Here is a 228,242-nt window from a genome sequence, read left to right on the forward strand (position 1 = left end):
AGTATTCTCACTTACCATCTATAGCCTTCTGCTTTATCCTGTATTCAGGGTTTGGGGGGCCTGGAGCCTATCCCAGGAGAAATGAGGGTGTCAATCCATCACAGAGCACACACACATACACTCACTTACGCCTTAACATATTTGTTTCTTTATATACTGTAAAACATGTTATATGTAAATTAAGGTTATTAGACTACTGTATATGAAGGGATTGACCGCAAAAATGCAATAAAAGCCAATTCCCGACATGTACTCATGCTGGCTAATTATTTTCCTTAGACACAAAGTTTTCGAAAAAAAAGCATTGCATTTTAACACCCCAATTAATTAATTAATTTATTTATTTATTTTTAGTAGAAATTATACAATTAAATAACATATTATTAACACTGTATTCCACAATTACATTACCACAAGCATAATTTATTAATTTGGAAAATTATGAGAGATGGATTTATAGCATTTTACAAAATCATACAAAATTCACAACAATTTTGCCATAATATTTTGTTATTAATGCTTTTTAGCTCCCTGGTGATTCAAGGAAACCATGCACAAAATGTTTTCTATTAGTTATTAATAACCTTTACTTTATTACATCAAAATATTTTTATCAAAATTTTTTATGTGCAGATTGAGGAACCTTTTGATAAGGGTGTTTTAAACAGGCATTTTTAAAAGCATTTTAGTTGCATAAAGTGAGCACAAAAAGAATCGTTTAAGCATTTAAAGTCTAACTTGCATTTGACAAGTTATAAAAGAAGCAGCTGTTATTAATACAAGTTTTCATAATAGTCCAATTTGTTTCCATCCAAACCAACTTAAAACTTGTACAAGTGATCACTGAATGACTGACGATGTTGGTAGCTGGGAAAGTGTTTCTCTATACTTTGTCCTCTGAATGCCCTATCTTGCCAAAACAAAACATTCAGGAACAAAAAATGATTATGGCTTGTTCACACCACCCGAGAACTTGATGACAGCCTGCCAGCGCAACTTGATTTGTTTAGAAACGGCCTTGGCAAAAATGCATGAAGTGGGCACGACTGAAGCGCTGTCAAGAGAGAGTGCAGACATTCACTGCCCTCCTCATACCCTCTAAATCAGAAATCTCAGCTCTACTGCCCCCCCCCCTTTTATACCACACAATTTATATTGTTTAGCTTGAATTGTTAGACATAAATACATGTATAATGCGGGGGTTGGGATGTTTATTAAGTAAAAACAGAGATACTGGAAATCAAACATGACGTGAAAGAAATGAATGCAACAGCAGGAGAATGGCAAGCAGCTCCAGAGTGTAATTCTAACTCTCCACCTTCAAGAACAGTCCTTCAGCAGCGTTGCAGAAGCACTTGGCAAATGTCAAGCGCAAATTCAAGGAGCTCGATCCAAGACACCATCACCCCACGCTGGAATGTGGACGCAATCCGAAATGAACTCTCTTATGAAATTAAGGGAAGGCATGCGGCAAAGATTCCGCCGACCTCCGGTTAATACTGGGAGCAAGCCGTGGCATGCCACCCGGCAATACGATGAAATAAATGGAGGAAATTTCTTGGCGGGTCATGAAAATGCAATAATAAGAAGTCTTCTCAGGTGAGCACAACAACCAGGGTGAGGAGAAGGGAAAAACAGAACTGCTATAACTTTATTTATACAGAAATTACAGACCAGGTTCCATTTAAAAATTAACGAAACTTGAAACGATGAGTTTTTTTCATTGTCCCAGGCACAAAGAATGGAATAAAATGTTCCCAAAACAAACAGAACTATTCATGCAACAATATATTTGTAACAGAAACAGATGAACCATAACATTATAACCATTGACGTGTGAAGTGAACAACATAAATTGGTGACAGGATCTTGGCCACCCAATGCTTATCCATGCTACCCTTTGCATCATTGTTCAGCCTGTCTGGTCCAATCACACAAGAAGAACAAATGTAGCACAAATTTTAGACAGTTAGTGTCAAATAAAAAAGAAACAAAAAAGTTACCAGAAGAGCCAGTGCACCACAGCCCACCACACGGCATGCAAAGAACCCAAGACTAGCAACCAGGCCTTCAAACTCCCCATATGACAATCTGATTGAGTACCCATGGGATGCACAGGACAAACTGGTCTGATCTACAGAGGCTCCACCCCACCATTCACAGCGACAAAAGGATTTTCTGCCGACAACCACTTGTGAGGTCTTGTGGAGTCATGGCCCAAGAGGCCAGAGGGAAACCCAAAACCTAGGGGGTTTTAATGATAATCATTTTATTGTTATTAAGTTAAGTTAAGTTAAGCCTTTATTCGTCACACATACATTACTGCACAGTGAAATTCTTTATTCTTCACATATCCCAGCTTCTTGTTAGTAGGCAGGGGTCAGAGCGCAGGGTCAGCCATTTTTACGGCGCCCCTGGAGCAGACAGGGTTAAGGGCCTTGCTCAAGGGCCCAACAGCAGCGACCTGGCGGAGCTGGGGCTCGAACCGCAGATCTTCCGATCTTCCGATCCGTAACTCAGAGCCTTAACACACTGAGCCACCACTGCCCCATATAGCTAATTCGTATGATACCGCTATCAGGTGAATAGTTTAATGCTTGCCACAAATTCATTTACATACAGTATAATACTAGTCTTTTTTAATTTTTAAATTGTTCCTTGGCATGTTATAATGCTATGCTCACTCATTGTCTATACCATTTATCCTGTATTCAGGGTCACGGGCGGCCTGGAGCCTATCCTAGGAGGCTTAGGGCACGAGACAGGGTACACCCTGGACAGGGTGCCAAGCCATAACAGAGCACACACACATACACTCACTTACACACTCATTCACACACTACGGGCAATTTGGGAACACCAATTAGCCTAACCTGCAGGTCTTTGTGATCTTTAAGATCATGTGGGAGAAAACTGGAGTACCCAGAAAAAACCCACCAAGCACAAGGAGAACATGCAAACTCCATGCAAAAGTACCAAGTACCTATTTATTCTGCATGTTCTTTCAGTGTCAAGGTATAAATGTCTACATTAACTACATGAACTACATGAGTTATTTGACTTAACATCACCCAGAAAAATAAACTGCCAATAAAAACAATTTTGGAGTACGAATATAATTTTAGCTTTAAGTAATGATGGACTTAGCACATAAAATCTACTAAACTGTGCTCAAACCACAGTTCCAGGACCTTTTCTAGAACCAGCACAAACTGAGTTTTTTTCCTGAGGTTTAACAATCTGTACATGGCCAAACACAGGCTTCAAAGAATGACCAAAATCTTGTCTGTCATCTTTAAAGCCATGCATTGTTTAACCATCTTTAAGATCATCTGTACCATACCACAGACTGCAAGGAAGTTTTCCATGGCAAGCTGAAAAAACCTCAGTGGAAAGATCTAAACAATATCTACTTCTGGCCCACAGGGCTGATCAAAGGAAGCAGGGTGGGGGATTTTAGATGTGTTTCAGTGTTCTCATGAACATTCTTACATCCTTTTCACTAAATGTCCTGACCGGTGTGTCAATGCTAAAATACATCCTGTTTCCGTCAGGATATGGAAATCCAGGCGTGTTCCTTTTGAGGCTAGTGAACCAAAAAAAGCAACCAAAAGGTATAGCAGTGCTGAGACTTTTACAAAAATGGCATCTTGTAGGTCTTAAAACATTTAGCCATGTTTTCCTGTTTTTTTTTTTTTAATTGGCTCTGGATTGTGCATATAGAGTATATTGTGTAGATTGTGCATGTAGAGTGACATCTTTGTTTTTGGCACAAAATAGGCAATGTGATGAACAAAATTTTTTGTTAATTCTATCCAAATATCAAAATATGACTGTGTATACACACACTCACCTAAAGGATTATTAGGAACACCATACTAATACGATGTTTGACCCCCTTTTGCCTTCAGAACTGCCTTAATTCTACGTGGCATTGATTCACGAAGCTCCCGTTCCACCACATCCCAAAGATGCTCTATTGGGTTGAGATCTGGTGACTATGGGGGCCAATTTAGTACAGTGAACTCATTGTCATGTTCAAGAAACCAATTTGAAATGATTCAAGCTTCGTGAGATGGTGCATTATCCTGCTGGAAGTAGCCATCAGAGGATGGGTACATGGTGGTCATAAAGGGATGGACATGGTCAGAAACAATGCTCAGGTAGCCTGTGGCATTAAAACGATGCCCAATTGGCACTAATGGGCCTAAGGTGTGCCAAGAAAACATCCCCCACACCATTACACCACCACCACCAGCCTGCACAGTGGTAACAAGGCATGATGGATCCATGTTCTCATTCTGTTTACGCCAAATTCTGACTCTACCATTTGAATGTCTCAACAGAAATCGAGACTCATCAGACCAGGCAACATTTCCAGTCTTTAACTGACCAATTTTGGTGAGGCCGTGCAAATTGTAGCCTTCCTATTTGTAGGCACATTTTCTGCTGTTGTAGCCCATTCGCTTCAAAGTTGTGCGTGTTGTGGCTTCACAAATGCTATGCTGCATACCTCAGTTGTAATGGTTGTATTCTGTTTGCTTCTATTAGCTTGAATCAGTCGGCCCATTCTCCTACATTTATTTATATATATATATATACGCCAAAACGTGCATCACAGACGCAACATTTGCGTTTGTCAACGGGGCAAAGCTACAGAAACACTTGTTCCCAGTAGTGAAAAGGAAGTTGCATTGTACATTTGTTGTCGGAAATGACTCTCTCAACAGAGGATAAAGTATTCATAGTTGGGTATTATTTCCAGTCATAGGGAAGTGGTTGTGAATGTTGGTGAGTTTGAGAAAGGTGCCAAACCAATTCCTTCCCATACCCATCTCAAAAAAAAGGTGTATTATATTACTCACTCTCACTCATTGTCTATATCGCTTTATTCTGTATTCAAAGTCGTGAAGGGGCCTGAAGCCTATCCCAGGAGACTTGGAGCACAAGGCGGTTTACACCCTGGACAGGGTGCCAATCCATCGCAGGGCACACACTTACACACTCATTCACACACTACGGGCAATTTGGGAACAACAATTAGCCTAATGCATGTCTTTGGACTGTGGGAGGAAACTGGAGTACCCAGTACCAAACTGGAGGAAACCCACCAAGCGTGGGAAGAACATACAAATTCCATGCACACAGAAACGGGAATTGAACCTGGACTTTAGAGGTGAAGGCGACAGTGCTAACTACTACATCAACACAAGTTTTTTGTTTCCTGAAGTGTGTATTGTATAATTTTTTTGGCTATTTATTTATTTATTTATTTATTTATTTATTTATTATTATTATTTTTTTTATTATCATTGACCTATGCTGTGTTGCCGGCACATATGTGTGCTGCTTGAGTTTTTAAGGATGCAAGTAGATTTGTGCCTCCATGGCCCTGGATTTGTTTCTGAACTCCAGATTCTTCAATTTCCTCATCTTTCAGAACATGCTTATATGTGAATTATATGTAAATCGCCCCCAGTTGTGAATGAGCATGTGAATACGTTGCAACCGGGTTCCTTGAGAGTCTCTGCAACCTTGCTAATGATTACTTAGCAAAGGAAATGAAAATTTCTCCCAGTTTATTGGTTTTCAATTCCCACCAAATTATTCATGTCTCCCCACATCATGCCTGCTAGCATGAGACAGGAGTGTAGTCTGGAATTCATTACTGCTCGTCCAGTTTGCTTGGATGCTTTCGAGCGTGGGGCAGTGATCAAAATACATCATTTGATTATTTATGGAAATGTACCACCATAGCATTAATATACATCAAATTAAATATCATTTTCACTAAATATGATTAACAGTTAAGTAATACAAACATTTCTTTCTTTTCCTGTAGGTCATCGGTTGTCACCATGATATCTCTATTCTCCCAGTGTAGCTAAACGAATAATAGATATTTGAAACAGAAAAGGAAATATACATGATCCCAACTGGGTAATTTGGTTTTTCATCTTAGCAGCTGGTGGCCAAATTTGGAGTTGTAATGATGATTTTGTTGACCTTGACTTTATGATCATTACAGTCCAATTGCTATGCAAAACAATGCCTGTTAAAAAAAAAAAAGAAAGAAAAGTGAAACACTAGAATATTTTGTTCAACATCTTCAGCTTTAAGTATAGTGCATGATGCATTGGCCAAGAACAAATCTTTTTAAAATTTGTGAATTTGTTAGAATATTGCATCAGGAATGAATACATCCTTTAATGTGATAATTTGGTCATTCAGTACATTAATTTTATTGCCACATAGCATTGCTGAGCCTAGGCCTGACCAGCTGAGCAAGCCCAGATCGTAACACTGCCTCCAGAAGCTTGTACAGTGGCCACTATGCATGATGGATTCGCCGCTTCCCATTGCTGTAGATAATGCTCACTCTGAACTCATCAGAGCACATGACATTTTTACAAGTGGTTTTCTTATGACCACGTGGCTGTTTAGTCCCAATCCTGTCATCACATACAGTGGAGCAAAAAAGTATTTAGTCAGCCACCAATTGTGCAAGTTCTCTCATTTAAAAAGATGAGAGAGGCCTGTAATAAAAATAAAAAGCACCATAATTTGCAAATAAGTTCTTTAAAAATCCTACAATGTAATTTTAAGTGGGAGAACCTGCACAATTAGTGGCTGACTAAATACTTTTTTGCCCCACTGTAGTGCATGTGGAAATGCTTGTACTTGCACTACGAAACATAGCATAGCCATGCAAGTTCACCATGCGTTTAAGTGATTTTTTAATCATAGTCATTCATGACATTTTTCTGACATATTCAGTACTATCCTTCCAGGTTTCAATAATGTGTTGGACAGTTCTTTACCCAATTTCAATAATTTTATTGGGTTTATTGCTTGTTAAAGGCGATCTCTGTAGTCAGCTGTAGTGCATGGGTAATATACTGTATTAATCACCTAGAAATTAACGTTTGGATGTTGTTCTTCTGGAGCTTTGCCTTCGTCAGGAGAGACCTGTGAGTTCAAATCCTGGGATGGCAGAAGAGCTACTGGTTGGCTTATAAAATGACAGTGAAAGAAATGATTAATGTTAATTTTTTGCTGTTGTTGTTGGTCTTGCTGCACAGTATTCTCTTTTATAACCATCCTTTGCTGGAAAATAAATGGCTGGAGTTCATACAAAACACACTGAAGAATGATGTGTGCTGATGAGTTGCTACTGGGCCAGGACATACAAGTTCCAGGGAACATTTAATTTGACAAACACAGGGCTAGTACAGTAATGGGTCATGAAAATGTTCTATTTGTTTTCCCAGAAGACCTCACTCTCTCACTCACTTACACACTCACTCACCGTTTACACAGCTTTATCGTGTATACAGGACCTGGAACCTATCCTAACCTATCCTGGAGGGGACCCACTAAGCATGGCGGGAACATGCAGACTCCAAGACAAGAATCGAACCCAGGCCCTGAAGGTGCAAGGCGACAGTGCTAACCACCACTCCACTGTGCTGCCTCCCACTAGACTTTTAAACCTTTTATACTTTTAAAATGTAAATATCACCAACAATATTTTTATCTTTTAGATTTAGTGTTCATAACACGAAGGGACATTAAGGTGGAAAATGAGCTGAAAGGTCATGGACAAAAGAAATGTTGCACAAATACATTTCTTACAAAATTGTTTCCTGTTAAATAAATAAAAAAGTCAAGATTTTATACAAAAATCTGTGTCTATTAGCAACAGAAATTCAGAATTCAGACGTTGTTGCTGATACGGCCTCCTTAAACATCCAGCAGATATAGCTGCAGACAAACTTCCTAAAATAGTCAGACAACTTATCCTGTCTAACCTTGGAATGCCAGCAGCGTTAGCAGTAGAAGATGCTAGCTTAGAGACGGTCATTGGAATGCCTTAACTTGGTGGAACACAAGAAGACGTCTCCAGTTGGCTTGGAGTTTACAGGGAGTACCTTTCCCAGGCTATGGAACAGATTTCAAACACCTGGTCCCACTGTTGATTGCCTTAGGTCTCGAAGACCAAGGGGGACAACTTCAAACCATCTGGAGACATCTGCTTGTGGTGCACCATGTTAAAGCATTCTGATGACCCCCTCTCTCTGGGTATTGTCTAAACAGGACATGATTGTGTGAAGCCAAAATGCACAGATTAGAAATCTTCTTTACTTTTGATACCAAGACAAGTCATCTGGACATAATCACATGGTAAATCTAATGCACATGTACAGCGCCTTTTAAGAAGATGTGAATTAGGTAATCCACCATAAAGTAATGCTCTACTGAGCATGCTAGTAATTCTACCTTACCCGTGTCCTTAATGCAACAAGGCAAACACAATTATGAATTATATTTCGTGTTTTCATAACAAATTTCTGAATAAACCATTTTTACCATTCTTCTGTCCATGTGTATATTTTGATTTCAGGGGCATGTTGCTTGGATTTGTAAATTTTTCTGGATAAAAGTGCCTCAAAAATGCATGTCATTGTTTTTGCAGAAACATAAGATCTATCACAAAGGTTTATAACTCTAGCATAAAAGCAACAAACCGAAATAAATAAATCAGTCAACAGAACACACTTCAGCCCGTTATTGAAATCCACATATTGAATGAGAATTTATTGTCACAAGCACAATTTGTTTTCACAAAATGAACAAAACACATTTACACTGTTTATACAAGTCTAAACTCATTGTACAATAACCAGGCTAACTAAATACCAAGAGTTAAATACACACGAACATTGCACATAATAATATTAAACCTACACGAGCACGCATGGAGCTGTGCATGTGAACAGACGTAAAAATCACAGTATTTACATAAAAACACTCATTTTCTTTTAGCAAAAAGTTGTTTTTTTCACCATCAGTCCTTCATTTAGTTGTGTTACACTCTTTGTGTAAAAGTTTGAAACCATAAAATATCTGTTAGTTTAAAAAGTAAAGGTCACAAAGAATCGCTGCAGCCACAAAGACTATGATACACGCTGTACATGCTGATTTCCCGCACTGAGGCTGCTGATGAAGAGCACTTGTATGTTTAACGACTAAAAAAAAAAAATGCATCAAATTTGATGCTTGAAATGGAACACTTTGTTTACATAACTATCTACGACTATTATTAGATCATCTATATTATGGACATCACTACATATAGACTATATATATATATATGCCACACTAAGCATAATGCTGGTGCAGTGTAGAATTCATCACAGGAAACACTGAAAATACTTATCTTAGTACATGATTTTACAGCAAAAACTCATACTGACTTGTTTATGGCATTAAGCCTTCTGTCTTAAGGAGTGTTTAAATACGTAAGCTAGTCATGTGCCGATAATTGACAGTGTGATGTATCTTCACTATTGTTAGGAAGACTGCGTTTCACTTGGGAGAAGGTTGTTTTTGGCAGTGTTTTGACTACAGAGATAAATACTGTCCTGTCTAGAAGCCAGCAAAAGTACATCCTCCTTTTAAGGTTCATTATTGTGCACAGGATCTGTGGTAGTGTTGAATGCCTTTCTTTATTATATAGTCTTTAGACAAAATAGGTCAACCAGTAATACAAACAAGCAGAGCCTGACATACTTCAGTAAATGAATCGATTCCCATGTATAACGAGATAAGGATAGTAGTCCAAGTAAATGACTAGGCTGAGCTAGAACCATAGTTCGACTTAACTGTGCATGTAAATGTACCGAGTGATACCGATAACAGAGTAATTTACTCATAGTCTTACAAAAATAAGTTACTATTCGATACCATGTGACGTAAACCTATCATATCAGGTTTGTGATATAAAATAAGAGATATAAGGACATATTTCATGATTAATGACGCCAATCAAAGCAGACCAGACTGCAAACTGTGCTCTGGAAAAACATCAAGGAGTTATCACAGCTTCTTCCTACAATACATGTAACCTGATAAAACATCTGCAAAATAAAACTCAGCATGTTGAACCAAAAGCTGACTAAGTGAGGGAAACTCCATAGACAATGCTAGGCACATGAAAATTATGCTGGCTTTACCAACAGCATGTCTTCCCAAACTCTAACCAGGAAAAGCCAAGGAAAAGAACCTCTCAACTTGACACATTGATCCTACTAACTAGGAGTTCCTTCCCATTCTATGTCATGAAATAAATAAAAGTTGTGCTGTGTATACAAAGCTAGCTTTAGATTGATCAACCCACAGACAGGTTTGCTTGTTAAATACTAAACCCTAAAAACATTTTGAGGTTTGGTCAGGCTTTTCATCTTTTCCAACACATTCCTCCTTCTGCATTATGATTGGTTACAAGAATTTAGTCTTATCTATGATTGGTTAGATCATTCTCTTTTCCTGAAATAGTGAGCCAATCAGCACCTTTTCTCAGCCAGAGATCCAATGAATGAAAGGAAACACAGATGAAACAAAGCTGTTGAGTTTACCATCGGGAATAAAATAAATGTTTTCTTCATGAAAACTCATCAATTCACCTAAAGTTACCACGACATGGTGCAAACATGGAAAGCATATATTTATTCAGATACAGATTACCGAAGGTTTACCCCACCCCTCTCATTCTGATTGAAAATTCCTTCAGACTGCGGAGGATTGATGAGGTTTGCATTAGGTCAGGGTTAGCTGGTAAGCTCAAAAACTTGCATCATTACTCGACTGCATCATGTTGTAAAGTTCTAAAGCTCTTTAGTGAAAAAACTTGCAAACTTTATGAAGAATGTTTCAAGTAGCAGCAAGTGGATGGACACACGTTCATTTTTTATGGCCACTATATTAAGCAAGGGCGTGCTACTGTAAATAACTTGGTGCATTTGGGTATACGTATCACCAAGTACCACAAAACACTGAATTCCTCACACTGATTAGTCCTTATGCCTTACTGAAATGTATGTCATCTTTTCTCAATAATAAACAAGCATGTCTGATTAAAATGTTAATACTCAAAGTTTTTTGGTTTGGTTTGTTTCCTAATCTGTTAACTAAACTGTCCATAGTCTGCTTTAATAACAACACTATTCTTACATGATTAGTGCAAGTGTACCCTGTGCTTTTTTCGTTCTGTGTCAGAATTATGAATTTAAGGCTCCTTTGTCCTCCATGTTCTCATGATTTTTTCCCCCAAAACACAATATTGCAACATTAAAAACGGTTATGTATACAAACAAACATGTATATATACATAAGGGGCGATTATAAAATTGATATTATTGCTAAGGAAAAATTATGTAATGGAAACAAATATTGGTCGTGAGTTTAGTACTTCTCTACATATCTTCCACCTAAGGCGACACATTTACATTTAGACATTTGGCAGACTTGACACACTTCTCTAAATGATGGAAGTGCTGGTGGAGACTGTCTTTGAAGAAGCCTTCTTTTTGTCTACTGAGGAAAAGATTCCACCTCAGTAATCATCTCACCGTCTCTGAAATGACTTCCATGAAATGGCTGCTTCCACAAGTCGCCTACAAGTTTTACAGTTTCGTGGCCTGAATGGGGTGGCAAGTTGTCATGAAGAAGGTGAACCCTCCTCCACATTATCAAATATTACACAACACGAGCTAAGAGCTAATAACCCCAACCCTTAGCTATTTGCAGCACCCACTCTCCCCCAAGAAAAAAAATGTAGCTACTGACTCAAAAACTAGATTTGTAATAGCAACCTGAACACTATAAAGTCGTGTGGGTGTAATGGATTTGCGATTCTTATATTTACTTATGAATGTTAACTGCATTTACGTAAAGACTATATCGGCACATGTCTAGCGCATATCAAATAATCAGTCACAAGACTGATGGCTTATAGAATTATTAAAAAAGAATCATGGCATTGGCTTTGTGTACTTTTACAGGAAGCACACAATCCGAGATGCAGTGTGGCAGTAAAACCAAGTATTAAGTTTCTTTTTTTTTCCATCAGTGTATACGAGAGTGTTGGTACCAGCTGTATTCTTGATGATAATGTGGATAATCATGAAAACTAGAGAAAATAAAAACGACACAGAAATCAATTTAGTCTGTTGTTACTCAGAAAATGGAGGGAACATTCCCAAATCAGCGAAATCTTCAATGTTGTAGTTGGCTGTTCCTTGCGTGGGGTCTCCAGTCATAGGCAACATGTCCTAAAAATAAAGATAATAATAATAATAATAATAAATTAAATTAAAAAACACACATACAGTACAAACAATTTCCTGCCTAACCCAAATGTTTGTCAATAAGACAAAAATGTTCAGTGCCTGATGTTTGCTCATTTGGATTTGCACTTGACCTCAAGGTTAATTTACCTAAGACGCAGGCATCCAATTACATTATAGCATCCAATTACATATTGTGCAAATTCTGGATCTATATCGTCACACACATCAACATCAAGGTTCAACTGTTTAGTATTTTAAAAATTAATTTAAAAAGCATGAAAAAATGAGACAAAAGTCCAGTGTGCCTGCTACTTAATAATGAGCAGCAGTTATCAAAAGCCAATTCGTATCCTGCCTCATTTCCTTGCAGTCAACTGCCTTAGATTTCAGGCTACTTTTATTCGCTGCATTACCTGAGAAAGCACAACAGTGTAGTTTTTTAGGTGTCCTCCATACTGCCATATGAATAAGTCAAATTTAAGGAAAAACTACAGCAAAACGGTAAAACATTGGAACCTCTTGTTAGTATGATGAGCCAAAAAGGCCAGGGGGTGGAGCTGCATCTTGCGCCTAACCCTTACCTGCAACACATCTTCATCTCTCTTAGGTAGGAAAAGATAGTTAAGACTCTAAAAATAGTTTGGACACACATTCTCCTTCCATGTTTTTTTTCTTTATTTAGATTCTTAAGATTCTATATTAATACTGAAAATATCCAAACTATGAAATTACACGTATGGAAGCAAGCCAGTGATATGGAATGATTTTTAATTCACAGATGTGTCTTCTTAAGAATTAATCTGTGATGTTTCATGCCCTCTTAATGTGCTTTAGACTAACAGTTGTCTTGTTGAGAGGAAAGGTACTACAACTACTGCACCAATTTATAGTTTGAAAAAAAAGAGAAAAAACAGTCCATTATTACTTTAAGAAATGGCCATTAGTCGATCATAAAAATCTCAAGAACTTTGAATAAATCCCCAAGTACGGTCGCCAAAACCATCAAACGGTAAGATGAAACTGTAGCAAAGAAACTATTACTTCAGAAGAACAACAAGTAGAAGAAACCTGCTTGGGCCAAGAAACACAAGGAAAGGACATCAGATCTGTAACAAATGTCCTTTGGTCTGAAGAGTCCAAATGTGAGATTTTTGGTTCTAACCACCATGTCTTTGTTAAACATAGAGAGAGTGAAAATGGGGCCCCTGAATAAGGGGTTCCTTTGTGAATCATGAAGGTGGAGGTGTAGTCATGTGGGGTTGCTTTGCTGGTGACAGTGTTGATGATTTAGTCGAAATTGAGGCCACACTTAACCAGCATGACTACTACAGCATTTTGCAGTGACATGCCATCCCATATGGTTTGCACTTAGTGGCACCATCATTTATTTTCCAACAGGACAATGACCCCAAACACACCTTTAGGACATGTAAGAGCTATGTGTTCATGAAGGAGAGTGATGGACTGCTGCATCAGATGACCTGGCCTTCACAAACACCCAAACTAAATTAAACTAAGATGGTTTAAGATAAATTGGACCAGTGAGTGAAGGAAAAAAGTCAACAAGTACTCAACACCTCTGGGAACTCCTTCAGGATTGTTGGAAAACCATTCTAGGTGACTACCTCATATGTCACCGACTGAGAGAATGCCAAGAATATGCAAAGCTGTCATTAAAGCAAAAGGAGGCTACTTTGAAGAATCAAAAAAACAACAACAACAAAAAAACATATTTAGGGCTGTTTAATATGTTTTTTTTTTTACAATACTCCATGTGTTTTGTCACCATTAGCATGTCTTCAGTATTAATATATAATGTTGAAAACAATGAAAACAAGACCATTGAATTAGACGGTGTGTCCAAACTTTTGACTGGTACTGGACTTGCCTATAGGTAACATGAAACATTTTAGCACTGATATGTACAGTACAGTGCATGTGTGTGCATTTGTATGTGTGAGAGAGCCAGAATACCTGAAACACCTCAGACTGGCTGGGCTGAGTGTGTGTGTGTTGCTCTCCGCTCTGCTGGCCGTGATGCTGACTTTGCCATTGAGACCAAACCTCAGACGGCCGACCCTGGAACTGAGCACCACTCTGACTGCCTTCACCTGCAACATCTGCATCACACATGAACACACACACACACACAAACATACACAAACGTAAAAAACACAAAAAACTTGGGTCAGCTGGACATTTAATGCCAAGTAGAACATTTTAAGCAAATCCTTTAAAAGCCATTAGTCTAAACAAAATGCAAACAAGTTTTTTCATGAAACAGTCCAGCCAAACACAAAATCATGTAGAGACTGGAACATGCTTGCCAGATCATGATTTGTTAAACAAAAAAAAAACATTTCCATTACTTTATAACACCCACTTTAATCCAGGAACCAACTTTTCCATCTCAGACCGAACAATATTTTTTTCACACATTTCTGACTCAGATGATGACAGGCATGATAATTGGCCTATGAGTTAATATTGCGTAAGAGGAGGTGAGAACACAAACAACACAAGAGCTGACATCTGCTACTGAGATCATCAACTGTCCTCAATCTAGCTCTTAATCATGTTCATCAGTTTAGATTCCAGTGATTTCACTACCCTTAAGGCTCCTGATGAGGTGACATGATAAATCCTGATAATGTAATAACTTTTCTCTTTAAGTGTCTGTGCTTCAATCAGTCCTGGATGACCCTTGTTTCTTCCCTACCAGGAAAGACATTTACCTTCAATGACACAAGGTTTAATTGTGTACTTCATCTCCAGCTTCACACCCCAGTCCTGGTGATTTTCTTGCTCTAACACACCTGATTCGGCTGATAAGATGCTTGTAAACTGTATTGTGTCTTCGACTTCAGTCTCCGTTCAAGACAGTGAAATGTGCAATGAGGTAAAATCAACAATCTGCTCTGTGAAAGATACCGGTACGGTGTGAAGCAGGTTCGATATTCAGTGCAGGATAATGTAGAGCTGTTTGAGATACAATACATTGTGATTCAGTGTTTTGTAAAATATTTGATAATAATTTAAAGAGAAAAATGCTGCCTTTGAGGTGTTAATCATGTCTCTTTTACTGAAACTGAAGAAGGTCACACCTCCTTCACTGAGACTGAAAAAGTTTTGTCTCATTCACTGGGACTTGAAAAGTTTATACCCCTCACTGGAACTGAAAGAGCTTACCCTTCCTTCACTGGACCTAAAAAAGGTCAATATTTATTTCGCAGGACCTGAAAAAAAATCACTCCTTCTTGACTGGGACTGAAAAAGTTTCGTCTTTTTCACTGGGACTGAAAAAGTTTCGTCAATTTCACTGGGACTAAAAAAGTTTCGTCTCTTTCACAGGGACTGAAAAAGTTTCGTCTCTTTCACAGGGACTGAAAAAGTTTCGTCTCTTTCACAGGGACTGAAAAAGTTTCGTCTCTTTCACAGGGACTGAAAAAGTTTCGTCTCTTTCACAGGGACTGAAAAAGTTTTGTCAATTTCACAGGGACTGAAAAAGTTTCGTCTCTTTCACAGGGACTGAAAAAGTTTCGTCAATTTCACTGGGACTGAAAAAGTTTTGTCTCTTTTACAGGGACTGAAAAAGTTTCGTCTCTTTCACAGGGACTGAAAAAGTTTTGTCAATTTCACAGGGACTGAAAAAGTTTCGTCTCTTTCACTGGGACTGAAAAAGTTTGTCAATTTTACTGAGACTGAAAAAGTTTTGTCTCTTTCACTGGGACTGAAAAAGTTTGTCAATTTTACTGGGACTGAAAAAGTTTCGTCTCTTTCACTGGGACTGAAAAAGTTTTGTCTCTTTCACAGGGACTGAAAAAGTTTTGTCTCTTTCACAGGGACTGAAAAAGTTTTGTCTCTTTCACTGGGACTGAAAAAGTTTCGTCAATTTCACTGGGACTGAAAAAGTTTCGTCTCTTTCACAGGCACTGAAAAAGTTTCGTCAATTTCACTGGGACTGAAACTGAAAAAGGTCACATCTTCTTTACTGGAACTGAAAAAAAGTCAATCCTTATTTTACTGGGATTAAAAATGGTCACACCTCCTTTACTGGGATTGAAAAAGGACACGTCTCTTTCACTTCAAATTAAAATGATCAAGTCTCCTTCACTGGGACTAAAACACGTTACTGGCAACTGACAAATACTGAGACCACACCTTCTTTCTTCAATGGAATGCATAAATATTGCATTCTTTCTATGCTGGAACTAACACATACTGAGAGGTACAGAGGCCATTTTCCTTCACCAAAACAAATACAGAGGTCACCACTCCTCCCTTTTATTGGTACTGGCAATACTTGGCCCCTTCTTCTACTGAGATTCATAGATACATAGACCACATCCCCTTCTGACAGAGATGGAAGGAACACCACCTGCATCAAGACTGAAAGCGAGCGAGAATGAGAGAAAGAAACACAGGTCCATTTAGTTGCTCATCTCAATACTTTCTTACAATTTATGAAGTAGTTTCTCAATATATCTAAATCACTCAGGCTGTATCACATTTACTGAGATTTCTTTACTGTCCTGTTTATTTCATCCTTGGTAGAATGAAATGAACACATTTTTTTCTCTTCCTCAGTAGTCAAGGCCATTTGTCTGGCGCTGACATGATCATTTAATCACATACACCATCTCCTACTTCACGTTTGAGGCCTGAGGCGGCTGCAAGACAGAGGAAAAGTGATGGAGCGTGAAGACCCGAGCTCAGTGTGAGTGTGAGCCTGTAGGCCATTTCCCATGGTCCCCTCTGATGAGAGACTGATGTGAGGTCAAGCTCCTCATTTCCTTACAGCTATAACGCTCACTGAAGGCTCGCTGATGCGGCCTGTCGTAAATCTCTCTCTTGTTCTTCTCGTTCATCATTCAGCAGCTCGCTCTCAGTGCCTCTCTTCACTCCCCATCCGCCTCAACCATCTATCTCCATCTTTCAATTCCACTCACAGAGATAAGTGTTTGTGTACGTGTGTGAGAATGTGTGTGTGGATGTGTGAGTGTCTGTGAGCAAGACGATAGAAAGTGGAAAATCACCCATATGGCCAAAATCTTTCCAATCTCATCTCAAAGGCATGAAAGTGTATCAGGTCTGTCAGAACAAATTTTACTATTCGAATAATATACAAAAAAATGTATAATATTTATATTTGTAAAAGAAACAAGTTGATCTTTACAGGCTAAATTACCATTGCCTGTGTATTTGAGGAAAGGGCTCTGAATAAATGTATTTCAATAATTTCACTTTACTTCAATTTTAATTAGATAGAAAAGTTGTGTTTGATCAATAAAACACAGTGGAGCATAATTTTTTAGTGTTATAAATATTATATAAATAACAAAAAATGCAGTTGATTGTTTTCCTATACCAGCATGTACTGTAGTGTTTTATTCCTCTTATGCCACAGCAACTTACCTACATTAAAAAAAACTGTTTTAAGAAATGCATGTCATACTTTTTATCTGTTAAATTACCAAAAGTCACTCTTTTTATTTGTGGTCGATGTTTAAATGGATCCTTTAGTCACAAACACCCCTAGCAAGGCTGCAGTGGTTTAAAAAAAGAGATGAGTAAACTATAAATGATATGATAGGCATTCCATGGCACATCAGTAAAAAATATTTGTGATATTTCTTGAAAAAAAAAAAAAACACTGAAGCAGAAATTCTTTGTTAAATAACAGCATGAAAAGAATAAACATTGCTAAAGTCCATGAAGTGTATTAATCACCATTAAGAGTATAAAAGTCACAGTATGGGAGATTTTTAACATCAGCTACCATTTAAAGAAAAGAACAATCCATCATGCATGTCAATGAGAAAAGGATGAATATTATAAAAACTAGAAATCACATAATTACCTGGCTAGCTCTATAATAATATAAAATAATATTCATAACACACATTTATGTTGTTCTTTTCCCCTCTCACTTTGAGTTTTAGGTCTTTTGTTGGCTTTGGCAGGAGGAGGCTTACCATTTAAACGCTTTCAAAATTGTTATATTATATATAATTGTATATAAATGTTGTCAACTGTTGATCGACTGTTCACAGCAGACAGTCAAGGTACCGTAGATGCTGACCAAGCAGCTCAATACAGAGCACACTACGGTTTGATCTGGTGAAATGGTTCTCAGAAGCAGGTAAACACTAGTCAGAGGTGACTACACGCTAGTCAGGGGTGGGCAAATGCTGGTTAGAGGCGAGTAAATGCTAATATGAGGCGGGTAAACGCAAGTCAGAGGCGAGTAAACACTAATATGAGGCAAGTAAACGCTAGTCAGAGGCGAGTAAATGCTAATATGAGGCGGGTAAACGCTAGTCAGAGGCAAGTAAACACTAATATGAGGGAAGTAAACGCTAGTCAGAGGCGAGTAAATGCTAATATGAGGCGGGTAAACGCTAGTCAGAGGCAAGTAAACACTAATATGAGGGAAGTAAACGCTAGTCAGAGGCGAGTAAATGCTAATATGAGGCGAGTAAACGCTAGTCAGATGCAAGTAAACACTAATATGAGGGAAGTAAACGCTAGTCAGAGGCGAGTAAATGCTAATATGAGGCGAGTAAACGCTAGTCAGAGGCAAGTAAACACTAATATGAGGGAAGTAAACGCTAGTCAGAGGCGAGTAAACGCTAATATGAGGCAGGTAAATGCTAGTCAGAGGCGAGTAAACACTAATAAGAGGTGAGTTACGTTATATCTACTCCCTTTTCTTAAAACTATTTAAAACTTAGTGTTTAAGATTCAAAGCACCTGTTTGAGGGTGGATGATCATAATTTCACAGAGGTAAATTTAGCACACACCAGGGGTAACTTTAACCAGACACATATGTTGGTGTTTGTATCATATGTCTTTTCCCTGTCAGTGAAATGGCTTTTGGCTGGGTATATTTAGATCTGATAGTTGTTCTAACAGGAAAGCTAGTTATCATAATGTATACAAATATGTTTGAGTGAAATGAGCTATAAATTGGAGTGCTGTGAATTGTTACATGGACTCTAAACATAAATCTAAAACCCAAGTTAAATATCACAGACATGAAATCTACAAAGAGATTAGTGAAAATTGAATGTGCAACATTAAATTTTATGAGGATTTGCATCCTGGTTTTCTTTGCATAAGAAACCGACAGTTATTTAATCTCGTGGTGTTTGCTACTATCGTTCATTTTGTTTGTGGAACCATAAAATGAAAGGTGTATTAATATTTCGATGCCCTTAAAATAATAACATTGTAATTATCTTAAGTTATTAAAATTCTAATGCATCTGAAAGGAATTTTACAGTTCTAAACTATTTACCTGTTCAATTCATCTTTTCAGACATTCTTCGTCTATTTACTCGCTCTCACAGGAGTACAAAACCACTTTGAAACGAGTATTTCCTTGGTATTACCTCTCTAGTCCTGTCAAAATGATACAGAAACATGAGTGACATTATAAAACCTGTATTAATTCAACAACAGCAAAAGAATTTAGAACAATGCAAATTAATATCTCAGCTGGGCAGAACAAAATCCATGCCTTTAATCCCATCAGAGAAAAGGGTAACGTTTCAATTTGGTCCCTCTTTCCCTGCTTCGCCTCGCTCTCCCGCCGTGTATTTGGAGCCCTGCTGTGTATGAAGAGCGCAAGCAATGCTCCATTTCGTTTTATGACAAACACATTAAAAGGGAATTATCTGGACATGGCTAGGCTCATTTCCGCGGAGTGGGCGAAGGCCTCCGGGCGCTCAGAGAGTCAGACACTCTCCAAATCAAAGCGAAATATAAATACCACCATTGAACATATATTATTAAATGGATGTGCTAATTAATGTCTAAAGGTGAAGCGTTCTCAGGCAAAGGCAACAAATGAGGAAAAAAGGAAATATATACTGCTCATAGACCTAAAGCTGAAGAAGTCATCTAAGATTAACACTTAAAAAAATACACTATATGGCAAAAATTCAAGTGCACCCTTCTAAGTTATGGATTTTACGTTTCATAGACACACAGTACTAAAAAGCAAATAAATTCAAGCACACAGCCATGCCATCTTCATAGTCAAACATGAGCAGTAGAATGGCTCTCACTATAATGCTCAGTGTCGTAAAACCAGGCACTATCATAGGTCACCTTCAGTTCATGAAATTTCTGCCCTGCTACTTCTGCCACGGTCAAAAATAAGTGCTATTATTGTGAAATACAAGAGTCTAGACATGAAGTGGTAGATCATGCCTACTCACGGGGCCAGCCGGCCAGTGCTGAAGCACATAGTGTGATAAAAATTGTCTAGAAGGTCATGAAATGGGTGTCCATGGCTGTACAAAGCCTAAGATTACTAACATCACTACAGCCAAGTGGTATAAAGCGCACCACCACTGTAGTCTGGAGCAGTGAAAGCATTCTCTCTCTAGAGAGATCAATTACACTTACTACTATCTGGGAGTTTGTTTGTCAATTTCAATCTTGGAGCATTACGTACTGGACTGCATAGTACATAGAGGAAAATTCAACCAAAGAAGGACAATGATCTGGGGGCGTTTTTTAAGTCCACTTAGTTCTAATGTAGGGTTAATTCTTAATGTTAATTCTTTAACATGTAAAACCATTTAAGACAATTTTATGTTTCTAACTTTTTTGCAACCAATCTGAGGAAGGTGCTGTCCTGATCTGTTCCAGCATGAGAATGCCTCTGTGCGTAAATGTCCATTAAGACAGTTTACTGTACAGATTAAGACTGTATAGAACCTTGACCTCAAACTCACTGAACAGCTTTTGGATGAACTGTGATATTGACTGCAAGCCAGGGCACAAATGCTCATAGCTACACTCCAAAATCTTGTATGAAGATGCTGTTCTGGCTGCTAAAAGCAGAACAACACAATTTAAATGCTGATGATTCTGGACTTAGATGTCTAGAAGCCAATAAAGGTATGGTGGCAAGGTCTGTGTAAACTTTTATCTATAGGGTGAATATTAAGATGTTGAAGTTTGTGTATATTTTTTATACAAACCACACAGTAACATGAAGTTCTTTCTGAGAACAATGAAATTATGGACTAAAGCTGATAAAAACAACTATAGTTCATAACTTTCTCCACCTGCAGTGTTCCAATTACAGTGGGGCAAAAAAAGTATTTAGTCAGCCACCAATTGTGCAAGTTCTCCCACTTATAACGTTAAGAAACGGTTGTAACTTTCATCATAGGTATACCTCATCTATGAGAAACAAAATAAGAAGAAATCCAGAAAATTACATTGTAGGATTTTTAAAGAATTTATTTGCAAATTATGATGGAAAATAAGTGTTCGGTCACCTATTTCTGGCTCTCACTGACCAACTTCTTTAAGAGGCTTCTCTGTCCTCCACTCATTACTTGTATTAATGGTATCTGTTATTAGTATAAAAGACACCTGTCCACAACCTTAAACAGTCACACCCCAAACTCACACTATGGCCAAGACCAAAGAGCTGTCAAAGGACACCAGAAACAATATTGTAGACCTGCACCAGGCTTGGAAGACTGAATCTGCAATAGGTAAGCAGCTTGGTGTGAAGAAATCAACTGTGGGAGCAATTATTAAAAAATGGAAAACATACAAGACCACTGATAATCTCCCTCGATCTGGGGCTCCACGCAAAATCTCACCCTAGTGAATGACCTGCAGAGAACTGGAACCAAAGTAACAAAGGCTAACATCAGTAACACACTGCGCCACCAGAGACTCAAATCCAGAAGAGGATTGGAAAAATGTCATATGGTTAGATGAAACCAAAATAGAACTTCGTGTTTGGAGGAGAAAGAACGCTAAGTGCCATCCAAAGAACACCATACCTACTGTGAAGCATGGGGGTGGAAACATAATGCTCTGGGGCTGTTTTTCTGCAAAGGGACCAGAACGACTGATCCTTGTAAAGCAAAGAATAAATGGGGCCATGTATCGTGAGGTTTTGAGTGAAAAACCTCCTTCTATCAGCAAGAGCATTAAAGATGAAACGTAGCTGGGTCTTTCAGCATGACAATGATTCCAAACACACCGCCCGGGCAATGAATGAGTGGCTTTGTAAGAAGCATTTCAAGGTCCTGGAAATCTCAAACCCATAGAAAATGTTTGGAGGGAAATTTTGTTATTGACCAAATTATTTTCCATCATAATTTGCAAATAAATTCTTTAAAAATCCTACAATGTGGTTTTCTGGATTTTTTATTATTTTTTATTATTGATATTGAAAATTATAGGCCTCTCTCATCTTTTTAAGTGGCACAACTTGCACAATTGGTGGCTGACTAAATACTTTTTTGCCCCACTGTAGCTGGTGAAACCTGCTGAAGCTAAAAGATTTAAAAATCTAGCACTCTTTATGTCATTGAAAAAGATGGTATCTCTCTGATCTGTACACAATACGACAGAAGGAGCAATGCACAGCGTCAGCAGGGCATACTATCTGTCCTTTCAATTTCCGAGGCACTTTGATAACAGAGAGAAAAGGTTGAAGCTGAGGCTTGATATCTCTAGTTTCAGAGGAAAACAAACTGTCTCTTTCACTCAAAGCAAAGAGAAGCGGCAAAGCTCTAAGGCAGAATTTCATCCCACCAACCCGTCAATTGATCTGATAAAGCTAAATTCTCACTAACATTGTTTTCCCATTCAATCTGTCGTGGCTTTGAGAAGCAATTTTCGAAAAGTGTAAAAGCCAGACTGCTCATCAGTGGTAGTGAACGAGGTGAAGGCTTTCACTAATGAAAAACTTTTTTTCTTCTCCTGAACAATACAGAATCTCACTGTTTTGCATCATGCCTACTTTTGAATGTAAAATATTCAAATGCTGATTGACATACATGTGCATACATGTTCTCTAGTGACAGCTATAATTTTATAAGTTTCTATCAATCTGCTTGTACTAATATGTTATCATTTCTATAATAATTACTAATCTACTGGCTTACATAGGCTACTGGCTATGGTGGTGTAGTGGTTGGCACTGTCGCCTTGCACCTCCAGGGTCCGGGTTTGATTCCCGGCCAGGCTCGATCCCCGTCTCTGTGTGCATGGAGTTTGCATGTTCTCCCCGTGCTTGGTGGATTTCCTCCGGGTACTTCAGTTAGGTTGATTGGCATTCCCAAATTGCCCGGTGTGTGAGTGTATGTGTGTGTGCCCTGCGATGGATTGGCACCCTGTCCAGGGTGTACCCTGCCCCATGCCCTAAGTCTCCTGGGATAGGCTCCAGGTCCCTGTGACTCTGAATACAGGATAAAGCGGTAAAGAAGATAAGTAAGTGAGTGAGTGGCTTATTACATATAATCATGAACTTAAAATGTTAATAATTAACAAAAGAAAAATGAAAAAAAAAAAAGAAAACCTTAATCCTTGATACAGTACCACATCACTAAGGATATGTTTTATTTATTTATTTATTTATTTATTTATTTATTTTTTACCCGAGTAAAGGAAAGCATGAACGCAGACCTGGTTCAGGTCCTAGAGGATGCCCTGCCCTGCACATTACATATTTTCTCTACTCTACCACACTCACTTCTATTCATTGAAGAGTTGATTAGCTATTTAAGTTTTATGCTGGGAGCTAAGAAAACACTAAAATGCTCTATGATGTATTTACTTAATGGTATTTGTTCTTAATAGAGACCTTCTAGTAGAAATTGCCTTTTACTTCTTTCTGTTTACTTCATTTTCATTGTCTTTTCAATCGTGATTGTTTTCTCATTACCACCATTTGCATCAGATTTATGCTTTGAAGACATAATTACAAGGGTAAATAAGTAGTAAAAAAATAAGCCAAGCACAAAGTTACACAATCAATACGATGTTAGAGGGCAACGAGAGCCGTCCCGAAAATGGCAGACGGCATTCTCCTTCTTCGGGTCAGTGAACCGCTGTTTTCATGAGCGTCATAAAATAGTGCATGTGTTTGTAATAAAATAGGCTTTATGGCAGTCCATTAGGATGTATGAATTGACCGTCAGTTTGGAATAAAGAATGATTCATTTTAGAGATGTCTCTGGTTTACAGTTTAATACGCTTTCTGGCTGTCAGTTTCTCACATGATATGGAAAGTGTGCTCATGACTCCAGCTTGTAAATGAGCCTGAATGTGACACACAGTTTGATATCTTAGATAGCTTGAGAGCAGGTTCGCGAGTGTTCGTCTCCCAGCGGTGCGGTAATCCTTAATCGGCTTCTCTCCACACACGGCACGCATCTGCTAAACTTGCGCTCGGCGCGAGAACGGTGACCATATGAGGAAAGCTGCTCTGAGTTGAGAGTCCTGATCCGGGATTAGCTCACTGTAGTTTACCCAACTGCATATTTTATACTATTACCAACAAAAATATGATCCAAGCTTCTGTTTTACTTTAGAAGTAGTATCCTGTTCACTAGCCTTATAGCATTACTCCACGATGTAATATACCGTACTCCATTACACCATGATATAAAGGCTGTTATATCCCAAGCCATTTATTAAAATCTCTAATGATACAGGAGAAATAATTAACACATTTATAAAATTAATTCTGACTGGTCAGTAGGTGTTGGTTAATTTTATTTTTTCAGCAACCTTTTTTTCAGAACCTTCTTTAGCATAATGGTTTATATTGAAGCTCACCCTCTAATGCTATAATTTCTATAGTAACTCCTAACCATTGTTGGGGGGGGAGTAACTAATTACATTGCAAAATTACTGTCTTTAATCAGTTACATTACAGCATTACTTTCTGATAAAAGTAACTAGTTAGAGTTCTTTTCCATTCCAGAAAATGAAAACAACTTTGTGATTCCTCATGCATGTTTTTTTTTAGTCAAGACCTTTAGAATTATTTTACCATCATCACTCAGCGAAGTTTGGCCCATAATCTGTTAACTACTAATACCCTTATCTCACCTACGTGGTTTTGCGCGGTGGCCATAAGTACGGTTCATCATGATTCACCGTGAGTTTTGGTGCTGTGATTAGGTTTCCATCTTTCCTCACATAGTCAAACCGCATAGGTAAGATAGGGGTATAACAGCAGGAATAACAGGAGGGGCGGGTCATCGGGGACGGGGCTTGTAGGGCGACCTTCACACACACACTAACGGATTGGGAATAACTGCTGTCTGGCTCACGGATTACATAAATTGTCTAAATAGCAGATTAAGTTTTTCAAAAAGTAACTAAATAACTGAGTACTTAAATGTCTGACCTAATGAGTTAGATTACTTGTTACATCAAAAAAGTAATCCAAGTACTCTCCAAAGTAACGCGTTACACCCAACACTGCTCCTAACTCACACAGACTGGTGAAAGAAAATATTGGTGTTTAGCATAAAAATGTATTGTTTTAATACGGTGAAGTGTCCTGTAAGGAGACATTCATATAACATTCTTGAAAAGAGTGTCAGTGTGAACAAGTTTTCCACCTTTCCACCCCCATCTAAAGGACACGACAACAGGACTACACTATTATAGTTTCTCAGCAACATGCCAAGCTGCTATGCTTTTTTTTGTTTTTTAGAAAAAATCAAAAATTGTAATTGAAGGCAAAATGCTGCAGTACAAGATCAATAGAACTATTCAGGATAGGCAATTATAGGAAACAAAATTTTAGACTTCTAGCAGTTCGACTTCACATTGAGCCGTGTCATACACAGAATGTAAAAATAGTTCAGTACAAATTATACTTTGTAATGTTTGACTTCATCCAATATTTTGTGCCAAACGTTTTTTGAAACAGACATGTTGCAATGAAACTGATGTCGCTAGCAAGTAACTGAAGTCTATCAGCTGATTTGCCTTGAACGGCATTCAGTTCAGTAATATCACACAGCCTTGCCTCATCATGCAAGGCCCGTTTTCCTAGAAGGCAAAGATTAAACTAGAGCAGAAAGCTAGGGGTTATGCACTACTATCTTAAATCTGCAACACACCTCTCCAGCCCAAGCTTATCAATCTCACCAGCATAACGATTTCATGTGTTGTGCATTTACCTCAAGTGTCCACCTCTGTACACAAATGGCTAAAACAAGGGATAGAAGTAGATGATCTTAAATTTCTGTTTAGGAAGCAATCAAGTAGACACGGATTAAATGAGTGACACCCGTTTACTGCCGACATCTTTTGCAGCCAGTTCCAGCAGGTTTTGAAGAATAAAGGACGTCATACTAAATACTGATTGCTGTATCGCAATTTTATCACGTCATATAGCAAATTATTCTTGTTGTCTTGATTGACGTTATTTAAAAAATTGGATGAAACAGAAAATTAAAACACAATACTTGTCTACCCATCCTAGCCTACATTATTAAGCCCTTCTAGTCAGTTTTATTTACCTCTCTTCCTTCTATTCTGACCTTTCAATTTTTGAATGGCAGAACATCAGATGATACAGCTTGATAATATGATTTATTTCTCATGATTTATTTCTCATGGTTTCAATTGGCCATAAGAGGCCTCTTGTGGTCAAAACACAATGCCTTTGTCAGAAAAACAAATAAGCAGTTCATAAACCGAGTCAAATGAAAAGGTTATTTGAAAGGTTATTATGTTATTATCATATCCTAGCCATGAACTTTATATAATTTTGCTGTTACATCATGTCTGAAATACTAAAATCTACTAAGGAATAGCGTGCAGCAGGGGTGTTTCTTTAACTGTCCTGTGAATGGGGCAGTAATATAACATAACATGCAAAAAAGAGCTAAAAAACTGGACTTATTCATCAATGCGATTCAAGTCATCATCAGTTATGTCATTACAGAAAATCAACACCTTAAACTGCCCTGCATTTAAATCATGTGTTGAAGCTTTGGTACACAGCATTAAACCAAATTTTTTCTGGTCTTTGAGGGCCGTAAGACACAAAGCAGGCCCGGAGATGTCTTCTGGATTGAATTAGACTTGTCTCAGCCTTATTGGCATTTGTATTAGGACTTGTCTCACTAAGAATTTGTAACAGATTATGTTTTTTGCATAACTTTTGACAAGACATAACTCCTACTTATTCTCTGAAAACAGAGCTTATCATGGTTTCATTAAAAAGGATTTGCTTTCCAATCCCAGTTTGGACTTTCACACTACTGATTTAGAGACGGATTCTAATACACTTGACCTCAGTGTCCGGTACATTTGCGTGATGTAAACACTCGCCAGACCACAGATCAGCGTTCTTGTCCATTTGAGGAGATGTTCTTGAGCATGTTACAGCATACTTCTGCACAGTTTGAATAAAAAATAAAAGCCAACCAGAGCCATCAAATAAATCTCCTCTATAATCTCTGTGTGCATGTAACAAGTGGAAATCTCATCTAAATAACTAAGTATCTGTAGCAGAAGAAGTAGGAAGGTATGCAATAGCATTACTAATAAATTACTCTTTTTTTTTATTTGTAATTTTTTTTTTTTAGAGATACAATAATATTGGGTTTAGCCTGAAGGTTGACTTCCTTGTACTCCGTATTTACAGGCAGCATTTTGGAGTGTAATAATACACAAGTGTAGGCTGGAAGTTAAAATATTACTAATGTGAAAGTTAGCCCATGGGCCGAGGGTGTGGCTGGGATGTAATCATACCTGGGTACAGTATAAATCAGTGGTGCCTAGTGTGGAAGCAGCTTGACTTGGTTTCTACCACAAAGGATCTCTTTTATTTTGTACTCATTGCAATATCAAACTTCTTTTTTATTTTCCCCTTTATAGCCAGAAGACATAACCATTGTTTTGGAGCCAGCAGGATCTGAGGTCTTTCCAGAACGATTGCTGAGCCAACGCCTCTTTTGGAAGCTCCAATAGAGGACATGCCATAACCAACTCAATGTACCCATGTGTGGGATTCAGGCTTCCTGACCAAATAAAATTAGCAAATATAGTCTATCCCTGCTTTTATCAGCCTGTCTAAAAAAAGTATATAAAATATTTAGCCATGTATTTTTGAGGTTAACTATATAGTTTAAATATAAAACTTCCATTGCTTAATATATTCCCGCAAACTATAAATACATAAAATCAAATGCTTGGACACCGAGTGGACTGGATTGACTAAACTGTTTTCTCAAGTAATTGAGAAAATGTCTTACCGAATGCAGTGCTGCGATTAGTCAGACTGGAGTAGGCATTGCCGCTGGGGGAGGAAGTGGCCGGGCTGGACAGCGGGCTGTAAGAAGATGGGTCGGCCTGGTAGCTGTGACTTGAGCCGATGGCGAATGGAGAGGACTGAGCTTTACTGGACTGCGCTGGGAGCTGCTGCTGTTAGAAATGAGCACATGGACAGTCATTCAGCATGCACTTATCACATACTCACTTCGGCACTTTATATTAACCATGCATGCCTTGAATATTAGCAGGAACTGCAGTAAACTAGATTCAGATCTGAAGTACACAAAGCACTTTATTTCCCATCTGTTGTGGGAGTGCAGCATTCGCGGGAAGCTTCTACAAGTAATGGATGAAAGCTGTGAACCAACAATATTCTATGAGATGCTAATTATTTTTTACATCCTCCACCACAAATAACCATATCTGACATTAGACACACTGTATCAGGCTCAGCATTAAGTGATTAACAGAGCTCTAAACTGTGTGGATGGACTTAATTACCATCGCTACCGGGGTTGTCTTAAGCAACAAAGTAAAAATGTGAAAAACTGTGTATTTCTTTGTGTACACAGGTTAGTAAAACTTGTTCACACGAAAGGTGAGCCCTCGTTCTCTCCCCACATGAGCGTCTGGATCCAATGAAACTATCACGCAGAGGGATGACGGTCTACAAGTGTGGATGGAAGTGTGAATGGTAGATGTGCCTAAGTGTGGGATAAAATGGCAGGAGAGTAGGGGTATGTGGAGGGACATGTTGTGATGTGATGGGAAAGTTCTTGGAAGTGTCAATGGGTCTCACTTATCAGATGGATTTTCATTTTTTTTTTTATATATATTCGTTAACTCTCTGCAGGGGCACTTTAGAAAAGGGGTATTCATGAAAAAAAATCATGAAAATCCAGTTTCATCAACAACCAAAGAAACAAACAAAAATGTCATATCCTATGAGTTTTAACTAATGCAGAGCTTGAGAGACCTGTAATTTAAATTTAAATTCACATTTTATTTGTCACATACACAGGTCATACGCAGTACAATATGCAGTGAAATACTTATACGACCGCTCATGACATAAAATCTAAATTGTTAATAGAAATAAATTAGGAAATGGAATAAAGAATAAAATATAGAAAAACTGCAAAATATAAAATATGGGATATAAAAATATTTATAAAGCTGTACAAAATATACACAATAATGGCTATACAACTGTGCAAAATATGGAAAACGTCCAGAAAGTGTGCAAAATAAAATTCATGTAATTCATATAACTGTTAGTTTTAATAAATACAGAATATATTGTTATAATATGTTGTTTAAATGAAGATTGAATCGGTTTTTTATTTCTAGTGTGGGCGAAAAATTTCATGGGAAGAGAGACGTCAACAAATGAAAGCTACTGTGTGTCTATTGTAGATCTATTGTGATCTGTATTGCTAGCAGGTTTGGTGCACAGTGTGTCAGGTTGTGATTTTTCCCGTTTGGTCATTATTGTGTTATTTTTCAGCACTTAGTGAGATTTGGTTTCTTTTAAACTTTTATCAAAAAATAAACATGAGCACGATGAAATGAAAAGATTGGCAAGAAATCGTAGGACCTTAAGAAGGACTGGAATAGTTTGTTGCACTGTGAACAAACACGTGGAAGTGTGCAAGGGAAAGACATGGAATGTTACAGTAAAAACAGGACATCATGAAAGCCTGCCTCTCACCTGGCCCGAGAATGGTGGCCTGCTGCCTGACCACTGCACCTGACTGGAGTTAATCTGACGGGAGATTTGAGCCAGATTCTGCCCCGCTGTCCCAGCAGACGACTGGATGTCATTTACTCCGGGGACGTGAATCACTGAGGAGCTGCAACACACACATTACACAGAGGGTGGATCAGAAATTGGGTGCGTTCTCAAGTCTCGGTGCCTGAGATAGTCCCATAATGCAATCGCTAGTGTCGATTTCAGCACTGCGGAAAAGCTGTTTAGCATTTGCAGGCATGAACGGGGCGGAAATGAAAATCGAAGTCTAGAGGGATACTACACAGATGAAGTAAACACTATTTTATGTTTACTATCCTCCGTTTTAATAATGATTAAAGAAACGGTTTGTTTACATATTTTGAATGGTTGAGTTGAATCGATAATACGGTGAGTGATCGTAAACAGAAATAGCTGCAGGAGCAGGGAGTGTTTGTGAGATTTAAGCCGAGAAAAAGCCATGAGCACAGCTCTACATTACAAATTTAGATAAAAGCTCTTTTAAAAAAAAGATCCGATATGCGTTAGTCATTTTGGGTTTTTATTCACTCTGCAGGCGCTTGATTCATCTACAGGGATTTCCATAGAGCATCTGTTTCTCTGTTGTGGCTCTGACTCGTGAATAAATCCTGTCGTTTGTTAGCGACTAATTATAGAATATGCACAGTGGATGGTATGCACTAAAATAATGAAATCCATAATCCCTTCATTTATGTCTGAGACAGAATAAACAACTGTAGGGTGTGTGCATTAAATCATAATACCCACACATTTCACATTAAATGGAATTCATGGTAACGCAAAACACTCTAGCACACACACACACACACACACACACACACACACACACACACAGCTCACCTGAAGTTCTTGCCAGAGTGTCCTGGCTGGAAAGGGCTGCCCTGGGAATATAGCTGTTGTCCTCCTGCAGTGGATGAGGGCACCATCATCTTCTTATCCGCTACACACACACACACACACACACACACAGAAGGTAAATAATCGTGCAACCTAACACAATCCACTACTGGCTTATCAGCTCTTCGGAGGATCATAGCTCATAAAACAGGCTTCGCCTCATGGTACATACAGCACAATCAAAGACAATCTGTATCACGAGCGGAGATAGATCACCCTGACAAGTAGCACAGAGATCAGACCCACAATGCTTATTTTACAAAGAAAAGACTACAGCATTCCCCAGTGACTTTCATCATTAATGGCGTTGTGATTAGCAGTTTGGGAATTGAGTTATTGTCGGGGATTCATTAAATAAAAGTGGATTTACGTCACTGTGTATGTGAATGGGCTTTCTTGAAACTTAATCTCTCTTGATTCTAGCAGAAGATACAATCATAATCAAGGAAGAATTCCAATACCTGCTGCGATAACCCCCTACAAGGTGGTGGAAAGAAATCTTTAAACAAAAGACATATTGTACATCCTCAGATACATATTAAAAAGACCAAAACAAAACAGATAGTTCAAATCCCTTCACTGTGTGTCTATCTCAATCAATCTATTCATTAATTACAAAAAAAAATAAGCATAAAGCACTATATAACAAAAATTTGCTATACTGCATATGACATATGGCACAAATCAAATTGCAGATTATTCCAAGCCAAACATATGATAAATATTCCTATGATAAATATTATGCCAACCTATGGCAAGAGAAAATGTCGTCTAGCTGATTAGCTGAAGTATGGTAAAATCTGCACCAAACGTTAATCCTAACACAACCAACAGCATTTATATTTTAGGAAGAATTTAGCCCAAATATTACATCATGGTCAGGATAAGGTTGAACTGAAGATCAGATCTGCTTTAAAGTATCATTTCAATTTCATGCCATTACTGAAGCCGGACAAAATTTGTTTAATAATTAATTTCCTATCTAGCGACTTATTAAGATTAATAGCATAATCAGCATGATCTGGCCCTTTCTTTGATTTAGAGCATGCACATAGCTGAACATGCCCTATGCAATGTGATGCAGGCTAAGTCTACGCTATCTATGGAAGGAAAATTCAACATTACTGCTGGCAATCAAAGCGAAGCAGACAGCAAACCGTGATAAAATCTTTGACAGCCTACTTCCTATAATAAACATAACCTGATTTTTTTTTTTTTTTTTAAGCGAGAATGTGATTATTCAAAAGAGCACGAGGTGCTGTAAAGGTATTTGTAAGTGTAGAGCAGTGAAGTGAGTGTGCTGAGAAACTGAAAGCCTTTTTCAGTTCAGCAGCACTGAGCACTGAGACACATGGGTCTACACTTGGTGCACTTCATGGCACCTCATTCCCATTTTAATGAGCACACTAAGCCATACAGCTTTTAGCTTTTCAACTGTCCTTATGCGCTCTATTAAAGATACTTTTCGATGTCTACAATGTAAAATTCAGCACAAGGAAGCACTTGCTAACACCACATTTGGAAGCAACCACCTTAAGAGCTGAAAATGTTCCATGAGATCCATGACTGCTTAGCTTGCTGTTTCTAAACCCATTATTATTAAGCGAAATTCAATTTTTTTTCATGATAGATAGAGGGGAAAGACACAGAGATATTACTGTACACCTCTCTGTATGTCCTCTAGAAGGGACACGTCCTCATATAGCACTAAACTGTACATGGATAAATTGCTTTCGTCTTGAGAACTCATATCATCTTGTTCTCTCTGATGATACTTGAAGGTTCAAATAACCTGCAAGGTTTTTTTTGTAGGATTCTCATTAAAACTCAAGAGTTTAAAGGGCAGAACACTGGGGAAGAAAGACCTTGCGGCACAGCGGAGTAAGAAAAAAAAAAAACATATCAAGAAAGAATCAAAAGTAAAGACGAACCTTCTGAACTTCGGTCTCGTCAGAGACTGTAGAAACAAAGTTCACGGCACCTTTTGTAACACTGGAGCACTTTTTCACCAAAATTACAAACAGTATGTGCAGAAAATGGCAGATTTTTGGTACGTACAGCCAGAGATGCCTGTGTACATGTCACTGAAACGAGGGTCTCTTTCCTGAGAGAAGAGCGTCTCTGTTTTGTCAATACTCTTCGCTGCTTCGTGTACGCTCCCCGGCACGCTGCCCACTGGCACCTACAGAAAAAACAAAAACATACACCTTTATTATAATACTTTATCATTTCCTTAGCAACAACTAACACTAGTACAGTATAAACAAACTTTAAAAAAAATGTGTGCATGGGTTGATATAGTGAAGATGGAAGAAGTTTCCTATGTCAGCACTTTTACTTTGTCAGAACGTTAGACTTAAATCTGATAAAGGATCCTATAAATCTGTCCGCTGTGCTTCGTCACGCTCGCTGATATCAGGAGAAATGCAATCACACGCAAACACACTGGAATATAAAAATGTTCCTTTTTTTCTCACAGAAAAAGGAGGTTTTAAGCCCTTATCCAACTGCCCTGATCATGTAAGCTGCTAATACATCAAAGGACATGAGCCATTCGCATGTTCTACAGAAACCTGGTGAAACAAAAGGGTTCCTGCGGCCCATAGGAAGCACTGGCATATAATGAAGCAAAGTGAACAAAGAGAGATAGAGGACCATGGGAAAGTTAACACATTCATATCAGAAAATGCTAGCACGGAAGTAAAGCTATTACAACCGACAAAGGTTTATGTTTCTGATGATTTTTGCACTTTCTGGTTCCACAGGAACACAAAGAGCTCTGTATTTAACAAAGGGAGAAAAAATGAGGCTGATGAGAGAATGGCTGTTGCAACATTAAAGTTATTATAACTGTATAGCTGCTCCAACATAATGACATAATGCATAATACAAAGTGGCATAATACATTAAGTAGAAATAGATAAAAACTGTAACAACAATGTAGGATTTTTTTTTGTGTTGCTGCAGCATCAATTTCATTTCGGGTTACATCACACCACTCCATTATTAATTTCCGGTAAAAGAATAAAATTTCCGGTATACAGAGTGGTGTTAAAAAAAAGTGATATCCAGAGAGATCTCAGTTTTACCCCAGGATTTCTCAAACTGATAAAAGCCTTTTGGACTTATAGCCTCAGCCTCAGACACTTTGCTGTCTAAAAGCTTTAAAATTGTATGTGATTGGTTATTGTATACTATTAAACTGTATCCTAGTGTCAGAGTGGCTCAAACACAAGACTCTGTGTCACTAATCGGAAGGTTGAGGGTTCGAGCCCCAGGACCACCAAGTTGCCACTGTTGAGCCTTTGAGCAAGGCCCTTAGCCCAATCCTCTCCAGGGTTGTGTTTGTGTGTATTTCTCCAACCTAATTGTAAAGTATGGGCAGCCAATACGATATGACGATAAATACGTGTTGATTTGATTTGTATTGCATTTCTGTTAATGTCACAATTTTAAAACTTTCCAGATGCCGTATTTGTGTACAGTTCTAAGCAATAATATAGAATTGTATACAGGGTCGCGGGGGGCCTGGAGCCTATCCCAGGAGACTGGATGGAGCACTAATCCATTGCAGCCCTTGTGAAAAAAAAAAATATTTTAGTGTATTACAAATATATTGAAATCCTCTATAGTACACAATTTTTTTTTACTATTAGTTAATATATAAAAAGTATGCTAACATCAGGCTTTTACCAAATTTTTTAATTAAACTTTAAATATACTTCAAAATAATTGTATTATAGTACACTTTTCAAAAATATATTATTGAAAAAATATACTTTAAGTGAAAGGTTAGTCTTATTTCCAAAGTATTCTTATTTAAACTTTGTTTTTCAATGTATTTTTGGTATATTAAAAAAATATGCTGGAAATAATCATTGTACAAATGTACAGAAAGTATACATTAGAATACAATTTTTAATATTCGGTAGTCTCCGTATATTATCAGTTAAATTTAAATGTATTTATATTTAGTGCACTACTCCCTCGTGCTTAAAGCTGTCTCAATTTATCACATAAAAGTACACTAAATACACTTTAATACAACTTAATTACAATTAAAATATATTTAGCACAAAATTAGTATGTAGAAAATAGCACACTTCAAATTAACAAATCATTAATACACTTAAGGTATACTGATAATTAGTATGGCTGCAAGTATACTTAGTACACACATACACACACTTCCATGCTCATTCACACACTAATTACAATGTCTAGACTGTGGGAGGAAACTGGAGTACCCCGAGGAAACCCACCGAGCACGGAAAGAACATGTAAACTCCATGCACACAGACTTGAGGCGGCAATGAACCTAGACGTTTTAATACATTTTAAATGTCTAGTACACAAACCAACTCTCAAACTACATCCGAACAACATGGCCAAAACCATTTAGAGTATAAATTAATCCTGTCTAGGATTTGTTTAAATAAAACACAGAACACTGACTATACATGCTGATGCTTCTCAAGGAATTATAAAGCATTTATAGCTTTTGTCATGTCTGGTTTTGATAATCCGAAGCAACATCAAGGGCTGAAAAATTAGCATCAGAGCACAGCAAGCCACACACACGGCCATCCTACTGATAGTGTTACCTGGATACAGAGCACTAGCACAGCTCTGTGGGGGCTCTGAAACAATTGTAAATATGTATAAAACACTTAAGAGCGTGCGTCAAACAGATGCCGGGGGACGAACTCGACAAAAAACGGATTATCGCTACATGACTTCAGCAACCAGCTATGCCTCAAATTCAGTGCTATATCCTAGCGGCATGTTTCAAATTAGACCAGATCCTCCATAGCGTGTTTGTCATGCAACTTCAGTGGAGTGCTTTGAATATATAGAGCACAGTAAATCGTGTGTGTGGGTGTGTGGTTTCCACAGGGAACTTTGAATCTTGGAAATGGAAATAACTTTATAGCATGAAGTGTGTTTAATGATGGTATGATTTATATATTTTTGGAGTATTTTGGACCTTCTACTTGCAATCCGGCACATTGGGACACATATCCATTGTTATCTATTGTTTCTATGGCAGTTACTTAAGGGGACAGGTTGCCAGCTCAACGCCATCATTCACACACTATTTGGAAACGCCAATTATCTTAACCCGCATGTCCTTGGATTGTGGGAGGAAACCCGAGCATCTGGAGGAAACCCACCAAGCACAGGGAGAACATGCAAACTCCATGCACGAAGACCAGAGGCAGGACTCGAGCTCCAAGGTGACAGAGCTAATCACTACGCGACCATGCCGCCAGAATGAATATAATATAAGTGGTGAATTATTTTTCATGAATAGATTGGATTTCCATGACTTGCCTACAGTTATGAGAGGACAGACCTGTTTCATACCAACAGGCAAGACTAATGGCTATAACAGCATACCCTGCAAAACTTAACAAATATTAAAAGTAACTTCCACTATGGCTTTTCTTTTTCTTAACTTTATAATAATCTTCTTTCCTTCTTGGAGAATTACAAAAAAACAAATACAAAGCTGCAAAGGGTCCACAATTATAAATGCTATGCCAAAACTGTAGATGTTTAAGCTGTGAATCCCAATGTGACATCATAAAAATAAATTGTGCATGTAACTGAAATGTAAAAAGAGTTGTGTCTTTGTGTATTTGAGGAGGTACCTGCGAGAGATCATATGCCGCCAGGCCGTCCCGTTGATGAACCTCCAGTTCCTGCTGCTGCTGCTGCTGAAGTTGCCTATTGTACACAACACACACACACACACACACACACACAAATACACACAGTCAACCCAAATACAGCTACACCACCAAATCACCATTAGAGCTATGATTCGTTGGCCAAAGATAATAGTTTTTACTTTTTTACATTTATTAGCAATTTTCCCCATTCTTCACCTGATCCTCTGATTCATTTTGCTTCAATAGCAAAATTAATACCATTTAGTTAAACGCTCTTTAAACCACATTTAACAATCACCTTGATACAATCAGTACTTTATACACTTACAAAACTAAAGCATTTCTCCATAAAGGAGTTAAAGGCTGTATTACATAACTATCATTATCATCATCATCACCTTTATTTCATGGTATAATTTACATTTCTGTCGAATTATAGTACTAGAGCTTTGTTCCCCTGTGCCTTTTCCTACAATTTAGCCACTCTAGATTTAGGCATCATGCCCACATTAGAAATTTTTATGTTAAAACTACATTGTTAAAAATGAAAATGGTGGAAATCAACACATCGATGTTCATTTCCTCGTATAAATTGGGAAGGAAAATAATTTTCTAGAGAGTTTCGAAAATACAGAAATCATTCAAATGTACTCTCATTCTCCCCAGAGTACCCGATGTATGTAAGTAGCCATAAGTACTGCAAACATTCCTCACACTGTTACACTGTTTCTGCTGCACCAAAGCAATGTAAAAGACACCCAAACATGTGTTTTAAATAAACAGTCTCTAACTCAGACACAGACACACTGTGTGTATACTCTGAATCAAACACTTGAAAAAAATAGACAAAACATACTGTACAATAATAAGACATAAGACAGGGTTTATATAGCCTATTTCTTATTGTGGCTTTCATGCATGTTATACATGATAAAGATAAGAAAATTTTACATTCACTCTCTGGCCAAAAAACTAAAAGTCACCATTTGGATTTAAATAATTAAATACTTAAAAGACTTCAATGAAGTTATTACTGCAGTAATTAATATGGTTCAACAGAAGCATTTAATTTAACCATAACTGATGCAGTACAGTAAGTCGCTTCTCATGTCTTAAACAACCATGTCCGAAACATGACGTATCTGGTTTTGGACTGGAATTGAGTTCAGAACTGCCCACTGCATTATTAAAAACTGGAAAGATGTGGACCATCAGCATTGCTAATCATAAGTTTGCAGACCGGGAAAATCCCACAGTTTGATCCCACTGAAATCCTTACACTTGCCCATTGTCCTGTCTCCAACACATCAACTTCAGGGACCAAAGTTTCACTTCCTACCGAATATCTCCAACCCACTTCCAGGCACCACTGTAATCAGGTATTGTGACTGTAGCTAGGCAACTGGGTCAGAGCAACTTCAAAACTGCAGCTCTTGTGGAATGTTCTGGTTGTGTCGTGGTCAAGACCTGCCAAAAGTGGTCCAAGGAAGAAAAACCAGTAGCTGTTGACAGTCTCATGGGCAACCAAGGCTCACTGATAAACGTTGGGAGCAAATGCTGGCCCGTGTAGTCCAAGTGAATAAAAGAGCAACTGTAGCTCAAATTGAGGAAAAGGTTACTGTTGGTTCTCATAGAAAAGGTGCACAAAATGCATTACTGTTTACTGTTGATACACATGATTGGCATGTATATCAACAGCAGAAATCATTTTCACATACCAAATGCATGGATTTGGACTAACTGTGTGGCCATAGGAAAGCTAAGTGAGGCTTAGTGAGAAAAACACGTTTCAATTTGGTAGATAGCATAACGATTAGACTTTGGAGCAACAGAAAAGAGTCATGTGGTCTGATGAGTCCAGACTGACCCTATACCAGAGTGATGGGTGCGTCAGTGTAAAAAGAGAAGCACATGAAGCACCCAACATGCAGAATGTGCACTTTTACAAGCCTTGTTAGAACTTTCCACACCAGCACATGACCAAGCACATCTGGCAACAGATGACTAGTCTTTTTATCTGGTCTATAGCATGTATGTATATATAAGCAAATCATAAATTGCAAGGTAGGACAGTTTTTCAAATTAGTTCCTGCAACTGGCCTCGCAGAAGTTTTAACCATAACTTCAACTTATCCTGTTCTATTTTACATCTTATTAAATGTGTATAAAGTTTATATAAATCAAAGTCACAATGAGTAACTTTGTTTAATTTGTGCTAAACATATAATTTACTATCTATTACTACCTATACACAATTTTGCACGCACGCGCACACACACACACACACACACACACACACACACACACACACACACACACACACACAGTATCACATAAATTGCAAACCTTTCTCAATTGGCAGAACATACTGTTTTTTTAAGTTTTAAAGTAAAGTAAATCTGTAGTGATAATCTAGTAAATCTGCTGTATTTTTTCCTTTCATACTAAATGCGTGACAGATGACACCAGTTGCAATCAATACAAATGCATGTTCACTAGAAAAAAGTACTTTAATAAGTAAACAAAATGCAGCTAGTCTTGTTGCTATGAAAAGCCTTCAGAGCCAGACAACCTAAAGGAAGAGTCTTACCCATGACTGTTATGAAGTGGTGAAACTGGAGACTCCTTTAAAAAAAATCGAATAACGTCTACATCTCTGATAGAGAAATATACAATTTTAATAAAAATAATTTTTTGCCTTGCAGCCAGTGTACTGTCTAAGCCATCCTGTTGTACGCAGAATTTAACTGCATTATGGTATATAGACATCTCCTTAGCTAGTGAATAGAAATTTACCCATGAGCTTATCCTATGCCTCGAGCAAACATAAACTGTGAAAACTGCTCCAGTCAGTGGGTGGATTGTGTTCTGCCTCACTTGTAATCCTTTATATGATAACTGTAATTGTAAACCATTTGGACATTAATGTGACTCTGAGGTGCACGAAACTGGAATAACATTCCTACCATAAATACTCACAGCAGATCCATTCTACTTCTCAAATTTATTCAGCTTAACATCAATAAAAATGATTCTCTGATGTTAAAATCAGATTCTGTGTGAATCTGACCATCAAATGCATTTAGCAGTTCCTCCAAGTTACCCATCGCAGAACCACTGATCTGACACTATTTTCCACTGACAATATGCAGGTGCTGGTTTTGGAGCAATTTCACATTTTTCTCAGATAATAGTTGGTTTATGACCGGCCAAATCATTTCAGCTCCAGCCGGATTTTGTAAGGACTGCTAATTGGTGAAATCTGGGTTATGAGGTCAACATGACATCATTGGTTTTTTTGAATAGCTCTTTTAACAAAACCTATTGTCACTGGGCAGATTAACCAATAATTCAGTTGTAGAATTAGATCCTCCAGGAACGAGCTCAAGTAACAGTGGCAAATAAAAACAACAAGTGAAAGAAGCCTTAATGGGAACCAGACCCAAAGCGGAACCAATCCTTTTCTGGCTTACATGGAGAGTGGGATAATAAATCATTACTCTTCTACAGATGTATTCTATAAAATCAAACGGTACTAAGAGTGTTAAAAGGATGTCTAGTATGAACCTGTTGTGAATAAGAATCCTGGGATTTAACTAGGAAAGCCATTACAATTACATAACTGAGGTTAGGTTATCCAGTGTACTGCAAGAGTGCAATTTTTTTAAAGGGTAAATTTACATTAACAGCATTTGGCAACACACTTATCCGGAGTGACTTTGGCTTGGTGGTGGGGTTCGAACCTGGGACCTGCCGGTCTGTAGCCCAGCACCTTAACAACTGAGTTACCCCTGAAAATTTATCATGATCATCCACAGTAGAAGTGCAGGAAGCTCCCAACAGAGGTAAAGACATCGATCTGTTATTCTGTCACCATGAACATTTGAAATCCAGCTTGAGAATCCTGAAATCAGTTATTAAACCATAACCACCTATAAATAGTAACAGCCTAGGTCGAATTAATTTCATATCGATGAATCAGTGGCCTGTCGCTGATTCAAATTTTATCTTTGAACACCAAAACAATCTGCTGGTTCAAATGGAAGTTTGTTCTATAAATAAATTGTAGGTGTGGAGAACAGGGCAAGGCTTTGTGATGCAAAACTGCTCTGTGGGACCCCTGCAGCACTCCAAACTCAGAAGGTGTCAAAACTCTGGACTTTCATCACACTGACTGTGGAGAAAACTCCTATAACAGCCCACATGAGGGGGTAAATGGGCACATCTCTCTGTAATAATGATTGATTCCACAACCACAGCCCTGTTTTTTAACAATTTTGCTCAGACAATCTCCAGGCACTTACTGAAGACCAGAACCATCTACCAACCAATCTTTCCACATGAGAACAATGCGGCAATATCTTTCCAATTTGGGGATAAGTCATATGTTACCCTGTTCAGACATAAACTGTTTTAGTGTCACTACCTAAAACAGCATGCATTGGCAAAAGGATCTTTCGTCTTCCCAATACAACCTATTATCAGTTTAAATGAAGCCTAACTCAGATGTAACATTTCACAAACCAAATTCTCACCACATTATATTAGAAGTAAAATTGGATTAAAATTGCATTTCCAAAATGAAAACAGCTTCAAAATGAGTTGAAAACCTTTTACTCAAGTCATTTTGTGCATCATGTATTTTACGACTTGTAATAACTCCCTTCGTTATCTGATTATTTCCAATAAATTGTTCTGGATAAACATGTCCAGATAACATTGTTGCCAGACACGTGGATGCAAAAGTCCAGCTGTATCCCGAATTGGATTGCTGCTTTCATGTGCGCTTCTTCTTCAAGTTATGAATTCCATGGCACCGGGACAGGGGCCAGCATGCAGCCCCATGGGCCTCGTTTTTATCAGTAACCTCAGCTGTCTAATAACGATAAATCATCTGCAGCTGGAAGGACAGTGCTGGATTCCAGTCCAGCCAGCAGTAGCAGTGATAAAATGTAGCCCAAAGGGAGGCGAGTGCACGAGAGGTGAATCTGGTTCAGTGGTAATCTCCCTATACCAGATTGCGCTTTACTAAGCAGCGTTGCAGATTAAAAACTGTCAAAAAAAATAGTGTGTTTATGAAATACCTCAATGGTCTATTTGCTAGGTGAAAATAATGGCTTTGGTATTTGTTTTTGCTCTAATGATGATTATGGAGAGAAACCAACACAGTGGTGACTTAAAGGTTAAGTCGTTGCACATAACTTTAAATCTCTGAAGTTAAGTCAGCATAATTCCGATACCACATCTGGGGCATTGAGCAAGGCTATCAACCATCAAACACTCAGTTAAATACTGTGTCAACTGTAACATGCTTTAAAAGAAGAATTAGCCCAATGAGGTTAACAGAAATGTTTAAATGTCTTGAGCCACCAATCATTTCATGGTATTAAATTTAAATACATTATGTTGATTCAATTAAAGAAGACTACAAAGTTTAAAAAAATATTTTATGTAACATCCTCATTTCCACTCTCGTCTGTTCAAACCACTCAGCAGTCAGCATCACCAGTATACTAATCACCAGCCTGATCATCTGTCATCACCTGCACCTGTTTCTCACTGGTCTTTCTGATCATAAGTTTTTTTTTTTAAGCTTGATTGATTCATAGATCACTGTGTGGCTTAACAAACGAAACATATTCTTCTGAAATTGATCAGGCACAGGGACTTGTAAGGGTCCTCCACTAGAGGTCACTGTTTTTAGTTTGTAGTTTTTGTTGGCCGACTCAGTTTCCCAGCAGGCACCTCGGTCAGGTGATGCAGTGCACACCTGAACCGAGGTAGCCATCAACCAATCTATAAATAGCTGTTTAGACTGGGAAACTGGGTCGAGCATTTTTGGGTATTACCACTGTCACATGTGTGGGCTTTTGTTCTGTTTAGTTTTATGTTTAGTTTGTACTTTGATTTTAGTTGTGTTGACTTGGGCTCTCTTACCGGCAATGTCTCTGTGTATGTTTTGTGTGTCTGTGTTAGTGGAGCTGATTCAGTCCTGTCCTCCTGTGTTCTTGTGGTTAGCTAGAGCAGGTAAGTAGTTAGGTGTGTGTGGGGCTAGGAGCGTGCTTAGCTAAGATCTATATTGTGTTACAGTAACTAGCATGCTTCTAGCCTTAACCCCTTTGTGTCTCTAGCTGTCCTGTGTTTCCTCTACCCCTAGTGTTCCAGTGTGCCTAGGTTTAGAGTGCTGTCCCTCCTGGCTTGGGAGTAACGACTAGCTTGTGAGTGCTGCCTCCCTTAGTCTTGGAGGGCTGCCTCGCCTAGCCACTGGGTATCCTTGTCTGTGTTTCTGAGCCCCTATTCCCTAGTGTGTTTTAGCTATTAGGTAAGTATAGCTTAGTGCATGTTGGGGCTGAAGACATGCTTAGCTAGGTGTATGTGTAGCTAACTGCCATGGTTAAGCAGTGCTTAACCATGTTTAGCTAGAAGCCATGCCTAGCTGATTGCCATGTCTTTAGCCCTTGTCCTGTCCCTCTCTTGGTCTCTCGTCTCGTCGTTACGTGTCTCCTGTCCTCTCCAGTGTCTCCTGTCCTCTCCAGTGTCTCCTGTCCTCTCCAGTGTCTCCTGTCCTCTCCAGTGTCTCCTGTCCTCTCCAGTGTCTCTAGTGTCTCCCGTTCTCCCTAGTGTCTCGTTTCAGCTCCACACCTCGTTTATGTCCTGTTGTTTGTCCCCCTGTTATGTGTCTCGCCGCAGGGCGTGTTATGTGTCTCGCCGCAGGGCGTGTTATGTGTCTCGCCGCAGGGCGTGTTATGTGTCTCGCCGCAGGGCGTGTTATGTGTCTCGCCGCAGGGCGTGTTATGTGTCTCGCCGCAGGGCGTGTTATGTGTCTCGCCGCAGGGCGTGTTATGTGTCTCGCCGCAGGGCGTGTTATGTGTCTCGCCGCAGGGCGTGTTATGTGTCTCGCCGCAGGGCGTGTTATGTGTCTCGCCGCAGGGCGTGTTATGTGTCTCGCCGCAGGGCGTGTTATGTGTCTCGCCGCAGGGCGTGTTATGTGTCTCGCCGCAGGGCGTGTTATGTGTCTCGCCGCAGGGCGTGTTATGTGTCTTGCCCTGTCTGTGTCTTACCAGAGAGCCCCTGTCAGCACAAAGTTAAGTATCGTTTAAGTTTGTTTGTTTCTTTGTTTGTATCTTTATTTATATTTTGTTTAATTATTATTAAAAAGACTCTTTTTTTGATTACACCACCCCTCTGCCTCTATGCCTGCTCCTTCCGCCCACGGCGTTCAACACCTGCCAATACACCCAGAACGTGACAGAATGCTCGACCCACCAAGGCATAGCAGAGGGGGCTGGGACTAAAGCGGCAGCCTCACGTGGAGGCCACAGCTGCAGCACCCTTCAGGCCTCACGTGGAGGCCACAGCTGCAGCACCCTTCAGGCCTCACGTGGAGGCCACAGCTGCAGCACCCTTCAGGCCTCACGTGGAGGCCACAGCTGCAGCACCCTTCAGGCCTCACGTGGAGGCCACAGCTGCAGCACCCTTCAGGCCTCACGTGGAGGCCACAGCTGCAGCACCCTTCAGGCCTCACGTGGAGGCCACAGCTGCAGCACCCTTCAGGCCTCACGTGGAGGCCACAGCTGCAGCACCCTTCAGGCCTCACGTGGAGGCCACAGCTGCAGCACCCTTCAGGCCTCACGTGGAGGCCACAGCTGCAGCACCCTTCAGGCCTCACGTGGAGGCCACCGCTGCAGCACGCTTCGCGCCTCACGTGGAGGCCACCGCTGCAGCACGCTTCGAGCCTCACGGGGAGGCCACCGCTGCAGCACGCTTCGAGCCTCACGGGGAGGCCACCGCTGCAGCACGCTTCGAGCCTCACGGGGAGGCCACCGCTGCAGCACGCTTCGCGCCTCACGGGGAGGCCACCGCTGCAGCACGCTTCGCGCCTCACGGGGAGGCCACCGCTGCAGCACGCTTCGCGCCTCACGGGGAGGCCACCGCTGCAGCACGCTTCGCGCCTCACGGGGAGGCCACCGCTGCAGCACGCTTCGCGCCTCACGGGGAGGCCACCGCTGCAGCACGCTTCGCGCCTCACGGGGAGGCCACCGCTGCAGCACCCGCTTCGCGCCTCACGGGGAGGCCACCGCTGCAGCACCCGCTTCGCGCCTCACGGGGAGGCCACCGCTGCAGCACCCGCCGAGCGCCTCGAGGAGGTCCCAGCAGCAGCAGCCGCCGAGCGCCTCGAGGAGGTCCCAGCAGCAGCAGCCGCCGAGCGCCTCGAGGAGGTCCCAGCAACACCAGCAGGCCTCATGTGGAGGCCCCCACCTTCGTCCAGTAGCCCTTATTCAAGGCTCACCGCCTTCGGAGCGACACCCCAGCACAGCGTCCAGCACCCGGCTTCGATGTCGGGCACCCACCGCTGCACGGCGGAGGAAAAGCCAGTACTGCATCGGCCGCCCGGATTGGGGGACAACACAGCACTGTCTTCAGGGGCTCTACTTTTCAGAGCAATACAGTGCTGCCCCCTCCGCCCGGCCTACAACAGCGATCCGGTGCTGCCTCCGCCACACAGTTGACTATGGGAGCTAGCCCGTCGGGGTCGGGTGAAGGGACACCAGGGAAGTGCCCTGGGACCACCAATAGCGCTCCGGAGGAGCGGTTTAAGGGGGGGGGTACTGTAAGGGTCCTCCACTAGAGGTCACTGTTTTTAGTTTGTAGTTTTTGTTGGCCGACTCAGTTTCCCAGCAGGCACCTCGGTCAGGTGATGCAGTGCACACCTGAACCGAGGTAGCCATCAACCAATCTATAAATAGCTGTTTAGACTGGGAAACTGGGTCGAGCATTTTTGGGTATTACCACTGTCACATGTGTGGGCTTTTGTTCTGTTTAGTTTTATGTTTAGTTTGTACTTTGATTTTAGTTGTGTTGACTTGGGCTCTCTTACCGGCAATGTCTCTGTGTATGTTTTGTGTGTCTGTGTTAGTGGAGCTGATTCAGTCCTGTCCTCCTGTGTTCTTGTGGTTAGCTAGAGCAGGTAAGTAGTTAGGTGTGTGTGGGGCTAGGAGCGTGCTTAGCTAAGATCTATATTGTGTTACAGTAACTAGCATGCTTCTAGCCTTAACCCCTTTGTGTCTCTAGCTGTCCTGTGTTTCCTCTACCCCTAGTGTTCCAGTGTGCCTAGGTTTAGAGTGCTGTCCCTCCTGGCTTGGGAGTAACGACTAGCTTGTGAGTGCTGCCTCCCTTAGTCTTGGAGGGCTGCCTCGCCTAGCCACTGGGTATCCTTGTCTGTGTTTCTGAGCCCCTATTCCCTAGTGTGTTTTAGCTATTAGGTAAGTATAGCTTAGTGCATGTTGGGGCTGAAGACATGCTTAGCTAGGTGTATGTGTAGCTAACTGCCATGGTTAAGCAGTGCTTAACCATGTTTAGCTAGAAGCCATGCCTAGCTGATTGCCATGTCTTTAGCCCTTGTCCTGTCCCTCTCTTGGTCTCTCGTCTCGTCGTTACGTGTCTCCTGTCCTCTCCAGTGTCTCCTGTCCTCTCCAGTGTCTCCTGTCCTCTCCAGTGTCTCCTGTCCTCTCCAGTGTCTCCTGTCCTCTCCAGTGTCTCCTGTGTCTCTAGTGTCTCCCGTTCTCCCTAGTGTCTCGTTTCAGCTCCACACCTCGTTTATGTCCTGTTGTTTGTCCCCCTGTTATGTGTCTCGCCGCAGGGCGTGTTATGTGTCTCGCCGCAGGGCGTGTTATGTGTCTCGCCGCAGGGCGTGTTATGTGTCTCGCCGCAGGGCGTGTTATGTGTCTCGCCGCAGGGCGTGTTATGTGTCTCGCCGCAGGGCGTGTTATGTGTCTCGCCGCAGGGCGTGTTATGTGTCTCGCCGCAGGGCGTGTTATGTGTCTCGCCGCAGGGCGTGTTATGTGTCTCGCCGCAGGGCGTGTTATGTGTCTCGCCGCAGGGCGTGTTATGTGTCTCGCCGCAGGGCGTGTTATGTGTCTTGCCCTGTCTGTGTCTTACCAGAGAGCCCCTGTCAGCACAAAGTTAAGTATCGTTTAAGTTTGTTTGTTTCTTTGTTTGTATCTTTATTTATATTTTGTTTAATTATTATTAAAAAGACTCTTTTTTTGATTACACCACCCCTCTGCCTCTATGCCTGCTCCTTCCGCCCACGGCGTTCAACACCTGCCAATACACCCAGAACGTGACAGGACTAGACTGAAAATTAAGGCCACAAACGAGAGCTGAAAAAGTCCTTCAGGAAGTCTGAAGAACTATTCCTCAAAACTATATTTAAAAAAAGTCCAAGTAAGTATGGCTGTTTGGAAGCAAAAAAAAGAAGAAATGTGGGGTGGCTCAAGTACTTTTGCACAGTACTGTATAACTCGATCTAACACCATGGCATTGATGAACTCTCAAATCTGATTTGGGAAAAGGGGGTTGATTAAGTTTCCATAACAGCATCTCTGAGCCAGCTATAATTCAAATCATAGGTCTGCACTATTGTGCTTAGTCTAATATAGTTTATACCGCTTTATCCTGTATACAGGGTTGCACGAGGCCTGGAGTCTATCCCAGGAGACTTTGTTCATGAGGCGGGGTACACACTGGATGGGGTGCCCATCCATCTTAAGGCATACACACACGCTCATGCACACACTACGGGCAATTTGGGAAGGGCAGATTAGACTAAAACTAATCTGCATGTCTTTGCACTGTGGAAGGAAACTGGAATACCCGGAGGAAACCCACCAAGCACGGGCAGAACATGCAAACTCCATGCAGACAGAGGTGGGAATCAAACCCGGAGCCTAGAGGGGCAAGGTGACAGTGCTAACCACTACGCCACCACTTTTATAGTAACATATTCAACGTAATCCAAGCCTAATATAAAATGGTTACAAATCCAGAATATTTAACGAGGAAAAACTTTAAATAGTTGACATTGTTAACCTATCTGAAAAAAAAACATGCATTTAACATTTCTGGATCAGAAATGTTTCACATGGTCAGCACTTTCACAGGAAATACCATTTACACCACGTTAAAGGATGTTAAGTGGTTCGGGTCTTGGAGGACCACCTGCCATACACATTTTTGTTTTTTAGCTCCCAGCACACCTTATTTAAGTAACCATCTAATTGGCAGTTTTTTTAAATTGAAGTGAAGGTGATAAAACAGAAAAAAATATTCAAATATGCAGGCAGGTGGTCCTCTAGGACCCGTGCTGAGAACCACAGTCCTGAAGTGTGTTCTTCCTCTTACACCACAGCTGTCTGCCGACAAATTATTTTTCATTTATTTAACAAAAAGATATACATGTGTTCATAGTAACAAATAACACATTTGCAAATCAAGTTCAGGTTGGTCATCGCATATGCTATAGCAGCAAAATAGTCTTGTCTCAACAGGCTCTCTTCTTCTAACTCTCTTCTTCGAGTTATTATGACAGAAAAAGAAACAAAAACCCCAGCTTGTCATGTTACTAAGAAAGTGAAAAGAACTCTGTTCTAAAGATTTTCCCATCAGAATGTTGGGAAGCATTTGAAAGTCCTTAACTTTGCTCTGTTTACAATCCAAATTCAATATTTGTAGGGAAAATGCCAGCATTCTTGTGATTTTTCCCCCCATCAAGATGCTAAAAAGAAAAAAAAAAAACAACAAACTCAAACAAAGTCATTAATCCCAATGGAAGTCACCAGCATGATGCTCTTACAGTATATGTTAGTCTTTAAGTATGTCTTATACATTTAATATGTGTCAGCGTTTAATTCCTGACTTAAACCATATTGTCAGCTCAGCCACATTATTAAAAAAATATATTTGTAAGTAGCATTTAGTACCCGTCAGTGATGGGTAAAGAGTTTGTAAAGATAGATTAAAGGTTAAAGCTAATCAGTATTTGGCACGTAACTGCTCATAACTTCCTTTCTACTCAAGATTTTGATTTAATTTATGGTAGAAGGTTCAGTTGTCATAGTGTACGTGCCATTTTTTTTGCAGTAAGCCATGATGAATCATGTTACTGTTGTGTTGTGTGTGTATTGAGGATTGTGCCGGCTTCTAGGTGCATTATGGTTGCTTTATGTACTGTGTTACGGTATCCATCATATTGATTGGCTCTGTTGAATGACGCATACAGCCACGCCCACTTCAAGACCAAAAAAGGCAAATCTGATATAATCGGCTCATAACTTTCCTTCTACTCAACATTTTAATTCAATTTATGGCACAGGTTTAACTTTAGGCAAATAATGAACTACTGCCAAAGTTCCATAAAATCTTGTCCAGCCAGTTTTGCGTGATGCTGTGACAAAATCTGGCTGGACAGACATACAGACAGAACATTTTCTGAGACTGGTTTAAGGTCCTCCACTGTATGAAATGTAAAAATATCATTGAAAGAGCGAGACAAAACCTTTCTTTGATTTATATAGATGAGTGCAAAACACACATCCAATTAGCATGAAGTTATCTCTCATGATGCTCCACCATGTTTTTTTTAATCTGTAGTATGCCAACTGTGTTCTGGGGGAAAAAATGGATCCAAGTTTAGGTTGAACTGTTCACGACTGTGATGGAAACATATTGTTTATGGCTTTAGATGGCTGAGATTAACCAGGGGGGTAAAAAGTGCATCAAATACCATGTGTGTCATAATAACCCTATATCCAGGAAAAGAAGCAATATGAGAGCCTGGTCATCCCAAATTGATTGACTGATACTTGATGTCGCTTGACAAACTTGGAAGCCCCCATCATGGTAATTACACATCAAGACCAACACACATAAACGAATGCAAAGATGTGGGGATCTGTATGACTCATTCACAGACACAAACAGATGGGGGGTTTATTTGTGGAAAGAAATTTCAGAAAACACAGGAAAAGATAAATTCAGTGTGGAAAACACTTGTGATTTTCCAGTTCATTTATTTAAATAAAACTACACGCAGAGTGTATAGAAATCTCTGTAGGATTGAACGTACAAATGTAACTGCATTACGGCCTCTTCATCTGGAGCCAAAAATAGCATTCGTGCAACACATGATCCGAAAACCACAAGCCAGCCATAACACCACAATAATCGCTGCGTCTCCTCGTAAACATTCTGAAAACTCATCCTGTGAGAGTCTATATGGACAAAAACGGAATGGTTTTGCAAAGCATCGACAGATTTGGATACATGTTCTTGGTACCAAAGAGATAAAACAGTGAAGCGGTTTCTGCTCAAACATTCTCAGTTTAAACTAACATAAAGAAACTCACACTGAACATCTAAACACCTGATGACAAACTTGAGTATTTAAAGTGGTGGAAAAAGTGATGCACTTCCAAAACCATGTAATGCCAAGTGCTCTTTTTAAATTTTCTCTTAAAGACAGACATGGACTGAGCATGAACCCCTGAGGACAGACGATGCATGCCAGGAGGAGGGAGGGGGAAAAAAAAAGCAGAGCACGGGTGAATCTGGAACAACAGTGGACTGCCATGGATAGAACCGAAAATATTGAACCCCGCTTGAACTCCAGGGACAGAAAGAAAGAATGAATCAGAAAAAGAGAGAGAGCAAAAACACACGTACATCCAAGTTTCCAGAGGAAGCCCAAGCCCTAAGCTGCCTTTCCAATGAAAAAAAAATTGCTGTGATCTCATGGTATGAAAAATGCCTCGGATAAGGCGCGGGTTCTTTCATCTCAGCGTGAAAATAGAAGCTCAAAAAATGCTGTGTGAGCGTGGGCGTCTGGACAGACAGTGGCTCTGGAGATGAGAGATACGGGACAATGATAGACACAATGCCGGACACAAATATCATACAGTGCTACATTCCACTGCATGATGGGAAGATACTGGATTGTCATGGTAACAAATAGGGACAGAAGCAACATGTGACAGTTTCTTTGTTTGATGAGGCACATATTCCCAACCATTTTTGTTTCCCGGGCTCCAAAATGAACCCCCTCTTATTAAGCTTGACAGATAATATTTGCTCTAAGGTGCAGGCTATTGCTTTTCCCTCTGTAATCTATGGATCAACACATTGTACTCAGATTGTGAGTACCGCATCAGGATCCAGATCTCGATGATGCTTCATCCACTCTTAGAACTAAAGTCTCCTTAAAATGATAGCACAGAAGAAACATTTATGGTGTCAAAAGAAGCTTGTGATTAATAAATCTTTTAAGTTGTTGGTGTCAGAGATTTCCCTTCATAAATGTTACCATTAAATATGTAATAATCCTTTGAAAAAAAGCATAGCATAAGAATAACTGGACATTTTAAGAGCAATGCATTATTGTTAGTGGCATCCTGGTAGCTCTACGTGTCTGTAATTAATTAATTGTCATCACAACAATTACTTTGAATTTCATATACGTAATCCTCTGCAAGTCCTCTGCAGCAATCCCGTTAACAATCAGGAAGTAGAACGCTCCTTGCGTCTGTAGGAACTGTACACACAACGTTTCATAAACAAAACGTGCACGTTACAGGAGTTTGGCTGGGAGTTACTGCCACATTCTCCATACAGTACCGATCTTGGTCCAAATAATTCCACATTTTTGGGCCATTAAAGGAGTTCCTGGGAGGCCAACGCTTTAGATGTGAAGCAGGCAGTGCGATCATGGCTCTGTTGTACTAAGAAACATTTCTACCTTGATGGTGGTATTCAAACACTAGTGAAATGCTGGTTGTACAAATACATTAGTGTAGCAGGAGATTATATTATATAGAAAAATAAAAGTTGTGTTACTCCTTACAACCAAAAGTCCCGGTTTGACTTGAACACCCCCGTTGTTTGATTTAGTAGGAACAGTAGAAAGTTCATGTTAGCCTTTTGCTAAAATTATTTTATCTCGTGGTTTAAAAAAATTATATGTTCGATGTAGTTGTCTTAATAATAAAAAAAATAATGTATGAGACGACAAAGAGGAGAGTAAGTCAGAGAAAAACCACAAGTGTGCTCGGTGCATTACAGAGTGTCCTCAAAGTATGTATGAGTTCCATATGTGTTTACTGTTGGTATGAAAAAGGGAATAAAAAAAAAAAAAAACACGACCCTCTGACCCTGATGACCCCATCAGCCCCAGCCGTATGGAAAAAGTTCACCAGAAAGTGTTTGTTTCTTCGTCTTCTTCTTGGTAGTAGATTTTCTGATCAGCTACGGTGACACTGAAGGTGAAGTCTTGTAGTCATAGATGACAGATGATGTTTTCCGAATCGGAAACTGCGGTGCTGGAGGCCTTTATTTTAGATCAAAGCTGTATCTTGACGTAGCTAACGATGACATTGAGATGCAGAGTGTTGTAGAAACGCTGACAAATGAGTGAAAATATAGTGCGGAGAAGCTGCACAGCTGTCGTATAACTCTACTATTATAAATGCTTTTATCTAGCTGATGCACAACTGAGGCAACATCTGATCCAAGTGCAAAGCAAGGCAATTAAACAACTTTATCTAGTGGGCAGCAGTTTCTTTCAGGCGGATGTGTAGTTTTAATTTTCTAATCGCTAGCTCAGATCTTGAACAGCTGAACCACCAATGGCCACTATTACTGGAACAGCACGTTATCTCTTCACGTTTAAGGAGATATAAATGCTAGGAAATATAAAGACACTAGCCCCCTGACATTTTCATTCCAACGTTGAACTCGTGCGTGACTTGGGTCAGAAGATTTGCTGTAAGGCAAATCACAGGTTTATACGAGAGTGAGTCAAGATTTTTTAGGAAATACACATGGTTTTTGACACAATCTGCTTGCTTTTTAATGCACATTGTCCAACTCTTGTGTGTATTGTTTTAGCACTACTATATATATATATATATAAATATATATATATATATATATATATATATATATATATATATATATATATATATATATAAAGACTTATGAATACACATGATGTGAGTTGGCTTGTAGAGTGATGCAGCTAATAGCTAAAACGTTACAAAGACTTGCTGCTGTAAACTTTTGTCAGTGGAACATAACGTAAGCTGTTCCGTAATTAACTTGCTCCAACTTTTAGCACTGTGTCAATCATGTTGCTCTACATCAATCACTAGTGGGCGTCGATTACCATATTTTCCCCGGGAGCATCTCCATATCTTCAAGATGCACTCCTTACACCATTTGCACTGCTTAATCATGATCCTAGAGGTATGTACACATTTACATGTACATAAAAAAGGATTAGGATTCAACCTGATATGCTTCACATATGCAGCTACTCGCTAAAAATATGACATTATATATAAGCTGACACCAACTGAAACTGATCTAAACTGAACTCGAAGTCAAAGAAAAGAGCCGCGAGGGAAACAGTGTGTAGTGACTGTGTGTGTCTGTGTGTGGGAGCACCAGTGCCATGCTGGGAGACAGTAAGCATGTCTCAGTGTGATGCTGCTGTAACACTAAGATCCACAGCAGGATCTCGGCCCTATGTTTTCCACGGACTAAACCGAAACTGTTGTTATACCGGGCCACCAGGACGCCTTCCTGCCCACTTACAGCTGAAACATCATCTCTCTCTGTCTCTCTCACACATACAGTTCTATTTCATCTCTTACACCCACCGCAAACTGGAAGGCATTTTAAAAACCCATCATGCTGCCAGCTGAATGCTATGCATTCGAGCTTTATTGTTTTTTTTCCCCCCTCTTCGGGCAGATCAAAGTACAAAGTATAAAAGTATAAAGTTATTTTAGACATATCCTCTTTCTAAAGGTAGAACAAATGCTCAAGATAATTTGTCCTAAGGGATTTTCAAATCTTTTCAAAGCAAATCTAAGACCTACAACAGCAGAAAAATAAGCACTTTACAAATCCGCACTTTATGTTGATTCATCATTACTTTTAACAGTCTCGCCTGTGTGATAAACTTTACACACCTATGTGTAAGCTGTTACTATAGAAACAATAACAGAAGAATAAGCATGTTATTACAAACCCTTTTTTCATGCTACTGTCTTTACTAATCACCTTCTAACTATCTAACACAATTGAGCACACAATTATGACACTCAAGGTTGTGCTGTTGTAATTAGTGCTGCCAATCGATTAAAATTTTTATACTGCTTAATCACAGTCATAGTTTGTGATTAATCACGATTAATCACAATTTTAAAATACTCAGATTTACTTGTATTATAAACGTGCAATGTTGGAATAAAGAAATGCATGACAAACTGATTAGAGCAAACAGATTATGGAGTTTTGTGACATCTGAAACATCAATGTTTAACAAATGTTAAATTAAAATCTCTTAAATAGGACTGGCGCACCGACGCGGCTCACACCCAGATCCTCATATCCAAAAGTCAATAACCTAGAGCCTTATCCACCTGAGCCACCACTCCCACAGCTTACATTTACTGTATTCTTGCAAAAATAGTTTGTAGCTCAAGCACACAACTGTGGTTTTATCCAACCTTCCATCTATAAGCTTTTTATACCCAAACTGACCCTTCAGCAAACCTGGCGATGTTTCCTCAGTCACCTTATTATCATTACCATTAAACGTGCCATTATTACAAGCCATTAGGGTCAATTTACATTTAAAAACGTAGGGTGTTAAAATGGTTAGATTAATCACATGCATCAACACATCAACAGCTTGACCTTGAGTGTGATATTGCTTTTTTTTCTACAACAGTTCTACATGATGTTTGTTTATTTAATTAGTCATGTGACTGCACCAACACATCTTTTAGCACCACTTGAACAGTAATGTTAATCGCTTATGAGTTGATCACTTATGCTAAAGATACTTTACAAACAAAAATTGTGAGTTATTAGTAATTTAAACTGGTGGTAAAATTTAAACTGGTGATAAATCATGTTATGAGCAGAGACCGGTTACTATACCTCACATTGTGTTTAACATGACTGTAGTTGTGTATCAGCCATAGTATTGATTGCTTGATTCCTACAGCCACATTGGTGAGCGGTCTACTGTGTATTAACTGATGCTGCACGGTGATCTCCAGCTGCAATAAACCAAATATTCCAAGCAGAGAGAGGGGTCTGTGTGCACCATGCAGACTTTAAATGAGAATATCAACATACAGAAAAGCACCAGCTTCATAATTCTATTAGTACGGCTAATTAAATAATCTATTGCAAAAATAGAGTTTCACACAATCCTCTTATCTAAAAAACTGAGTTTGTACAACCCTCTAATCTAAAAAATGTGAGCAGGCATGTGTCCCTTCAAGTTGAATAGTTATGACACCTGTGAAGCAGACTGATGAATATAGTTAAATGTGTCCCAGTGCTGTTATACTTTATATCAGCACTCATGGAATGACTCTTGTCCAATCAAATTTCTTAGTCGGAACTGTTGTATAATTTAACCATTTGTTCCACCTGCCCTCTAATGCACATTGTTACAGCTTGTTCAATGCTACCATGGTTGATTCACACAGGCCTCGCTCACTGCTTGTTCTCTTTCGCCAGATAAAAGGTCCCACAGTTTCAGATTACGCATTTTGGATTCAAAACAATTAGACAAAATGCATCATATCTGACGTAATGCTAAAACCATGATGACTCTTGCGGTACTGTATTTCTAGGAAACATATTTTCCCATACTCTCTCCAAAGTTTAATTTATTGCCTCCCTTCTATTCCAGTACTGGAAATTCCACAAATCACATTCAACACCGAGCCTCCCCTGCATAGTATCCATATCTAAACAAACAGAAAAGCATTAAAGAATACATAGCTCACATGTTGTGTGTAAATTCTATGGGATTACCCTTTCTCTCTGCACGTTCCTCCCTGCACTGACAGCCACACTACAACACGGCACTGTAGTGATTAAACTGTTATGGACAGGGATGCGCTACAGATACTACCCTGGAATGCAGGATGGTATCAAATCATACGACTTGTTTAAATAACTGATCTTATCTTAGCTTGATTTATTTTATGATATCAGCATATCTTTTAGAGTACACCAAAATCAGGTCAGTACTTGTTAGAAGACGAGATCCAGCATACCGAAAATGGTGCCTTCTTAGCCAACTTTATCTTCCAATAACACATCTATCATAGTCCAACTGACTTCTTAAAGAAGAAGAAGAAGCAGACTTTGTCATTATAAAGTGGGCGATGAAATTGGGAACCATTGCAGTGCATGGCCCCAAGCATTAAAGGCCAACTGCAGGGGATCCTAGGGACACTTTGCTGTTTAGGAACCTGGTCTAATCTGGAAAGGCTTTCTGTTTTGGACAATGGTTGTGAAGACATACTCAAAGCTGTTCAATGGGGTTGAAGTCAGGGCTCTGTGCTGGCCACTGGAATTCTTTCAAACCAAATCATGTGTTCGCCCCTCGATTGGAAGAAGCATTGTCATGCTGAGTCAAGTTTGGGCCCATTAGTTCCAGTGAAAGAAAATTGCAATGCTATAGCATATAAATCCTGTACAACTTTGTGCTCCCAACCTTGTGGCAACAGTATGGGGAAACAAACATGTGAATGTGATCATCAGGTGAGCATAAACCTTTGGACACAGAATATACATCAATCCAAAAACCACAGGAAAACAAAACCACTGACTGCTATTAAAGTCCATTAAGACTGCTATTACAATCCTTAAAAACAGTGGTCTACACACATATATATCTGAAGGAAAATCTGAAAAGCTCAGATGCATGAACTACATGCAAGTGTTTTCAATAATCTGAAGAGGTCAGCCAGAACATCTGTTTGCACACCTGTGTAACCCAACTTTGAACACAGAGAACTTTCCAGTGTAAATACTTACAAACCTTTTGAACTTCAGTCACAGATGCTGAATACAACGTACACCACAATCAGCTACAGGGTGGAGAAACTGCATGTTTATAAATTACACAAAGTCATACTACGTAGATCATAAACCACACCATCCCATCTGTGTGACATTAGCAAATGATGGGATGGGATAGGATTCAAATATTGGAGAGGATCATCCAAGCACACTGATTCACCTGGTGGAAGTTCCACAGCTCATAGCACCAGCACCAATAAACCAGTTTTGGAGTAAAAGAAAATCCCGTACAAAAATGCTTTTGATCAAACTATTGCCTTTAGCTACCGTTTCCCATGGTCCCACAACTTGGATTACATTCTGTCTCGTTTGCAATTCCATTTTGATAAACTTGTCTGCGAAATGAATAAACACAAGTGTACTATTAATCTCTCTAACCAGCAGTTTCTCTAGTTTTGTGCCATTCTACACAGTACCTGCTCCATTAAACCTGTAAACTTTGGCAAGTGGCCTCAGCAGCTGTATAAACCTGACCGCATACACGTTCACACTTTGTGACACTGGCGGGATAAATAACGGGAATATTGTTTTTATTGTTTTCTCCTGGCTTTGTCTAAGTCTAGTACTATGAAGATGCTTTCCAGTATACATATAAAATATATCAAGCTGAATGAGTCATCACAAGATCTGAAATATAATAAAATAACAGAAAATAAATAACCAGACTTTTAGGCTTAAGGGAAGAAATGACGCCTAGCTTACGGTAAAAAGCAAGGACTTAAGTCACGGACACACTACAAACAAATCATGTGGCAGAAGTGCTTTATATACAGTATGGGCATCTATCAGCAGAAAAACACAATAGGTTCCACCCTGAACGGGAAACTAAGTCCAACAGTTAACCCTTGGAAAAACGTTCTGATGCTTTTCTACTCAACACAGCTGTCAAGCATGGCTATCTGAGTTACTGTAGCCTCTTTAACAATGTATTACTGCATGCGGGCCTGAAATCCACTCAAAAAAACTTAAACCAACCAGTCACTGATGAGATATGGTTAAAATATTGGTGAGAAAATATTGATCATACAATGATCAGCCATAACATTACCAGCACACACTATTAAAACATCACTGATCATTAATTGTATTTCAGTAAACTGGTGACAGGATCATGTGGGGGTGCCGGTGGGGAGCAAAGACCAGCCAGTCAGGTTCGATCCCACAGAAAAGCCAATTTTAGCACAACTGGCTGAAAAACATCAATGATGGCCATGATAAATGGGCAACAGAACATCCAGCGCACCCAGGAGCCTGGCAGGCAGACGGTTAAGGCTGCTAACCTAGCCTCCAAATTCCATAGATCCCAGTCTGATTGAGCACCCCTAGGATGTGCCAGACAAACACAAGTCTAAACCATGGAGGTTCCACCCTGCAACCCACAGCACCCAAAGGATTCGCAACACCCTGGTGCCAGACACCACAGCACACAACAGAGGTCTTGTGGATTCATGCCCTGAGGGGACAGAGCCACCCAGGCAGCACCAGGGGAACCTGCACAATACTACCCATAATGTTTTGCTTTGTAATGTCATTGCTGATCGGTGAATGTTACACACTTGTTTTTTTTTAAACTGTAGAATTAATAGTGGAAATAGATATTATATAAAGTTGTTAATTACATCAAGCACCAGCCCTGTCAAGTAGAAATCTACAGCAACGAAAAACCCAGTAACTGATTCATCCAAACCAGCCCAACTGACACCAACACCAATGCCATGATCAGGGCCACAGAAAGTAATCACTCACTTAAATGTCCAACACAAAATATTTTTTTTACATTCTTATGTTTAATGTGAGCATTAACTGAAGCTCTTAACATGAAGTTCTTGATCTATAACTCAGCTTCCTACAGCTAAAATTTGGTAGGGCAAAGCAAATTGCTTACCAGGTACTAAACAATTGATTAATAGACCTTACCAGGACATATACTCATTGTAAGTGGGAGAAAATGTGATGTCCTAACATGAGGACAGTAACATCCTGACTGCATATCTGTTATTGGTTGCAAGTCTTTGATAACAAAGGCATTTTCCAAATAAGTTAAAGTAATTACATTTAATGAAAATGCTTATAAAGAAAACCTGCTTGATCATGTGGCCGTTAGACTGCTGGTCCTAAAGAGTTAAGTAAAAGAAGCGTTCTGGTGTATTAGTGTGTCAGCTGGAGATCAGTGCAAATGGAGCTGCAGTGATTCACACTCAGTGTGAGATCATGAGCATCCTACTGTGTTCTCAGATAGTAGAGAGTGCTGAGTTGGAGTTCTTTTGGTTGGTTGTTCAGCCAAGCATATCGGTTCAAAAGACAATTAATATGACCACAGCAAGTGAAAAACAACAATCTTCAAAAAGGTGCACACGTGTACACTATGTGAGACATCCGGCCATCACACCCACATGAGGTTTCTTCTCTAACTGTTGCTGCAATGTTGAACGGACACAATGGTATACTGTAGAATGTCTTTGTATGCTGTAGAAGTACAATTCTGCTGTAGAAGGACAACCCGAGCCCAGGCAACAAGCTCCATGAAGACATGATATTGGTGTGGAAAATCTTGAGTGGCCCTTTGAATTTCCTGATAGAAAATACCAGCCCAGACCTCCTCACCAATGCTCTTGTGTTTGAATGAGCACAAATCCTCATCGCAATATTGTAGTGGAAATCCTGCCCAGAACACTGGAGACAAACCTTTCCCTAATACTTTTATTCTTTTACTTGACCTTTACATAGAAAATACTTTCAAAAACGTTTGGGTCAACTTGGATAGTGTGAGAAAAAATTTAGAAAAACTTTTGTGTGTGCACACAAAACCTCAATTATCATCCTGCCGCAGTGCATAAAAAATATTCTTTTAATGCTTTCAGCTTCTCCTCATGGTGGGGGTTCCCGGGTATGAAAATGAAAAAAAAAAAAAAAAAATCAATACATAAAAAGATATTGTGATTTTCCAAGTCCAGAGCACAGTATTGACAGACCACTGGCTGGTAAGAATTGCTATCAACTTTAATTTCAGCACTGGCTTCCTTAAGGTAATAAAATCCTCCCACACAGCTGATTTGATCTGATCTGACTGCAGGACGACACAACTTTTCATGGCAGTAGTCACTTTGCTACTCATATACAGTACTGTATAAGGCTCATGACAGTATCACCCTAACAAAAGATGGACTGTAAAGAAACCTGCCCAGTAAATCAGCACAGTAAAGTTTTATATTATGAATGATATGTTGTTAATAATGTTAAATGACATAACTCCAGATCATACCAGGGCATGATATAAAGGGGCCTTGGCTATGGGAAATAAACATGACTGTAATGAAGTCTTGATATGCCTTAGTGATGCAAGTACTAGTATTGTAACATAAACTGTTGAGCTGTATGACTTTAACATAAAACAAACAGACAAAAAAGTCCAACATGTTTAGCATTGATTATGCCATGCATTTCCTGCGACACTGTATTTGCAGCCTTAAATGTCACAACATTTAATTATTTCTATTCAATTTCGTCCGAGATCTTGTGTTAATAAAAGGAGATTTAAACCACCCGGTAAATTCTCATCCAGTACATCCCAAAGACATAGGGTTAAGTTTGGTGGCCAATTCATGTGTGAAAATGATTCCCAGAACCAGGCTTTTATCATTTAAACCCAATGAATATTTCATTTTTGTCTTGGAATATGTTCCTGGCATCAGGAAATTAATGGGATAACCTGGTCATTGGGTACATACAGGTAGTCCGCAGAACACTGATTTCATTCATCCTCCAAAGGCTTGTACAGTGGACACTCTGGAATAGAGTCAATCTGGTCCTGAAGACTGTTTGGAAGGGCTGTTTAGTCCCATCCCGACGATTCTCGTTACAGTGTTGCTGTGATTTGTACTGTAGATTTTCTATGATGCAGATTAGTATGCTGTTAAGTGATTTCAAATGTCAACTCCAATAATTCCACTAATCTTCTAATTGTAATTAAATCTTTTTTTTTTTATTGATGCAGGTCAATAATCCGCCCCTTTTTTCAAATACAGTATAATGTGTTTAAAAATGTTGTTCTTAAACATGTGACCATGTTTAGGAAATGAGAAGCTACTACCTGCATCAATTAGAGATAAATGAATTGTACCTAGCTGAAAGAGATTAATCAATGCAGTAATTATACAATCTAAGGCTCTTAATTATTTGCATATTTAAGCACAAATTGCAACTTTTTTTTTTTCTTTTTCTTTTTTGCCAGGCAGCATGTGGATATTAATTAGACGTGAAATGGTACTCAAAAGTGATAGGCTAAAGTCATGATTAAGGGTAATGGACTGTAATGGTATTGTGAGACAGTGGAGAGTGGAATAATTATCAAATTATCAACCATGAAATTAGTTAACAGTTAGTACTCTGATTTACTAAACACACATTTACAACATTAAGCAAAAGGCATTAAGCACAGACAGAATCAAAAGGAGCTTTACAGTGTTTATATAATAATAATGATGACAATAATATTAATAAAACTAAGTGGTTTATAACAAGTAGTAATAACCAATTAATTAAGAATAAAAAATACCAGCATTTGTAAACCCTAGTTTCTCATCTCGGTTTTAAATGGCATTTTTTAAAATACATTTTAACTTATAAAAAAAATAAAATTTCCACTGAATGCTCGAGAGATTGGTAAGACAGTGGGGGCAACTGGAAGCAAATATTACTCACCCGTGGTTGACATCATGTCTTTGAAGTCTGCTTAGTGTATTATGCCACCTAGGCTGCACCTGTCCTTTTTTCCAGATTTCATACCCACCCCCACAAAGCCTGTTTTCAATGTACAGCTTCAGGTAATGTTCATATCAAACCCCTGACATACAGTATGAACGGAAGGCTCTGGTAACTTAAATAAGCATTCTTTATAACCATAGTGAGCGGGGCAAAGCATCTCCAACAAGAATGCACAACACTTTAAAACCTAGTGGATAGGCTACATTAACAAAAAGACAACATCAGGTTAGAACAAACTAGAAGAGAAGACTATACTGGGCACAGACTCACTCACAAAAAAAAAGAAGAAAAAAAAGGAATATTATTCTGCTTTTCAACTGCCCATTTTCAGCCAGTTAAAACCATTTCCACAGACTCACTAACCACAATACAGCAAAGGAAGTGGGTGAGTGGTCAAATCGTCACGTCAGTTTTTCCCTCCCAAACAGCCCGCATGTCACATGTTTTGCCTTAAAATATGTCATGATTTAATTATTTGACATACTTTCCAGGGTATGACGGAAGAGAGAGACAGGTAAGTGGGTCAGAGCAAGATTTATTTTACTGACAGAGAAATGCACGGCAGAGGGACCAAAGCAAACATGACCCAGCGTGAAGAAATATGAGGGGGGGGGGGGTGTTTATCTCGCCCACATAAGTCGATTTGAACTAAATAGTACCTGACATTCTGCAAGGGCTTCCACTCTGAAGCACGCACTGTACTGTTTTTCTGCAAACTCCAGACTACTGGCACAGATTACGGAAAGCTCCCCCTAAATGTCCGTTATGGAGGACGAGGATGTCTGGATGAACTCACTGTTCAAAACAGCCTGTGTTATTTAGCTTGGGAGAAGCCGTGCAGATTTAGTTTCAATGTAAGGCACCATGGAAGGAAAACAAACTTCTGGAATCTGGCTCACAATCTTGTGTACTTAAGTTGTTGACAGCAGAGAGAGAGAATTTCATTTAGGAAATCTTAAAGGAGAAAAGATTTAAAAACAAATAATAAAAAAAAAGGGAAACAGAAGTGGCAATCTTATGACATTTTCATGCCAATTGCTAAAGAAGGCACTAGGGAACATTTTCTTCTGACAGCTGTCTTATTAGGAGCTTCAAAAGGTATCAGTCTCACTGGGTACCACTGACAGACGTCATGTTTGGGACAACCTTACTACATTAATCACTAGTTTATCAACTGTAAAAAATGAGAATATATCCAGAACTAGTGATGATAACTCCACAAATGCTGTTCAAAAATAATATCTTTCTAGTCGCCTTCTTCCTGGGGTTGCCTACATTCAGTAAACAATTAAACCTTTCTGTCTGGACCATCAGCAACAAAATCCATAGTCCATTTGGAAGAGGACCAAGACCCACAATTTGTTCCACAATCAAGCACATGTGAGTGACACCACCTGTCAAACTGTCCGAACCAAATAAAAGCCTTCACTGTTCCACACCATGGACATGAACGTGGCTTTCTGAAAAAGGAAAGAAAGAAAAGACACGTACTTGACATTTGTGTTGGTGCAGATGATGTACTCAATTTCATCCGAGTATGGATTTTGGAAGGTGAAGCTGCTTGTTCTGATCAGCATCCATTCGCGATTCTTCATCCGGAAACGGTACATGACCGATAAAACCTGACCTTTCAGTTTCACGACCTGTGGGGTTCAAAAAAAAAAAGAAAGAAAGAAAAAAACATATCTTAAAACATGCATTAGCTGTGAAATTCTATGAGACACTGAAAAGTCTAGAAAAATACATACATTTTCTATAATAGCTAGAATTACCACTTAATAGTTTATAGAACACATCTAAATATCTGCTTAACAGTCCAACATGATCCAGAGAACCATGCTCTTATTTTTCCTTTTAAATATGACAAAATTACCAGATCTCTGAGCAATTAACTAAAATCCTAACACTAAAAGAATCGAATCTTCATGTACTTTTTATTTTATGTAACGTCACAGAAATAAAAGAAAGCATGTGATAAGTGTGTGTTTGAAAGACCTGATGATCGACACTCTATAACACATATGTTTGTGTTCTGGTCGTGTCAATGGGATACAAAATACACAAATACTTGAAACACTTTTAATACAGAGCTATTCATCAATATCATTCCTTTTTTACTTTTAAGCAAAGGATACAGTTAAGGCAGCTAAATGAAAACATGTACTCTATTATGTGACTTAAAGATTTAGAGCGGCATGAAGTGATCTCCTATGACACAATGCAATGCATATTTTATATATATTAAATGTATACATGTACGTGCTTTATAACAGAGATAAAGCCATAATGCATCGATAACTATGAATTAAAGGGTCAGCTTACATTTAGACTGATTGCCAAGTTTTTCAAAACTACACTTGACAGCATTGGACTTTGGCATCAATATATATAATCAGCCATAACATTAAAATGCAAAATTTTAAATGGCCCAATATTAGGCATTAGGTAATATTAGGCTTATGCTGCCGGGGAATGCCTTTGGGTGCTGTGGTTTGCAGGGTGGGGTCTTTATGCATTGGTTTGTCCGGTGCATTCCATGGATGCTTTATCGGCTTGAGACCTGGGAAATTTGAAAGCCGGATCAACAACCTTGAACTCCGTGTATGGGACTTGGCAGGCTAAGGTGCACTAGATATTCTGATGCTTTTTTATTGTGGCCAGCATTGACCTCTTTCAGCAATTTGTGTTACAATGGCTTTTCCGTGTAATCGGACCAGACAGGTACATGGTAACATGTAGAAAGAAATTTCCAACAAATCCTGCCTTTTGCACTATGACTGGCTACAAGAATTTGATCTCATCTGTGATTGTTGTTAGTAAATTGGCTTGCCTTAAGAATCTAACCTTTAACAAAATTTACAATCTTATAATGCAAGCAGTTAATATCCTGACCCAGCAATTGTTTTGATGCTAATGCCATGATACCATGGATTTTCTCTACTTGCAGGACAGGTAGCATTATCCAATACAGTGGCAAATGCAAAAGACTGGGTACAGCTCATCCAGTCCATTTAAGACACCTAAGGAATTGACTGAGGATACACATCTATTACTGGAAATGGCATATGCAAAGGCAATGTCTCCTTCACAGGAACGGGCGAGCGTTCCCTGTGCTAAGAGATTCCAAAGACCACATATCTCCACTTCATTGGCACAGGTAAAGGTGCCACACCTTCTTCACTGACAATCAAATAAACACACTAAGGTTCATAAACTCAATGCACTATCTTTCACCATATGCAGATACTTTTACCATAACCCGGAAAAAAAACACATAGAAACTAGAGGGCACTGAGCCAAGACTTGATCTTAGTAACCCCACAGCATTATTTAATGTCTGCATTCTTTCCATGATGAGACCTCAAAGTTCAGTCAAAGCAGCTTATGTTTCCTATTGCTATAAATAAAGGAAAAAAGATGATGAAAAATTGTTTTTTTTTTTTTTTCATTTCCAAGGGTACAACAAAGCCTTTCTTTGTCAAAACAAAGCTCATTTGCATCTCGAGGAATTCCTTGCTTTAACAAATCCAATGACTCCAAGAAGGGAAAAAACACCATGCACAAATAGTGCATACCGCATGTTATTCTTGGCCAAAGGTGGAATGGTTTTTCTGATTATAAAACTATTTCTCCACTAATGACTAAAATAAGTGACTCTGATCATTTTCAGAGCCTCAGAAGGTTCTTTTAAAAATTATCAAACTGTCTTTGCTTAAAGCACTTGAAGCAGATTTTGAACCAGACAGTCTTAACTCCTAAAGGAGTTTGGAAGAAGTTAAAGGGCATGTTCTAGAGCCAGAATCAGTAAAACACATTTGCAAAAACTCTTTATATGGGGTTATTCAGTACATTTATATTTATTCATGTGGTAGCAGCTGGACTGTGGGAGAATCCACTCTGAACACCAAACAAGTTCAAAATGAAAAGCTCAACACTGGCTTCTTGAGGTTTAAACTCATAACCTTGTGGTCACAGCACAAGACCTTAACCACTGAACTGCCACAGCCCAAGCGGCCCTAATCACCTTTCATCACCATAATTCAGAGAATGGGTCAGTTAACTGGCAGCGTTAAAATAAGGATATCTATGATGACTAGAAAGTCAGCCAAAGGGTAAAACCAATTAATACTCCAGATAAGTCAAGGTACAAACAGGTAACTAGGGAACTAAAAAACAAAGATAAACAAAAAACACACACAATGAACAAAATTACAGAGTACTAAAAGGTACATAACTGTACCCCTCCTCGTCACAAAAAAGGCTCCTCCCCATCAAGGGTATATTCCCACGTGAGGTCTAGTGAGTAAGTAAGAGGATACTCTTTTCAGCCACGTCATTACTAAACACCTGTACACCTGCAATGTGGCAGTAAAAGTCATAAAGGCTACTAATACGACCGTGGCAAAACACGGTGCTGCCTTGATTAGTTTCATTGAAAAGGATATCAACTCTGTGAATTTTCCCGCATGTGGGAATTTAATAAATTGTGTGCGTGGGACACACAATAACCTGCTCTACTCTACCTACTCTAATTAAATTGTTAGCTAACATTTTTAGAGTGGTAAATTAACTATGCAACCGAAATAAGGACTAAATCAATGTATAACAATGGTGTACACAAAAGTGTTACAAGTTGCATCATAGAAATCAAAATTTAATTAATTATGCAACTAATGAACACCAAAAGTCCAAATCTGTGATCCATAGGGTTCAAAAATAAATAGGGCACAATGGACACATGACCATATTTTTTAATGAAGAGCAATTGTGTGCCATTACCAAGAGTGATTTGCAGATGTAAAGTGACTAAAAACTCTGGAACGCAATGACTAACATGTATTAGTTATATACTGACAAAAAAAAACTTTTTCAGACGCTTTTACACTTGCATGTGCCACTGCAATGCACAATACCCTCAATAGAGGCACAGTGGCAAGAAAAAATATGTGAACCTTTTGGAATTTCATGGTTTTCTGCATTAATTTGTCATAAAATGTGATCTAATTTCCATCTCCATCAAAAAACATTTGATCTTTCATGTCTTTATAGAAAACACCCATAAAAACCTAGTGGAAAAAGTATGTAAATACTTGAGTTAATGAAGTAATGGATTTTCTTGTTAAGAAAATGAGTTTTGAGGTGTGGACGAGAGCTACTTTGACAGATTTTTTTAAAGTCGCTCCACACAAGAAGAATACTCTTATGTGTGTCATGCCTTGCAAAAAACAGCTTTCAGAGGATCTATGATCAAGAATTGATTATTTACATAAAACTGTTAAGGGTTACAAAGTGATGTCAATGTCTACAGGCAAATGGAGAAACTGTGGATACTCTACCAAAAAGTGGGCACCCAGACAAAATAACCAGAAGAGCACAACAAAGACTCATCAATAAGATAAAGATAAGACCAATCCTGAGTGACAGCTAAAGATTTAAAGGCATTTAAAGGAACTGGATAACATATTTGTTTATGAGTCTATAGTACGTGAAAAATTGACCAAGTAGGATGTCTCTACTAAAAAGAACATTGCTGCACAACTGAAGTTTGCAATCATGCACATTTACACTCCACTGCTGTATTATGATGTTTTATGTACTGATAAAACTAAGATTAAGCTATTTGGAAACATCATGCAGCATTACAGGGGAAGATGATTTCCCAAGCGTATCAAAAATTCTTCAGGATAATATGAGAATGTCTGTACGTCAGCTAAATCTTTGTAGAAGTTGGGTGATGCAACAGGACAAAGACCTAGAACAGCAGAATGGGTTCAAGAAAAACTAAATCTGCCTTTTGGATTATAGTCAGAACCCAGACTTTCAACCCAATAGAGATGTTATAGAATGATTTAAAGAGAGCCATACACATGTCCCACAATCAGATTCCATTTTATGACAAATTAATTCAGAAAACCATAATTCCAAAAGATTTACATACCTTTTTTTTATTATACTTCACATATTTCATTATCCTAAAAATTAATCTATCCAAAAATTCATCTATCCATCTATCATTAATTATTCATTAATGAAAAGTAGTATTTTATTTATTTAATTTGTTCAGAACATTCTGAGAATTAAGCTGTGTAACCAGTACTGTAAATCAAGGTGAAACGATTTATATTAATCAGGGACATGACGCTGTGCTTGCATGTAATGCGCTGTGGCCTATATGGACTATAAACTAAAATGCACTATAAGCTATAAAAACTGCAGATACAATCAACTTCAACAAAAATGGGAATATCTATAAATAACAGGTAAGGAAATATGCTTTAAATGAATATTTTGTTATCAACAAAACGACAAGGATGTTCAGGAAAAGTAATCAATAAAATTTTGCTTTAACTGTAATAAAGTTCTGAAATAGCAAATGGCTTAAGAAAGACATTAACTGCTCGGGCTCTACAATTTACGACTATAGCCTCTAACCCTAACTCTTACCAAAATTAAGATGTATAGAGAAAAACAAGACTTAGTATGAAAACATATGAAGTCTTAAAAAGTCACAATGTGCAAAACCCCTCAATTTCTGGTTGTTATTTATTACAGTGATAATGAATGTACCCTACAGCCATCACAAGCCATTTATCAAGAATGGAGTCAGTGATTTATTGTTGCACAGTTGCTGACACCGTAAACAAGAACAAGCATTTTAATTTAATAACTGACCAAGCAGCAAAAAAGTACCCATCAATCCATTTAACAGATGCAGTTGACTTTAACAGTTGCGGTCTGATTTTGCAACATTATAGACATAAACAAGTATAAAAGCACAGGCTGTGCACTGGAATCAGCCTTAGGGTCTTATTTGCTGAACTAAATGTTGTATTTTTGGACTTGAACATTGGCCTACATTTAAAGATGAACTCACTAAGCCATTTTTCAAATCCATACAAAAACAGTGCAAAGAACCTTGGGGGAGGAAATGTCCTATCAGATGTTCCCATCAAAAGCATCCACTTGAAAGTCCATTTAAAGACTTTTTATTACTGATCAATAGACCAAAGGTTTTTTATTTCCCACAAATGTTTACTTCCTGTTTGCACACTAGCTTTTCTATAACTCTTAGCCATTAAAACCCATTTCAAGTCATCCCATTTTCTCTTCACTTGCTCTAGCTCCAACACTTATACCTCTAATCCCATTTCTTATGTGCCCCACATTATTATTCTCATCATTGTCTAATTAAGCTTGTATTACACTGTGTTCTTTCAGCAGTCTTTTAAGATTATTACCTGTCACACTAGATCAGATTAAAGAAAATCATTATGTTAAGCTTAAGTCATCAGTCAGTGCAATACATGCTTGTACAGAAAATAGGCTGGCGAAAAACAAAAGCATATTACACCTGGAAAAAAACTGAAAAAACACATTGGAGCCATTTATGGGCAGGTTCAAGGGGACAACATATAATGTCTATTTAGTTACAGCAATTAGGATGGTATATTTCTTTTCTGAGTGGTAGTGTGGTATTTTGGTGTCCCAGGGGACATGTAAACACATGACGTTATATTATTCAAAATGACAAATGCACAAATACCCTGAAACTATAGTGTGTCCAGCATTTGACTTTCATTTGACTGCAAAAACTTAACTCACTCACCTTTTCACTAGCTTACCCAGGTCGCAATGGAACTAACTTGGCCATTGGGGTTCCTAAGTTTTCAACCACCAATCTCAACTTAAAACCAACTATGCAATTTCTGTCTGTAATATCAACCTGAAATAAGACCGTCCCCAATCTGGCTTTACCAGCTAAAATAAAGGCAGTGGAAAACCAGAAAAAGGGGGCAGCCAAAAGTAAAACAGGCCGTCAACAGGAAGTGTTCGACACCGTTGGGAAAAGAAATAATGGCCACTTGGTTCTTTTCTGTATCTGAAATGAGCTGTGAGAAGCACAAAAACTCTGAGGAGTTTCCAACTTCACTTCTGTCCAAGTGCAGGGAAAATGGTTGGCATAGATTATGAGAGATTTTGGGATGCCAAGAAAAACACAATCTTTTCTGTTATGGCTTCTGATAAGGTCTTTAACAGACAGCTCATTTAGAAGTTGGTTTTATACTGTAGATGGAAGCACACACTAAATCTCTGGACCTCATGCAGACGGAGATGTGATTGTGAAGGGCAGTGAGTGTAAGAATGTGGTTTTTGTACAAGTGTGCTGTCTTTGCAATTTTTTCAAACAGCTATCGTGTGACATTTTTCATGTTGGCCATTGAGGTCTTTTTAAATCAAGCAAATATGCTAAGAAGGGAAAAACCAGGAAAAAAGAAACAAATGGTTCCACAACTCTCTGTGGTCGCTGCTGCCGCAAACATGCTGCTTATGTTGATTTTAAAGAAGCTGCATTAAATGTATGCATAAATGATAATGAAACGTGAAGTGGAGAGAACTTGATGAATGGCCTGACAAACAAACTTCAGTAGTGTTTATCAATCAAGAAGGAAAATTCTGGTGTAACTATAAATGAGGGTCAAACTTTATAGATCTGTAACATTCTCTCCCAGAAACGCAATGAGTTATGGCCAGTGCTTAAAGTGGAAACCATTAAGTATTTTCGAAGGTCTGCAGTGAATTAAAGATTAAACAGCTTGAAACAAAGTATATACAAAAATGAAAAATAAATTAGTGAAAATATTCTAATCATTAAAATACTTACACTAGCCAAACATTTAAATATATCAAAATTCAATTCAATTCAATTATGTAGATTAAATTAAATAAATCAGAACAAATGCTTTACAGCAACCATGCCTAAATATACAAGTAAAAAAGTGGTTGTTTATGTAACAACCTCACCGGCAACCTCATTTCCCCTCTCGTCTGTTCCAACCACTCAGCATTCAACATCACCAATATAGTTGGGAAATTGTAACATTACATTAAAAATACAAGAAAGTCTAACTCTTTAGAAGCAAAATATAAAGAAATGAGGGGTGGCTCAAGACTTTTGCACATAACTGTACATTCCATAAAAAGTATTATTCATGAACTTATTTGTTTAAATTATATCACGAAAAGAATACAAATCTTTTTTTAATTAATTTTCATGATTTTAATTTCATGATTCTTCATTTTCAAGATATGAATTTTCTTGTTAACGTTCACATGAAAATGTCCAAATAAATCGTATCCAGCTTGATAAATGAGGCCCATTACTGGCAATCCTGGTAATATCCTTTTAATGTTAAACACCAGTAGCCACTCACTTGGTATTATTTTTATTTAGCAATAAATGAATAAATTAATAAATTAATAAATGAAATAAAATATGGATGTCTGCTAGACTGATTATTTGTCTCTAATTCAAGCTGATAATTTAGTGTAGACAACAGGTGACATGAAAAAGCTTGCATTATGTGACCAGACTGAGAAAGCCAATCAATATAATTTGTCGCTTCACGAGCCATATTTTATATAAAATTGAGAAAATTGCAGTTTATTTTCAGCTTTTCCCTGAGAGTTTTGAGTTGTCCGCTAACATGGGAAATATTTTCTGGCTTTATCTCTTGTTATTCTCTACTGTTTTAGTCAGCATTATAATTTATGCTGTTCGGTATATAATAGGGGATTTTGGAGACCACATGTTGATTTCTCTTTTGTATATGCAACATGTGGAAAAACCGTGAAAGGAACCTGTCCCAAAAGGGAACCAATGCTCTAAAGGCAAATGATGCTAATTGCATAAATATGAGAAAATTATGATTTAGACTCATGAGATGGGTGCAGAATAGTCATTATGATTACAGCGGAAGTTCTTTGTTATGCATTTACTGTATATACTGTAGTAAATGTTATCCACTGAAGCAAGAATAAGATTTGAAAATAAATTGTTTTTTCAATGCTTTTTAAAATCTACCTATTGTGTGGCACTGCGAACCATTTTGCAGTCCCTTTGCTGGCCATGGTGTCTGAAAATAAACTGTATTTTTCCATCAAGCTATGACCTGGCAGGGCTTCCTGCAAAGTTCCAAAGAAAATGACCTCAGTGGGAACACAGTTCTGACAGAACACAAGGCTTAGGAGGTGGAATCACTGTAAAAACACCCACAAAGTATCACAGTAATAGAAAAGCCAAAAGCTGGAGCCAAAAATGCGGTCAAACCAGGGAAACAAGCTGAGTATGTGAGAAACCGCAATGGATTTAATTAGCTTTAACTAGAGAGTAAGAGAAAAAGAATGGAATAAAGCTAATGAAGGAGACACAAAGAGAAAGAGAAAGGGCCAGAGTCTTTAATCATGATTACTCGTTCTCACACTCATGCCACATTTGGCTTTTCCCTCCTGAGCTTTAATGTCCCCGAGCCACATCTTGATAAGAGGTGAAACTACTGCTGTTTGCCTCCTCTCGGCTTTTCGTGTACTTCAAAACATCAAATAGACAAATGCAGCAAATCTGAATCCACCAAGAGCTGACACACTCCAGAGGAGAGAGATATCAGATCATACACTGACTGTCACTTTGAAGGTTTCTCAACATGACTTAAATTAAAGTGGATGCTTGATAGCAGAACTGCATGAATTCTGCAGGATCAGGGTCTACCCGAGCGTAGAGGGTGCATGCTATGAATCACGATATGATAACCATGCAAGTCAACATTAGTTTTCTACTTGTTTACAAATTTGCAAAGAACAACACAGCAGAAGCTGACATTTATTAGATCCTTACACTGTAAATTATTCTAATCATGGTGCACCGTCAAACATTACTGGGGTCGAAAGACATTACTGGGATCAAAGTCTATATTGGGGAGAAGAAAAATACTAATCTGCATCCACAGAAAGTGTGACGACTATGAACTGTTTCCTAGCTTTAGTAGGATCTGCATCCCATAACCCATATCTTAAAGTAACATTAGGTTGTGTCTATGGAAATAGGATACAGTTATAAATTCAGTAGTTATCTAACAGAAGACTATAACAGCCTTAATAATCTGTATTCAAATAATAAACAGTGTTTTTACAGTGTAAATTATTATATTAATGTTTGTTTATCTGTTTTATACATTATAGACAGTAGGGGTAGGGAATAGTTATGTTTATCGATGATCTCCATCTGGGTTTCTTTAAAGCTGCTTTGTATTTTATTCGATTATTAAAAGTGATATGCAAAGAAAATGGAATTAAACTCCGTGTGAGCATGCTTATTTTTACTTGTTCCTGCAAAACGTCTCGAACAACAGATGACAGGCAAATGAACAAGCAATCAGATCAAGACGGCTGGTCCAAACTTTGTGCAACTTTTCTTTATTGCCTCTGGAAGTAATTGAGTATTTTAACTAACTGCATTGTTTCATAATAATACACTTACCTGCTACTACAGGGTGATACACTGCAAAGAGGCCCTAAATATTCTGCAATAACTGTGATGAAGCTAATATTAATAATAACTGATTGCATTACATGCAATGCTAGAAGTGATCTCTGTTTTCTGCCAGAGACATTTCGATGCAGCGCATATTTCATGTTCCTCTGCCATGAGAAGTCACGATTAACGTTCCCGTCGTTTCTAGTTTCCGTACCATCCTCTGAATAACACTCTTAAAAAGGTACGTCAGAAACACCATATTTCATCCTAAATTCACTCTGACATATCTTAAAAGAATCTAGTGACCCAATAAGTTTGCACTATGAAGACGCGCTGCTCATTACTGTACACCACCATCCAGATGAGAAGTCGAGTGACTGAGTGGAGGGGTACGGCATTAAACGGCATGATGTCTGCCTGGCGCCTACCTTTACCGGCCTGACTCACGGGCATCCCGGCGTGTTCACAGCTCTATATATTGAGGAGCACATTGTACGTTGTTTTGTTCAGTTTGCTTCATCCTAGTGAGAGTTACCATGGAATATTCTGGGCCTCTTTCAAGTGCATCACCATGTATTTTAATTAGTAGGTTCTATTAAATGCAACATGTCTATAGTCACAGGGCTACAAAACAATAAAAATGCATCAGCTATACCTGTTGGAAACTCTCCCTTAGGTGGCTCTGATCCTCAGGATGACAAAACTCTAGAATGTCTTTACCAAGCAAGTCCTGAAACAGAACCGTAAACAACAGAGTCAGATAAACAAGTTACTGTCCAACATTCAAAGATCTGTAAGCAGTATTGGACAAATAGTTCTTTTTAAAAGACAAATTTAAATGTACTGACTGAATCACCAAGATTCACAATGTAGGATGGCGAGATGGATAACCTTAGTGACCTTAGTGGATGTGTAGTTAGAGCTAAGAATTTTTTTTTTGATAGCTGGGGCAAGTTCTGACCCCAAACAGGTTCCCAGAGTGTGAACGAAAAGCTGTAACTGATTGTCTAGTAAAACAGCGAATAAATGAGGCAGGGTAGAGGTTAAAAAGGAGAGGTTAGTGAATGAAAACCTTTTCATAGGCTCCTCTTTAATGTTGTTAGCAATGTCCAGCAAATTTCAACTAGACCGGAATCTGACTTCATTCCCTAATTGTACATGAAATTATAGCTATAATATATTATTTAGGTATATAGTACAAATATTACAAAGCACTTAATAGAAATCCTCATCAGAAGTGACAAGAAAAAACTAAAGGAAAAGGATTTAAAAGGGAAAACACTGAACCAGAAACCAGCCTAAAAAATGTATTAATCCTCAAGTAGATCAAACAGCACTAGGTATGTTAAAAGGGTGAGTACGGGTATATTGAAAATCTGAGTCCTTGGATGAGCAGAAGATAGTCCTTTTCATTACAGCAGCATGTAATAATAAGTAATATTTTTAAAATATATATAAAATATAATAATAAGGCACACTTTTGATAAACTTTTTATTACTTTAAAATTGGTTATGCTATTTAAGTTGAATTAATACCTACCCTTTGGTCGCATTAATTTTTACATGCAATGAATTTCTGAAGGATTTTTCAGGCTTCCACTGCAAATGCCAATTAATCCAACTGTTGCCACCCTGCATTTTGCACTTATTTGAAAGATGCTCATATCAGCAGACTCAGTCAGGAAATCAGATCATTAGCAGATTTTATGGGGTTTATTAAGTTTCAACACATTTTTACAGATGCAAAGTCTAGGCAAATCAGAGCCTTCACTTATTATCACCCTGAATTGAAAAGTTATTGAACTGAAACGGCCAAATGCTTTCAAATGGATTTCCTACAGTCACTTTAGAAAATTCATTTAAAAGCATTTGGTGTGCAACTGCAACAACTGTCCTCGCAGCGGTTTCTTTCATGGACCGTCAATGGGCAAAGTATGAGGTGTGTTCAATTCAAATTGGGACTTTTGATTGGGTAGAATAACAGAACATACTTATGAGGGTAGAAGGCTCCCTTTATTTCTTTTCTCCTGCTAGAGGAATGCACTTATCTCAGTTTTTCACTAGTGCTTGGATACCACCAAGATATAATGTTTTCTCAGTACACCAGAGCCATTTTTGTACTTTCTGCTTCACATCTAAAACGCTGGCCTCCCAGGAACTCTGTTTATGGCCCAAATATATAGAAATCACTTGTAGCTGTAACTTCCAGCCGAGTTCTTGCAAGTCAATGATTGTGTATATAATTTCCGCAGAGAAGTCGGCAACAAATTATCCATTGAGTTTCAATGATCAGGTGTTCCACCACTCATTCAATGTTCACAGATGCGAGGCTCTGAGCCACCTGAGCTGGACGTATGGCCTTAGTTTAATGGAGCCAAGAGTCTCATCGCTGTACTGTGCTTGATGTCTTCTGTAAATGTCCATCAGCCATTTATGAGAAATTTTAACACCTGGTTTAACTTACATGCCCCTCGCAGTAAACATAGTTGAGTGCCATAAAATACCAGAATTTGCATTATGCAAAATTTATGAAATTCATAAAACCTAGCTAATAGCCACTTTACATGTGGCGAACTAATATAATCCAAAAACAATACAGAAAAAACATGGAACTTAAACAAAGGTGAAAATTACAGCCTACGAAACTTTACTATGAAGCAGAGTAGATAAACAAATTAAGGACTGAACACAAATAGGTGCAGAAATTTGGGTAACAACCCAATGACACAATGGAGAGAGATTTAAAACTAAAAGGCGGCATCAATCAAGCATAACCAAAAGTAACTGCTGGCTGACGAGAGGAGATTGGGACAGTTTGTTATTACACTAGTTTAGCAAGTGAAATGATTGGACATATAGGATATTTTTTTTTTTTTGTTTTTTTTGTAAATCCCAGCTTGGAAGCTAAGGTCAGAGCACCCCTGGAGAAGAAAGGGTTGACTTTAAGGCTCTAACCCAGAGCCTTAACCAATTGAGCCACCACTTGCCTGGGGTGAGGATCAGACATAAAATGTGTCATTTCAGAAGACAAAAGTATCCACATTAGAGCTAGATAAAAGTCACCTGTAATTATGACCATGAACCATCATGATGCAAATCTAATCTGGTCAAAAACTCGGATTTGGGCAATGTGGCTTGTAACGTGAACATAGCCTTATTTGTTAGATTCTGATTCTAGCTGAATCAAAACTTTCTCCCAGATTTCTTTTTTCAACTATTGTACTTAGAACTGGAAAATTCAAAGTGTTAACTCTCACACTGCTGACCAATGAAATGTCCTCACCTGTGGCTGGTAACCGATCACGTTAATGCAGCGGGGGTCCACGAAAGTGATGATGCCATCTGAGTTGTGGCGGGACAGAAACTCTGTCGGCACAGAGAGCCCGTTCATGTCCATTGACACTGGAGAACTGGTCACCTGAGGCGGAGAAAGGAAATCCATTTTCATTACATAAAATCTCTGACACTCTAACACACATTTAGGGCATTTAATCACCATCATTATCATTATGAGTGAATAAATGGGGTTCTAGCAAAACAAAGCAAAAGCTATTATTTGGCCATTAACATTAACCAACAAGCCTTGAACAGGTCAAAAATGCAACATAATCAAACCCTTACTGAAGGGAAAAAATATCAGGACTTTTGTATTTAATGTAGCAAAACACACTCCCCATTATTCAGCCTTTCTCCCAAAGGAAAGCAACAAGTTCTACTCTCAGAGCAATTTGCCAATGATTCCAATTTGTCCTCATTAAACTGTGGCATAGTTTTTTTCTTTTTCTTAATTATTATTATTATTAATTTATAGTGACATTTAGTCTTGTAGAACATCTGCAAAAGAAACCATGACAGATAAGAATGAAACTAATTATATAAACTTGTAATCATCTACCAGCCATAATCCTACCAGAGCTGTTTTAGAAATCCCATCAATCTCCTGGACCATCAAATTTGAGCATTTAATAGCACTATGGGTATGTGGGAATGTTTTATTTACCTACATGATGAATAAAGTAATAAAGTAAAATCAGTAATTAACTGACCCTCAGATACAGTGGTGTTATACACTACATTTTGGTTTCATGTATTCTACATACACAAAAAGGGCTGCACTCTTTTGTATTCTGTTGGATCACATTTAGCTTTGATCTATGTGTGCATTCAGCATACCACTGTTTCAACAAACTTACAGTACGTATGCATGATATAACTTTCTCTCCAAAATAAAAATTAGTTGTGGCTGAGATTTTATGTTGATGATGAGATAGTCAAACTACTCCATAAAGTTCTTCAGCCCCTCCCAAAGACCTTCTTTTTAATAAATATTTGTATTGTCATAGTGGAATATCCCTGATTATTTATGACATTCAGGTCATAAAGTCAGCTGGCTTCATTTAATTGTCACATAACCATGCTAAGCCTAGACCTGAACAACTCCAATGATTGATGCATCTCATCATGCACTTCCCTTCTCACCCTTATGCGCCCATCGCTCTTGAATAGGGTCAATCTGGACTAATCAAACCACATGACATTTTTTCCACTGCTCCAAAGTCCAATTTTTATGCTCCCTAGCAAAATTAAGTCCTATCCTGATTCCAGTAATTTCAGGAATCTCTTTAGAGAGTTGTTTTCCTTGTCTGATCATAGGGCAATAATTTGACCTTTCTGACAGATGGTACAGTAACATCTTTTTTATTGTTCATTTTCAAGTTCATTTAGAGTTACCAGACTCAAAAATCACCAACAGCACCTCAGATTAGAACCGTTATGAAGGCTTTACAGAGCATAAATAGCAGGTACATCTCAATATCAACTGTTAAAAGTAGATGTTTTGGATGCCTTTTGTGTGGAACAAAATAAAAATCAGGCAAGACCATGGAATTAGAAGGTGTGTCCAAACATTTGACAGGTAGTCTATATATTTGTTATTTACTGGATAATGTTTAACATCCCTTGCCCTTTATACACATTTTTTTTGCATAGTTAACTCATATTTCACAAGGCCATCAAAAACACTATTCTACAAGACTGAATCCATATGAATGTGAGTCGGAGAAATATTTTTGTCATTCCCATTTCTGGCTTTAATCATCCCTGGCGGACTCGGAGAAGAACACAGAAGATAAAAGATGTACTGATGAAACGAGATGAAAGGACCAGATGAAGAGCCTTCACATTTATCCATTAGTCTAATCCTATATACATGAACATATACACTGAAGCACACACTCACTGGACCATGTGACCTTAAGAATTTGAAATCTGAACTTTATATTTCTGCTTTTTTGTGACCCCTTATGTTTGCTTGCTTTTTAGAACTTGTGTTTTACTGGGTGTGTGCTTATCAATGGATTTAGAACACACAGAATTGCTGATATGATAACTATGAAGGGACATTTATTTAGTATCTTTGTAAACCTCTTCTTTGAAAGAACTCTCTTGCATCAAAGGACAGAAGTAAAGCTGTTTTCCTTCAGGCTTTTCAGATAGTTTTAAGTTTAATTACAATGCATAAAAAGTTAGGTGTAATTTAATAAACAAAAATATAATAATAAATGGGCATCATCCACAAACTGCTTTGGTATAAGAGGAAAAAAAACACTCTAGGACACTTTATGTAATCAATAGTCAACTTTGGGGTGGTAACAGTAACTCCATTTTTTTGCCATTCTGCCCCCTATAACCCAGTGACTTGCTATGTTTGCATGGACAATATTTCTTAATTTAATGGAAAATTTTCTAATTAAAGATCCCAACTTGATCATTTACATGGAAGCTGATTTGTTTAGATCTGAGTTCACATACACAAAGCAAAAGTCTTGAACCATCTAACTAAAGACATGAACCAGTGAGAAACAGGTGCAGGTGATGACAGATGATCAGACCGATGATTCGTTTACTGGTGATGCTGAACACTGAGTGGTTAGAACAGACGAGAAGGAAAAAACGAGTTTCCTGCTGAGATTGTTACATAAATAACCAATTTTTAAATTGTATCTTTCGGCACTTTGCAGGGTGTAAAATATTTGTTTCATTCATTTAATCAACATAATTTTACTTTAATTTAATATGAAGAAATAAGGTATGGCTCAACATTTGCACAGTACTAAATATACAGTACACTGACAGACGCAAAGTGGTTGTGCCTGCTGTGAAGCATTTAATCTGCGGGTAAAATCACAAAAGGTGGTTACTTTTAGCTAATAACATCAAGGTTAGATTAGGCTTTTTATTTAAAAAAAAAAAATAGGTCTTCTGCATTACTACACATTATGAGAATTTAGTCTCCTCTATCATTTGTTAGATGCTTACTATGTATGAAACTATGAGTCAATCAGCGCCTCATCCACGGATCCTGTTTTTGAAAGGAAAAAGAGTAGGAGAGAGTTGTTCTCTAATAAGTTTAATAATCGGGATAGAAACAAAATCTTCTTCCCTAAATTTGTCAAATCACCTTATGTGGGGGTATCCTAATGTTACCCCCACATGGGGCAGCAAAATAGCAGAAAGAAGATTTCAACAAGAGAGAAAGACAACATCAAATGCCTAATATTCATCTATTGAACAAATAATCAAAGTTTACACCACCACCTCTTATTAGCACAGAAAATCCAATCTATTTAAGCCAGATCGGGTCAGACTGCTCCGACTGAGAGGTTTACATGATGCATTTCTATTCTGATTAGATTATTTTTTTATTCTGGTGATTAAGGGAATATTACTATTCATGTAAACACACCTACCGTACCTATTATTTTGCTATATGGTATACGCCATCAAAGTTTATTCCTTTTTTTTACGGACATGCATTTATCTATAACACACACAGCACCATCAGCCCATTTGGCCAAATCTGGTTTCTTTCATGATGTATACATGAAATCACTGGTTTCCATTTTAAAATCCGTATTCCTTATAAACTGCATAAAATAGTATTTAACTTAAGCTACAAATCCATTCTGTCTGTCCAATTCCACCACATAAAAAACTTCAACAGAAAATGCCCTGACCATAATTCTATTCATGACATACGGTGCCATTTAATAGTTGATAAATTATTGGACACCTTATGCAAATGACTTTCGATTTAGTTAGCTCTGTGTTCCGCTCCACAACAACAGTTGGCACTGATTTATCATCTAGCCTTGGGGTAAGACTGCAAACTAGTAAGTTATAGTAAATTAATAAATACATGCACAATGTGCTAAGAATTACGATATATGACCCACGACACAGAAGGACGTTCCGATCCTGAAGCCTGACAAAGCATAAGTTTTCTGTCTCTATGATGCCCAATAAACTTGAGATTGTTTGTGGATATTAAAACAGCTGCTACAATCTTTTTACGTACCTGAAGTCTTCCAATTGCCACCAGGCAGTATTTACTGGTCTGGCCCGCTTCAGAATCGTCATCCGGGATTGTCATTCCTAAAAAAGAGACCAGTCAGAGAGAATGAAATCCAGACAAATTGTGCATGCTTCATTTATGCCCCTCATAAATGCACACACAAACACAAACACAAAGACAGACAGACATACACCAGCCGCAGGTAAATGATCCATTTCTGACAAGCATATGGTGAAAAAATGAGCCCTAATGCTGCTTTATGAAAACTGTGGATAAAATGATTGCTTGTGTTTTGCTTCGCCAAGAAATAATACAGGAGATGCTTAATGAAAAACAACCAAATGGATTCTGAACAACTTTCACTTGCAGACCTGCTTTTCACTTTCATTAAATGCAGACCGATGTTGCTTGCATTTGTCGAAAAATCGTTTGCATCGTATTCTGCCCGTTTTAATGAAAACGAAAAACAAACTCCATTTGAAATAAGATTCCTGGCAGAATAAACCCTAGCTACAGTATACCACCAATGAGACACCAAAAGAAATGTTTGTGATGGCTCGTGGCTGTGTAACTATGGACACATCCCCTCTGTTAAATCTTGGTTTAGCGCTACTAAAATATTCTGTACAGAACCAGTAATGACAGAGTGATGAAAAACAAGCCGAAACACAAAAGACAAGATGACAAGTTGTGTACGTTTCTACTTAAACCAGGCTTGAGGCCATTGACAAAGGTTTTGCGTATGAAAAGTCAGAATGTGACTTCTGATAAAGCCTCTGAAAAATTGGTTGTGGCTTTTGCGTAGTATCCATAATAACAGCAACATTAGGCACGACTAGGAATGCTGTCTAAAGCCACTGGCTTCTTATCAAAGATAGACCACATTTACTGTGCTGACAAAAAGTTGTCAGTCCCTTTCAAGCTGTCCACATTTTGTTATGTTTCACACTCATCTCAAAATTATTAAAAAAAAAATTTTTTTGCACACAATACTCCACAATGACAAAGCAAAAACAGGTCCTTGGAATGTTTAGTTAATTTATTATTTCAAGTAAAGATGAAAAATCCCATCTCCATAATTATTTAGACCCATCAGTTAGTACTTGGTAAAAAAAAAAACATTGGCAGCAATGACAGCCTGAAGTCTTCTTGGTAATGATGCTACAAGCTTGGCACACTTTTCTTTTGGAAGTTTTTTCCATTCTTCTTGCCAGAATCGTTCAAATTGTTCCATTTTTCTATACTGACTAGTCCTCCAGTCACAGAAAAACATTCTTACAGCATGATGCTGCCACCACCATGTTTAACTGTAGGGATGGTTTTAATACGGTGATGCACAATGCCTGATTTCTTCATTTATTTCAAATAGTTAAATCTTAGACTCATCAGACCAAAGTACTTTGTTTCTCATGGTCTGAGACTCCAAGCAGACTATCACTTGTGTCTGTCCTCTCTACCATAGAAGCCAGATTGGTGGAATGCTGCAGTGACAACTGGCCTTCTGTAAGGCTCTCCCATCTCTCGTACTCAGTTTTGGCAAGACTTTTGGGTTGTTTCAAATCTCTTCCATTTAAGAATGATGGAGGCTACCATGCTCTTGGATGCCCTTAATGCTCCAGAAGGTTTTCGTATCATTCGCCAGACCTGTGTTTCGACACAATCTTGTTTCGCAGATCTACAGATAATTATCTCGACCTCATGACTTTGTTTTCCCTCTGACATACACCATCGACTGTGTGACCTTATATAGACAGGTGTGTGCCTTTCCTAATTATGTCCAATGAATTCGATTAGTCATAGGTGGATCCAATCAAGTCTAACCCTAGAAACATTTCAAGGACCATTGATATAAAGAGCTTAATTGTGAATCTTAACACAGGATCTGAATACTTATGTAAATGGGATATTTCAGTCTTAATGTTGTTTAATAATTAAGAAGATATTTCAAAGAACTGTTTTTGCCTGACCATTTTGGAGCACCGTGTGTAGAATGATGAGGAAGAAATAATTCATTTTAGAATTAGAACAGTTGTGAAACAACAAAATGTGTTAAGCATTCTGCTTTTACTATAAGCATAAATGACATGTTTGACCTTTTTTTTTTATATTCTACCAAAATATAAATATATCCAAGGGGAGAATCTTTTTTAAATTCAATCCATGCAATCATGTGTTAATATCCGGCATGGGCAGAATGTTGTGTTTCTCGACAGAATTCACATCCATTTCTGTTATCAAGCAGATTTGCATATATATACACAGTGGGGGGAAATAAGTATTTGATGCCCTACAGATTTTCTAAGTTTGCCCACTTACAAAGAAAATAAGGGTCTATAATTTAGGTTTATGGTGAAGGATTGAGACAGAATATGAACCAAAAATCCAGAAAAAGCACATAATACAAATGTTATGAATTAAGTTGTATTTCAGTGAGGGAAATAAGTATTTGATCCCCTACCAACCAACAATAATTCTGCTCTAGTGGTACACATATTAATTTAAGAAGATTGGCATAAACTACTGTGGTCAGATGAGACCAAAACTGAGCTATTTGTCATTAACTCGACTTTCTGTTTTCGGAGGAAGAAAAATGCTGACTATGACACTAAGAACACCACAGTCCCTACAGTCAAGCATGGAGGTGGAATCATTATGCTTTTGGCTGTTTCTCTGCTAAAGGTGCAGATTGACTTTGCTGCACTGAGGGGCCAATGGATGAGGCCATGTATTGTAAAATTTTGGATGAGGACCTCCTGAAGATGGGTTGTGGATGGGTCTTCCAGCATGAAAATGACCCAAACATACTGCCAAGGCAACTAAAGAGTGGCTCAAGAATAAGCACATTAAGGTCATGGAGTGGTCTAGCCAGTCTTTAGACCTTAATCCAATAGAAAATTCACGGAGAGAGCTGTAACTTTGAGTTGCCAAGCAAGAGGCAAGAAACCTTAAACATTTAGAGAAAATCTGTGAAGAATAGTGGATCAAAATGCATCCTGTGCAAATCTGGTAAACAACTACAAGAAACGTCTAATCGCTGTGCTTTCCAGCAAGGGTTTCTCTAGCAAGTACTAAGTCATGTTTTGCTTGGGGATCAAATACTTATTTCATAGTATTTTTTTCATAATTTGACTTAGATCACTCATTTCATCACATATATTTATTTTATTTTAACCTAACGCCACACTGAAATCATCCCAACCAACCACTACAAAATCATCCCAATCCCCCCAAAACCCCACAATTGATCACTTCCCAGAAACACCACATCCTGAAGTGTTTTAGTTTTTACAGTAGATTCATTATATATTTAAACTGCTGATAGGTCCTTCAGAATTGTTATTGATTAATAACATCTTAACAGCAGTCGGCCTCTCACCAACATAATACAATGCAATATGCCATATTACTAAGATTTTTTTTTTTTTATTCTGACGTTGGAAACTTGTTCCAAAAATTTCTCACAGACACTAATAATAACATATTAACATTTCAGCTTGTTTATTGAAATAAATAGGGCAAAGTTGTGCTGGTGTAGAAAATAAATCAACAATGCTCTGCTGTAAATATGAATATTTAACAGGCACTACAATGAACACTTCAATAGTCATCGTGATTGTGATTTCCTGGCCTTTCCTTCTCCAAGTATTTGTGGGTCTAAAAAGCAGTTTTAAAAATGTCTAAATTTTAAACAAATTTGAATCAGCATCATGTGTGCTACTTAGAGAAAACTTCAACCCAGTCTACTGAAATGAAAGTTGAAGAGATTAAGAATGGAAGCCGTTCTAGATGAAATGCCTGAAGGTAAAAAAATATCACAACAATATGTTTCAAAAGTGCAAATAAATTGCAGTTGGTTATGCATCACTTGGAACACATTCAGCATAATGGATGAGATAGAAAAAGAAAAAAAAAAGGCAGATTTTTCTTGTTTTGTAAAAGTTTCAGTCATATTCACAGACTGGAAACTAATTAAACCATGATTGTAATGGTGACATCCATCTGGCATTTATTTCTATTTCGCTACAGATGTGAAGCTGAATGGCAAAGAGACACTGCCGTCTGTCGTGGACCGAGTATCTCAAGTCCTTAGTAACCTGTCCTAAGTACTGCGATGTGCAGGAAATCTCTCATTAGTGCTTTTGTAATCATTATGTTCATTCGTTACTTTCCAAACGACACTAAACAGGAAGTGCAGATTACAAAATCTCGATGTCCGAACTGCCTCTGGAGGTAAATGTTTGCACTCAATTAAGCTGCAAAACACAGCTGCCTCCTGCTATTAAGAAATTAACTTTTTTGAGGGGGGATTTGGAACCGTTTGAGGAGAGACAAAAAAAAACAATTCCCTGCAGGCATGACAGTGTTTTGGAGGAATGTGCTATTTTAAGATTTGATCATAACCGGAAAAACATGTGGGATTTATCTAATGAAACACATGCACACACATGCAAACGAGCAGTTTATGTGACACCGGAGCGAGGTACAAAGCAATGAACTTGATTATATGATGTTTCTCAACTCTCTCTCCACACCTGCTATAGTGATGATGACTGTCACAGGCCAGAGGGGGCCTCAGATGTCTGAATGAACTCTGGGATGATAAAAGTCATCCAAAGGCTTCAGTTATTGAAACTAAATTTAACACCAAATTCCACCACGAGACACACGAAATAAGAATGCTTGCGTGTCTGTTAAAGTGTTTTTCCATGCTGTTGGGGGAGTTTTACACTATAATTGCTTATGTGACATCTGTACTTATTGTTTTTAAAGAATTTCAAAATCCTCCATATCCATTTGCATACAGTATGTTTTTCTTATTTTTCCACATTTTCCCCAATCTGACAGTACTATTCACTAAACCTGCATAACACTGTATAGCTCCTCATCTGAGAGGCTGAACAATTAGTAAACTTTTAGTAAATTAGTAAACTAACCTAATAAGAGTTGGAAAAAGTATCAATTCATTTCATTTATTTGTCCCCAAAATGCGTGGTGGTGCAGTGTTTAACACTGTGGTTATGCACCTCCAAGGGTCAAGGGTTCAATTCTGTGAGTTATGTGTGCATGTTCTCCCTGTGCTTGGTGGGTTTCCACAGGGTATGCAGATTAGGCTAACGGCCACTTCCAAATTACCCACAGTGTGTGAGTGAGTATCTGCGCGCTTGTGTGCCTGGTGATTGGTGATTCAGGTTATAGGCCACTGGGATAGCCCCCCACCAAACAGGATCATCGGTATAGAGAATGAGATAAGTTTACCTCAAAAACTACATTTTCCATGCTGAAAAATTTGTTTTCAGCAATGCTTCAAGTTGCCCTTCCAAAACCTCCTACTCATATGTGTACGGCTCATTTCTCTCTGAGTGAACTGAGCAGAAAGGTCAGAAAGAAAAAAAAAAAAAAAGCAATTCTTGGGAACTGTTATGATTTTATACTTGAGAAAGGGAGTACATTAATCAGAAAATTACAGCACCATCAGCTCTAGGACAGATTAAACAAAAAGCTTACACTTTATAAGCTTACAGTATCAATGAATCCAGTTTTTTTCTAACAATTACACATTTAAGATGTATTTGCGAACACATACAGTGGTTGCTTTTATACTTAACATATTCTATCTCACTTTATTGATTTCTTAAAGAAAATGACACAAAAGGCAACTTTTCATGTTAAAAAGACACTGAAAGCACAAAACCTTCTGTTGTAAAAACTCGCTGACTACAAAGCACTGACACTGGAGACTCCTTCCAAAATGTTTAAATAAACCTCTCCTCTCCTTGTAAAATAATACCATGTTTTTCAACCCATCTATTATTAAGCTTGTATGCTAAATATTTTATTTATAAGTTTATTACTGGGCTCATTTGTTTCTTATCAGAACAGTGCATCTTAATCCAAGTGCTCAGTAGACATTCTCTCCACAAGTATTTTTAGCTCTTTGCCAGCGAATTTTGTACATTGTAAATGACCCAGTCCCCCAGCATCATTAAAAACTGCAATTGTTAAGAAACCTTGATGCCTCAGTAGTAAGTAATTACGGGCTTATCTCTATTCTTCCTTTTATAAGTAAATTTATTGAGAAAGTCGTTTTAATCAATTCAATAACTTTTCTGCAGACAAATGTCATCCTTGACACCTTTCAGTCAGCCTTCCGTTCCTATTACGACACAGAAACTGCTCTCTTTTGATTTGAAAGGACATGACATCTATTCAATCTAATTCGGGGAGTTGAACAGTCTTGGTGTTATTAGATCTTAGCGCGGCATTTGCTTCTGTGGATCAAGAAGTACTTCTAGACAGACTAGAAAAGTGGATCGCACCATCAGAAATGGTCCTCATGTAGCTTAAATCATACTTAATTGTCAGTATTGGTGAGAATATATCTAAAAAAAACTGGATGATATGTGAAGTCCACATGGATCAGTTCCAGGGCCTCTGTTATTCAACTTATACATGCTTCCTCTTGTTGCCTATTATAACTGTGCAGATGATTCTTAAATTTATCAAGCATTCTCCATCAATTAATGTAGTCATATAGACTCTTATGGTCATCCTTTGAAAAGGTAAACAACTGGATGCATTAACATAATTGCTTTATCTAAATAAAGAAAAATTAAAACATCTATATAATGAAAGAAAGTCTACTGTCATCGCTTATCCTGAGTCCTAGGCACTCAAAATTAACACCCATGTGAAGAATCCTGATGTAACTATGATAAGGATTAAAATTTTAATGGCCATATGAAGGCTCGAACAAAAATATTTTTTTGGCATTTTAAAAACACTTAAAATGAGAAACATCATGTCTAGACAAGATTTAGTAAAGCTTTTTTACACTCTTATTTTTCGTAGGGTAAATTACTGAAATGCATCTTTGACCAATCTCCCTAATAAGACCATTAGACATTTACAACTCATTCAAAGTGCTGCTGATGGAATCCTTACAAACAACATTGAGAGAGAACACACTACACCTTGAACTGGCACGAATAAAGAGAAAACTTTAATTCACTGCCCAACTATAAGTCTTTCAAAGGTAAGGGGCAGGTTTGCTGAATACAAGTGGTAGGTGTCACAGACCTGCAGGATCTAGCGAGCTAGTGGTGCGCAGAGCCTGAGCTAAATATGGCGAAATGACTTTCAGCCATCATGCCGCCTGCTGCTGGAATCAGCTTCTTGGAATTTAGACTTGCCCCAGCTGCTGCCACTTTTAAAAAAAAAGGTTCAATTGCTTTTTAATCACACTCTTTAATTTTATTAACAAATTCTGCATTTGTATTCATTTGGTTGTACTTCTATTTTATCTTCATTATTTTATTAATTCAAGTTTATTTTGATTATTTTCTCTTTAAAATGCATTATGTAAAGCACTTTGAATTGCCGTTGTGCATAAAATGTGCAATATAAATAAAATTGCTTGCGTGTTAATTATTAGATTTGTGTTTATTTTTAGGGCTGTGTGTTAATTATGTGAATTATGTGTTTATAATTAAGCTTGTGTGTGAATTACTCAGTTTATGTTTTTATTATTAGGGTTGCATGCCCATTGTTAGGTTTATGGGTTTTTATAATAAAGGTCACATGTTTTAGGTATTATTAGGCTTATAATTTTAGTACTGGATTAGCATTTTATATTAAGCATTAGGAGCATGTGTTTAATATAATTGTTACATGTAAAGTATTAGATTATGCGCTTTGCCTTGATTTTGTGTGGTCATCATTAGGTTTATGTGTTTTTTGATTACGCTCATGTATTTATTATCAGGTTGAAATGGAGCTTCCAGCATACAAACCACAGCGAATTCGCTGTTACTATAGAAACAATAGCCTATTCGAACACATGCGCTAATATAAAGCTATGATTTTTCTTCCAGTTGCACTACTGTCAGAGCTGCTGTTATGGAAAATTAATCTACGCCGTCTGACCAGTCAGACTTGAAAATTCAACAACCTTGTGTAATAATGAATATTAATGAACTGGTGGAGGAAGGTGCTTATAAATATTAATGAAGAGTGGGCAGTCTCTGTGAAAACCTGATGTGTGTTATATAGGCAGAGAAGGGAAACTACAACAATTTAATAATAAAGATATGCTTACAAAATGAGCGATGGATTCAATGAATTTGGAATATTCCAAGACAGATGGTGGGTTTAAATGAATATTTCAAGTTTACTCTGAACATATTTGAATAGATAGTGAAGATTTTCTGAGGGTTAAAATACAATTAAACCTTGCACTCATTTAAAATTCATTGCCAGACTGTCAGTCTTAAAATTAAAATAATGTTAATTTGATTGTTTTGGAAACAAATAACAGTACGGATATAATGGACCAGTTTACGATGTTTTAAACCATCATCAAACTGAAAGAAGTACAGTAAGTCCCCTACCTATCAAGTTACAAACTTTCAAAGATAAGTAGCTGCACATGTCCGGAATACATTACATTACATGCATGCAGCATGTGTCTGGGAAAGCAAGAGTAAAAGCAGCACTGATGAAGCTGGTACTGCTAAGAAATGCCAAGCAATGACGATGGATGATTTGAAAGTAAAAATAATTGAGAGAATAGAGCGAGGTGAAAAGATGGCAGACATTGCTCGTTCATGAATCGTTCAGCCATCAGCACGATTCTAAAGAACAAGGACAAGATCATGGAACATGTTAGTTATATACTGTGTATAGCCAATTGTGTTAGTATCCTAGTACCTAGACAATGTTTGTTGGACTTACGTACAAATTGGACTTATGAACAAGCTCTTGGAACAGAACTCGTTCGTATGTAGGGGCCTTATTTTAAATACAATCTTCCAACACTGATTTCTACATAAACTATTTACTCTGCATTTGTGTTTGACTTTGGGTGTTTTGCACTGAAGATCATTTTTTTTGGTTTGACATTAAAGAATCCAGAGTCTTCCACTGGAACACTGAATGCATATTTTTAAAACGTATACACTTGTACGTTTATGAAACTTGCATTTAACCACAATATAGAGCCACTGCGCACAAAAACTCTAGTTGAATATCTTGCTTATTTATGACATCACCAGACTCTGTAAATAGTGAAAAGCGCGCACACAGAGCCACACACACTATCAGTGGGTTATCTCATAAATAGGGAACAGATATTGCAGTCTGTATGTATTTTAAATACCTGCAGGGGGCCAGGCCTTGATATAGCCAGTGCAGTGCACCACTGAATACTGAGCTTCGCCTTCTTTAGACGGCCCGAGTCCATTCCTAAAGGAGGCACATAAAGAGAAACACGTGTTACAGCATTGTGAGACACCATACGCATTGTATTCTATCCCATAATGCAGCTAAAATGCGAGTATGTGTTGCAGGCAGTTCCCCTCCTTTGTGTTTTATTCTTTCTGCAAAAAAGTACCATTGATGTGTTTCCCTACACTGTACTCCTACACTGATATCATATGCATATCATTAATAACTGAGTTTAATTAAATGCATGTAAATAAGTATTCTGAAACAAAAAAATTATTAAATATAGTATTCTGTTAAATCGTTTTTAATAGCATGGTATTGCTTTGCTCTCTGCCTTAGAGTTTTAACAATTCTTATACCATTGTTGCACGCTTGACAAAAACAAGACCTTAACTGTAGCAAAAGAAATTAGACTCGCTAAAAAAAATAATAAAACCTCATAGTACAAAAAAATACACAATTCAATCCAGAGTATGAAGATAAAGAAAATATATTCGTTACTGAAAGGAAATAAGAGCTAAATGTCTTTATGGAGGGCTGAAATTTTAAGAGGATGCAGGAAGAGAGAAAAATACTACTTATTTAGAATACTGAGGAGTATTCCACCAACACTTTGAAATCTTAATTAATTTCATCCTATAATATTATACATATATTATATACTGTATATGCCAAATAAAAAAAAAGAAAAAAGTGTCCTTTTGCAATAAAATAAGCAAATACCTCAGATACTTTAATTAAATAATTACTACAGTGATTAATATATGGGTATCGGTCGCTCAGCGGAAGGGCCGGGTTCAATTCTTGTGCATTGTGCATCAATGCACAAACCCCAACTACTGGAGGCAGTGCCGGTTAAGCCCAGATAAAATGGGATGGTTGTGTCAGGAAGGGCATCCAGCATAAAACCTATGCCAAGTTGTTGTGCGGAGCGGATGGTCTGCTGTGGCGACCTCTCGACTGGAGCAGCCGAAAGACCAACAGCAACTCCAGTGATGAATATCTTTCAGCTGGCAACACATCTTTCAACCCTAACTGATAACTAACAGTGAATAACTTCTCATTTCTTAAACAATCATGTCAAAAAAAAGTTTAAAATTCATTTAAATTCTGGACAAGATTTTACTGTGGTTCGAAACGCTCAAATTATTGGCCTGCGTCAAGCAAAAAAAAACAAGTGAATCCTCAGTGCTTATTACTTAAGCTTGGATGGAAAATGCTGAATTATTAACTTTGTGGAAGAAATGTGATCATGATTACAATGACCATGACACTTGAATTTGCATTGTTAAAAATCTACAGTACAAATCACAGCTATGTTCAATAGTTAGCTATGTCCAAGCACTGGGAAAACATCCATGCATGCAGACCAGAAGCGTAACCTCAACCCTGAAGGTGTGAGGCCACAGTGCCAACCACTACGCCACCTGAAGGTTCAATAAATATATATATTATTATTATTTATTGATTTTATTTGTTCTTCCCCTGTGCAAGTCTTGAGCTTACACCTTACAGTGAATCTGTAATTGCATTTATGTAGGTAAATACAGCTGCAAGGGAAATACTGTTGCTAGGGTTTGCAACAGTTTGTTTCTATGCCTTATCTTTTGAAGACTATATGTGACCTTGTGCATAACACACTGGGTAAAGTCAGAATTTGACATTGTTCCTGAAACAATGCTACAGGTGGTTAATGAGTTAGAAGTGGAAAGATCTATATGCATGAGGGTTCAATGAACCCCATCAACTCACAACTCTCATACCCAGGTTCTGTGACTGCCTGCATCTATTTTCTAAAGTAAGCAAAAACAATCCAACACCGCAAGAAAAAAAAAATCAAAGACACCTGGTGCCTTTTACATAGGTTAATTTGTATTAATTAGGCTAATTTTTTGCTCAAAGAGTTATGCATTATGGCAAATAAAACATACATAAAACATACTGAAATTATTTCACAATCCACCAAAGTTAGACAGACAGTTTGATCGGGCTGAATAATTGATATACTGGATGTACAGTAATATAACTGTATGTTTATGTACATGAAATTCAGTTTATATCCAGGTTCGCTTTAAAAGCTTCCTGATTATGACTTTAAGCTTTCTTGGACAAAAGCAGCTCTGCACTGGTGCTGGTGTTAATTTGTGTCAGGGAAATCTAGGGCTGAGATCTTTGGCTTTGATTGAACCACATTCCAAAATGTTTTTGGGCTGCAAACATGTGTCTCCTCGAGTCAGGATTCTGTCAGGAATGTGTTTGAAAGATGAGGGTTAATCACGAGGAGTCAAAAGAGCAAATTTACAAAAGATGGAACACGAGCAGTGGATTAAATTTCGCATCAACAAAGCAAAAAAAGAAAGAAAAAGGGGAAGGCTTGCTTCCTTGTGGGCTGTATAAATGATGGCAAGGAAAACACATTTATTATAAAAATACTGCACAGTGAGTTTGGCACAAAAACTACATGTTTTCCTTCTGTATTCAAAATATTCTGAGATATTTTTTTTCATACTGCTTAAAAATATTTTCTAGTTGGATTACAGTGCTGATGAAACACTGCCCGGCCAAAAATATATAGAGAGAGCCTTCTGTTAGATAATTATTGCTGTGATTAATATGGGTCAGCTAGCAACAAGTTATTTAACCCTAACTAATGCAGTGAGTATCTTCACATTTCTTAAACAAACATGTAGGAATATATATATATAGGATATATACAAATACAAATCTTGCTGTTTCAGCAGGGTCAAATTATTGGACTGGATTAAGCAAAAAAAACAACAACAACTAAGGAGAGCTGAAATTTCAAAAATTGCTAAAAGATCTGTAAAATGCATTATTAAAACCTAGAAGGATAGTGGGAAACCATCGTCTTCATATAGAGACGTGTCAGAAAAAATGTGAATGTTACTGATCAGAGATGACTTAATGTTTGGTTAAATCTAATTGTAAAATAAAAAAAACAACGAAAGTGGAATTTATGGCTATGTTTAATAATAAAAGTAAAAGGACTTTTATTAGAAAAAATGCAGAACTTAAGGGATTGGGACTAAACAGCTGTGTAACCTTAAAAAAAAAAAACACTTATCAGTGAGGCTAATCGTAAAATTCAATTTTAGACTCTAAAATAATTTTTTTTGTTTCTTTTTTTACCTGTATAATAGAGATAAACCGACACAACGTGGCACAACGTGGCACAACAAAAACCTATTTTTAGAGTTACATTATCAAAAATCAGGCCCATTAAAAAAAATCTGAATTTTGAATTATTTACACTTGTTTCAAAACACTGCGTAATTACTTGCAGCCACTCAACGTGGACTTTGGAGGCGTTAGAACATCGCTGTTCCTTTATAATCCTACAGAAACGATTTACACAATTTTATCCCCTGTGGTAGGAGTGAATTATTTGTTAAGAAACAATAATGATGACAGAGATACCTGCTGCTGCTCAGTTAAATGTTAAACTCTTATATCTGAAGTTATTTTGTATTGTTTAAATGCTGATCTTGGTTTTTTAGTGAAACTAATGTTATAAGAAATTGGTGACATTTAATAAGTCCTCAAACTTTTTTGATTCATATTTTGTAAATTGGTATAGCTGCAAAGGTGGAGAAAAGGATTGGCATATGCATGGAATTTGTGTGTATATATTCTTGCCTGTATCTCTTCCTCATGCTTGAAAGACGGTTGAGAGAGATGTGATCCAGAGGAGCACTGCCACACCTGAAATCATAATAAACAGATAAAATGAACCATGAAGACGTTGTAAAACACAAAAGCAACAACATAAAAAATAACACTGCATTAAATGTAACCCATGGGAGAGAATCTACTTGTTTCAAAAGCAAAGATATTTTAGGAATTGCTGGAATTAATTCCTTAGATTTATCCCATGAACACTGAACATTTAAAAATATATTTAATTCTTTTTTTTTTTTCATGTTTAAGCATGAAAAAGTAATTCATTAAACAACACATTGAGTGAAATACACTAACTGATTATAGCTCAGGTTTGGATGTATGTATGGATGGATGGAGGAATCTACGGTGACCTGAGGCAAAGTGGGTTCATTTAAGAGGATCCTGCATGCTATGGTGAATGCACGCTGAAGTACAGTACGCAAGTTTAAATCCTACCACCACTAAGCTTCCACACTTGGGTTCTGCAGCAAGACCTTTACTCATCAGCTTATAAAATACATTCATTTACTCATTTTCAGTAATTGCCTTATCCAAGTTTGTCTCAAAGGATCTGGAGCCCACCTTGGGAACTAGTTTTCAGTCTATCACAAAGCACTTTAATGTAATCAAAAAATATATGATGCACAAAAAATATATTTCCAAATCAAATGTATGGTTGAACAAAAACTGTACATTAACACTGAGTTTGCTGCTTTATTAACCTCACTCTTCTAGGAAGGACTTCCAGTAGATTTTAATACACAGCTGTGAAGAACTGTGCCCATTCAACAGCAGAGATATTAATAAGATCAGTCACCAACACCAATGAGAAGCGATTAGTCAGCATTCCAGTATATTCCAAAGGTGCTCAATGGGGTTGAGGTAGTAGCACTATACAAGCCATTTGAATTCTTCCAAATCAATTTGACAAATCTTGTCTTCATGGGCTTATACTGTATATACACAGGAGCACTGTCATGCTGAAAGATGTTTGGGCTTCTTCAGGAAATCTAGTCTAGTTTAAATCCTACCACCATTATGCCTATCCAACATTGTGGGAACAGCTTTCAAATGGCCCTTAAATTAGGACTTAATATTGTGTAAGTCCTTCTTGTTTCGACCAAAACAACTTTGACCTGTCAGAGAATGGACTGCACAAGACCTCAGAAGGTGTAGTGTGAGGTTGGGCCTCAGTGGATTTGCCTTGTTTTTCCAGAACATTCCACAGATTCTTAGTTAGACTGAGAGTCAACACCTTAAAATGTGTTTTTTTAAGGAGGTTAGGTTAGTTGTAGCCAAATTCCATCCATCTTTAGCTCACTTCTGCATCAAGGGAGAGCAAAGGCTATCATGCAAAGATAGGGAGTAGTGTTACTCAGTTGGAGGAAAGCACATTTTGTCCACTTCTACTTCAGATTCAAGTGGATTTGCCAGTGTCGCAATGATCCATGTGAGAGTGCAATGATAATACCCCTGACCCACAAGAGCATGGTACCTAGCATCCTAGTAGGTTGCTACCTAGCATCCTCAAATGAGGGTGAGGGTCCCTAGTTTTCCGTCTGGTAATCACAATTTGGCTCTTTCTATGTCTCAAATTTTTCTTTCCCTTTTTTCTGCCTCCAACACATCTAAACCTGACTGTTTACTTGCTGCATAATTTTATATATCTCACCACTTGACAGAGTGCCATTGTAATGCGATAATCAATGTTATTCACTTAGCTTTAATGTTATGGTTGAAGTGTGAAAACAAAAAATTTTAAAAGCCTGTAAGCATGTTTGCGCTCAACTTATCAAAATTTGTTCATTCTAAAAATGCTTTTAACCTAAGCTAACTTGCAAGAAGGCCAAACACTGTTGGATTAGGATGTGGATAAAATCTAAGAGATACTCTAGGAATAATTTGATTCTCCAACCTCTCCAAGTAAAACGATTGGGAAGACATAGGAAGAGTATTGTTGATAATGACTATTCTGCAAAATCTCTACCATTGTCAGCATTTATAATGCCGTTATTAAATAAATGACAGAGTGGCTGAGATGAAAAGCATTTTATTAATTTTTGTATTGTGAAAAGTCAATGGTTAGGTAAATTTAAGTGAAATACTCAAAATTCTAGCGTTAAAATAGCAAACATATACTACACGTCACAAAAATAAGTGGTAATTTTTTTTTTTTAGTTCATTGCTATTCTCTAGTAAACAACAAGTCATGATACCCAATAAGGAATGATTTAATGTAAACCTGACTGTGAACCACTGCAATGTGAGAAACAACATCTTGCTAGACATCTATTATTAAAACATATCCTGTTAAAACCGAATCACACTTATGTCACTTGTCTTTGCTAAGTTCTCACACATCAGAATGAGGTCCCCGAAGTATTGGGGATATTTCTTTAAGCCAGTCAGGGATAATTCAAACCAGACACATGGAATTTCCAATCCAAAGGTCATGCTCATCAAGGTAACGTAACTGTTTCCTCTCATCATAACAGCCAAACAAGTTATTCAGCAGTCCTGAGGTACAGATCTAAAAACAAACAGATTCCTATCTTTTTCCCTGTCCAGTCATGAAGCCTAAATGCAGCAAGGCTTACCATTACATAATCACTTCTGGTCTTTACAGCTCTGTAGTCTACAGGCACGAGCCGGAATGTTTTTACGGACGTATGCTTCTCATCAGTGCTGCATTCCATCGCAACCAAGACACGCCATTGTGGAAACACGCCAATTTGGAAACATGGACACAAATATATAAAATTTGAAACGCATGCACATTCCTGGATGACGTCCCTGACGGTTATTAGTTCACGCTCAAGTATGTAAAAACACGCAGGCGAAATAAACAGAGACGATGCCTAATTTCAAACACGGCCCAAACAACGTGGCTTTGTAGACAAGAACGGAAAGCTAGTCATTATTCAAAGAGGTCTCGCAATCAGTAAATACCTTTTTATTATTTTGTGGGAAGTACAGGAATTTTTCTAAGGTTCTGTATCGTCTCGTGACAAGATGCAGGGTTGTTTTGGGACATAGTTTTGGGTATAATCACAGAGACACTGCTAGGTCATTGCTAAATTATGTGTAAAACTGGTTCAGTTGAACTCGTCTTGTGAATAACATGAAGGTTCAAATAAGGTTTAATGGAAGAAAACATGAAAAGGGTCTAGGCTTATCCTTGTGGAGCATTTAAACTGCATTTGGTACATGTTGTTAGTTCTGAAAACAATATAAAATCAAGCAGTGTCAAATAAGGTTTAAAGGAAGCAAACACTGCATAACCAAAAAAAAAAGTCACAAACACTAATATTTAATTCGACCACCTTTTGCTTTCATTATAGCAAACAAACGCCACTGCATGTTTCGATAAGCTTATGCAATGTCACAACATTTATTTCCATCCAGATTGATGATGGAAGAATTAAACCGCCATGTAAAGTCTCCTCCAGCACATCCCAAAGATTACGGTCTGGACTCTGTGGTAGCCAATCCATCTGTGAAAAAGATGCTCTCTAAACCACTTTTTCACAATGTGAGCCCAATGTTTTCTGGCATCATCATCTTAAAGATGCCCGTGCCATCAGGGAACAAAAAAAATCAACTGATGGGAAAAACTAGGTTATTCAGTATATTCAAGTAGTCAGCTGACCTCATTTTTGGGAACATAAGGTTGCTGAACCTGGAGCAGACCAAATAGAAGCAATCCTAGATCACAGGCTTGTGCAGCAGTCCCTAGGCATGATGGGCGCATCACTTCATCTGCTTCTCTTCCTTCCCTAATGCACCCAACACGCTGGAACAGGGTAAATCGGGACTCATCAGACTCATGACCTTTTTCTGTGATGCTCCACACCCACTACACCTTTAGTCTATGTACATTCAGTCTTTGCATTGTGCGAGTGACATGCTCTTACTTTCACCGTGAGTTTGACTGTTCCAGGTGATGACGTTTTTGGCCAATCTTTATATTTAACAAAAAGCAACACTGTAATATCTGTAAATTACAAAGAGGCCTAGGATTTTACTAGTTACTAGCTTTTCAATGTGAAGAAGGCTTTACAGTGTGTGAGGTGTTATCAATAAGCATCCTATTAAGTGTGTCCAAACTCACCTACCTTATGGGTCTTCTGTATTTCATACTGTACTGTCCAAACTATACTTCAAAAGTGACAGTCTTACCCAGTAGCACATTATGTAGTTCCTTTTAAAGTTTATGACCCCCTTGATAAGCCAGTGTGTGAGAATAGAGGAGCCTTATTTTTACGGTCTAAAAGCCATGACTAAGATTCATCTCTGTGGGTGAAATCATGAAAGTGGTTCCTAAAATTCTTTTGAAGGCAGGTGTCAATGTTCTTATGAATGTGGTTCTAAAAGATTTCCTTTTTATGGAAATTTTCAAGGTGTACTTGGTAACTCTCAAAGTGGGCCTAAGATTTCCTGAGAAAGTGGTTCTGAAAGTTTCTATGATGTTGCTATGAAATAAGCTCTGAAAGTTACTAAGTAAGTGGTTCTGAAATTTCCAATGATAGTGTCTCCCTAAATCCTAATCGAAGTAGATATGTACATTTCCATGATGGTTCTAAAAATTCATTTGATAGTGGCCCAAAGTTCCAAAGAAAGTGGACCCAAAAGTTTTTATGACAAAGTTGCTATAAATATGCTTCTATTCAAGAAGGTTTCGCCTTTAAATTCTATACCTCATTCTGCAGATAAAGGAGCGTCTAGAGCCCATGCACATCCTCATTGAGGACTGCTGTCCTTCCTTCTTCACCGTCCCTGTCTTCAGGTCTAGGATGCGCCCTGCAACACAAACACACATAATTAAACAATCAGGAAGTACTAGAACAGAATGACTTGTCTGTTATGACAGTAGTGTCTGATGCATCTTTTATTTTTGAGTTCTGTACTGGAGGCTTTGCACTAAAATAACTCTGATTGTGTTTGCCTTTTGGTACAGCTAATACATGACTGCCAGTCAAACACAGCATTTCGTGATTCATGAACTTTTATTATTCAGCAACAAAGTCATAGCTGCCGGACAGGAAAGCATCTATGATCTAATCCTAAAGCCATTTCCATAAACAAATTACAGAAAACCTGGTAAAAATAGAAGTTACTAAAAAACAAGCAGCTGACAGCCGTTAGAAATCCTCTGGAACAAATCACACCCCCCGACAGTCTTTCCAAACTAAAGTGATGACGGCAAATCCCCTGAGAGTGCCTTAGCTATTTGCATTCTTCCACAAATAACAGAGGTAAATAAAGATTAAAAATAGGAACATTCACATCTAATTGCTTCAATATATACCTCTAGTAACAATAAATAGTAACTTGCGTGTGCTTTGTTTCATTTCTGATTGCTTTCATACGAGATTTTTCAACGTTTTTGCACTGGAATATTATTCATAGCCTAATAATTAAGAAACAAAACACGGGCTGATGTCACATAATATTTATATTATTATATATATATTAGTGCTGTCAAAATTAGTGCGTTAACGCATGCGATTAAGTTGAAATATTTAACGCATTAAAAAAAATTAACGCAATTAACGCGGTTGCAGTTTTTTTTATTTTCTGTTGTGGCCGACGTGTGTTCAACGTGCAAAGTAGTATGGATAAGACCAAGGAAGGACTTTTAGACGGAAAGTTTCAGTATAAAACTCTGCCGGATGGTCCTGTGGATAAAACAAAAGTAATCTGTACATTTTGCAAAGCCGAATTTAAATACCAGAGAAGTAATTCGTCTTTGACATATCACTTAAAAGCAAAACACCCCACCGAAACAATCTCTACAGGGCCTCACCAATGTAAATTGCATTGATTGTTTTGAAATTCAAATGACACAAATGGCACATACCTGTGTTTTTATTTCTGTAATAAATATGGCTTTCAAGCCAACAGTTAATTTGGAGAATATTGATGGTTTATTGCAGGTATGTTGTTTACATAAGAAAATCTGTGTTACAAGTTAAACAAAAATCCCAATAAACAATCATATTTGAATTTAAATAGTTTCATTGTCTTGAGTTTACATTAATTATTTACATTTACATATCCAAAAAGTTTCAGTCTTTTAATTGTGATTAATCGCGATTAATTGCAAAAAAATTGTGCGATTAATTAGTTAATTTTTTTTTAATCGATTGACAGCACTAATATAAATATAATATATATTTATATTTTTTCTTTTGTAGTTATATTCATATATATATATATATATATATATATATATATATATATATATATATATATATATATGCTACTTATGTTATTATAGCCACATTTTAATAAACGGTAATTTAATCATCAGGTGTTTTTTTTCCTCTCATGAACTTAATGAAAGTTTTCATTTGTAACAGTGCATGAGAAATGTTTTTCTACATCATAACAGAATACAGAACATGATGTCTATTTTTACAACAGTTGAGTTGAGCACGAATTAAAAAAGTGTTGATTCAAATAAGATAAATCTTCCCTAGTGAAATTCTTATACCATCAGCATGGTTATGTTCCATAAAGAAGAATGGAGTGAGAATACTGCACGCAGTGCATGTAATAATCACATGTTGCACACAACAAATGTCAGTTTGAACATAAAGGTGATTGACAATACCGAGATAAAAGACAGCGTATTGATAAAAGATTCTGAGTGATACCCCAAACAGAAAGGGGAGGAGTTTTTGATTGTAATAGCGGCAAGAAGAAGGATCTCATGCGGCAGCCACGTCCTACACCTAGGAACAATAAGTCTTTTGCTGCACGTCTTCTGTTGCATGCAGAGAGAGAAAAAGATTGTCTGACAAGATTTGTCATGATCCTATATCCAGACAAATCCACCAGAATCTCAAGCTCAACTCCCAGAACTGAAGCAGCCTTCTCAGTCTGCTTGTTCAGTCTCTATTGGCATCAGATGACTTCACCCTGCCGTCTCAGCACACCACACAGCCAAAGACAACACTCGCCTTAACAGAATAGTAAAATACATGCCATTCTTTCAAGATGGTGTCCTAGTCCTGGTCAGTTCTTCTGCTGATACATACACCCAGAAAAATAGTCCTCCACCCCCTCTATACATTGTTCCCTTGATGGTGGTAGAAGTCACTAGTGTCTTCTGCTTCCTTTGTAAAGTTGAGCTTTAGATGCTTTAACTACACAATCGTGTTCATCTCCCAAAGCCCACCAAAGCAAACTCCTCCAATAAATTTTGCAGATTTTCAGTGTAATCTGAAGTATAATAAATAAGTACTTTAGTATTGCTCACAATGGTGTCTCCAGAACAGCTCAAAAGTAATCCAAAATCAGGACACTAGTGGATCATCCACCTGCATGTCCAAGAGCGTTTTCCTTTTTTAGAGTAGGCTGGATCGTGTTCAGACCTCTATTGTACAGCCTTCCACATCCAAACAAAAACAAGCCTTATGCATCAAACATGGCATGGCATCCTCCACTCCAATGCTGGGCAGAGAAATTAAACTGGACGGGATCCAGCTGTGATTCTACCAGCAAGTGCAAGTGGTAAAGGTTGGGCATTTTCTGGGATTTATTTTTTGTCAATTTTAAAGTTGCATGACCAGATTTCTTCATTGGACGCTTTCAGATTTTTAATTTCAACTGGAAATTGGGCAATAATCATTGGTATTGATTTACAAATTATGTACTGTACATTCATTCTGGCAGAAATTTGTTTCTCGACCCTTGAGTCACTAACACAAACTAAGCTATCACTGCAGACTATGGGAAAAGATATAGCCCTCTGCATTTACAGCTCACAAGATAAATAGGTTTTTCAAAGAAATTTACAAATAAAAGTACTTATGTCAAGCATCACAGTGCAGGTGCACCTTACTGTACATGCAAGAGCTCAGGCTCTAACTAAAAAACAACATAATAACCCATGGTCCCAGGATAGGCTCCAGATAAACTGTAAACCTGACCAGGTGGAAATGCTCACCCCCCCCCCCCCCCCCCCACACACACACACTATTAATTTATCCATATCAAGGACAGATTTTCAGTACAATGCTGCTAAAACACTCACAGCTTTAAGGGAATATTCCATAAAATCTGCTGCCCAGAACTTCGGACATGCCATGTGTAACCTGTCCAATAGCTCTGACCTCTTAAACCCGGTTATGTGGAAACTTTAACAACTTACAGCAGTCAGATGGAAACTTGCTCTGGAGTTCAAATGGCATTAAAATATGTGCTTATCATAAAATAGGCTCATCACAGGATGCTCTAGAGATAACCTCCATCCAGATTACACACAAATGTGTTATTTTAGGAGAACAGAGACAAGAGATAAATATCTGACAATGAGCGGCGGCAGAATAGAGGTTGTGAAGTTCGTTGTAAAAGAAACCATGTGGTTTTGATTTCGGGATCAATTCTCTGAATGAATGAGACATGAGCGTAAACAAACTGCTATTGTGTAGTTTGTCCAAAATGAATAGCCTTAGATAAACAATAGAAGCTTTTAGTTAGTTACAAGTTTTCTCATTCACACACTTTTAAAAAACAAAGCACATGCACACGTACACAATGATGGTGGTTACGGTAAATTTGTCTGAACGTCATTTGTGACCCGTGTCTGTTTGGAGTAGAATGAGTAAGCAGCACTAGTGTTAAACATGATCATTTGTTGTTTTATGGTCCACCGTTCCCAGCAAAGAGGCACAGTAGGTGAAGTTTACATTGGAGTGAAGTTCCTGGCTGAGAAAGAAGGGGAAAAAACAGAGAAACATTTTTAAAAAAAAGATGAAATTTGTGACCTCCTTTGACCCATGACTGGTTCAGTTCCTCTGGTTGTGGCTCTGATCATGTAATCGTCATGATTTCTCACAGGAAAATGGTTGCCAGATTGGCCCGGATTATAGCATCAGGAAAAAAGACCAAGCAAAATACTAATTGTTTATAGGACAGAGATATCTCCCCTAATAACCACAGACAACTACATCATGGCTAACACTCGCCCTACATTCCCTCCTCTTGTTTTTGCCATTCAGTTCCATGGACAAACTGATCTCCACTTCCCCAGAAATGTGCGAAGCAACAAACAGCAAACATCCCATGCCATTAAAGATATCCAGGGTAAATATTTAAGCAGAACTCATCTTCTACACGTGTAGAGCAGATAAAAGGCTGGAAAAACAGCGAAGCATAATGGGGTCATTCAAAGGGCAAAATAAGAACTGTGAAAAATGTTTTTTTTTTATCACCAAACTAATATTTGCTCCGAGTCAACCAGAAATTGGCATGTATGAAGGTTCTTTTTGTTATCAAATTAGTTTGGGAAATGATTTTGGGAAAAGTGTAGTATCGCCGACCAAGACATCAAAGCACATTTGTAATTACAATAGTTAGAAAAAATGGACATGATCAAGAGGATGCAAGATGGGAATTCTGCCTACAACCAATTGCAGTTTTTACCATAATTTCAATAATGGCAATGGTGGGTTTTTTTTCTTATTTTAAAAGGTTTAGTAAAGCTTCATAACACGATTTCAGTCAGTTAGTAGAAGAAAAAGTGATTTACATGCAGGGCTGTCTCTAAGCACCACATGCCACATGGGCTTTGATGTTTTGTGGGAGTAATATTAGGCATTTGGTGTTCTCTGTTGTTTCCTGCTTTATAGTATCTCGACAATCGTTCACATGTGTTTTGTGGTGAGTTTGCTATTACCTTTTTTTTTTTAGCCGCGGTGTTTACCACAGTTTTTGTCTTGCATCTGTTTATACCTTAATTTATTATTTTATTTAGTGACATCCATATCTCATTATTACTCAGTCCTAATTTAACCACAGTTTAATAAAAATATTTCTGCACTTAAGACCTGCCTCTTCGTCATGTCCTTACAATACCACAAACGACATAAACCCTGTTTACCTTCCAGGAAAGGCCATTACGCTCTTAGAGACAACAGTGTCTTTCTGTATGAGCACTAGACAGGATTTCACAGGATTACCACCAACTGACATTTGGTTCAGGTTACTGATACGAGCCCAGTCTTTCTTCTCCCAAACATCTTGCTGAAAATAAAATTTCCAATATACAGTAGTCAAAAATGGGTGATTGTTCATCTTTGCCTAATTATGGATGAAATTGTTTCAAGAAGTCTTATCCTACCTTCAAATTAACCAAACAACATTAACTTCTACAGCATTTTCTAAAACTCTATTGAAATAATTGCAAAATCAGCAAAGCACTACAAATAGCGTAAGCGTCCCTTCATTAATGTTATTTTTCCCTGCTGTGTCTGTGCATCATTAAGAAGATTAATTTCCACTTATCCTGAAAAATGGAATATCCTAATAGCCTACATCTACCAAAAATGCTCTCATGTCCTGACTCTAAGAGCCAACTTATTTGCAAATGATAAAATGATTTGCAAATGACTGCAAATGAAAGTATGATATCACTACTGTGCAACCCATTCATGGATAGAAAAGAACCGCAGGAACTACAGGACCACCAGCGAGTGCATAATTCTTGGACGGAAACCTCATTCTCAGCACAATACTGACATTGACAATGTATTGTATTGAGTTTAGCGGTTACTGTGTGGTTCCCATGGTAACAGGGACAATACATTCCTGTTTGTTTTGATCCGGGCTCTACCCCACAACCTGTCATTGGCTTATTACCTCCTGCACACGTTTTGCTTTGGCTCTTGATTATTTTGTCTGTTTTGTCACTGTTGTGTCGTTGCAAAATTTTGTGTACCGTTATTGTGAATACCTAACCCTTGCTTTGTCTTGCATTTGACCAGTGACCGTCAGCTTTTTAGATCATCCCTCATTATATTATATCTAATTTGTGAACAATTATCTTTTACCTGTCATGTTTGATATATTCATTTAGATTTTATTTTTGAATCACTGATCTTCAGTAACTGCTTCAGTGTCACAGTGGATCTCGGGGCTATTCTGGGAACCGAGGATGCAAGACAGGGCCAAAACTTGGACAGGACACCACTCCACTGCCAGACACCATGCACACTCGCACTCCCACAATTTGCCACCCTGAGCTGAAAGAAAGTCCTCCTGTGTGATACAAACCAGTTCAGTCAGCTCCTTTGTTATCTTCAAAAGCCACGATTTCTCTTTTTCAAGATCATGTTCAAAGTAAAGCCATAATCTGTAGGTGAAATGCTGTGACTATAAATATTCTCGGTGACTAATTACTGTAGTATAAAGTTATTCATTATTCAAATTATTCATCTTTTTATGCAATTGTTTACATAGAATTTTGCACAAGTATTGCGTAAAAACATCTATTAGGTTTTTTAAACTGAGTTCATGTCTTAAATTGTTTTAGATTTAACTAGATTTATGCTGTTATTTTAAGTTATTTAATTACATCATAATTTAACAAAACAATTGCATAACCAAATTAGATTATAAATAACACATCATTGTAATGTGTACAGTATCAGTTTAAGATTTTATCATTATTATTATTATTTTATTTTTTTATTTTTAACTAATTACGTTTAAAATGTAAAAAATGTTGCTGTGCTGTAATCAGGCTTCCTGCGCCACGCTCAGCACCCAGGAATGAACATGAGGTGCGTTACATCATCAGGTGCTGATGTTTGGCCTGATTGATGATCGCTGAGTCTCCACCGAACGCTCCACCATCATTTCTCACTCCAGACAAAATCAAGCGTTAACCAGCAGATTGCACAATTCAATTATGCATGCAAGACCAATACATAACACTTCACCTTTGAAAGGCACATTAGCAGGAGAAAGGAAGGAGAGAAAAATCTCTTAGCTGCTTGCTTTATCATTGAAAAATATGAGCTTATCAAAACCTCATCAGGAGCTTTTCAATATTTTAGCTGGACCAGCTACAAGAACATTAGAAAGATGGAAGGAAGGAAGATATTTTTCCCCCTAGACATGAAAGGAAATTCTTCAATGTCCATCATCTAATATAACGCACTTCGGCTGAGATGTTTGTGAAATTTACCTCTCTGTCTAAGAGTGATGATGGATGGTTTTAGAGATAGTTTTATAGCTGGAAATTAATCTCAATATTTATGATACGATGCAGTGATTCAAAACCGTGTGTAATGTGCCAAAAATCAGAGTTGACAGTGACTGAATGGATCCAGGCGTCTCTCTCTGTACAATCTGACACTACACAGTTCCGTTTATTACGAGCGTACTCAGGCTGGACAATGTAATGAAACGGACATTGTGATGCATAATGTCATCATATTCTTTTCTTGTTTCGGATTTAACTGCATTTTCCCCTTTGCTAGTTCCAGCTTTCTCCTCTATTAAGCGGAGAGCGTGAAAAGCGACATGCATCGCTACAAAGACACATAAAGCAGTATAAATAAAAAAATAATAAACATTACTATGAAAACCATGGCTTCATTTGTAGTAGTCCTTATTCCTATCATATGGCCATATTTTTTGTAATATTGGATAAACTGCCTCCTTATTAAGTTTACAGAATGCCAAGACTAGCTTTGATGTTTCTGGAAATTCAGCAAAAGCAACATCCGACAGCTCGGACCCCTCAGGCATGACTGCACAAGACCTCTGAAGTTGTGCTGTGGTGTCTGGCACCAGGACGTTTGTAGCAGATCCCTTAAGTGCTGTAGGCTGAACAGTTAGGTAGGGCCACCATGGACCAGACTTTTGTCCAGCACATCCCATAGATCCTTGATCAGTTTAAGATCTGAAGAATTATGAGGCCAGATCTGTTGAACTCTTTGCCTGCTAAGCCTCATACACAGCAAGCTGTGATGCACCGGATGTTCTTATACCTTTCTGTATGAACTTTTATCAGTAATTTGTGCTCCATTAGCTTTTATGAGAGATCCGAACAAATAAGCTGACAAATAAGCCTTGGGTTCCCATGATCCCATCACCAGTTTACTGGTATATCTTTGATAATTAGTGTTAATATTATCTGATGTTAATGTTATAGCTGATCAGTGTATTTTTGACAACCCCTAATCACAAACTTGGACAGAAACTGCATTTCCCTTGAACTCTGGCTGCTTTAAACAAACTTTTTGTACATCAGATCACTGATTACGCGTTAGCACGAGTACTGTGTTGTCTCAGAAGAGATGCAGCCCTCCAGCGGTGTCAAATAACAGCCTCATCAACTCACAAGAGACTATAATCAAGCAGAGTTCTCTTAAGAGACAGAATAATCTAAGTTAGAGCTACCCTTTATTTTCCTAACGATCATTACCCACTACCCATGTATTGGGGCATTCATCCCCATGTCCCACCTTTACAATTCTACACCAACAACTGGGGTGAAAAAATAAACAGAATCACCATCAAATAAATTTAAGGTTGACCATAGAACACAGAGGACATAAAAACTTGGCTTTTACCACAGGCTGACTTCAGTGGTGGAAAAATGCTTACGTAAATGTCCAACTTTAAATGAAATTAGTGTTCCTGTCAACTACACAGTTCTTTCCAGTTTAAGTAAACTTATCCGGAATGGCTTTCACGGCCAAGAGGCTTTTTTTATAACTATTAGCTAATAATCTATAAACACTTATATGTCACAGAAAAATTATACTAGCACACATAAATGATTTTGATTTTAGAAGTAACTTTTACAACATGACTTGGAAGTTTACACATTACAGACTGTCCATGAGACATTTTTTTCAGCTTCTTCATGCAGGTACATTCCAATTAACGGGTAACAGGCAATACATTACTCACATATATATCAAATAACACTATTTAAGTATATACTGTACCCAGGATCACCCTGCAGATCACCAGTAAAGAGGGATCTTAATGCTTCAGCATACCAAGACATCTTAGACAATGCTATGCTTCCAACTTTGTGGCAACAGTTTGGGGAGACCCTTTTCTATTCCAACATGATTGCGCCCAGTGCACAAAGCATGCACTATAAAGACATGGTTTGAGGAGTTTGGTGTGGAAGAACTCGACTGGCCCGCACAGAGCCCTGACCTCAGGTCTATCGAGCACCTTTGGGATGAACTGGAATGGAGATTGCGAGCCAGGCCTTCTCATCCAACGTCAGTGCCTGACCTCATAAATGCTCTATAGAACGAATGGGCATGAATTCACACAGAAACATTTTTAAATCTTACGGACAGCCTTCCAAGAAGAACGGAATAGCTTTTATAGCTGCAAAAGGGGCACCAACTCCATATTGAATATGTGTACTTGGATACAAAGTCGTTGCACCTTTTTCATGTATTTGTATTTTTTTTTTACTAATTTTGGTGGCATAGCAACAACACCACAAACGGAGGATTTATTTAATTAATTCATTTTTAGGCGTGAATTAATTAAATTAAATCCTCCTCTGAAATCATCCTGCAACATCATCCTTTTTTTTTTTTTAGGGTGAAATTATGCTAGATATCAAGTTGGACATGGAATGTTTGAGTGTTCCAACTGATGTCGCACTGCAAACAAGCGAAGACCTGTATCTGATTCAGGACCACATATGATGGCCAAAATAGTATCTAGGCAGTAATATTAGTCCTATTTTAAATAAAACAGAACAGATGAGCAGAAGCGAAAAGTAAGATGCAAATTATAGCGGAAAAAGTGCTTTTTTACACAATAACAAAATTTACTATGCAACCGTGCAATTCTTTAGATTTATTTAGCTTTAATAGATAAGAAGATTAACTACAGGAGCGAGCAGGATCAGCATTAGGGAACATTTTAATGCAACTTTACCCCTATTAATGACTACATTACCCTGATGCAAAAGTTGTCTCATTTATCAGATTAATTTAGAATAAATTTTCTGGAAACTTTTTTTAAGCACTTCTGTGCAGTTAAAAGTCACTTTTATTGATTTCACAGCATGCCCCGCACTCTTAAACACACCCACAAATAAACTACATAAGTGCCTTTTAATGGATCTCCCTGCAGCACGTAATGTATCAGCCTCCTCTCTTGTCAATTTAAAAAATATATTTAAAATACGCTCTGTGTTTTGTTGCACTATTTTATTTTGTGGTTACAGCAAGCTGTAATGATATATGAATTATAATGCAAGGTAACTGATAAGCATGGTAACAGATTTGAGCATGATCAAATGGTCAAGTAACATGAAATTAGAACCATTTGCACATTTTTTTAGCATCAATAAGCATTTGCATAATGCAACTTAGGCCTGGTTGAATTTATCTTGCTTTTTAGCAGGCTAAACTATTCATTAAAATGGCAACACGAGAGCGAATGCTGCAGGTGGGAAGCAAGCAGGAGAGAGAAATGAGAGATGTGTGTGTTCAGAGTGCCCTCTGGCGAGGAAATGCGTAATATATGAGATTTCCTGTATGAGACAGATGACTCTTGAAACAGTCTGAATCTACGCTTTCAGGCGCTGAAGTGTGTCAGAATGTTGCTTCCCTGCTAATATCCTTAAAGCTACATTTACAAACACCACACTAGGGTTCCTAGATGTTAGAAAATTACATGAAAAGCACAAAGAGCAATTTCATAAAGCATAAATACGGAAAGCTTATTGTGCAATGCATTATTTACCTCACTGATACTGCAGCCAACCAGGCCAAGCTTTTACACGTCATTATTAACAAAAGACCCCAGATTGAACCGTACAATAAGCACAGACGCCACAAGATTACTTTTCCTCTGACATCTTAGTAATAAAATTGAGTTTGATACATTCTGCAACAAAGCATCATCCCTCATTTGCATTTGGATCTATTCTGTATCATCAAACTTTATTTCCTCTAACAAATATAGATAAAGTTTATAGGTATTTCTAATTATGAGGGGTGTTAAAGTCAACCCGACTGATGAAATTTCTTATGAATGAAGGTGGAGATTTACTGAGCATTTCAAACACAGTACCGCGGTGAGACTCTTAGTCACAGTAAATCATCTGAATGCTACAAACGTTTTATAGAGGGACACATCTTTCTGTGAGATCTATATAAACAATCATTCAGCGAACTTCAAGATCAAGAACATGACTAGGAGTTACTGCCACATCCCTGGTACAGTCGGGGGTGGACAAGTTCGGTCCTAGAGAGTTGAGGTCCTGCAGATTTCAGCTCCAACACTGAAAAAATGTAAAAAGAAACTCACCTGTTTGTAGCCTTAGTAAACCTGAAGACCTTGATTAGCTTGTTCAGGTTTAATTAAGGTTGGAGCTGAACTCTGCAGGATTGTGGCTCTCTAAGACAGAACTTACCTGCCCCTGGTCTAAGTGATTTGGAGTGATGTTTGGGCAATCGAAGGAGTTCCTGGGAGGCCAGTGTTTTAGGTGTAAAGCAGGCAGTTCAAGCTTGGCTCCAGCGTACTGGGAAAACTTTCTATATTGATGATATCCAAGCACTAGTGAAATGCTGGGATAAGTGCAGTAAGGTAGCAGGGGATTATACAGAAAAATAAAAGTAGTTTTAACTCATAAATGTGTCCTGTTATTCTACACAATAAAAACTCCTTTTTTGACTTGAACGCCCCTCATAGTTTGTGTATCCACAAAGTTTAAATTATCATTCATATCATAAAATTTGGAATAAAATGTCCACTCACTACCCTTTTCATGGCTTGTTATTGAGAAACCCAGAATGGGGCAACATCCGACCCATGTTGAAATGTTAACTGGGTGGTTACAAAGTGTTGCCACTGGCGATACCATCCAACAGAAGATGCAACAACCTTTTATTCTACCAGTCTTTTACCTTTTTATATATACTGTATTTTGTCATTTATGTCCTTACTTCTTTGTATTACAGTATTTATATTTAGTTTTATTCCCTAAAGGTTTTATAATGTATGATGCATTAACATAAAGGAATCACAGAGCAAACTGTAAATCATACCTACTTATTCCTGACATTTAAACTAGAAGAATCTATAAGCAGGTCCATACTTACATTTCTCACTTTTATAACTGCATAACTTTTCTATTAACTTTGCTGTAGTTACATAATACATAACAGATACAGTACATAAAAATGAATCAGTTATTTTACAAAAAAATATGAGGGCCTATAGTAATTGCCGTTTTCTTATACTATCTTTAGCACCTTAATCAACGCTTTAATTTAAAACCCTTGTTTTTTTACGTCTGATATGCCTGCCAGTCCTAATTCGGTTAAGTTTAAATAAATATCTTCTATGCATCTCCTATCTTTAGGTTACTTTTAAGTGCCTTACCAGTCATGGAGTTTTCGGAAGTGCTGAGCTGCTCACGGAGTTTGTCCACGTCATCAGGGTGGACCTGCTCGTACAGAGTGCTGCCGAACCACTCGGACTGAGGCTGGTTCAACACGGGGGTTACAGAGTCCGACACGTAGATCACACGCCCCGTCTCAGCCGCCACCACGAACAGGAAGCCGTCAGCCGCCTCTAGGATCAAGTGCTTCAGCTCCTGCAGAACAAAACGCACCACACATTACGATATAGACTAAAAGCATTTGCATGCTATGATGTCCCTAACATATTTGCCTAATGTAGACATCAGTGATGGTTATCCGGTTATGCTTCGATTAGAAGCTTGCATTTTCACATTCTAGCATTTTAAAAAATAAATATTTGTCTGTACGCAAGATTTATGATCGAACTGCCTGCTTCATGTCTGAAACACTGACCTCCCAGGAACTCCTTTAATGGCCCAAACATGTGGAAATTGCTTTGAGCGAGGTCAGCTGAGTCCAGGTAATGTATAAGTGGTGTTAGTGAATGATTCTACATACAGTTCCCAGAGACCGATGTGTCTCTTACTTGTGTCTGGTCTAAGGCAGGCACCTTTTTTCTTTTGTGAATCTTTCCTATTCTTTATATTTTTCTACTGTACTCTTAAATATACATTGCCGTGTACACTATCCCAGGAGACTTAGGGCATGAGGCGGAATACTACCTGGATGGGGTGCCAATCCATCACAGTCTAATTTTATCACTAAAAATAAACCAGACATTACTAATCCTAACAATGTCTTTTAAGGTGAGTGTGTAATGATTGGGACAAGCAGAGCCTAAAAATATTAATATTATAGTATAAAATTAACAATCACAGAAATCGTCCCTGCTTCCTCTGCAACTCCTAACAGCAGCCTGGAGCATTTGTATCTCTCTTAAAGTTTCATCATTTCTGTCTGTTGTTTAAATCTTATTAATAGAGTATAAGGGGCTTTAAATGAGGAGTTAAAAACTCAATAGACTAATTTTATTTGTTTTTCCCTAATGCATACCTCTTCCCATATAGGGATATAATATATAATATGCTGCCCACCTGTTCCGTGAGGAAGGAGGGTTTGTAGGCTCCATCAGTCGACGTGTTGCCAGTTCCTCTCATGGACTTCATGTGTGACACGGCCATACGCAGGATGGTGAGCTTGTCGGGTTTCCTAGCCAGTGCACTGCAGGTGGGCACCATGTCCGATAGCTCGGTGATGTACTGCGTCATTTTATTCCGTCTGCGTCGCTCAATCTCACTGTGGTTCTCTCTGCACAGAGAATCAGGAAAAAAGCTAGTGCTTTATATGCATGCATAATCACTTACGCAAAAAGTATAATTATATATTTATATAATTCTATATATTATGTATAAATATATATTTATAATTATAAATATTCTTCCAAAAATATAAAAATTTCTCAATTTCTTGAATGTTCTTGTACAGTATATTTCTATTTGTACAGTATATTTCTATTTTTATGTACAGCATATTTCTATTTTTAGTCCTATTTTTCCTAGTTCAATTTAATTTTTCTATCGTATTTCTTTTATTCATATTTATTTCTTATTATAAGCTTTAATTCTCTGTTTAAGGTCACTGGTGGTCGTATAAGCATTTCACTACATTTCGTACTGTGTATGACTGTGTATGTGACAAATAAAATTTAATTTGAATTACTAAACATTCTGTAAAAAAATCTAATTGCAAAAACTGCATTAAATAAAGGGTGAACTTATAATGAATTAACATTTATTATATATAAATTTAAGCACAAAAAAAATCTCTATCTGACTGGCAAACTGTACTCATGTCGATTGGATTTGACTTTACATTGTTTGCATGTAACATTATTCCACTGTCTAAAATAGCTGTATGATGAATGTCCTTCTACACCTAAGCATTTCTTTGCATGGGCCAAAGCACAAACAAACAGGGTCAAAGGAGGAAAAGATCAAAACCAGGAATTTCTAATAGACACAAAACTCAGAAAGTGATGCAAGACATCACAACAAAACATAAAATGGCAGACAATCTACTCCAGGAGGATCACGAAAACAGGTGATATCAATGGTGTGACAAAGAAATGACAGGAGGGGAACAGAGACTGAACGAGGACAGAAACCAAAATAAACACCAATACTGTATGCTGCTTGTTACCATGGCAAACGTTAGAGGATGATTGAAGATGCATGCACATATATTTTATATCTTTTTAATTCAGCTGATTTGTAAAATACAGTAGAAGCATTAAACGTTAGCATTACCTTGTGCGTAACGTAACATTAAAAACATTTTAAAAACTCCCTTAGCCTGCCATAGCTAAAGATAGAATGCAGTGTTAACTGACAAAAATATACAGCTCAGTAAATATGGCTCTGGGCTGCTGAAGTGATGCCTGGCACTGTCAGAGCCTTGAGCAAGGCTTCAATCCAAAGGCATTGTATCATGGCTGACCTGAACAACCACAAATACAGGACAAAACTAAACTACATATAAATAAGGGCTTTCGAGGCAATGTAAACATAAATTACTTTAATGTGGCATCACTGGTGCAGCATAAAGCATAAATGACTGTTTCCTACAGAACTTACAAAGAGCCTATTATAGATCAATTACCGTCTTTTGAAACCTGTGCTATTCTTGCATTTGGGGTTTTACTCAGCGCACAACTGTACGTATGATATAGGATATTGTTTTTTGTTTGTTTGCACTGTTTTTCTGATTGCCTGATACATGACTCCACAAGACATCTGAAGGTGTGCTGTGGTGTCTGGCACCAGAATGTTAGCAGCAGGTCATTAGTTGAAAAGTGAGGCCTCCATGGATCATGGACTTGTTTGTCCAGTACTTCCCTTGGATGCTTGATTGGATTGAGATCTGAGGAACGTGGAGGTCGGATCAACAACCATAACCTCTTCGCCTGCTAAGCCCAATACACTGCAAACTGGGATGCACAGAGCGTTCTGATATCTTTGTCTGATAGTCAGCAGTGACTTTTCTTTTTCAGCGATTGTGTGATCCATTAGCTCTTCTGTGGGATCGGACCAGACAGGCTAGCAGTTTTTGATTAAGACTGGATCCCGCATTAATTTATAGCCTCACTATGTGGTGTCACCCAGAGGATCTGTTCCTTTTCCTGCCTGCTTCTTCTTAATGTTCCTTCTTCATATCATCACAGATATCATCACTTTTTTACCTTTGCCTTGCTCATTTAAGATTTAAATCTACATCTGGGTTTCTGTACAGCTGCCTTGCGACAAAATACTGTACCCTGTTAAAAGCTCTATGTGAATCAAAACAAAAATAGTGCCTGCGTCTAAGACCATGGATGTGAGTACTGACCCACTGAGGTCCACTAAGGTCCTGAAAATGCTGTGCACGTCTTGGGTCTTGGCACTAGTCGGCAATTCATTCCATTTTCTTTTTTTGAGAACGTGAAGACAAAAATCACCACATTAGGTTGGACAATCAGTCAGCAAGTACTCATTAATACTCGTATCCCCCCTTACTGATCAGCTCAGACGTTCATTAAAGAGTGCACAGTTTTTTTAAATCCCTTTTTTTAAAGTGAACGCCAATACAAAACGAGAAAGCGGTGTTCTGAATCAGTAGTATTAATCATCAAAGCGAGATTGCTTGGTGCGACCTGGCTGCATAAAGACAAAAAACACATTATAAGGTAATAATAATGAAATCATTAAAAATTTACATGGACGAAAGAAGCTCACTCACTCACTAGCTCAATCCATTGCAGGGCACACAAGCACACACACTCAACCACACACTACAAGGAATTCTAAAATACTGACTAGCATACACTGCCCGAGGCGGAAATCAAACCCTCAACCGTGAAGCTGTGAGGCCACAGTGCTAACCACTATGCCACCGTGCCGCCACATGGAGCAACGTTTCTATAAAAATAGATAGATATTTTTGTCTCACAGCCATCATGTTTAAGGAAAGTAGATTTTATGCCTCTGATAAAAAAAAAAAGTCTGACATTCAACTTTAGTTATTCAGAATATAAAATTGGATCTTTCACACTTGACAGTATAACCAGAAGTTTGTGACGGATCTGTTGAAACCCATCTTAAGTAAGAAAGAAACTGTCTAGCGCTCTGAGTGGCCTTGCAGTTTACTAGGCAGAAAAACTCCAGAGAAGAACTGCAAAGAATCTGTTAACTAGGGGTGTCATCTATTGCCACTAGATGCATTTGTATCTACTTGTTGCTCCAAATATACAAAAGCAGAAAATTGCCATTATTATTATTATTATTATTATTAATATTAATATTAATATTTTAAAAAAGTACAAATACTAGCTGTGTGTGAAATATGGCTCTAACAGTTCCTCAGCTTGAGTTAATAAATGTGGTCTTAAACATGCACGCTTAGATCACTTGCTCATTTTTCACGACTTCCTGCCAGAACAGAGGCAACGGCTGGGCTCTACAAAAGAGCCTGCGTCTCAGTTACAGAATTCTAGCAGTGCCACATCGCCCTACCTGGCATAACGCTCTTTATCAGCGGGCATTTGATCATCATCATACCTGCAAACAGAAAAAAGAATAGAATATGTAAAGAAAGGATTTAACAGGCTTGCATGTAACAGATGCTTCAAATACTGAAACTAATGAGTACGTTAACATTCTTAACATGTGTATATGATACGGTACTGTGCAAAAGTCTTGAGCCAACATCATCTCTTTATATTAAAACAAAGTATACGATTAAATTAAAGAAATGCAAACTAATGTTTTGTTGTGACAGGCTGCAAAGTGCCTAAAGATACTATTTAAAAATTGTCTATGTAACAGCCACTGGTCCACACTGGTCCATGTCTTAGATTCATAGGTCAAACATACAAGAAAGTCTAGATTTTTAGAAGCAAAATATAAAGAATTGAGGGCTTTGCTCGAGACTTTTGCACACTACTGTATGTATGTATGTATGTATTTATGTATGTATGTATGTATGTATGTACATATACAACAAGCAATGGACTAAAGACATCATAAATGAATCAATAAAAAAAACTGAAACCTAGATCAATTTAAAATGTCTATGTCTCTATTTCATGTGGTAAGGTAGTGTGTATTAAAATACATGATGCTAAAATGGACAAATTTGATGTTACTTAGTTCTAAATAAGGATTTATTATCCACATGATAAATAGGGTTTTTCAGGTCCCTTTTTAAGCATTTAAACAAGTACCATATATTCTTCTTGGATTGGGTAATCACATAATTATCATTATTATTTAGAAATACTTTGCATTAGCAATCATATTTGAAAAACATGATACGTTATATTCAATATAGTCAAAATATGATAAGGAAAGGGTTTTGTTTGTTTTTTTCCTTAAAAACAAAATCATGATTGTTGTGACAAGTCAATTATTGTAACATTAAAATTCAAATGCAATTTAAATGCTGTCACATTTTAGCTAATTTAGGGCTTATCAAATATTCGGGGCAGATTTAGCCGCTGTGGTACTGTACTGCTCTAGGCTGCATTGCTGTGATGGGTTTATAGCAGTGATACTTTAAGTGAGGAACAGTGTTGACCAGCAGAGGGCAGTGTCTCCACTCCAGGGAATTACGGATACACATCCAAAAAGAGAACATGGACTGGAAAGAAACAACACACTGAGGCAAACAAAAAATAAATAATGAAAAAAAACATGATTAAATGGTTTAAAATGGCACAAACTCAAACTGCAGCATGCCTGAGAAACACACTGGGGACAAAACTTAAATAAAACATGATTAACAATGTGTATGTAAAATAATAAAGACATGATTCATGGTATGTGATGCTAATGCTAAGAAGATAAAAAATGTTTAATCCTTTCTAAGTGTTTCAATCATGGAAACAAATCTAAATGAAATCGACCACTACTGTAATAATGTCATTGAAATGCAGTAAAGTTTTAGAAGCTATGTGGTTGTGATTGTAACCTTGAAAATTTGCTCGGCCCTTCGCCGTCTTCGTCATCAAAGTCCATCCTGCAGGGCGAGAAATTAAATGAGGCGAACATACTTTCTCACTATTCATCAAAAGTTATATAAAATCACTTTTGTTTACAAATGTTTACAAAGATCACTGGCAACAAGAAATAGAGATCCCCTTGGCATAAAAATTTTAACAATTTTTAGGTTTAAAGGTTCAGTACGACTTTAAATAAAATGCTTTAAATGTATGTCTATTTGTACTTACACTAATTAGCCATAACATTAACAACACATATTAACACCACATTTGATTAACGCATTAATCAATTATATACCAGTAAACTGGTGACAGGATCTTGGGCACCAAAGACTCATTAATGCTGCGGGGACCAAAAGCCTGCTATCTGGTCCGAATCCAAAAAAAAAAGCCATCTAAACACAGCTTTCAAAAAAAAAAGTCAATGCTGGCTTCAACACACAGTGCACTATAGCCTGCCATGCACGGGGTCCAGCAGGCAAAGAGTTCAAGGATGCTGACCTGCTTTCAAAATCCCCAAATCCCAAGCCGATCGAGCACACATGAGTCATGGCACAAGGAGAACCTTTTTGGATTTTGACTTTTTTAGCATTACAAATCAGGCTTGTATTACAGGGGCCGCTAAAAACGTAGGTCATACTACTAGTAATGATGTAGAACCTACACGTGCAGGCCAGATTTGGCCCAAGAAGTATTTTCACAAAACCCAGCGGCACACAGAGGCATATTTTTTGCTCACCCCTTTTCCTGCATTAATTGAGCTATTTTACATACGTCTGGTAGATGGCGCTGTGATACTAGGCCTACTTGTGTTAATGTGTTGAATCCAAAAGTCTCCAAACATACAAAAACATAAGACATTTTATTTGCACATTTCCGCATACATGAGTGTGTAAATTTTTTTTTACCTTTGACCAGATTGTGCATCAGCTGGTGTTTATAAAGGAAAATAGCTGTGCTATAAGCAGAGATTCCCAAACTCAAAGCCATAGGCATATCCCTTTTAGTGTATTTCTGAATGTTAAGCTTGTTTTTCTACCAGGCAACTAATAATAATAATAATAATAATAATAAGATTAGACATGAGCATGCCCACCTTTGCTATAACATGGCCATGGTCAGTTTAGTGTTGTCTGCCGCATTTACTTATTTCTCTGTACATCAGGTTAAATGTCACAGACTGTCAACTGGTTTGTGTGTGAAATTCTGAGAGCTCTACTTTCTACTCTGATCAATAGACATGCTGCTGAAGTGTAAACTCCACCAGCATGCCACTGATGAAACGGTCACCGACGCCAGCAGGTGGGCGTCTGAAGCGGTTTATCCATGGAAACGGCATGCATATAAGTGTGTTTTTACAGCTAATAGAAATAAAAGCAACTGTTCAGATTGAACGGGACATTCTGAACACCATATTGTGCAGCAAAACAACAATCTTAGCCTCTTGCAGAGCATCTCGTCTTGATGTTGTGTTGGCTTGAAAACCTAAGCCTAGTATTGACTGCGCTTCCTACAAACCTTTAAATTAGGTATGAGTAATTTTTCTAAGCACTGATCAATCCAATAAATCAAGGGCAAACAAGTAAGTGGAAGGAGCTGGATTAATTCCTGATTTCTTTTAAAAATGAAGGAGATACAATAAGCTGGGTTAAATGAAAATATAAATCATGCAACATACGATAAGGATGGGCAAATCACAGCTCCATGTGTCATCTGATACCCCAGTAAACTTGATGTAACAGACAAGTTCCCAAGTTGTTAATCACATCACATCACACACATAAGGACTTAATTGATCACCTTTTGGCTTTGATTATGTCACATAATTTGAAGACTAATTCATGATGTGATACCCTGATGTGATACCCTGGTCATTCAGTACATTCAGATTGTCAGCTGATTTTATTTTATTGCCACATAACATTGGTGAGCCTAGACCGAACCAACTGAAGTAACCCTAAATTATAATATAACACTACCTCCAGAGGCTTATACAGTGTATTTGAGATGGGTACACCACTTAATGTTGTTCCCCTCTCACCAGGATCCACCCACCACTCTGGAACTGGGTCAACCTGGTCTTATCAGACTACATGACGTTTTTTCATTGCTCCAAATTTTTTGCTTTCCCGCAAATTAAAGCCAAATTTCGACGAGTCTCAATAACAAGTGGTTTTCTCGTGGCCACACAGCTGTTTAGTCCCAGTCCTGCGAGTTCTCTTGTGAGCAAATACTTTTTCTTTCACTATTAAACATTTCTACTAATGATTTTTTGCAATGCAACTTCATGATGCGTTTAGATCGACTCTGATTCTAAGTTTTTTAAACAACACCACAGATGAGACACTGTTTTCCTTTTCCAGTTCAAGTGCTGGACAGCTTTTAACTCCATTCCAGTTTCGATTTCAAATCTCCTTAGATGTTTTATTTGCTTGTTGCATGTCAGTAATTTGATCTTTCTGAAATGATGACTTTTTGGTTTCACAGAAATGCTTTATGTGACCAGTCACTGACTCTGATAAGGACCAAATGAGAAACAAGTCACATTCAGAATATGGTAACTAACCTGTCCCTTAACTTTACTGGTCTTGGCCTAGCTTAAAAATAAATTAAAGGAGCCACATAATGTACAATTTAAACTTATTACTGTTTTTGTGATTAGATGCTTTTGGAAGCATTATCATGGCCGTCGAACACGTCTATCATAATTAACAGAATGTCACTATTTTAAAATCCCAAAATGCATGATGGTTCAAATTTATTTTATTTATTTTATGATTTTCTTTTACTTGTAGATTATTTCCCTTTAAGGCAGTGTCCTTGGAGCTACACATTTGTGTGCTTGAGATGTTTTGTTGCCATGTTGGAAAATGGAAAACTTTACAAATTTTTCCGTGTCAACAGTGTGGGCTTATGAAACTAATATAATGGGTGTTCAAGTCAAACCAGGACTTTTGATTGTGCATTGTAACAGAACACAGTTATGAAAGTAAAAACTACATTTCTCTATATAACGCCCCTGCCACACTTATCCTGGCGTTTTACTAGTGTTTAGATAGCAACAATGTAAAACATTTTCTCGATACACCAGAGCCATAATCAGACTGTCAGCGTCACACCTGAAACACTGGGCTCCCAGGAATTCCTTTAATGGTATTCTTAAAAATGTTTGCACCATCAAAATTTAAACTGCAGGCAAGAGTCTCGATACAGTACTGCGTTTGAAGTCTTCTGTAAAGGTCATTCAGCTTTACGCCTCAGTCTAGGAGAAATTTCATGACAAATAGTTGTTTAACTTGAACTAAATAGAATGTCACCACGTTCAAAAAGAATTTTACTGTGAATTCACTAAAAAAATAAAATAGAAAGAAACAGAATTTAAAAGTCGATTGTGCTGGACAGAAAGTCACCATATTTAGAGAATGACGCAAATCTGCGCTTTAATGTAACTTTAATGTGGGGTATAAACAAATACTTTGTCTGTTTATATTTCTGACTCAAGATGTCTCTCATTTCTGAGCTAATGTCTTTGCCGTGTACCATCTCTCGGGTATGATCTTTTACAGAAATGTTTGTGACTGGATAAGCCACAAATAGGATCTGCCACAAAACCAGAGGTCATTCATGTTTAGAAAACTAAATATCTGAACTATACCCATTCACATTAGAAATTTCCTCACTTTGGGACGAATAAAAGTATATCCTAATATGTTTTTACATATTAATAATATATTATACAACATAATTACATAAATACATACACTACCAGTCAAACTGTTGGATACATCTATAATTCCATGGTATTTCCTGATTTTTATGTCTTTCTACATTGTAAAACAATGCTGAAGGCGTCCAAAATATGCAATCATCTCCTTTTAACAGTTGATACTGAGATGTATCTGCTACTTATGCTCTGTAAAGCCTTCATAACGACTCTATTCTGAGCTGCTGTTAATCGGTCGTTTTTAATACTGGTAACACTAAATGAACTTCTCCTCTTCTCCTACGTTTTGGTCTTGCTTTCTTGGGATGGTCTTCATGAGAGCCAGTTTGATCATGGTGCTTGCTTGGTTTTGCAACTGCACTTGATAATACTGTCATATAGTGTTGTACCTGACCCTGGACTGTATGTTAACTTAAGCACCTCTTCTGTTAATTCTGAACTTCTAATCATCTAACACTTATTATGACTGCAGATCAATCCCTGCTATTCGTCATCAACCATCGGTTTCCTGTTAAATCTGGTTATTCTCAAAGTTTCTACCAATTGCCATCTCAGGGAGTTTTTCCTTGTCCAAACTTAGACTTTAAAGTCTGTTTTATTGCCCAAAACCACAATTGCTATCACATGCCATCTAGTTACCACATAGGCATTTTTCAGGAAGAGAAGAATTCTAAACCAACATTGGATCCATGTATGTGTCAAAGGAAACACATGCAAATCTTGCAAATTCTTATCTTGAAGAGCAAATAGAAATAAAATATTACTATATGGCTTATATTTAGGACATCTGGACTATCAGTTTAAACAACTAAAATGTATAGCTCTTGCTGGTGCTGATCAGATTCACAGCTCACCGTGATTTGATTAATGTTGCTTATTAAAGTGGAAGGTTGCCTTATGGTGTCCAAAAGTAGCAGATTTGAACAAAATGGCTATTTCGTTTAACAATGTAGTCCTGCAGATTTACTGCAAATTACTGGATGAACAGCGTAAAATTAAATTAGTGCCAGGAGCATGGGATTTGTCTCGAAGGGTCACGCAGACCAACGGCACGGTCGATATCTGGCTTGATATTGGAACTGTAAGCACTCTCAAGACTAGTATTCATACATATAAGAAATATTAAATAATGGGAGGATCAATACAGTATGACAGCTGACAGAAAGAGCCTCCCAGCAGAAACTTAAGAGCCAATCGATTTTCTTGAAATGAAATAATCATGATATAATACAATTACATCACCAGTCAGTTCAACAGACACGTCAGGGCACCATCACTGCCAGTGAGCTAAAAAGTAACAGGTTACTTACCCTGTTGATCTTCTCTTACCCCCTCGTCCTGGCATGTTGCCCCCCATTCTCACCTGCCCTGCACCCACAACAGCACCTGCCATGGTCACTGGGCCAGGCAGATCTGTGCCCATCTCTAAGGAAACAAACAACAACAAAATGGAGTTAAAGACACAGCTTTCAACAGTCAAAAAGTATAAAATACAAAAAGTAAAATTGCAAAGTATTTCCACATTCTCAGGAAATTAATGCAGGCAAATGAGAGCATCCAAACCATAAGGGGTAGGGAATATCTGCTTACCCCTGGTATATTTGAGAGACGTTCAAGTCAAACCGGGATTTTTTGACGGTGCAGAATAACTGAACACAGTTATGAGACTATAAACTCTATTTAAAAAAATCAATATATGATCCCCTTCTACATTAATGAACTTATTTCTGCGTTCACGAGTGCTTAGATATCTTTAAAGGTAGAAAGTTTTCTCAGTACTCTGCTTTACTGTATGTCTGAAATGCTAGCCTCCCAGCAACTCTTTTAATGGCCCAAACATGTGGAAATCACTTGGAGCGAGGACAGGACTGTACGGGGGATGTGTTGCAATAACTCCCAGGCAAGTTTCTGTATTGTGTGCACAGTTCCCTCAGACAGATGCGTCTCTTCCACAAGATGGCGACAAGTTATCCGTCAATTTTCAAGGATCAGGTGTTCCATTCATTGACCGTTTACGGGAACAACTGCAGCAGACTCAGAGCCACCTCGAGCAAAGATTCACAGGAATGGAAATAGAGTCTCATCATCGTACTTTGCTTGAAATCTTCTCTAAAATTTTACCCCATCAATTTCATGCCCAGACACTCATCATAGTTTTTGACAGATTTCTGGTGGAAATCTGACAGGCTAACAGCAATTCTACCCAGATCGTTGGACATCACAGAGAAACAATTTCAGGCACGGGGGTTAAACAAATAATGTTTTCATCAGTTACAATGGAGCATATCTACAGAGAATTTCTTAAACACAGTAATGTTCTAGCCTACTTAACACAGGCTAGCTGAATACTCAAAACAGTATTCAAAAGTTAAAAACTTGAAAAAAATCTGCATTAAGTATGTGTTCTCATTAAACATGCTAGCTGGAGGCTCCCTGCCCCCTATCCACCCCTTACCCACCATTCCTCTATGTAATGCATGCTCATACACACTGATCACTGACCAAACTATCTTTATGAGCGAAATATTAACAGCTCTAACGTAACACACACACACAGGCATTGAATAGGAAAAACATTGCATAGCCTCAGGTCAAAAGCAGCTAATGAAGCCAACGAAGTCTACGGCTCGCCTCCAAACGCACAAAATTCCCATTAATATTTTATGCACTGTGTATTTGAAATTCCCAGACTCTCATAATATATACAGAGGCACGAGCAGACTCGTATCCACACCTTAGTTTATAATTCTGGTTTCATGTGAACACTCGTTCAGTTTGTGCCTAATCACTTGCACCTTATACAGCCAACGGATTCTAAAAATCCCTTCTGAACACGCAAGTACTTTGTTCGTTTTTTTTTGCGCTCTTGGACACCAGTCAGTTTGCACAATCCAAACAGAGCGAAACTGATTTTTTTCGCTTAATTTGGTCGAGTTTCACTTTGCACAGAATTAAAAGAACACCACTAAAAAAACAAAAACGAAAAAAAAAACACATGATTACGGGAACACTTTCTCCCTGCAATCAAACTGCACGGATTTCAAAAGGAACACCATGATCAGACATTCCCAGATGCAAAGTTTTGGTCTGCACTTAAGTGTGAAAAGACTAGGGCAGAAAACACACAGGGAATCATTTCTAACACAGTAGTGTCCGTAACGTTTTTGAATCCAAATCTTTCAATGATCTTTATTGTCATTCAAATAAAACTTGGTCAATTTAGATTTCAAATGAAAAGACCTTACAAAGTGTATTATTCTAAAATTTTTAATTGTTAAGGTATTGCAACATGAATTTGACATGGTTACTGACACAAAAAAAATTTAAGCAACAATTTTACAGGTCATATGTTACTCAAAGCTTATGCCAATTTTGGTATCTATACTAAATACATAAGGAAATATGAATAATTTGTATTTTAAAGTATTATTATATATTTGAAGTAACAGTATTATGCTTAAATGGACATTTTTGGAGCACATATAAAATAATCTCTCTAAAATGTCTGAAGGCAACTTTTAGATAAAATTTTAGATAAGCTTAAATGTGGCATAGACTTCAGAAATAGCTTTTTTGACATTTTTTGTATTATATGTATAACATAAAAAAAATTGTTTTTTGACAGCTGCAAAGTGGTTCTGCATGCTATGAAGCATTTAATCTGCCAGAAAGATTAGGTAGTACTGTATTTATCTCCAACTCTAATGGTTAGGTTAGTCTTCCCCAATAAATCACACCTACTGTGCTACAATTGGATACAAGAATTCAGTCTCACTTATGATTGATTAAATGCTGTACTACATATGAAAGGACCCAGTGGATGAAAGTAAAGATGACTGATCAGAAATAGAAACCAAATTTCCTATCCGAAAGGCTGTCACATCCTCCACGTTGGGCAAATGGTCGCAGAAAGAATAGATTTATTCCAACTAAGAAGAAATGCTCAGACTGAAGGTGTTTACCTGAATAATATTTACCTACTAAATGGATTATCACACTTTTCATTTCATGTTAAAAAAAAACAAACACATAATTTGGCCTATTATTCTGACTATTAGTGAAATATTAATATCCATGTAAAAACATCCTGTGATCAGTGATGGACTGAACATCACTTGCTGAATTCGGAAGAACTCAGAGTTGAAGACACCATCACGTTTTCCCAAGTATTAATTTCGAGTTGAGGTTTTCTTTGCTTTTTTAACTGAATGCAATAATAGTCTTACAAGCTTCCTGTAAATACCCCAGAATGTTTCTTCACTAAGTGCAGCCAGGACTTTTACAGAAAGAGGTCATTTAGCCCACACTGAAATTAAGTAACCACAGAGCTTTTCCAGAACATGTCGACAAACATGCAAGAAGATGGTGTAATAGCATGCCTATTTGTACAGCACCATTTTGGGCAGGACGTACTGTTCAGCGTAGGCTGTGATCCAAAGAAATACAGTCTAGCTTTATGAAAGTGCTGGCTGATTTTCTACATTAAGTTACTCAATTCTGGAGAACTTAATTTATTTTTATTTTTTTTATGAATACTACAATAATATTATTACAATAAAGCTTCCAGGTGGCTTAGTGATTAGCACTGTCGCCTTGCCCCTCCAGGGTCCAGGTTCGATTCCCACCTCTGTGTGCATGGAGTTCGCACAACCTCCTCGTGCTTGGTGGATTTCTCTTGGGTACTCTGGTTTCCTCCCACATTTAGATTATGCTAACTGGCGTTCCTAAATTGCCCATAGTGTGTGAGTGTGGGTGAGTGTGCACTGTGATGAATTCGCGCCCTGTCTAGGGGTGTACCCTGTCTCGCCCCCTAAGTCTCCTGGGATATCCTTCAGGCCCCCCACGACCCTGTATACAGAACAAAGCGGTATAGACGATAAGTGAGTAAGTAGCAGATATAAAAAAAATTATGATAAGTAAAAAATTTTAGAATAAATAAAAAAAACTAAGACATATTTAATTAAAGTTTAAACAAATCAATATTATAACCAACATGGTGCCCAACCCTTCTAGCAATCGCTAAATGCTGCCTAGTAGTACCTCCAAAAAAAAAATTATAAATAAAAAAAAAAAACAGCTAGCTACCTAGCTAGCTACAGTAACAGTATCTTGTATTCGCCGAACCACTTACACTTTCTCCAAAATGCAATCACACAATACTGTCCTAGATCTATTCTTTATTAGGTAAAGCAACACATATTTACTTTGCTTGGAAAAATCTCTAACCAAGCTCACACCAAACACTGACTGTTGTGTCTGATTGCTAAGTACGCTCCGGATCATCCCGACCTCGCCGAGCTCTTCAGGTCAAACTCATTAATCTGCCTTGTAAGAAAGAAAGGTGTGAATGGCTTGCTGTCTCCTTTTTATTCACCTCTGCCCTGGCTCCCCCACCCCCATCCCCGTTTCTCTACCAATTATAATAACACAAGGCCTGATCCTGCTCCTCACAAAGCCAGCACGGAGCGCCATATGAGCTCCCTCAGGTCTTCTCCAGCGTCGTCGTTCATGCAGGGTGAAATGCGATGTCCAGCAGGAGTGCATGACGATATTCCCAACAAAATGTAAACGCACGGTTCTGTCTCTCTCTCTCTCTCTCTCTCTACTCGATGAATGGCTAATGATCACAGCTTCAGGAAGAGAGTGTCACAGCTGATGGACCATATTTCGCTTTTTAAACAAAAGCATGAATCACACAACATAGCAGACAATGAACATGTGAGCCGTATCAATGCCACGTCAAGGTGTTAGGGGAAAAAGTGTCCGCAATGAATTGTAACCTCTGGTGATAGACGACTTCATCTATGACACCTTATATAGAATTTATTTAACTATAATAACTCTAGTTATTAAGCTCAGAAAGTTTTACATATCTCATGTTCCGGAATAGTTTAGTTATTTATTTGAGTTTTGCCCTCCCTTGCTGATGAGCCCATCGGGTGACGCGTTCCATCTTTTCTATTGACCTTCCTCACATGATGTCATGACGTCTGACTGTCATGGTTTCGCCCACTCACTTCTGAATGGCAAAAGGGAAGTTATTTATCAAATGTCTGCGGCAAAATCCACACACAAAAACAGTCTTGGAAGCACATTTGAGCAGATCGGTGTTGTGAACTAGCTTGTAACACCAGTTTGAATCTCAAATCCCTCTCTAACTCCTGATCACACACCTTACACAGCGCAATCCTTAAACAGGTTACTTAACTAAAACTGACGTGCCAAGCGTTCTAATTAATAGTTAACCTGACATCATTGCACATCATTGTATGAAGTGTTAAGCATGGCATATTCCATACCATCGACTAATATCATCCTTATCTTCTTCATCCATTTGCACATGCTTGTGTCTCTTTTGTCCACCACAACATACTGCATATGAAAATAATCAGCAGAACAGAAGCTATCGATGGCTAGGTTACTGTTTCATCTGTGTGACAAAGCATCAGGTAATCTCCATGCCAAACCTCAAATAATATTTCTGTTATTTTCTTCTTTCTTATTCAGGCTTTTGCACTGGCAACAGTGGAGTGATTTTGTATTAGAATAGGGTCAAGGGCCTTGGCATAGCGCCAAACAGAAGCAAGCCGGCGATGGCGGGGCTCGAACCCCCCCGGACTCTCCAAACAACAATCCAGAGCTTCAACAGCCTGAGCCACCACTGCCACTCTGGATTAGTTAAGGGTGAATAATCCAGACTGCTTTACAGCTCACGACTAATTACTTAAACAACAAAAAGATGTACAGCAGGTTTTTTTAACATGCTATAATTTCATTCCCAAATACTAAATGCCTTATTTTTTCCTCAACAGCTGTTACTTATTTAAATTCTAATAAGGACTCTTTTTAAACACTCTCAGGCCTTTGGGTAAAGATGGCGAATCTCATGACGACAGTCTTTTTGTTTTTTTTTCTTTTATAAAATTACACAAGCTGCCAAGCTTTTCAGAAGAAAAAGCTCCAGACAGTCAGCAAACAGTAGATAATCAATAATATCTATAATCTCAAACCACAAACCACAGCCCTGGCGCGATATTCACATCAGGACCGCACGCGATTAATGTTTGGGATTGTGTGTGCCGAGGTCTCCGGCTTGCTCAGCCAAGCCGACATGAGCTGGCTGACTTTTAAACACAGTGTCCTTCAGTCCCCCTGTCGACGGCTGACTCTTCCCAGAATGCTCCTTCGCATTCCTAATCGTGCTCGCTGGCCGGGGGCCTCGGCCAGGTGCTAATAAGACACGCATTCTTTATTCATCCTGATTCATTTGCATTTCCAATGAACCGGTGCAGAAAGAAAAAGGAAAAAGAACTGACTGTGTTAATGGTTTCAGCAAAATGGCTAAAACAAAGGAAGCTTTCTAATCACGTTTTTTTCCCTCTCCGTCGACCGTTTTTTTTTTTTTTGTCTTGATATCATACAGAAAACAAAAATGGACAGGAATGCCAAGTAGAAATAACCTCGTCTCATACTGTTCACATGGTACAAATACATTTTTCTCTTTTGAAGATCATTTCCATATTTTCCATAAATATTATTAAATGACCGTTAGGCTCGTCGCTGTGCTGCTCATAAAGGACAGAAATACGAATTAAATATGCAAACTCGTCATTCAGAATAATGGCCGATGTTCTTATTCTTTTAAGAAAAAAAGCATAATTAAGATTATTATTATAAAGATTGTTATGCTACATACATTTAAACATTTTGTCTTTGCAATAAAAATCCATGTTTGTTTTTCTGCATTTATAAATCCAAAATTCATTTTCTCACATCACTGAGCTTTATTTTTCCAATATCACACCTGCTCTACAATAAAAAAGTACTTTCATTAAGCTTAAAGAGACATGCTGCTTTTCCAGTTATTGATTTTCCCTTTAGTGTATTTTAGAATATATTTTTATACCCTCACAGAGAAAGAAGGCCAACACGGTTCCTCTCTCAAACACAAGAACACAACCCCTGCAGGTTTCTAGATGAGTGCTCATAAACTTGGCAACCAAGTGCTAACGGAGTGAGTAATGCCATGTGAATAGCAGAGCCAAGTATACGCTCACAGGGCGTGTTCGTCTATTAGTACATTTACAGAGGTCCAATCGAAGCTAAATTCAGGCCTCGGGGTTCTTCGGTGATGTTCTTTGGCTTTCTGGCAGCTATTTTTAATGTTAGTCTTAGTCCTGGGATAAATGTCCCTTTTAGTTTTTATCATATTTCGTTAATCTTATCTTATATTTTTGTTTGGTCAAATTTTAGTCGACTAAAAGTCTGGACATTTTAGTCTAGTTTTAGTCAATGACAATGTAACATTTTATCAATAAGATTATTATTAATTAATGCTACAATCAATCAGGACCAAAAACATTTTTAAGGTGTTTTACAAAATAATTATCTTAACATTTTAAACGTATCTTTTCATCTGATCTTTTCAGCTAATTACGTTTATTTTTAACAACGTTGAATGTCCATAGTTTTTTTATCTATTGAATTTTAAATTATTGATTTTACACACTTTGACTGTTGTAGGGATAGATCCTATGGGTCACAATCATTTGCCAACCTATTTGCCTAATGTGTTTCGCAATGGTTTAATTATTAACATAAAATACATCACAACATAATTATGTTAACACGAGGTAACAATTACCACAAGCCTGTAAAACTGGGTGATTTTATGGTAGGCCTTGATGTGTCTCTTCAGGTTTGTAGTATTTTTCCCCACAAATTGTGTGCCCCCACTGTTTCCCCTCCGATATTACTAAAATAAGCACCGGCTTTTTTTCTCCATTTAAAAAATGAGCTCAAATATCGACTCTTCTCCTTCGCCCGAGTAATACTGCTGTGATGACGAAGAGTTAAAAATAACTGAGTTTATAACTTGCCAGGGAAACACTGCTGTTCATGCCATAATGAATGAACAACGTATCACAGCAGATTGTGACGAAAAATACATGTTGTTGGAAATAAAGACAGATGTTTTAATTTTTTTAAACCACATTTCGTCTCATCAATATTACACAATACCACAATATTACATGCTGATTTCGTCACTGTTTACTGATATCCGTGACGTCTCGTCATCGTCTCATCTTAGTCACAGGAAAAAAAGGCATCAACGAATATTTTCCGTCATTATTTTATAAATAGAATAATTGGTTGAGGGGGTATGTAATATAGATCGGCCTTGGATATAAAGGATTCTCATGAATGAGTGTGCGAGTGGAGCAACAGAAACACATTCACTCTATCAAGAGATCTTCTCAAGTCTTATGTCAATCAAGGCAGCACCAACTAATCATGTGCATCTGCATTTCATTTCCCCTCAACGGTGTGTCTGCAGCAATTTGTCCCTAAGAGGAAGCGTTTGACAGCCTTCAACCTCCATGTCGAAGTTTCTTTTTAAGTTGGATTTCATCCATACAGCAAGCTCTAAATGCTCTGTAGGAGTAACCTGGAGAAAGACTTTGTGACGTTTTTAAGGGAAGTGTATGAATTATTTAACAATCCCTCTTTTATTAGAAACATTTTAACATAAACCTTTAAATAAAAAAAGGAAAAGAAAAAAAGAAAATTGGAATCAACTAATATTGGTATCAGCGGGTCAGATAAAAAAAAAAGTTTCAGCCAAGAAAATTCCAGTCGCTTGTAGAACTGAAAATGTAAGTCTCTTTGTAAACACATGAACACAGCAACAGAAAAGCTCAACAAATCTTTACGCACAAGCAAGTGAAAATCCCAAAGATAACCTGAGCTTGGTTCAACAGTGTCCACCACAAAAGTTAAGATCAGTCTTTATTCATGACATATACATTACTGCACAGGGAAATTCTCTATTCTTTGCGTATCCCAGCTTCTTGTTAGTCGGCTGGGGTCAGAGCGCAGGGTCAGCCATTATACGGCGCCCTTGGAGCAGACAGGGTTAAGGGCCTCGCTCAAGAGCCTAACAGTAGCAATCTGGCAGAGCTTGTTCTCAAACTGCCGTCCTTCAGATCAGTTACTCAAAGATTTAACACACTAAGCCACCAAATACAGATGAGATCACCGAATTAAACTTTGTGTGTAATTAAATATTCCGTCAAACCTGAATCGCTTTTTCCAACTCCGTAAAGTGAACCAAACATCGTGTGTGTGTTTTTCTTAATGCGAACTGAGCCAAAGTTTGAATGTTAAACTGCTGCAGAATTGCTACATGTTCTGGAGATTCGGATTCAAACAAGCAAACAAAAAAAAGAGAAAAATGGATGATGCACCAAACCGATCATTTGAACCGAACCGAACCTTATGATTTGAACTTCCAAAATTAGCCTCACACTTTAATGTCAAAATTGAAATATACAAATCATCCCATATGGACCATGTAAAAAAATTAAATAAAATATAAAGGACGCTGCAACCTTCTTTAATAAGAACTATCTCTGTTTGTCTGTACTTCTGCATGCCATTGCAAAACTCCTTTTGGATATACAGCTATGCCAATTAAAAGGAAAATGACCTCCGGTTTGATCAATATAACAGAAAAGTGCCATGGTGATGGAGATCTTTAATCCATGTGCGGGTGTTTAATTTTCTGCTCGATGTGCTCCTTATGCCTACTAGTCAGCCCTCACTTATCGACTTGGCCTCAGGATATAGGGAGCGGCCTCGAAGTTGAAAAACACTTCCAATAACCCATCAGATCTTCAAAAGTCTGATGTTCTATAGCGGACTAGAGCACAAAGGCTGTACACTGAAAAGAAAGAAAAGTAAGATACGCAATGCTATATTTTCTTCATGAAAATATTTATTTTGGTTAATGCCTTATCACTAATTTACACACTACTTTACACTGCCCATAACTCATGACTCATTTTGCAAAATTAGCACTTCTTCTTTCAGGTTTATGTGCAGTTGGTGCAACAGCACTACCTACTGGACTGGAGTGTAAAGCGGAGGATGGGGAGGAAAAAAAGATTTAGCATTTTGTACAAGACATAACATTTAAACAAATCAACAACACAAGTTGTACAAAGGTTCAATGTTTAGTAAATTCGTTTAGTAGTTTTAAATGCTTTTTAACGCGAAACCTGAAATATGGCTGCTTGACACCTCTAGATGTCCGTACAGCGGAGACTTTGACAATCTTTAAACAACGATTTAAAATGTATCTGTTTTTTCAATACTTGGACTAATCCCCCTCCCCCACCCCATCACTTACAAAGACAAGCTGCATTTTTTTATGTCAATAACTTTATTAGAGATGCAGTTTGCATGTTTCCTGTGATAGGCTCCAGGCCCCTGCGTCCCTGAATACAGAATAAAGTGGTATAGACGATGAGTGAGTGAGTGAGTGAGTGAGTAATTTGCTACTAGAATTACTGTTTATAGCTGTTATAAACAACATAGTGCCTTACTGACACGCACTGTCGCCCCAGACCTCCAAGGTTGGGGGTTGAATCTCACCACCAATCTTGAGATTGTATGTCCCCTCTATTGTGGGTTTCCTCCAAAAAATACCTGTAGTGTATGATTCTTTTTTTTTTTTTTGAGTTTATAGGCTTGGGATGGATTAGCACGCCAACCATGCTATAGCCCACCCTTGTGCTACATGTTCCTGGGGACAGACTACAGGTTCTCCATGATCTTACACATGATCAGCAAGAGGGGAATGGAACTTACACAAGGCTAAATAAGTGAAAAACAGAAAAATATACATTTTGTCTGTTTCATTCCATACATATTGTATAATGAACTATTAGGATATGTCTGATGAAAACATTAAAACTCAATTTATATGTAAACGCTAAGGAGCAAATAGGATTTTTCATGCAAATTGCATCTTCTTAGAGTCGCATATAATTAGCACGTTAATGTTTTGTGAAAAAAAAAATTCTGAATAGAAAGGTTAAAATAAATAAAATCTGCGTAAAGAAAACTTTCATCCTCTTATTAAGGATTTCTTTGCATTCCTCCATCCCCTTCTTACATTTTCACAATATTATCAATATTAGAATGGGCTGCAGTTTACTAAATGGAAATAAATTTCATGCTATTTTCATTTATTTAATCCTTTCGGAGTTTGTATTGAAGCTCGCTGACAGAAGACTTATTCCGCATGTAGAGTGAGCCGTCACAGAAAGAATAAATGAATGATTTAGAAATCCAAATTGCACAGTGGTGTCAATGCTGATTGTAAAAGATGGAGTAAATGCTCATCAGCAGAAATAGCCAGCAAGCGGTGAACCTCGTCACTGTCCAGGGTCAACACACGGCCCATGCTGATTAACCTGAACGCACAGCAATCAGCCTGGCTGGCAAAACAAGAACAGACAACTCCAGCAGGCTGAGCACTTCTGTATTTGTTTTGCGTTCAGGCTCGAAATCCACACCCAAGTTAGAGAGTTTTCACACATTTGCACTTTTTTTTGTCTCAACCCAACCAAAGCCATTTGCATCCAAAGTTTGGTCAAGTGTGAAAGCTTGTTTTTTTTTTAGGTCTAAGTGCAATCCTGGGAACCAATCTCTAAAGTCGTAAAAATGGTGATCTGGGGTTTGTTTAAAGGATTTAACATAAGTACCAGGTTTTATGATGGTGTAGAAAGTAGAATGGAATGCTGTATGCTGTGCCCTTTAGATAAAATGAGAACCCTTTATGATAACTCAAAGAAAAAAAAAACTACAATCCAAAACAATTATTTCCATATCAATTCTATATCCCATTTGCAGGCTTCGATCAAACTGTTGTTTAATAAAAAGTGATAGAAACATGATTAAAAAAAAAAACATGATATGGATAAAATAAAGTCCCATAAGAAGGCAAATGTAAAAGTACTACACTATACTACTGTTTTAACTATAATTGGACTACTATAATTATGCATTATTTTGGCATATTTATACTTTTTATAATTAAGTATAACTGAAACTTTATACTGTATATCACTGAATATACATTATGCCAGGCATCAGTAGAATGGGTTCTGTTTAGCATCCAATAATTTTAGTTCAGTATCTAATCTAAGTGATTAACTATGAGTTACTGAACGGGCAGTGGGCAGTTCAAGCCCCAGCTTTGCCAGGTTGCCGCTGTTGGGCCCTTGAGGATGGCCCATAACGCTGTCTGCTCCAGGAGCACCATATAATGGCTGACAGTGCACTCTGACCCCGGCCTAATAACAAATGCTGGGATAGGCAGAGAATAAAGAATTTGACTGTGCAGTAATGTATATGTGACTGTGGTAAAGTGCTAGTCCTCGGTTCGATTCCCGGATGATACTGTAGCCTCTTGCAGCCGAGGGCCTAGAGAGAGCCGTTGGCCGAGCTCTCTTAACAGGGTGGGACGAAAGGCGAATATTGCTCTCTCATTAATTACAGCCAGTCATGGGCATCTGTGAGCTCACACAAGCGGAAGGACTAGATAGCAAGTGTGTTAAGCTGCCATAATCATGTTACGCATTTTAATAGAAACTATAGCTATCAGTAGGTGTGTTTACATGGACCATATTATTTCATTAATAATAGAATAGAATAATAGTCCAATCCACCCCGATCAGAATTTTTTTTTAACTGGAACGAGAAGCTTTAACAATCCAACCAGTGGGTAAATAGTATCCATGTAACACTTAATCTGATCCCTCCTCTTTTGTGTGAATAAATATAATCTGTCTGTGCATGTTTGCACCAGGTGGGGATAACATTAGGTGACTTGACCAGTTTTCAGGATCTAATTTTGCATCTGTTCTTGGTCCAAAAACTCCACGTGAACAACTCTCTCCTGCCTGTGTTTACTTCAGTCTGCGTCCCAGGATGAGGAAGGGGTGCTAATTGGCTCATCCTTTCACAGTAGTAAAACCTCTAGCCAATCACAGATGAGACTGGTTATTCTTGTACCCAATCTTAACACAGAAGACAGGATTTATTGGGAAAAGATAAGAAGTCTAAACTAACCTTAAAGTTGAGGGGGAAAAAAACATTATATTCAGATTGAAAGCTTTGTGTATGTAAACACACATCTTATCAGATCATCCGTGTAAACCTCAATGACTGCAATCGCATTAAAGAAATATTTTCTGTGTAAAATGTAGCTATTTTGTCTGGTTGCTGATGGACGATCCACAAGTATGAAACTTGAGCATATGCATATTTGTATATGATAAGCGGTACATTTAATATCAGTACAGTTGAATAGCACAGTTTTTATTATTATTATTATTATTATTAAATCATGCAGCCCTAAAAGGAAAAACCTTCTGACTTTAAAATAGTTTTTTGTCTCAATAGTGCGAATTGTTTTTTTTATTTTATTTTTATTAAAGTACAATTTCTCAATTCCATGCCCAACCCTGGCTTTAAGTACGGAAAAGCTGACAGATCTGTTAGAAATTTCAATAATTAAAAATAACTACAGCAGGTCATCACCTCATTCCATCGCACCTCATTTACCCGCTCTGTATGCAGATATTGTTCTTAATTGGTGACTAATCAGGCCGATGTACACAATGATCTCTGTTACAGCTTACGCATGTTCTGTAGGAGGGAAATAAAAACTGTTTTTCCTTTTTTTTTGGTGTTGTAATGTGTGATACCCATCACACAAAACTGTTTTACAAAAATATCATCTGAAAGCAACATGATTCTGTTGGTTTGGGCCCTAGAGGTGTTATATCATTACCAGGTCTGTGTGTTAGGCTAAAATAGAACTGGCCTACACAGACGCCTCCGTCATCGTGACTATCGTGGCACACAGTGTGCTAACAGCTTAATTAAGTCAGAGGCACAATGAGCGCAAAAGAAAAGGGCTTTTTCATTTAATTAGACTGCATTTATCTCTCTATTCATTTCCATTCATGTTAAAATAAAAGTCTCGTCGTTTTATTGGACGTCTCTACAGTCTAGCCGGAAAACTTTATTTTAGATTCTCTGCCGCTCTCACACAATCCCATCAATTCCTTTACTGTGAACTGAATCAGGTGCCGAATTGTGGCCGACAGAGCCTCCTTTCTTCAAATCCAGACGTGAGGCCACACCACAACATCTCAACCCTGAAAACTCCCAGATATACAATCCTCACTACAGGATAATTAAAGGATCCAAGAAACTTGGTGTGAGAAGAAAGCATGTGTGTGACATGTACAATGTGTCCAACCTATACTTTAAAGTAAATAAAACTTCCTCAACAACGTTTTCCCCAGTGTTGCATTCTATCCATTTGGCAGACTTACAACTTTAAGCAGAATCCCAGCCAAGAGCAAAGCTGAGCAGTTAAAGTTTTGCTTAAAGTCCCAGCAGTGGCTCTCTGGATGTGATGGGATTTGATTTCTGCACTGTATTTATAAACTTTTACACCACAGCACTGACTATCAAACTGTTCGGCCAAAAGGTGTTGTTTCATTTCCTACAACAACAGCTCAGGCAATCATTCCGGCTATGATTCTAATCACAAGTATACATAATTGAGTTTGTTCTAATATTCTAAAGATAAAGCAGTATCACACAAGAGTGCTGTTGTACTAAATATCAACACGGCTGTGATTCGGTCATAAGCACAAAGCTACAGTCTAATTGCTGAAAACATCACAGCTATGCAGAAATCCAGCACAACAGATTGTGATATTGCTTTTAAACAACAGTTCTATAAACATCATTTATTATCAACAGATTTTGATTTGTGTTCGATTATGATCTGACACTTAGTGTAACTACCAGGGGTTAAAGTAGTTTTCTATTCATACTGGCCTTATGTAGCCAAAAAGTGATGAGAATAAAAGATAGAGGTGGTGGATAGTCCTGTAAATCTCCTAACATTCTCTTTATATTTCCACTTCCACTGTATCTCAACTTTAGAATATTAGCCATGTTAACTTCCAGAATCCGGGGTTGAATCCCAAATGGTAAGAGAGTGCACAAGTGTGTACAATCACTTGTTCCACAGCACCAAGTAGTGCTCTTGATCAGGGGTTAGAAAGGTATCTAGGATTCAGCCTAGTGTTAAAAGCTAGTTAGCTTTGTAGCTCACCTTAAATAAGATAAAACAACAGAGGTAATTTGAAACTCTCGTGGCTGGTTTTAAATGTGGGTTTGGCAGGCAGCTGCTCTTTTCTCAGGATGGCAGATCGAACTGCCCTACTTTCACCCATGTCGCGACCGACCAAGTTAGTGTAATTAACGATTACTTGAACACCTCGTGTGCTGAGTCATGCATATAATTAAATGTCCCAGTGCTGTTGCTGCTTATTATCACTATCCATGAAAAGCTTCTTGTCCGAACAGATTGCTTGGTCAGAACTACCTGTTGTATAATATACAGATAAGCACCGACACTGTGAGGCATTATGTAAGGGTATATCTATTTAAACTCTTGAAAGGAATCTCTAAGGTCTGTGCTTTGTAACAGTCACAGGCAAGGCGGATGCTTTAAAGTTTCCCCCATAGGAAAATCTTCAGGACACAGCATTTTGTGTCTTGGGCTTTCTCTGCATATTTTCCATCTGATTAACTTCAAAAGAAAGAAAAAGAGGCTGGTAAAGGAACGAGTTTTTATAGCTTTGCTAACATAACAGATAATAGAAACTAACCTTGTTCTTTGGGTTTTTACAACATTAAACATAACTTTAAATTGTTGAAAAAATATTGGGCTATAATATTCTTTAATTAGTTTTAAACTGTAATTATGATTTTAATAAAACTTTTTTATAAATTTTGTAATATTCAGCCATATTCACAATATGCAATAGGTCTTCATGTCAATTCTATTTTATTATGTGAACTGGCTATCCTACTGTATATACTATTTATTAGAGACAGGGAGAAAAAAATAAATTAATGATAAAAGACGAACCGGTCGATCCACCAGTAATCAGAATTGGCTGTTTTTTTTAGTTGTGATTGGCCGATCAGCCTTTGAGTAGCACAACGTTATGGCGTTACATTAGCAAAACTCGTGTGCATTAAAAGTCCCAATCTGCCTTTTTCTCCAAACTTCATTCAAACCCACTCATTATACCCACTTACGCCAGACTCAAAACACAGTCAAAATTAGTTGCTCACTAGTTTTGGGACTTTGAAGAGGTAAAACGTCAGGGTTTTTTTGTAATCCTACAGGTGATACACTCTGAACTATTCTAACATTTTCTTCCCGTGGAGTCAGAGTGAATTATTTGCTCAGTTTGTTTAAAAATAATAATTATGGCGAAGGACAGATACATGCTGCTTAGTAACAGACATCAGGAAGTAGCTTTCTTAAATCAAAAAGTAGCTTAAATCAGAATATACTTATAGAATAATAAAGATAATATAGTATCGGGAGGTGATTGGTGTTTCCCACCCTAAGTATTCAAACAATTAAAGTAAAAAATATTAAATTACAAAGACTTCTTCTTTACACGTGAGGCTGCTGAGGAACACTAAACAGTTCTTACACTCTCATTATATGATAAAACACTGAAATAAGGCACAGACATGCTGATGCCAACAGGCTCAACTGAAGCAATAGAACGTTCTATTTGGTTGGGGTTGCCAGAGTGGGACTTTTTGTGTGATTGTTACAGAATGTGTGTTCTATGTGATTGTCAGCAATATCATAGGGGCAGACCGAAACTGTCTAAAATGTACTGCCTGAATAATTTATTTGTGTTTAATTGTACTGGTCAGCAGCAGAGTTTTAAAACAATTTCGATCCAACCTGGCAACCCTGGTTCAGCCATAGTGTGCGTTACCCACAGCTTCTCTGAGCTCGAGATGCAATCAACAGGCAAAACCTTCAAATCTCAGCTGTGCGAAAGTCAAAGACCGGGTTGGAGGAGCAACATGAACAGAAAACCAGATCGCTGTATCACACTGCTGGATACAAAGAGGAAATCCCAGAAAGAATCCAATCCCAGCACGTACCGCGTCGCGTGCAAATCAATTCAGTGTCTAATCTGCAGGACCAAAATAAAGCAAAGCCGTAACGAACCCTGCTGCAATTTACAGCTTTCTGCAATACAGTGATCTGATCCGTGTGTTAAGACATGACCTGCTGCTAACATAATGCAAATAACATCCATTTGAAAGCTGAAACGGTGCTGTAGAGGCTCGGTTGGGGGAAGGGGGATGCTGGCGCTCAGAGCCGTGTGGAACACCGCAGCTTTGCGCCCTTTTGTTTCAAAACGCATTTGGACGCAGAACCGAATTTCATCTTCATTAATCGCGAATATTTCCAATACAATAATGCAACACAATTGTGACTTACCGGACGGATTAACCGCGGCGGGTGTTGCCATATCGCCTGTGTGGGGAAAAACAAAAACGACACCAGTGATGGGCGAATCGTCAACGAACCGCTTTCTTTTAGAACGATTCGCATATGCGTGTCGAGTCAGGAGAGTCGATTCCCTCACACACGCATGGACAAAAAGCTGTGGCATTTGTTAAATGTACACCCTCCCCCCCACCAACACAGACATACACACACTATCTTGACTACTTTGTTTTTAGCTGAACAGAAGATGTAGTTAAGCAGGAATATCTAATTAAGGATCTCTTTATCTATTTTATTATTTATGTGTGTAGAGCCTCCAGCTTCCATGTGTGCATGTTCTCCCCGTACTAAATGGGTTTCCCCTGGGTGCTTCTGGTTTCCTACTACAGTCCAAAGTCATGCATATTAGCCCATTTGGCATTCCCAGATTGCCTGTAGTGTGTGAATGAGTGCGTGCTCTGTGATGGATTGGAACCCCTCCCGGGGTGTACCCTACCTCGGGCGCTCTGGAATAAAATGATATAGACGATGAGTGAAAGTGAGTGACATTTTAACCGCCTTACCTGTAAAATAAATTTGATGGAACCTCTTAATAGATATGTATTATTGTATAAGAGTATTATTAGGTTCACCGTTTAAAAGTGTAAAATCACATTATTACAACAACAACAATAATAATAATAATAATAATAATAATAATATTGTTATAAATGGTGTTCTCAAATTGCACTTAGTGTTTGTGTGTGTGTGTGGTATGTGTGTGCACCCTGTGATGGATTGGCCAACTGTGTGTGTACCCTGTTTCGTGCATTTGGGACAGGCTCCAGGCCCACTCAACCTTTATACAGTATACACATTATAAAAATTGAATACTATAATAATAATAATAATAATAATAATAATAATAATAATAAAATACCAATATCTGCCTCAACAGACCCATCCTAAATAAATCTTTGGCAGTATAGTATAGTATTGTGATCCTTGATGACGTTAGCAACACTAGTTTAATGAAAACAATAAAAGTAACACTTATCCTTCTCTGAATTAGGGATATAAGACAAGGACTCTAATCTGTATCTGTGTTTGTTTAATAGATTAAATGTTCATATCTAAATTTAGATTTTAACTCAAAGTAGAAAGCCCCAATACAGATTCTTTTTCTTTATTAAATATTAACTGTACTGCTGAAACACTGGGTACTGTAAATACCCAGAGGCATAAACACCAGTCATGTCAGCACAATCTGTGAATTCTGGCTCTGACAATTTCTCAACCCCAGCTATATCCTTCAAAAGATGTTCACAGGATTGTTTTGTATTGCAGGTCAGATACTTATTATTTTTGCTTGCACCTGCTCGAAACGTAGCAAAAAACAAAACAAAATAGAAGTCAATTTTAAACCACCAGGACTGTATCCAGGGTGTTACTAAGCATGAGTTTAAAATGCCAGCCTTCTGTATGATCAGCGTGATGGTAACAACCTCCAGTTCATGTGACTGTGTGTTGTCTCTTGCAGCGTTCCCGTCTCCATACACACAAACTTCCTGCTGGTATCAGTGTGTGTGTACCTGTTTAGGGCACCCCATCTGATCTGTCTGAATAATGTATTTAACAAATCCATACATGAAAGAAGCTCACTATGACTTTAGGGTATAACAGACATTTTTTTAATTCATTATTTAAAATTAATAAGCAATAAACGTAAGATGTCTGTTATCCGTTATTAATTTACCAAAACATACTTTATATTAAGTAAAATAAAATGATAGAACTGTAAGTTCTGGAAAGCATGAATGGGTTACAGTTGTACCCTATACATTATTATTCTGGTGAATCAAAATATTGAAATCTCGAGTGGTTCAATTCAAATGAACCTTGCAGGCTGGTCTGAAGGAATCGACACACTTAAGTGAGTCCTGAAAAAGGGGCAGAAGTGCAGAGTGACGCACGACACTAAGGGGGAAACATTGGCTGTGTTCTCTATACTTGTTCACTACATAGTGCTTTCTTGTAAGTGTAATAAAATTGTATTAGCACTAGGTTATTAACACTTACCTAGATTATATTCAGTCTATTTTTTACCTCACAGTATAATTAAAAACTCCAAAAGTTAATCTAAAATAATATACTTACATGTACAATACAAATAAGACATAATATTAAAAAAGGTATAAAACACACCTCCTTCTGTAAATATTAAAAGATTTTTTACAAATATTTAGGATTCATCATATAATTTTTTTATGATCAGAATCATGCATTTCTCAGTGCTGCGTTATAAAGGTATTTAATGTTAATTTTAAGACAAAATTAGTTTTAACTAATATACTTTAAAGAATCTTGATTGCATAAATTATTTAACATTATTAGTACATTTTCGGACAGTCTGTTGGCTTAGTGGTCTCAAGGTTCAAATCCCGCCTCGATTCTGTGTGCATGATTGCATGTTCTTTCCATGCATGGTTGGTTTCCTCCAGGTACTCCAGTTTCCTCCCACAGCCCTAACACATACAGATTAGTCCAATTGATATTTACAAATTGCCTATAGTGAGTGAGTGTGTGTGCGTTGGCGGGTTGTGTGTGTCCTGCAAAAGATTAGCACGCCATCCCATTTGTGCACCCTTTAGGCCTCCTGCAACCCTGAGCAGTATAGAGAATGAGAGAGTGAGACTGGGTGCACATTATGAGATAAACTTTTAAATATTTATCAGAAGGGGAAAAAAATTGTCTTTAATAAAGAGCATAAGCTTTTCATATGCATACTACAAAATAACACATTATTGAAGACAATGATTAATATTACACACCAAAAGTGTGAAGCTTTATAGATTTTTTAGCACTAAACAGTTATTTCTCATCTTTTGTAAAGCTTAAGAGAATGCATTCTGTAAATGATCTTATGTTAGAAGGCCAAGGACATGAGATCAAAGCCAATTTAAGCAGTTTTCCACTGAGTTGTCCTCATTAACCTGCTGCTATGAACCTATCAAACGCATTCCATAAATAGGCCCTTATATTGAGGTCACTATATGGAATTAACTGGCTCTTAATCTGTTTTTAGTTACGTTAAACAGGCTTTCATCATTTAATGGCCACATCAATAAAAAAGCAAGGCTCTGTGGGCAAACAAAACCCAAACATGTATACTTAAAATGTTTCTCTGTCCAACCTACCTACCCACAACAACTCCCAAACGAGCAAATAATGTGTGCTTATTACACACACTGCTGTTTGTTCCAGGGTGGTGGTAAGACCATTAAACTGAAATAACTCAAAACATCAGATTTCTGTTTGTGACCTGTGGGTGACCCACTTCATTTAGAGTTTTATAGCATAGCACGCTGGGTTTTTGCATTTTTCACAGCAATAAAAGTTAGAATTGTCACATTGCTGGGACGTTGGTAAAACAGCTTTACATGACAAAAACAGGACACAGTTCAAGTGCAGCCTGTAGACAATTATGACTCAGACAAAAATCTGTAAAATGATTATAGCTAATTATTTTAGCTCCAAGCATCCCTTATTCATTACCTACATTGGGAAGTTATTTCAGGCCAAAAGAAAAACTCTAAATTACATACACTAAAAAAATCTTCAACCATCAATCCACTGCAGTTAAGACATGGGTTAAACAGAGACTATATTTGAATAATACATTTTCTAATCACTGCTGCTTCCATGATGAAACACAGAGACAGAGTTGCTTGGTAGGAAAGCAGGCAAAAATGCTAAGTTATTGTGATAAAATTCAGATGTAACGAACCCAGTTTTATTGTCAATTATTCAACAGTTAGTTTTGACCAAGTAATCTGATTGGTCGACAGGCATTCCATAATTAGTGATGGGTGGTGACACCACTGGGACATTTAATTATATTTATTAGCCCGTGTCCCATGAGTGAAAGTAGTTAATTATTGTATGCAGTACTGAGGAGAGAGCAGCTACATGCCAAAACCCACTTTCCAAAGTAGCCACTGATAAATTTTAGCAAGAAAACACACCTGATAATGTTATGCCACTTTAAACATCACTTTGACTAATTAATAATTGCTTCTAAATGAGTCCTATTGCCCTTGTGTTGCTTTATTAACGGCTAATAATAATAATAATAATAATAAAAATAAAAATAATAATAATAATAATAATAATAATAATAATAATAATAAGAGCTGCAAAGCTATCTAGCACAAGGCTGAATCTCGAATACATCTGTAACTTCTTCCCAGGGGCCCTACTTGGTGGTTAGGACAAGGGATTATACACCCTAGCAAAATAGCTTTCCCTTTTTTTTTGGATTTTCTTCCTAATTTAGTCGTGTCCAATTTCTCCCTGTCACTAGGGGGCTCCCACATGAAGGCTACTACTACCACTCAGTTGGGAGGGCCGAAGACTATAAGGTGTTTCCTCCAAACCATGTGACGCCAACTGACCGCATCTTTTTAAACTGCTCGCTCACGCACTGTTGGGGGCAGAGTAACACACTCGGAGGACAGCGCTATCCGCTCCTTCCGCTTGCGTGAGCTCACAGACAACCCTGATTGGTTGTAGAGCAATGATTAATGTGGGAGCACTAAGTACCTCACATCCCTCCCCTCTGAGAGAGCTCGGCCTTTTACTAGACCTTCGGCTGCGAGCTTTCACTAGACCTTCGGCTGCGAGAGGTGACAGCATCACCCGGGAATCGAACTAGCGACCACTGCGTCACTCTGAGACACATCTTTTCATTTAACGCATTTAACCATGGAACTTAACCATCTAACTACTTTCACATGTGTGAATTTGGCCACCAGCTCAGCCAGTCTCAGTTAGTTAGTTCCACCAGTCAGAGAAGGAGATGTGTTGGTGGAGCAAAATAACTGGTTAAATAAACATAATCTGAGGTGCTGTTGTATCAAAGCAATATCACACTCAAGATCCTGCTGTTGGGCCAACGACCACATTACAGCCGTGCTAATAAGAAGCACAACAGTGAGCACCCTCTCATGTGCTCTTGCTAAAATGAGCATTGTGCTTTTTCTTTACAGAAATTTACAAAAAAAAAAACATAAAAAAAACATTTTAATGTGCAATAATTAAACAGTTTTATTCCACTCCTGTCTGACCCTCTCCCCAGTATATAACTACTCCTAGTTATTTATACAGTCTTAAAAGTCACTATCCAGTTCCATCCAGCTAATGTAAAACCTTTCCATTGGCATGCATAATTAATTAGAGCCTGATCCAGGCTGGTTGGTCCAGATGCTACTGAGCCCAATGTTAAACATGGGTCATTGTCAAGCTTGAAATTCTTCCAGACATTACTGTAGACAACATATTATGGGGAAGTAATAGTTTGGTGCTTAAGGTTTGCACTGGACAAATTTCAGAAATGCTTTTACTGTTGAGCCTTTGATCAAATGCACCATGTAGCTTTTACATCTATAAGTTGCTCTAGATAAGAGCATCTGTCAAATGCCATAAATATACATCCATCAAAAAATATCCTTTATAAGCTATGAAGAGGATTTTGTTGACAGATAAGCGCTTCCACTTTAATTTGCTTGCTTATAGTTCCAGATATAACTATTTAAGCTGCACTGCAAGTTTGTCCATATAAACGTCCTAAAATAGTGCAATATAATTGCCATTTAGCTGCATTAATAAAAAACAAAAAAAAGGGAATGTCCTGATTCTGACTCAGCTAATAAAAACCCTAATTAAAGTCTGGTCCAGAATAGTTTTTGATGTTGCTGAGGCCAGTGTTAAACAGTTTAACTGTGGAATAGAAAAGAGGCTAACTTAATTAGGTTACTATGTTTTTCAAAAGTTTTTTAAATAGTAAAATGAATTGTCTTTAAACTCCTATACAGTAGTATACATTTAAAATGTGAATAATCAATAGTAAAATGAAGAAATATCATCACACATAACATCACATAACATTAACATTGATTATTAATTATATACCAGTAAACTGGTAACAGTTTGGTATATGTATATGTAAATGTACATGGTATATGTATGAACATTAAAAATGTTCTTCTGTCATATCTGAGCTGGTCAGCTAATTAGATCTCTTAGTTAGCTAGCTGGTTCCGGTAGAGTGTGTTGCTAATTTATGTTGTGTTGTTAATTTATGTTGTGACATGCAGCACCTTGGTCCTGGAGGAACGTTGTTTTGTTTCATTGTGTACTGAACTGTACAGTATATGGTTGGAATGACAATAAAAGCCTACTTAAACTTGAACAGGATCATGGGCACCCAGGGGTCATTTATGCCAGTGGGAAACAGAGGCCAACCTGGCTGGTCCGATGCCACAGATATGCCAATGGAACACAAATTTAAAAAAGTTCATTCTGGCTATGACAAAAAATATATCTGAACACTCAAGGGAAACCTACACAATATTGGGCATCTTTTAATGTTATGACTTAGTGACATGTATATAGATTTAACAACATTACACACATGGTACTTTTTAGAAATGTAGGTGTTTACATAAAATGTATACATTTATTTTGATGAAAATTTTCACTGATTTTACAAATCTGAATGAGCTTTGCATTGTAACACTGCTACATATTAGCTTTGATGTTTGGATAGTTGTGTGGGGTTGATGGAGTGCAGAATGGGTTAGCAGCCTTCATTGACTTTTTGTAGTTGGTGCATTGGGGGCACAGCTCAGTGCATTGTTCATTAGATTATATACACCCCATTAGACTAAAGCACAATCTGTGGCTGGTAATACAATCGGGGCTAGGGGTAATAGATACTACAGACAGACATTCTCGAACAGTGTATTTAATGCATGTTTTGCCTTTAAAGTATGATACTTTATATCGGGTCTTATATAGTTGATTCTGACCTCAGTTTAAAGTCTTGTGATGATAAACATTTTATTTTTTGTTGATGAAGGCATGAGCTCACACTTCACAATGCCATCAAGTTAACTTTTGCATCTTGAATTTGTATAATAATTATGCATTGTTTACTGACTAAAGACAAATAATAGTTTGCATAGGGTATTGCGTTTTTTACTTTAACATGGAAGAATGAATATATTACACCAGTATTGACAGCTCACCACTGCCTTTCAGTTGAATATAAAGTAAATTAAATGTTCTTTTTATTTGTTTTAAAAGTACAAATGGACTAGTATCTTCCTATCTGTCAGACTGTCTTAATTAATTGTCATAGATATTTTTCATTTCTGACCCAAGGGGGAAAATTCTAATATTATACATGATATATTCATGATGTATTATTTATTACTTTTTCTTCTTCTAATTATTATTATCATTATTATTATTATTACTATTATTATTATAGTTGTTATTCAATTGCTATTCACAGTTGGAGATTCTTACAAATCCCTTGTTATAATGTTTTAGGGCAGGTCAGCACAATGGGAATACATAAGCCCTTGCAAGAGAGTAATCTTCAAACACAATTGGCCACTTTAGCATTTTTAGTCTGATATTTTCAATTCAATTCAATTCAATTTTATTTATATAGCGCTTTTAACAATGGTCATTGTCCCAAAGCAGCTTCACAAAAAAAAAATTAAAGATTTTTTTTTTTTTTTTTTTTTTTTTTAGAAAAGAAAAGAAAAGAAAATATTTGGAAGTGTGTATGTGTGTGAAAAATGTGTATAGATAATAATGAAATGAATGAATGATGAATGAAATGCCAAAGGGTGACGGCGACAGTGGCAAGGAAAAACTCCCTGAGATGGCAATAGGAAGAAACCTTGAGAGGAACCAGACTCAACAGGGAACCCATCCTCATCTGGGTGATAACAGATAGAAATAACATGAAGTGTGTTGTGCAGGTGAAAGTTCAATATATCAGAAGTTGTGTAGATTCAGTTCAGCAGTAGGTGCAGAGGGCAGATGGGGTCAGATCACTGGAAGCACAGGAGCAGGATGTGTAGCTCCAGCCATCATAAAGCAGAATCTAGCTGGAGCAGGTCCTTCTCAAGATGCCTTAGAAACCTTGCAGTGTTGGCCTTTGTCTACTGAAGCTGGCACAATCTCCAGATGTCTCAGGATGGGTAGAAAAATACAGAAAAGATGGAGAGAATTAGCGTAGTTGCCATTCAGGATAGGTGTACTGGAGTATGAGGTTATGGGATGAGTTACGCGTATGCCAGATTAAAGAGATGCGTCTTGAGCTTACTTTTGAATTGGGAAACCGTGTCCGCTCCCCGAACAGTGTCTGGAAGGCTATTCCAAAGCTTTGGAGCCAAATATGAAAATGCCCTGCCCCCTTTTGTAGATTTTTAAATTCTGGGAATTACCAGAAGTCCAGAGTTTTGTGATCTTAAGGGACGTGGTGGATTATAGCGTATCAAAAGACTGGTTAGGTATGAGGGAGCTAAACCATTTAAAGCCTTGTATGTAAGTAGTACTATTTTGTAATTAATTCTAAATTGAACAGGTAGCCAGTGCAGGGATGATAATATAGGTGTTATATATATTTTCACACATCCATTCATTTTGTCGTGGTTCTCGCAGTAGTCAGACTGTCATTAAACTCAAAGATGATTAGTCCTCTAGAGAAAAACTTTAAACTCTGGAGTCATGGTCCAGTTTTAAACTTCTGCAGTTTTTTTTCTGCCCCAGTTTTTTTCCCATAGTTTCAGGAAAGCAACCTCACCCGAGTTTCCTATATGTATATACAGTATATAAGACAGTAATGTGTTGATTTTAGTTTTGACTTTATAGTCTTATTAAAAAGGTTCAATTCTTAGAATTTCTGGTCAGGTTTAACATAAGTCTATACAGTACCAGTGGATTGTCTGTAAATAAAGTAGGGTGTTTCAGGGTGTCTCAAAAGTCTTGATACAGTACATAATGGATGGTTGGATTAACAGTCTGTGGGATGTTGGATTGAGAGCTCCAGATTTAAGTCCTCTTAATTTTTAGCTATGAGGCACATAAAGGCCATGGTCTCCCACAAGAAGATAAGATAAGAATATCAAATAAATGGATGGATCTGAAACACAATTTTATGCATAAAACCAAAAGTGTTAAAAAATTTCATCATGCATGGGATGGACGACTCCACTTGTGTTTACAAGAAATAACGTTCTTGAAAAAGAAATTAGATTTAGCTAAAAAGTGTGATTTTTGCCATGTGTTTAAAGCGTTTCTAGACACCCTGTACTTGTAGTGACATAATTGATGCTGCAAAGCAAATTGCCTTAGCCATGCTTGTCAGGATGAGCTATGGCTGGCTTAGCTTGCACTGGTAGATCAAAATTATAAATTATCTCTACAAATTAGATGTAGAATTTATAAACCTCCAGCTCCCAGTCAAACTCAGCTTAGAAACCCAGACATTTTTAGATATTTCAAGCACAAAAGAAAATCAAAGGGGGCTTGTGTATTAATTTCTATATTTACCATGTGATCTTCAATGTATAATTATCACTTCAGAGTTGATATTTTATAAACTTGTTGGTCTATTCTTTCTTTCATTAATGTTTTTTAAAAATATATATTTTTCTAGATCACAAAAAGTGCAGTTTAAATATGCCTTTCTTCATAAATACCAATAGAAAACAATATAGCAAATAAACAGATTTAATAAATTCTAAAGCTTGAATTGTCATGCTATACCGCCGTCACTTCCATCATGCTAATCACTTGGACAACTAGCCACGCTGAGTTTCTGCATAACTCAGCTCAGTTGTTTCATTTACACTGTTAGTGTTAGTAACACTTCAATCTAGAACACAAGGTCCATCACTTACTTGTTAGTTTTTAGAGCTAACGGTGAAATTTGACTGTTATCAGCTATGATTTAAACATGTTTACTTTTTTCCAGGCTATTATTTATAAAGATTTGATATAAATATAATCTGATTTTTTTTCTTAATAAAACGGTTCATTTTGTTAGTATCACAAATTTTTGTTGTGTGTGCAAAAAACAATCCTTCTACAATAATGTTGTTGGCGGAAATATCAATAGATACAAATTCACATACTGTACTTTAATTAAAAATGTTTATTCATAGGTAGGCTTATAACGTCAGATATTTGCTCAAAAAGGTACTTTGTTCCAAAAGCAATTTCACTGCTTGGCCAAAATAAATGACTTAATGACTATGACTTAATTCTACTACATTTATTTACTACTGCTTTGATTACAGCGGACAATATAGGGGCTAATGTACACAGCAACATCCACAATGTTGATTTAACACCCTCAGAGTTAAAACCCTATTCAAATGGAGTCATATAGCAATCTAAGTGTAAATTCAAAACTGAGGAATTTACTGTGTATATGTAAAAATGATTTACCATGCTCAGAAAACCTCCCTTTCAAAACTTGAATCCTGGAGTCTGCTCATGCCACAGGAGAAGGGAAAAAATGCCTTGATGTGATAAACTGGTCATTCAGTACATTTAGGCCACTCATCTGCCACTCATAGTGGCGCCAGTGGGTAATTAGGCCTTGGTTCTTCAGGCAGCAATTTAGCCAAGTTTTGAGAAGTTATTATGCATAAAATTTTTGCTAATTTCTGCTAATCACATGAATGGATAACTAGGCGAGCTTAGTCTGTTTCATAACTTAGCTCAACATTCAATGTTGTTCAGAAGTTGACTCATGTCAACTGGACTTCTATCTTGTTAGCCAGAAAAAGCTTTGGATAAGTTGTCAAATGTTTTTAGCTAACAAGAAAGAAGTGTAGTTGACATGACTCAACTTCCAGATAACCTCACCTGAATGACTTCATATTCATATTGGAATATCTTCACACATATTGGATGTTACTGGAAAATAAATGGTGATTGAAAAGAAATGTGTGCTAATTCATTTTTAGATGCTAACAGTCGAACCTGTCCATTATCACTTATGTAAAGTATTACTTATCTAAAACCTTCTGAATATTTCCAGTGTGTTCTCAGACGTTGATGCTGTTTAAAGCTGCTTATAAGCAGGTTTGAGCTTAAAGAATTATTGTCTGATTACAAGTCCAACAACAGCTCTGAAGAATGGATAAATCAAAAGAAAAGTTGTGTCTTTATTATCTTTCTTTATGTGTCTTTATGTGTTATCCAGACACAACCAACAGGCTCCACATCTTTAATCATGATATCTAGTCCACAAATATTTCCATGCTAATTTATTTTGAAAAACATTTGTTAACATTGCCATGAATTCTAGATGGCATAAATGATAGAAGCTCGATATTTTTCCAACATCCCTGGTATTTTGAGAGCTGGGCTGAAACAAGGGTAGTCATGGAGGAACTAATCAATTCCTGATGTTGTTCTGGAACCAAAAGAACATTCACTGGGTGTGCCTGTGTAGGTTGTGTGCCAGTAACTGGTTATCCAGACACAGCAACATTCAGCACACTAGATGTGGACACTGTTATTGGCATTATCTCTACATTCCAGTTTGCAGGAGGTCATCTAAGAACATCTACTTTTTAAGGATAATTTGTGTTAGGACAACATTTATGTGCCTTATTTTGGATAGATTTAAGGCCTTCTACTTTTATAATGCAGTAATTATGTCCAATAAATGGGAGCACAAATTACTTATAAAAACATTGCAGATATAACTCATGCTTGAAGTATTATGCACAGACACCAATCAGCCATAACATTATAAGCAATGAGAGATGATGTGAACAACGTTGATCACCAACTATACATCACCAAACTCAATTAAACAGAAAAGCCAATGCAACACAAGCTGCTGAAAAACTCAACAATGGCCACAACAGAAAGCTATTAGAACATCCATTGCATCACAGGGGCCCAGCAGAAGAGCTGAAGGTTGTTGACCTGGCATCCAAACTCCCCTGATCCCAATCCGATTAATCGTCCATGGGGGGTCACTGGGATGCACCATATAAAATTCATGGAAATCCCATCCTGCAACACACAGCACTCAAAGGACCCGTGGGTAACATCCTGGTGCCAGACACCACAGCACACACCCGGAGGTCCCGTAGAGCTACCCTGTTAGCACAGGGGGAACTTTAAACTCTTGTTCTTTTAAAGTTATGGTTGATCAGTGCAAAACTATATTTACATCCACAATTGCTACAGTTTCAGAAACCATAAAGAAATGTATGTACATTATCTTATTATGAAAAAGTTATACATCATGTATATGTGTTTGTCCTTTACTGTATATTTATTCAAAAACTGCTAGAGGCTAAAGACTGGATCCTCTGAGTATTCCCGCAATTTAGTTCCATTTGGATTTCAGCGAAAGTAGTTTTTTTTTAAACATTAATCACAACTATTGGTGAGAGATAACAAAAAAAGAAAGAAAAAAAAACAGAGAGAAGGTCAAACAGTGAAATCACTGAAAGTTACTTTTCTCCAATAATTTCCCAGTCCTGTCTCATTTGTCCTTGTTAGACAGTATATTTACAGGCTGGTGATACGTGGCAGACGTGGCAGAACCTGTGCCAACTCAACAAAACATAACATAGACAGGAAGGTGAGACAAAGGCTGTCTGTCCAAAAGCTCAGCATTGCCTCCATTCTCACATTAAGCAAGTTAGCTAAAGGCTTACTGTCTCTGGTTACACTTTACTCGTAATTAATATATTTATGTACCTTGGCAACGCATAATGATGCATAAACGAATGCATTAATTCTAATATTAACTCATTCTGTTATTAATTTATTATTACATATTTTATCCATGTAGCAAACTGACAGTTTGATTCATCTATCAAACCAAAACTGGCCCACCTGATTTTCAACACCAGACACGTAATGCCCATGACCTTGGGGGTGTAGGTGACTATGGTTCTTTTATGGCTCCTAAAAATCCTTTTTGGAAAAATAAATGCAAAACAATCTTTAGTAGCAAAATTGATCCATTTTAACAAGGAATACACAGAACTCCTATATGTATCAATATGGATTCTTCTGCAATTAATAAAGTGCAGAAAATTGGATGAGCAAGAATACATACTGGTACTATATGCACAAGTAGTGAATTAAGTGAGCCGTGTTCTATTTTTATTTTTTTTTTATTATCACTGCATGTATAGTACAGTACATGTTTGGCGGTTCAAACATTAAAAAGTGTTAGTAAGTCTAATAAACTGCAATATACTTTATTTTACTGTATATACCTTTATATAAAATGTATTTTTTCTATATATGTACATCTCAATTAAGCATATACTATAAAAGTATTATCATGTTATCAAATGCATATACTAAAAAAGCTCTTAATGAAAAGGACAAATCATCTGGTGTGATTCAATGATTTTACAAATTGTCCTTTTTAATTATGGAAGTGAAAAACCCTTTATATTATACAGTATGTATACCACATTTTAAATTATGTGAGTACGAATCCATATCTGTCTGTGGGTCTCATATTGCCTTTACACGTGGCTGCACACTGGACCATTACTTTGTGTGTGTGTGTGTGTGTGTGTGTGTGTGTGTGTGTGTGTGTGTGTGTGTGTGTGTGTGTGTGTGTGTGAGACTTTCTGCCTTCTCCCTACCACTTATACTCTCTCACACCCTTTCTCACTTGCTCACACACACACACACACACACACACACACACACTGGGTGATGCAGTGAGACTGAGAGCTGGATGCTGCAGCAGCAAAAGCCTCCGGATGGTAGCTGGTGCGCAGCAAGGACGTTTCTTCCCTACTTTCCACTCCACAGGATGTGAGAACAGGTAGGACAATCTCTCTCTTACTATGATATCCGAACACTTTATTCCTCTGTGGAAGATCATGGATACACACACACTCTCTTTATTGTAATCAGTCATGTCCCAAATGAAACTAGAGCATTTATGTCTGGTGCCTTTGGGATTGGAAGAGAATTTATTGTAAGATGTTTTTCATGCTTCATTTTAACTCTGTTTTAAACTACATTTAAAACCTCAAACAATGTTTAGAGAGAATACAAGTCTTAATACTGTTCTTTTAAGGAAGTAAGAAAAGTTTAAACTAGGATGCTTGGTTGATGCATATCAATTTACTGTACAAACTTATACCCAGGTTTCAAAACTCATCTGAAATGTGTGTCCGCAAGTTATGATCATTAAACAGGCTGTGCAAGTCGCTCCTGTCCAGTTCTCTCGCTTCATTGTGTTATTCATAACCCATCAACCTGTGGTTTCTTGAGTTTTTTCTTTTTATATTTTATTTACAGGATACTGTATATGCATTAAAGTAGAGCATCCATAGGTTGATTCATTATTAATGCATACAATATGGCAGAATAATAACTGAGTTATTGTCTTAGTTACTAAGTTAACAGAATATTCAAGACGCACAGTTCAGAAATGTGTGTAGCATGCTACTGAAGAGGTCAAATGTTAATTTATGGATGAATAAATTTGACTAATTGATGAGATTCCATGTCTGTTTAGGAATCAAGCTTGGCTCAATGCTCAATTTTTACATTTTTTGGGGTCTCTGTCTATGCATTGTTTAAATTGTTTTACTAGAATTTTCTTCCTTCCTTCCTGCCTTACAGAAAATCTCATTTATAGACTGGCCAAGAAGGCACCACAAACACCATTCAGACACAGGACATGACAGTGCTGCAAAACAACTCATATCATACAGAATGGAAACAGTTGCCTTTAAAATACAGTATTGTGCAAAAATCTTGACCCACCCCTTATTTCTTCATATTCTGCTTCCGAAGTGCCAGACCTTCTTGTATTTTTAATAGTGTCCAAGGAATAGTTCTCCAAGCTCAATAACAATTTTGAAGCTGGGGTCTGGGATAGCTTAGTTGTTAAGGCATTGGACTGTGGTTCGGAAGGTCCCACATTCAAATTCCATGACTGCCAATTTGTCCCTGTTGGGCCCTTGAGCAAGGCCCTTAACCCTTAATTGTTCACATGTATAATGGTATACTAATTTAAGTCGCTCTAGACTAAGGGCGTCTGACAAATGCCTAAATAAATATCATTTTCAGTCCAGTCCCTGTACCCGAGCAGTTGCCGAAGAAGAACCTAACCTAAACCATGAACCAGGTGCAGATGTTGACAGATGATCAGGCGGTGATTAGTGTACTGGTGATGCTAACTGGAACAGAAGCAAAAGCAAAATTGTTAAATGAACAACCAATTTAAAAAAAAAAATGTTTCTTTAGGCACTTTGCAGCCTGTTGCAGTTAAACATTTATTCCAACTTCTTTATTTTAATCCCCTTAGATAATTTACTCTCTCACTCACTCATTCTCTATACAGCTTATCTCGTTCATGGTTCTCTGGAGCCTATCCGAATGGACTTGGGGCTAAAGGCAGGGTATATCCTGGATGGGGTGCTAATCGCAAACACACACTCACTCACACACTATGGGCAATTTAAAACACCAATTAGCCTTATTTTGGAGGAACCGAGAGTACCCGGAGGAAGGCCACAAAGCATGGGGAGAATCCAAGGACTCAAACACAGACCATTACCCAGAACATGCAACACATTAAACCTCGAAGCAAATGGCCTTAAACAGCAGAAGATCTAGTGCAGGGCAGGTTGGTGCCTTACTGGTTAGCGCTGAGGCCTCGTTTCTTCATAGTCTGGGGTTTGGTTCCTGCCATGAAATAAAATGCAATCCTGCAATAAAATGCTTTTGGTCCTAAATTAGATGAGTTGTGAGCTAAGATTATGGGAGAGAAACCACTTTAAATAAGGTCTTTAAAGAGAGTTTGTTGTATCAATTACTTTATAGAAGTAATATCTGCCTTTTGAAGATTGTGACTGTCCTGACAAACTAATTTAAATGATTTAATCCAGTATTTTTTCCATCAGTCTGACTCTGACAAGTTAATAAGGTCATTTGTATTCTGAACGACATCTCTTCTGTGACAAATGTCTTGCTCTGGCAGCTGATAGAACTGAGTTACCGGGAGGTGCGAGAATGAATTACACACGAAAACGATTGGATTAGATTTTGTTGATACAGCCAACTTTCTATGAATAAAAAGTGTCTAATGATCTTTTTTTGCCACATTGTTAAATTGGGATTTTTTTTTTTTTTGGTATTTCCTTTCACTTCTCTAAAGTGTTATTTTTTCTTTCTTCCTGAGATCATGGCATACTCCTGCCTTTCAGGACTAGCAGTTGAAGAGAAAAAGACAGCTTAGAAAAGCTCAGCTCAGGTGTGAAACAGTAGATCTTCGTGGCAGAAAGTGACGGAGAGAAACAGAGCGAGATCAAGGCAAGGGCTAGCACTGACATTCCACCATAAATGGCCCGTGGATTGATCTTTATAACTAACCTATGATTTTAAATGACATCACAGATTTATTTTGTAATGAAATGTGACTATTTTTTATTTTAACTTTTTAAATAATCGTGCTTGATGTGAGAAGTAGTGAAGAAGACTTATCCCAGCAGGAATTTTTTGGTTTTCAAAACTGCCATGGTGACATTTGACAATGTTATGAATGTTGGGACAACATTGGTATTAGGCTGTTTTTAAAAATTAGAATTAATTTGATGAAATGGCATTGAAACAACATTAACTACATGACAAAGGGATAGCGCTGCATAAATGCTCGTAACAACATTGCAAACTAGCAAGCAGAAATTTGTGAGTAATGTGAACTGGTAAACATTAGTGATAATTTTAATGTTAACCCTTAAGCAAAGAAAATATATTTCCCTATATATAAAACTGTCAATATAAAAAACTATTCAGTGGTCTGATCTACTGATAACTTGAAAAGATTTTTTAATGTTTTACTGTTTAACTGATACTAACTAATAATTAACACAAAAAAAATCAAAAGTAAAAGTGTGTGTATATAATCCTTAAACATGCCTAAAGTTTTAATAATGTTTCAATAAAGTATAAATTTAATGTTTGTTGTCTTCTTTGCTACTATATATACAGTATATATATATATATATATATATATATATATATATATATATATAGTTATAGTTATAGTTATAGTTATATAGTTGAAAATTATATATAAATATATATAATTACAGTACAATCTGAAAACGGTCGTATTAAGATCAACATTATAAATTTAACTGAGTATCAGTATATAAAGTTATCTAAACCCAATACCGCTACGAACTCATTTAAAAGTTGGATAAGGAGCGCTTTAGACTGTTCACACTATTAGTGGCCATATTGATTTGATGTCACTCTTCAAACAAGGAACAAGGAAGGAAGTGGTGGAGTTGTGAATTTGAGAAGATTGCACCAAGGCTGATGAAATTAGATTTCAAGTTGTGTGAGGTTTTCTGTGACTTTTACTAGAGTTTGGGAAATTCACATTGACCTCATACTGTATAGCTAAGACTGATTTAGTTCTTTCATCTGCCCAACCCTCTCACTTTTGTATGTTCAAACTGATCAGGTTCCAAAGCTTCATTTTTAGTGCTACTACCTCCATCAGTGGAATCATGCTTAAAAATGGTAACTAACTCTCTGCCCTTATTCAGTGCGACTACTGGGTGAGTTATTCTCTAAAGTCTAAAAACAATTAAAAAGATACTGATTCTAGGTACTTTAGAGCTTAAACTATTATGCTTACTCTATTAAAAAAGCCCAAATTGTGTTAAATTACAAACGGCACTAAGGGAAAAGTGGCAACGCATGCTTTATTTTGCCTCCGAGTTGAGAAATATGATCTGACTTTGAGCCCTTCCCTATAATGGGCGAGCTGGAGTCAGTGATGAAGAGGCTGCTTCATTTATTTAAAAAATAATAATTGCTAGTCTTATTTTCTTTGTCAGAGAGCATATTAGCAGCCAGTCCATTGTTCATCTGATTTAAGAGACATATACTGTTCTTGCGGGGGGAGGGGGGAGAGGAGGATGAAACAACGGAGAATTTATCAGCTTTATTCCATTTTAACACTTAAAGTGTCCTTGGTATTTGGTTGTACGGTAATTGGAGTTACAGAATTTTAGAAAGAATTTTTAAAAATTTCAAATCTCTTTCAACTTCTTAAATGATGACTATGATGAAGAAGCAGAGCATCATTACTCATTCCACTGGCAGGTTACTACTTTGTGAAGAATATGACACCAAATGCAATTTGGATGAGGGCCCAGTTCGGTCTGGTCGGCCATAAACTCCAAACTGACCCACTGTTCTAAGCTCAAATTAAATATTGTTCTGCCAATAAAAAGAAGCCTGATAATTGATTTTGGGGGCATCATGATAAAGTGCCAAATAGATTATTTTTTCTTCTTGCTGTGACAGCACCCCTCTACGGTTCAAAGTACCTTATCACTGAGATATTGAAGACTGCACTGATCCTCTACAGTCAGGAAGAGCCTGAGAGGGAGAGAGAGAGAACATATAAAATAAAGGCATTTAACCAAGTGTGACCACATGCCAGACAGACAAAAAGATGGATATAACATGCTCTTGGTCTAAAGTTTTTTTATTTTATTTTATTCCTTTTATTATTTTTGCATATTGTTTTGAAGAGTTACTGTACTTTTAATTAAAATGTAAGTTCATACCATAAGCATTAAGTTGTTTATTATTTTTTTCATCATTTTTTTTATTATTATTTATTTATTTATTTATTTTTAAAATTTTAAGATGTTAGGCATTAACATATTTTAATGTTAGACATTTTCTCTTTAAGCAATATTGCATTCATTCGGTTCTCCAGTCGAGATTTCTGAGCTCTGTAACAATAAAAGTTTAAGTGACAATTCGTGTATTGCAAAGGACATTGTGCAAAGAGATGTTAAGCTGCAAAAATATTGTGGCGTGGGCGGGGCGGCGGCTGACGACCAGCATGCTTTGCGGGAATGTCGGTGTGTTCACCATGATGGGGAAAGGTGTTTGGGTTAGTGACTTCGGCCCTGTTGTGTGTGTGACGTGTGAAATGTGCTCTAGTTCAGGCTGACGCTGAATTAGAGGTAGGCTCCTGAGTGAAGGTGCTGCTCATGCCATTACCGGCTGTGTGCTAAACAAAGTACTCCCAGCCATTGCATTGGGTAGCAAATAAGCTCACTCGTCTCTCCAGCATTCTTCTCGGCGTAAAAACGCTACAATATTATAAATAAATGTTGATATTCTATTGTTTTGAGGTTGCAATGCAATGGACAACATTAATGCCTAAGTACAACAATAGATCAATGGCATCCAATATACGGGTTCCTTCTTGGTACCTTGCAAAATATTAGTGAGCTTTGGAGTTAAACTGAACAGGCTTTTGTATTTGTATCATATAATATATACACAAGTTTTTAGAAAAAGAAAGGAGGCATGGAATGGGTAGAGTGGTGTAGTGGTCCAGCAGTTAGTCAAGTCAAGTCAAGTCAAGGAGGCCTTTTTTGTCATTTCAACCATATACAGTTTAGTGCACGATAAAATGAAACAACGGACAAAGGTGAAACATTTTTCATTTATTGAGAATTTTATTTATTACGTAAATTTTAGTTATAACGTAAATTAACAAAAACTGACTAGCTAACTAACTAAGAAGAGACAAACCAGATTAACATTATAAATTAACAGAAACAATCCTATCTAAAGTCCTATACAGAAAAAGACAACAAAGTGCATGTGCAAATGTGCAGACAAGTTAACTTAGTTAGGAGGCAGAACAACAACTGCACAGAAACACTGAAAAACACTTTATAGAACACAGTGTTCCAAGGCTACTGTGTGTCTGCTGAGTTGCTGCCATCTCAACTTCCCACGTTGTCTGTTCCAGGAAAATTCTACAGCCCAAAACCCTCAGGTCACTAGCGTAGTTACTTAATTGCTGAGCTACCATCTGATTTTAAAATGAACTGCTGATTTTTAAAACACCTCAAGTGTGAGGCATCCTATTTAAGAGCCACTTTGGGAAAATTATGAGCATATAGCGCTGTTTTTTTGCAACTTTAAGGTGTGTTAAAGGGGTCATTATTAAAGAATAATGCTGATACATTCGACTCTGCCTGCCTGTTCTGCAGCTTTAGGCTGATTTAAAGAAGCCGATAAGAAACAGGAAGAGCTTATCTAAATGTCCTGCAAACTAAATGGGAGAAACTGCATTTTACTTTCATTCAGTGGTGCGAATATGTGACTAGTTGCAGCAGATCAGAAAGATGCAAATAGAGAGGCTAAATTTGCTCTAAAATGGATATGAAATAGTTAGCATAGAAAAAAAAGCCTCCTGTATTCATATGACAAATCTGACATTGGATAACATTGGGTAACCAGTTAAAGTCAGATACATAGCAGCATGTAATGTTTTTTCAGTTAAACATAAAAAAAATTTCATTAATACCCATTTGAGTGAACAGCATGACAACAGTAGGGATGCACTGCAACACCATGCCACTGCAGGATATAAATATGATATTATGAAATCATGGTTTTGTAAGAAATACCAACAGCTGAGTTTTATATGTTCTCGTCCTGTCTGTTCCACATGCTTATTGCAGAGCTTGGTGGCGACCGCTACTAATTCATTATACCAAAAAAAAAAAAAGCTTTTTTTTTTTCCAGCTTGTTCATTATTAGGTAGTGATGTCATTTATTGTAGGGAGTATAGGGCAAGTGGAAGCTTCTGTCGCTCTGCAAGTAAAAATTGTCTATTATAGAGTAAGAAACTACACATGAGCAACTTTATGAAATATTAAACATCTAATTGTCTGACTGTGTGAAAATAAAGTAAAATATTTATGACTAGTGGAAGTACCTGTGGTTGATGGGTGAGGAGTTTGTAGAAAGAGTTAAAAGGTTAAAGTTTAAAGGTTGTGAAATAAAGTCACAACCAAGTCATTATGAGAAAAAAAAATTGACATGGAAGCCTAATATATATATATATATACTGTATAAACTTAAAATAAAAAAAAAAAAGGAAAAAAAACTTAAGATAATGGAATAAAATGAATCACTTGAGTTAAGTGCAATGTTGTCCAAATATCTCAATCTGGTTAGCATTAGCTGAAAAAGACTAGGAGCTGATTGCAAGAAATTTCCGATTAAACATCCAGGACCACCGAGAGATTTCTTAATGGCCTGGCTTCTAGTTGGCTGGGATGGTAAGATTACCTTTCATAATATTAAGGTCACTGAAAAAAGGTTTCATGGCTGCCAGAATACTGATCGTAAGGTTGGGGGTTCGAGACCAAGCCCGCTAGGTTGCAGCTGACCCTTGAGAAATATAATGGCTGACCCTGTGCTTTGAACACAACCTACTAAACTTAACCTTTATTTTAATGTTATTCATGTGGACAGGATGGGTATGAGGCCTAAGTGCCTACTGTACACAAATAATTTATTGAACTAAATAACAACTGCTGTATGATGTATGAAAAACATTAACCCCCTAAAATCCCCATCTTTAGGAAATTCAAATAAAACCAGGCACGCCTCCAAATAGGCCACAGTAGGCAACTGTGCTGCTTTAATACCAGGATAGTTTTTAGATCTCATCAAGCTAACATACGAAACTGTTGAGTGTTTCAGTGGGAAAAAAACCCACTGTATTCCACAGCATGTGTCTTCCTAGACATTTTATAATTAGTGATTTATGTGTGCAAATCCTGGCTAGGCCTCAAAGGATTTGTGTGCCCATTGCAAAGCACAGATTCCAACTTTCTTTAAACAATGCAGTCATGACCCAGCACTCCCATGATGCAGCTGTAATGCTCATGTGACACATACAATGTAAATTCCTATTAGTAAGCCCCCCCAACACACACACACAGAGATCAATGGCATTAATTTGGTTGGCACTCATTTGCAACAGCAGCGTAGAGATTTCAACATCGTGTCTATTTATTCTTGCTGACTGGGGTTTGTCAGTTGCATGTCAAAGTATGTGTTAATTTTAAGCATGACATAGAAAGAGGAAAGAGTCAAAGGCTACAGAGAAAGAAAAAAAAATGGAATTTGCAAGGCTTTGTAGAACAGATCGAGAGATAAAGACCCCTGGCGTGAAGTGCAAACACAAAAACAAATGGATCTGGATTTGGGGTGCCACTCACAGATCTCAGAATTCCATCTGGAATTAGTGTGTGGTGTTTGTGTGTCTGAGGGTGTTAGACGTCTGGCCTGAAGTGGTTTAAGACCGGGTGCTTTCTTTAATCTGCATCACTGACAGATGGGCTTTAATGAAGGAAATGGTCAGCCAGAGCTTACACTTAGTCACAATGTAGCTCCCCAGTCACACACACACACAAAAACACACTCGAATCTATAATTGTGTTTTAATACAAAAGAAACCAACTAAATGTCCCAACAAGATAAAACTGTGATATATTCCTGTCCTTGTAGGGACATTGTCTTTTAAAAGACATGAAACATGCTCTGTCTTAAATACAGTACAATCAGATCGTGTCTGTATTTTGGAGTTACTCAAATATTGTACTTTCTTTATTACTTTCTCTTTCACACACACATGCACTTACCTCTTTCCATGTTTTATCTATCTCACCATCTCTTTCACTTTACCCCCCCCCCCCCCCCTCTCTCTCTGCTTCTCGATACGCCCCATGCCCCCACACGCTCTCTTCTCCAAATACAAGGCAGCACAGTGTTATCTTTTGAGCCGGGTATGACCTTTCCTGAATACCGTCTGTGATTGGGAAGTTAATCAGCAGAGGCAATTATGAAAACACCGAAAGTGTCGTTCAGTAATACAGCTCAAATGATAAGAGGTAGGAGAAAAGTTAATTTCCTTCAGCTGCAAAAGCAGAACGGCTGACTCACCTTTTTTTTCTGTCCAGATGTCAAAAGGTGGTGGTTAAAAGCTTTGTCAAAAAAAAAATGCATTTCTTTTGTTAGAAAATGTTGCCATCAATTAGAAATAATAGTGCATGAACAAATCCAGGTAAACAAATGTATAATCCATTTTCATCTGTCCGATGGAGAGGTACATTGCTTATTTAGACAGACCATTTTGCAAGTGACAGACAATACAATACATTACAATACTTAAGGCCTTAGTAGTGGCTCTTTGGAAATCCTCGGATTTTAACTTTATTAGGCCAGAAATACTGTTAGTGCTAAACAAGTAGCAATTACATAGAGGGAGTAAAGGGAAGTTAGTTTTTTCTGTAAATGCAGATTGCACAGTATTCTCCAGGAAAAGTTCTCCAGGATCTTTTGGATTAAGTTAAAAATTATTCATCCTTATATCAAGTTGTTAAATATCATTTTTCTTTTTTCAGGGTTTTCAAGGGAGTTTCTTCATTTTATATTAATTTATTTGTAGTCCACTTTGCATACTTTATGACACACAAGATTAAAACCAATACAGTACATATGAAGGATTGACTTTTAGAAGGTTTATTACCATCCTTAGCTCAACACACGAGAGTCTCTTAGCAGCTACGAATCACAGGATGCCCTGTCACATTGTCTGTCTTGTAAAAATGTCTTCATAAAAAACAACCTGCTGTTTATTTGGCCAACTGTGGCAGTTATCACTAAAAGCAAACCGTAATATTGTCACTTAACTCTCTAGGCTTTACCTTACAGAACAAGTTAAAAAAAAGTTGAGAAACGGAATAATTTATTAGTTCTGTATAATAGGATACTGATTACAAAATACACCCTGTGCTGGTCACTAAAGGAATTAACTGTCTAAAAACTCAGCAGTCATGAAACGACTTGTGTAGAAGTACAGCTGCTATAGTAATGAAAAACGTTTTTAATTAAAAACTATAATATATATTTAAAAACTACATTTTGTATTTTCCCAGGATATCTTTGTATTATATAAAAAAAATGTTTAATGAATGAAGAATTTAAGTGTAACAAATATCCAAAAAAACTAAAAAAATATATATACATGTATGTATGTGTGTATGTATGTATGTGTGTGTCAGTAGGCCAAAGCGTGTGTGTGTGTGTGTGTGTGTGTGTGTGTGAGAGAGAGCTGTATGTCTATTAATAACTAACTTTATTGGACCTTATACCGTGCATCCCTACATTATGACAAGGCCCTGTCTTTAAAATCTGTGGCACAACTGAAATTGAGGCTAATCATGTTGTAAACTAATGTTTTGTATTTTTAAAATATTTCTTAGGATCTTCAACAAACTTTGTAATTAAAAAGGTTCTGTGTGCAACAAAACTCTTTTATCCTTGTTCGAAGTTGCTGCTATTAAATTGCCCCTTCTATTTCAGCTGTGATTTTGTCTGAAATGAGATGATTGTTTTCCTGAAGCCCTTTTTCAGTGTGAGTATGATGTTAAGCCTGTTAAGTCCATCGTGAAGTGGCTCTGGGCTCAGTTTGTTCGGAGCATAAAGGTTTCCTTCTTCAAGTTTTTTGTCAACTCTTCATTACATTGCTAATGGTATCACCAAGGTTACTGTTGCCATGAGCCCTAAGGTTTGTGACCTTTTTCAAAGCCAGAGCGCTATATGTGTGAGGAAAATCCCTGTACTTGCTGACGCAAAACTGTTCCCTGAAGAGCCTTTGAAAAGACAAGTAGTGACACCGAATGATTCGTCACCAGCCCTGAGAGCCAGGATTAAACAATTCAGCTGTGACAGTATGCCTAGTGGAGGAGAAAGAAGGACACAGGTGCCAATGCAGTGTCTATTCAAGGGGAGAAAGTTGCTAGGATCCCCAAGGTGTAAAAAGAAAAGCAAATCTAGTACATAAGGACAAAGTGTACTGGACAGCAGAGTAAAGCACAACTGGGGGGGAAGGAAAAATAAAGCAGCCTTTTTTATCTGATGTTCAAGAAGTTATATTTCAAGATATACAGTATCTGTCCTCACGTAGATTATTTTACCTTAAGCACAAATTAATAAAAAAAAAAATATTTTAATCATCCACACATTTATACACTAACAGTTTTTGTTTCTAAATGATTATATGGAAACATACAGTATATTGTACATTTTTAACAACAGATTACATTAGCAATTGCTTTCCCATAATAAGAAATAGTGAGGGACATTTATTTGCTTTTTTTTTTTTGCTTATATGGAAATCATTTTTAACTTACAAAAGATTATTTTTACATCATTTTAAGTTATTTTTACATCATTTTATAGTTGGAAAAAGCCATCAGGAGGCTTCTCATTGAGATGAAGGGCATGCACACATCCTTATGTGCACATTCGTGTATGTAACAAGTATATATTTGAAATAATCTAAATTAATCCAAATATATTTTCAGATGTTATGACTATAGAAGTATTTTATAGATGCTTTGCAGTCTGAAAGTACTTATATGGCAATGCTGGGTTTTTGAACCCTTGACCACCCGATCAGCAGGCCAGCATCTTAACCATTGAGCTCCTACTGCTTGCAGTAGAGTCCAAAATTTGCTGTCCACTGTTTTCATCAATACCACATTCATGGTCAATGAAAAACAGTGGATGACGCTCTTCCTTTTTTTTAAGGCAAACTGGGACAGAATAACAGAACACAGTCGAGTGGAGTAAAAGCTGCTTTTATTCCTTTAAATAACTGCCTGCTACACTAATTCAATTATTTCAGCATTTCACTAGTGCTTGGATACCCTAAAGGTAGAAAGTTCTCAGTATGCCAAATATATGATCAGACTTTCTGCTTCACATTTGTCAACTCTTTTAATGCCCCAAACCTGTGCAAATGGCCTGGAGCGAGGTCAGGACTGTACAGTGGATGTGGCAAAAACTGCCAGCCAGGTTCCTGTAAAGTGCAAGTGGTGTTCATGAATTGTGTGTACAGTTCCCAACGACAGATTCCTCTCTTCCGCAAAGTTGGTGACAAGTGATCTCTTCACTGAATGTTTATAGGAACAACTGCAACGATCTCCAGCCCATCTTGGTCAGGATTGTCATTCACGGATATACAGGCTACTTGCAATGTTTCCCTGCAACTAGGAATCCTATTACTGTACTGTGCTTGAAGACTTCAGTAAAATGTTGTTTTTTTTTTAAATTGGTTTTACAACCTAATTCATGAGGAATGAATTCATCACATGTCCTGGCTTGACATGAACACCCCCTCATATTTTCAGGAGCCAAAAAAAACAACCTATTTATTATCCTTTTTAACTTTTCTGTTCCTATTAAACACCAATGTATCTGCTCAAATGTATTCACGTGACAGCAATGAAATACAGCTTCAACCAGTAAATCACAAAAATATTTACTAGGTTCCAGAGTGTATGTCCCATTTGGGCCCTATGAAAATGATAAATTTTTATCAGAACGTGTTCCTTTTAGAAAGCTTTTTCTTGTCTAAAAAAGTTGAACTATTTTAGTAAAGCCGAGAGCACAGCAGCAACAATAGTCATTACCAAACAATGCAGCTGAATCAACTGATTGGAATGCCTCTAAAATGCCCATTTCTCTCATGTCGCTCTTCTTTATCTTTCATCAGTAAAGATGAGAGAACATAAAGCACTAAACAACTTTTTTATTAGCTAAGTGAAGTGGCAATATGGAATCCTAATAGGCAAAGAGTTTAATCGAATAAAGTTGCGTTATGTTCTGAGAGGTTGAAAATAGGACCCTGGCTATGTGATAAAGTATAAAATATGTATACAAATTGAAACAGTTGCAAATTCAAGCACTGCTGCGTGTAGAGTGGATTCAGAAAGCATCTAGGATTTACTGCGCCGTTCTGTATTCTGCTCACGATCACTCTGTTGACTGATCACTTGCCATTTAGGAAGAAGGTTTGCAGAAATCTCTGAGCATACAGGGCTCCGTGTTTAGAAAGAGATTTTGATGTCAGATGGATAGTGTTTAGGTACTTAGCATTTGTCTCCTTATAAGCTGTCTCAGTATCTTAACCGTACACAAATATACACAGGTTTTATACAAGCAGCCAAACACAATTAAAGCGGCTCTGGGTTTGAAAAATGTTTGCAACATCAACGGTCTAAAAACTGGTTCAGTGCTCTGAGTGGTTTCAGATCCATGACTCAGCAATTTTACTATGTAGACAATTTAACTCAGAACAAGCTTTACTAAGACCACCTTCAGAAGTGCTTGTACATTCTGTTTGTGGGTCTTTTTGTGCATTGTGAAAAAAAAAAAGTCATTCCTGTCTGCTTCAGATTCTTGATGTAACAAATACTGTAGCTCCTGTTATCTATCATCTAAAAGTACACCTCAAATAGCTTTCCACTGGCAAGCGCGGTCCCACAACAATATCAGCCGTGTTAGTGGTAGTAACATGACAAATAAGCCAATAGAGCCACTGCGGAACTAAGAGTTTTGCTAGGTAGTATTAGAGTAACTATAATAAATCCTGTACAGTATGTGTGGTTTAGTATGCTATGTAGTGTATGCATATATTTTGTCTACCCCAACCACTTACATTAGCCGGACCTACAGTCTGTAACTCTATGGCATGAAGCATTCATTAATATTGATTGTTCAACATTAAAAATGTCAAATTTGTTTTGCCTGTACTGTTTTTCAGCCAAATAAAAGCATCATGTCGAATAACCTTTTTAAATGAATGCTTACATATTCGTTTTTTTTTTTTCATGCAATATTGGCATACGTTTTTCTAGGCCTTTGACAAACCATCAGTACATGAAATATTCTTAAATTTGAAGTCTTGACGCAATACTGACATTATCATGTAACAATGAGTGAATACTGGTGATCCTGGACTAAATTCCGTCACTATGGCCAGTACTTTTTTATTTTGACATCGACATGCATATTGTATGTACCATTGCTTGGATAAGTATGAGGCGATATCAAAAAGTTTCAAGATTAGCTCTGTTTAAACTCTGTTGGACACCTGAAAACCTGGCAGTAGAGAACTTGGGAACAAATTCTCAAAGCAATACCGCGAATGTTGAAAAAGACGATTAGCATGCACTTGGTTGAGCATTGGACCTCGCCTTTTTTGGTTGTAAAGATGATGGGATCTTCAACTGTAAAGACTGGAGCTTCGTCTCGGGGTCGTACCCATACAAATAAATTTCTTCACCGGTAATGATCCTCGATATGCAGGACAGGTCATCCACGTCACCCAGTTTTTGGCAGACACTGTTCCTGGGTCGGCAACCTGGGGAAGAACTTGGTAGCAACACGGCGCATGTTAAAACCACACATGAGAATTGCCTGGACTGTTCCATATGACTCACCAACAATGGCAGCAACATTGTGGATTGTTCGCCGATGATCATGCACAAGTTGATGAATGGTTTCGACATTTTCGGGGGTCAGCTTATTGAAGATCTTTCTGATCTCTTGTCATCTTCCAATGATGCATAGCATTTAAAACACCTTGAACGACTCATTGCAGCATCACTGTAAACTTGCCGAATAATGTCAAATGATTTTGTGGCAGATTTGCCCAGTTTGGGAACGGAATTGTCAAAATAGCAACACAGATCCCGATGTTCACAGGACGATGTCTTTTGGCACACTGACTTATGAAGGTCAGTGCTCCTGTGATGGTGCGTGCAGCTTTGTGCTGCCATCTGTTGGTGTGTTACAGAAGTGGTTTTAAAACTAGTCGTATGCACTTCTCTTAAATCAGTCAGAGGAATCAGTATAGTATACAATATATACTGCTGGTTGATTTGTAAATCCGCACGAAAATAAAGAATGCCATTTTGCTCTTTTTTTCAGTGCTTAATTCCTTTCTTTAGGCACAAAAATGATTTCCAGACACTCATTCAGCTTCACTGGGTTTTATTCTCTTCGTCTACTACTTTCTTCTTGAAGGAACTGTAGTCTACTGAATGCTTTTTTTTTAATCGGTTTATCTCGTATATATCTGCCAGGTAAATAAGGGAACATTGCATCAGAGCTTGTATCAAGTCAGCGTTTACATCAAATCTTTGTTTTATTCTTATAAACTACTGTGTTTTGGTGAATCAGACACAGCTTTAGCTGCATACACAGTTAAGTCTTTAGTCTTTTCAACACTACTATGATAAATACAAGCCTGTGCATGCACTCACAGACCTATTGCAGGTTTTATGGTGGTTTAGCATCTTTTCAAATGTGCCTAATGTTAATTGCTTGAGTATTCCACACTTACTCTGTACTCTTCAGTGTTGACCCTGAACTACGGTCACTGCAAGAGAACTGTTTCCCTTATATTATATTATATTATATTATATTATATTATATTATATTATATTATATTAAATGAAATCTACATTAAAATAGCTAGCCTGTGTCAAAAGTGCATTTGTTTTTAATATTAAACACATCATATTAAATGACAAAATGTCATTGGGACAATATCTTAGCACATTAAATGAGCACACTGATCTGCATTTAATCACAAATAGTTTATAACATTAAATATAATTAGGAAAAATACATTAAAAGGTTAGCATTTCTATATATTTTTTTCTCAGCTAAACAATCAGGATGGTAGCGCTGGCCCAGCTCGATGTGGACAGAGCGAAGCAGAAGCGATGGAGGAAACAACGCCAGATCCCGAGTTCGTGGACGTGGACCAGGGCTTGACTTTGGCATGCATTGCCTTCCTCTGCCTGCTGCTGGTGGCCATGATCATCCGCTGTGCCAAAGTCATCATGGACCCGTACAGCGCCATCCCCACATCCACCTGGGAGGAGCAGCATCTAGACGACTAGCATGATCTGCAGGTCTGAAAACATAGACTGTCTAATGAAGGCACACAGGCATGTGGAACTTAAGGTACATGGAACTCATACTGCAAATATGTATACAAGTTATAATTCAAATTTAGCAATCAAAAGGGAAACACAAAGATTAACAACCATTCAGAATGATAGAATCACTTGTTAGTATACCTGGCAAAAGAGACCAAACATACTAATCTGTATATCACTGAACAAAATCTGGTGGGATTGATGAGGACTGTCTGCTGGATTTGGCAGATTTGGACACACTTTGTCAGTAAGTGACTGGAATTGGGCAAACTTTCTTTGAGTAGTAAGGTTGATCAAGCTTTCTATAAAAGGCTGGATTGGTCACATTTTCTGCGAAAGTGGGTGGGATTGGTCATGAAAGCCTGTGAGAATAGGTGGGTTTAGTCAACCTTTCTATAGTGGAAGGCAAGATTAAAGAAGCTTTCTGCAGTAGCAATGGTAGTACTCAAACCTAAAAGAGTAGAGAGATTCGTCAAAGAGATTGGTCAAACTTTCTGCAATAGAATTAATCACCTTTTAGTAAAGCAAAAGGTGGCTTAGTGGTTAGCATTGTCACCTTGCACCTCCAGGGTACGCGATCAAATCCAGCCTCTGTGTGCATGGAGGTTGCATGTTCTCCTTGTGCTTGGTGGGTTTCCTCCAGGTACTCCAGTTTCCAACCACAATCCAAAGACATGCAGATTAGGCTAATTGGCTTTCCCCAAAATGCCTGTAGTGTGTGAGTTTGTGCATCTGTGTGTGCCCTGCAATAGATTGGCACCCTGTCCGGGGACCTTGTGGCCCAAGTCTCCTGGGATAGGTACCAGGCCCCCTTTTCAACCCTGTATACAGAAATACAATGAGTGAGAGTGAATGAGTAAGTGAGTGTCTGCTAAAGCTAGCAAGACACTCACAAGACACTAGTAAAGGTACAGGAATAGGATAAAAACAGTTCTGTACTTACCTGTACCTCAGCTATTTCAGAAGAATCAGACCAAGACTTTATTTGTCTTGGAGGCAGTATATTTGTATTACGATTGGCTCAAAAAGGTTCTTTTTTGTCTTGCAGACAACCCTCTATCGAGGTTGCAAGGTCAAGTGAAATGGACTTACTCCAATAGTGAAGCACACCAACTTAAGACTCTACAAGCTCAGAAACTACCTACAGAACCAGGACCAGGCAGAACAACCCAGTACTGCACACAGCAACATATCAAATACATGAACACAACGTTCACTAAAGCAGTTTGAGAATGGGCATGTGAATGTTCGATTTTTGGGGTAACCTTTTCAGTTTTGTACATTTTTCTAATAATCGTGATGGATGATGTGTAAATTTAATGTATGCCATTCAGTGAAATGAAGCCTGGCTTGGAGGCATGCTAACAAATCTACTCAAAAGGACTACTCAACCTTGAAATTATAGTAATTTATATCAGTTTACAGTAAAGTGAGAAATGCAAGCAAGGTAGCATGAATGCAATCCAAGATAAGGCTTGTGCCAATAATCAGTTAACCGACATATCATGATAATCAACAAGCACCAAGTCATTGCTTTTCCATTACTCTTTGAGCTGTTTGCCTGTTTTATTAGGAGAGAAGCATGGACATTTGTAGACAACACTGTATTTTTTTCTAGAAGGCATTACAGTTTGAAAAACAAAGATATGTAGCTTCAAAGTTTTTTTTTATTATAAAAGAAGCAGTACAGCTAAACATTAAGTTATTTTTATATACTATTAGAAAATTATTTATTATTGGCACATGCCTGTTAGGATACGCAACCCTAGATCAAGCCATTAGGCTGTGGATCAATGGAATTCCCTTTATTCGAATTGTGACTGCCTTTAGCCACCACTTAAAGACCACTTTCTTTGCTCCTCTTATCTTGAGCCATGTCATTTAGCGTATTTATCTGCTGAAAATTATATCCATACATGCATGTTATCAAGTGCCTCAGCCAAAATCACAACAGCTGTCTAGTAGCAGCACACAATCAAGAATAATGTGTAACAAACAATAATGTCTTGACGACTAAAGCCGCAACTCTGCTGTGTTTATTTCGCCTGCATCTTCTTATGCTTAATAAAGCGAATGAGGATTTTAAGGGTGTTTATTGTTTTTATGAAGTGCCATGTTCACATGATGTACAGTGCCTTGGGTAAAGTATTTTTGCTTTAATGCAGATGCGCATGCAATAGATCTTTGAGCTCATGCACACATGCTTCAATAGATAAGAATAGGCATGAGAAAAATCTGACATCTGACCAAAGCAATGAACATCACAATTATGAAGAGAATTTATGCAGAATTTGAAATATTAACATTTGTTTAATTTCCTTTTAAATGTTTCACATTTTCAAAATCTATGGTTTATTTTGCAGACTTTTATTGCGGTCTTAGACTTTTACGTCCCTTCGTATTTTATTGTCACAGAAAGATTAATCACACAAGTGGATATTTCATTCCTTTTCATTAGCTTTGTTCCTATACTCTGTTCTGTTATAATAAAGTCTTATCTAATGTAATTTGTTGGCTGTATAAGTATTCACTGCCCTGGGTCACAAAAAAAGCTGAAGAAATAAGCAAAAATGTATATATAACCAAATATATTTGGTTATATATGCATGTGGTTATACATACTGTATATTTAATCAAACCCTGAATGATACTTTCCCACAGCATTGTCCTGAACATGCTATAATAGCCTCTTGGATTTCATGGTGTTCTTGTTTAGTTTAGGTATATTTAAAAAAAAAATAATAATAAATAATGATGTGATTTCTGATGCCAACTGGTTACACCAAATTATTTGCATCCTGCCTTTAACATAAGGGAATATTTTGTCTGGACTTAAGGAAATAAAATCCTAAATCTTTTTCCAGGTTCTAACACCGAGAAATGTGGTGAAGTGTAAAGGTAGTGAATGTATCCTACCAGTCAAAAGTTTGGACACACCTTCAAATTCCATGATCTGAGGTAATGTTAATTGGTGATTTTTAAGGCTGGTAACACTGAATGAACTTAATGAACTAGGTCTCTGAAGGTTGCAGACTTCAAAGGCAGCTCTCTTTAACATTATACAGCCTTTTATGTCTGCCGCAATCCGGAATCCTCATTCCAATAGCAAAAAAAGGAAAGTTAATTTGCACAGCTCCACAGGGGCCCTGACACACTCTTTCCAGGATATAGTATGAGCACAGGTTTAAATAAAGCATCTATCCAGTGGTATAATATACTATTGAGGCCAGTGTTGACAACCCTTGCTCCCTAATCTAATCAAGACTCTCACCTCATGTAGCATTTGAACCCAGAACTCCAACGGGAATTTGCTGAAATTAACTGAGGCCTGTTTCTTTTTCACTTTGACAGCACAAAAAACAGGTATTTTGGTGTAATTATTGGTAATATAACTAGCCTTATATTGCAGCAATCATCTATTAACTGAAAAAGTGGGCGATTATCTGTAATTGTAGGTGGTCCTGTCACTATTTGGAGTCAAAATGAAAAAGAACAGCTGGCAACCAAGAGAACTCCCTCTTTTTCTGATTTTACAGTTCTGTTGAAACAGCAGGACCAGTTCTATTGGTTTGCTATGCACAAAAGACATTTGGGTTTGAGATCAAAAGATGAAAATGAGACAAGAGAGCAGAATTCATAACAGAATGCATAATCAAACAGCTTTATCTACAGTAGATATGTTAAACAACAAGGCTCTTGTTCATGCCAGGTCATATAACTTTTAGTGATCAAAATTAGAATGCACTAAATATTTGGTTGCATAGCCCTTGCTTGCAATAGAGAGGGATGCACAAATATTTTCAGCTCCTTTCAGTTGGTGTTTGTTTTGGGGTTTTCTCCCTTCAGTCTCCTCTCCAGGAGGTGAAAGGCATGTTTTCTTGCGTTAAATCCTGATAATTGACATGGCCAGTCTAAATCTTTAAACTTCTTTCCCCTGATGAAGTCTCTTTGTTGTGTTGGCAGTGTGTTTTGGGTCATTGTTTATTATTACTGCATGATAAACTTCCTCACAATTAGATGCATTCATTGGTTCGAAGCAGTTATTACATCACTTTGCATTTTGCATTACATTGCTTTGATATTTTCTCCACTGGACCTGGTGTCATGAATGAAGGGTATGATTAATTATTTTGCCAAATAAGCCATCTTTACTGAAATGTCACCTACGATGATTATCAGTTACTGTCATACACTTGCTTTACCCATAACAGAGCATGAGTGATTACAATTCACGCAATTTGGTAAAAATTGTGGAATTAAATACAACTTTTGCCTAAATGTATAATTTTAAGATTAATGTTATTTGTTTTATTAATGATTGTCATCTATTGGATTGTGTGTTGGAGAGAAGTACAATATATAAAAATAATTTTGAGCTCGTACTGCCCAAGGGCTTCAATCTTGTGTGTGTTTTTTTATGTTTTAGCCACTTGTATAAGGCCATGTGGACACACTTTAATTTTTACCAGCTGCGTCTCTACCAATGAGTGTACTTGTGTCCTGCTCAGTTTGGTTGTTAATCAAGGTAAGAGAGCCTCAGGATTTCATCCTTTGTTACATTAATTTATGTGCCCCTCAACATTCCTTGGCAGATGGTTTGTTTGGACTAAAAATTGCATTTTAGACTCATGTTGGAAAAAAATGCCTTTTTGCACTTCATCTTTTGCCGTCATTTTTAAAATAACTTCCCCAATAATGAGATGTATAGATTTTCCTCTCCAAGAGGGTATATTGCCAAATGGAGCTAAAATGACTAATGAGCAGTTGTAGAAGTTATGTGCCCCAAGAAAATAAATGACTTATAAAATAATATATAAAATAGGAAGACTTGTTTTGGGCTATAATATATAATAGTAATTATTTCTTCAAAAGTTGGTTACTCATAAAATACTGAAACAGCAAAGGAGAAACAATTCATAACTACTGCATATAGACGGATTATTCTTTATATATGGCAAAGAAAGGCAAATTAAATAAATAAATAAAAAACAGGGTCTTTTGCAATTGCCTTCTGCAATCAGTGACCCTGACCTTAATCCTCAGGGCAAGACTGAACAATAATTAAAATAAAAAGATAAAGATAAAATAATGTACCTAAGTATACTGAACTTGTTCTCTGGGCCCAAAGTGGCCCAAATATGATTGTTTTTCCTTTAATCTTTCTGAAGATCTGCTTATATTAACAATAATTAATCATTAACTAACATTTACCATTTGCCTCTAGTCTGCATCAGCTTTTCCTCATGCATGCTCAAGGCTGTGAACAGATCTGGATTCTGTCAAACCTCTTGGTACAGTATAAAATATATGAAATATGTCATCCGTGGCACATAATTTATTAGGAGGTTTCAGAAAGCACATTGGCTTCCTTTTGGCTCGCTGTGTGCTCCTCAATGCACAGCTCAAGGTTTTTAATTAATAATTCTAAACAAGGCAGAAAAGCATTTGCCCTCATGGTGCTCATTTTATTTACAGTAAAACATCCCGTGCACTATTAAATTATTGTGCTAAAACATTTTTATACTAAAATGGCATTATTAAAAAAAATTTTAATTTAGAAGTTTTTAACATGGCCAACAAAGGATAAAATCTAGTGTAAAAAATTAACATTACTACATATTATAATACTATTTGCCCCAAGCTAATACAAATCTTTCCAATTTCATCGTTGTTACAAAGCTGTTTACATTTTAATTTATGGTCAAGTCTAAAAATATTTACACAAAATATGTTGCACACACTGGCTCCACTCCAGTGTCACAGAGGTTCAACAGTTTAGCCAGGAAGTATGGGCAAAAATATCCAGAACCAGATGTGCAAATCTGACAAAGACAAATCTTTTTAATTATGAAAGATGGCATTGAATCCAGAAGACTAATGAATAAATACCTTTTTTGTCACAATGTTTAATATTATACTAGATTTTTTTGAGTGACATTTATTAGCAATAGAATTGCAGTTTTTGCCCTTTGACCAGTCTGCACATATAAATAAGCTTTATGCATCCTTTCCACAATATATCCACATATTCCTATCCAATATTTGCTGCAGCATGAGGATTCTGGTACTTACTGTATGTTGCATGAATGCCTATCAGCGTGCATACCCTATGTGCTCCACCATTAGTTGTAGAGACATTCATCTCTTTGTCTTTCTTTGTTGTGCGAGTTTAAGGTTAAACCCACTGTGAGCACTCCATATGTGTTGGCACTTAAATCTGAAAGAGAGAGAGAGAGAGAGAGAGAGAGAAAGAGGGCGCAACTATATTGTCCCCCCATGACCTTTAAACATCTCAACCTCAAATTCAGTACCATCTGTTGCCCAGATTAAAGGCCAAGCCCCTACCAAGACTTCACAGTCAGCGATGACATGCACAACTCTACAATATAAATGTACACAGCTTTACAAGCTGTAACCTTTATGTGTTTAATTCAAAGGTGAAATAATGTTTTTATTTATTTTTATTTTTTTTTAAGTGACAAGTAAAATCCCATTTAGGCCATTGTGTTTTTTGTTCTGCACACTTCGTGGATAGCAGAGGTGGGAAGTAACAAAATATGTTACTTTATTTAAGATTGATTTTTTTATATGCTTTTCCATGCACCTAATACCTTTCACTACAATTAGAGAAAAATCCATACATTTCCGAACATGTTCTAAATCAGAATGTGACCCAGTAAATATCACTGCAATCTATGTTGCCATGCACAAACTATCTATGGAAGTATATATTATTAGACATGCAACCATTTAAGAGGTTAAAAATAAAGCTGTTATGTAGTTAACCTTTACATGTTCACCCATGTCCTTTAATCCATTAATAAATTGGGCATCAATAATACAGCATCAATCAGTATGTGTTTCACTTTTTAAGACTTTGTATTTTCCTACTTCCAATTGCATGAAGAACTTAAGGTTAAATTAGGAATGTTTAAAATTTGGATTAAGACTAAATCAGCATAAGTTTAACATATTTGTGTAAAGTAATAGTCTATTAGTCTTTAGCAAATAGAAAATGCTACTGGGCAAATGTGTCACATGATCCACACATACAAGCTTGGCACAGGTTTTAGCTGGGGCCGGGGCACGAGCCAGGAATTCATCCGGGGCCTTCCGCATGGCAGGCAAAACACCTACCAGTAAGCGACCAGTGGTATATATCCATGGCTCCAGAGGGTAACTTCCATTGTTAAATAGAACGTTTCTCACTAGTTTTTCAGTAAATTAGGACAACTCTTCAGGCAGACATGAAAAAAAGGAAAGACATAAATGTTATGTGGTGCCAACTGGAGATGTAATGTTTATCACAGCCCCAACGCAGGGCTTCAGAGGGGGTCAACAGGAGGTCGTGAGAGTGCTTATGATCCGTTTGGAGATAAACGTGGTGTTATTAATTAATAAACTTAAAAAGAAACAAAGAAAAATTAAAAACACAAAATAAACAGCTTCGCCGTCTGCGCGAGACCGAACGGGGCTCTGGAAACTAGAAATAAAAACCGTTATCCTCTCGGGCCCTATGCCCTTACCGAGGATTTATGGAAGAGAATGTATTTGTGCTTTGCACGAAGAGCTTAAAGTAAGAGCGCACGCTGAACTGAGGAGTGTCGCCTTTTCTTTCTCTCTCTTTCGCCGGGGTCTTGACAGACAGAGGCTTTCTTTGTCTCTCTCTCTCACTCACACACACACACACACACACACACATTTCATGCACGCTTGTTCTGTTCTGGTGTGTGGCCCTCATACCTTACCGGTGCTACCTAATATTCGCACGAAATGCGGCGTTATCAGGACCCTTTAATAGACCCGGACCCGCCGCCAGGTATCCCGGCTGATTGCCTGTACACCGCGAGTATAAATGGCCGCCTCGCCGGTTCTGAGCAGTACGGAGTATTTTTGCGCGGCTCTGCCTCTCGTGAGACCCGCGTCGTTACAATAAATGAATTGATTTGCTTTACGGCACAATATCACTTTCAGGTGATGGAGGCTGCCAAGTCATTTTCATATAAGATATTTTGAGAATGGTAACACAAAACTCTAAACGCTACGATGGGAAACATCTCACAGATTTGAAATTAATCGAGGAGTGAGACAAGGCTGCCCAATTTCTCCTTTTTTATTATTCCTGGTCACAGAACTTTAATCATTAAGTATCTTACATGATCCAGAGTGTGAAGAAATATCTGTTTTTCGGTAGATAAACAAATAAAATAAAGATTGCTCAACTAACAGATGAGCTTATTTTAGCTTAAAAGACAAAACCCAACTGACTTTTGCTTTTTGAATTAGTAAAACGTTTCTCCAGTGTGTCTGGTCTAAAATGAATCATTGCCAAATGTGAATTATTGCCACTTCAAGAATGTAAAGATTCTCATTTCAGTAATACTCCAGTAAAACATACAGTTAAATATTTAGGTATTCAATTAACTAAAAATTTTGTAACTAGGTAAAATCTTAACTTTAATCAAAAGTAATTTTCAACTCCTGGCTTCAAAGGGAAATTTGAGCTTGGTTGGAGTCCTTTTATCCCTCCCTCTCTTTTTATCAATGATACATTTATTAAAGACATCAGTAAACTTTTCTTAGATTTTGTTTGGAAAAATAAACCACATAAACTTAAAAAGGATGTGCTTTCCGGCTGTAAAACTCAAGGGGGCCTTGATTTCCTAGACCTTGCTGACACTGTCAATGCTTTTAGAGTTAACTTGATAAAAAATGTCTTACACATAGTAATTCCTTATGGTTCTTTATTCCAAGTAATATGTTAACCATGATAGGTGGCCTCTCCTTTGTCTTTAAAAGTAATTATTCCCCTTTTAAATAACGAATTAATTTATCCACATTTCACTAGCAGTGTCTTCCTGCCTGGAAACTCACAACTTTTTCTCAAAACTTTTCTCCTCACAAAATGGCCATTTAGAACAATGAACTCATTATGGTTCGTAATAAATCTCTTTTCTCCCCCAGATAGTTTGACAATAACATATGTAACATTCTTTATTTGATAAATCTGGCAATATGTTGACATAAGAGCAGTTCTTGATTCTCTATGGACTTTCAGTAACTGCTACAGAATTTAATCTATTAATGAGAGCTATTTGTCCTGGTTTAATTGTTCTCATTAAGAGTCACCTCATCTTTGGTTTATATGAGATCAGACAATCTATATTACCTTTTGATGGTATTGATATAACAGATAGGAAATGCAATAATAAACACATTCGCCAGATTTTTCAAACTCAAAGAAGAATTAATCTGAGAAGGAAATTTTTTTGGAGATCTTATATTTAAGATATTAACTGGTATAAAGCTTGGCTTATGCTTAATAAATACTGCATCTCTAACAAAATAAAAGATATTAGTTTTAAGATTCTCCACAAGATTTACCCTTTATACTGTTTTATCTAGATATTTGGAGGTAGAGAATAAATGTTCTTTCTGTGATACATTACCATAGATGAAACTTAGATGAATTTGTTCTTTAAGTGTGAGAAAACAAATTTTTAATTCTCCTAAAAGACCACCTCTTGGACCTCCTCAATGTACCTTACTCCCTTAGAATATATATATATTTTTTTTATGAGAATTCGGAAAATAAACCTCTTGAATTTGTAGTTAATTATTTTTGTTTTAAATGCAAATTATTTTTTACATAAACAAAGAATTAAAAAGGAACAATTGTATTACCCCCTTTTTCAAAATCAAAGTGACCTCACTTTTTTTAATTATCTTAAACAAATTCAATTTAATAATAAGAATAATAGATTTCTATATTGCTATGACATTGTTTTTAATTGAAGTAATGTGTCTCTTGCTACATCTTTTCCACTGTTTATACATCATATCTATCCTCTCATGTCTTTTACCTTTACTTTGGACTGCCATATTTATAATTTTTTTGTCCTTTGTGTTTGATTTGTTGTAATTTATGTTTGTTGTTGTTAACTGTATCTATTGTGCTTGTATTTGTATTGCTTCAAAAAAAAAAAAAAAATAAATAAACAATAATAAGGTGGACCATGTCAGCAAACTATAGAGCTCTACATTGGTATGCATATCCGGCATGCTAACACTTTTATTTATTAACATTTTTAATCTGAATGACCTCTGAGCAGTAAAAGCAGAAAGTGAATCACAGTAATAGATGATGTACTGAGATGAATGAGATTATGGCGTGTTTAAAGGCGGCCCAGTGCTGAGATGAAACAGCAATTGCTAGATCATTACGAGTCATTAAACCGCAGCAGGTGAATTTAGAGTGCAGACAGGGCAATTAATCAAATGACACAGCTCTTTTATGCTGTGCGTGCTGATGGATTAAACACACGCATGCAATGTTGATAGACATCAGTAACTTTAATTAGTAATTTGTGGGTAACAAATAGAAATAAACATAACACTGCCTTTGGTAATTAGACTTCACATTGAGAAACAAGAAGTGCCTTGGCAAAATTAAATCTTTAGAAAACTTACGCAGCAGGGGCTATTAAAAACGTAGGAGATTTACTTAATCAAACTCTTTAAAAATGGCAGGAAAAGGCACGCACATTTAGTAAACGTATACAAGGTGGAAGTTGGAATATTTATACTGTTGCTGATTGTATTCAGAGCTAATCAAGCTGGTAAACCTTTCTTTCCAGCTGATCGATTAAAGATGGGAAATTAATTTAAAAGAGAACTTGAACTGAAACTGCTCATCAAAGAACGAGGGTGTAGGTATTAAATAAATAATCACCAAGATGAAGAAATGTCCTGCAACACAGCTTGATTCAAGTCACACACAACAGTTAGTTTAGACAGAGAAATCTGATTGGACGAGAGCCATTAAAAAAAAAAAAAAAAACTTGGACTACTTTAATATTTGCTCCTAAGTCATTTCAAATTGCTATTTGGAATTTAATCCCAGAACCTGAAAATTAATAGAGCTGATATTCTGATGTGGGATAAGTGTAAATATAAAGAGAAACTTAAGAGATTTACAGGACTGTCTACCACCTCTATTGTTTATTCTCTTCATCTTTTGGCTACATAGCACTGGTAAGAATTTAAACCTACTTTCACCTGTTAATTACAGTAACTTTCAGTTGCTAATGGTTGGTCATCAGCTCTGCCAGTCACTGTTAGTTACTTCCGCCAGTTGTGGAGGAATATATGTTGGTAAAGCAAAATAATTGGTAAAAAAAAAAAAAAAAAAACACAACTGCTGATAATAAATATCACACTTGAGGTCCTGCTGTATTGTTGGATATCAGGGTGCCTATGACTGCATCACAGCCGTGCTGATATTCAACACAATAGCACTTCTTCTCGTGTAATCTCGCTTAATTATACTCAAGGATGTCAGAAAGAAGCATGTCAGCTGTGTTAACATCTACTCAATTAGCAAATGAGGTTGTTGCGATGTAATTAGGGATGTAAATTGCAAACATCATGCTAGCTTTTGTGTGGTATTTATTATCTGGGTCATTGTTACCTGGTGAACCAAACAAGAATAATAGATTTTGCAGAATCTAGCTGCTTTACCGATTCAGTTTCTCCTATAAAATGTACGGTGTTAATGCTCTCATCAGCTAAAACTATGCATGTTTAGATAGTTTAAATGGTTTGTACTGCATTCCTATCTTAGCAAATTAAAGACATTTACATTAGGGCAAACTTTAGTTTGGTTTGGTGCTGTATTCCTATAAAAGATTTAGCGACTGTCTACCTCACTGATGACACAGGAGAACTGTGCAGTTAACATTTTGACCTCAGTTCATAGACATAGAATTTCCAAGAATTTGCCTTCCTGTGTTATACAAAATGTATTAAACAAACACATTTTTATGAATTCATATATAAACTCATTTTTGCTTAAATTCTTGCAGTGTTTTTTTTTTTTTTTTAAGTTAATGGAATGTTTTTGGGCACGCTAGTATTATTAAAAGAAAGCCAATGTGCTTAATCTAATCTCCATTCAATTTCCCTGGCTGTCACACATAATCAATCATAATCATTTCCACCCAGAGAAGAGCTTTGGCTGAGTAAAACTCCAATGAGCTAATAAAAGCAGCTCGCTTTTATGTACTCCATTAGCTGTCACTCAAAAGGTCACGAATAATTAAACATGACTGATAAGGCATTATTTGGTGCATGAAGAGCTCAGGTGGTTTTGGGATGGGCGGACAGATGGGGGGGAAGTATGGGAAACATCACAGCTGTAGGGCAGGAATGATTTTCCCCAGACAAGATCCAAAACCAACACGATACCCCTGACCCTCACAGTAACCTGGACAGAGGAAAAAGAAGAAAAGATCATTAGCTCAAAAATGTGACTCATGATTGTGGTTGCGGCATTGTCATGTTGGAACATGGTTGTTCGATTTAATGGAGGAAAGTTAAATATCATTGCATACATCATAAACATTATGATAACCTTTTTGTAGAACAGCTACATGTGGGTGTGATGTTCAGATGTCCAAATACTTTTGGACATACAGTCTAGGTTACATATTTCTATCATTATGTGACTGTAGTGTCCTGAACACACACACTTTTCAGTCCCACCTGTGAGGGTGACCTCATCTCCGTCCTTAAGGAACGTCCTCATCTCTCCTCTTCCCAGATCAATGACCTTTGACCCTCTCCATGAGAGCTCCAACATTGAGCCAAAGCTTTCTGGATCCTAGAAACACAACTAGACCTGTAAAGTGGGCTTTTCTTAGAGTTAAGCAGATGTGTAGCCCATTTCGCAACAGACCTGCTCTGAAAAAAAGGCATTATTTTTTACAACATATCCAAAATACACCTGCACAAGTTCCACAATGCTGCCTTAATATTGTCTCTTAAGAACTCTCGCTGTAATCTGTAATTTTCACATAAATATCCAAATTTCTACCCTACTACTGACTGATTAATGAACAACAGGCTTGGCATATAGTGTAAAAAAAAATACACACGCATACTCATAGCATGGCATGGTGAATAAGTTAGTTAACAAGACCATACCTCAGTGTGTTTGATGCATTACTGCTTTATAATGTCTTCTTGTCACTCATTTTCAGAATCTTTTCCCATAGAAATTCTCTTTTATGAAAAATATCTAATATAACACACAGGACATTGATGGCTCAGTGGCAGGTTTCTAGCCCTCCATGCGGAAGGCCCGTGTTTGATTCCCAGCCATTGCCCAAACCTCAGCCACTGAATGCAGTGCCGGTCCCATGCCAGGATAAAAAGAGAGGATTGTGACAGGAAGGGCATCTGGAGCAAAACCTGTGCCAAGTTGTTTACGGATTGGATTGTCTGCTGTGGTGAACCCTTGATGGGAGCAGCCAAAAGACAAACAAGAACATCTAATAGAACACACAGATACACACTGACCGGTCCGCTAATGGTGCCTGATGCCAGTAGGTCTCCTGGTCTGACGTTACAGCCGTTCACTGTATGATGTGCTAACTGCTGCTTCATGGTCCAGTACATGTACTGAGGAGATAAACAATACACAATGGCAATGAATATCACAATGGCAATGAATATCACTTTGACAAATAACTTCATTTGTTGTTCACAAGACACATCTCACTATTGCCATAATTTATTTGACAAATACATCTGATACAGCTAGCAACTAGAACTAGGGAATAAAGGCCCAGTACAAAACGGATGAAAAAGAGGAAAAAACTAAGACAAAGACAAAAGTAATAGCCTAAAAGATGCTGTGTATCTGACACCCAGACCCATTCACTCACCATCACATCCAAACTTATGCCAAACACATGCAAGTACTGTTGAACCTTCAATAATCATCAATAATACGAGGGGCATTTGATGAGACTCTTAGCTGCAGTAAAAGATTTGAATGGTGGACTGGAATAAATTTCCGTAGTTATACTAACGGAGAAAGTATATTGTATTTTTCCAATACAAAAATATCGTAAATAATATCGTACCAGTCTTCAATAGTTATGGAATGTCTGGTTTACACCATCTCCTTGTTACAGCCTGTCTAGCAGCTATACTCAGCAGTCCAAAAAGATGTTTTAATTTCCAATTTAAAAATATTTGTGAAAACCCAAAGAGGAGCTCATCCTAACTAAATGTCATGCTTTTCCCAAATATTTTGACTAATTCTTTGTAGATTTTAGACCAAAAAATATTCACCTTTTGAACAAGACCAGAACAGGTGATAATGATTTGCCTTATGTAAACCGCACTTTCTCCAACATCTTGGAGAAATAAAAAATCTACTGAGGCTTTTCCAGCCCAATGTTCTCCAAGACACTGAGCTTGTTATCCCCCATTGAAATTCACAAAATTTTGTCCAATTAGACTCTGATATATTTCTACCCGCTTCTCTTACCCATTTTTGCCTTATATACGTGATATTTATTGTTTTTACCTTTTGAAGTCCCTTGTAAAGTTTTGCAATTACCTTAAGCTCAGAGTACATTGTGTAGGCATTAATAAAAATTTTCAATAGATCATGATCCAATGTTTTTGGTTCCCCTTATATAGAGTGCTAATATAATGTCAAACCTGGAGAAATCTGAAAAAAAAAATCCCTATTATTCAAATTATATGTTTCTTTTAGTGTCTAAAAATTACTTATTGTCTTCCGATTAAAAAAGATACAAGTAAGGCTTGTATGAAGTAAGGCCCCTATCCGCCCATCCCTGATAGTTTATATCAAATTTATTCGGAGTTAAGTCGAGATTATGGGGGAAACCATCTCAATATCCTTATCTCTTCTATTAAGTTATTTTTCTTAACAATTTTCAACCATATTTTAAGAGAGATTGATTCATTTATTGCCTTTTTCTTTCAGATCCTTCATTAGTTTTTTTATCCCCTAACCGCGCTTGTATTGGAATTGCACCAGATATGTTTTGTTCGAATTCTTTCCATCTTGCTTGATAATCCGAATTGGCCCAACAAATTAAGGTTCTCAGTTGAGCTGCTACGTAGTAGTTTTCAAAACAGGGCAAAGCAAGACCTCTCTTTTCCTTCTCCAATTGAAGTGTTTGAAATCTTATCCTTGGTTTTCTCCCCTGCCAGATATATTGCGATATTAATCTGTCCCATTCATTAAATTGCCTACTTTTTAATTCTATTGGAATTGTCTGGAATAAGTACAATAGTCGAGGTAAAATATTAATTTTAATAGACTCAATTCAAGATTCAAAGCTTAGAATTGGGAGCAAATTCCATTTCTTTATATCTTCTGTTATCTTTTGGTTTAACAGATAAAAATTTAGAGCGTACAAATTTGTTAGTTCTTTTGAAATATTAGATAAATATTTTTTATCCCAGTTTAGATTTAAATTAGATCTAGTGGTCTGCCTAGGGCTATAATTGAAGCTCAGTACTAGGGTCTTAGAAATGTTTAGTTTGTAACCTGAATGAGTTAAAGAGTGATAGCAGTTTAGGGATAGTACTTTCTGGGTTTGACAGATGAATTAAAATATTGTCCGCAAATAAAGAAATTTTATGTTCTTCTTTTTGTATTCTAAAGCCGAGAGGGTCGTTAGAGAAATTTCTGTTTCACAGACGTACTTTGTGATTTTAAACCCGTCCGAATCTGCCATGTCTGTCTTTTTCTCACACGACCTCTGTAAAAATTCCAGAGCAAATTACCTACTGTTTTTCAGCAAACTTGGCGGTCCTCTGAGAAATCTACGAATGCGAATGTCTGTGATTGCCGAAAATGTTTTTCCAAAACGTGTTTTCTTTTGTGTTTTGGTCAGCGTGAACTACCGTACTATCTCTAGCTTGCCAGTATTTAAGTTTGCGCACCATTAATGTCTGTGCAACGCCCACATGTAAAACACATACATTCCTACCTCCGTAATAAACACAGAGATGTAAGTCCCGTCCGAATGCATAAATAAAATGGCAGACGTTGTCTCAAACTCAAACGTTGCTTGGAAAACTAGTCCCGTCCGAATAGGGCTTAATACCTATAATATTATTTTTAGTGATACTCCGGCTTTATGTTTCAATGAATATTGCAAACAATACAGGGCTCAGTGGACAACCTTGTCTCATATCTCTTTCTAGTCGAAAAAATTTGATACAGCTCCATTTACTTTCATTTTTGCTGTAGGCCTAGAATATAATGCTTGAATAGTTTTTACGAAAGTCTTATGAGATCCAAATTCTTATAGCACTTTATATAGAAACTCCCAATTAACTCTATCGAATGCTTTTTCTGCGTCAATCAATCAATCAATCAATCAATCAATCAAAATTTATTTATATAGCGCCCTACAACAACCAAAAGGTGCCCAGGGCGCTTTCCAGTATAAAAACAAAAAAAAAAAACATAAAACACAACAATCAGAACAGGACAATATACATAAAAACAACTATCAAATCAATAGCTACATATCAAAAGCAAGTCTAAAAAGATGTGTCTTCAACTGCAATTTAAAAGCACTGAGCTCAGTGATACTTCGAAGCTGTCCCGGTAGTGCGTTCCACAGTTTTGATAAGTCAAGGCTTATTAATATTTATTGGAATCTATTTTTTACTATGTGGTCTTTCAAATGTAACGTTCTGTGGATGCTATCTTAAGTCTGTCTTCGTTGGATAAAACCTGTTTGATCTAAACTTATTATTTGGGGTAAGATTACCTCAATTCACCAAAATGTGGGTGTAAATTTTGTAGTCTTGATTCAAAATAAGTATTGGACGTTAGCTTCCGCATTCAAGTTTATCCGTTTCCTCCTTAGGTAATACTAAGATTACCGCCTCTGTCCAAGAAGGGGGGATCTTGCTCATTTTTAGCACATAAATGTATGTGTTCAGTCTGGGTATTAATATATCCTTCATTTCTTTATGCCACTCTGATGGAAATTCATCTGGATACTATGTGTAGTATTTTGTTTCTTTTATTTTGTAAATTGTATTTCCCGCTTGTTGTTTTTTAAGCTTAAAAGCTAATAGTTTGGCTGATATCCCCCCTGCTTCCTAATATTTCTTTTAGGAAAATTAATTTCTTCATCTCATTATTATACATTTCATTTAATTCCTTCATTTTCCTATCTATTCCTTTATTTAACTTTTTTAAAAATATATTTTCTAACCATATTTAAAGTTGAATTTAGTCTAACATTAAAATCACCTCCACAGACCAGAATACCTTGTGTCTCTGAAATTAACAATTCAATTTTTTTTTTAATAAAGATTCCATTCAGATCCTGGAGCAGCAGAAACATTTAACAAAGTCACTAGAATTCCCTGCAGATACCCCTGAATTAATACACATCTTCCATCTGTATCTTTCTTTCCATATATACACTTAAATATAAGTTTACTTGAGATTAAAATTGCTACTCCTCTTTCGAGCCTTGACTACTAGAACTAGAATATTGATTAAATCACCATCTCTTAAGTTTTCATGTTCTAATTCTGTTAAATGGGTTTCTTGAAGAAAAGCCACTTCTGCTCTCCTTTCCTTTTCAATTTTGCCATAACTTTACTCCTCTTTATTGGGTTGTCTACAGTAGACCATTCACATTATAAGTAGTTATTTTGATTGATTTGGTATTTTGCATATCGCAATTTTAACCTTATGTTTCTCCCCATGGTTAGCACATGTTACTTAACAATTACCCTGATGCCAGAATGGTTGGAGCCATTCTTAAAATGGTGTAAACATTTTAAAGAAGGCTTTGTCTGTCAATGATAAACCCGGCTAAGGTGGCTCAGAGCCCACTGCAATCATTCTCATGAATATTGACCAAGTGAAACAGCTGATCCTTAAAAATCGATGGATAACTTGTACACATAATGTTTACTGTATCTCTCATTAACACTACTTGCATATTACAAGAACTCAGAGTTATTGCCATATCCCCCATACAATTTCAGATCACTAAGACATTTCACATTTCACGTTTGGATATTTAAATGAGTTCCTGGGAGACCAGCATGATGCAGGCAGTTCGATCATTGTTCTGGTGTACTGAGAAAACCTACTACCATGAAGGTATTTAAGCATTGGAGAAATGCTAGGATCAGTGTATTAGTGTAGCAGGGGATTGTATAGAAAAGTGGGGGATTATATAAAGTTAATTTTTACTCTTATAACTATGTTCTGTTATTTTGCACAATCTATTACTATGACTATTACTTGTACTATATTATCTCACAAAATGTGTACTATGTTACAAAACAAGTGTTCAGGCAAATGACATTGATTTTCAAACTATTGACTAGACAGAATCTCCGGCAGCAGGCACACTGTTTAACTGAGCTAAATAACAGAATCTAATGGATAAAGAACCTAATTTAACTCCATCCTCTGCTGAATTAAATGAAATCTGTTGCAGAGCAGTAGAATAAGATGGCTGTTGCCAGAGAAAACAGATAACTCCAATCTCAGCAAACAGCACACACTCCAAGGTCAAATTAAACTATAACACATATACTTACTTCAGCAAAAGTCTAGAAACATATTCAAGATAATGCACATATCCTTCATATGAGCTGTATTACAGATACCCATTTTACACCCACCAAACTTTTTAAGAACGTGCACACATATTTTGAGTGTGCCCAGTATAACAATCATAGTTTAGATTACAAGCTGGATTTAGGGACATTATTGTCTAAAGTTGAATCCAAAGTGTAACCTGTAGAGAAATCTTCCAAAACAACACCAGATATTAAGATACAAGACTGTATGTTAAGACAAACAAAACCTAACGCTATGCATTTAACATCTGTATTACCTTCTCAACACATGCAAAGTCTGCATCAGCATTGTAGGAACGTTTAAATGTGTTTAACCAAGTTGAAGGTTAATAATGGATTAAGATAATCTACTATACTACTTAAATGTCCAGCAAAAAATATTGTTAAACATTTTTCATTGAGTAAAGGAGGCCACAAATTTGTCTGCTTGTTGAATTATTTCACATTTCTTCCCCACTGTATACACCGATCAGCCATAAAATCATGACTCTGACACAACCTAAACATTGTTCCTGACCAGATACGCCCCTTAATGGAAACAGTATTCCCCGAAGCAGTGGCCTCTTTCAGCAGGATAATGCCACGCTGCAAAAATGTATCAAGAATGGTTTAAGGCTTGAGAAGAAGCTTAAGGTGTTTAACTTGGTCTTTAAATTCTACAGATGCTTTAGATTAATTTGGTTTGGAATGCACTGTCTTATTCTGTTTTAAATAAAAGCCCAATTACAGAAGAACACTCGACCAGGCAACAACAGACTATCTAACGCACGATCAACCATGCCTGTCAGGACTGAAATGGAAAGTTTTCTATCCATTAATGAACTCAATCCCCCAGTCCAAGAGTAGTCTCATGGTAAATCACTAGGACTGAAGGGACTGACAGAGGTGTACAAAGGTCTTAGGACTTTAATTAGACCTGACTTATACTTAGTCTTTTTTCAGCTTAACTGCAGAAGCGTAGTGGTGACTCTAGAGAGAACTGGGACGTTTGAGAAACTGGCAACCAGCTTCAGTTCTAACAAATGAAAACGCTCTTGTTAAATGTTTTTCATGGCTGATCAGTCCTACTGCATTTCAGGCTGCTACATTTTGGTAGCTTTGTTGCAGTTGGAAACCTGCTTTCACGTGCTATAAGACAAAATCGTAACTTGAATTTGAACTCGTAAACTGAATTTGCTTCTCTGAATGGGGAAAAGGCATTCGACAAATTTTTATACAAATATATCTTAAATTTTTAATGCACTTTTCTATAATTTTTTTGATTGACAGATGTAGGACACATAAAATATTTTTTCCAATTGGTAGGTTTTGCCTGTTCTGCTGGTGTAAGCGCCCCTGGACCATAAACGGAGACCCTGACTGAATGTTAAATTTTATTTGTATAGCGCTTTTAACCAGACAATATGTCACACTTTTGGCAACAAAAAAACACTGTAACAGGACAAGCAGCTCTGCCTAGTGCCATCACAGTCCCTGTCACCAGAAAGTATTGATGTTACCATGACACAGAAGCTCCGAAGCTTGTATGGAGCAAAAGGGGGCGTGTCCAAATAAAGCTTCGAGGTGTGTGTTGTTTCCCTGAGAGTCACATAACCAATGACGAACGAACCCTTGTGTTTGCCAGAATCATGTGACTTACTCGCTTGGTGCTTAAGTAAAGGCTCGTGCACTCTTCAGTTAATTTTTTAAGATTTAGAGATGTTGATAATGAGCATAAACATTTCCTTGAACATTGCAGCTGCATGTACATATTAATTGTGCTGCTTGAGATGTTACGATCTAGTTGCTACACAAAATTTGTCCACTAGATGGCAGTACAATAAGCTACTGAATAAAGCTTCAAGGAAATGAAACTTTTGTTGAAACTATTGGCTAGGTAGCCTTGACACCTAAATGAGGCTTCATCTGGCCATCACTACCAAAGGATGTCAGAGAGCATAGTTTGAATAATAATCACAATCTGGACCACCTGTGCCTGAGAAAATATTTCATTAGAGCGATCCACTCATACAGTGCTCAATCCTGTGTCAAATTTGCAATGTGCTCAGCTTTGGGAAAATTAAGTTAAAAATAACCAGAAATTTTAGAAATGAAAAATATTGAAAAAAAGCTCCTTAAATAATCAATATTAAATATTCTGCACTATATCTAGCTCCCTATTAAAATGTAAGGAAATGTATGATTTTAACCATGTTAACTATTTTGAGCATTAAGTCAGGTTTTGCTCCTGCCTAATCTGTTCAGACGCTCAAGTGTCTTCTGAACACGAACTGACGCTCGTGTTCATAAGACACTCCAATGGATTTGATTTAAGACAGATCCTAAAAAGAATAGTATGAAGCTTTGAATATTGTGTAAATATTTAAAATATTCTACTTTTCACTCATTACATGTCAATAATATAACTTATAAAGAAAACTGTTGCATTTTTTTCTAATTAAATTTGTTTTTTTTTTCAGACTTTTGGACCCATGGTATGTAGACTGGAAACTGTTTAACTCCAGCTGTGTGAAGCATGCATAAAAACTGTTTACTGTAGAGATCTGATGTGACACCAAATTAAATTCATTTCTCCAGCTCTACTGACTTGTCCACCTTCTTTGAGGCTGCTGTATAAAAACCACCTAGAGAGAGCCAGAGAGGAGCTCCAAAGTGGAATGCAATACAAATCTGGGTCCTACCTTAAAGTTGGACTTGCAGATAGTGCTTGCCTTGCTCATACCTTCACCTGATGGATGACAAAATAGGTTAGTAAAATTTGGAGACATTTGTGTACCTGAATAGCTTTATTATTTTTGACTTGTTTATGGTACTTATTGAATTTTTATTGCCCACCTTTAATGGAGACAAAGAGGTTGATGTTGAATGTGTATGGATCCTGGTGCTGAAGGTATGGTAGTGGCTCTGGGTCCTAAAACAAGAAAATGGACCATAGTGAGATACAATACAATAATACCAAATCACAAATGATTAAGGGGAAAAAAGGTATGATGGATAAAACAAAGTAAGTTGGTCTCTATTTGAGGCTATATTAAAAGAAAAAAAGGAAACATATTACCTTCGTCTGATTTAAAACAAAGATATTTTATCATTTGCTATATTTATTAGTCAGGAATGCATAATTTAAAATGAACATCTTTTAGCAAATCCTCTTGTGACCTGCTACACAAATCCGAGTCCCTGTGGACACACTGAGTTTTCTTATATTTTTATACTGGAGACAACAAACTTTTTGGTGATAATATTTTAATTATCTTTGTGGCACAAACTTTTCTTTAAATATCAACTCTTGCTTGAGAAGAAATAGATGGTAATACATTTGAACAACAACAAAATTCTTAGAAACAGCCAATGCAGCACAAATCACACAAAAAATATTAATGCTGGCCACGATAAAAAAAGCCCAAGAACATGCAGAGCACCACAGCATGCTATGCACCAGGCCCAGCAGGCAAACAGCCCAAGCCTGCCGACCTGGCCCTCCAACTACTACAGATTTCTGTCAGTAGTATCAGATGCATCATTATGTGGTTTAATGATTCTGTTAAAAGGAAGCTGACACTTGAAACCATGGCCATATACACACCAAACACTGGAGTCACTATATTTTAAGGATTTATCGAATTATTATGGTTTGAGTTAAAATACATAAAGTGTAGAAACCTTGCAATTATCTACTTCCTGTTTCTAAGTAAGTATTAGTGGTATAAGAATTTGTGCAATTATTGGATATGAGTGCATGGACATACAAGACTACTGTAGAATCTGAAAGTAAAAGACTGATTTAGCAGTTAAAAATCAATGCATGTGACTATACACTACACTACACTCAATGAGAGAAAATTATGTCACACAGCTTAACATGCAGTAGGTAACACTAGCTTTATGACTTTCCTTCAGTGTTTGTTACCCCACACGACCCGAAGAATATACAGAAGGTTGACAGTGTTTTAGTGAAATCAGTGTTGTTGCTCTAAAAGATAAATGATATTTTCAGAGCACTCCTTCAATACCCATTCTAAAGACAAAAAGATTGTAAAGAAATATTTTGTTTTTCCCTTACAGAGTCAAAACTAGGACATGTCAATACTGAAGTAGTGTACTGAATCATTACTTACATTTACATTTAGGCATTTGGCAGACGCTCTTATCCAGAGCAACTTACAAAAAGTGCTTTAAAGTTTACTTGTTTACTTGTTTGAATGTATTGTTTTTGTACTGTATTGCATTCTGCATATGATTTTAAAGATGAAGATTCAGGTCCTTAGCAAATAATTTTAAACAACAGATCATTGTATAGGATTTTGAGATGACAGCAATTGCAACTATATCACAGGCCTGTCAAAAAAAATCGGCCCACAGTCAAAGTTAAGCAAAGTAATTGTGCACATCAGTATTTATACCCTTGTTTGTATGTTACTCAGATGGGTAAGGCTCACTCAAAAGAGTTGTGTGTTTCAGTTACATGAGTTTTTTGCATTAGGGAGGGCAAAAAGAAAACAATATTATACTAATGTAACTTAATCTCTCCTCAAATTATCATCTAGATCATGAGATCAAGAGAATTCCGTGAGCTAAAATGCTAAAGGATTTAGTCTGTTATGAAATATTATACTGTCATTTGTTTATAATGCAAAATTACTAAACAGAGAGAAAGAGATGGAAAAACATTATGACTCATCCTAGTGTTCCCAAACCATACATCATGCCTTCATTAAAACCATTCATTAAACCGATCACATCCCCACACATTTTAATAAAATATTTTCCAACATGTTATCAGCTAACGGTTGTAATTAATTGAAGAAGAAAAAAAAAACAGCATGTGACTAAACACTGAGATTAATTCCTCTTACCTGCATGGTATTAGGCTCAACAAAGGGCATCAGAGCTTCCATAGGGACGACCCAGGGTGAGATGGTGGTCCCAAAATTTTTTCCTAGAAATGGACCTAATGGCACATACTCCCATGCCTGGATATCCCTCGCTGTGGGGAGAGAGAGAGAGAGAGAGAGAGAGAAAATCAGCCAGTCAGCCGACAGTTGATCCAGATGACAGACAGATGAATTAAGAAAAGGAACGAAAGAAAAAAGAAATAAAACAAAAAAAGTGAGTGAAAGAGAAGAACAAAGACACAGAGACATGGACATGAGGCCAGAAGGAAGAAAAAGGAGCATAAAGTGATGTGATTGTGTTAATGAACAGCATAGTGGAGGCAAGGAAAATTAAGATGAAAGAGAAGAAATTTAGTGAGGGCGCATGAAGGCAGTGAGGAGTGAAGAGGTGGATAGACAGGAAATAGAGATAGAAAAATAAATAAAAGAGGGAAGAACTGGGATGAATTGATGATTGAAAGGGTATAAAGAGCAAGACATGAAGAAAGGAATGAAAAAAAAGAATCAAATAGGAAAAACAGATAAAAATAAACAAGGGAGCACAAAAATTGCAGGAGAGAGAGAGATGGACAGATATGGACAGATATGGAAGAACAAATGATTGGCAGGTTTTAGAGGCAAAAATAAGGAGAGCGATGAATAATGGATGCATGAAAAGTAGACGGTAAAGAAGATGATTAGACAGAACAGATAGACAAACAGAAGAAAGACAATAAGAAAGACAGAAGAATAAAGGACAACCGAAAGAACTAAGATTTTGAAACGTCATTGTGGATTATTCAGTGTAGAATGATGAAGAAAAGAAAGATTTAAATACATTTTAAGATGAGTGTTAAACATAAAATGTACATCCAAAAACTTTCTGTTAGCACAGTAGGAATTATTCTCTGCACCACTCGTTACTAACGATAAGTTTAGCGAGGTAGCTAATCAGAGCAGCATTAAAGCAAAACAACTTCTGAGCGCACACTCGGTCTAAAACAGGAAAAAGAAGCTCCACCTTGTGGCAATATTTGGTAATACAGTGTGGCCAAATCCTGAAACTGCGAAGCCATTCGTCAGAAAATATTACGGGACTCTATCTCGGTTAAAAATGCTAACAGCCTTGTAGTTTTTAAACACTGGATGTCCTGTAGCACTTACTACAGCGCTTTTCTGAAATTCCTAGAAATTTAATTTCATTTAATGATGCCCTTTTCCTGGAATGAGAAACTGAATCAGGTGTGTTAAAGCAGGAAATATGTTCAAAGAGACAAACGGAGCACAATTCTCAGTAGCCTAAACATAAGTAAAAAAAAGCATTCACACGTCTATATGAACTAACTGTGCAAATGCTTGAACTCAACGTTACTTAATCTGTTATGGACAAAAGCCAAGCAATCAGGATTGTGATGCTCCACAGAGCCCAGTGTGTGTCTCATAAAAAAGCAATATGGCTCACAGTGTGCTGGGGAAGGTGCCACTCTTGACTCTGAGGCTAGCAGTGTGACAGTATAATAAAGGAAATTGATAGCAGTATTTACTCTAGATGGCCGTTTTGCCATGACCAGGAAACATCACTAAATCAAGCACACATCAGTGCCATCTCTGCCTCGCCAAACTTATATAAAAGGAGGTCGTGACTATATTTCAGATGCCAGCATGAGGCAATATGAATAAACTTTGGTGTGGTTCCTTCATTTTTGTGTCCGCATATTTGATTTAGTACAAGTTTTATGACTAATGTCCTTCCTGATAAAACCCTCCCCAATTTAACCAACTTAGGACCAGCACTAGACATGCAATGGCTTGTGGTCGGGAACTGAACCCAGGGTACAGCACTTTAGTACCTTATAGTCACTAAAAAGTACTTTATAGTCACTAGTCCATCAGGGCATCTCTGGCTAAAATGTAATGCATATTACATTTGGGTTTACTACTATTACCACAAAAACAACACAGTAAATAGACTAACCAGCCACTTTATCATGTAAGAAGCCCCCCTCCCCCGGCTTGTTGCTTAGCTTTGCTGTACTTTGGTCGGATTTGGCTCTACAGTAGCTAATTAAGGGCCTGTCCACACGGAGACGCGTTTCGCTGTATACGTATAAATATTTTCTCGTACTGGCGTTTCGTCCACACGGATCCGGCGTTTTAGGAGACTAAAACCGCTATTTTTTGAAACCGGGTCCCAAAGTGGATAAATCTGAAAACGACACCCTTGCGGTTTCGTGTGTACAGCCAATCCATATATTTTGTGAAACGATGATATCACATCATGTGTCGGCTGCGTCACACGTAACAGCAACAACAATAATGGCGGACTGCATGATTGTGTTTGTGTTGCTACAAAGCCTACTAGCTTTATTACAGCAAAATCTATTGTTTCTATGCAACTGTTATGAGCAACAAGCGATAATGGACAACACCATCTTGGTTCGTATACAGCTTGAAGGTTATACGCATGCTCAAAGTCTTCTTCTCCGTGTATAGTGTATCTCTATGGCAGAATTACAGCGCCCCATACTGGTCTGGCATATATACTACACCGTTTTCAGTGGTTTTGTGTGTACACAATTTTTTTTTAGAACGAGGGAAAAAAATTATCGGATAGGGAACGCACCGGCTTCGTGTGGACTAACCCTTACATAGATACTAATGTGGATAAGGAGTTTACCAGAGGAAGTTTAGGGTATAAACAAGTACATTATCTAAGGGGTATTTTCATCTGGAACATTTACACACATTTTGGGGACCTCTAAAACCTTAAAGAATTAATAAATTTGGGGACTTTTAAGTCACAATAGCCTTCGTGCTAGCTTGAGCCGGTGTTAACCATTTTTCTCATGTAATATACAAGGTGTATACTTCTTCTAGTTGTACTTATTGGTAATTTGCCCAGATGATGGTCACTGTATAAATTTCATGTACATTTAAAATTTATTCTGTATATATATACACACTGACCGCAGTCTATCTGTTGGCTACAATTCAATAAAAAGGAACTTCGGGTCGGAGTCTGACCAGATGATTTGATTTCTCTTCATAATAAAGCAGAGGAGGAACATCCTACTCACCACTCCAGTCGTTCATTAGCACCATACCGAAGATGTGTTCATGGGCTTTCTCGATGGAAATCGGCTCGCCCAGTTTGTTTCCAGGACCCACAAAGAAAGCCTATAAAACACACACATATACGGAGACTCAATACAGTGTGATTTTAGCATTCTGTGTGTAGTTAAATTAAAATGTATATGCTAGTATAAATACATTTTAAAAAGTGACCAAAGGAGTATCATATATTAAAACAATCAAATGGTCTGTTATATTATCTCCATTATACACCAATGTTAAATATGTTTGGACTTAAAGGTGTTGGTAAATTTTCTGAATATAAAGGATCTGATAGTGGTCCTGACTATAAGTCAAATTATAGGTATATTAATGCAGTCTTTCTAACATGTGATGATTTTTATAAGAACTCATTTATTAGGACTTGTGCATGACTCTGAATCTTGCAAAACATATAGTACCAGTCAAAAGTTTAGACACGTTTGGATTTTTTTTCAAAACTATGAGAACACATATAGCATTAGGTAATTAAGTAACAACAACAACAACAACAGTCAGTCATTATTTTAAGACATCAAGGACCACCCTTAAAAATCACCCATTAACAGCCCTTCAGATACAGTAGCTGACATCTCTATCAACTGTTCAAAAGAGATTATTGCATATTTTGGATGTCTTCAGCATTTGTTTAACAATGTAGAAAGATATAAAAATCAGGAAAGACCGTGGAATTAGAAGGTGTGTCCAAACTTTAGTGTATATTTCTTCATATACAGTACATGTGTATATTTTATAGTTGATATTTATGAAAGAAGGCTTCTGTCCGTATGAGTGATCGTTTAAAGAATGCCATCAGGATGGAAAGTGTTTCTCTTCGTGGTTTCTCAGTTGTTTAACAAGCTGCCTTTTTCATCTTATTAGCTTTAAGAGCTTTACGACATAGACAAAAGATAGGCTGGCAAGAAAATGACTGTTTATAGCCATTATGATAAATCTGACTGCTTAATAGAGTGAAATGGTAGCCATAAAAATACTAAATACACTATGGACCAAAATATACAGTACTGAAACACAGTAACTCATTTCAGTACTGTATATTTTGGTGCATACTGTAACGAGGCGCTCTCACCATTTCCAACTCAATGTCGAGCTGCTTTGATGGCCCAAACACAGGAGGCTTTGCTGAAAAACAGACATAAAAAAGAATGACAACATGACAAAAATAACAATTGCGGTCATTTATGTTAGCAATATAGTCAGTTGAGTAGGCAGTAGATCTCCTGTACTTTACCATCATCTCGAAAACTCTATGCTTTTTAATATCCCTGTAGTGTCAGGCCTGCCTTAATTGTCAGCACAATGGACTACATAAAAAAAGTTGATCAAAGACAAGTATTATGGATATGTAATGAATGAAATACCCCCAGAAACCACCTTGATGTAAGTGATCTGAGCAAATTCCCATGTGAATTTTGTGGAGTCATTTTTTTTTTACATTTTTTTTTTCACACAGATCAAACATAACATTAAAATACCCTGCTTAATTCTGTGCATGTCTTCCTTGTGCTGCCATAGCAACTTTAACCTAGAGACATGAACTCTATATGACCTTTAAAAGTGCTGTGTATCTGGCCCCAAAGCATCCTGAAAAGATAAAAGTAAAGTCCTGACACGATGCTCGTCAGACTAAGACTATGTGAATTTGAAGGCCAAGTCAAAACACTTTCATGTTTGGTAACCTATCCTTAAACAATTGCCATGAAGGAGTGTGCCTGGTCTGCAACAATGTTTAGGTATGTGGTATAGGTCTATATACAGTAGACATACAGCGGTTGGACAATGAAACTGAATCACTGGCCAATTCAGTGTTGGCTAAATTTGACCAGCCTGATGGCCAATCTTCAATGATTGCACATTCCACCAGTAAGAGCTGAGTGTGAAGGTTTAATTAGCAGAGTAATAGCACAGTTTTGCCTGAAATACTGCAATGCACACAACATTATGGGTGACATATCAGAGTTTAAAAGAGGACAAATTGTTGGTGCACGTCTCGCTGGTGCATCTGTGACCAAGACAGCAAGTCTTTATGATGTATCAAGAGCCACGGTATCCAAGGTAATGTCAGCATACCACCAAGAAGGACGAACTACATCCAACAGGAGTAACTGTGGACGCAAGAGGTAGCTGTATTAAAGGGATTGTATAACCACAGCTATAAAATCAACTCACAGCCGTGTAGCCACAGTTGCCCAACTCACTGTTCCCACCAAAACTGTTCGTCGAGAGCTCCACAGGGTCAATGTACATGGCCGGGCTGCTATACCCAAACCTTTGGTCACTCATGCCAAAGCCATACGTCAGTTTCAATGGTGCCAGCAGCAAAAATCTTGGGCTGCGGATAACGTGAAACATGTATTGTTCTCTGATGAGTCCACCTTCATTGTCTTTCCCACATCTGGGAGAGTTACGGTGTGGAGAAGCCGCAAAGAAGCGTACAATCCAGACTGTTGCATGCACAAAGTGAAGCCCAGGGTGGATCAGTGATGGTTTGGGCTGCAATATCATGGCATTCCTTGGGCCCAATACTGGTGTTAGATGGGCGCGTCACTGACAAGGAATACCGAACCATTCTGGAGGACCATGTGCACCCAATGGTTCAAACATTGTATCTTGAAGGCCATGTATCAGGATTATAATGCGCCAATACACACAGCAAAACTGGTGACAGAGTGGTTTGATGAACATGAAAGTAAAGTTGAACATCTCCCATGGCCTGCACAGTCACCAGATCTAAATATTACTGAACCACTTTGGGGTGTTTTGGAGGAGCGAGTCAGGGAACATTTTCCTCCACCAGCATTGCATAGTGACTAGGCTTGCACTCAGCAAAAATAATTGCTCAAAATCCCCCTGGCCACTGTGCAGGACTTGTATCTGTCATTCCCGAAACAACCTGATGCTGTATTGGCCACAAAAGGAGGCCCTACACGATACTAATGAATTATTGTGGTCAAAAACCAGACATTTCAGTTTCATTATCCAAGCCCTGTAGTACTACTACATCAGTGACTGTGACAAGTTCATTTATTTTAGATCCTGTACAGGGTTGGATGATGAACTTGTATTAACACATCTGGTGTTATATACAGTATGTTAAATGTGTTCCTTTAAATTATCTATGTGTTGAATCTATTTTTTCGGTTAGATCTGGCGATCCACAATTTTTAAATTAATTAGTCTAATCCAATTTTATATTGTCAAATTGTATAACTATCTTGATTAATATAGTGTGTGTGTGTGTGTGTGTGTGTGTGTGTGTGTGTGTGTGTGTGTGTGTGTGTGTGTGTGTGAATGTGATTACCTGTGTCTGGCCTCATCTGACCTTGGGGTCTTCTGATTGGAGTTCCAGAAACAACAACAGATGAAGCTCGCCCGTGATAGCCAACTGGCAGCCTCAGCCTGAAAAGCAGAAACAGCATTATTCCATCCATCCATCCATCCATCCATCCCATCCCCTCCAGCTTTTTTAGCCAAACTTGCATCATCTGTCCATTCATCCTTGCATTTTTCTCTCTAAATAGCTCAAGGAACAAGGACATACATTCCAATAATCTCTCCTCCTCCATCTGTTTGAAGACAAAAATGATTACTGGTGTCATCAGTGATTTCAGAATACTGAAAGTTACTGCTTTGTCATTAACCCTAACTTACGGTGTAAGAATATGAGAATAAATGTCAGTTTGATGAGTATTGCTTGTACTAAATGTAAAAAAATATTAAATTCTTTGTATTGTACAGTTTTTGTTGTGAATTTCCATGCAGTTAAAATTAGATCAGAAAATATAGCATGGACGTGCCCCATCTGTCACTGCTGTGCTGAAGTATCAAGAACACTTAACACCAAAAGAACAAATACTGAGAAACACCTTGCCCTATTCCTTACCTTTCTTCCTTTTCCTAAAACACTGTGATAGGTTTTCTAGCCCCTGAAGGTGCCACAGTGTGTGCAGAGACACAAAAGAGACCAAGATGAGTTGAGTACTCTTTGTTCCTGTATCACTCCATTATTTTGCTCTCTATATAGCAAATAAATGCAAAAGGGCCCTGGGGCATGTAAATAACACCAAAATCTCTAGCACTTTTTTCCTGGGGGTCTCAGCAGGGTGACATTTTGTCATAGCAGGCAAAATATGCAAGCAAATGACTTGGAACACACACACACACACACACACACACACACACACACACCAAGAACAAGGATGTTTGTAAATTTAAAAGTGAGGCAAAAACAGCTTGCAAACTAAATTGGCATTTTCTTACAGAGCCCCAAAAACCCCTTAACTTCATTTAAAAAAAATCAAAAGTCCTCATTTTAACTTCATATTTCATTAATTAAACTTAATAATAGTAATGATAATGATAAGAAAAAACATATGCAGACAACAATCCAGAGAAAACCATGAGCAGGGACACAAAGACGACTAGGGGACAAAAGCAGGATGATGCTAAAAAAAAACAAAAAAAAAACAGGGAAAACAGGAATGATGAGAAACAAAGGGTAAGAACTGCACATATACAACATTGAGTCATTACAGTGAAACAAACACACAGACGCGACAGGGGGATAAACCATTAACAAGACAGGGACACAGACAAGGACAGAATAAAGACATACATGCATAATGATTTCTTAAAATCTGCTTAAATAGGTTCAGACAAGGTTTTGATTTCCTACCACTTAAAATTACAGGACGATGGGGAAAAATATACACATTTTGCAGTTTGACTGAGAAAGATTTGATGCATTTTATAGATTTAATTAAATGGCATGATGACTGTTATTACTAGAAGCTAGGGTAACAATATACAAAATCATGGGTCAGTACGTAATTTGATTTTAAGGTCACAGTTAGGTATGTTTTTGGTACAGTAAAGTGAAAAATAACATGTGTGGTTACATGCAGAAAGAATGTAATGAGATTTTAGACATGCGAAAAGTGGTTCTGCCTACAGAAGTGTGAAGTGTGTAATCTGCCAGGAATATAACATAAGAAGTAAAAAAAGGGTATTTGTGACATATTTTAAGGCTAGGTTAGGCTTCCCATCTTTTCTGATAAATTCTGTATTGTTATTGGCTACAGGATTTCAGTCTCATCTGTGATTGGATAGATTCTTTCCTATGTATGAAACAATGAGGCAATCAGAACCCTTTCCACAGGCAGAGTTCCAGTGGAGGAAACTGGTGGGAGGAGAGTTAAGAAAAAGTTCCTCCCGGAAACTCATGACAACACCTAATACTATTTCCACAGGGGGAAAACATGCATAGAAAGAATAGATTTATTCAGACAAGAGATAAGTGATGGGTGTGTCTACATGGCTAATAATCGATATGTTTCCTACTAAATAGATTATTAAATGTTTCTGTTTCCAATTGGGCTGGATCTGATCAGTCTGTTCTGACTAATGTGTTGTTGTTTTTTTGTATGATACATTTTTATTCCGACTGGGCAATTATTTTGATTATTAATAGATATTAAGGCATTTAGTGACTGTGTTTGATGAACATTACAGCGAGTAAACGTCTAAAATGTCTCTGACCCCATCTAGAGGCTGGCTACAGTACCACTTTTAATTCCATCCTTTATAACATGAGTAAAGCGAGCACAAAGCATTTTTACTTGCAATTTTAAAATTTTAAGCTCACGACGTGCCCATCAACATTGAATTTTCACCCACAGAACTGTTGCTGACTCATTTTTTACTGCACCAGTCTGTCTGGATTCTTGAGACTGTTGTGTGTAAAAATCCCAGAAGATTAAACCAGTGCACCACATCCATGCCAAGGGCAAAGTCACAGAGATCACACTTTAACATTAATTTACCCGAGTATGCCTGATTTCATCCAATGTGCTGCTGTTAAAATGGTTTAGTAGATAGCTGTATTAATTATCTTTTTAAATTGCCTGAACAAAAGAAAAAATTCAAACACTCATATTTTGTTGTATCGCCTGTAGCTTAGATTACGATGTGCATTTACTGTGCCATTGTATCAAACATTATGCAACTTAACAACATTTGATTCTCCCCTAGAGCTGCATTAATTCATGGCTGAGATTTTGATGACTGGAGAGTCAAGCCATTCTATACAGTTTTCTCTAGCATATACAGTTTTCAATTGGGTGACTCTGTGGTTACCGATTCATGTGTGAAAATGATTCCTCATGCTCCCAAAGCCACTCTTTCATGTTATATGCCCAATGGATATTTACAATGCCAAATACAGTTCCCGCCCAATTGTGAGTGTGGAGATGCTATTACTTTTACTATTAAAAATAGCTGCGGTTTCTACTGTTGCATTATTTTCCAATAAAACTTGACCAAGCATCTAAATGATCTCCAATCATGGTCATTCATAATTTTTTGGACTACATTACTTATGCCAAGTTGGTTTAGCAATATCCTTCCAGGTTACAGTAAGTTAGACAGTAGTTAACCCAATTACAGCCATTTCTCTATAATAACTCCATAGTTGTTTCTTTTGCTTTGATGCACGTCAATAATTTCACCTTTCTGAAACACAGTAATATCCTTTCCATGACAATGGCATACATCTTCTGACAGGGCTGTTTAAGAAATAAGCTACACACTACATCAGATACAGTTAAAAAATAATTGTTTTCAGGTGAAACATTTTAATCACTGCAGTAATTGTTTAATTCAAGACTCTTATGTATTTGCTTACTTGACATCACTTGACAATTTAACTGTTTGCCTAAGCACCATAAAACAGCTGTTGAGTGCACACAGTGAAAGCTCTAATGTGGAAAAGCCGTATTCTTACAAACATGTCTAATACTTGAAAGCCTGGTTTTGTGCAAACTTTTAAATTTGGTATAAAAACCATTGAATAAAAAATATTGACTAAATAATACATTTATCATAACTTAAATTGTCACCTTTATCTTAGTATCAATGACAACGGATTATGCTATGTAAATCCTTCATAACGGCTCTAATCTGAGGTGCTGTTAATTCGTGATTTTTGAGGCTGGTAACTCTAAATGAACTTCACAGCTGAGCTAAGTTTTGGTTTTGCTTTCCTGGAATATTTTTCATAAGAGCCCATTTCATCTTGATGCTTAATTGGTTTTGCAAATGCACTCGACTGTCCTGATTTTTTTCCTTTGCATATTTGTTACACTTAAATGATTCAGACCAACAAACGAATTTTAATATTTCCAAAAGATACCCCAAGTAAATACAAAATGCAGGTTTTAAATAATTTAATTTATTAAGGAAAAAAAGCTGTCCAAACCTGCCTGGCCCTATGTGAAAAGGTCATTGCCCCTAAACCCAATAACTGGTTACGGCTATAATCAAGCATTTGAAATAACTGGCAGTGAGTCTTTCACATCACTGTGGAGGAATTTCGGCCCACTCTTCTTTTTTTAATTGCTTTAAGTCAGCCACATTGGAGTGTTTTCGAGCATGAATGGCCTGTTTAAGGATCTCAATCGGATTTAAGTCTGGACTTGACTAAGCCATTCCAAAACCATAAATGTTTGTTTTTTTGTTTTGAGCCATTCATAGGTGGATATGCGCTTAAGGTCACAAACTGATGGTCAGACATCCTTCTTCAGTATTCTTTATTTTCTGGTAGAGCACAGAATTCATGGTTCCATCAATTATGGCAAGTCCTTCAGATCCTGAAGCTGCACCCCCAGACCATCACACTACCACCACCATGTTTGACTTTTTGTATGATGTTCTTTTTATATAATTCTGTGCAAGTTTACTAACGAGAGGTAAATCAAGACAATCAGATCTTCCAAAAAGTTTACCTTTTGTCTCATTACTCGGCAGAATATTTGCACAAAAATTCTTGAAGATGATCTATGTTTTTTGGCAAATGTGAAACGAACCATTGTGTTCTTTTTGGTCAGACTTTCACCTTGGAACTCGTTTCACATAGGGTCAGGTACTTTTTACAGGTTTTGTCCCAAAACTGCATGTTGTATTTGCTCACGTTGCTTATGTTTGTGTAATATTAACATTTTTTGATGATCCAAATTTAAGTGTGACAAATATGCAAACAGCAACCAGCAAGGGGCACATACTTTTTCGTGGCACTATATGTTAATGACTTGTTTCGTAGTAGACCTTTTTAGCCATGCTTGTTGTACAGTGCTATCATAATGCAACATGTTAAGTGTAGACAGTAGTACTGGACATGACAGGTTACTGATTGTTTACAAAATATTGGGGATTCTGGAGTATGCATGCACAAATATGTTACTTACGGTATAAAGACAGTGTTTGCAAGTACCAGATACAATGCTTTAGTTCAGTCACTTGAGATACTGGTCATGCTTTTAACTTACTTTTCCTGAACAATTTTTGCTTCATAAGGTTCCAGGCTGTAAACCTCTTGGTCGTACTCTTTAATCTATTGCATCTCTGCCCCAATTTGCTGTCCTGCTTAATTTGCTTAAAGTTCACACACCACTAAATAAAGTTGTGAAAAGCATGCATCTAATGTTTGCTGGTAGTTACCAACAGGTTACACACCAGTTTGGCATCAGTGCGTTCTCTTTGCCCCGGAACATAATCCCAACATTAGTGGCATGGTCTTTAGATGAGTAGAAGTCAGTGTAATCGCCTAAAGAAAGAAAAAGATGGACAAAATGGTAGAAAAAGACTTTTTGAAAGACTTGCAAAGAGAAGTTGAAGCTGTGTTGTTAAAATACTAAAAGTTGACAGAATCAAACCAAGTAACCATGTAAAATTTGAATTTGAATTTAACCAAGTAATAAGTCATATGTGCAAAATGAAAGGCTGGAGGTGGGGTACAGTGCCCTCGTGTGGTGAACAGATTTCTGTGACTTCAAGGAGGATGTTTGTTAGTCTTGAATTTAATTTATTGTTGTTTAAAAAATAATTTAAAAAAAATTATAGTGTTGTTTTCCACCCTCTGTCTCGTTATTGTTTTTTATCCCCAAGTTAAAATATTTCTAGGTTTTTATTCGAGAGAAATTTTATCACAAGTCCCAGTTTGACTTTGATGTAGAACTTTGTGTGGTGATGGATTAAATTTTTTTTAATAATGAAATAAATGAGAATTAAAGTGGCTATTTTAATATTAAAGTAATCATAATCTATATCTAGCACAGAAAAAAAATGTTAGGCATGCTATATATTTTATAGTGAACACATTTATTATAATAATTACTTATAAGTCAGGAAAATGTGTAGAATAAAAATGACCTCTTAGTCATACCAGTCTATTTATGGACTTTTAGCACATATAATAACTAATTAAAAGGGAATAATTAATTTAATAGCTAATTAAAAGGGAAATATATTAAAATAAATAAATAAAAATTATATAAAACAGCTGTTCTTTTGGTACCTCACAAATAGGTACCTTACATATGACCAGAAATGATCCATTGTGCCACAAATTATTGTGCTAAATATTATTTTATTTTTACCTCTTGAGACCTGGCTACTACTGTTGTGTACACTGCAATTTCTTCTGACAGTTTCTCTTTATTATCACCTGATAACCTAATTAACGTTTTCAGACATTTAAAAAAATGGCAAAAGAATTACATAAAACATCCCCTATTTGAGAATTGTACAAGCATATACAGACATTGTACTTGGGAGGAAATGTCTTGTCCTCATATGATAATTTGCTGAAATGTTGCATAACTTCACACAACCTACAGGTCCACAAACTCACACATCCATGCACAGGTTATGGGCAATTCTGCAAACACTGATCAGCTTCCAAACATGTCATTAAGAGACTAGAATACCCTGAAGAAACCATGCATGGAGATAATATGCAAACAAACTCCATGCACACAGACTGGCGGTGAGATTTGAACCCCAACCCCAAGGTGCAACAGTGCTGTTAAATATAATTTTTTTATTGGAAAACACTTGATAGATAGACTTGGCCTGTACAGTAATTATACCACACATAAGAAAACAAGGCCATACGGTCTGGGTACAGACCATACAAAGATACAGGCTGACGTACAAAGAAAATGATAAAAAGTGCATTAGCGCAAGTTGAGCCATCTTCGAGGCACAAAGATTTTGCATAACACTTACCAATCTCAGCCGGGAGATGCATCACTGCCATGCTCTGATCCACAAAAGCTCTGGAAAGGGAGAAATCCTCTGATAAAAACCGATTTACTGCTTAAAACCCTTAAACCTCAAGTGGCACAGATCTGTGCTGGCAACACAGCAAAGGTCAATAGCAATTTAAAAAATCTATTTAAACATGGGCTTATATTTAAGTATAGTGGGTATGTGTTATTGGAGAGCCTAGTTACATCAAAAAATTCAGGTTATCATATTGCTTATTTTGTGCTGAAGAAAAGGATGTCACTCTTTACTGCACAAAATCATGAGCCCTGTGCATGTTTATAAAAAATAAAAATAAAAAATACATAAAAAAAACACAGAAAACAAAAAATGGGTTTTAAGTGAGTTACTACAATGAGTTGTAATGGTTACTAGAAAACTAGATCCCTTCATTGTCATAGATTTTCTCAACTGCTCTGGTAAATGGTGGGATTGGCCATCTAAGAGTTCATCTAAGAGTGAAGGATAGATTAATGGATGAAAAGATAGGTAGATAGAGTGATTTGCAAAAGTATTCATACCCCTTGAATGTTTCCACATTTTGTCAAGTTACAACTATAACCATAAGTGTATTTTATTATAATTATTTTTTTGTCTGATAGGCCTTCAGAGGAGAAGCCCTTACAGGTTTGTTAGAGATTATTAGCCCAAGGAACATACCAGGCAGGTCTGGGTTAAGGTTATGGAAAAGTTTAAAGCAAAAGATTATGGCACCTAAACTGACAGCCAAACAAGAACAGTACTATCTGACAGTTTTGACTCGTTCAATAGGTGGTCCTATGATTATAAATATGCGCCTGGACGGTCCTCACAAGGATGTTCATGTGTGTATGTGTGTTTACCTGCTCCTGAGCTCGTGACTGTCTCTCAGGGTTGGCTCTTCCGCGCGCAGCAGCGCCTGTATGAGCGCTCGAGCTTCTCTCCACGCGCCCGAACCCAACGCCATGAACGCATTCAGAGTGGGCTGAAACACACGCACGCACGAGCTTTAATACATTATGCAGAACACGCGTGCGCGCGATCCAAACTACATGCAGTAAAGCCGACCTGATCAAACACATGCTGGTGCCGAGAGAGTTCCGGTCCGGTGAAGAGGTGTTTAATTACACTCAGGTCCAGAATCTGATCTCCGATGGCCACTCCGATCCTCCGCCGAGCCTCAACATCCGACATCCAATATTAGTTAATTAATTTATAAGAGTTTAATGCACAAAATTGCAAAAAAAAAAAAAAAAAAAATCCATAAAAATGCATTTCGTTTACTTACATTGTCAGGGGTGGTGAAAACTCCGTAAGGGAGGTTGTGTAAAGAAAAGTCCGACTTTTCATCTACTTTAATAAAAGACATTTTTGATTTGCAGTTAAACTCCGGAGCACTTTTCAGAGTAAGCAACAGTGTTAATAAAGCTCTCCAGATGTTGCCAGCAGCCATGTGAAGTCACCGCCTCCTCAGACAAAGTTGCCAGGGTGTATTTTTAGTTTTCCATAATATCCACAATTTAAAAAAACAGAACACAATTTAAAGTAGACGGTTTAATAAATGTATAATCATTAAACATTTATTAATTAACATTACCATTTGCCAATCTTAATGTGTATTACAAAATAATCGTGATAATTATATAACCTGGCAACACCGAACGACGTGTTAGTGACGAGCCAATCACAGACTCCCTCGCGCATCCTCCCTTATCCAGATGCGCTCATTGATTGGCTAAAACCAAATGCCCCCTGACTGCTAACGCCAGGACACTCTATATGGTACGAAACAATGACTCTCCACAGCATTTAGTGCAGCCTGTCTAGTGCACTAGAAATGCGTTTAGGATTCAGCCAATAAATTAAAACAGATTGCAAATGACTCAGCAAAAATAAGCCAAGAAAAGTGTTGCTTTATTCAGATCAAGGCTGAAAAAAGTGAAAATAAAATAACACGCAGCATCATCATTATTATTTGTGGTCACATTACAATATTTTTAATAAAAGAATTAGTTATAGTCTCTAAAGGAAAACAACCAATCACTAATAAAGCAAATGCAGATTAACATCTCCAGCTCCATAACAAAATCACACACTCACACAATGAGCTGATATTTTATCTATTATATAAGTTAGACTGTAACCAATCTGTTGCTACAGACAGTTTGTGCATAGAGGGCCTTCTCACTCATCAGTCCGAGAAAAGGGACCTCCACAGGGCTAGTACTGATTAGATCTGTGTTCCTACACATGTAGGAGAAATTACTGTACCAGGTGCATCAACGCCAGTCAACAATCCTGATGGATTGCAAATAGATAAGCTGAACTGATGCAATCATAGACATTAGCACTAAGCTGCTCCATCACCATCAGGGAGCTGACAAACTGTGCATGCCAGATGTGCTAGTCTCTAACTGTAAATCTGCAAAAGCAACTCAGTATACATTTACACATGCTTACACACTCACAAAACTTTCTCTATTATTGATTATAAACTTTTAATATTTCAACAAAATTTAGAGGGCAAAGCCAGCTGATAAAATGTTCCTTACATGCTTTAAGCCATTACAGTGAAAGAAAATCTGCCACTCGTGTTGCTATTCTTTATGTAAAGAAATATATCCTTGCTTGTTTAACATGCAATCTTTGTTTATAGACTTGAGAGAAGACCCGCCCCTCAAGTAGTCTCAACATAGCTCTGTTAGTCATTGGAATTAAAATATAATATGATTGTATAAATCTAGATTTCTGTAATATTTTTACAAAAAACAATAGCAACAGATAAAAAAAAAAAAACAACAACAACATATATTTGCTAAGTTGAAAAAAGTACTTCTGTGTGGTGTGTATGGTTCAATGGTTTGTGCTGGTATTGTTCAGAGGTCCACCGTGCAATGTGGCATAGAGGAAGAAAATGGGGAAGAAATGATGGAACAGGAAAAGGACTTGGGGTTGTCCATGAGCATCGTCTCAAATCTTTGTAATTTTTTCGCCAACGATGACCGGGTTTTCTTTCCTGATTTTCTCAGCCGCGTCAGCTTTATAGTCGAAGGTGCAATTGTGGAGGTCTGAGTATCGGTGAACACCGCAAAACACATTTCCACAGCGGCAGTCAAAACCTGCGATATGCAGATAAACAGAAATGAATAGATGCTTTGATTAGGATGATTATTTTATTTAAGAGACCTCTGAGACTGAAAGCAACCAGCATTAAAGGCCTCTCTCAAGGACCTGACATTGATTCTCAGGCAGGTATGGGAATTACCATTCACTGCCAAATATCTATGGATAAGTGTTGTAAAATCTGAAAATATTACATTATTAATACAGAAATAACACACACAAGCAAGCAAGCAAGCATTTATACTGTATATTTGCATGGTTGTGATTTGTAGTAGTAATAGTAATGATTTCAGTTGGAATGTGGCTGGAAGTGCCATTACAATAAATATAAACACTGTCCATTCAAATCAGAGGACCAGAACTAACTGCTGTATATTACTGGTTTATACTAAGTCCAACCGATAAAGCTGATTGGACATGAGCCATATTGAGTTATGATATAGAGCATAACAGCACTGTAACGTTTACCTATACTTCACTCTGTCACAGGAGCTCTAACAATTGTTATAACATTATGCCATCTTAAACAACAATTTGTCTCCTTAGTAATTGCTTCCTAATTGTTTCTAAATCGTCTGTGTTGTTTAGTTCACAGCTAACGCAAGCTATTAAGCTAACTGTCTTCTAACAACCTTTCTGATTGAACACAAAATTTTTGTCAATCTGCAAATTCTGACAGGAGAAATCTATTTTGTGTGTTTTGAAGGAGTCCAGTGTCAGAGCTTCCTAAAACATACATTTACAGCAATACAGCGAACCCAGAAAATGTAGACACAATTTACCAGTTATCATCTACGCTCTTTTTATAAAATCGAATTGAATTATGGCAGCAATGTGTAGTATTATCTTTCCGATGTCAGATGTCAGTAGTCACTTTACAAAAGCACACTTTACATTCGAGCAGTGTCAGATTATATATTTAAAATGTGTGTAATGTTGGATGAAAATGCCAAAGTTTGTTTGGAACAGAACCACCAACACTAACATTCGCATTAATTTATATGTTCGAACCTGAAGTTCTGCATAGCTTTTGAAGTATCTTGCAGAGCAATCCTTTTGGACACTGCAGTCCAGTGGTCGGCAACGCGCGGCTCCGGAATGTAATTTTAAATTTGAAGATTATGGTGTAACATTAAAATAAAAACTGTTAAATTTTTTGTTGCTCTAAATATGCATCGCAGTTGCCAATGTGCGACACCTGCCGGCAGGCAATTTATTGGACATTTCGAGCCCTAAGCTGCGTTCTATTCCAAAGTGTATTTCACAGGGTGCTCCCTACTCCCTGCTCTGTTTGCAGTGAATGTCGGTGGAGGGAATGTCATTCAAAGTCACCAGCGCTGACGTCACTTTCTTCATATTATTGATAATAATAATTGCTTAAAAATCTACAGATATCTATTTACTTTTTACAGATTACTAGCCTATATAATAATAATTTATTCACTTGAAGCTTAAATTATTGTGTCATATTAATATGATATCATCGTTGATAATAATGATAATAAATTATCATTAAGATATTAATCTTTTTTCGAGCTCCATTTTTTTTGGTTGACAGCTGACTGCTCCCTCCAGAACATGCAATAAAAGGATGATGGCAAACAGAAGCAGACGGCATTTTAATTTCGCTGCAGGTGGATAATTTAAGTTAGTTTTTTTAGGTTTCATAAATAAAAAGTACGGAGCCCCCCAGGGGTCATGTAGTACAGAAAGAAAAAAAAAAGAAGGAAAAAAAAAAGTGTGTGCGGATTAATAAATCATGCGCGCTAATTCATTAACCAAGAAGGACAAATAGACATTAAGTATTTTATTTAAAAGTAAAATTTTGTTTTCTTTGTAGCAGTTCATTGATTACATAAATGGAACCCACTATAGTTTTTTATACATGGCATAAAGGTAAAAAATGATAAATGCAGGGTTATCTTTATTTTAGATGTCAAAAGGGTTTTGTGGCTCCCAGTGTTTTCCAAACGGCTATGAGTGTTTAAGGTTGCCGACCCCTGCTCTAGTCAATGTTGTTCATCATGTAGTTTGCCGAAATCCAAAGTGTCTAGATGCTAACGGTGACCACTTTGATTGCATAATTCATACATCACTTACAGCTACCCTTTGATGTTTATATGAATTTAGCAATAACATTTTATGCATAGCTTTTTTATTGTTGAAATTTGTATAAATTTTTGGGCCCCGATGTATAATACAACATACAATATTAAACTGTTGTAGATAAAGTACACCAAAGTATAGAAAAAACAAGACCAAAAATAATTCCCTTGAAGGCAGCAGCAGCTAAATAATTACAAAAATAAAAATAATTCCATCCTTGTTATGCTGCTGCAGGTTTAGAGGGAATTTTTTTTGGTCTTATTTCTTCTATACGTTGTTACCTGTATCTACTGTTAATTGTTAAGTATTGTATGTTGTATTATAATGCTTTTATGAATTTGTTGATTTTGTTAGCTAATAATCTATGAAAACCTGGAATAAAAGAATTATGCAAATGACATGTTTACAATAACCTGAACTAAATTTGCATATGTTAGTCTTTATGAATAAAGTAGTTCCCAGACAGAACTGAAAGATAAACACAATATGAATCACAAATGCCAATGCAGAAATCAGCATTAGGTCATTTAAAAGAAGCTGTTACACACAAACGTCTCTCACCCGTCAGCCCCACTTTTTTGCGGCAGGTAAAACAACGGTTCTTTTTGGGTTTGGATTTTTCTGGTTCAGGGGTAGCTGGCTGTGAGGATGAGTCTGATCCTAAGGATAAGGACAAGAAAAAAAAAAGGCAGGTTAAGAAACATTTAATTTATGTACACTTTATCTTGATATAAAGTACAATCAATACAAAATACCATGTAAAAACATTTCACAATATGAGTGACAATATTAAATTAATTAAATTTTTGATAAAATTATGGAGAGCAATTTATACTACAGAAACTATAGAAATATCAGGAACTTCAGTATTGAAATGAAAAAAAGAAAAAGTAAAAGATCTATTATGCAGCCCTGAAATACCACACGAGTCGTAATCAATATTTATAAAAGATGGAATGCTAACACTCTACATGAGAGCCCAAGAAACTGAATAGCTTCAAACCCGGCTAAACCTATTCATTGTAACCATCTATTCTTTAAAACTCTAGTCATATTTCAGAGAAGCTGTGAGTCATGGTAAGGTGAGACACAGAGTAGAGAAAAGTGAATTATTATTTCTAATTTTGGCTTGTTCATGGGAACACAAAGTCCTAACTAGTTCACTCTACATTCGTTTTCACATTTGGCAAAAGTGATTTGTACTGTGCCCAGGAACGAATGCACCACCTCCCCACTCGTCCGCTGGCCGGCAATTACATTATTTTTAGCTTTCCGTTCTCAGGTACACTTGCATATTTACACTTTCCAATACAGCAAGTGGAGGTATCGGAGAGTTGTTATGGTTTGTGAGCTGCCATTAAACACAAGAAGATGAGGAAGTTTACCTTGGCGTTATGCCTAATATTGATATTTCAGAAAAAATCTCAAGAGCAGACAGCATGATGACGACGGTCTAAACAGCGATCTACTTTCTCAGGTACAATTGGCTTTAATATTTAAGTCGATCCGTGCCCTATTGTGCCTGCGACAATCTCTGCAAGCGGACTCAGGCACGATTCCCGAGCGCGAGACGATTGTGTTCAAAGCTAACCACCTGCACAAGGATTGAAAGAAGCAGCAGCATCTGAATGTGTGACCTCAGATTTCAACAATGCAGAGATTGTGAGTCGATATACACTACCGTTTAAATGTTTGGGTCACTTGCAAATTTCTTTGTTTTTGTTTAGTGATTTATTTTCTACATTCTACAACAATACTGGGGATTACAAAACTATAAAATAACACATATGGAATTAGGTAATTATGTAACAACAAGAAAAACAACAGTTAGATGTTATTTTAAGACACAGAGGTCAGCCTTTCTGTAATAGTTCTTGCAAGAACAGTATTGTCAAGTGCATTTGAAAAATCCGTCAAGCACCATAATGAAACTGGCTTTCATGAAGGCCATCCTAAAAGAGAGAGAGACCAAAACCTACCTCTGCTGCAGACAAGATGTTCATTTAGAGTTATCAGCCTGAAAAATTACCAATTTACAGCACCTCAGATTAGAGGCATTATGAAGTCTTTACAGAGCATAAGTAATAGGCACATCTCACCATTAACTGTTCAAAGGAGATTAATGCATTTTTCGGACGCCCTTAGCATTCCTTTATAATGTAGAAAAAAATTTAAATAAGAAACGATTATGGAGTTAGAAAGTGACCCCAAACTTTTAAATGGTAGTGTATATGGCAATATTATCACATATTTTTTTCTTTTTTTATATATACTCTGACGAAATACTGCATTGATCTGGTGTATGCATACTCTGAAGGTTCAATAATTTTATAAAATTTTAACTGAAAGATAAAGCAGGGATTTTGATGCTTGCCAGTGGACTTTGTGCATGTATTGGACTTTAACAAAGGCAAACAAACAGCAGCACAGATTGTGAGCGAGAAAGCGTGCAGGAAACATAGCGAGGCATTTTTAGTGCCCTGAACTGCTGTAAACACTGCTCCATTCTTGGAAAGATTTATGTCAATACAGAGTGATGAAAGAAAGGGTGGACCTGTTACTTCTGATGTTTTTAGCTCCTCTTGGACTGAAGCTCCTGATGTTTCTTCTTCCTGTGTGATTTCTGTAGAAGTAACTGTGGTCGACGAAGCACACAAGGATTCTTCTAAACTGCTGAGGCTGGACGACACAGCAGGCACCGTCACTACAGAAAGATCGGAAAGAAACCAGACATTCAACATTAAAACATTTGGCAATTATCTGACCTGTTTGTCATTCATATTTGGGACACAAAGCTTGAGGACGATGTGTTTTGGTGTGGCACCATTTTAAATTAACTGTACAACAGATGGTAGAGGTAGTCAGGTTAAGGCCTACCTGTCCAATAAGACAACAACTAAAAGAACAAGGCTTTATATGCTTTTATAAGGCTTTATATTTACCATAGATAATAGTAACAGTAATCTAAGTAATAACAACATCAACAGCAGCAGATGTCAATATGTTGTCATTTTTTACACCAAAAAAAAAAAAAAAGCTCCAAACCAACATTTAAAGAGGAATTGGGGGTGGAAAAAAACAAAATACTTTATTTAGCACCCAACTTTTATTAAGGATCTGGGATAAGAACATCAGGGGTTGAAGCCTGAGCTCTGCCAAGTTGCCACTGTTACAGGGACAAGCTGGGCTGTGCAAAGAAGAGAATTTCAATATGTGACAAATAAAGGGTCGTTTTGTATGTGTTACTGCACAAGATTAGTTAATCGTTAACAAGTATGATTAATTCTAAATCCTAACTTTGGTGTTCTGTAGGTGAGTAGCTACAACCTGCCAAGAAGAAAGACATCAGCTTTCACCTCACAGAAGCAACTGGAACATTTACAAGACTAAAAATTTTTATTTGATTGTACTCTTAAAAAAAAAAGATTCTATAAAGCTGCTTTGCGCTGCTTTCTTTAAAAGTGATATACAAATAAAATCGGATTGAACCGAAGGAACATGGTTTGAGTTGTTTTGTTTTTAAGCTTACATTTTAAGTAGATGGTGTACTTTTAATTTCCCATCATCTTTATTTCTTTTTTTAGAAATATTTAGGTCTCCTATTCAGGTGTGACCATCCTTAAGTGCGACTGACTACGCTCTAACATCCACCACCTACTGATTCAAGCATGTGTAATTACTAAAATAGTATAGCCAGCAATTCTTTACTGGTGTGAGAGCACCACACGTCTCTCACCTGTCTCAGTGACCCTGCCGTTGGTGTTTTGCCTCTGCAGGAAGTCTTTGTAGCAGATAGAGCACATGCCATTGGTGCGTGGGTTTCCATAGAAGCCACAGCCAGTGGAGCACAGCAGGGGCACCTGGGTCTGGTTTGTCTCTTGAGCCATGTCTCTCCTGAAGGACCAAAAATAGACAGAACAGTAGTCCATTTGGTGTTATAATGTTATAGTGAAATAGGAAACAAAATTCCAATGGCTGTTGAATTGCAATAAATTAGAAATAAACAAAAATATAAACTCTTTGATTTTCTGGAAATCAAATAAAACAACCAATAAAGTCATACAATATCACATTATATAATTTTTTTTTTATAAAAAACTAAGCAGTCCCGAGGGCTTCATTTGTACTATAACTTTTAATGTAATGTTAAATTCCTATTATCACTACAATATCTCCTAAAGTAAATCCCAACCGTCGACAGTTTTACTTTCTATAGCACTGAATTTCAATGTTGGCCAAGTATCAATAAATCAATCAATAAAATAAAAAAACTGCTGTCAACAATGCCCATCCGCTCCAGTCATTATTAAAGAAACACAAGTATGACAAATCCCAAGTAAAGCTCATGTTTCATTTGTGTCCGTGCTAGCTATGACTGCCAGTAAAAAGTCATCTTCGGAAAATAGACAAAGGTATTAAATACCAAACCTGGCATGGTAATAAAGGAAAGAAACATGACCTTAAATTGTATTTTCTTGTTATTTAATCATTTCTAAATTTAAATTACAATAACCTTGCATCATTAGTGTAGTTTTAGAGAAAAAATAAAGTTGGCTTTAGATACAAGTGACGTTCCAGAAGGGGAGCCTCATTTGATTCCAGCACTGTCCAAATGCACATACAATCTGTATGATTGAAAACAGAAAATAAATGAAAGCATGCCTTGTAAATTAGAGCTGCATTAATACTGGTATCTTGTATCGACCAAAAAATCTAATCTTGTATCGACCTTGTATCTGAGCTAATTTACCAAGGGTAGCGCTACAGCTCAAACAGAAGGGGGAGTTCACTAATCAGGACAAAATATTATCACTTGGTTTAACTCTAGAAAAATATCTTTTACTGTAAAAAACATAGCTGCTGTCACCATCATGGCCATCACCATCCTTATAAGTGTGGTTCTTGTACATCTCTTTTTGTCAGTTAATACATTAACAGCAAGGTCCAAAGGCATGTGTTAAGATATCATAATCACACTTTGGTTATGTGCTAATGCACCGTGGACTATAAAAACAGACAGGCCTGTTTGTTAAGAAGGCAAATTACGGCTACAGCCCGAAATCACAAGTTCCACTTGAGATATGGAAACATTCTGGTTATATGGTGATGTATTAACACTATAAGAATCTCATATCAGAACTGGACTGCTGGTATAAACAAGTTAACACATTAACAACAAATATGCTATACATTTCTTACAAAGTAAAGTACTGGGCAATCTTTAGGACTTATTAAGATGAATATGTGAGGTGACTAACAAAAAATGCAAGCTAATTAAAAAAAAAGATTTTTTTACAAATAAAAAGAACATACCTGCATCTACATAACATTAGGGGTTAAAAACAACCTGAAGCCCATGCATATAATCTCAACCTGAAAGTAAATCTTATCAGTGCAGTTTAGTGACTGTCTACACTGATGGCTAAAGGAACTGTGTCACAAACTAAACAAACACTAGACTGCTAAAAAAAAAAAAAAAATTGTTGAACCATTCCAATACCCAGCAAGCTTTAAAGCCTTTCATAATCGAGTATGGAGGTTACTTAGGTCATTTACACTCTCACATGGGCAATCCTGTGACTAGCTTAAGAAAAACCTATGTTTTGGCACACACTCAAACACGGGATGGGAATAGGATTACAGAGCAACACAACTAGCTCTTGAGCCACAGGCACAGTAACAGATAAACATGTGCATGCGAAGAACCAAATCCTTACATTTTATGCTAGGGGAGTAAAATAAATGTCTTAGGAAAAACTTCTGGCATTTGTTATATTGCAGTTCTGGATGGTTGATAAATGGTTGGACAGATGGCTGAGCAGACAGATACATGCAGTGTGAGATAAATGGAAGGATGGACAGTTGGTTGGATGGTTAGGTAGGTGGTTAGATGCTCAGAAGGGTGGATGAATAGATGGATGCATGGTGAAACGAATGGTAAGGTGATTAAATGGAGTGATGGATGGACAGTGTGATGAGTGGATTGTAAGATGGATGGGTAGTAAGATGGGTGTAAGGGCAAAATTAGATATGAACAGAAGGATTGTTGGGAAGATGGATGGATGGATGAATAGATCAGATATATGGCAGCTTGGCAGTTGACAGTCAGTTTGGAGGATGATCATGTGGATGGTTAAATGTTTACGTAGATGGATGGTTGGAGGAACTGTTAAGTAAGATAGATGGATTTAACCTTGCAGGATTACAGAGTAAGAGTAACACTTAACACATCAATTGCAATCATATACGAATGTAAATAATTAATCTAATTTAATTACTCATTCATTTATCTTCTTTACCACTTGTCCTGAAGAGGGTTGCAGGGACCTGGAGCCTGTCTGAGAACCCTGAAAAGGGGGCTAATTAATCACAGAGCCTGCACACACACTTATTTAGAAATGCCAATTAATCTAATCTGCATGTCTTTGGACTGTGGGAGACGAACGACCTGGAGAAAACCCACAAAGCCCAAGGAGAACATGCAAACTCCACACACATACCAGAAGTGGGAATCAAACCCTCAGACCTGGGGGTGCATGGGCATAGTGCTAACCACTATGCCACCGTTGTTGCAGTTAGTCTTTTGGCTGCTCCTGTCAAGGAGTCACCATAGCGGGCCATCCGTTCCACACACAACTAGGCACAGGTTTTAAGATGGACGCAACACTGCCATTTTATCTGGGTTTGGGACCGGCACTGCATCCAGTGGTTGGGGTTTTGGACATTGGTTGGGAATTAAACCTGCATGGCTGGCCATTTTGGATTTAATTTATAAAAATTTATTACAACATAATCAATATTGAAGTGTAAAGTCAGTCACACAAGTGTAATATGCAACTGAATCATTTCCCACCTCATCTCTACTATACAAACAGTTTTTAATTGGTAATAAAGTTCTCAAAGTAAAAGCTCACTTCCTATAATCCTCGTCTTCTTTTGACTTAAAATTACACAATACTACTACTACTAATATCTAAATCTCATTATTGTGTCATTAAATCCTGTACATATTGATTTTTAAAATCAGACATAGTACAGATCAAGAAAGGTGAAATTACAAAAGTCTAAAATGCATTAAAAGAGTCTGAAAGCAGATTTTACTGGATAATGTAGTTCCCCCTCTCTTTGTGTTTGCGCCACCAAACAATACCGTTTTTTACAGTTTGTCCGTGTTTACAACCCTATATTGATTCGTTAGAAAAGCACAAATGGGTCAGTATATTAACCAAAGCAAAAGAAGAAGTAAAAAAACATAGTGAATGTGAAAACAACGAGCTAGCAAGCTAACTGTTAACCTGTTAACCAGCTAAAGATAGTTTCCAGTTGGCTGCAAGCCGTTAGCTCGTGGCTCTGCATCTTACCGCCAGATGATCACCACCTGGAGGACTTTAAACCAAGACAAAAACAAAAAACTTGACCGGTTTGTCTTTCCCGATATAACTTACTTAGCTTAGCATCGCTGGCTAGTTTGCTGTTGATTCTGAGGGGAATAAACTCACCGTGCCCTGACTTCACAGCTCTGGTGCTCGAAATCACAGAACAACTTTTTCTTTTCCAGCGTCAACAGGCTCGAAATAACAGCCTGACCTTCCCAAAACAAAAAGAATTACAAGACACTAATTAAATAACTGTGGGAAGAATCGAAGCTCGCCCTTCAGCTATCAACCCCCACACCCAGAAACAGCCTGTTTGTTATTTTCGTCACTCTCCATCCCCCAATGTGACGTCACTCCTCCCCCACACTGTCAGCTGTACTGTGATGTAATACACGCCATCAGAAGCACGTCTTAACACGTTCCTTTACTCTGTGTTTAATTAACCGAATAACCTGACACTTCTAAAATAAATGTCATAGAAATAGTAATAAAAATAAATGTTTATTTATTATTTACAAACAACAAAAGCACAAACACGCCGTCATAGCGTATAAATTCCCAGCGTTTTGTTATATTTAAATATATAGTTGTTTCTGCTAAACCACGCCCACTGCCACTCCGTCGTCCTCACAAAAGATTGGAGAACTTGTGAATGGCATAATTCCAACTGTTCTCAGAACTGTTTTAAAATTAGGTGCTATTCAATCGATCAGGTTATGCGATTTTATAGCTGTTCTCAAAACGGTATACGTTTGCGCATCTACGAATTCCAGTTTTGGAATTACTTTGCACATTATGATCAATTTTACAGAGTTTACAATCGTGAGATACGCTAATCAGTGACTAAGTTGCAAAACTTATGAAAAAAAATAAACATGAATTGCAAATGTATGATAATGAAAACAGCATCATGATAATTTATAGTTTATTCTGTAAATGTTAATTTAATGGGCTCAAAGTTTTACGTTAAACCATTTTGTAAATATGTACTCGGTCACCAAAAATATAGATACCAAAATATCGTTCAGACATTTTAGTTTGCTATATGCAACCAAAAAGCATTTTTAATGCTTTAAAATATATAATTTTACCAGAAATTATACGAACATTTTCCGAAAATGTATAAAAAAAAAATAAAATAAAAAAATTCTACATTCTTTTAGATTGGCTTTAAATATATCTGATTTGTTTCTAAACACCGGAAGTGCTTTCGCTCAGCTGCGCCAGCCGGTAAATGTAGTCCTTTAAGCCCCAGCGCGACAGATTGACGTATGATGCCGTCTGTTTGTAGTTGGCACGAGAACGCATATGCACATTGGTTAATGATTAACGGCTCACATTTTAAACCTTGACACTTTTTTACTAATGTATTACTGAAACAACAATAGTGCATTCAACCCTATATTTTCCTGGTGAGATAAATAGTGTTAGCGCTATGGCAGCCGTGCGAGCAGCCAAACAGGCGCTCAGGAAAGAGATAAAGAAGCGAGTGTCTGCTCTGAGTGACGAGGAGAAACTTCGCCAGTCTCAGATCGTTTCACAAAAGGTAAACGCGGACTAGTTTGGTGTTCAGGGTGTTTACACTGCTCCCACTGCGCTAAAACATTTCTGATTTTGTAAGTTCTGTAAAGCAGTGTCACGTGTCTTGTATCTACAGCGTCTTCAATAACTAGGGGAAAGTATCACTCATTAACAAAGTCTAACTTTGTGTACAGATGTTCTTAAATTCAGCTCCCACCTCAGGTAGTGGGTGTAAAGTTTGCATGTTTTCCCCAGTGTTTGGGTACTCCAGTTTCCTCCTACACTACAAAGACATGTAGTGTAGGCTAGTTGATGTTTCCAAATTGCCTGTAGTGTGTGTGTGGCAATATTGTGTGATTGTGTGTGTGTGTGTGTCTGTGTCTGCATGCTTGTGCCCTGTATGGGTCTGGCACCCTGTCCAAGGTGTACCCCGCCTAGTGCCCCAAGTTTCTTGGCATAGGTGTCCTGCGACTATGTACAGAATCATTGATTTAGAGAATGAGTGAGTTTAAAGTGTTGATCTTTTAAATGTTTAAAATGCATCTTTCAATCTGCTTCTTGCTCCTCGCAACTTTAGAGTTGTCCTATGTCGGTACTCAATTTTTTTTTATGCTTTTCCTCCCCTTTCTTTCAGAAAACATACACTTAAATGGATTAGGTACATTTTGTCTACCTGTTAATTTTTCCTTTAATGTGTTGTAAGTTCTGGTTTGTGCTGTAAAGTTTGTCCTGGTTAAAGTACATGGATGGGCAGTCATTTGTGTGCGATACACGATGCGTGTGCCATTTGGTAGCACAAAAGGATCAATATACTGTATAACAGCTCACAATTGAACACAATGCATTCCACCTGCAACTAAAAATGCCTACATGCCAACTCAGGCCTTCAACTCCAGCTTTCTTTGAAATGTATTTCTCAGATTTTGAAATTTGCTTGTAAAGTGGGAATGTACAGCTTCAGTGTTTGGCCTCCCTTAGTAATTGATTTGGTTTACAAGGTCCTGCTTTCTTATACATTTGAAAAGGGTTAAAGAGCACCAGCCACTTTGTTTTGAAAGAGATATCTTGTGCAAAGAAGGCATTCTGAAGTGTTTTTATTTATCTGCATTAAGCATGTCTCACAGGGGGGTAAAAAAAGGTTTCAATTTTAACCGAACATTAATTTATTGATTTCTGTTTTAGAAGGGTTTTTTTTTAAATTCATGCTTAATATTGTTAACATTAACATTGTGTCTTCCCTGAAAGTTTCTTAAAAGAAAATAAATCAAAACATTTATTTATATAGCCCCTTACAGCAACCTAAGTTGAACCAAAGTGCTTTGCAGTATTAAAAAATTACAATAAAGTAGCAATAAAAAATACAAAAGAAAAAAAAACACATACAATTATAAAAAAAACAAACACTTGAAATGATAAAATATCAAAAGCCATTCTAAATAAGTGAGTCTTAAGTTTTGCTTTAAACAGAGAGGTCAGCACGAAAAATTTTTCATTCAACATTAAATCTACTTTTCTGTTAATATTAATATGGCACAGTAATGTGATCATATTACTGTATGTGTGATGTTAACATAAAATTCAGGAGAAGAAACCTTAAAAAAAAAACTGCTCATGCTGTGTCCATATTCTTTTTTTTTTGATGTTAAGAGTTTTATCAGAGATTACATTTATTGCATTCGTTGTCTCCTTACTTGCATTTACGCCTCTTTAGCTAACAAAACCACACTGGTGTTTGTTTCTAGTTTGGCAGGTCATAAATCCTTCCAGATTTCCCAGTTTTTTTTTTGCTATCTGGGAAGACGGACTGGCACCAAGGAAACGCAGATCTCCTTCACTGGGGCTGACAGGTGCAGAAGCATCATGCCCTTTTCTATGACTGACAGGCAAAAAATCCTCACCTCCTTTACATCTTTACTAGCACTTGGCAGTATGGCCTCCTCACCCTTTTCTTTAAGACTGAGAGACACAAAGGTCATGCATGTATGCTTGGAAATTTAACATGCTGCGGAGTACAAGAGATGAAACATGAATCAAATTGCATGAATAGTAAAATGATGACTCAGCATTGCGTTGTATTTCTAAAACTATCACCCTTTTTTTTTCTTTTTCTGCATTCCTGCAGCTGTTCAAACATCCCCGCTACAGAAGCAGCCATCGTATTGCCGTGTTTCTGAGCATGCACGATGAAGTTCGCACTGAGGCCATCCTTCAGCACATGTTCAGCAACGACAAGGTCTGTTTCATCCCCAGGTACCAGAGCAACAGCAACCACATGGACATGCTGCGGTTGAACAGTGTGGAGGACATGAAGTCGCTGCCCGTCACCAGCTGGAACATCCTGCAGCCCGCTGAGAATGACACGCAGAGAGAGGAAGCTCTCACTACAGGTAGTAAAGTGCAACACGCAAAGTGTAAATCTGTTTTTTTTTTTCCCCCTCCAGCGCAAAAGCTCATTTCAACAATTCATACAATTACATAATTATATGTGTAGATACACTGAAGGACCTTTTGTTGAATATACAGTAACTAATTCAAGGAGAATAAAATTATATATTATGTAGTAATTACTTAGTCTTTTGTAAAACTTCAAGGAATTTTATTATGTTTTTTTATTTGACTTTGTAAAGTGAATTATGGGTTATAGCAGGAGGAAAAGTAAGTGTGTTTCATGGCTGTCAACCCCACACCCACTGCAGGGCAGCTCCCACCTGCAGTTACACAGTGGATAAAATTGGACATTTTTGACCTGTATGACCATTTAAAATTTACTTTAATTGAAACTAATGAAGTTATTTATTTTTGTTTTTTCATTGCATCAATAAATCAATAAATGGTCTAAACCTAGACCACCAGATGGTGCTGTCGTATTACTTTTTATTCAACTTTAAAATTTAAGCCAATATAAAGTAGTGTGGCGAATGGGATTATGTAACAGTTTAAAATGTTTGATGAATGAGCAACAACAATACCAATAATAATATTATTATTATTATTATTATTATTATTATTAATAGTATAGTTATTTAATAGTAAATAACAAAATGTTTATACATGGCGTCACAAGCGTGGGGCCCATAGTTTGTTGCCCATAGTGTATGAATGAGCATGTAAAAGTGTGTGTGTGTACGCCCCGTGTCACCCCGTTTAGGTTATTCCCTGCTTCGTGCCCAAAATCCCCTGGTATAGGTTCCAGGTCCCCGTGACCCTGTATACAGAATAAGAGGTATAGAAGATGAATAAACTTTGAAACTATAAATTACAGAAGCGTTAAAATTGACTTGCAACAAAAACATACATCAAAAATGATGAACCTGGAATCTCATTGATCTCATATCTCCTGTTAAACAGTCTAATCCCCACTCCCTCTTGCCTATGCATGCAGCTTCTCATGCCATCTCTTGGTGCTCACAGCCCCAACAATCTCATGATCTTTTCTCTCTGTTATTGCTGCCCCTTGTGTCTTTTTTGGTGCATCCTGCCTCTTCCTTCTCTCACTTCTCACCTTCCCTCATGTATTAGAGCTACCAGTCTTGCTGTTCTCTCAGTTCTTGGAGCCTCTTCAGTCTCTGTTAGTGCTCGTAGCCCCGCTGTCTCTTGGAGCTTGCCGCCCTGCCCGTCTTGGAAAGATTTCCGACATCATCTCTCTGTCTTTCTCTCTCTCTCTCTCTCTCTCTCTCTCTCTCTCTTTCTCTCTCTCTCTAAAGGACTACAGATGTGTTCTTTCTCCCTGAAAGATGGCAGGTGCATTTTCTCAACCTTCTTTGAAGGATCACAGATGTGCTGTCCTGCTCAACAGTCTGATTTAACATGTTTAAAAGCACCCCTCTCAAAATCAGTCTTGTGACATGACATTACACTTGATAGGTGCTATTTTTGTTTCTTTTTTTCTTTTTTTTTTAGTTGTTTCATTTTCTGGCAGCTCGAGACATGCTAAATTCATAAGTGTGGCCATTTAAGTGTAAGAATAGAACCTGTCAAATATTTTGCCTCCTGTCTTTACTCCCCTCCATTTATTCCAACCTCTCCCTTACACATTTCATGTCCCTTTAGTCATTCCAATCATTTCCCCGTTAATTTCTTCTTTCAAGGGACCCCTCCCTTTCACTTCCCACATCCCACCTCTCTTCACTTTCCTCTTTCCTGTTATTCCACCTCATCCTTGCACAACCTGTTCTTTCACCCATCTCAGCCCCCCACAGCCCACCCCTTTTCATTCACCCCAGAGCTCTCCTCATTCATCTTATTCTCTTCCTTTAAACATTTTCACTCATCTCAAACCCTTTTTCTATTTACGTAAACTTTTTCCCTTATTTACACCAACCTTTCCCATATACCTCCTGAACTGCCACAATGTCTTACAGTACTTTTGCAGATCTCACTATATATGTCCAGCATGCAGCATTAGTGTTGTTACACCTTGATTCTGCAACATAATCTCCAATAATAATAATCTCCAGGCATATATGATGCAGTGCAGAAATTAGTTCTACCATCCCAAACTCCTAATATATTTCCAGCCACTGATTACCCAACAGGTTAAACATTTTTTTTATACCCAAGCTTAAAAGAGTCAGATAAAGGTAGAATATTTTGGCCCTCCTTGAACCAACTGCATCAAAAAACAACTTAACAATACAAAAAAAAAAAAATTTTTAAAGTGTTCTTCACTACCCATCTCCTCAACCTAACCTCAACAGCACCCTTCACTTGAGACTATGTTATCTAATACAAGGATCTCAATATCACAGGTCTTACAAAACAGAAATCTGATTTGTGTGGCCTTTGGGTATAACTCTGGCATCGGAAGAGTTTCAGCAAAAAAAAAATTCTTAGTGCCTGCGTAAAACATTTCCCATTTACAGCACGTTTTCTATGCCCGTCAGTTTAATCAAAGGACGCATTGCTTACGTGCTTGTCACTTTCATCAATGGAAGTGTCTTATGTGCCTATTTGTCCAGTGAAGGAAGCATGGCCTGTAAGCTTAACAGTCCAAATCTGATTTGTATGTCCTTCAGGTTTGTTGTTGCATCTTTTTCCAGCCTGCTGAAATCACTGTTTTGAGTCAAGCAAGCTCTTACCCCATGGTAACCATATCCCATTATCCATTATCCTTGCCCTACAACTGTTTTGCCAAATAGCTTTAAGGCGTGGGTGGCCTTCACCCCTACTGATAGCTTAGTGTTAAACACTAGGATACTATTTTTAAAAAGAAATACAATGTTTTCCTCTCAAAAAAACTAATATTGAATACTACTGTCATGCAAAGTTTCGGTCAGTCCTTATGATAACAGTATGACTCATGGCAGAGGAAAGACAGAGATGTTACGAAAGAGCCACTGAGACCTTAAAGGACCGAAACAGTGACCCATGAGCTAGTTTTACTCTACCAGCCGCCACAGTATGTAAGAAAAGTGAGTGTAACTGTGAAGGAATTTGTTAATGAAAGTGCATCTGTGCTGTTCACATTGAACACACTGAGTGTGACATTCACATTGGACTTGACATGTCTGTCGGCTTCAATGCCACAAAAACCGTTTGCTTTTAAATACTCCCACTGTTAAACAGCCGACATCGATTAGTGCAATGAAAGGGTTTTAGTTGTGTGTGGGTGTGCATGCAGGACTTTTCTTAAGACTGTACGAGAGCAAAAGGGCATTTTCTTTTTTCAATTAAAATCTGATATATTTAGAGAATGTATCTTAGGCATGCAAAGATGCAGCAATCTCAAACTTTCAAAATCTGCATTTGGCCAATATTGATTTAATATCACTAAGCCTGGTAAGTTGTACTTGGGTTATATTTGTTAGTATGGTTCTAAAGTCATGTTTCTTCGTACATGTGTGTAGAACTGATCCTAGGAGAAGAACATACTGTACAGCTCAGTTAGCCTTCACCGAATAGGCCTGTTAGCTATGTCGCAAGCTGTAAATGAGGAAAGCTGCAACATACAAGCACCAAACACTCTGAAAACAAAGAACTGTAATTACCATTTCAGAGCTGTAACCCAATGAAAGACTCTGTTCTGTACTTAAACAAATCACAAGACAGGACTCTCCAGAGGGGGCTGATATGACTCATCACATCTGCTCTGCTTGTGGAAGAGTTTCAACACAACATATTTTCAATTGCCTGCATAAAACGTTTCCTATTTACAGCACATATTCTGTGTCCATCAGTCCCATCAGGGGACGTGTGACCTATGTGCCTACCACTTTAATCAATGGAAACATGGTTTGGGTGTCCACCAAAGGAGGCACGACCTTTTAATTTTATCAGTTCAGCCAAAGGATGTATGATCTATTTGCCTGTCACTATGTGTCTCCGTCCAAACAAATGAGATATGACCACTGTGCTCATCAGGGCAACCACTGGGACACTGGCCTGTCTGTCAAACCATAGGAGGTATCGTCTATGTGTTACAGCCCCACCTGAAAATCCAGACCTTGTGTTCTTACTAGTTTACCTAATGGAGGCATGGCTTATGTACTGTAAATTAAGCTTTATGTGCAGTGATGTACCAACAACATGATGGATAGGTTAGTAGTCTGACAGATTGTGCAGGAATGCTGCATACTGAGTTGTCTTTTGTGGTAACACTGATGGGAGATGCTGTGCCATTGGAGAAGAGGTGAAAATTCACTTTTTAAAAATAGCATAAACAGAAAACCCTGTAGGATAGCTCTATAGTGTCAGGGTTCCTGTTTTTGGTTCAGTAACCTGAGGTCAGATTATGGTATACGAGTTTCACTTGTCCTTCAACCTATACAGTATTTGTGTATCTTGTTAGATGGGCTACTCTAAGATTGCCCGAGGAGTTGTATGAGGGTATTAATGTGGGTGCCCTGTTTGTCATGGTTATGCTTCTGAATTGGATTTTCTTCCAAACCCCAACCAGGACGATGCAATCACTATGAATGAATGACATGGAAAAACAATTGTCTATTCTACTAGAAGTTGTCATCGTATCATTGTCTATAGCACTTGATCCTATATTTAGGGTCGCGGGGGCCTGGAGCCTATCCCAGGAGACTTTGGGCACAAGGCAGGGTACACCCTGGACAGGTCCACTGGAAGTTTTGAGCAAAAATTAAAAGTTCACAATTGCTCTTTTATCTAGATGTCATTATTCAGCAATACACTGTTACACTGTTTGGCCAAAGGTTGACTATCATACCCATAATTTGCTTTCTAAACATATAATTCTAGATTTAGTTATTTTTCTTAAGTGACCTTCCGTCTACGGAGAAGGCTTTCAAGGAGATCTGCGAATATGGCTATCAATCATTTTATTAACTTTTCTTTCCTCCCTCTCCTTATAGATCATTGACAAGTTTTGTACAGGAAATATACTTAACTATTAAAGCTGGGATATTTGTTTCTAATGAAAGAGTTGCTTCCATTTTGCTTCCATGTCGCAGACTGAACAGGGTGGATTCATGTGACTATACGGGTAAGAGTAGTTTTTTTTTGCCTGCCATGCGGAAGGCCCGGGTTCGATTCCCAGCCAGTGCCCAAACCCCCCAGCCACTGGATGCAGTGCCGGTCCCAAGCCCGGATAAAATGGGAGGGTTGCGTCAGGAAGGGCATCCGGCGTAAAACCTGTGCCAAGTTGTTGTGCGGACTGGATATTCCGCTGTGGCGACCCCTTGCCGGGAGCAGCCGAAAGACTAACAACAAAAGTACATGAACACAGACGGGAAATTACTAACATAATAAAAAAAAATATGTCGATTAAAAGTTTGAAATTTACATTTAAGCATTTGGCAGATGGCCTTATCCAGAGCGACTTACATTTTATAATTTTTTTTTTCATCTGTTGAGGCTTAAGGGCCTTGTTTAAGGGCCCAACAGTGGCAACTTGGTGGTGCTGGGGTTTTACTCCGGGACCTTACGATTAGTAGTCCAATGCCCTAACCAGTGAGTTAACCCTGACCCTGAAATGAAATGTCAGTATGGATTGATTAATTTTTTATTTTTATGATGGCATGGATTGTCATTATGGAATTCTCTTCATGTGCAGGGGCATAGTCATACTAGCACAGGTCTGGGCCTGTAAAGATGGTGTGATCAATACTAACGATATAAGATTTATGGAAAAGTTGTTTGCAAAATCTATGACCATGAACATAAATTGTCCTTTTTTTTTTTTTTTTTTTACCTTTTTATTATATTTAGAATTGTATGCAAAGAGACTTGTACAGATATTTCATAACATATTTTCCCGTGTTGTCATTACTGTTTTCTTAAAGTAGGTTATATAGCGTGTGTTACCTGTATACAGTGGGAGCTATAAGTCCCACACACAGGGCTGGTGAGCTATTTAAAAAAAACGAATGCAGCCAACCAGGAATTGAACATTATTTTATTTGCCTCATCCCAAGCTATAAAACTTGCCATTTCTTTTTTTTTTTTTTTTCTTGTTCTTAACCATATTAGAAAATACTGCAGAAAATCCAAGATGCATCAGATTTCAGTTATATTACCCATGGTGAAGAGCGCTACATGACACCAGATCTTCATATCTCATACTGCGCTGAGCGGCAAAGGCCTTTCCGTTGAGATTCAGTTAGCAGTGAGGGCGCTCACCTGTCCTACTGCGTCTGCGATTTTGCATACTGATCCTGGATCAGCAACCTGCTGTGAGCCTCTCAAAGAGGTTTCTGGCTGACTTCGGTTCATCTTCCTCTCCTTCCAGTAAAAAAAAAAAAAAAAAGTAGGAAAACCGCCTCCATAGAAAGAAGAGATGATGTTCATGGAGGATGGATCAGATTTTTGATTGAGGCAGACTTAAAAAAAAAATATGCACAGCTATTTTGCAAGACTAAATAACCCTGGGGAGATGCTTTTGGAAAAATAACGAAAGATAGAATTGAAAATGCTCTAAATAGAGAAGCTTGGTTAAAGTTTTGCAGAAACTCTTAAAAAAAAAAAAAGTTCCTGTACCTCAAATACAGTCATATTCAATGATCAGCTTTGATTATTTAATTTAATTCAATTAAATTTTATTTGTACAGCACGATTAACAATTCACATTGTCACAAAGCAGCTTTACACAATCAAAAGAATTATTTAAGTTTGTATAAGATGTGAACGTGTATGAATCAAAATGATAAGACTGGCCCTGATGAGCAAGCTGAGGACGACGGCAAGGAAAAACTTCCTAAGATGGGTATAATATCTAATCAGTTTGGATTTTGAAGCCTTGAGTGTAATGTAATAGATGACTACATTCTAGATCACCACAAATTTTTTTGCAAATCTTCCTGTATATTAATCATTATTTTGGCAGGTAATTTGTAAACAAGTTTGTTAAATTAGCAAAGGTAGTCCATATTTACAAGAGCAGGTTCCTATCATTCCCGTACTATCCAACATTTTGCAATGTTATCTTTGTGAATTAAGTACAGTAATGATAAACTGCAGTTAAGTAGGGGCTTCTGCCTTGTTGGCCACAACATCATGTTTACATAACATTTTTTAGGAACTAGATGTAATTAAGACTTTTTTTTTTTTTTTTTAAAGAAGAGAAACTTTAATTACTAGCCGGTACCGGTGCAAAACAAAATGAGCACCAACATGTCACAGGTTATCAGAGCTATTTAAAAAAAAAAATCATAGACAATATATGACCAAAGCTATTGTTGGACAAACCCAAACTACGAGTGACACAATCAATATTAGAAAAGGTACTTGCTTCAAAGGGTTACTTTTGGGTTAAGGGGGACATTGTAGGAATAAAATTTACTGAGTGTAAACTATTTATTTGGAACGAATTAGTATACACATAGTACCTTTATTAGCAATTTATTTGCCCAGTCTGTGTTTAGAAAGAAAACTTCTATAGTCCCCTTACTGTATGCAGGGGATGGGGGTGTATATTTATTGCTTTTGCCTGCACTATTTATGCATTATAAATAAATGTCATATACAAACTTATTATTACAATACTTTGGGCCAGTGAGTGCCTCTGCTGATGGTTACCCTGCTTCTATAATGTTCTTGTGTTTATCAATATTTTAATAACGCTGTGTTGCTTTAAAATCTCGACTCGCATTTATTTGTCACCCGCTGTGTGATGGTGACCGATGAATTAGTCTGACTGCCTGACTGCAAGTAGAATTATGTTGCCTAGCATTTTTCACTGTCAGGGTACAGGGACATTTAGTGACTCTCAGTCATGTGTGCACAAATGAATGCCTTTAGTCAAATGTTCTCCTATGTGCGCACAGAAAACAGATATTAAATAGTCATTGAATTGTCAAAGAAATTGCTATTAAATTTTATCATTTGAATAATACATTTAAATTAAATTGTTTAAACAAAAACATTACAAAGTAAA

The 228,242-nt window shown here is 37.4% G+C and overlaps 5 protein-coding genes across 13 annotated transcripts in view; 2 read left to right on the forward strand and 3 right to left on the reverse strand.

Annotated features, from left to right (window-relative positions):
• Nucleotides 1-8,568: 8,568 nt before the first annotated feature.
• Nucleotides 8,569-137,810, reverse strand: arnt2 (aryl-hydrocarbon receptor nuclear translocator 2). Of its 7 annotated transcripts, none has more exons than XM_053513077.1 (20): nucleotides 137,723-137,810; nucleotides 120,831-120,945; nucleotides 115,766-115,813; nucleotides 113,147-113,224; nucleotides 110,857-111,070; nucleotides 109,782-109,995; nucleotides 97,307-97,409; nucleotides 92,586-92,651; nucleotides 88,861-88,946; nucleotides 79,710-79,786; nucleotides 75,636-75,770; nucleotides 73,008-73,082; nucleotides 62,533-62,684; nucleotides 36,526-36,601; nucleotides 32,930-33,053; nucleotides 30,815-30,914; nucleotides 29,915-30,056; nucleotides 28,185-28,353; nucleotides 14,106-14,251; nucleotides 8,569-12,113 (listed from the first exon to the last, which is right to left on the reverse strand). In XM_053513077.1, the coding sequence occupies exons 1-20, from the start codon at nucleotides 137,751-137,753 to the stop codon at nucleotides 12,015-12,017; spliced, it is 2,250 nt and encodes a 749-aa protein (XP_053369052.1). In that variant the 5' UTR covers nucleotides 137,754-137,810; the 3' UTR covers nucleotides 8,569-12,014. The 7 variants fall into 7 exon arrangements, with proteins under 7 accessions (XP_053369052.1, XP_053369051.1, XP_053369050.1 ...); XM_053513076.1 differs by having other exon boundaries at nucleotides 28,185-28,350; nucleotides 110,857-111,094; XM_053513075.1 differs by having other exon boundaries at nucleotides 110,857-111,094.
• Nucleotides 137,811-167,016: 29,206 nt separating this feature from the next.
• On the forward strand, nucleotides 167,017-168,908 carry LOC128543464 (cortexin domain-containing 1 protein). 2 transcript variants are annotated; one of them, XR_008365725.1, is made up of 2 exons: nucleotides 167,017-167,260; nucleotides 168,284-168,908. XR_008365725.1 is itself a non-coding variant. In XM_053513903.1 (2 exons), exon 1 carries the CDS (start codon nucleotides 167,017-167,019, stop codon nucleotides 167,194-167,196), a length of 180 nt encoding a protein of 59 aa, XP_053369878.1. In that variant the 3' UTR covers nucleotides 167,197-167,208; nucleotides 168,284-168,908. The 2 variants fall into 2 exon arrangements, 1 of the variants encoding a protein (XP_053369878.1); XM_053513903.1 differs by having other exon boundaries at nucleotides 167,017-167,208.
• Nucleotides 168,909-177,573: 8,665 nt separating this feature from the next.
• On the reverse strand, nucleotides 177,574-205,303 carry fah (fumarylacetoacetate hydrolase (fumarylacetoacetase)). Its single transcript, XM_053513010.1, has 14 exons — nucleotides 205,066-205,303; nucleotides 204,846-204,956; nucleotides 204,641-204,762; nucleotides 203,760-203,809; nucleotides 202,206-202,296; nucleotides 196,999-197,096; nucleotides 194,767-194,819; nucleotides 193,643-193,742; nucleotides 190,548-190,678; nucleotides 188,527-188,602; nucleotides 188,373-188,419; nucleotides 180,595-180,696; nucleotides 179,779-179,896; nucleotides 177,574-179,500 (listed from the first exon to the last, which is right to left on the reverse strand). The coding sequence occupies exons 1-14, from the start codon at nucleotides 205,228-205,230 to the stop codon at nucleotides 179,424-179,426; spliced, it is 1,341 nt and encodes a 446-aa protein (XP_053368985.1). The 5' UTR covers nucleotides 205,231-205,303; the 3' UTR covers nucleotides 177,574-179,423.
• A 367-nt stretch (nucleotides 205,304-205,670) lies between these two features.
• On the reverse strand, nucleotides 205,671-216,724 carry zfand6 (zinc finger, AN1-type domain 6). Of its 2 annotated transcripts, none has more exons than XM_053513012.1 (5): nucleotides 216,452-216,724; nucleotides 212,743-212,900; nucleotides 211,561-211,710; nucleotides 209,568-209,666; nucleotides 205,671-206,896 (listed from the first exon to the last, which is right to left on the reverse strand). In XM_053513012.1, exons 2-5 carry the CDS (start codon nucleotides 212,891-212,893, stop codon nucleotides 206,748-206,750), a joined length of 549 nt encoding a protein of 182 aa, XP_053368987.1. In that variant the 5' UTR covers nucleotides 212,894-212,900; nucleotides 216,452-216,724; the 3' UTR covers nucleotides 205,671-206,747. The 2 variants fall into 2 exon arrangements, with proteins under 2 accessions (XP_053368987.1, XP_053368986.1); XM_053513011.1 differs by having other exon boundaries at nucleotides 216,506-216,723.
• Nucleotides 216,725-217,621: 897 nt separating this feature from the next.
• Nucleotides 217,622-228,242, forward strand: part of mthfs (5,10-methenyltetrahydrofolate synthetase (5-formyltetrahydrofolate cyclo-ligase)) — an 18,616-nt gene continuing 7,995 nt past the window's right edge. Inside the window, exons 1-2 of the mRNA XM_053512557.1 lie at nucleotides 217,622-217,928; nucleotides 220,026-220,290. Coding sequence (XP_053368532.1) covers nucleotides 217,818-217,928; nucleotides 220,026-220,290 — 376 coding nt within the window. The 5' untranslated portion in view covers nucleotides 217,622-217,817. The remainder of the gene's footprint in view (nucleotides 217,929-220,025; nucleotides 220,291-228,242) is intronic.

Source organism: Clarias gariepinus, chromosome 15 (genome assembly GCF_024256425.1).
Source record: "Clarias gariepinus isolate MV-2021 ecotype Netherlands chromosome 15, CGAR_prim_01v2, whole genome shotgun sequence".
In the NCBI taxonomy this organism is placed as follows: Eukaryota; Metazoa; Chordata; class Actinopteri; order Siluriformes; family Clariidae; genus Clarias; species Clarias gariepinus.

Excerpts from the sequence above, each read along its gene's own strand:
- fah (XM_053513010.1), bottom strand. The coding sequence starts at position 205,230 with ATGGCTGCTGGCAACATCTGGAGAGCTTTATTAACACTGTTGCTTACT. Across the intron at positions 194,820-196,998 it reads TCAGATGAGGCCAGACACAG|CAAAGCCTCCTGTGTTTGGG; the intron begins GTAATCACATTC and ends TCTGTTTTTCAG. Across the intron at positions 188,420-188,526 it reads CCTCTTTGTCTCCATTAAAG|GTGAAGGTATGAGCAAGGCA; the intron begins GTGGGCAATAAA and ends GTCATCCATCAG.
- arnt2 (XM_053513075.1), bottom strand. The coding sequence starts at position 137,753 with ATGGCAACACCCGCCGCGGTTAATCCGTCCG. Across the intron at positions 97,410-109,781 it reads TTCCGAAAACTCCATGACTG|GGCGCATCCTAGACCTGAAG; the intron begins GTAAGGCACTTA and ends TTTGTGTTGCAG. Across the intron at positions 30,057-30,814 it reads CACTCTGGCAAGAACTTCAG|CTCCTCAGTGATTCACGTCC; the intron begins GTGAGCTGTGTG and ends TGTGTGTTGCAG.
- zfand6 (XM_053513012.1), bottom strand. The coding sequence starts at position 212,893 with ATGGCTCAAGAGACAAACCAGACCCAGGTGCCCCTGCTGTGCTCCACT. Across the intron at positions 211,711-212,742 it reads CGGCAGGGTCACTGAGACAG|TGACGGTGCCTGCTGTGTCG; the intron begins GTGAGAGACGTG and ends ATCTTTCTGTAG. Across the intron at positions 206,897-209,567 it reads CAAAAAAGTGGGGCTGACGG|GTTTTGACTGCCGCTGTGGA; the intron begins GTGAGAGACGTT and ends TGCATATCGCAG.
- LOC128543464 (XM_053513903.1), top strand. The coding sequence starts at position 167,017 with ATGGAGGAAACAACGCCAGATCCCGAGTTCGTGGACGTGGACCAGGGC.